Source organism: Oncorhynchus keta, chromosome 2 (genome assembly GCF_023373465.1).
Source record: "Oncorhynchus keta strain PuntledgeMale-10-30-2019 chromosome 2, Oket_V2, whole genome shotgun sequence".
Taxonomy (NCBI): Eukaryota; Metazoa; Chordata; class Actinopteri; order Salmoniformes; family Salmonidae; genus Oncorhynchus; species Oncorhynchus keta.
The window spans coordinates 2,126,581-2,369,703 of NC_068422.1; the positions used below are offsets into that span (position 1 = coordinate 2,126,581).

The window sequence follows — 243,123 nt, forward strand, 5'->3', positions numbered from 1 at the left end:
TAGATGAAGAGAGGAGAGAACATTGATAGATGATGAGAGGAGAGAACATTGATAGATGATGAGAAGAGAGAACATTGATAGATGGTGAGAGGAGAGAACATTGATAGATGATGAGAGGAGAGAACATTGATAGATGTGAGAGGAGAGAACATTGATAGATGATGAGAAGAGAGAACATTGATAGATGGTGAGAGGAGAGAACATTGATAGATGATGAGAAGAGAGAACATTGATAGATGATGAGAGGAGAGAACATTGATAGATGATGAGAGGAGAGAACATTGATAGATGATGAGAGGAGAGAACATTGATAGATGATGAGAGGAGAGAACATTGATAGATTGATTAGATGATGAGAGGAGAGAACATTGATAGATGATGAGAGGAGAGAACATTGATAGATGATGAGAGGAGAGAACATTGATAGATGATGAGAGGAGAGAACATTGATAGATGATGAGAAGAGAGAACATTGATAGATGATGAGAGGAGAGAACATTGATAGATGATGAGAGGAGAGAACATAAATAGATGATGAGAAGAGAGAACATTGATAGATGATGAGAGGAGAGAACATTGATAGATGATGAGAGGAGAGAACATTGATAGATGATGAGAAGAGAGAACATTGATAGATGATGAGAGGAGAGAACATTGATAGATGATGAGAGGAGAGAACATTGATAGATGATGAGAGGAGAGAACATTGATAGATGATGAGAGGAGAGAACATTGATAGATGATGAGAGGAGAGAACATTGAGAGATGATGAGAAGAGAGAACATTGAGAGATGATGAGAGGAGAGAACATTGATAGATGATGAGAGGAGAGAACATTGATAGATGATGACAGGAGAGAGCATTGATAGATGATGAGTGGAGAGAACATTGATAGATGATGAGAGGAGAGAACATGGATAGATGATGAAAAGAGGAGAGAACATTGATAGATGATGAAAAGAGGAGAGAACATTGATAGATGATGAGAGGAGAGAACATTGATAGATGGTGAGAAGAGAGAACATTGATAGATGGTGAGAGGAGAGAACATTGATAGATGATGAGAGGAGAGAACATTGATAGATGATGAGTGGAGAGAACATTGATAGATGATGAGAGGAGAGAACATGGATAGATGATAAAGAGAGGAGAGAACATTGATAGATGATGAGAGGAGAGAACATTGATAGATGATGAGAAGAGAGAACATTGATAGATGGTGAGAGGAGAGAACATTGAGAGATGAAGAGAGGAGAGAACATTGATAGATGAAGAGAGGAGAGAACATGGATAGATGATGAAGAGAGGAGAGAACATTGATAGATGATGAGAGGAGAGAACATTGATAGATGATGACAGGAGAGAGCATTGATAGATGATGAGTGGAGAGAACATTGATAGATGATGAGAGGAGAGAACATGGATAGATGATGAAAAGAGGAGAGAACATTGATAGATGATGAGAGGAGAGAACATTGAGAGATGATGAGAAGAGAGAACATTGAGAGATGATGAGAGGAGAGAACATTGATAGATGATGAGAGGAGAGAACATTGATAGATGGTGAGAGGAGAGATTATTGATAGATGATGAGAAGGAGAGAACATTGCTAGATGGTGAGAGGAGAGAACATTGAGAGATGAAGAGAGGAGAGAACATTGATAGATTATGAGAGGAGAGAACATTGATAGATGATGAGAAGAGAGAACATTGATAGATTGTGAGAGGAGAGAACATTGATAGATGATGAGAAGAGAGAACATTGATAGATTGTGAGAGGAGAGAACATTGAAAGATGATGAGAAGAGAGAACATTGATAGATGGTGAGAGGAGAGAACATTGATAGATGATGAGAGGAGATTACATTGATAGATGATGAGAGGAGAGAACATTAATAGATGATGAGAACATTGATAGATGGTGAGAGGAGAGAACATTGATAGATGATGAGAGGAGAGAACAGTTTATGAACAGCATTTACTAGCGGTGGAAAACGTACCAAATTGTCATTCTTGAGGAAAAGTTAAGACACCTTAATAGAAAATGACTCAAGTAAAAGGAAAGGTCACCCAGTAAAATTGTGCTTGAGTGAAGGTCTAAAAGTATTTGGTTTTAAATGTAATTAAGTATCAAGAGTAAATGCAATTGCTCAAATATACTTAAGAATCAAAATAAAAGTATAAATCATTTCAAATTACTTATATTAAGCAAACCAGATGGAACGATCTTCATGTTTTTCATTTATTTACGGATAGCCAGGGGCACAGTCCAACACTCAGACATTATTTACAGATAGCCAGGGGCACACTCCAACACTCAGACATCATTTACAGATAGCCAGGGGCACACTCCAACACTCAGACATCATTTAACGATAGCCAGGGGCACACTCCAACACTCAGACATCATTTACAGATAGCCAGGGGCACACTCCAACACTCAGACATCATTTACAGATAGCCAGGGGCACACTCCAACACTCAGACATCATTTACAAATAGCCAGGGGCACACTCCAACACTCAGACATCATTTACAGATAGCCAGGGGCACACTCCAACACTCAGACATCATTTACAAATAGCCAGGGGCACACTACAACGCTCAGACATCATTTAGAAATAGCCAGGGGCACACTCCAACACTCAGACATCATTTACAGATAGCCAAGGGCACACTCCAACACTCAGACATAATTTACAGATAGCCAGGGGCACACTCCAACACTCAGACATTATTTACAGATCGCCACGGGCACACTACAACACTCAGATATTATTTACAGATAGCCAGGGCACACTCCAACACTCAGATGTCATTTACAGATAGCCAGGGGCACACTCCAACACTCAGACATCATTTACAGATAGCCAGGGCACACTCCAACACTCAGACATCATTTAACGATAGCCAGGGGCACACTCCAACACTCAGACATCATTTACAAATAGCCAGGGGCACACTACAACGCTCAGACATCATTTAGAAATAGCCAGGGCACACTCCAACACTCAGACATCATTTACAGATAGCCAGGGGCACACTCCAACACTCAGACATCATTTACAGATAGCCAAGGGCACACTCCAACACTCAGACATAATTTACAGATAGCCAAGGGCACACTACAACACTCAGACATCATTTACAGATAGCCAGGGGCACACTCCAACACTCAGATGTAATTTACAGATAGCCAGGGGCACACTCCAACACTCAGACATCATTTACAGATAGCCAGGGGCACACTCCAACACTCAGACATCATTTAACGATAGCCAGGGGCACACTCCAACACTCAGACATCATTTACAGATAGCCAGGGGCACACTCCAACACTCAGACATCATTTACAGATAGCCAGGGGCACACTCCAACACTCAGACATCATTTACAAATAGCCAGGGGCTCACTCCAACACTCAGACATCATTTACAGATAGCCAGGGGCACACTCCAACACTCAGACATCACCCCTAAACACTGTTCCCAGGCCGTCATTGAAAATAAGAATAATTTCTTAACTGACTTGACTGGTTAAATAAAGGTAAAATAAAAAAAATTAAAAATAAACATTTAAACAGATAGCCAAGGGCACACTACAACACTCAGACATCATTTACAGATAGCCAGGGGCACACTCCAACACTCAGATGTAATTTACAGATAGCCAGGGGCACACTCCAACACTCAGATGTAATTTACAGATAGCCAGGTGTACACTCCAACACTCAGATGAAATGTACAGATAGCCAAGGGCACACTCCAACACTCAAATGTAATTTACAGATAGCCAGGGGCACACTCCAACACTCAGATGTCATTTACAGATAGCCAGGGGCACACTCCAACACTCAGATGTCATTTACAGATAGCCAGGGGCACACTCCAACACTCAGATGTCATTTACAGATAGCCAGGGGCACACTCCAACACTCAGATGTCATTTACAGATAGCCAGGGGCACACTCCAACACTCAGATGTCATTTACAGATAGCCAGGGGCACACTCCAACACTCAGATGTCATTTAGAGATAGCCAGGGGCACACTCCAACACTCAGACGTCATTTACAGATAGCCAGGGGCACACTCCAATACTCAGACGTCATTTACAGATAGCTAAGTGCACACTCCAACACTCAGACATCATTTACAGATAGCCAGGGGCACACTCCAACACTAAGACATTGTTTACAGATCGCCAGGGGCACACTAAATCACTCAGATATTATTTACAGATAGCCAGGGGCACACTACAACACTCAGACATTATTTACAGATAGCCAGGGGCACACTCCAACACTCAGACATCATTTACAGATAGCCAAGGGCACACTCCAACACTCATACATCATTTACAGTGGGGAGGCAGCGTAACCTAGTGGTTAGAGGGTTGGACTATTAACCGGAAGGTTGCGAGTTCAAACCCCCGAGCTGACAAGGTACAAAGCTGTCGTTCTGCCCCTAAACACTGTTCCCAGGCCGTCATTGAAAATAAGAATAATTTCTTAACTGACTTGACTGGTTAAATAAAGGTAAAATAAAAAAAATAAAAAATAAACATTTAAACAGATAGCCAAGGGCACACTACAACACTCAGACATCATTTACAGATAGCCAGGGGCACACTCCAACACTCAGATGTAATTTACAGATAGCCAAGGGCATACTCCAACACTCAGATGTAATTTACAGATAGCCAGGGGCACACTCCAACACTCAGATGTAATTTACAAATAGCCAAGGGCACACTCCAACACTCAGATGTCATTTACAGATAGCCAAGGGCAGACTCCAACACTCAGATGTAATTTACAGATAGCCAGGGGCACACTCCAACACTCAGATGTCATTTACAGATAGCCAGGGGCACACTCCAACACTCAGATGTCATTTACAGATAGCCAGGGGCACACTCCAACACTCAGACGTCATTTACAGATAGCCAGGGGCACACTCCAACACTCAGACATCATTTACAGATAGCCAAGGGCACACTCCAACACTCAGATGTCATTTACAGATAGGCAGGGGCACACTCCAACACTCAGATGTCATTTACAGATAGCCAGGTGTACACTCCAACACTCAGATGTAATTTACAGATAGCCAAGGGCACAGTCCAACACTCAGATTTCATTTACAGATAGTTAGGGGCACGCTCCAATACTCAGATGAAATTTACAGATAGCCAAGGGCAGACTCCAATACTGAGATTTCATTTACAGATAGTTAGGGGCACACTCCAACACTCAGACGTCATTTACAGATAGCCAGGGGCACACTCCAACACTCAGATGTCATTTACAGATAGGCAGGGGCACACTCCAACACTCAGACGTCATTTACAGATAGCCAGGGGCACACTCCAACACTCAGACGTCATTTACAGATAGCCAGGGGCACACTCCAACACTCAGACATCATTTACAGATAGCCAAGGGCACACTACAACACTCAGACATCATTTACAGATAGCCAGGGGCACACTCCAACATTCAGATGCCATTTCCAGATAGCCAGGGGCACACTACAACACTCAGACATTATTTACAGATAGCCAATGCTGCCACCATCATGCTTCACTGTGGGGATGTTGTTCTCAGGGTGATGAGAGGTGCTGGGTTTGCGCCAGAGATAGCGTTTTCCTTGATGACCAAAAAGCTCAATTTTAGTCTCATATAAAAAAATATTTAATTATTTAGGCAAGTTGAGAACAAGTTCTCATTTACAACTGCGAGAGACTCACTTTTTCCCCAGTCCAACTGGCCATGCTGCTGCTCCAGTTTCAACTGTTCTGCCGTACTATTATTTGACCATGCTGGTCATTTATGAACATTTGAACATCTTGGCCATGTTCTGTTATAATCTCCACCCGGCACAGCCAGAAGAGGACTGGCCACCCCACATATGCTCTCTCTAATTCTCTCTTTCTTTCTCTCTCTCGGAGGACCTGAGCCCAAGGACCGTGCCCCAGGACGACCTGACATGATGACTCCTTGCTGTCCCCAGTCCATCTGACTGTGCTGCTGCTCCAGTTTCAACTGTTCTGCCTTGTTATTATTCGACCATGCTGGTCATTTATGAACATTTGAACATCTTGGCCATGTTCTGTTATAACCCGGCACAGCCAGAAGAGGACTGGCCACCCCACATAGCCTGGTTCCTCTCTAGGTTTCTTCCTAGGTTTTGGCCTTTCTAGGGAGTTTTTCCTAGCCACCGTGCTTCTACACCTGCATTGCTTGCTGTTTGGGGTTTTAGGCTGGGTTTCTGTACAGCACTTTGAGATATCAGCTGATGTACGAAGGGCTATATAAATAAAATTTGATTGATTGATTGATTGATAAAGCAAAGCGGTTCGACTCATACAACAACACAGAGTTACACATGGAGTAAAACAAACATACAGTCAATAATACAGTATAAACAAGACTATATACGATGTGAGCAAATGAGGTGAGATAAGGGAGGTAAAGGCAAAAAAAGGCCATGGTGGCAAAGTAAATACAATATTGCAAGTAAAACACTGGAATGGTAGATTTGCAATGGAAGAAGGTGTAGAAATAAAAATAATGGGGTGCAAAGGAGCAAAATAAATAAATAAATCAAATAAATACAGTAGGGAAAGAGGTAGTTGTTTGGGCTAAATTATAGGTGGGCTATGTACAGGTGCAGTAATCTCAGTAAAGTCAGTGAGTTTTGGTTGGTTGAGCTATCACCAGGCTTCTAACCTTCCTATTAGAACTGAGATATCACCAGGCTTCTAACCTTCCTCTTAGAACTGAGATATCACCAGGGTTCTAACCTTCCTATTAGAACTGAGATATCACCAGGCTTCTAACCTTCCTCTAAGAGCTGAGATATCACCAGGCTTCAAACCTTCCTCTTTGAACTGAGATATCACCAGGCTTCTAACCTTCCTATTAGAACTGAGATATCACCAGGCTTCTACCCTTCCTATTAGAGCTGAGATATCACCAGGCTTCTAACCTTCCTCTTAGAACTGAGATATCACCAGGCTTCTAACCGTCCTATTAGAACTGAGATATCACCAGGCTTCTAACCTTCCTCTAAGAGCTGAGATATCACCAGGCTTCAAACCTTCCTCTTAGAACTGAGATATCACCAGGCTTCTAACCTTCCTCTTAGAGCTGAGATATCACCAGGCTTCTAACCTTCCTATTAGAACTGAGATATCACCAGGCTTCTAACCTTCCTCTTAGAACTGAGATATCACCAGGCTTCTAACCTTCCTCTTAGACTAAGATATCACCAGGCTTTAAACCTTCCTCTTAGAAGTGAGCTATCACCAGGCTTCTAACCTTCCTATTAGAACTGAGATATCACCAGGCTTCTAACCTTCCTATTAGAACTGAGATATCACCAGGCTTCTACCCTTCCTCTTAGAACTGAGATATCACCAGACTTCTAACCTTCCTATTAGAAGTGAGATATCACCAGGCTTCTAACCTTCATCTTAGAGCTGAGATATCACCAGGCTTCTAACCTTCCTCTTAGAGCTGAGATATCACCAGGCTTCTAACATTCCTCTTAGAAGTGAGATATCACCAGGCTTCAAACCTTCCTCTTAGAACTGAGATATCACCAGGCTTCTAACCTTCCTATTAGAACTGAGATATCACCAGGCTTCTAACCTTCCTCTTAGAACTGAGATATCATCAGGCTTCTAACCTTCCTCTTAGAAGTGAGCTATCACCATGCTTCTAACCTTCCTATTAGAACTGAGATATCACCAGGCTTCTAACCTTCCTATTAGAACTGAGATATCACCAGGCTTCTACCCTTCCTCTTAGAACTGAGATATCACCAGGCTTCTAACCTTCCTATTAGAAGTGAGATATCACCAGGCTTCTACCCTTCCTCTTAGAACTGAGATATCACCAGGCTTCTAACCTTCCTATTAGAACTGAGATATCACCAGGCTTCTAACCTTCCTATTAGAACTGAGATATCACCAGGCTTCTAACCTTCCTATTAGAGCTGAGATATCACCAGGCTTCTAACCTTCCTCTTAGAACTGAGATATCACCAGGCTTCTAACCTTCCTCTTAGAACTGAGATATCACCAGGCTTCTAACCTTCCTCTTAGAGCTGAGATATCACCAGGCTTCTAACCTTCCTCTTAGAACTGAGATATCACCAGGCTTCTAACCTTCCTCTTAGAGCTGAGATATCACCAGGCTTCTAACCTTCCTCTTAGAACTGAGATATCACCAGGCTTCTAACCTTCCTCTTAGAACTGAGATATCACCAGGCTTCTAACCTTCCTCTTAGACTGAGATATCACCAGGCTTTAAACCTTCCTCTTAGAACTGAGATATCACCAGGCTTCTAACCTTCCTCTTAGAACTGAGATATCACCAGGCTTCTAACCTTCCTATTAGAACTGAGATATCACCAGGCTTCTAACCTTCCTCTTAGAACTGAGATATCACCAGGCTTCTAACCTTCCTATTAGCTGAGATATCACCAGGCTTCTAACCTTCCTCTTAGAGCTGAGATATCACCAGGCTTCTAACCTTCCTCTTAGAGCTGAGATATCACCCGGCTTCTAACCTTCCTATTAGAAGTGAGATATCAGCAGGCTTCTAACCTTCCTATTAGAACTGAGATATCACCAGGCTTCTAACCTTCCTATTAGAACTGAGATATCACCAGGCTTCTAACCTTCCTCTTAGAACTGAGATATCACCAGGCTTCTAACCTTCCTCTTAGAACTGAGATATCACCAGGCTTCTAACCTTCCTCTTAGAACTGAGATATCACCAGGCTTCTAACCTTCCTATTAGAAGTGAGATATCACCAGGCTTCTACCCTTCCTCTTAGAACTGAGATATCACCAGGCTTCTAACCTTCCTATTAGAACTGAGATATCACCAGGCTTCTAACCTTCCTATTAGAACTGAGATATCACCAGGCTTCTAACCTTCCTATTGGAAGTGAGATATCACCAGGCTTCTAACCTTCCTATTAAGAAGTGAGATATCACCAGGCTTCTAACATTCCTCCTAGAACTGAGATATCACCTGGCTTCTAACCTTCCTATTTGAAGTGAGATATCAGCAGGCTTCTAACCTTCCTCTTAGAACTGAGATATCACCAGGGTTCTAACCTTCCTATTAGAACTGAGATATCACCAGGCTTCTAACCTTCCTCTAAGAGCTGAGATATCACCAGGCTTCAAACCTTCCTCTTAGAACTGAGATATCACCAGGCTTCTAACCTTCCTATTAGAACTGAGATATCACCAGGCTTCTACCCTTCCTATTAGAGCTGAGATATCACCAGGCTTCTAACCTTCCTCTTAGAACTGAGATATCACCAGGCTTCTAACCGTCCTATTAGAACTGAGATATCACCAGGCTTCTAACCTTCCTCTAAGAGCTGAGATATCACCAGGCTTCAAACCTTCCTCTTAGAACTGAGATATCACCAGGCTTCTAACCTTCCTCTTAGAGCTGAGATATCACCAGGCTTCTAACCTTCCTATTAGAACTGAGATATCACCAGGCTTCTAACCTTCCTCTTAGAACTGAGATATCATCAGGCTTCTAACCTTCCTCTTAGACTTAAGATATCACCAGGCTTTAAACCTTCCTCTTAGAAGTGAGCTATCACCAGGCTTCTAACCTTCCTATTAGAACTGAGATATCACCAGGCTTCTAACCTTCCTATTAGAACTGAGATATCACCAGGCTTCTACCCTTCCTCTTAGAACTGAGATATCACCAGACTTCTAACCTTCCTATTAGAAGTGAGATATCACCAGGCTTCTAACCTTCCTCTTAGAGCTGAGATATCACCAGGCTTCTAACCTTCCTCTTAGAGCTGAGATATCACCAGGCTTCTAACATTCCTCTTAGAAGTGAGATATCACCAGGCTTATAACCTTCCTCTTAGAACTGAGATATCACCAGGCTTCTAACCTTCCTCTTAGAGCTGAGATATCACCAGGCTTCTAACCTTCCTCTTAGAACTGAGATATCACCAGGCTTCTAACCTTCCTCTTAGAACTGAGATATCACCAGGCTTCTAACCTTCCTATTAGAACTGAGATATCACCAGGCTTCTAACCTTCCTATTAGAACTGAGATATCACCAGGCTTCTAACCTTCCTCTTAGAACTGAGATATCACCAGGCTTCTAACCTTCCTCTTAGAGCTGAGATATCACCAGGCTTCTAACCTTCCTCTTAGAACTGAGATATCACCAGGCTTCTAACCTTCCTATTAGCTTCTAACCTTCCTATTAGAACTGAGATATCACCAGGCTTCTAACCTTCCTATTAGAACTGAGATATCACCAGGCTTCTAACCTTCCTATTAGAACTGAGATATCACCAGGCTTCTAACCTTCCTATTAAGATATCAAGCTTCTAACCTTCCTCTTGAGATATCACCAGGCTTCTAACATTCCTCCTAGAACTGAGATATCACCTGGCTTCTAACCTTCCTATTTGAAGTGAGATATCAGCAGGCTTCTAACCTTCCTATTAGAACTGAGATATCACCAGGCTTCTAACCTTCCTATTAGAACTGAGATATCACCAGGCTTCTAACCTTCCTATTCGAGCTGAGATATCACCAGGCTTCTAACCTTCCTCTTAGAGCTGAGATATCACCAGGCTTCTAACCTTCCTCTTAGAACTGAGATATCACCCGGCTTCTAACCTTCCTATTAGAAGTGAGATATCAGCAGGCTTCTAACCTTCCTATTAGAACTGAGATATCACCAGGCTTCTAACCTTCCTATTAGAGCTGAGATATCACCAGGCTTCTAACCTTCCTCTTAGAACTGAGATATCACCAGGCTTCTACCACCTTCCTCTTAGAACTGAGATATCAACCTTCCAGGCTTCTAACCTTCCTTCCTCTTAGAGCTGAGATATCACCAGGCTTCTAACCTTCCTCTTAGAGCTGAGATATCACCAGGCTTCTAACCTTCCTCTTAGAGCTGAGATATCACCAGGCTTCTAACCTTCCTCTTAGAACTGAGATATCACCAGGCTTATAACCTTCCTCTTAGAACTGAGATATCACCAGGCTTCTAACCTTCCTCTTAGAGCTGAGATATCACCAGGCTTCTAACCTTCCTATTAGAACTGAGATATCACCAGGCTTCTAACCTTCCTCTTAGAACTGAGATATCATCAGGCTTCTAACCTTCCTCTTAGACTTAAGATATCACCAGGCTTCTAACCTTCATCTTAGAGCTGAGATATCACCAGGCTTCTAACCTTCCTCTTAGAGCTGAGATATCACCAGGCTTCTAACCTTCCTATTAGAACTGAGATATCACCAGGCTTCTAACCTTCCTCTTAGAACTGAGATATCATCAGGCTTCTAACCTTCCTCTTAGACTTAAGATATCACCAGGCTTCTAACCTTCCTCTTAGAGCTGAGATATCACCAGGCTTCTAACCTTCCTCTTAGAGCTGAGATATCACCAGGCTTCTAACATTCCTCTTAGAAGTGAGATATCACCAGGCTTCTAACCTTCCTCTTAGAGCTGATATATCACCAGGCTTCTAACCTTCCTCTAAGAGCTGAGATATCACCAGGCTTCAAACCTTCCTCTTAGAACTGAGATATCACCAGGCTTCTAACCTTCCTCTAAGAGCTGAGATATCACCAGGCTTCAAACCTTCCTCTTAGAACTGAGATATCACCAGGCTTCTAACCTTCCTCTTAGAGCTGAGATATCACCAGGCTTCAAACCTTCCTCTTAGAACTGAGATATCACCAGGCTTCTAACCTTCCTCTTAGAATTGAGATATCATCAGGCTTCTAACCTTCCTCTTAGAGCTGAGATATCACCAGGCTTCAAACCTTCCTCTTAGAAGTGAGCTATCACCATGCTTCTAACCTTCCTATTAGAACGGAGATATCACCAGGCTTCTAACCTTCCTCTTAGAGCAGAGATATCACCAGGCTTCAAACCTTCCTCTTAGAAGTGAGCTATCACCAGGCTTCTAACCTTCCTATTAGAACTGAGATATCACCAGGCTTCTAACCTTCCTATTAGAACTGAGATATCACCAGGCTTCTACCCTTCCTATTAGAACTGAGATATCACCAGGCTTCTAACCTTCCTATTAGAAGTGAGATATCACCAGGCTTCTAACCTTCCTATTAGAAGTGAGATATCACCAGGCTTCTAACCTTCTTATTAGAAGTGAGATATCACCAGGCTTCTAACCTTCCTCTTAGAAGTGAGATATCACCAGGCTTCTAACCTTCCTCTTAGAACTGAGATATCACCAGGCTTCTAACCTTCCTCTTAGAACTGAGATATCACCAGGCTTCTGAGATAACAGGCTTCTAACCTTCCTCTTAGAAGTGAGATATCACCAGGCTTCTAACCTTCCCTAGAGCTGAGATATAGAACCTTCCTCAAACCTTCCTATTAGAAGTGAGATATCACCAGGCTTCTAACCTTCCTCTTAGAAGTGAGATATCACCAGGCTTCTAACCTTCCTCTTAGAAGTGAGATATCATCAGGCTTCTAACCTTCCTCTTAGAAATGAGATATCACCAGGCTTCTAACCTTCCTCTTAGAAGTGAGATATCACCAGGCTTCTAACCTTCCTCTTAGAAGTGAGATATCATCAGGCTTCTAACCTTCCTCTTAGAAGTGAGATATCACCAGGCTTCTAACCTTCCTCTTAGAAGTGAGATATCACCAGGCTTCTAACCTTCCTCTTAGAAGTGAGATATCACCAGGCTTCTAACCTTCCTCTTAGAAATGAGATATCACCAGGCTTCTAACCTTCCTCTTAGAAGTGAGATATCATCAGGCTTCTAACCTTCCTCTTAGAAATGAGATATCACCAGGCTTCTAACCTTCCTATTAGAAATGAGATATCACCAGGCTTCTAACCTTCCTATTAGAACTGATTTAGGCAGATCTTAAATGGACAATGTATACATTTATAGAAAATGACATTTCTTTCACCTGGTTCCACAGATAATTAATATGAGGTTAAACGTGGTGAAGTGCCCCATGCCATTGGTATGTCTCTGTCTCTGTGGTGCTGTCAGACGGAGCTTATTGTCTTCAGTCACTTGGTTCTGGTCAATTATCTACCCTGGTTACAGAAATACGATTGGCATTCTGTTTCAGTGGTCTTCCAAATAAATAAGGAGGAGAAGGGCTTCCTGACCATCCTCCTCCACTCCTCCACCCACTGCTCCCCCCTTTCAGTTTCATTCGGAGAGGAGAAGATTTCTTGGATAGATGACCCAACAGTAGCTGGTCCCAGATCTGTTTGGACTGTCTTGGCAAGTTGGCCAGACAGCCCGAACTGATCTGGTATCAGGCTATCCTATGGCGAACTGCTATGAATCTGAACCCCGTCCTGTATCTGTTATGTGGAATGCAACCAGACCTGGTTTCAAATAGTATTTATTTCCTTTCAAATATTTGGGATGCTGGATGAGTGGGGTTTTCACATTTGGGACTACTACATAGGCTTCATTGCGTTAGGCAAGCTTAATAAAGAGCAGCCTAAAGATTTGAAAGTAAACAAATCCGATTTTTAAGCCAGGTCTGACCTTAACAGAGAGATGATACTCCTCTGACCAGGCCCAAAGAGAGTAGGACTAAGAAATACCATCCATTCTAATGTCTTTCCTCACCTGAGATTCATTCAAACCCCAAGGCAGGCCAGGGAATTGTGATGCATACCTCTTTCAGACATCCTCAGGTCAAATCATATTTTCTCTGTGCCCTTCTATTCTCTCTCTGTCTCCTCTCCTCTGCTTTATGTCTTCCATTCTTACATTAGTCTGGTTCCCCCTGGCTCACTCTCTTCAGTCTTAAATGTGCGCATGCGCACGCACGCACGCACGGCACGCACACGCACGCACGCACGCACGCACGCACGCACGGCACGCACGGCACGCACGGCACGCACACGCACACGCACACGCACACGCACACACACACACACACACACACACACACACGCACGCACGCACGCACGCACGCACGCACGCACACACAAACGCACGCACGCACGCACGCACACACGGCACGCACACACACGCACGCACGCACGGCACGCGCACACACACACACACACACACACACACACATATTGATACAACGCCTGAAGTCATTCACAATGTATGTTCGAGTTGCCAAACATCAGCCTCGGAACATTAATGACTTGGAGAAGATCTGCAAAGAGGAGTGGGACAAAATCCCTCCTGAGATGTGTGCAAACCTGGTGGCCAAGTAAAATAAATGTCTGACCTCTGTGATTGCCAACAAGGGTTTTGCCACCAAGTACTAAGTCATGTTTGCAGAGGGGTCAAATACTTATTTCCCTCATTAAAATGCAAATCAATTTATAACATTTTTGACATGCGTTTTTCTGGATTTTTGTTGTTGTTATTCTGTCTCTCACTGTTCAAATAAACCACCATTACAATTATAGACGGATCATTTCTTTGTCAGTGGGCAAACGTACAAAATCAGCAGGGGATCAAATACTTTTCCCCCTCACTGTATACTGTATATTTGTTCCGTAATGTAATGCAGTAGTAATGTAATACTAAAGAAAGGAAATGCAAGATTGGCATATAATTTGCAATGTGGCAATGGCCATCTATGCAATCCAACAGGAGAGCACCCACTTAGCACAAAAAGTTATTTCTACAACTGGTTGCTTTTTCAGTAATGCTAACTGGTAGGCCTGTGATTCAAAAATAGGCAGCTATTTTTCTGTTCTATCTGAGAAATCACTGATCAACCCCATCAGCCCAGCCAGGCAATTCATTAACTGTGAAAAAGCATCTAGACCTTATTTCCCCTTACTTCTTGCCTTGCATTTGGTTTGAAACAACAAGGGTTTGTACAAACGTTGATGCTTGCCTCTCTGACCTCTGCAAAATTGTTTTTACAAAAGTATAGAGATCTCCACCGTCGCATAGAGAATGAACGTATCGAGATGAGACAGACAGATTTTGTCAATAGGATAACAGATCAAATGAATAGAAATTCAGCTGGTTTGCCATCTCTCAAGCTTCAGTTTGAAGTGATTGTTTTAGCTGTGCAGTTGGCTAGCATGAATACTGTAGCATTGTCTAGTGGGGGATTGAAATAAATACATTGTCAGTGTTATGATTACAATTACTCCCATTTCTGTAAAATGGTCTGGCAGTAGGTGTGTAACCTATAGCATAACTCTGATTGATGAGCATGATGATTGATACGATGAATTCAGCACCATGGACAGCTCCAGCAGTGCATTCCCTGCATAACAACCAACCTGACAATCAAATGGACAGTGGGTTTGACTGGCAGCGGTGCCAATCGAACGAATGACCAGCCGGCTTGGCTAGCAACCCTAGATTTTATATTCTCATAGAGGGATGAAATAGTAGCCTATGAATACTTTTATCAACATGAGGTAATCCGTTGTTTAAAGAACCATATGTTTATTGGAGCATGGTTAGAGTGTGGTTTCCCTGTGGTTATTTAGCGTACAACCGTCCTAAAACTGGATAGTTGCTTGGCTTTTTGAATTTGAAAAACAACTTTCTGTTTGACACACACACTTCATTGAAAGAGCCTTTGTGAGTCCCAAATGGCACTCTATTCCCTATATAGAGCATTACTTTTGAGCAGAGCTCTATGGGCCATTTGGAACAAAGACTAGGACTGTTCTCTCTGCTACCGCACGGTAAGCGATACCGGAGCGCCAAGTCTAGGCCCAAGATGCTTCTAAACAGCTTCTACGACGAAGCCATAATACTCCTGAACATCTAATCAAATGGCTACCCAGACTATTTGCATTACCCCCCTTCTATACTGCTGCTACTCTCTGTTATTATCTATGCATAGTCACTTTAATAACTCTACCTACATGTACATATTACCTCAATGACCTTATACTAACCGGTGCCCCCAACACATCGACTCTGTATCAGTACCCCCTGTATTTAGCCTCACTAATGTTATTTTACTGATGCTCTTTAATTATTTGTTGCTTTTAATTCTTATTTTTTTTAATATTGTCTTAAAACTGCATTGTTGGTTAAGGGCTTGTAAGTAAGCATTTCACTGTTGTATTCAGCGCAGGTGACAAATACAATTTGATTTGATTTGAACATATCTACAACACAAAACATTATTACACCACTACCCAACCATTGCATATCTACAATACAACACATTATTACACCACTACTGTACAACAAAATATCTACAATACAACACATTATTACATCATTACACCACTACTCTAATACAACGTATCTACAATACAAAACATTATTACACCACTAATCAACCACTACATATCTACAATACAAAACATTATGACACCACTACTCAACCACAATATATCTACAATACAAAACATTATGACACCACTACTCAACCACAACATATCTATATCTATGGCTCCATAAAACCTCTCCATATGCTGCTTTGGTTGTGCCTGGCTACAATGTTTTCAGGAGAGACAGGATTGAAGGAAGAGGAGGGGGTGTGATTTACGTTAAAGAACATATCCGATGTAAACAAATTGAGTGGTCATGTGATAATGAACTAGAATGTATCGGCCTGAACGTTACACTGTTTCCCCATATGTATTTTACCCTTATTGGAATGTATAGGCCACCTTCCACCAAAAGTGTGTTTTTTGATCAGTTTAATAACATGCTTAGGGAATGTGATTTTGGGAAAGAGGTCATCTTAATGGGAGATTTTAACATTAATTATGAAGACAAGTCTTGCAGGAAAACCCTCAAACGGATCACTAATACTTTTGACCTTACACAGTTAGTTAAAGGGCCAACCAGGGTGACTTGTTGCTCTAAAACAGATTGATTTGGTGTTCAGTAATAAACCAGAGAGAGTGACTAAATCATTCAATATGGCTACTGGGCTATCTGATCATAATCTGACACTTATAGCCAGAAAGCTGTCTAAGAGCAGGTTTAACCTCTCTACTGTTAGAAAGCCGGATCAACTAAGAATACCTAAGAGTGAATTAAACTATTTTGAAAATGCAAAGTTAACAGGGAAAGACCATAGTAACACTGCAAAAAGACTAGAAATCATGGTGAATAACAATCTAACACAGGATGCAGTCGAAATAGCAATAGCCTTCAATTCCTACTTTATTGACTCTGTCAATAAATGACTCTGCTGACACAGAACACCTACACTGGTTTGTTGGGCTCAGTGCTAGTGAATGACACTCAACCTGTCTTCATCATAAGGGAGGTGTCACGCCCTGGCCTTAGTTATCTTTGTTTTCTTTATTATTTTGGTTAGGTCAGGGTGTGACATGGGGGATTTATGTCTTTGGTCTGGTCTAGGGGTTTTGTATGTTTATGGGGCTGTTTCCTTTCTAGGTAGTGTTGTATGTCTATGGTTGCCTAGATTGGTTCTCAATTAGAGGCAGCTGTCTGTCGTTGTCTCTGATTGGGAACCATATTTAGGCAGCCATGTTCTTTGGGTATTTTGTGGGTGATTGTCTTCTGTCTTTGTGTCATTGCACCAGATAGGACTGTTTCGGATTTCACATTTGTTGTCTTGTATTTTGTAGTGTTCTCGTTTATCGTCTATATTAAAGATGTTGAACACCAACCACGCTGCATTTAGGTCCTCCTCTCATTCAGCGGAAGAAAACCGTTACAGGAGGTTTCTCAGTCAAAGGTGAACAAGGTGATTAGCTCACTAAAGAATTCTAAAGCCGAAGATGTGTTTGGGCTGGACTCTACCTTTCTTAAAAACTACAAAGAGTCACTCATTGGCCCCATTACTAAGGTCACCAACACATCTATTGGTCTCAGGGTTTCCAAGTGTATGGAAGTCTGCCGTAATAACGGCCATCTTTAAATCAGGCGACCCTGCTGACGTACCTACAGGCCCATTAGTATACTACCTGTGGTTTCAAAGGTTGTTGAAAAGTGTGTAGCTGAACAACTGATTGCTCACCTCAACAACAGCCCCTTCACATTACACTCCATGCAGTTTGGCTTCAGAGTGAAACACTCCACAGAAACGGCCAACTGCTTTCTTCTGGAAAATGTGAAGTCCAAGATGGTCTCAGCCTCCAGTATTTATGCTGCAGTAGTTTATGTGTTGGGGGGCTAGGACAGTTTGTTATATCTGGAGTAGTTCTCCTGTCCTATTCGGTGTCCTGTGTGAATTTAAGTGTGCTCTCTAATTCTCTCTTTCTCTCTTTCTCTCTCTCGGAGGACCTGAGCCCTAGGACCATGCCTCAGGACTACCTGACATGATGACTCCTTGCTGTCCCCAGTCCACCTGGCCGTGCTGCTGCTCCAGTTTCAACTGTTCTGCCTTATTATTATTCGACCATGCTGGTCATTTATGAACATTTGAACATCTTGGCCATTTTCTGTTATAATCTCCACCAGGCACAGCCAGAAGAGGACTGGCCACCCCACATAGCCTGGTTCCTCTCTAGGTTTCTTCCTAGGTTTTGGCCTTTCTAGGGAGTTTTTCCTAGCCACTGTGCTTCTGCACCTGCATTGCTTGTTGTTTGGGGTTTTAGGCTGGGTTTCTGTACAGCACTTTGAGATATCAGCTGATGTACAAAGGGCTATATAAATAAATTTGATTTGATTTGACAAAGGGGGCGTTGTTGGGGCTGTGTTTCTGGACCTAAGGAAGGCTTTTGATACTGTTAACCATGAGATTCTCATCACAAAATTGCCCATCTGAAGTTCAAATGTATGCAGATGATACAGCGATTTATGTGCATGTAAAGAGCAAACAAGCTGCACAAAAACTCACTACTGTAATGGTCCAGGTTACAAAGTGGCTCAGTGACTCGTGTTTACATCTCAATGTGAAAAAAACTGTCTGCATGTTCTTCACAAAGAGGGCAACAGATGCTACTGAGACAGATGTCTATGTGTCAGGGGAGAAGCTCCAGGTGGTATCTGATTTTAAGTACCTTGGCATCATACTTGATTCCAACATCTCTTTTAAAAAGCATGTGAAAAAGGTCATTCAGATAACCAAAGTCAACCTAGCTAATTTCCGATTTATACAAAATTGTTTGACTACAAAGGTAGCAAAACTGTACTTCAAATCTATGATACTCCCCCACTTAACATACTGCTTAACTAGTTGGGCCCAAGCTTGCTGTACAACATGAAGACCTAACATAAGACCTAACATAAGACCTACACTCTCAAAGTGCTTGATAGGAACCCCAATAGCCATTATCACTGTTACATCCTCAGAAAGCATGAGCTCCTGAGTTGGTAAAATCTTGCAATACACCGACGCATGTCTTGTACTCAAGATCCTAAATGGCCTGGCTCCCCCTCCACTCAGTATTTTTGTGAAACAGAAAACCCAAACATATGGCAGCAGATCCACAAGGTCTGCCATGAGAGGTGACTGTATAGTTCCCTTAATGAAAAGCACCTTTAGTAAATCCGTTTTCTCTGTGAGAGCTTCCCATGTCTGGAATACACTGCCATCAGACACACATAACTGCACCACCTATCATACTTTCACAAAAGGTATGAATACATGGCTAAAGGTCAATCAGATTTGTGATCATAATCCCTAGCTGTGTATTGCCGCTTGTGAGGTGTGGAAACACTGTTGCTTTTATGAATTTTGTCTTGCTGCTTTTTGTCCTATGTTGCTCTGTCTGTATGCTATGTCTTGCTTGTCCTATGTTGCTCTGTCTGTATGCTATGTCTTGCTTGTCCTATGTTGCTCTGTCTGTATGCTATGTCTTGCTTGTCCTATGTTGCTCTGTCTGTATGCTATGTCTTGCTTGTCCTATGTTGCTCTGTCTGTATGCTATGTCTTGCTTGTCCTATGTTGCTCTGTCTGTATGCTATGTCTTGCTTGTCCTATGTTGCTCTGTCTGTATGCTATGTCTTGCTTGTCCTATGTTGCTCTGCGTGTGCTCACTGCTCAATGATTGTCTATATTGTAATTGCTTTTAATAACCTGCCCAGGGACTGCGGTTGAAAATTAGCCGGCTGGCTAAAACCGGCACTTTTACTGAAACTGAAACACCACTACTCTAACACAAGATATCTAAAATACAACACATTATTACATTATTACACCACTACTCCACCACAACACATCTACAATACAACACATTATTTCACCACTACTCTACCACAACATATCTACAATACATTATTAAACACTACTCTACCATAACATATCTACAATACAACACATTATTACCAATCAATCAATCAATGAAATGTATTCATAAAGCCCTTTTTACATCAGCCAATGTGACAAAGTGCTATACAGAAACCCAGCCAGAAACCCCAAACAGAAAGTAATGCAGATGTAGAAGCACGGTGGCTAGGAAAAACTACCAAGAAAGGCAGGAAGCTAGGAAGAAACCTAGAGAGGAACCAGGCTTTGAGGGGTGACCAGTCCTCTTCCGGCTGTTCCAGGTGGAGATTATAACAGAACATGACCAAGATGTTCAAACGTTCATAGACGAACAGCAGGGTCAAATATGAATAATTACAGTGGTTGTTGAGGGGGCGAACTTCAGCACCTCAGGAGTAAATGTCAGCTGGCTTCTTTTTTTTCTTCCTTTTTTTACACCACTATTCTACCACATAATATAATTACACCACTAATCTACAAGTACATATCTACAATACAACACATTACTACACACTACTCTACCATAACACATCTACAATACATTATTACACACTACTCTACCACAACATATCTACAATACATTATTAAACACTACTCTAACATAACACATCTACAATATAACACATTATTACACACTACTCTACCACTACACATCTACAATACATTATTAAACACTACTCTAACATAACATATCTACAATACATTATTAAACACTACTCTACCACAACATATCTACAATACATTATTAAACACTACTCTACCACAACATATCTACAACACATTACTACACACTACTCTACCATAACATATCTACAATACATTATTAAACACTACTCTACCACAACATATCTACAACACATTACTACACACTACTCTAACATAACACATCTACAATACATTATTAAACACTACTCTACCACAACACATCTACAATACATTATTAAACACTACTCTAACATAACATATCTACAATACATTATTACACACTACTCTACCATAACATATCTACAATACATTATTAAACACTACTCTACCACAACACATCTACAATACATTATTAAACACTACTCTACCACAACACATCTACAATACATTATTAAACACTACTCTAACATAACACATCTACAATACATTATTAAACACTACTCTAACATAACACATCTACAACACATTACTACACACTACTCTACCATAACACATCTACAATACATTATTACACACTACTCTACCACAACATATCTACAATACATTATTAAACACTACTCTAACATAACACATCTACAATATAACACATTATTACACAACGACTCTACCACAACATATCTACAATACATTATTACACACTACTCTACCACAACATATCTACAATACAACACATTACTACACACTACTCTACCATAACACATCTACAATACATTATTACACACTACTCTACCACAACATATCTACAATACATTATTAAACACTACTCTAACATAACACATCTACAATATAACACATTATTACACACTACTCTACCACTACATATCTACAATACAACACATTATTACACACTACTCTACCACAACATATCTACAATACATTATTAAACACTACTCTAACATAACACATCTACAATATAACACATTATTACACCACTACTCTACCACAACATATCTACAATACAACACATTATTACACACTACTCTACCACAACATATCTACAATACATTATTACACACTACTCTACCACAACATACCTACAATACAACACATTATTACACCACTACTCTACCACAACATATCTACAATTCATTATTACACACTACTCTACCACAACATATCTACAATACATTATTAAACACTACTCTAACATAACACATCTACAATATAACACATTATTACACCACTACTCTACCACAACATATCTACAATACAACACATTATTACACACTACTCTACCACAACATATCTACAATACATTATTAAACACTACTCTACCATAACATATCTACAATACATTATTACACAACGACTCTACCACAACACATCTACAATACAACACATTATTACACACTACTCTACCACAACATACCTACAATACAACACATTATTACACCACTACTCTACCACAACATATCTACAATTCATTATTACACACTACTCTACCACAACATATCTACAATACAACACATTACTACACACTACTCTACCACAACATATCTGCAATACAATACATTATTACACACTACTCTACCACAACATATCTACAATACATTATTACACAACGACTCTACCACAACATATCTACAATACATTATTACACACTACTCTACCACAACATATCTACAATACAACACATTATTACACACTACTCTACCATAACACATCTACAATACATTATTACACACTACTCAACTACAACATATCTACAATACAACACATTATTACACACTACCACAACACATCTACAATACAATACATTATTACACCACTAATCTACCATAACACATCTACAATACATTATTACACCACTACTCTACCACAACATATCTAGAATACAACACATTATTACACCACTACTCTATCATAACACATCTACAATACATTATTACACACTACTCTACCACAACATACCTACAATACAACACATTATTACACCACTACTCTACCACAACATATCTACAATTCATTATTACACACTACTCTACCACAACATATCTACAATACATTATTAACCACTACTCTACCATAACACATCTACAATACATTATTACACAACTACTCTACCACAACATATCTACAATACAACACATTATTACACAGTACTCTACCATAACATATCTACAATACAATACATTATTACACCACTACTCTACCACAACATATCTACAATACAATACATTATTACACACTACTCTACCATAACACATCTACAATACATTATTACACACTACTCTACCACAACATATCTACAATACATTACTACAAACTACTCTACCACAACATAATTACAATACAACACATTATTACACACTACTCTACCACAACATATCTACAATACATTATTAAACACTACTCTACCATAAAACATCTACAATACATTATTACACACTACTCTACCACAACACATCTACAATACATTATTACACTCTACCACAACACATCTACAATACATTATTACACACTACTCTACCACAACACATCTACAATATAACACATTATTACACTCTACCACAACACATCTACAATACATTATTACACCACTACTCTACCACAACATATCTAGAATACAACACATTATTACACCACTACTCTATCATAACAAATCTACAATACATTATTACACACTACTCTACCACAACATACCTACAATACAACACATTATTACACCACTACTCTACCACAACATATCTACAATTCATTATTACACACTACTCTACCACAACATATCTACAATACAACACATTACTACACACTACTCTACCACAACATATCTACAATACATTATTACACACTACTCTACCATAACATATCTACAATACAACACATTATTACACAACTACTCTACCACAACATATCTACAATACATTATTACACACTACTCTACCACAACATATCTACAATACAATACATTATTACACACTACTCTCTACCATAACATATCTACAATACATTATTACACACTACTCTACCACAACATATCTACAATACAACACATTATTACACACTACTCTACCATAACACATCTACAATACATTATTACACACTATTCTACCACAACACATCTACAATACATTATTACACACTACTCTACCACAACATATCTACAATACATTATTACACACTACTCTACCACAACATATCTACAATACATTATTACACACTACTCTACCACAACATATCTACAATATAACACATTATTACACACTACTCTACCACAACATATCTACAATATAACACATTATTACACACTACTCTACCATAACATATCTACAATACATTATTACACACTACTCTACCACAACATATCTACAATACATTATTACACACTACTCTACCATAACATATCTACAACACATTATTACACACTACTCTACCACAACATATCTACAATACATTATTACACACTACTCTACCACAACATATCTACAATATAACACATTATTACACACTACTCTACCACAACATATCTACAATATAAACACATTATTACACACTACTCTACCACAACATATCTACAATACAACACATTATTACACACTACTTTACCATAACACATCTACAATACATTATTACACAACTACTCTACCACAACATATCTACAATACAATACATTATTACACACTACTCTACCATAACACATCTACAATACATTATTACACACTACTCTACCACAACACATCTACAATATAACACATTATTACACTCTACCATAACATATCTACAATACATTATTACACACTACTCTACCATAAAACATCTACAATACATTATTACACACTACTCTACCACAACACATCTACAATATAACACATTATTACACTCTACCACAACACATCTACAATACATTATTACACACTACTCTACCATAACACATCTACAATACAACACATTATTACACACTACTCTACCACAACATATCTACAATACAATACATTATTACACACTACTCTACCATAACACATCTACAATACATTATTACACACTACTCTACCACAACATATCTACAATACAACACATTATTACACACTACTCTACCACAACATATCTACAATACATTATTAAACACTACCATAAAACATCTACAATACATTATTACACACTACTCTACCACAACACATCTACAATATAACACATTATTACACTCTACCACAACACATCTACAATACATTATTACACACTACTCTACCATAACATATCTACAATACAACACATTATTACACACTACTCTACCACTACATATCTACAATTCATTATTTAACACTACTCTACCAAAACATATCTACAATACAACACATTAATACACACTACTCTACCACAACATATCTACACAATACATTATTACACACTACTCTACCACAACATATCTACAATACAATACATTATTACACACGACTCTACCACAACATATCTACAATACAACACATTATTACACCACTACTCTACCACAACATATCTATAATACAACACATTATTACACACTACTCTACCATAACACATCTACAATACATTATTACACACTATTCTACCACAACATATCTACAATACATTATTACACACTACTCTACCACAACATATATACAATACAACACATTATTACACACTATTCTACCACAACATATCTACAATACATTATTACACACTACTCTACCATAACACATCTACAATACATTATTACACACTACTCTACCACAACATATCTACAATACATTATTACACACTACTCTACCACAACATATCTACAATACATTATTACACACTACTCTACCACAACATATCTACAATACAACACATTATTACACACTACTCTACCACAACATATCTACAATACATTATTAAACACTACTCTACCATAACACATCTACAATATAACACATTATTACACCACTACTCTACCACAACATATCTACAATACAACACATTATTACACACTACTCTACCACAACATATCTACAATTCATTATTACACACTACTCTACCACAACATATCTACAATACATTATTAAACACTACTCTACCATAACACATCTACAATATAACACATTATTACACCACTACTCTACCACAACATATCTACAATACAACACATTATTACACACTACTCTACCACAACATATCTACAATACATTATTAAACACTACTCTACCATAACATATCTACAATACATTATTACACAACGACTCTACCACAACACATCTACAATACAACACATTATTACACACTACTCTACCACAACATACCTACAATACAACACATTATTACACCACTACTCTACCACAACATATCTACAATTCATTATTACACACTACTCTACCACAACATATCTACAATACAACACATTACTACACACTACTCTACCACAACATATCTGCAATACAATACATTATTACACACTACTCTACCACAACATATCTACAATACATTATTACACAACGACTCTACCACAACATATCTACAATACATTATTACACACTACTCTACCACAACATATCTACAATACAACACATTATTACACACTACTCTACCATAACACATCTACAATACATTATTACACACTACTCAACTACAACATATCTACAATACAACACATTATTACACACTACCACAACACATCTACAATACAATACATTATTACACCACTAATCTACCATAACACATCTACAATACATTATTACACCACTACTCTACCACAACATATCTAGAATACAACACATTATTACACCACTACTCTACCATAACACATCTACAATACATTATTACACACTACTCTACCACAACATATCTACAATACAACACATTATTACACACTACTCTACCACAACATATCTACAATACATTATTACACACTACTCTACCACAACACATCTACAATACATTATTACACACTACTCTACCATAACACATCTACAATACATTATTACACAACTACTCTACCACAACATATCTACAATACAACACATTATTACACAGTACTCTACCATAACATATCTACAATACAATACATTATTACACCACTACTCTACCACAACATATCTACAATACAATACATTATTACACACTACTCTACCATAACACATCTACAATACATTATTACACACTACTCTACCACAACATATCTACAATACATTACTACACACTACTCTACCACAACATATCTACAATACAACACATTATTACACACTACTCTACCACAACATATCTACAATACATTATTAAACACTACTCTACCATAAAACATCTACAATACATTATTACACACTACTCTACCACAACATATCTACAATACATTATTAAACACTACTCTACCATAAAACATCTACAATACATTATTACACACTACTCTACCACAACACATCTACAATATAACACATTATTACACTCTACCACAACACATCTACAATACATTATTACACACTACTCTACCATAACACATCTACAATACATTATTACACACTACTCTACCACAACATATCTACAATACAACACATTATTACACCACTACTCTACCACAACATATCTACAATTCATTATTACACACTACTCTACCACAACATATCTACAATACAACACATTACTACACACTACTCTACCACAACATATCTACAATACATTATTACACACTACTCTACCACAACATATCTACAATACAACACATTATTACACACTACTCTACCACAACATATCTACAATACATTATTACACACTACTCTACCACAACATATCTACAATACAATACATTATTACACACTACTCTACCATAACATATCTACAATACATTATTACACACTACTCTACCACAACATATCTACAATACAACACATTATTACACACTACTCTACCATAACACATCTACAATACATTATTACACACTACTCTACCACAACACATCTACAATACATTATTACACACTACTCTACCACAACATATCTACAATACATTATTACACACTACTCTACCACAACATATCTACAATACATTATTACACACTACTCTACCACAACATATCTACAATATAACACATTATTACACACTACTCTACCACAACATATCTACAATATAACACATTATTACACACTACTCTACCATAACATATCTACAATACATTATTACACACTACTCTACCACAACATATCTACAATACATTATTACACACTACTCTACCATAACACATCTACAATACATTATTACACACTACTCTACCACAACATATCTACAATACATTATTACACACTACTCTACGACAACATATCTACAATACATTATTACACACTACTCTACCACAACATATCTACAATATAACACATTATTACACACTACTCTACCACTACATATCTACAATACAACACATTATTACACACTACTTTACCATAACACATCTACAATACATTATTACACAACTACTCTACCACAACATATCTACAATACAATACATTATTACACACTACTCTACCATAACACATCTACAATACATTATTACACACTACTCTACCACAACACATCTACAATATAACACATTATTACACTCTACCATAACATATCTACAATACATTATTACACACTACTCTACCATAAAACATCTACAATACATTATTACACACTACTCTACCACAACACATCTACAATATAACACATTATTACACTCTACCACAACACATCTACAATACATTATTACACACTACTCTACCATAACATATCTACAATACAACACATTATTACACCACTACTCTACCACAACATATCTATAATACAACACATTATTACACACTACTCTACCATAACACATCTACAATACATTATTACACACTATTCTACCACAACATATCTACAATACATTATTACACACTACTCTACCACAACATATATACAATACAACACATTATTACACACTACTCTACCATAAAACATCTACAATACATTATTACACACTACTCTACCACAACACATCTACAATATAACACATTATTACACTCTACCACAACATCTACAATACATTATTACACACTACTCTACCACAACATATCTACAATACAACACATTATTACACACTACTCTACCACAACATATCTACAATACATTATTACACACTACTCTACCACAACATATCTACAATACAACACATTATTACACACTACTCTACCACAACATATCTACAATACATTATTACACACTACTCTACCACAACATATCTACAATACAATACATTATTACACACTACTCTACCATAACATATCTACAATACATTATTACACACTACTCTACCACAACATATCTACAATACAACACATTATTACACACTACTCTACCATAACACATCTACAATACATTATTACACACTACTCTACCACAACATATCTACAATACATTATTACACACTACTCTACCACTACATATCTACAATACAACACATTATTACACACTACTCTACCACAACATATCTACAATACATTATTAAACACTACTCTAACATAACACATCTACAATATAACACATTATTACACACTAATCTACCACTACATATCTACAATACAACACATTATTACACACTACTCTACCACAACATATCTACAATACATTATTAAACACTACTCTAACATAACACATCTACAATATAACACATTATTACACACTACTCTACCACAACATATCTACAATACATTATTAAACACTACTCTAACATAACACATCTACAATATAACACATTATTACACACTACTCTACCACAACATATCTACAATACATTATTAAACACTACTCTAACATAACACATCTACAATATAACACATTATTACACACTAATCTACCACTACATATCTACAATACAACACATTATTACACACTACTCTACCACAACATATCTACAATACATTATTAAACACTACTTTACCATAACACATCTACAATACATTATTACACAACTACTCTACCACAACATATCTACAATACAATACATTATTACACACTACTCTACCATAACACATCTACAATACATTATTACACACTACTCTACCACTTCATATCTACAATATAACACATTATTACACTCTACCACAACACATCTACAATACATTATTACACACTACTCTACCATAACATATCTACAATACATTATTACACACTACTCTACCATAAAACATCTACAATACATTATTACACGCTACTCTACCACAACACATCTACAATATAACACATTATTACACTCTACCACAACACATCTACAATACATTATTACACACTACTCTACCATAACATATCTACAATACAACACATTATTACACACTACTCTACCACAACATATCTACAATACAACACATTATCACACACTACTCTACCATAACACATCTACAATACATTATTACACACTACTCTACCACTACATATCTACAATACAACACATTATTACACCACTACTCTACCACAACATATCTACAATACAACACATTATTACACACTACTCTACCATAACACATCTACAATACATTATTACACACTACTCTACCACAACATATCTACAATACATTATTACACACTACTCTACCATAACACATCTACAATACATTATTACACCACTACTCTACCACAACATATCTACAATACAACACATTATTACACCACTACTCTACCATAACATATCTACAATACATTATTACACACTACTCTACCACAACATATCTACAATACAACACATTATTACACACTACTCTACCACAACATATCTACAATACATTATTACACACTACTCTACCACAACATATCTACAATACAACACATTATTACACACTACTCTACCACAACATATCTGCAATACAATACATTATTAAACACTACTCTACCATAACACATCTACAATACATTACTACACACTACTCTACCACAACACATCTACAATACATTATTACACACTACTCTACCACAACATATCTACAATACAACACATTATTAAACACTACTCTAACATAACACATCTACAATATAACACATTATTACACACTACCACAACACATCTACAATACAATACATTATTACACCACTAATCTACCATAACACATCTACAATACATTATTACACCACTACTCTACCACAACATATCTAGAATACAACACATTATTACACACTACTCTACCACAACATATCTACAATACATTATTAAACACTACTCTACCATAACACATCTACAATATAACACATTATTACACCACTACTCTACCACAACATATCTACAATACAACACATTATTACACACTACTCTACCACAACATATCTACAATACATTATTACACACTACTCTACCACAACATATCTACAATACATTATTAAACACTACTCTACCATAACACATCTACAATACATTATTACACACTATTCTACCACAACATATCTACAATACATTATTAAACACTACTCTAACATAACACATCTACAATATAACACATTATTACACAACTACTCTACCATTTACATTTACATTTAAGTCATTTAGCAGACGCTCTTATCCAGAGCGACTTTACAAATTGGTGCATACACCTTATGACAACCAGTGGAACAGCCACTTGCATCTAAATCTTGTTGGGGGGAGAAGGGGGGTGAGAAGGATTACTTACCCTTACTTACCCTATCCTAGGTATTCCTTGAAGAGGTGGGGTTTCAGGTGTCTCCGGAAGGTGGTGATTGACTCCGCTGTCCTGGCGTCGTGAGGGAGTTTGTTCCACCATTGGGGGCCAGAGCAGCGAACAGTTTTGACTGGGCTGAGCGGGAACTGTACTTCCTCAGTGGTAGGGAGGCGAGCAGGCCAGAGGTGGATGAACGCAGTGCCCTTGTTTGGGTGTAGGGCCTGATCAGAGCCTGGAGGTACTGAGGTGCCGTTCCCCTCACAGCTCCGTAGGCGAGCACCATGGTCTTGTAGCGGATGCGAGCTTCAACTGGAAGCCAGTGGAGAGAGCGGAGGAGCGGGGTGACGTGAGAGAACTTGGGAAGGTTGAACACCAGACGGGCTGCGGCGTTCTGGATGAGTTGTAGGGGTTTAATGGCACAGGCAGGGAGCCCAGCCAACAGCGAGTTGCAGTAATCAAGACGGGAGATGACAAGTGCCTGGATTAGGACCTGCGCCGCTTCCTGTGTGAGGCAGGGTCGTACTCTGCGGATGTTGTAGAGCATGAACCTACAGGAACGGGACACCGCCTTGATGTTAGTTGAGAACGTCAGGGTGTTGTCCAGGATCACGCCAAGGTTCTTAGCGCTCTGGGAGGAGGACACAATGGAGTTGTCAACCGTGATGGCGAGATCATGGAACGGGCAGTCCTTCCCGGGAGGAAGAGGAGCTCCGTCTTGCTGAGGTTCAGCTTGAGGTGGTGATCCGTCATCCACACTGATATGTCTGCCAGACATGCAGAGATGCGATTCGCCACCTGGTCATCAGAAGGGGAAAGGAGAAGATTAATTGTGTGTCGTCTGCATAGCAATGATAGGAGAGACCATGTGAGGTTATGACAGAGCCAAGTGACTTGGTGTATAGCGAGAATAAGAGAGGGCCTAGAACAGAGCCCTGGGGGACACCAGTGGTGAGAGCGCGTGGTGAGGAGACAGATTCTCGCCACGCCACCTGGTAGGAGCGACCTGTCAGGTAGGACGCAATCCAAGCGTGGGCCGCGCCGGAGATGCCCAACTCGGAGAGGGTGGAGAGGAGGATCTGATGGTTCACAGTATCGAAGGCAGCCGATAGGTCTAGAAGGATGAGAGCAGAGGAGAGAGAGTTAGTTGCGGAGCGCTTTACAGAGAAGAGCAGTGCGGAATGCGTCTGAAACCTGACTGATTTACAAGAAGGTCATTCTGAGAGATATCAACATATCTACAAACATTATTACACACTACTCTACCATAACACATCTACAATACAATACATTATTACACACACTCTACCAACATATATACAATACATTACTACACCACAACATATCTACAATACAATACATTATTACACACTACTCTACATTATTACACATAACACATCTACAATACATTATTACATCTACAATACATTATTACACACTACTCTACCACAACACATCTACAATACATTATTACACACATTAACACATCTACACACATTATTACTACTCTACCACAACATATCTACACATCTACAATACATTATTACACACTACTCTACCACAACATATCTACAATACATTATACACACTACTCTACCATAACACATCTACAATATAACACATTATTACACACTACTCTACCACAACATAGATACAAGTGCATACTATGACAACCAGTGGAACAGAAACCCCAAACAGAAAGTAATGCAGGGGAAGCACGGTGGCTAGGATTACTACCAAGGAAGCTAGGAAGAAACCTAGGAACCAGGCTTTGAGGGTGAATGACTGTCAGGTGGAGTTTGAAACCTGACTGATTTGGATCAAGAAGGTCATTCTGAGATGTCAGCTGGCTTCTTTTTTTCTTCCTTTTTTTACACCACAACATATCTACAATACAACACATTATTACACACTACTCTACCACAACATATCTACAATACATATCTACAATACAATACATTATTACACACTACTCTACCACAACATATCTACAATACAATACACACTATTACCACAACATATCTACAATACATTATTACACACTACTCTACCATAACACATCTACAATACATTACACCACTACTCTACACAACATATCTACAATTCATTACCACAACATATATCTACAATACATTATTACTAACATATCTACAATCTACCACAACATATCTACAACACATTATTACACACTACTCTACCACAACATATCTACAATACATTATTACCACACTATCTCTACCATAAAACATCTACAATACATTATTACATTATTACACACTACTCTACCACAACATATCTACAATACTACACACTACTCTACCACACATATCTACAATACAACACATTATTACACACTACTCTACCACAACATATCTACAATACATTATTAAACACTATCTACCACACACATCTACAATACATTTATCTACCACACTATCTCAATACAACACATTATTAACACATACCACAACATATCTACAATATAACACATTATTACTACTCTACCACAACATATCTACAATACATTATTACACACTACTCTACCACAACATATCTACAACAATACATTATTACACACTACTCTACCACAACATATCTACAATACATTATTAAACACTACTCTACCACATAAAACATCTACAATACATTATTACACACTACTCTACCACAGCACAACAATACAATACATTATTACACTCTACCACAACACATCTACAATACATTATTACACACTACTCTACCATAACACATCTCAATACATTATAACACATTATTACACTACAATACAACACATTATTACACACTACTCTACCACAACATATCTCAATACAATACATTATTACACTACTCTACCATAACATATCTACAATACATTATTACACACTACTCTACCACAACATATCTACAATACATTACTACACACTACTCTACCACAACATATCTACAATACATTAACACTATCTACCACAACATATCTACAATACATTAACACTATCTACCACAACATATCAATACAATACATTATTACACCACTACATATCTACAATACAACACATTATTACACCACTACATATCTACAATACAATACATTATTACACCACTACATATCTACAATACAATACATCATTACACCACTACATATCTACAATACAACACATTATTACACCACTACTCTACCACAACAAATCAACAATACAAAATGTATAGCGTGTATTAGCTTGTGTTAGCGTGTGTGTGTGCCTGTGTATGTGTCTGTCTTTTCACAGTGCTTGTTGTTACATAAGGTGTACTTTGTTTTTAAAAAAGTTGTTTTTAAATTTGATTTTACTGCTCGTTTGAGTTCCATGTAGTCATGGCTCTTTACAGTACTGTTCGACTGTGAAGAGACTTTTTAACATTTAACACTATACACAGTAGACTGTAGCAAGGCAGGGTTACATTTAACACTATAGCTAATAGACTGTAACAAGGCAGGGTTACATTTAACACTATAGACAGTAGACTGTAACAAGGCAGGGTTACATTTAACACTATAGCTAATAGACTGTAACAAGGCAGGGTTACATTTAACACTATAAACAGTAGACTGTAACAAGGCAGGGTTACATTTAACACTATAGACAGTAGACTGTAACAAGGCAGGGTTACATTTAACACTATACACAGTAGACTGTAACAAGGCAGGGTTACATTTAACACTATAGACAGTAGACTGTAACAAGGCAGGGTTACATTTAACACTATACACAGTAGACTGTAACAAGGCAGGGTTACATTTAACACTATAGCTAATAGACTGTAACAAGGCATGGTTACATTTAACACTATACACAGTAGACTGTAACAAGGCAGGGTTACATTTAACACTATAGACAGTAGACGTAACAAGTCAGGGTTACATTTAACACTATAGACAGTAGACTATAACAAGGCAGGGTTACATTTAACACTATAGACAGTAGACTGTAACAAGGCAGGGTTACATTTAACACTATAGACAGTAGACTGTAACAAGGCAGGGTTACATTTAACACTATAGACAGTAGACTGTAACAAGGCAGGGTTACATTTAACACTATACACAGTAGACTGTAACAAGGCAGGGTTACATTTAACACTATACACAGTAGACTGTAACAAGGCAGGGTTACATTTAACACTATAGACAGTAGACTGTAACAAGGCAGGGTTACATTTAACACTATAGACAGTAGACTGTAACAAGGCAGGGTTACATTTAACACTATAGCTAATAGACTGTAACAAGGCAGGGTTACATTTAACACTATAGACAGTAGACTGTAACAAGGCAGGGTTACATTTAACACTATAGACAGTAGACTGTAACAAGGCAGGGTTACATTTAACACTATAGACAGTAGACTGTAACAAGGCAGGGTTACATTTAACACTATAGACAGTAGACTGTAACAAGGCAGGGTTACATTTAACACTATAGACAGTAGACTGTAACAAGGCAGGGTTACATTTAACACTATACACAGTAGACTGTAACAAGGCAGGGTTACATTTAACACTATAGACAGTAGACTGTAACAAGGCAGGGTTACATTTAACACTATAGACAGTAGACTGTAACAAGGCAGGGTTACATTTAACACTATAGATAGTAGACTATAACAAGGCAGGGTTACATTTAACACTATACTTTTTTTAATGTGTTTGTGTTTTCTTAAATCATAATACCAGTAGCCTTGTGTTGTTTTCCTAGTCTCCACCTGGCCCCCCAAGGGTTGGTTCCCTGGCACTCATTGCAGGAACTGATTGGCTGTATGATCCATATTCAATCATTAAATCATCTACGTTTTTTATTAAGTAGATTTTATTGAATGTTACTTGTTCTACTGCACTCTATTCTAACCAAACCTGCATTACCAGTTCATATCAGTAGGTGTCACTATGTACTAGCTAGCTGAAAAGGACTGAGTTCATGATGGATGCCTGTCTCTGTATGTGTGAAAATGATGGTGGTGCTAGAATCCATAAATTCTCTCTTTCTGCATTAACCATTCATCTGTTAAGGTTGGACAAATGTGTTCAAATTGTCTGTGTCAACTGCACCGTGGTGGAATTTAAAGTTTCTTTACTTTTAATTTGTGCCAAAAACATTTCTTTATAACCACCATCAGTGGAAGTAAAATAAATGTCCAACATTACTTGACTAACAAACTGTCTGAATAACCTTTTCAGGAACTTCAGTATCCCTTGGCTTTGGGTGGCAGCAGCAGATTGTTTTATCTTCTTTATCCTGTGTCAAACACATTTGTTCAGTGAGTCTACTCAAAATGATTAACGTTAGCTGCTGGCTGCATGATTGCATCAACCTAGAATGTTAGTTAGCTAGGCTACTAAAGCTAACATTAGTAGTTTTGTTAGAGAGTTATAGATGGGATCATTCTAGCTGGTTTTAGAGCATGACTCAACTTATTTTATTAACTGCTTTTATCAATACATACCTTGTTTTCCATGAAAATCTGTGTTTTGCTCTCTGATGAGGCAGTCAACCAGGCAGGTGCAGAGTGCGGAGTCAAACAACGAGACTTGAAGTTTGCCCCTGAACATGGCAGTTAACCCAATGTTCCTAGGCTGTCATTGTCAATGAGAATTTGTTCTTAACTGACTTGCCTAGTTAAATAAAGGTTAAAAAATATATAATAATAATAGTTTTTGAGGAAATGAGCAAGAATTTGTTTGAGATACTTGTTTGAGGTGGGGTTTTTTGGTGTGTTTTTTCTCCAATTTATGCTTTGGCCACAAATACTAGTATAGGATGAGTCTAAAAAAAATGGGGGGTATGTGTCACGCCCTGACCTGAGAGAGCCTTTTTATGTCTCTATTTTGGTTTGGTCAGGGTGTGATTTGGGTGGGCATTCTATGTTTTGTTTTCTATGTTTCTTTATTTCTATGTTTTGGCCGGGTATGGTTCTCAATCAGGGACAGCTGTCTATCGTTGTCTCTGATTGGGAATCATACTTAGGTAGCCCTTTTTCCCTCCTTCAGTGTGGGTAGTTGACTTGGTTAGAGGCATTATAGCCTATGTTAAGCTTCACGGTCTTTGTTTTGCTGGTGACATTTACCTAAATAAACAGAAATTTACGCTCACTACGCCGCAATTTGGTCTACTTCTTACGACGCCCGTGACAGTATGAGTTAACAGAATATGAACTTTTAAAAGTTCGATTTTCACTGGATAGCTAAAGTAAGTGGCATGAGAGAGCAGACCTGGGTTCAAATACTATTTCAAATACTTGACATTATTTTAAATGTGTCTGTGCTTGATTGAGCTTGTCTATTGCAATAGAACCCAAAGACAGTGCTGACCTGCCACTCCATGCAGGCTAATATTTTGTGTACAGATGCACTTAACATGAATTATATCGTATTGCTTTCAATAGACTGTGTGATGTGACAACTAATGACAAACTTTGTTCTGCTGGGAAGATTTTTCCGTCACTGATCATTTGGACATCATTATTTCACTGGTGTTTGCATCTTTCACATTTCGGAAGTAGAGGGGACATTTGGCCCATAGTATTGCCAGCAACTTGCAGAAAAATGGCGGTGGAGCTACCGACGGGAGGAACATCTCACTTCTGGGTTTACGAGGTGACATGCAGGATAAAGCAGAGGCTCAATGTATTTGAAAGACTTCAAATAGTATTTGAACCCAGGTTTGCATGGGAGAGAGCCGCAGTCAGTCCAAGAGACCCAGCCTGTGAAGTATTATGAAGAGGGCTGCTAACCATCAGGGTCTGCCTGGGGCTGTCATGAAGTCTACTAAGGCAGTGCAACAACAGCTAGACACAAAAGCACTGAATCACAATCTCACAGCGAATGACACTAACAAGAGAGAGAGAGAGCAGCTGGATAAGTGCAGAGGATGGAAGACATGCACAATAAACAATCTACAGCAACTGGAGGGCTCCTCCTAAAGTGGTTTCTCTCTTACTCTCTTTGAACTTGACCTCAGAGATTAAATAGTACTGACGTTGAGTGAAGACTCTTGTTTTGAAACTAGGCCACCATGTGGTACAGTGCAGTGGCAGTCGGTGCCGTTTAAGATGAGGGAGGCCAATATTATTTTTTTTAGGAGCATGACCTTATTTATATTACAGCATATTGGATGACTGTCATTCAAAATTGCTTATTGAAACTATCGATTATCGTAGTTTTATCAGTAGTGACAATGCCTCTTACCCTCAGTGCAGTGGGCAGCAGGGAGGAGATGCTCTTATTCTCCATGGACGTTACAGTGTCCCAAAACATTCTGGAATTAGTGCTACAAGAAGCAAATTTATGTTTGAAAAAGCTAGCCTTTGCTTTCTAACTGACTGAGTATATTGGTTCCTGACTTCCCTGTGTATCACAGGGGCTATTCGATGCAAATGCAGAAAGCCACATGATGTTTTTGTGCTGGTCAAGTCTAGGGTGATCCAATGGCTATATCTGTTCTTAGTTCTACATTTTTTGAATGGGGCATGCTTATTTAAGATGGTGAGGAAGGCACTTTTGAAGAGCAACCAGGCATCCTCTATTGAAGGGATTAGGTCGATATCCTTCCAGGACACCCGGGCCAGGTCGATTAGAAAGGCCTGCTCACTGAAGTGTTTTAGGGAGCGTTAGACAGTGATGAGGGGTGGTCGTTTAACTGCGGATCCATTACGCACGCAGGCAATGAGGCAGTGATCGCTAAGATCCTGGTTGAAGACAGCAGAGGTGTATTTAGAGAGCAAGTTGGTCAGGATGATATCTAAGAGGGTGCCCATGGTTACGGATTTAGGGTTGTAACTGGTAGGTTCCTTAATAATTTGAGTGAGATTGAGGGCATTTAGCTTAGATTGTAGGACGGCCGGGGTGTTAAGCATGTCCCAGTTTAAGTCACCTATAATAATATAATATATGCCATTTAGCTGACGCTTTTATCCAAAGCGACTTACAGTCATGTGTGCATACATTCTACGTATGGGTGGTCCCGGGAATCGAACCCACTACCCTGGCGTTACAAGCGCCATGCTCTACCAACTGAGCCACAGAAGGACGCACCTAACAGTACGATCTCTGAAGATAGATGGGGGACGATAAATTCACATATTGCGTCCAGGGCACAGCTGGGGACTGAAGGGGGTCTATAAACAACCGGCAAAGGTGAGAGACTTGATTTTTAAAAGTAGAAGCTCGAATTGTTTGGGCACAGACCTGGATAGTATGACAGAACTCTGCTATCTCTGCAGTAGATTGCAACTCCGTCCCCTTTGGCAGTTCTATCTTTCTATGCCAGAGCAGAATTCTACTGTCTGAAAGGGTATAGACAGACGCTTGTGATGCAGCACTTTATAGTTAGGGATAGAAATGTCAGGATTTTTGGTGGCCTTCCTAAACCAGGATTCAGACACGCCTAGGACATCTGGGTTGGCGGAGCTTGCTAAAGCAGTGAATAAAATAAACTTAGGGAGGAGGCTTCTAATGTTAACAAATAAAACCAAGGCTTTTACGGTTACAGAAGTCAACAAATGAGAGGGATATGGGAGTGATGGGAAATTGGAGTTTTCCTGGGGGCTGCAGGGCCTAGGTTAACCTCTACATCACCAGAGGAACAGAGGAGGAGTAGAATAAGGGTACGGCTAAAGGCTAACTAAAACACTAACCAAAACAGCAATAGACAAGGCATATTGGCATCCGGGAGAGGCATGTGTAGCCGAGTGATCATAGGGATCATAGGGTCCAGTGAGTAGCAAGGCAAGCTGGAGACACGGCGATTCAGACAGCTAGCAGGCTGGGGGAAGCAGGCTAGCAGACGGGCCTCAGGGGGACTTCGCAACGGAAAAGCCTATTGAAACCCCCTCGAACGGTTACGTCGGTAGACCAGTCGTGATGGGTCGGCGGGGATCCGTGTCGGCAGCAAAGAGTCCAGGCCAATTGGCAAAAGAGGTATTGAAGCCCAGGAATTGTCTGATCGATCTCTTCGTCTAGCCGGGAGATGGGATTAGCTCGAGGATAGCTCCAAGCTAACTGGTGCTTGCATTGAGACAGTGACGTTAGCCAGGAGTAGCCACTCAGATACCATTGTAAAGGTTCAGAGCTTGCGGTAGGAATCCGGAGATGTGGTAGAGAAAAAGCAGTTCAATATGCTCTGGGTTGATATCGCACTGTGCAGACTGGCAGGAAAAAGGCTACCAAAGTATGATTCTCAATCAGAGACAACCAACGACACCTGCCTCTGATTGAGAACCATACCAGGCCAAACTCAAAAAACAACATAGAAAAACAAACATAGACAACCCACCCAACTCACGCCCTGACCATACTAAAACAAAGACCTTAATAAAAGAACTAAGGTCAGAATGTGACAATGCCACTTTTATATGTACATACCCTACATTACTCATCTCATGTATGTACTGTACTCGATACCATCTACTGCATCTTGCCTATGCCGTTCTGTACCATCACTCATTCATATATCGTTATGTATATATTCTTTATCCCTTTACACTTGTGTGTATAAGGTAGTAGTTGTGGAATTGTTAGTTAGATTACTCTTTGGTTATTACTGCATTGTCGGAAGCACAAGCATTTCGCTACACTCGCATTAACATCTGGTAACCATGTGTATGTGACAAATACATTTGATTTGATTTGAAATGTACTGTGTGAAAGGGTATAGACAGATGCTTGGCATGCAGCACTTTTTTAATTGTCTGAAAGGATATCAATTGTTGCTATCAACCCGTTACTGTAGCGGTGTCCTATGTACGAAAACTGTTCAGTTCAGGTCTGTAGGTGTAGCCTTCATGTGACAGGACTTTTTTTACCCACACAGAGAGGATACATTTGGGTTCCATTGTTCTGCTCCTCTGAGAATAATGAATACTGAGGGAGGGTACTGTAGCAGATATTTTTAAGCAGAATATTTGGATTATTAGCATATGAAAGTCTTGCAATTGGATTGCTGAACTATCGAAGCCATCCATCCAGTATTTTGGCATTGAAATGTTGACGTATTACCAGATTTTTTTTTCACATTAAATGTTTTATTTTCACAACTGATAAAAATTGGGTATGCTATAACCTATAGATAATATTCTGCCCATATGAACACATTTATTTTAGGCCATATAAAGAACCTCTGCATGACGTAATGAAAAGGATAAAAAAGAAACAACATTGTTTCACATTCTTTAATTAAAGACTCTGAAACAGAATCAGGTTGTGTAGCTGGCTTCACAGTTTCCCTGACAAATAGGCCTACAAGGAAACTCAACATATCTCCACAGTGCAGGAGGGGGTCTGTGCACGGTGTAGTACCTTCCACAAAAATGTTGATCTACAAAAAATCATGTAAGCCACACACACACACACACACACACACACACACACACACACACACACACACACACACACACACACACACACACACACACACACACACACACACACACACACACACACACACACACACACACACACACACACACACACACACACACACACACACACACACACACACACACACGTGTGTGTGTGTGTGTGTGTGTGTGTGTGTGTGTGTGTGTGTGTGTGTGTGTGTGTGTGTGTGTGTGTGTGTGTGTGTGTGTGTGTGTGTGTGTGTGTGTGTGGCAACTCAAGGCCCTCTAATGGGCTAAATGAGAACTGCCATGCATTATTGGTCAGTACTTTTAGATTTACCTCTCAGAAGAACTAGGTGTGCCTGCTCGGGTCAAGGCTCTCTTTCTCTTTCTCTGTTCCTCCTTCATTTCGTCTCTCTCTCTCTCTCTCTCTGTCTCTCTCTCTCTCACTTTCTCTCTTCCTCTTTCAGGCTTTCTTTCTTCTCCCTTCTCTCTTGCCCTCTCACTCTCCTTCCTCTCTCTACGTACTGACAGGCTCTTAGCATTACCGATGCCTTCTGACTGGATGAAAATTAAGGACTTCCGGCTTTCTCCTCCCTTACGTCTCTCCTCCATTCCACCCCTCCCCCTCCTACTATCCTCTCTTCCACTTCTCATCCCTTCCATCTATCCTCCATTTCCATCCTTCCATCTCTCATCTTCCCTTCTACTTCTCATCCCTTCTACCTCTCCTCCCTTCCATATATCCTCCCTTCAACCTCTCCTCTTCCACGTCTCCTCCCTTCCACTTCTGCTCCCTTCCACCTGTCCTCCCTTCCACCACTCCTACCGTCTACCTCTCCTCCCTTCTACCTCTCCTCCCTTCCACCTCTCCTCCCTCCCGGGCCTAAGCCGTGGCATATTTGCCATATATCACAAACCCACAAGGTGCCTTATTGCTATTGTAAACTGTTTACCGACGGAATTAGAGCAGTAAAAATAAGTGTTTTGTCATACCCATGGTATACAGTCTGATATACCATGGCTGTCAGCCAATCAGCATTCAGGGCTCAAACCACCCAGTTTATAAATGTAAGCAATAAGGCACAAGGGGGTGTGGTATATGGCCTAAGAACAGCTGGGGGCTGTTCTTAGGCACGACGCATCGCAGAGTCAGCCAATCAGCATTCTGTAACGAATCTCCCCCTCGTCTGATGAGGAGTAGGAAAGATCGGACCAATGCGCAGCGTGGTAAGTGTCCATATTTTAATGAAATCACCGAACACTGAATACAAAAGAACAAGAGAAATAAATGAAAACCAAAACAGTTCTGTATGGTAAAACACAGACACAGAAAACAACTACCCACAAATCATAGTGGGCAAACAGGCTGCCTAAGTATGGTTCTCAATCAGAGACAATGATAAACATCTGCCTCTGATTGGGAACCATACCAGGCCAAACACAGAAATACAAAAACATAGAACACATAGAATGCCCAACCCAACTCACGCCCTGACCAAACTAAAATAGAGACATAAGAAAGGAACTAAGGTCAGGACGTGACACATTCAGGGCTCATACCACCCAGTTTATAATATTATTTATATACATGGGCCCTTAAGCTTGTCTTTACTTGTGGACGTTTGCCGCCTTAAATTTGTTATTTATCTTTGGCCATGTGCATCTGTTCCAAACCATTAAACTGCGGTATTGCTAAATAAAACTCCTCTCTTAATCATTAAGAGTCTAAGCCGGATGGAAATTTTTAAAGACGGTCGTACCAGGGATCATTTAGCTTTTTTATTTAAAATTTTAGGACCCCTTTAGGTATCCCCCAAAAATATACAAAAAAAGAATTTGATTAAAAATTGAATTTGGCCTTACTGCTATTTGCAAATAGAAACATACTGAATTCATACATGGAAAAAAATATATCTAAAGGATGTTTGTTTTAAAATGTCTGTCATATATCTGAGAGATACAAGAAAGATAAGGAAATACACTACTTGACCAAATGCATGTGGACACCTGCTCATTAAACATCTCATTCCAAAACCATGGGCATTAATATGGAGTTGGTCTCCCCTTTGCTGCTACGACAGCCTCCACTCTTCTGGGAAGGATTTCCACTTGATGGAACATTGCCGCGGGGACTTGCTTCCATTACTCCACACCGCTCTCGACAAACCATTTCTGTATGCACCTTGATTTGTGCACGGGGGCATTGTCATGCTGAAACAGGAAAGGACCTTCCCCAAACTGTTGCCACAAAGTTAGAATCACAGAATCGTCTAGAATGTCATTGTATGCTGTAGCATTAAGATTTATCTTCACTGGAACTAAGGGACCTGAACCATGAAAAACAGCCCCTTACCATTATTTCAGCTTCACCAAACTTTACAGTTGGCACTTTTTATTGGGGCAGGTAGCGTTCTCCTGGCATCCACCAAACCCAGATTCATCCTTCAGACTGCCAGATGGTGAAGCGTGATTCATCACTCCGGAGAACGTTTTTCCACTACTCCTGAGTCCAATGGCAGTGAGCTTTACACCTCTCCAGTCGACTCTTGGCATTGCGCATGGTGATCTTAGGCTTGTGTGTGGCTGCTTAGCCATGGAAACGCATTTCATGAAGCTGACTTGTTGGAAAGGTGGCATCATATGACAAGGCCACGTTGAAAGTCAGTGCGATCTTCAGTAAGGTCATTCTACTGCCAATGCTTGTCTATGAAGATTGCATGGTTGTGTGCTAAATTTGAATCACCTGTCAGCAACGGGTATGGCTGAAATAGCCGAATACACTAATTTAACTTTGTTTTTTTTGTAAATTTAACTACTTTTACCCATATTTAACTAAACATATTGACACTAAACTACTTCCATATACACTGATTGTACAACACATTAGGAACACCTTCCTACTATTGACTTGCTCACCCTTTTGCCCTCAGAATAGCTTCAATTTGCCGGGGCATGGACTACAAGGTTTCAAAAGCTGCCCATGTTGACTCCAATGCTCTCCCCTGTTGTTTCAAGTTGGCTCGATGTCCTCTGGTTGGTGGATCATTCTTGATACATACGGGAAACTGTTGCGCATGAAATACCCAGCAGCGTTGTAGTTCTTGACACACTCAAACCGGTGCATCTAATTTGTTTTCTGAGGGGGAGCGGACAACGACTCTAGGGGGTTTTAACAGTGGAAATTGGAATTCATTCATTTTTTTTTACCATGTGTATGATCGCCTGTGTCCCTCCACTCCATCTCAAGTCAAGTTTATTTGTCATATGCACAGGATGCACATGGTATACACAGGGTATACCCAGTACAATGACGTTTTTAAAACATGCTAGGTCTGAATGGTCCAATGAGGAGATGAGCAGTTAATCTCTATATACTATATATTATAAATATGTCACTTTTTGAAGTTTTTTTAAGTGTCTGTCCTATATCTAGGAGATTTAAAAGAGCTCAGGAAATATATATATATTTTTACACATATTTAACCTCTTTTTTTGGGGTAGACACAAAACTACCTCCATACTTCCATTCGTTTTTTAAACCAGTACTGGTAACTTTTATGGATTGTGGGGGGTGGTAGAGCAAAACGGAGAACATCATTATGTTGCTGAGAATATTATCTTTCCACAGTGGGGTCACATTAGTTTGTAGCCCAAACGGTTCAGACTTTACAAATAGAAGTTGGCATGTGGATTCTGTGGACTTCAGAATAATCATGTGGGGCTTGTGGGAGTCATAAAGTAAAGACCACTGTCGTGAGAGTGGGTGTGATCATATTTTTTTGTAGGCCAAACCGTTCCAACGCTTCAGCCGTTTTTGTGAAGACCGATTTTCGGGATGTCTCATTGTCTGACAAACACCACTGTAGCTCGGACACTTTGCACCGCAGATGCGGAAGGCCAGCATAGGTGGAGAGATGGATTGAAACACCGCCCATGCAGCAAACAAAACAAATCTCTAGTTTAAACTGACTCTTGGAGGTTCTAAGGAAGAAGTCCACTGCTTGACAGGCCTGAAGGTTAAATTCATGAGGGTTATATAGCCACACAGCTGCCTCGCCAAGGTTTCATACACCCCTCATAAAACCACACTCATGTTCACATGATTTAATGTATAACACATTAAACTGCCATGAATTTGGGTTGGAGGGAGAGTATAGTGGTTATGGTGTGACCCTGTCAGGACTGGGCTCTAACTGTAACCTTGTTGAGTGCTGAGTGACTAATGACTGAGTGACGCACACAAGATACAGTAGGTACAAGTACAGCACGAGCGAAGGCAGGTGGAAACGATACCAGTCCTCTCTTTTCTCCTCTTTGTCGAGTAGTGCCTGAAGACGGTTTTATTGGTTTTCTCTGGAGAAAGTGACAGTTGAGGGAAGGTGGGAGCGGTTGACAAAGTGCCCAGGTAGCATAGACTTCCATGATGGCACCAGCCCCGCGGACGGTGTGGGTTCTTCTCGCGCTGTCCGGTGTCCTGAATGTGCGCTCCTGCTGGACTTTTACTTGTCCTTCCATTTGCGAATGTTCAATGAAGAGCGATACATGTACCACAAACGGGAGAGAAACGGGAGAGAAACTCAGCTGCACGAGGGAAACGCAACTAAGGTCCCGAGTCGCTCCTTCGTTTATTCGAAACGTGTAAGTAGCCTACAATTCTATTCAGTTTTTGAGGAGGAATTGTGCGGATATTTTGTAATTATAGCGTCAATATGTATACAGTGTTTGTTAAAATGCACGTTTGTCGAGCTGATTATTTATTATTTGTTTTTTTAATTTAACCTTTCAATTCAACCAGTCGATTAAGAAACAAATTCGTATTTACAATGAGGGCATCAGTACAGTACCTACTGGTGGGCTTTGCCTTCATCATAATACCTTACGTTTTAAAAAAAAAAATTCTTTGTGTATTATTTCTAGAAGACTAATTCATCTGCCATTGACAGAAGTTTCAAGCAATGCCTTCAGGGGACTGATCAACGTGTCCAGAATGTGAGTTTCAATCAATCAATTACATGTATTTATTAAGCCATTTTCACCCATGACATACAGTTGAAGTCCGAAGTTTACATACACCTTAGCCAAATACATTTAAACTCAGTTTTTCACAATTCCTGACATTTTCGAGTAAAAATTCCCTGTCTTATGTCAGTTAGGATCACCACTTTATTTTAAGAATGTGAAATATCAGAATAACCATAGCGAGAAATATTTATTTCAGCTTTTATTTCTTTCATCACATTCCTAGTGGATCAGAAGTTTACAGACACTCAATTAGTATTTGGTAGCATTGCCTTTAAATTCTTTATTTTGGGCCAAACGTTTCGGGTAGCCCGAAGCCCATGTTGGCCCATTCCTCCTGACAGAGCTGGTGTAACTGAGTCAGGTTTGTAGGCCTCCTTGCTCACACACGCTTTTTCATTTCTGCCCACAAATGTTCTATAGGATTGAGGTCAGGGCTTTGTTATGGCCACACCAATACCTTGACTTTGTTGTCCTTAAGCCATTTTGCCACAACTTTGGAAGTATGCTTGGGGTCATTGTCCATTTGGAAGACCCATTTGCGACCAAGCTTTACCTTTCTGACTGATGTCTTGAGATGTTGCTTCAATATATTTTCCTCCTCATGACGCCATCTATTTTGTGAAGTGCACCAGTCCTTCCTGCAGCAAAACACCCCCACAACATGATGCTGCCACCCCCGTGCTTCACGGTTGGGATGGTGTTCTTCGGCTTGCAAGCCTCCCCCTTTTTCCTCCAAACATAATGATGGTCATTCTGGCCAAATAGTTCTATTTTTGTTTCATCAGACCAGAGGACATTTTTCCAAAAAGTACGATATTTGTTGCAAACCGTAATCTGGCTTTTTTATGGCGTTTTTGGGGCAGTGGCTTCTTGCTGATCAGTCTTTTAGGTTATGTCGATGTAGGACTCGTTTTACTGTGGATATAGATACTTTTGTACCTGTTTCCTCCAGCATCTTCACAATGTCCTTTGCTGTTGTTCTGGGATTGATTTGCACTTTTCACACCAAAGTACGTTCATGTCCAGGAGACAGAACGCGTCTCCTTCCTGAGGGGTATGACGGCTGCCTGGTCCCATGGTGTTTATACTTGCGTACTATTGTTTGTACAGATGAGCGTGGTACCTTCAGGCATTTGGAAATTGCTCCCAAGGATGAACCAGACTTGTGGAGGTCTACAATTTCTTTTTCTGAGGTCTTGGCTGATTTCTGATCTTTTGATTTTCCCATGATGTCATGCAAAGAGGCACTTAGTTTGAAGGTAGGCCTTGAAATACATCCACAGGTACACCTCCAATTGACTCAAATGATGTCAGAAGAAGCTTCTAAAGCCATGACTGTGGAGTGGACATTTGTGGAGTAGTTGAAGGACGAGTTTTAATGACTCCAACCTAGGTGTATGTAAACTTCCGACTTCAACTGTATCTCGTTAGATTATTAGCCATTATTAGCCCTGGTGACGTTACTTGTTTTCTGGTTAACTCTGCCTTTTCAGTGTAATAGGTCTGTTTAAACTCGACTTGTGCACATTTATATACTTGTTTTATTTGTGTTGCGGAACACATACTGCTGGTAGCTGTTGTGAAAAGTGTGATATTGTATGAAAAATGACTCTAAATGCATGTTAAGAAGAGGAAAGGAGATGTCCACTTTGAATGGGTAGCTTTGGAAGAGTTACCAACACACATCCTTTTAGAGAAAGTAGTTTGGTGTTCTTTTATTTGTGATGTGTTATTACTTTTCACCCGCTATTTAGGAGATAAAAAGCATGTCAATTCATATCAACAAATTGTTGGTTACTATATGGGAAATAATGCTAAGCATGGTTGGTGAACCAACTCGGTGGCCTTGTGGTAAGAGTGTCAACTGGAATGTTGCGAGTTCAATCCCCTGCCGCGTCATTCCAAAGATTGTAAAAATGGGACCCAAAGCGTCTCCTTTATTTAACTAGGCAAGTCAGTTACGAATAAATTCTTATTTTCAATGACGGCCTAGGAACAGTGGGTTAACTGCCTTGTTCAGGGGCAGAACGACAGATTTGTACCGTGTCAGCTCGGGGGTTTGAACTTGCAACCTTCCGGTTACTAGTCCAACCACTAGGCTACCCTGCCGCCCCATTAAGGAGATAGATTGGGGTTAAAGCTCTGTGATAGACTAACATCCTGTCCAGGGGGTTTACTTGTACATCAAGCTGCCTCATGCTACAGAAACCCATTCTAGCTTGCACAAGCCAACCCATATGGAATATAATCATGAAAAGCGAATAAGAATCTTGTACTGAATAGGAAGATTATATGTGTCTCATTAATATCTGGTAAGATTTTGTGTGTTTTGCCTTATATGTCAGTAGTGTATTTGTATAGGTGTTAACTCGGTGTGCGAGTTCATTAGAACGTGCGTCGAAGATGTCGTTCCCATAGCAACGATAAAAACATTCCCTAACCAGAAACCGTGGATTGATGGCAGCATTCGCGTGAAACTGAAAGCGCGAACCACTGCTTTTAATCAGGGCAAGGTGTCTGGTAACATGACTGAATACAAACAGTGCAGCTATTCCCTCCGCAAGGCTATTAAACAAGCTAAGCGTCAGTACAGAGACAAAGTGGAATCTCAATTCAACGGCTCAGACACAAGAGGCATGTGGCAGGGTCTACAGTCAATCACGGACTACAAGATGAAATCCAGCCCAGTCACGGACCAGGATGTCTTGCTCCCAGGCAGACTAAATAACTTTTTTGCCCGCTTTGAGGACAATACAGTGCCACTGACACGGCCTGCAACGGAAACATGCGGTCTCTCCTTCACTGCAGCCGAGGTGAGTAAGACATTTAAACGTGTTAACCCTCGCAAGGCTGCAGGCCCAGACGGCATCCCCAGCCGCGCCTCAGAGCATGCGCAGACCAGCTGGCCGGTGTGTTTACGGACATATTCAATCAATCCCTATACCAGTCTGCTGTTCCCACATGCTTCAAGAGGGCCACCATTGTTCCTGTTCCCAAGAAAGCTAAGGTAACTGAGCTAAACGACTACCGCCCCGTAGCACTCACTTCCGTCATCATGAAGTGCTTTGAGAGACTAGTTATCACCTCCACCCTACCTGACACCCTAGACCCACTCCAATTTGCTTACCGCCCAAATAGGTCCACAGACGATGCAATCTCAACCACACTGCACACTGCCCTAACCCACCTGGACAAGAGGAATACCTATGTGAGAATGCTGTTCATCGACTACAGCTCGGCATTCAACACCATAGTACCCTCCAAGCTCGTCATCAAGCTCGAGACCCTGGGTCTCGACCCCCCTGTGCAACTGGGTACTGGACTTCCTGACGGGCCGCCCCCAGGTGGTGAGGGTAGGCAACAACATCTCCTCCCCGCTGATCCTCAACACGGGGGCCCCACAAGGGTGCGTTCTGAGCCCTCTCCTGTACTCCCTGTTCACCCACGACTGCGTGGCCACGCACGCCTCCAACTCAATCATCAAGTTTGCGGACGACACAACAGTGGTAGGCTTGATTACCAACAACGACGAGACGGCCTACAGGTAGGAGGTGAGGGCCCTCGGAGTGTGGTGTCAGGAAAATAACCTCACACTCAACGTCAACAAAACTAAGGAGATGATTGTGGACTTCAGGAAACAGCAGAGGGAACACCCCCCTATCCACATCGATGGAACAGTAGTGGAGAGGGTAGCTAGTTTTAAGTTCCTCGGCATACACATCACAGACAAACTGAATTGGTCCACTCACACTGACAGCGTCGTGAAGAAGGCGCAGCAGCGCCTATTCAACCTCAGGAGGCTGAAGAAATTCGGCTTGTCACCAAAAGCACTCACAAACTTCTACAGATGCACAATCGAGAGCATCCTGGCGGGCTGTATCACCGCCTGGTACGGCAACTGCTCCGCCCTCAACCAAGGCTCTCCAGAGGGTAGTGAGGACTGCACAACGCATCACCGGGGCAAACTACCTGCCCTCCAGGACACCTACACCACCCGTTGTTACAGGAAGGCCATAAAGATCATCAAGGACATCAACCACCCGAACCACTGCCTGTTCACCCCGCTATCATCCAGAAGGCGAGGTCAGTACAGGTGCATCAAAGCTGGGACCGAGAGACTGAAAAACAGCTTCTATCTCAAGGCCATCAGACTGTTAAACAGCCACCACTAACAGTGTGAGTGGCTGCTGCCAACACACTGTCATTGACACTGACCCAACTCCAGCCATTTTAATAATGGGAATTGATGGGAATTATGTAAATATATCACTAGCCACTTTAAACAATGCTACCTTATATAATGTTACTTACCCTACATTATTCATCTCATATGCATATGTATATACTGTACTCTACATCATCGACTGCATCCTTATGTAACACATGTATCACTAGCCACTTTAACTATGCCACTTGTTTACTTTGTCTACACACTCATCTCATATGTATATACTGTACTCGATACCATCTACTGTATGCTGCTCTGTACCATCACTCATTCATATATCCTTATGTACATATTCCTTATCCCCTTACACTGTGTATAAGACAGTAGTTTTGGAATTGTTAGTTAGATTACTTGTTGGTTATCACTGCATTGTCGGAACTAGAAGCACAAGCATTTCGCTACACTCGCATTTAACATCTGCTAACCATGTGTATGTGACAAATAAAATTTGATTTGATTTGATTTTGAACTTAAACACACAGTTAATATGCAGAGGGTCTTGGTCTGAATATGAGGCATTGTGTGGATAGAAAGAGAATCGCACAGCCATTTACCATTGAAGTTTTCACTATGAATTTCATTAATCACTTTTGTTTTTGAATCTCATAGACACACAATAAAGTCTCAGAATGTGACTGATTGGGTATCAAAACCTGGTTTGTTGTGTGATACAAGACTGTGTTAGCACACTGAACTAAAGCTGCAAATGTGAATTTACTATTTACATTTTAATAATTTAGTAGACACTCTTATCCAGAACAACTTGCAGTTAGTGCATTCATCTTAAAGGTTGAGTAAGTTAGAGTTTTTTGACAAATGTACCCAAATTTCTATTATATTTTATTAGTTTATATGTAGTGAATGCCATAATGTCGTTATTTTGTTAGATGCTTCTCCCAATTAGCTAAAATCATATTTTTTCAAAGACGTTTTAGCTGTCACGCGAGATGTTCGGTCCAAACAGATTCACAAATGATGGGAATTTGTCGTGCTATGAACACATTGTCTCCCACCAAGGCACGTGTTGCTAAGCAACCCCCCCTGTACTGTCCTGGGGAGACCTGCTCCCTCTGTGACTAAAGCCAGTGTGAGAAATGTGCTAACAAATGTTTTTGCTGTGAAACTAAATAAATGCTGCATTCTGGCCAACGAAACTTATTTGCTAGATTCATGACAGTGTTGTTAGACAAAGCAATGAACTTCAAAATGTGATATAGTTTTATTGGAATTTGCAGCTGTTGTTGGTAATTAATTAATCTGTGATTTGACTTACTTTATCTTTAAGGTAGCTAGCTAAGAGAGACAACAACATTCCACAGTCATAACAAGAACATGTCTTCCTCACCTGGACAAAAGGAACAACTACAGTATGTGAGAATGCTATTCATTGACTACGGCTTAGTGTTCAACACCATAGTGGAAGCTGACCACTAGGGTTAACAGTGAGCGCTGTTTCCTTCAAGTAGATTTCGGTTGTGACGTTGTGGACGGGAATGGCGGATGGGCGTAAGTTTGAATCAAGTGATAGAAAGTCGTTTTTAAAATATTTGTTTTAAGCCTATCCCAAACCTTAACCCTTATCTTAACCATTTGGAGTTAATGCCTGAATTTAAGAATTTGGAGTTAATGCCTGATTTAAACCTGACCTTAAAAATGTGTAGTTAATGCCTAAACTTAACCTTAAACACTTAACCTTAAACACTTAAAAATGTGACGTTTGGAATTACTTAGACATTGACGTTTAAGAAAAATGTATGAATGTCTAATTCTGATGTGAGACTGTGAGAGCTGGTAGGACAACAACCTCTCCATCAACGTCAGCAAGACAAAGGAGTTGATCATGAACTACAGGAAATGGAGGGCACACCCCTATTCATGTCAACGGGGCTGAGGTGTAGCGGGTCGAGAGCTTTAAGTTCCTCAGTTTCCATATCACTAAGGATCTATCATGGTCCAAACTCACCAACACATTTGTGAAGAGGGCACTACAACGCCGCTTCCCCCTCAGGAGGCTGAAAAGATTTGGCATGGGCCCTCAGATCCTCAAAATACTCTACAGCTACCACCATGAGAGCATATTGACTGGCGGCATCACCGCTTGGTATGGCAACTGCTTGGCATCCGATCGCTAGGTGCTACTTAGGGTAGTGCATATGGCCCAGTACATCACTGGGGCTGAGCTCCCTGCCATACAGGACCTCTTTACCAGATGGTGTCAGAGGAAGGCCCTAAAAATTGTTAGACTCCAGCCACTCAAGTCACTGACTGTTCTCTCTGCTACCGCACAGCAAACGGTACCAATGCACCAAGTCTGGAACCAGCAAGACTTTGAACAGCTTCTACCCCCAAGCCATAAAACTACTAAAAAGTTAACTAAATAGCTACCCGGACTACCTGCATTGACTCTTTTTGCACTAACTTTTTTGCCTCATCAGACACGATGCTGCTACTGTTGACCATCTGTCACTTTATTCCTAGGTATATGTACATATCTACTTCAATGACCTCGTACCCCTGCACATCCACTCAGTACTGGTAGCCCTTGTATATAGTCAAAATATTATTACTCATTGTGTATCTATTATTACTTGTATTATTATGTGTTTTACTTTTCTATTACTTCTATATTTTCTTTCTCTCTGTATTGTTGGGAAGGGCTCGTGATTAAGCATTTCACTGTTAGTCTACACCTGTTGTTTACGGAGCATGTGTAGCTAAGGACAGGGAAGGGGTCGGGGGGCCACCACCTCATTCCAGTTACATCCATATCCCATCCACCCCAATGCATTGCATTCATAACTGAGTCATACACTCATCTGGGGTGACAGCTTTACCCCAGCTTGGCTTGAAGTCAAGGACTCCTAGCTTCTCACAAGCCAACTAGTAAGACTCATATTATGGTATTTTATCAGGGGGGGTGGCTTAATCTTGCCTGGTTCCAGATCTGTTTACTCTTACCTGTGTCCTATCGTCAGGGGACCAGGCTTACCCTAATCTGATCTGGTCAGGATGCAGCTGTCCCCTTATTGATAACTCAATTAGTGACTGGTTGAGGTTTTGATTGAGGTCTATTCCACCCCTCTTAGCTATCATTATCTCTTTATATGAGTTCATCAGTTAATCATTGAGTAATATTGAACCGAACCCTGCGTGTGTTATAGCTCTCTGCCATAATACGTTGATCACTCTCCAAGAGAAGTTCACCCCAAGCTTATGAGCTCATCAAGGTAAGGATAGACCAGACACCACATGTATTCCGGTCCACATCTACAAGGTTACTGCTTACTCCGTGGCCCAGTTACCACTTAGAATTAGGGTCCAGAAGTGGATATATAGTGTATATAGCATATATATGTACTATATTGATAAAGTCAATTTTACGCTCTCTGAGCCAGTGTTGCTTTGCAACTCACAAAATGTACACTGAAAAATCAACACTAGGGCCTAGATTCAATCAGATCAAGCGTTTACAAGCGTTAACCAGCATTGGCCAACATCCGCATAGCAGATGTTTTGACGTGTTGGAGGTGTAACGGGTATGAGCTGACGTATCGGTGAGTGGATGCTTTTGTGTCCCATCCCACTCCCTTCCTTATTATCCTACTGCGTTGGAAGTCACAACCCACTCCCTTCCTTATTATCCTACTGCGTTCAAAGTCACAACCACTCCGTTCCTTGTCATCCTACTGCATTAGAAGTCACAACCCACTCCCTTCCTTATCATCCCTACCATATTAGAAGTCACAACCCACTCCCTTCCTTAGTATCCTACTGCGTTAGAAGTCACAACCACTCTGTTCCTTGTCATCCTACTGCGTTAGAAGTCACAACCCACTCCCTTCCTTATCATCCCTACCATATTAGACATCACAACCACTCCCTTCGTTATCATCCCTACCATATTATAAGTCACAACCACTCCCTTCCTTATCATCCCTACCATATTAGAAGTCACAACCCACTCCCTTCCTTATCATCCCTACCATATTAGACGTCACAACCCACTCCCTTCCTTATCATCCCTACCATATTAGAAGTCACAACCACTCCCTTCCTTATCATCCCTACCATATTAGACATCACAACCACTCCCTTCCTTATTATCCCTACTGCGTTAGAAGTCACAACAACTCCCTTCCTTATCATCCCTACCATACTAGAAGTCACAACCCACTCCCTTCCTTATCATCCCTACCATATTAGACATCACAACCACTCCCTTCCTTATCATCCCTACCATACTAGAAGTCACAACCCACTCCCTTCCTTATCATCCCTACCATATTAGACATCACAACCACTCCCTTCCTTATCATCCCTACCATACTAGACAGTCACAACCCACTCCCTTCCTTATCATCCCTACCATATTAGACGTCACAACCCACTCCCTTCCTTATCATCCCTACCATATTAGACATCACAACCACTCCCTTCCTTATCATCCCTACCATACTAGAAGTCACAACCCACTCCCTTCCTTATCATCCCTACCATATTAGACGTCACAACCCACTCCCTTCCTTATCATCCCTACCATATTAGAAGTCACAACCACTCCCTTCCTTATCATCCCTACCATATTAGACATCACAACCACTCCCTTCCTTATCATCCTACCATACTGCGTTAGAAGTCACAACAACTCCCTTCCTTATCATCCCTACCATACTAGAAGTCACAACCCACTCCCTTCCTTATCATCCCTACCATATTAGACATCACAACCCACTCCCTTCCTTATCATCCCTACCATATTAGACGTCACAACCCACTCCCTTCCTTATCATCCCTACCATATTAGACGTCACAACCCACTCCCTTCCTTATCATCCCTACCATATTAGACATCACAACCACGCCCTTCCTTATCATCCCTACCATACTAGAAGTCACAACCCACTCCCTTCCTTATCATCCCTACCATACTAGAAGTCACAACCCACTCCCTTCCTTATCATCCCTACCATACTAGAAGTCACAACCCACTCCCTTCCTTATCATCCCTACCATATTAGACGTCACAACCCACTCCCTTCCTTATCATCCCTACCATATTAGACATCACAACCACTCCCTTCCTTATCATCCCTACCATATTAGAAGTCACAACCAACTCCCTTCCTTATCATCCCTACCATATTAGACATCACAACCCACTCCCTTCCTTATCATCCCTACCATATTAGACATCACAACCACTCCCCTTCCTTATCATCCCTACCATATTAGACATCACAACCCACTCCCTTCCTTATCATCCCTACCATATTAGACATCACAACCACTCCCCTTCCTTATCATCCCTACCATATTAGACATCACAACCCACTCCCTTCCTTATCATCCCTACCATATTAGACGTCACAACCACTCCCTTCCTTATTTTCCTACCACGTTAGAAGTCACTAGAAAGTGTAGTCTCTATAAATTATAGAAATAATTACTCCAATGTCAACCCATTGATGTTAGGCTAATGCATGTTTTGTTGCATCCAATGGCAGTGTCCGCGATCAGGTAACGTAACGAACCGCTTGTGGATTTCACAGTTCTAACACAGTTCCACCTCGGACACCTCCAAAATAACTGCTATGTCAATCTGATTGAATCTAGTCCTAGGTCACACTGGCCAGTTTGCTATTGCGGAGTTCAGATGGTCTTGTCTTGTCATGGATGACTCACATTGGCTGGACTCACTCACTTTCCTCCAAGGATGATGATGCTCTGAAATGGCTTTTTAATCATTCTCCAAAAGTAATGCTAATTAAGATGGTATACAACAACTTAAGAGGGAAGGTACATACACACACAACACACACGGGGCTGAGTGAAAATATAAGCATAGTGGGTCGCTAGGTTTAATTATTCTCTGGTTTAAGATGGAATCTAAATGGCTATCTAAATGGAAAGTGTTGGTTAATTACAGATCAGTCGGCGGTATGGTGGCTTGGAAAGGTCAAAACGTATGGAGGTCTATAAAAAGGTATAATTAACACTAGAAGAAGGGGGTTGAGAGGGTGTGGGAGGTTGGTTTGGGATGGGGGATGGGTTGGAGGGTAGCAAGGACAGGAAAGACAGGAAACAGTCAAGGGCATGTCACTAGAGCCTTCCTCACCGCATTTATTTGTTTTTTAAAGAAGTGTCATAACGTTTCTCTTCCTCTCTGAGCCTAGTCACCTTGACCTCATCACAATACTTATTATTTCACTCTTCCATTTGCAGTCTACGCTCTGCATAATCTCTATTCGATGATTAACGGATATTCCTTTAGAATGGGAATGTACATTATGCTGTGTATTTTTCTGCCACAGTGAGATCTCTCAGAGTGACTGCATCAGGAACATAAGAAACCATGCATTCCTCTCTCTCCACAGCTTGGCTGAGATGTAAGTGTCTCACGCACGCACGCACGCACACACGCTCACACACGCTCACACGCTCACACACACACACACACACACACACACACACACACACACACACACACACACACACACACACACACACACACACACACACACACACACACACACACACACACACACACACACACACACACACACACACACACACACACACACACACACACACACACACACACACACACACACACACACACACACACACACCAATTACAGAACTTTCATCTCAAAATTGTCAAGGTTTCAGTTGGTGAGATAACGTTTTGTTCCATTGGAGGCCATGGATTAGACTGTGTTGTCTCCTATCCTGATAAGTTCTGATGTTACTGTAATACACTGGTTAATGTGAAGATTTGTGGTTCATTGAACCTTGAATGAGCCATTATCTAAATCCATTATTCTGCCTTGAATGAGCCATTATCTAAATCCATTAGTCTGCCTTGAATGAGCCATTTTCTAAATCCATTAGTCTGCCATGAGTGAGCCATTTGCTAAATCCATTAGTCTGCCTTGAATGAGCCATTATCTAAATCCATTATTCTGCCTTGAATGAGCCATTATCTAAATCCATTAGTCTGCCTTGAATGAGCCATTATCTAAATCCATTATTCTGCCTTGAATGAGCCATTATCTAAATCCATTAGTCTGCCTTGAATGAGCCATTATCTAAATCCATTATTCTGCCTTGAATGAGCCATTATCTAAATCAATTAGTCTTCCTTGAATGAGCCATTATCTAAATCCATTAGTCTGCCTTGAATGAGCCATTATCTAAATCCATTAGTCTGCCTTGAACACAACAATGCTTGCAGAATATAATTTACTTACTTTATCCTCTTCATTCCTAGATATAACATTACTGTAACAAAAACATGTAAAAGTATGAGTCACAAGTACACTCAAGAGTAAAAAATATATGTTACTTGATTGGGCTATTGGAAATCAATGTTAACTTTTTTTAAAATAAATGTTAATATTGTTCTGTTTTCTGTTATTCCTTAGACAGATACAGAACATCATACATCTGATCAGTATAGAGAAGGGGGCCTTCACTGATCTGCCCAGGCTGAGATACCTGTAAGCCTTTATTACAAGTACAGTATATTGTTAGTTACCATACAACTCTAATTCCAGTTACAATACCTGTTTGTCAATGATCAATTTATATATATATGTATCTGTATCTGTATCTGATGTTCTGTATTCTTTCTTACCTCTGTTTCTTTCTTCATCTCCTCTTTCCCACCTTCTCCTCTTTTCTCTCTCCCAGGAGTATCTGTAACACAGGAATAATACATTTTCCTGACTTCTCCACCATGTCCTCTTTGGTGATACTGGATAACTTCTTCCTGTACGTATCCAGAACTTGACCCACTTGAAACTGGATTACAAGTTGATGTTGGTCTACCTTATATTTTAAAATCATATGTTATGATAATATAGCTTCACCCATTTTAAGATAATATACACTCAACCCCAGTGTTGCCCTGCAATTTCAATTCCAATTTTTCTCACTGAAAAGGAACTGACCCTGGTCTGTGACATGACATGTTCAGTGGCCAGGCACTGATATTTAGTATCTCTTCTCTACTCTTTGCTTCTTTCTGCTCATCTCACCTCTCCTCTTCTCCTCTCCCCTTTTCTCTCTTATCCTCTCCTCCTCATTTCTGTGTTCAGTGAGCTGGGAGATAACATGCATCTCGACAGCATACCTGCCAATGCCTTTCAAGGTATCACAGAGGAGAGTGTGTACATGTGAGTATCAGTACAATACTATGACTTATTTTCAGCCATACTCCAAACAGCCATACTCCAAACAGCCATACTCCAAACAGCCATACTCCAAACAGCCATATTCCAAACAGCCATACTCCAAACAGCCATACTCCAAACAGCCATACTCCAAACAGCCATACTCCAAACAGCCATATTCCAAACAGCCATACTCCAAACAGCCATATTCCAAACAGCCATACTCCAAACAGCCATATTCCAAACAGCCATATTCCAAACAGCCATACTCCAAACCAAACAGCCATACTCCAAACAGCCATATTCCAAACAGCCATACTCCAAACAGCCAAACAGCCATACTCCAAACAGCCATACTCCAAACAGCCATATTCCAAACAGCCATACTCCAAACAGCCATATTCCAAACAGCCATACTCCAAACAGCCATATCCAAACAGCCATACTCCAAACAGCCATATTCCAAACAGCCATACTCCAAACAGCCATACTCCAAACAGCCATACTCCAAACAGCCATATTCCAAACAGCCAAACAGCCATATTCCAAACAGCCATATTCCAAACAGCCATACTCCAAACAGCCATACTCCAAACAGCCATACTCCAAACAGCCATATTCCAAACAGCCATACTCCAAACAGCCATATTCCAAACAGCCATACTCCAAACAGCCATATTCCAAACAGCCATACTCCAAACAGCCATATTCCAAACAGCCATATTCCAAACAGCCATACTCCAAACAGCCATACTCCAAACAGCCATACTCCAAACAGCCATATTCCAAACAGCCATATTCCAAACAGCCATACTCCAAACAGCCATACTCCAAACAGCCATACTCCAAACAGCCATATTCCAAACAGCCATATTCCAAACAGCCATACTCCAAACAGCCATACTCCAAACAGCCATATTCCAAACAGCCATACTCCAAACAGCCATATTCCAAACAGCCATACTCCAAACAGCCATATTCCAAACAGCCATACTCCAAACAGCCATACTCCAAACAGCCATATTCCAAACAGCCATACTCCAAACAGCCATATTCCAAACAGCCATACTCCAAACAGCCATATTCCAAACAGCCATACTCCAAACAGCCATATTCCAAACAGCCATATTCCAAACAGCCATATTCCAAACAGCCATACTCCAAACAGCCATTCTCCAAACAGCCATATTCCAAACAGTCATACTCCAAACAGCCATATTCCAAACAGCCATACTCCAAACAGCCATATTCCAAACAGCAATACTCCAAACAGCCATATTCCAAACAGCCATACTCCAAACAGCCATACTCCAAACAGCCATATTCCAAACAGCCATACTCCAAACAGCCATATTCCAAACAGCCATACTCCAAACAGCCATTCTCCAAACAGCCATACTTTCTTGAGCAAATTACTTGTTTTGTGGGCTTTAATTTTCTCAGCACGTGTTTAGATCATTGATTAGAGAATTCTCTCATCTAGGTGTTTCATGTAACCTAAGAATCGTTTCACTGCTGATTTCATTTAACCTCATCTAATTGGTTGCAGTAACCATTATAATTGTCATTGAGTCCCGGTTTAGGACAGCACTTGTAAATTATGTTTTTTAATCATTTTCTGTTGTATGTCTGCAAGCAATTGTAAATCGGCGAAGCTGACATTGACAACCAATTCAAATGAAATGCTTAGAAATGTTTTCCTTCCAGGAAAATGATAAAAAATGGATTCAAGGAAATCAGGTCACACGCTTTCAACGGAACAAATCTGGATAAACTGTATGTATTCCCCTCAAACAATCAACATTTCCCTCCACTGCTGCTGAGTTTCAGTTGTTACAACAAAGTGCCTGAAACACACACACACACACACACTCTCTCTCTCAGCAGGAGCTGCTGTTGTGAGTTTTTCTAAGCCTGTTTTGCTGTTGTTTCAGAGTTGTGTCGAAGGCTTGGGTTAATCAAAGAAACTCAATGTACCAGTAAATAAATGTCTTGTGAGACAAAACATTGATTGGGTGCCCCGTTGTTTATTTTACCCCCTTGCCACGCTGAGGCGTCAGCGGCGTCTTGGTCTCGCCAGAATCGCTTTCAAGGAGTCTAAACAAACAAAGCTTAATAAGTTAGTTAGTTAGTTAGTTAGTTGAGATGAGGATCAGTTGGGCATCCATAGAAAAGTGTAGGTTTTAGAGAAGAAAAAACAAAAAAAGGGACAAATATCAGAATCCAAAAGCAAAACGCCTATATTTCAATCATTTATTGCAAGTATATAACTGTCATGGCTTGTGCTCATCTGTGATGAAGACAAACATGACCTCATCCCATGTATTTGACTGTTTTCTTGTGTAGGATTCTGAAAGGAAACAGGTATCTGAGGAACATCCATGAAGATGCCTTTGAGGGGGCCTCAGGGCCAATTATGCTGTAAGTGAATACTTCCTTTGACAACCATAATGTAAAATTCACCTTCAGTATAATAGTCCATTCTTATAATATAAACGTCATTCCTGCCACACTGACCTCCACAGAGCCCCAGTATTTCCTGTTTCACACCCTTCCTGCCACACTGACCTCCACAGAGCCCCAGTATTTCCTGTTTCACACCCTTCCTGCCACACTGACCTCCACAGAGCCCCAGTATTTCCTGTTTCACACCCTTCCTGCCATACTGACCTCCACAGAGCCCCAGTATTTCCTGTTTAACACCCTTCCTGCCACACTGACCTCCAGAGAGCCCCAGTATTTCCTGTTTCACATCTTTCCTGCCACACTGACCTCCACAGAGCCCCAGCATTTCCTGTTTCACTACCTATAACGGACAATGTCAAACATGCACATTAGTTATACATTTAACAAAGATTACATCGACAACATCTGACTACTGATCCATTTTTATCATAGAGAACTTGTGGTTTATGGTGCATTGGAGGGATTTCTTAGGCATAATGATTATTCATCCATGTTCAACAATACAAGGTTTATGCTGTAATCTACGATTTGTCGACCAGGTCTATCTCAGTATTTATGAGATTGTAATGGTATGCATGTTGTCTAGTCTAGTAATGTTGTTTTTTTGCATCCTGCTTTACTTTGTTAATATCTTTAAAAAAAATAGTGTTAATAACTTCTTATGGCTGCAGGGGCAGTATTGAGTAGCTTGGATGAAAGGTGCCCAGAGTAAACGGCCTGCTCCTCAGTCCCAGTTGCTAATATATGCATATTATTATTAGTATTGGATAGAAAACACTCTGAAGTTTCTAAAACTGTTTTAATGATGTCTGTGAGTATAACATAACTCATATGGCAGGCAAAAACCTGAGAAGAAATCCAAACAGGAAGTGAGAAATCTGAGGTTGATCGATTTTCAACCCAGCCCCTATTGAATTCACAGTGGGGTATGGATGAAGTTGCACTTCCTAGGGCTTCCACTAGATGTCAACCGTCTTTAGAAACTTGAATGAGGCAGCTACTGTGTTGTGAGGCTGAATGGGAGCTGAATGAGCCAGGTGTCTGGCAGAGAGTCATGGGCTGTTCACGCGCAATTCACATGATAGCGACCTGCGTTCCATGGCTTTCCTACAGACAAAGGAATTCTCCGGTTGGAACTTTATTGAAGATTTATGATAACACCCTAAAGATTGATTCTATACTTAGTTTGACAAGTTTCTTCGACCTGTAATATAACTTTTTGAAATTTTCGGCCGACGTTCGGATGGACTTGCACGAGCGTTTGGATTTGTGTACTAAACGCGCTAACAAAAGTAGCTACATGGACATAAATAATGGACATTATCGAACAAATCTGACACAGCGGTTGCATTAAGGAGAGGTATATCTATAATTCCATGTGTATAACTTTTATATCCATCTACATTTATGATGAGTATTTCTGTTGAATTGATGTGGCTATGCAAAATCACTGGATGTTTGTAAACTCATGTGTAAACTCATATTTTTTTAATACAAATATGAACTTTATCTAACAAAACATGTATTGTGTAACATGAAGTCCTATGAGTGTCATCTGATGAAGATCATCAAAGGTTAGTGATTCATTTTATCTCTATTTGTGCTTTTTGTGACTCCTCTCTTTGGCTGGAAAAATGGCTGTGGTTTTCTGTGAGTTGGTGGTCACCTAACATAATAGTTTGTGGTGCTTTCGCTGTAAAGCCTATTTGAAATCGGACACTGTGGTGGGAGTAACAACGAGATTACCCTTAAAACGGTATAAGATACATGTATGTTTGAGAAATTTTAATTATGAGATCTCTGTTTTGAATTTGGCGCCCTGCACTTTCACTGGCTGTTGTCATAACATCCCGTTAATGGGATTGCAGCCCTAATTAAAGTATGTTAGGGTGAAAGGTTAGGGTTAGCTCTGGGGTGGTAAGTAGCCCAGTGACTAAGGATTTAGACTTGTTTGCCTGTTGGAATCCCGGGCCGGACCATGAGGGAAAAAAAGGGGGATATTGCTCTGGCAACTGGAGTGCTGCTGGGTTCACATCCTAACAACAATCCCCTACTGTTGGGACCTTGATCAAGGCCCCACAACATACTCTCCATCCATTGCAGATTTTTTATGTTTTCATTTTACCCCCCCCACCTTCAGAGGACAAATATCTTCATTTTGTTTTTTATACAGCTTTTTTGCTACACATACATACATTTTACCTGCACATTTTACATACACATTTTGCTTGGTACTTTTATATATATATAACATCAAGACATTACCAAACAAACTCTTTAATCCCACCTATCACCATAGACCTCCCTTGTTTGGTTTCCATGTGCCATATTTTTCAATTGTGCTGTGATTATTTTACAAAAATGTTGAATCTTTCTAATTGTATATTATCCACAGTGTAACGGTTTTCTTCCTGGGAAGGAGAGGAGGACCAAAATGCAGCGTGGTTATTGTTAAGCATCTTTAATAAAGACGAAAACACTACACAAATACAAAATAAGAAACCGTGGCAAAACCGACACAGGCCTAACTGGTGCAGAGAACACAGAGACAGGAAACAACCACCCACAAAATACCCAAAGAATATGGCTGCCTAAATATGGTTCCCAATCAGAGACAACGATAAACACCTGCCTCTGATTGAGAACCACTCTTGGCAACCATAGATTTACCTAGACAACTACACTGAACACAACCCCATAAATCTAATAAACCCCTAGACAAGACGACACACAATAAATCACCCATGTCACACCCTGGCCTAACCAAAATAATAAAGAAAACACAGATAACTAAGGCCAGGGCGTGACACACAAATTGTGAGCAAAAGATGAAAACCTTTCCTATGAGTATTATTATATTATTTATTGACTGACTATGGCTTTCCAAATCGCCCAACACTGCTATTTGTAAGGTTCATTTTAAGTGCATGTTGTGATTTCTGAACCATTCCTGAACCTGTGACCAGAAACAAGCTACACTGGGGCAATACCAGAATACATTTTCTGTTGATTCTGTCTCTTCGCGGCAAAATCTACAGAGCTGAGATTGTTGTATGCCCCATATATATAGCATTCTATTGGTGGCAAGAATATTATATCATATTTTAAATTGGAAAACTCTGTTGAGTCAAGTGTAGTTTTTTGTACCAGTTCATAAACCATGTGTCATGAAATTGGTACATCGAAAATCTCCTCCCATTTATTTTGCAACCTGTATGGCGCAGCTGTCAACATTTTTATCCTCAGATGAAATTGGTATATTTTTCTATTTAAGCCAGTTCTTTTCAGCCAACTTGTATCTTTAATATATGGCAGGCAAACAAGTTCCCTACCTTCTCCCTTTTCCACTTGCCTCCTCCATTTTTGTGGTGCAATCAGTTGGTTGTAAGTTTGGATTATTCAATAACTACATATGTGACATAACTCCTCCATTTCTATTTGTAATATCATCAATAAATATAATAACATTTTGAAACCTTTTTTCCATAACAAATGTTTTTATATTAATCAACATATCTGAGTTTAACCATAACATTTGTTGTAATATTTGTTATATATTTTTCTGGAGGATAAAACTGAAATTGTAACCAGCTTTGTATGGCTTGTTGAAGAAACGGCGATAATTTCATTTTCAATTAGTTGGAAATGAGAAGTTGTAATCTGTATGAAGGCAAAAAAGTAATTTTTGAACAAAGGATGAGCTTTCATTTCTTTCTAATAATAAGCCCATCCCTGTTAGCCTTATCTCCAGCACCATGGAGAGAGGACAGATATAGGATACAGGAAGTGTGTTGATCAGGAATTGGGATTCATCTCAAATGCCACAAAGGATGAGCTTTCATTTATTTTCATCCACCGGGGGGGTGAAGAGGACAGAAGAATTAAGTTTCTATTGTTTCTATTGTAAAAAAAACACTGGTGTTTTACTGTATGTTTGTTGTCCAGTGACATCTCCTCCACAGCTCTCCACACCCTCCCCCGTCGAGGCTTGGGACATTTGAAGGTCCTGATTGCCCGTTCTACCCCTTACCTGAAGACTCTACCCCCTCTGGAAAGCCTCTTAGAGCTAGAGGTGGCAGAGGTCACTTACCCCAGCCACTGCTGTGCCTTCCACACCTGGCGACGCAAACACAGGTAGGTACACATCACATATTGGTACACACACAGTTTGACATTCAAGAGTCTACTATAACCTTCCTGTTTTTCTCCTTATCCATCCAAAGGGAAAACGTTGTCCTTGCACTCTCTCCGAACCTCAGAAGGCTGTGCGATGACGATAAAATCATGTAAGACAATTATTGCACCATGTATCAGGGGAAAGTTCTGTACACATGTAGCGGTCTCTATTGACAGGCTGTTTTTGAACCATTGATTGCACATTTTCTTTTCTTTTTTTGGTCTCAAATTCTCTGCTCAATGTTGTCTTCCCCTTTTCTACAGGGACCCATCAGCAGACAATGTAACAGACCTGTACGACATCAACCTCCAATACCCAGACCTGCAGCTGAGCCTGTGTCCTGGACCCTTCCAGTGCACCCCAGAGCCTGATGCCTTCAACCCCTGTGAGGACCTGCTGGGGTATTCCTTCCTCCGTGCAGTCACCTGGCTCATTACTGTGTTCGCTGTGGCTGGGAACATGACCGTGCTGATTGTACTGATCACCAGGTAAAGGGTTTTGACTAGGTGGTGTACAGCTACGACAGGAAGTGACTTAGTGGCAAGTTAGGAAAACTTACGCAGCAGGTTAGTTGAATGAACAGAGCAGGTTAGGATAATTAGGTTAAGGTTAGGAAAAGGCTTAAGGTTAGCTGAAGCTGAAGTTGTATTCCGTCTAGTCACAACCCAGGTAGAGAGAGAGAACATCGAGATGTATAATACACAAGACTGGCTGGCATAGACCCACATAGCTTTAGAGTGTGGGGATAATGGCAGCCATCTTAGTAAGGGATCAATTTAATCTATTTAATTCTATGGGAAAGAACATGCTCACCTCTTATCCACATTACAGTGTGTGGTTTACTAAGACATGTTGCTTAATTAAATAAGATAAATATAATTAAAACAATATGGTTAAATAAAGGTGAAAAAATCGTTAAAACAGTATCATTAAAACAATGTTTCAATTGCTAAATATATTCAAGTGATCTTTTTAACATTTTTGATCATTCTCCTCACCAGTCACCAGAAGCTTAATGTCTCCCAGTTCCTGATGTGTAACCTGGCCTTCGCAGATCTCTGCATGGGGCTCTACCTCCTCCTCATTGCAGCCATGGACTACCACTCCCGCAAGGTACGGTAGTGGTGGTCCAACCACCTACCACCACTTACCACAACTCCTAAACTGCTCCAGAGGGGCTGCACTCTGGCTGACCCTGTGATGCTTGCTTTCCAATGTTTATACACTGTAGAAAAATACACTGCTCAAAAAAATTAAGGGAACACTTAAACAACACAATGTAACTCCAAGTCAATCACACTTCTGTGAAATCAAACTGTCCACTTAGGAAGCAACACTGATTGACAATAAATTGCACATGCTGTTGTGCAAATGGAATAGACAACATGTGGAAATTATAGGCAATTAGCAAGACACCCCCAATAAAGGAGTGGTTCTGCAGGTGGTGACCACAGACCACTTCTCAGTTCCTATGCTTCCTGGCTGATGTTTTGGTCACTTTTGAATGCTGGCGGTGCTTTCACTCTAATGGTAGCATGAGACGAAGTCTACAACCCACACAAGTGGCTCAGGTGCAGCTCATCCAGGATGGAACATCAATGCGAGCTGTGGCAAGAAGGTTTGCTGTGTCTGTCAGCGTAGTGTCCAGAGCATGGAGGCGCTAATAGGAGACAGGCCAGTACATCAGGAGACATGGAGGAGGCTGTAGGAGGGCAACAACCCGGCAGCAGGACCGCTACCTCCACCACCTTTGTGCAAGGAGGAGCAGGAGGAGCACTGCCAGAGCCATGCAAAATGACCTCCAGCAGGCCACAAATGTGCATGTGTCTGCTCAAACGGTCAGAAACAGACTCCATGAGGGTGGTATGAGGGCCCGACGTCCACAGGTGGGGGTTGTGCTTACAGCCCAACACCGTGCAGGACGTTTGGCATTTGCCAGAGAACACCAAGATTGGCAAATTCGCCATTGGTGCCCTGTGCTCTTCACAGATGAAAGCAGGTTTATACTGAGCACATGTGACAGACGTGACAGTCTGGAGACGCCGTGGAGAACGTTCTGCTGCCTGCAACATCCTCCAGCATGACCGGTTTGGTGGTGGGTCAGTCATGGTGTGGGGTGGCATTTCTTTGGCGGGCCGCACAGCCCTCCCTGTGCTCGCCAGAGGTAGCCTGACTGCCATTAGGTACCGAGATGAGATCCTCAGACCCCTTGTGAGACCATGTGCTGGTGCGGTTGGCCCTGGGTTCCTCCTAATGCAAGACCATGCTAGACCTCATGTGGCTGGAGTGTGTCAGCAGTTCCTGCAAGAGGAAGGCATTGATGCTGTGTGGACTGGCCCGCCCGTTTCCCAGACCTGAATCCAATTGAGCACATCTGGGACATCATGTCTCGCTCCATCCACCAACACCACGTTGCACCACAGACTGTCCAGGAGTTTGCGGATGCTTTAGTCCAGGTCTGGGAGAAGATCCCTCAGGAGACCATCCGCCACCTCATCAGGAGCATGCCCAGGCGTTGTAGGGAGGTCACACACACTACTGAGCCTCATTTTGACTTGTTTTAAGGACATTACATCAAAGTTGGATCAGCCTGTAGTGTGGTTATCCACTTTAATTTTGAGTGTGACTCCAAATCCAGACCTCCATGGGTTGATAAATTTGATTTCCATTGATCATTTTTGTGTGATTTTGTTGTCAGCACATTCAACTATGTAAAGAAAAAAGTATTTAATAAGAATATTTCATTCATTCAGGTCTAGGATGTGTTATTTTAGTGTTCCCTTTATTTTTTTGAGCAGTGTATATCTACACAACATGTAAAGTGTGTTTCATGAGACCAGCCACCCAGACAGCTGATGAAACTGTGGGTTAGCATAATCAAAGAATTTCTGGTGAGGACGATGAACACACAGATGAGCTTCCCTAAGACGGTTTCTGAGAGTTTGTGCAGAAATTCTTTGGTTATGCTAACCCACAGTTTCATCAGAGTTGGGTGGGACCTGACTGCAGTTTGGCGTCATAACCGACTTCAGTGGGAAAATGCTCACCTTTGATGGCCACTGGCACGCTAGAGAAGTGCTCTTCACAGATGATTCACGGTTGCAGCTGTACTGGGCAAATGGCAGAAAGCGTTTATGGTGTCGTGTGGGCTGGCGGTTTGCTGATATCAATGTTGTGAACAGAGTGCTCCATGGTGCCGTTGGGGTTATGGTATGGCTAGGCATAAGCTACGGACAGCGAACACAATTTAATTGCATTTTACCGATGGCAATTTGAATGCACAGAGACGAGTGATGAGGTCCATTGTCGTGCCATTCACCCGCCGCCATCACCTCATGTTTCAACATGATAATGCACGGCCCCATGTCGCAAGGATCTGTACACAATTCCTGGAAGCTAAAAACATTTCCCAGTTCTTCCATGGCCTGCATTCTCACCACCAGACATGTCACTCATTGACAATATTTGGGACGCTCTGGATTGATGTGTATGACAGCATGTTCCAGTTCCCACCAATATCCAGCAACTTCGCACAGCCATTGAATCAAATCAAAATCAAATTTGATTTGTTACATACACATGGTTAGCAGATGTTAATGCGAGTGTAGCGAAATGCTTGACCTTCTAGTTCCGACAATGCAGTAATAATCAATGAGTAATCTAACCTAACAATTCCACAACTACTACCTTATACAGACAAGTGTAAAGGGATAAAGAATATGTACATAAAGATATATGAATGAATGATGGTACAGAACGGCATAGGCAAGATGCAGTAAATGGTATCGAGTACAGTATATACATATGAGATGAGTAATGTAGGGTATGTAAATATAAAAGTGCCATTGTCACGTTCTGACCTTAGTTCTTTTATTAAGGTCTTTGTTTTAGTATGGTCAGGGCGTGAGTTGGGTGGGTTGTCTATGTTCGTTTTTCTATGTTGGTTTTTGAGTTTGGCCTGGTATGGTTCTCAATCAGAGGCAGGTGTCGTTGGTTGTCTCTTATTGAGAATCATACTTTGTTGTTTTGTTATTTAGTGTTCAGTTTACTTTATTAAAACGATGAACACGTACAACGCTGCGCATTGGTCCTCACCTTCTTCCACCGACAACGGCCATTACAGGCATAGTTTAAAGTGGCTAGTGATACATGTATTACATAAAGATGGCAAGATGCAGCAGATGATAGAGTACAGTATATACAGATACATATGAGATGAGTAATGTAGGGTATGTAAACATTATATTAAGTGGCATTGTTCAAAGTGGCTAGTGATACATTTTTTACATCAATTTCCATTATTAAAGTGAGCTGGAGTTGAATCAGTATGTTGGCAGCAGCCACTCAATGTTAGTGGTGGCTGTTTAACAGTCTAATGGCCTTGAGATAGAAGCTGTTTTTCAGTCTCTCGGTCCCTGCATTGATGCACCTGTACTGACCTCGCCTTCTGGATGATAGCGGGGTGAACAGGCAGTGGCTCGGGTGGTTGATGTCCTTGATGATCTTTATGGCCTTCCTGTGACATCGGGTGATGTAGGTGTCCTGGAGGGCAGGTAGTTTGCCCCCGGTGATGCATTGTGCAGACCTCACTACCCTCTGGAGAGCCTTACGGGTTGTGGGCGGAGCAGTTGCCATACCAAGCGGTGATACAGCCCGACAGGATGCTCTCGATTGTGCATCTGTAGAAGTTTGTGAGTGCTATTGGTGACAAGCCAAATTTCTTCAGCCTCCTGAGGTTGAAGAGGCGCTGCTGCACCTTCTTCACAACGCTGTCTGTGTGGGTGGACCAATTCAGTTTGTCCGTGATGTGTACGTCGGGAACTTAAAACTTACTACCCTCTCCACTACTGTCCCATCGATGTGGATAGGGGGGTGTTCCCTCTGCTGTTTCCTGAAGTTCAAAATCATGTCCTTTGTTTTGTTGACGTTGAGTGTGAGGTTACTTTCCTGACACCACACTCCGAGGGCCTCACCTCCTCCCTGTAGGCTGTCTCGTCGTTGTTGGTAATGAAGCCTACCACTGTAGTGTCGTCCGCAAATTTGATGGCCACGCAGTCATGGGTGAACAGGGAGTACAGGAGAGGGCTCAGAACTCACCCTTGGGGGGCCTCAGTGTTGAGGATCAGCGGGGTGGAGATGTTGTTACCTACCCTCACCACCTGGGGGCGGCCTGTCAGGAAGTCCAGTACCCAGTTGCACAGGGCGGGGTCGAGACCCAGGGTCGTTTAGCTCAGTTACCTTAGCTTTCTTGGGAACAGGAACAATGGTGGCCCTCTTGAAGCATGTGAGAACAGCAGACTAGGATAAGGATTGATTGAATATGTCCGTAAACACACCGGCCAGCTGGTCTGCGCATGCTCTGAGGACGCAGCTGGGGATGCCGTCTGGGCCTGCAGCCTTGCGAGGGTTAAAACGTTTAAATGTTTTACTCACGTCGGCTGCAGTGAAGGAGAGTCCACAGGTTTTGGTAGCGGGCCTTGTCAATGGAACTGTATTGTCATCAAAGCGAGCAAAGAAGTTATTTAGTCTGTCTGGGAGTAAGACATCCTGCCACATACCTCTTGTGTCTGATCCGTTGAATTGCAACTCTACTTTGTCTCTATACTGACGCTTTGCTTGTTTGATTGCCTTGCGGAGGGAATAGCCACACTGTTTGTATTCGGTCATGTTTCCGGTCACCTTGCCCTGGTTAAAAGCAGTGGTTCACGCTTTCAGTTTCGCGAGAATGCTGCCATCAATCCACAGTTTCTGGTTTGGGAATGTTTTAATAGTTGCTGTGGGTACATCGCCGATGCACTTTCTAATGAAGTCACTCACCGAATCGGCGTATTCGTCAATGTTGTTGTTGGACGCAATGCGGAACATATCCCAATCCATGTGATCGAAGCAGTCTTGAAGCGTGGAATCAGATTGATCGGACCAGCGTTGAACAGACCTGAGCGTGGGAGCTTCTTGTTTTACAGCCTGATCAACTCAATGTGAAGGAGATATGTCGCGCTGCATGAGGCAAATGGTGGTCACACCAGATACTGATTGGTTTTCTGATCCACGCCCCTACTTTTAAGGTATTTGTGACCAACAGATGCATATCTGTATTCCCAGCCACATGAACCCCATAGATTAGGGCCCAATGAATTCATTTCAATTGATTGATTTCCTTATATGACCTGTAAGTCTTTGAAATTGTTGCGTTTATATTTTAGTTCAGTGTATTTCTGTAATGACTCTTTCCGATTTGGACACTAACGTTGTATTTTATGGTAGGAGTTCTAGTCTATAACCAACAATACAGTTGTATTGTATTGTAGGAGTTCTAGTCTATAACCAATAATACAGTTGTTTTGTATTGTAGGAGTTCTAGTCTATAACCAATAATATAGTTGTATTGTAGGAGTTCTATTTTATAACCAATAATAGTTGTATTGTATACGTTCTAGTCTATAACCAATAATACAGTTGTATTGTAGAAGTTCTAGTCTATAACCAATAATACAGTTGTACTGTATTGTAGAAGTTCTAGTCTATAACCAATAATACAGTTGTATTGTATTGTAGAAGTTCTAGTCTATAACCAATAATACAGTTGTATTGTAGAAGTTCTAGTCTATAACCAATAATACAGTTGTACTGTATTGTAGAAGTTCTAGTCTATAACCAATAATACAGTTGTATTGTATTGTAGAAGTTCTAGTCTATAACCAATAATACAGTTGTATTGTATTGTAGAAGTTCTAGTCTATAACCAATAATACAGTTGTTTTGTATTGTAGAAGTTCTAGTCTATAACCAATAATACAGTTGTATTGTAGGAGTTCTAGTCTATAACCAATCATACAGTTGTATTGTATTGTAGAAGTTCTAGTCTATAACCAATAATACAGTTGTATTGTAGGAGTTCTATTCTATAATCAATAATACAGTTTTTGTATTGTAGGAGTTCTAGTCTATAACCAATAATATAGTTGTATTGTAGGAGTTCTAGTCTATGTACAGTTGTATTGTAGAAGTTCTATTCTATAACCAATAATACAGTTGTATTGTATTGTAGGAGTTCTAGTCTATAACCAATAATACAGTTGTATTGTATTGTAGGAGTTCTAGTCTATAACCAATAATACAGTTGTTTTGTATTGTAGGAGTTCTAGTCTATAACCAATAATACAGTTGTATTGTATTGTAGAAGTTCTAGTCTATAACCAATAATACAGTTGTTTTGTATTGTAGAAGTTCTAGTCTATAACCAATAATACAGTTGTATTGTAGGAGTTCTAGTCTATAACCAATCATACAGTTGTATTGTATTGTAGAAGTTCTAGTCTATAACCAATAATACAGTTGTACTGTATTGTAGAAGTTCTAGTCTATAACCAATAATACAGTTGTATTGTATTGTAGGAGTTCTAGTCTATAACCAATAATACAGTTGTACTGTATTGTAGGAGTTCTAGTCTATAACCAATAATACAGTTGTACTGTATTGTAGAAGTTCTAGTCTATAACCAATAATACAGTTGTATTGTATTGTAGGAGTTCTAGTCTATAACCAATAATACAGCTGTATTGTAGGAGTTCTAGTCTATAACCAATAATACAGTTGTATTGTAGAAGTTCGAGTCTATAACCAATAATACAGTTGTATTGTATTGTAGAAGTTCTAGTCTATAACCAATAATACAGTTGTATTGTAGAAGTTCTAGTCTATAACCAATAATACAGTTGTATTGTATTGTAGAAGTTCTAGTCTATAACCAATAATACAGTTGTATTGTAGTAGTTCTAGTATATAACCAATAATACAGTTGTATTGTAGAAGTTCTAGTCTATAACCAATAATACAGTTGTATTGTAGGAGTTCTAGTCTATAACCAATAATACAGTTGTACTGTATTGTAGAAGTTCTAGTCTATAACCAATAATACAGTTGTACAAGTTCTAGTCTATAACCAATAATACAGTTGTATTGTAGGAGTTCTAGTCTATAACCAATAATACAGTTGTATTGTAGGAGTTCTAGTCTATAACCAATAATACAGTTGTATTGTAGGAGTTCTAGTCTATAACCAATAATACAGTTGTATTGTATAAGTTCTAGTCTATAACCAATAATACAGTTGTATTGTAGGAGTTCTAGTATATAACCAATAATACAGTTGTATTGTAGAAGTTCTAGTCTATAACCAATAATACAGTTGTATTGTAGGAGTTCTAGTCTATAACCAATAATACAGTTGTATTGTATTGTAGGAGTTCTAGTCTATAACCAATAATACAGTTGTACTGTATTGTAGAAGTTCTAGTCTATAACCAATAATACAGTTGTATTGTAGGAGTTCTAGTCTATAACCAATAATACAGTTGTATTGTAGGAGTTCTAGTCTATAACCAATAATACAGTTGTATTGTATTGTAGGAGTTCTAGTCTATAACCAATAATACAGTTGTACTGTATTGTAGAAGTTCTAGTCCATAACCAATAATACAGTTGTATTGTATTGTAGGAGTTCTAGTCTATAACCAATAATACAGTTGTATTGTAGAAGTTCTAGTCTATAACCAATAATACAGTTGTACAAGTTCTAGTCTATAACCAATAATACAGTTGTATTGTAGGAGTTCTAGTCTATAACCAATAATACAGTTGTATTGTATTGTAGAAGTTCTAGTCTATAACCAATAATACAGCTGTATTGTAGAAGTTCTAGTCTATAACCAATAATACAGTTGTATTGTAGAAGTTCTAGTCTATAACCAATAATACAGTTGTACAAGTTCTAGTCTATAACCAATAATACAGTTGTATTGTAGGAGTTCTAGTCTATAACCAATAATACAGTTGTACTGTATTGTAGAAGTTCTAGTCTATAACCAATAATACAGTTGTACAAGTTCTAGTCTATAACCAATAATACAGTTGTATTGTAGGAGTTCTAGTCTATAACCAATAATACAGTTGTATTGTATTGTAGGAGTTCTAGTCTATAACCAATAATACAGTTGTACTGTATTGTAGGAGTTCTAGTCTATAACCAATAATACAGTTGTACTGTATTGTAGGAGTTCTAGTCTATAACCAATAATACAGTTGTATTGTATTGTAGGAGTTCTAGTCTATAACCAATAATACAGTTGTATTGTATTGTAGAAGTTCTAGTCTATAACCAATAATACAGTTGTATTGTATTGTAGGAGTACTAGTCTATAACCAATAATACAGTTGTATTGTATTGTAGGAGTACTATAATCACGCTACAGACTGGCAGACGGGCGGGGGCTGTGGCGTGGCGGGGTTCTTGACGGTGTTCGCCAGCGAGCTATCTGTCTACACGCTGACCATGATAACGTTAGAGCGGTGGCACACCATCACCAACGCCATGCACATCAACAAGAGGCTGCGGCTGAGGCATGTGGTGATCATGATGGCTGGAGGGTGGAGTTTCTCCCTATTGGCCGCTCTGCTTCCCATCCTGGGGGTCAGCAGCTACACTAAGGTCAGCAGAATGTTTTACGTTTAGGGCCCATATTTACAAAGGGCCGGTTTCCCGGACACAGATGAAGCCTCGTCCTGGACTATAAAGCCCTTTCAATCTCCATTGCTCTAAAGTCCAGGACGAGGAACTGATCCAACTCGGCTGCTTTTTGAATACAGGCCCAGGTTTACAAACATTACATTTACACACAACGACCATGGTGTTATATATTAGACGAACTTTCAGCTTTTTGAAAATTTTCGCTGTAAAATAACTCAATGACAATTGCTGTTGTTAAAAGGACTTTATACATATTTATATTTGATTTTCTTCCAGGTGGCGATCTGCCTGCCCATGGACATCGAGTCCCTAGCCTCTCAGGTGTACGTTGTAGCCCTCCTCCTCCTCAACGTCGCTGCCTTCTTCATCATCTGCTGCTGCTACGTACGTATCTACATGTCCATCCACAACCCCGACCTAGCAACCCGCCACGGCGACGCCAGGATCGCCAAGCGCATGGCCATCCTCATCTTCACCGACTTCCTCTGCATGGCACCCATCTCCTTCTTTGCCATCTCGGCGGGTCTCCACATGCCCCTCATCACCATCTCCCACTCCAAGATCCTCCTCGTCCTCTTCTACCCAATCAACTCCCTCTGTAACCCCTTCCTCTACACCATATTTACTCGAGCATTTCGGAAGGATTTGTGTCTATTGTTGAGTCGCTGTAGTTGTTGCCATGCCAGAGCGGAGTTCTACAGGGCACAGAACCTGGCAACAAACACTATACCGCCTAAGGGTAGGTCTACATCCCCCAGAAAGCCTCACTCTTTCAGGTTCTATGCCTACCACATCAAGATGCAGGGATGCTTCCTCAGCAAGGGAGGTGGAGTGTGTGACTAGTCTCAGTCAGTCAGAACTAAGGGTACAGCCACATTGAGATTTTGGTCGCGTGGCCCTGCTCAGACGTTGCATCAACCAATGGCTGCGTGCCTCATTGACAGTGTCGTCAACTGACAGATCGCTGTAACATATGTGGTTAGCTAATACGTAAAATGCCTATCCAGACATTGTAAGATCTGGCATGCGTCAGCAACGCCTGGGCAGAGAACACACCCTGAAAATTCCAGATTGAGCCAATGGTTTTTCAATGGGAGTCATCCGTTATCCAGATGAATGACAACAGATTGTCTGTCAAAAATACACAAAGCATTCAATTAAACTTTTGATGAGAAAAAATGGGCAATGATGTACGTCATATACAATTTCATCCTTGTTTATGCATCTTGTTGTTCAGGCCCTGTGATAGGCTAGCGTCCTGTCCAAGGGTTGTACTGTACATTAAGCTGCCTCACACTACAGAAATAAGAGGCTCCTGCCTCTATGAGCTTTTCTGGCTTGCACAAGCCACGCCTCAATGTGGCCATAGCCTTAATCTCTGCTGTAACAAGGTGATTGAGCATCTGTGCCCCTCCCTTGTCGATTATGGCAGCCCCCCGCACCTCTCTGATTCAGAGGGGGTGGGTTAAATGCGGAAGACACATTTCAGTTGAATGCATTTAGTTGTACAACTGGTATCCCCCTTTCCCGTCATTGTAAATGACATCATTGTAAATAAGCATTTGTTCTTAACTGACTTGCCTAGTTAAATAACCGTTAAATTAAAAAAATAAAGACAAGCACATGGGAGTTCTCTGGGCAGGCCATATCAGGGAAGGAGCTGCTGCCGGCCTCCAAGCTGCCATGCTGGTTTGGCGTGAACGTGTTTTAGAGTATTGTTGTTGAGCGTAATAATGTAAAAAGTAAAGTGCATTGTTTGTAACTTGATGTGGCAGATTGGAGCCCAACAAGTTATAGCACAACCTTTTCATTGCTAATACTGTATATTTCATTGTGTACATTTTAAAGGGGAAAGGCCCGTTTTGTATATGTGTACATTTTATAGGGGAAGGCCAGTTTGCATTTGTGTACATTTTAAAGGGGAAGGTCAGTTTGCATGTGTACATTTTATAGGGGAAGGCCAGTTTGTATTTACCTTAAGTCTGATGCATTGGTAGCTTATAGTAATGTCAACACGTGCATTTCCCTTATGTTTAATTGAAACTTGTAATAAACTATATTTTTGTAATTCTGTGTGTGAGATGCGTTTCCCTGGTGTTGTACCCAGTTGATGTCTCCATGGACTCTGCCCTATCCCAAGAATCTGTGTGTTGCATAGACAATTTAACCAGAATTGACTCAATCTCAATTTTATTGGAAATTTACTTTCTGCTATTTGCTAAACTTTGTTTGGCTTTCAATTAAGTAAGCTGAGCAGCTAATATTTTTGATCACATGAACCTGTATGAAAAGACAGGCAATGTCCCAAATTGCAACCTATTCCGTATAGGGCCCTAGTCAATAGTGCACTATATAGGGAATAAGGTGGCATTCGGGACAGATAATGTAAAGCATCCAATTCCCATAACCTTTTCCCTTTACTGACACAATAATGGGATTCAAGAATCAGCCCAACTATAATACCCAATGTCTGTTGAGTTCTTTTTTTTTTATAAGCTAATGTAGCTAGCTACGCTAACCAAACTCTACAAAAACAGAAAAGCGTCCCGAACAGAGCAGCATGGACAGTCACAGCGGTGTTTCTGTGTCTTAATGTCAACATGGGCCCAGCCCTTGAGATGTGTGTGCTGGAACATTTACTATAGAAAAGTCAGTGGCGACTAACTGGAGAACATGCTGACCAATAGGGCCTTAGCAGAATACCAACCTGTGAACACCACTCACAACTAGAATGAAATGTGGTTAGTCATACCGTATATCAAAAATTAAATCTGCAGCTTTCAAGGATACAGGAAGTTTCAGTAAAAAAATGTTAAATGCAGACAGATTATTTGTTCGTTGGACATTGTGGGATCTTAGTCTCTAAAATTAATTATGTAAGAAACAGCAGTGGAAATGCTTTTATGCGCAGATATGGATATAATAACAATCTTATCGAAGTAAACTTGGAGTCACATGATATGTTGTGTGATCATCCCACTACGATTCGGGAAAGCATGCAGTTTATTAGGCTGCAGATGAAATAAATTATGCACTTTACAGGGTGGTAGAAGTGCACAGTAATCTTGATGCTCTTTTAGAATAAATATTGAGGGTCTTATTATGGTGACATGATGATCGATAGCCGACACTATTTGTGAGCTGTTGGCTACAGTGGTGTAAAAATACTTTAAAATAGTTTTTGGGGGTATCTGTACTTTATTTATTTTTGACAACTTTTACTTCACTACATGTACTTTGTACTCCATACATTCTCTGACACCAAAAAGTACTTATTATTACATATGGACAGGAAAATTGTATAATTCACACACTAAACAAGAGAACACCCCTGGTCATCCCTACTGCCTCTGATCTGGTAGACTCACTAAACACAAATGCTTCGTTTGTAAATGTCGTCTGAGTGTTGGAATGTGCCTCTGCCTATCTGTAAAAAAAAAAAAAATAGCCATTTGAAATTATTTATAATTGATACTTAAGTATATTTTTACAATTACTTTTGATACTTTAGTATATTTAAAAGCTTAGACTTTTGCTCAAGTAGTATTTTACTGGGTGACTTTCACTTGAGTCATTTTCTATTAAGGTAACTTTACTTTTACTCAAGTATGACAATTGGGTACTTTTCCTACCACTGGTCGTCAGCTAGAGCACATGCTCTTTAGAAAAACAGCTCGTGACATAACTAAATTGGTGGAGTTGAAAATGCGATGGAAACACATTTATCCGCAACAAATCATATTGGTGGAAACCACATTGGAAAACGTGCATATTTCAGAAAGAGGATTTTTTGAATCTTCCCATGAAAATCTGTTGCTAATTGGATGGAAAAATAGCTATGAAGTGACATTTTTCCTAGTCTATATGTACATTCACCTTCAAAAACTAAACAGCAGCAAGGTTCATATTAATGCTTATATTTCATTGTCAGTGAAAACAGAATAAGGTATTTGAATTTACATTGCAGACCAGACAACCATACCATGAATGGATTTGGTACATATAAACAATAAAGAGAGCACCATTAAAAATGACTAAGCTCTGCGTTTGGACCAATTTAGTGCTCAGTGTTCCTTTAATGGCATTACACAACAAATACAAAAATATAAATAAATAGTTACATAAACAAAATGAACAACTCAAAAAGCCCTTTGTGCACTGTGGTGGCTGGTGAAGAGTAGTGCACTATATAGGGAACAGGTTGCCGTGTGGGACGGACACATTACTCATCCAGACTTTTCTTCAGATTAGAAACCTGCATAGATTGTATGTTCTAGCTCACTGAACAACTGTGGTTTTCCCCATTAACTTCAAATGATATTATTCTCTCAATATATTCACGTTTTATGTGCCTCGTTGGACACATTTAAGACTAAGTCAAGGCTGTATCCACATGGGTGAAATACAGACCAAGGTTCTGATCCAATATTCACACTAGCATGCTACTTAGAATGTACTACCATTGCATCCCAAGAGGTATTGTACGAAACCCCTCTTCGCCTCTGAACTATTCTGGTATGGACATTGGAACATAACAGAAACCCAGTCACCACTCTGCCTCGCCGACAGCCTTAGAGAACACATAGTCCTTTCCTCCATAACACATCACCCCATCCTTCAGATAGAACTTCCACCGGTTCTTACTGCGGTGAATCTGAAGTGGTAACAAACACACATCATTACTATACAGTCATTAGAAAGCATGGACATTGATCAATCAATCATCTTGAAAGTATAACAAACTATGAAAATATATATATATATATAACTGAAGATCTCGTACAATGCTGTGTACTACTCCCTTCAAATAGTACCCGCAAAACACCAGTCTCAATGTCAACAGTGAAGAGGCGACTCTGGGATGCTGACCTTCTAGGCAGAGTTGCAAAGAAAAAGCCATATCTCAGACTGGCCAATAAAAGGAAAAAGGTTAAGATGGGCAAAAGAACACAGACACTGGACAGAGGAACTCTGCCTAGAAGGCCAGCATCCCGGAGTCGCCTCTTCACTGTTGACGTTGAGACTAGTGTTTTGGGGGTACTATTTAATGAAATTGCTCGTTGAGGACTTGTGAGGTGTCTGTTTCTCAAACTAGACACTCAAATGTACTTGTCCTCTTGCTCAGTTGTGCACCGGGGCCTCCCACTCCTCTTTCTATTCTGGTCAGAGCCAGTTTGCGCAGTTCTGTGAAGGGAATAGTACACAGGGTTGTACGAGATCTTAAGTTTCTTGGCAATTTCTCCCATGGAATAGCCTTCGTTTCCCAAACTTTTGAACGGCAGTGTGTGTGTGTCATACACACTATACACAGTTATTAGAAATCTGTTTTTAACCAGGAAGTCATTAGAAATCAAAGGTTCAGAAATCAATGCTTGTATTCTATCTATATATTGTTTAATCAATATATGTTACACCTATCATCAATATGAAAGATAAAGGACGAGGATGTTTTATCTACACCACTAGGAAGCTGAGGCATACCGTATTTACAACACTAGGAAGCTAAAGCATACCTTATCATACTGACACACTATCACATTGTCAGTGTCAAAGAGATCAGGAATGTCCTGCTCACTCACGTCATCCCCAGAGTTTAAAGGATCCTATCAGGGAGGGAGAAAGAAAAAGGGGACAGAAAGATGAGGACAGAAAGAGGGAGGACAGTGAAAGAGGCGGGGGGGAGAGAGGGAGTGAGCGAGCGAGCGATAGTTAGAGATAAAGAGGGGGCAGGGAGAGAGTTATATGGGACACTGGATGCTCATGATTAGCACCAAGGTTGTGGGACAAGTACTGAAAATGCAGACACTTTATGGCTTTGGATAAAAATGTCTACTAAGGTATTTAGCTGTTTTGATTTATAGAACAAGCAGAACATAGTTTTAACCTTGCATTCCCCATCTGAAACACCCTCAACCCAGATGTCAATGACAGCTCTGTATAGTGGTGAGGTGTCAGAGGCACAGTCAACATATTTTAATATGTTTGGACCCCAGGAAGAGTAGCTGCTATGGGGATCCCTAATAAATACAAATACAAACGTCAGAGGCAGAGTCAACATATTCAGAGGCATGCAACATGTCAGAGACAGCTCAGCAGTCAAAGACATCCAACGGACTTCACATCCTCCTCCAGCACACTGACTTAAACTAGGTTAATCTCTGGTTTTGTTCATGCCAATAAGGCATAACGGGACCCAAATACCATTAGGTGATTATTGTCAAATGATGCAACAACACCAACTACAGATTTTGGTACAGGTTCAGCAGCATCGGGATATTCTCCATTTAAAATACATGTTTGTCCAGGCCCAGGCTTGATCTGTGTCCAGGTAACCAGACAGGCCCAGGCTTGATCTGTGTCCAGGTAACCAGACAGGCCCAGGCTTGATCTGTGTCCAGGTAACCAGAGATCTGTGTCCAGGTAACCAGCAGCACAGGGCTTCCAGGACCAGACAGCACAGGGCTTGATCCGTGTCCAGGTAACCAGACAGGCCCAGGCTTGATCCGTGTCCAGGTAACCAGACAGCACAGGGCTTGATCTGTGTCCAGGTAACCAGACAGCACAGGGCTTGATCTGTGTCCAGGTAACCAGACAGCACAGGGCTTGATCTGTGTCCAGGTAACCAGACAGCACAGGGCTTGATCTGTGTCCAGGTAACCAGACAGCACTGGGCTTGATCTGTGTCCAGGTAACCAGACAGCACTAGGCTTGATCTGTGTCCAGGTAACCAGACAGCACTGGGCTTGATCTGTGTCCAGGTAACCAGAAAGCACCAGGCTTGATCTGTGTCCAGGTAACCAGACAGCACTAGGCTTGATCTGTGTCCAGGTAACCAGACAGCACTGGGCTTGATCTGTGTCCAGGTAACCAGACAGCACTGGGCTTGATCTGTGTCCAGGTAACCAGAGAGCATTGGGCTTGATATGTGTCCAGGTAGTCAGACAGGCCCAAGGCTTGATCTGTGTCCAGGTAACAAGACAGGCCCAGGATTGATTTGTGTCCAGGTAACCAGACAGCACTGGGCTTGATCTGTGTCCAGGTAACCAGACAGCACTGGGCTTGATCTGTGTCCAGGTAACCAGACAGCACTGGGCTTGATCTGTGTCCAGGTAACCAGACAGCACTGGGCTTGATCTGTGTCCAGGTAACCAGACAGCACTGGGCTTGATCTGTGTCCAGGTAACCAGACAGCACTGGGCTTGATCTGTGTCCAGGTAACCAGACAGCACTGGGCTTGATCTGTGTCCAGGTAACCAGACAGCACTGGGCTTGATCTGTGTCCAGGTAACCAGACAGCACTGGGCTTGATCGGTGTCCAGGTAACCAGACAGCACTGGGCTTGATCTGTGTCCAGTTAACCAGGCAGCACTGGGCTTGAACTGTGTCCAAGTAACCAGACAGCACTGGGATTGATCTGTGTCCAGGTAACCAGACATCACTAGGCTTGATCTGTGTCCAGGTAACCAGACAGCACTAGGCTTGATCTGTGTCCAGGTAACCAGACAGCACTATGCTTGATCTGTGTCCAGGTAACCAGAGAGCATTGGGCTTGATCTGTGTCCAGGTAACCAGAGAGCATTGGGCTTGATCTGTGTCCAGGTAACCAGACAGCATTGGGCTTGATCTGTGTCCAGGTAACCAGACAGGCCCAGGCTTGATCTGTGTCCAGGTAACCAGACAGCACTGGGCTTGATCTGTGTCCAGGTAACCAGACAGCACTGGGCTTGATCTGTGTCCAGGTAACCAGACAGCACTGGGCTTGATCGGTGTCCAGGTAACCAGGCAGCACTGGGCTTGATCGGTGTCCAGGTAGTCAGGCAGCACTGGGCTTGAACTGTGTCCAGGTAGTCAGACAGCACTGGGCTTGATCTGTGTCCAGGTAACCAGACAGCACTGGGCTTGATCTGTGTCCAGGTAACCAGACATCACTAGGCTTGATCTGTGTCCAGGTAACCAGACATCACTAGGCTTGATCTGTGTCCAGGTAACCAGACATCACTAGGCTTGATCTGTGTCCAGGTAACCAGACAGCACTAGGCTTGATCTGTGTCCAGGTAACCAGACAGCACTGGGCTTGATCTGTGTCCAGGTAACCAGACAGCACTGGGCTTGATCTGTGTCCAGGTAACCAGACAGCACTGGGCTTGATCTGTGTCCAGGTAACCAGACAGCACTGGGCTTGATCTGTGTCCAGGTAACCAGACAGCACTGGGCTTGATCTGTGTCCAGGTAACCAGACAGCACTGGGCTTGATCTGTGTCCAGGTAACCAGACAGCACTGGGCTTGATCTGTGTCCAGGTAACCAGACAGCACTGGGCTTGATCTGTGTCCAGGTAACCAGACAGCACTGGGCTTGATCTGTGTCCAGGTAACCAGACAGCACTGGGCTTGATCTGTGTCCAGGTAACCAGACAGCCCAGGCTTGATCTGTGTCCAGGTAACCAGACAGGCCCAGGCTTGATCTGTGTCCAGGTAACCAGACAGGCCCAGGCTTGATCTGTGTCCAGGTAACCAGACAGGCACTAGGCTTGATCTGTGTCCAGGTAACCAGACAGCACTAGGCTTGATCTGTGTCCAGGTAACCAGACAGCACTAGGCTTGATCTGTGTCCAGGTAACCAGACAGCACTGGGCTTGATCTGTGTCCAGGTAACCAGACAGCACTGGGCTTGATCTGTGTCCAGGTAACCAGACAGCACTGGGCTTGATCTGTGTCCAGGTAACCAGACAGCACTGGGCTTGATCTGTGTCCAGGTAACCAGACAGCACTGGGCTTGATCTGTGTCCAGGTAACCAGACAGCACTGGGCTTGATCTGTGTCCAGGTAACCAGACAGCACTGGGCTTGATCTGTGTCCAGGTAACCAGACAGCACTGGGCTTGATCTGTGTCCAGGTAACCAGACAGCACTGGGCTTGATCTGTGTCCAGGTAACCAGACAGCACTGGGCTTGATCTGTGTCCAGGTAACCAGACAGCACTGGGCTTGATCTGTGTCCAGGTAACCAGACAGCACTGGGCTTGATCTGTGTCCAGGTAACCAGACAGCACTGGGCTTGATCTGTGTCCAGGTAACCAGACAGCACTGGGCTTGATCTGTGTCCAGGTAACCAGACAGCACTGGGCTTGATCTGTGTCCAGGTAACCAGACAGCACTGGGCTTGATCTGTGTCCAGGTAACCAGACAGCACTGGGCTTGATCTGTGTCCAGGTAACCAGGCAGCACTGGGCTTGATCTGTGTCCAGGTAACCAGACAGCACTGGGCTTGATCTGTGTCCAGGTAACCAGACAGCACTGGGCTTGATCTGTGTCCAGGTAACCAGACAGCACTGGGCTTGATCTGTGTCCAGGTAACCAGAGAGCATTGGGCTTGATCTGTGTCCAGGTAACCAGAGAGCATTGGGCTTGATCTGTGTCCAGGTAACCAGACAGGCCCAGGCTTGATCTGTGTCCAGGTAACCAGACCCAAATAGTCATTTTGAAAAACAAAAAGGACAGGATGCATCTTTTCCTCAATAACCATTTCTTACCTCTTCCACTGTGATTTCATCCATCCCCACACTGTCACCACTGGAGCTGGAGATGCCATCATCACTGCTGCCATCTACCTCCTGTAGGGCCTGGAGAGCCTCCACAGTCATCATTCCTAGGAACTCATTTTCTCCCATCGCACCTGTAACCACACTCTTAGCTTGTTCAACTCATCTATGGCTGCGTTTACACAGGCAGACCATTCTGCTCTTTTGACCAATCGCATCAGCTCTTTTCACAGCTTTCAGATCTTGTTCAGAATAGATCTGATTGGTCAAAAGACCAATCAGTGAAATGTGAATCAAATATCAGAATTGGACTGCCTGTGTAAAAGCAGCCTATTAGAATGATGCAGCAATTGTTAGCTAACAAAGCAATCACTTCCCTAGCATAACTATTGTTGACAATGCTGCACACCTCCTTCCAACTCCTCCACCTCCTCAGAGCTGCTGTCTGCAGGCCCGTCCAGCTGGATGATGTCTGCCAGAGCATCATTGTAGTTGTAGTCTTTCAACAGGGCCATCTCCAGCTGTGGGAGACAGAACAGGAAGTGTTATGAACTACCAATTGAGACCAGATGCCCTAAATACTTATGGAGATCTGAGAGAATTTGACTGGTGTTAGCAATATGACAAACACTCCACCTAGCCCTCTGATAGGTTAGGGGTGAGTTTAACCAGATTGATTAAACCTACAGTATGAAATCCTCTCAAATCTACAAGGTTCTAGGGATTGGATTTGCGATTGGGCCTTAGTCCCATCTCCTGTCTTACCTTGGTAGAATCCACAGGTAGACCCTCAAGGTGGGTTGTCATATCAGCCACCGCTCCTCCATGATCCTCCTGTTTCACCATAAACCCTGACCCTTCAGACAGGGTCGTCTCCATCTTGACCTGGGTCAAAACAAACATGATTATATAAGCTGTATGTTGAACCTTGGCTCAGGTCTCTTGTTTTCAAATGGAACCCTTTGCCCTATATTTATAGTACACTACTTTTGACCAGCGCCCTATGGGCCACGATCAAAAGCAGTGCAGTATATAGGGAATAGGGTGCCATTTGTGAGTAAGCCTATGTCTTCTGAAATATAGCAGTACCCTGTCTTGCCACTGTAAAAACATGAGATGGTTGACTGTTTGAAGAAGATATGGCGGAATTATTTACCTGAAGGCTTGGCATGTGGGCGGAGCCGGAGGACAGGCTCATGTCTAGTGCCTGTGGACTGTCAAAATCAATCCCATCCAGATTGAAATCACCACTGTCGAAGGGGCTCTCTGGGGGGTGAGATGGCAGTTGGGCTGGGGGCTGGAAGGACACTGGAGTCTGACCAGAAAAGGTTGCCTGAGCTGAAGGAACTTGTGGCTGCTGAACAAGATTATTCTCCTGAACTGGGGGCTGGACCACAGGTTGGGGTAGCAAAGGCTTCTCATTAGGTGGCTGGGGAAAAATACATTTTTTTTTGTAAAACACATTTGAAAAACCCAAAGTGCTACAATAAAAACATCAAGATGGTGATTCACCTGGACCGGAGGAATCAGGCTCCTCTGCTCTGTGGTCTGAGGATCCGCTCTGGGAGGAGCCACAGGCTGTGGGGAAAAGGGTTCAGTCTTCGGAAGGGCCATGGTCTTTAGGACAGTAGAAGGGACCACTGTGGCTGACTGCTGGGAAGCTGAGCTGGGATCTCTCCACTCCACTACAGGTACCCCTTGCCTGGGTTGGGCCTGGGAGAGATGGCGATGACTGGCTGGAGTCTGGGTCACCATCACTGGGACATTGACCTTATAAAGCTGGCCTTAAGGAGACAGAGGAGAGGAATCGATAAGTAAAAGGATCCATTCTAGAAATGTGTATACATAGCCAAATCAAATAAATCTAATTTTATTTATCGCATACACATGGTTAGATGTTAATGCGAGTGTAGCGAAATGCTTGTGCTTCTAGTTTCGACAATGCAGTAATAACCAACGAGTAATCTAACCTAACAATTTTACAACTACTAACATTTACATTTAAGTCATTTAGCAGACGCTCTTATCCAGAGCGACTTACAAATTGGTGCATTCACCTTATGACATCCAGTGGAACAGCCACTTTACAATAGTGCATCTAAATCTTTTAAGGGGGGGGAAGAAGGATTACTTTATCCTATCCTAGGTATTCCTTAAAGAGGTGGGGTTTCAGGTGTCTCCGGAAGGTGGTGATTGACTCCGCTGTCCTGGCGTCGTGAGGGAGTTTGTTCCACCATTGGGGGGCCAGAGCAGCGAACAGTTTTGACTGGGCTGAGCGGGAACTGTACTTCCTCAGTGGTAGGGAGGCGAGCAGGCCAGAGGTGGATGAACGCAGTGCTCTTGTTTGGGTGTAGGGCCTGATCAGAGCCTGGAGGTACTGAGGTGCCGTTTCCCTCACAGCTCCGTAGGCAAGCTAACTTATACACGCAAGTGTAAAGGTATGAAGAATATGGACATAAAGATATATGAATGAGTGATGGTACAGAAAGGCACAGGCAAGATGCAGTAGATGGTATATCGAGTACAGTATATACATATGAGATGAGTAATGTAGGGCATGTAAACATTATATTAAGTGGCATTGTTTAAAACCTCTAGTACTCCCCATCCCGCATGAGGGAGCGTAATCGTCGACTGACACTAATTAGCATAACGCAACGGACATAAATATTCCTATTCGTGAAAATCACAAGTGAAATATATTGAGAAACAGCATAGCCTTTTGTTAATCAACCTGTCATCTCAGATTTTCAAAATATGCTTTACAGCCAAAGCTAGACGAGCATTTGTGTAAGTTTATCGATAGCCTAGCATAGCATTTTGTCCAGCGAGCAGCAGAAAAGCAATCAAATTAAATTGTTTAGCTTTGATGAGCTTCGGATGTTTTCACTCACGAGACTCCGAGTTAGATAGCCAATGTTCCTTTTTTCCAAAAATATTATTTTTGTAGGCGAAATAGCTCTGCTTGTTCTTCACGTTTGGCTGAGAAATCGCCCGGAAATTGCAGTCACGAAAACGCCCAAAATATATTCCAAATTAGCTCCATAATATCGACAGAAAAATGGCAAACATTGTTTAGAATCAATCCTCAAGGTGTTTTTCAAATATCTATTCGATAATATATCAACCGGGACTGGTGACTTCTTAGTAGGATAGAGAGAAACAATGGCCGCATTTGTCCTTTACGCACCAAACACTGAGACTTCAGCTGACCACTGACGCAATGTTAACGTACAGGCTCATTTTTCTAAATAAAAGCCTGAAACGATGTATTGTGACAGACACATTAGGGAAGCCATAGAAAAAGGAATCTGGTTGATATCTCATTCACTGCTCAATAGGGACTCATAGGAACGCAGAGCCTTCTGTTTGGATTTTCCTCAGGCTTTCGCCTGCAACATCAGTTCTGTTATACTCACAGACAATATTTTTACAGTTTTGGAAACTTTAGAGTGTTTTCTATCCTAAGCTGTCAATGATATGCATATTCTAGCATCTTGTCCTGACAAAATATCCTGTTTACTACAGGAACGTTATTTTTCAAAAAATGAAAATACTGCCCCCGAGTCACAAAAGGTTAAATTAAAGTTGCTAGTGATATATTTTTTACATCAATTTTTCCATTATTAAAGTGAGCTGGAGTTGAGTCAGTATGTTGGCAGCAGCCATGCAATGTTAGTGATGGCTGTTTAACAGTCTGATGGCCTTGAGATAGAAGCTGTTTTTCAGTCTCTTGGTCCCCGCTTTGATGCACCTGTACTGGCCTCGTCTTCAGGATGATAGCGGGGTGAACAGGCAGTGGCTCGGGTGGTTGTTGTCCTTGATGATCTTTATGGCCTTCCTGTAACATCGGGTGGTTTAGGTGTCCTGGAGGGCAGGTAGTTTGCCCCCGGTGATGCATTGTACAGACCTCAGTACCCTCTGGAGATCCTTACGGTTGTGGGCGGTGATACAGCCCGACAGGATGCTCTCGATTGTGCATCTGTACAAGTTTGAAAGTGCTTTTGGTGACAAGCCAAATTTCTTCAGCCTCCTGAGGTTGAAGAGGCGCTGCTGCACCTTCTTCACCACGCTGTCTGTGTGGGTGGACCAATTCAGTTTGTCCGTGATGGCTATGCTGAGGAACTTAAAACTTACTACCCTCTCCACTACTGTCCCGTTGATGTAGATAGCAGAGGGAGTAGCCCCGTTTCCTGAAGTCTACGATAATCTCCTTTGTTTTGTTGACGTTGAGTGTGAGGTTATTTTCCTGACACCACACTCCGAGGGCCCTCACCTCCTCCCTGTAGGCCGTCTCGTCGTTGTTGGCAATCAAGCCTACCACTGTAGTGTCGTCCGCAATCTTGATGATTGAGTTGGAGGCGTGCGTGGCCACGCAGTCGTGGGTAAACAGGGAGTACAGGAGAGGGCTCAGAATGCACCCTTGTGGGGCCCCAGTGTTGAGGATCATCGAGGTGGAGATGTTGTTACCTACCCTCACCACCTGGGGGCGGCCCGTCAGGAAGTCCAGTACCCAGTTGCACAGGGCGGGGTCAAGACCCAGGGTATCGAGCTTGATGACAAGTTGAGGGTACTATGGTGTTAAATGCTGAGCTGTAGTCGATGAACAGCATTCTCATATAGGTATTCCTCTTGTCCAGATGGGTTAGGGCAGTGTGGTTACGTTTGCATCGTCTGTGGACATATTGGGGCGGTAAGCAAATTGGAGTGAGTCTTGTGTGTCATGTAGGGTGCAGGTGATATGTACCTTGACTAGTCTCTCAAAGCACTTCATGATGACGGAAGTGAGTGCTACGGGGCGATAGTCATTTAGCTCAGTTATCTTAGCTTTCTTGGGAACAGGGACAATGGTGGCCCTCTTGAAGCATGTGGGAACAGCAGACTGGGATAAGGATTGATTGAATATGTCCGTAAACACACCAGCCAGCAGGTCTGCGCATTCTCTGAGGACACGGCTTTATCCAAATGGGGACTTAACACATTTGAATATACTATTAATTCTGCCCAGAACTATACCAGTGTCTACATCAAAGGGGTGTATATTATAAGTGGTCAAACAGAGTGATTCATGTTCTATTTAAATTAAGTTTGTCAAAACGCGCGTGTGTATGGAGGTTTATGCATGCCGTGGCCCTTCTTACCAGAGGCCGTCTGCAGTGTGACCCCTGCAGGGATCTGGACTGGGTAGGTCATCCCGGGAGGAAGAGAGAAGGTGGCTAGAGTCCCACCGTTGTTCTGCAAAACAATGAGATGCTTTACACATATTGGATCTTAGAAGAATTTAAAATGTATTTTGATTTGTTTAACACTTTTTTGATTCCATGTGTGTTATTTCATAGTTTTGATATATTCACTATTATTCTACAATGTAGAAAATAGTAAAAATAAAGAAAAACCCTTGAATGAGTAGATGTGTCCAAACTTGTGACTGGTACAGTACATAGAGAAATGATCACACAGGATTTTACAATTGGTAAAGAAAAAATAAACAAAAAGATATGCCTCCCAGCCCCCTGTCCCATTCCCCCCCAGCCCAACATCACCCACAGCCCGACATCCCCCCCCCACCCAAGCCCGACGTCACAACCAGCTCCCCATCCCATTCCTCCCCCAAGCGCAACATCACCCCCAGCTCCCCATCATGTCTCCATCCAAACCCCCACATGGAAAACATTTTTTCCACCACGCCTAGCAACAGGTTGGTTTTTAGTCCCCCATTTCATATAAAAACAGGTGTGTTAAATACAGTCTGAACAAACTTAATTTATAAATTGATGGTTGGGATTACAGGATACCAAAGTATTATTTTTCCATATTCTGTTCCAGTTAAAGGGTTGTTCAGATTCACTTAGATCTGTGGCCCATACCTTTTTAATGGCTGGCTCAGATTTAGCTTTCCAAAAGTTGTTTATGAACAGAACAAAAATAAATGCAAGCATAAAAGTATATTAACAAGTTACAGTTCAAATAAGGAAATCAGTCAATTGAGAAAAACATGTATTAGGCCCTAATTTATGGATTACACATGAATAGAAATACAGATATGCATATGCTGGTCACAGATACCTTTTAAAATAATGGCTGTGCGAAGTTATTGGACATTGGCGGGAACTGGAACACTGCCGTATACATTGATCCAGAGCATCCCACACATGCTCAACAGGTGACATGTCTGGTGATTATGCAGGCCAAGAACTGGAACATTTTCAGCTTCCAGGAACTGTGTACAAATCTTTGCAAAATGGGGCCGTGCATTATCACAGACGAGTAAGGGTGGGTAACGAAGCTAGTGGGCCAGACCATTTTATAAAAAAAAATATTTGCCCTTTATTTAACTAGACAAGTCAGTTACGACAAATTCTTATTTTCAATGACGGCCTAGGAATAGTGGCAGAACAACAGATTTTTACCTTGTCAGCTCGGGGATTCGATCTTGCAACCTTTCGGTTACTAGTCCAACGCTCTAACCACCAGGCTAACTGCCGCACCATTAAGGGTGGGTAACGAAGTTAGCAGACTGGACCAGGAAGGGTGGGTAAAGTAGTTAGCAGACTGGACCAGGAAGGGTGGGTAACGAAGTTAGCAGACTGGACCAGGAAGGGTGGGTAAAGTAGTTAGCAGACTGGACCAGGAAGGGTGGGTAGCAGACAACCAGGAAGGGTGGGTAACGAAGTTAGCAGACTGGACCAGGAAGGGTGGGTAAAGTAGTTAGCAGACTGGACCAGGAAGGGTGGGTAACGAAGTTAACAGACTGGACCAGGAAGGGTGGGTAAAGTAGTTAGCAGACTGGACCAGGAAGGGTGGGTAAAGTAGTTAGCAGACTGGACCAGGAAGGGTGGGTAAAGTAGTTAGCAGACTGGACCAGGAAGGGTGGGTAACGAAGTTAGCAGACAGGACCAGGAAGGGTGGGTAACGAAGTTAGCAGACTGGACCAGGAAGGGTGGGTAAAGTAGTTAGCAGACTGGACCAGGAAGGGTGGGTAATGAAGAAAAGCGAATGAACATGAAAACAAAAGATAACATATGCAAGCCTAATGACTAAACAGTCAAACAAAGGATAGCTGTATGGTTTTATTAATTGGCATGGTGTTAGCACTGTGTAAATGTCTTGAACCATAGGCAATATCATAGGCCAGGCTGCATGATTGTGCATGGTTAGAATACCTGAATAATGAGCCAGTCATGGGGTTCCATTAGTCGGCTTGTCCCCTTGTGTGTTTAGTTTGATGTGCTTCTCCAATAAGTATTGAGCTTCCTTGGCAGTGGAAAACATGTGTGGTGTGTTCTAAGGTCAAGTTGAGTTTTGCCAGGTGGATGAAGCCGCATCTCAAGTTTAGCTTGAGAGCTCGAGTAGCTGGGATCTCACCTCATTGAAGGTCTCCCTCTGTTTCAGCAATTCGGCACTGAGGTCTGGGTAGATGCTGATCCTCTTCCCTGCATAGGTCAGGCCCCCAGATGCTGTTGCAAGGTGAACAATTTGCTACTTGACTTCAAAGCTATGGATCCGTATACAGTGAGAGCCATTGAGGAGTTAACCCGCAATGTTAATCAGTGGCAAAAAAGGCAGCTTCTCCTTCCGAACAGTTCATAGAAAAGATTGCTCATGAAGGACGTTGGGTTGCCCGCTTCCACACCAGTTTCAAGTCCTATGACCCAACAAGAGTTGGATTATCCCTTCCAATTTTGCTTGCACTTTCCAGGTCACGGAATCACACCTCTGTCACATTGACTGTTCTCCAGACTTTCCACTTCGGTTGAATAGGTATCCACTTTACCAGTGCCAATGATTCATTTACCGGTATTAAATGGTAAGTCGAGGGCAGAGGTAATCTCCACACAAGCAATCTCCCGGATAGTGCCGGTCAGCTCTTTCTGTTGTCTGGTGCTGAGAGCCACCATGTTCCCACTGGTGAATTGTGGATGGACAAATTTCAGCTGCTGGAACATAATAGACCTGCTAGTTATTTCTTGTGAAACAATTCATGTCCCACATCTTAAAATGATGCCTAGTATTGACAAGTGGTTTCAGGAAATATGTCTTAATTCATAGTCATTCGCAAAAGAAAGCCACGAAAATAACAAAGTCTTCTTGACCTCCGCTCTCACACAAATAATGGGACTGCTGGGTTGACATGTCAACGTCAGTAACAGTGGGCACTGTTTTCCTGAGAGTCCTGGGTTCAGGCCTAAGTCCCAGGAAACTAGAGGCTGTCTAATACTCATGAGAAAATATAATTCTGCATATTTATTTATTTAACTAGGCAAGTCAGTCTTATTTACAATGACGCCCTACACCGGCCAAACCCAGACGACGCTGGGCCAATTGTGCGCCGCCCTATGGGACTCCCAATCACAACCGGTTGTGATACAGCCTGGATTCAAACAGGGTGTCTGTAGTGATGCCTCTAGCACTGAGATGCAAAGCCTTAGACCACTGCGCCACTCGGGAGCCTCATCAGGTGTGCAGATATACACAGAGTGTACAAAACATTAGGAACACCATGACAGACTGGCCAGGTGAACGCTGGGTATCGATACGGTATGTAATTGTAAAAACAATCCTCTTAAAACAGCTTACTTACTGCCACAAAATAATCATTGGTTTTGATCACTGTTGCCGGCCTGGCTCTGATCATTGGTGCCGACAACTTGGCATATAAATCAGGTTTTGGCGCCAACATAATAAATATTGTTTTTGCACAATTGTGTGCCGCCTCATGAATCTCCCGGTCGCTGCCAGCTGCGACACAGCCCGGGATCGAACCCGGATTTGTAGTGACACCTCCAGCACTGCGATGCAGTGTCATCTACCAGTAGGCCCCCCTCCCGTCTACAGGCTGCCAGTAGCCCCCCCCCCCCTCTACAGGCCGCCAGTAGACCCCCCCCACCCCCCGTCTAAAGGCCGCCAGTAGCCCCCCGTCTACAGTCTACAGGCCGCCAGCAGCCACCCCCCGTCTACAGGGCGCCAGTAGCCCCCCCCGTCTACAGGCCGCCAGTAGCCCCCCCCGTCTACAGGCCGCCAGTAGCCCCCCGTCTACAGGCCGCCAGTAGCCCCCCGTCTACAGGCCGCCAGTAGCCCCCCAGTCTACAGGCCGCCAGCAGCCCCCCGTCTACAGGCCGCCAGTAGCCCCCCGTCTACAGGCCGCCAGTAGCCCCCCGTCTACAGGCCGCCAGTAGCCCCCCCGTCTACAGGCCGCCAGTAGCCCCCCGTCTACAGGCCGCCAGTAGCCCCCCGTCTACAGGCCGCCAGTAGCCCCCCTACAGGCCGCCAGTAGCCCCCCCCTACAGGCCGCCAGTAGCCCCCCGTCTACAGGCCGCCAGCAAGCCCCCCGTCTACAGGCCGCCAGTAGCCCCCCGTCTACAGGCCGCCAGTAGCCCCCCGTCTACCAGTAGCCCCCCGTCTACAGGCCGCCAGCAAGCCCCCCGTCTACAGGCCGCCAGCAGGGCCCCCCCCCCGTCTACAGGCCGCCAGTTGCTCTTCTTCCAAACAGCGTTTTGCAGATATTATGTACTGCACAACAAAACTTTAAGTACATAAAATGTACGACAGTTTTGTGTAACTTGCCTTAGCAGTGAAACTCTGGACGTGTTGACCTGCAGGGATCACCATAGAGGCTGGGGATGAAAGGAGGAATGGAATGATTAGCTTAATCAATTAAATACGTAGCGATCTGCATGCAATAATCAATTGGCCTGATAAACTCACACACTGTAGAAAATGCAACAAATACCCGATATGGTGGATCGACTTATTGATTTGTGAAATAGGCCTAGATAGCAATGGGTGAGTTGGTCTTCGGGTGCATCCCAATAATATCTAATGTTCCTGAAGTTTACACTCTTCTTCCAACAAATCTAAAAGCATTGGATTGGTGGAGGCATGGAGGGAGTTTCCACCATATTCCCTTTATCAGTCATTTCCAGTGAAGGGAAGTGAACAATTTCACACTTTGGTAGGAAGGAGAGATATCTTGGAAGTACCCTTGGACATAAAAACATTACCTGCAGGTTTTGAAAAAGTCTGTCCATAGTTTGGAGGGAGCTGCAGCACAAAGTTGGATGAGTTGATGGTGTTCTTCATGAGGGCCAAGCCATCCACTGCTTTGGACTGCATAATCTTTGACTCCCAGAGCTACAGATTAAATGTTGGTTTGCTCGTTAGTTGATTTGACAAAAGCCATACCAAATATGAGTGCAGTTCCAGTTACACAGCAGTAGTATTACTGCAGTAGGGTCTATGCTCTTTTATTGATTTCATCACTTCAATGTGATACTGTATATTCTGCAGTATTTATATACGTCATGAATGCAGTTATTTTTTTGTGAAGAGGGCAGGCATTAAAGTACACTGTGTGTAACAAAGTGAAGTCATTCCAGTCGGGGAGGAATAACGTCAGCAAGAAGAACGGGGAGAAGTACCACAAAGGTTGGCGGTGTTGAGTCGATATCGCCATCTGCCGGCCTCTGCCGTAGGGGAGAAGATCGTGCTTATAAAAATCCTTGAAGTCCCACTCACCTGTCTCAGGTCATCAAGGACACGGTCCTCCAGTCCTTCATCCAGAAACACCTCCCGCATGCTCTCAATCACATCATCTATGATGGACAGGTAGAGCTTCGGCTGGAGGGGTTTTCAAGGAGGATACAGGGAAGCACGAAGGATTATTAGTTAGCTAGTTAACAGTATGTAGTCAAGTTAGCTAGCGTTAACAACTAGTTATTTGGCTGATTGACAGTTTGGCAATCAAGAAGAGTAAAGTTAGTGACATGGCTATCTCGAGACACATTATCAAGTTACTAAGTAACCAAAACAACAACATAATGATCCGTTTATGGGCAACTTGCTCCTTACCACATGACTTGAATTTGATAGCATTTCGAGGGTCTAAGATGGTGCCTTGGTCTCGCTAGCTAGCGCGAGGTAAGCAAAATAGATAGCTAACGTTAGCTAGCAGACAAACAGAAAATATTGACAGGAATTTTCTATTTCAATATTAACAGATCTGTGGTTTTTGTAATTCTTTCCTAAGTGGACATTGATATAGCGGACCTTGGTTTCAATAACTAAAAACAGCTAGCTACTTCAAACTGCAGGCTGTCGACTCCAACACAGGTGTGACCTTTGACCTCTATATTTGTTCAACTCCTCCCCCTTCTCACAAACGCATGCATAAAATGCAAATATATTCAATTTGTTTTATTTATAACTAGCGCTGAAGTCATATACACATACATACAATACATTTTTTTTTATATAGTTTTATATGTGAGTGCAGGCCATTCCTGCATTTCTAGGATTACATAACCATACTTCAAAGATATTGACCTATGGAAAAAAAAGAGATGAGAGCTTGCATGCTTAGCTGTGGAAAAAGGCCATGGTTAGCTAGCTAAACAACAAATCTAAACAACAAAAGCTAGCTAAACAACAAATTAGGGGATCAACATTTTATATAATTACCCAATGTTTCCCAAGCCTAAGCACTATGGGTTAGTTTCTCAGACAGATTGATCCTTGTCCTGGACTAACAACCAATCTTGCATTGCCCATCTCATATGTATATACTGTATCCTATTCTACTGTATCTTATTCTGTGCCGCTCTGACATTGCTCGTCCATATATTTGTATATTCTTAATTCCATTCCTTTACTAGATTTGTGTGTATATGTTGTGTAATTGTTAGATATTACTTGTTAGATATTACTGCACTGTCGGAGCTGAAGAAAATGCTTGAAGACATGGCTAAAGGTCAATCAGATTTGTGAACATGGTCCCTAGCTGTGTGTTGCCGCTTTCCATGTTGTCTGTAGCTTGTGAGGTATGGAAACACTTTGTTGCTTTTATGAATTTTGTCTTGCTGCTTTTTGTTCTATGTTGCTCTGTCTGTATGCTATGTCTTGCTTGTCCTATGTTGCTATGTTGCTGTGTCTATGGTGCTATTGTCTATATTGTAATTGTTTTTAATAACCTGCCCAGGGACTGCGGTTGAAAATTAGCCGGCTGGCTAAAACCGGCACTTTTACTGAAACGTTGATTAATGTGCACTGTCCCTGTAAAAATAAAATAAACTAAACTAAACTAAGCTAGAAGCACAAGCATTTCGCTATAACATCTGCTAAACACTTGTATGTGACCAATACAATTGTATTTGATTTGTAAAGCAATCTCAACAAGAACCTCCATTGAAAGTGCTTTTTCGTCCAGGACAAGGCTTAGCCTAATCTGTGACCGGGAAACTGGCCCTGTGAATGTCTACAAGGTATTTCCTCTTTTATAAAGAGCTTCTGCAACCTCCTGTCAATGAACAATCTTCTGAGAGAACTGTAAAGTGCATTGTGATGGTAGGGCTGTGTGTTGGGTTGTTCGTTCCTCCAATAATAATAATAATATATTTGTTTTTTGTAGCCTACTTTGATTCCTCCATGGCTGGCTGCCAGTCTGTTTCTGCTCTCTTGCCAACTCCTTACAGAATTGTCATGTCTGGCACCCAGGCTAGGTTATAACATGTTAATATCCATACATACAGGGATACAACAGGGCCAAACAATATTATGGAATGTCAACCTTTTGATTTGATTTTAACCTTCATTTCACTAGGCAAGTCAGTTAAGAACAAATTCTTATTTACAATCACACCCTCCCCGGAGGATGCTGGGCCAAATGTGTGCCGCCCTATGGGACTCCAAATCACAGCCAGTTGTGATACCGCCTGGATTTGAACCAGGGTGTCTGTAGTGATGCCTCTAGCACTGAGACGCAGTGCCTTAGCTCGCTGCGCCACTATAAAAACAACTGTTCATCAGCCACATGTAGGTCACTTTTAAAGATGTCTTTGTATCAAGGCATCCTGTGTTTTGCCTCGATTCAAAGGCTTCCTCACAAGGCTTCCTCACGATGAACGAGACTTGGAAGTATGGTAATGTGAGACTTGATCATCATCACTAATGTGGTGTGCAGCCTGATTGCCTATGTGCTTCTGTCTCAATCCACTTCTTCTCAATTTCCACCTACAAAAAGGACAGACCAATGTGGTTTAGTTTCATTATGGAATACCCCCTATGGCCCCACTGGACACAGATGTCAATTCAACATCTATTCAACGTTGGTTCAACATCATTTGATTGACATGACATGGAAACAACGTTGATTCAACCAGTGTCTGCCCAGTGGAGCAGAACAATGATAGAAGGGTTTGCTTGACGACAGTATGGGACCAACCTTGTCAGCTGGTGTCACAGTAATAACTATGCTATATCAGACAATATTATGTGTTGGAAGAAATATATACCAAGTTCCCCTAATAAGTTGCAAATCATGATTCTGCTTTGGAACTAACAAAAATAGAGCAAAATAGAAACAAACAAAATTAAGATCAACCACAGCATTATAGATATTAAACAGTATTATATATACAACACATTATAGATATTAAACTTGTTATCTAATATAATAATATCTCAGGCCTTACCTGACAATGATAGTGGGTCCTACCGGTGACATGTTTCTGAGGCTGAACGTCACTGTCTTTGCCCAGTGACGTCACTCTGGTCTGTGAGACCACAGCCCCTACCGTCTCACACTCCATCGTGACAAACAGATACCAGTCAGTGGGGATCTCCTGATCTGAACCAAGCTCTAATTTACAGGAGAAGGATTTTCTACTGCTGTGAGAGGAAAAAGGGAGGTTGTGTTTTCTAGCCAAGCTGTAGTATAACAAACCCTAATACTATAAAGACTTTATGTATTTTAGCTAAACTGATTAGGGAACATAAGTTACATTTTAACATAGCCTATATTGAAACATGTTTAGGTAAATGTAACATGTAAAATAATGCCAAATGAGAATAAGCCAGAATTCCATAAAAAAAGGGATTATCAATAGACCATCAAAGACAGCCAGACTGTTCCTCTTAATCCTTACCCATGTTCTTAGCATGCAGTCTGTCGATCCTCCACACCATGGCCGAGTACACATTCTCATACTTAACTGTCCCCACGGTAACTTGCATGACCGGCTGTGACTCAACAGCACTGACTGTCCCCAGACACGCGTTCCGGGTTGATCCAGGCCGGCAGGTACTTCCGTCTTAGCAACGTCACAGTGCGTGACACCTTCACCCAGTCCGCCGGTACCGGCACACGGATCAGAACGTTCTCGCAGAGCGGCTCAGTCTCCGACACTCCGGTAAATGACGGGAAGGCGGCTGATATGTTGAGAAAGGCTTGGAGTTCCACGCAGGCCCCTTGGACAGTCACCACGGCTTTGATGGAGAACGGTAGGTTAGTACATCCCAGGGCTAATGTCTTGTAGCGCATCGGTTCTACTCTACAGGCGTCCGGAGGAGAGAACTTGAGCAGCCGGGACTTGTGGAACTCCAAGTCATTGATGCACTTGTGGAAGTGGCAGTCACTGATCTCCATCCAGCCCTCAAGGAGGTCGTCCTGAAAGACCACAATGGAAATGAAAGGACCACAATTGAAATAGACCTAAGTCAACCTTTTGGTGTCACCCTGGATGATTCTACTAATTGTGTTGTCTTTTGATATGCAGGTTAAATTGTATGTATGTGTTGATATGTGTGTTAAGAAACGAACACCCAACCTCCTCAGAGCCGTAGCTGGCGTGGAAGCGGAGGAGCCCTAGGTCGTTGAGAGCCAGGAAACACTCCCCTGGTCCGTTGAGGAAAGCCAGGCAGTGGATTCTCGTCATGGCTGCCCGATCCATCACCACACCGTCCTTAAAATGTATTTTAAGATTTTAGTCAATGAGAGGTCGAGTGGCAAAAAAAGGATCCCAAGGATCATGCAATATGTAAAAAACAGGAGGTAAGGAGCCATTTTTGTGAATGATTTTAGCAAAAGACATTCATAGAAATGTATAACCTTCTTATTTAGGCTTTACATTTTTAGATAATAAGTAACAGCAAGTAATTCATGAGTTTTTAATAACAACCTGTAATAATGCTGAAATACCAATGAACTACTAGGTACATTTCCTGAAGAGACTGTGTGCCATCTTACAGTAGTTGTATGGTAGTGAAAGAAGAAGTAAATGTACCTTGTCCAGCTACACTCAGAGGTGGTCTGGGATCTGCAGTGTCATCTCCTGTTCCTCGTAGTGCCGTTTTTGCGACAGGGGCGGAGTCAGCCTAAGAATCTCCTTCTCCATGGTCTCTAACAGATCCTCCATGTCGCCGTATTCCGTGGTTCCAAATTTCAGCAGCTGCTCCACCTCAGCCTTGTGGGACACCTCCAGCTTCAAATCAAATCAAACTTTATGCATTGTTGAATGTTGATTAAACGCCAAGCTAATAACATGTTGTTTTTTTATTACGTGATTAAAAAAAAGCCCTCTTACCTTGTGGTGGTAGCGCTTCTTCTCTGTGTAAGACACGTCCTCCACCTTCACTGTCTGGAGTTTGCGAGGCTCTCCGTTGCTCTCCAGCTTGAGATCTGAAAACCTGCAGTGAGGCTGCAGCTGGAACTCTTTGAAGGGCTTCTCCAGTCCTTTCTCATAGTACATCTGGAGCACCCCTCCAGACAGCAGACGCAGGTAAATGGGGCCCCACTGTCGGGACGACAGGGGTGTTGAGGCCAACTTTTCCCCACTCCCTGGGATCTTCAGGGGTGTTGAGGCCAACTTTGTCCCACTCCCTGGGATCTTCAGGGGTGTTGAGGCCAACTTTGTCCCACTCCCTGGGATCTTCAGGGGTGTTGAGGCCAACTTTGTCCCACTCCCTGGGATCTTCAGGGGTGTTGAGGCCAACTTTGTCCCACTCCCTGGGATCTTCAGGGGTGTTGAGGCCAACTTTGTCCCACTCCCTGGGATCTTCAGGGGTGTTGAGGCCAACTTTGTCCCACTCCCTGGGATCTTCAGGGGTGTTGAGGCCAACTTTGTCCCACTCCCTGGGATCTTCAGGGTGTTGAGGGCAACTTTTCCCTACTCCCTGGGATCTTCAGGGGTGTTGAGGCCAACTTTGTCCCACTCCCTGGGATCTTCAGGGGTGTTGAGGCCAACTTTCCCCACTCCCTGGGATCTTCAGGGGTGTTGAGGCCAACTTTTCCCCACTCCGTGGGATCTTCAGGGGTGTTGAGGCCAACTTTTCCCCACTCCCTGGGATCTTCAGGGGTGTTGAGGCCAACTTTGTCCCACTCCCTGGGATCTTCAGGGGTGTTGAGGCCAACTTTGTCCCACTCCCTGGGATCTTCAGGGGTGTTGAGGCCAACTTTTCCCCACTCCCTGGGATCTTCAGGGGTGTTGAGGCCAACTTTGTCCCACTCCCTGGGATCTTCAGGGGTGTTGAGGCCAACTTTTCCCCACTCCCTGGGATCTTCAGGGGTGTTGAGGCCAACTTTGTCCCACTCCCTGGGATCTTCAGGGGTGTTGAGGCCAACTTTTCCCCACTCCCTGGGATCTTCAGGGTGTTGAGGCCAACTTTTCCCCACTCCCTGGGATCTTCAGGGGTGTTGAGGCCAACTTTTCCCCACTCCCTGGGATCTTCAGGGGTGTTGAGGCCAACTTTGTCCCACTCCCTGGGATCTTCAGGGGTGTTGAGGCCAACTTTGTCCCACTCCCTGGGATCTTCAGGGGTGTTGAGGCCAACTTTTTCCCACTCCCTGGGATCTTCAGGGGTGTTGAGGCCAACTTTGTCCCACTCCCTGGAATCTTCAGGGGTGTTGAGGCCAACTTTTCCCCACTCCCTGTCCCACTCCCTGGGATCTTCAGGGGTGTTGAGGCCAACTTTGTCCCACTCCCTGGGATCTTCAGGGGTGTTGAGGCCAACTTTTCCCCACTCCCTGGGATCTTCAGGGGTGTTGAGGCCAACTTTTCCCCACTCCCTGGGATCTTCAGGGGTGTTGAGGCAAAAAAAAGGGGACGTAGATGTAGTACACTCATCCTCGAAGGTCACCCAGTTTGAATTGTTCATGGAGCACATGGCTGGTTCTGTTGTTGACGTTATCCTCAGACTCCACCACAGAGGCCTTCCCTGCTGAAAAGCTGAACAGAACATTGTCATAGATTAGAACATACAGAGTAACAGCATACAATGTTTTTCTGTAGAATCTACAGGTATCAGTGGAGGCTGGTGGGAGGAGCTATAGGAGGACAGGCTCTTTGTAGTGGCTGGAATGGAATTAATGGAACAGAATCAAACATATGGTTTCCATATGCATGATGTGTTTTATACCGTTCTATAAAATTCCATTCCAGCCATTACAATGGGCCCGTCCTCCAATAGTGCCTCCCACCAGCCTCCTCTGGCAGGTGTTGTATATTGGTGCATTTGCTATGAAATATACTATATCGGGCATCTCTTATTTACACCAATACATAACCTCACAATCCCCCCTAGTGAGCATTCTGTCTAAGAGACCTCTCCTACAGTTAGTGTTGCCAGATTGGGCAGTTTTCAAAATCGACATTTAAGCTCCTTTTAGTAGAATTTAGTGGGATTTTCGCTCAGATTAATCTGAAAAGTGTCATAAAAATCTGCCAACACAATGCAGTTAGATGATGTTCCCTCAGCCAATCGGCGACATGAAATTTCCCACATGACTGGTTTAATTATTTAATAGCTGACGAGTTGACTGTTGGTTTAATTATTTAATAGCTGACGAGTTGACTGTTGGTTTAATTATTTAATAGCTGGCGAGTTGACTGTTGTTTTAATTATTCAATAGCTGGCGAGTTGACTGTTGGTTTAATTATTTAATAGCTGGCGAGTTGACTGTTGTTTTAATTATTTAATAGCTGGCGAGTTGACTGTTGGTTTAATTATTTAATAGCTGGCGAGTTGACTGTTGGTTTAATTATTTAATAGCTGGCGAGTTGACTGTTGGTTTAATTATTTAATAGCTGGCGAGTTGACTGTTGTTTTAATTATTTAATAGCTGGCGAGTTGACTGTTGGTTTAATTATTTAATAGCTGGCGAGTTGACTGTTGGTTTAATTATTTAATAGCTGGCGAGTTGACTGTTGGTTTAATTATTTAATAGCTGGCGAGTTGACTGTTGGTTTAATTATTTAATAGCTGGCGAGTTGACTGTTGGTTTAATTATTTAATAGCTGGCGAGTTGACTGTTGGTTTAATTATTTAATAGCTGGCGAGTTGACTGTTGGTTTAATTATTTAATAGCTGACGAGTTGACTGTTGGTTTAATTATTTAATAGCTGGCGAGTTGACTGTTGGTTTAATTATTTAATAGCTGACGAGTTGACTGTTGGTTTAATTATTTAATAGCTGACGAGTTGACTGTTGGTTTAATTATTTAATAGCTGACGAGTTGACTGTTGGTTTAATTATTTAATAGCTGGCGAGTTGACTGTTGTTTTAATTATTTAATAGCTGACGAGTTGACTGTTGTTTTAATTATTTAATAGCTGGCGAGTTGACTGTTGTTTTAATTATTTAATAGCTGGCGAGTTGACTGTTGGTTTCATTATTTAATAGCTGACAAGTTGACTGTTATTTTAATTATTTAATAGCTGACGAGTTGACTGTTATTTTAATTATTTAATAGCTGACGAGTTGACTGTTGGTTTAATTATTTAATAGCTGGCGAGTTGACTGTTGGTTTAATTATTTCATAGCTGACGAGTTGACTGTTGGTTTAATTATTTAATAGCTGACGAGTTGACTGTTGGTTTAATTATTTAATAGCTGGCGAGTTGACTGTTGGTTTCATTATTTAATAGCTGACAAGTTGACTGTTATTTTAATTATTTAATAGCTGACGAGTTGACTGTTATTTTAATTATTTAATAGCTGACGAGTTGACTGTTGGTTTAATTATTTAATAGCTGACGAGTTGACTGTTGGTTTAATTATTTAATAGCTGACGAGTTGACTGTTGGTTTAATTATTTAATAGCTGACGAGTTGACTGTTGGTTTAATTATTTAATAGCTGACGAGTTGACTGTTGTTTTAATTATTCAATAGCTGGCGAGTTGACTGTTGGTTTAATTATTTAATAGCTGGCGAGTTGACTGTTGGTTTAATTATTCAATAGCTGGCGAGTTGACTGTTGGTTTAATTATTTAATAGCTGGCGAGTTGACTGTTGGTTTAATTATTTAATAGCTGACGAGTTGACTGTTGGTTTAATTATTTCACCACTCTTTATTCGCCAAAAGTATGAAACCATCTGTGATAACTAGGCTGTGGAACACTGGAACAGCTGGTGAGATATGGGGCACAGACACTACTACTTAACTCACATGACTTAATGAGTTACACCTCATATATTGTAAACCTCATCCCCAGGCTAACTGCCAAAGAGCCGGCTGGTGGCCAAATCTAATAAAATGATTACTGCATAGTCTATTATGTGGTAGCAGTAGATTCATTTGGTGGAGCTGTGGAAATATTGCCTTGTCCCAGATCTGTTTTGCAAGACATCACTAACAGATCTGGGACAAGGAACTCGGAAATATAGGCTAGTACATTAACCTGAGCTCTGATGTCATCCCACCATAGCCTCGACACCAGCTGTCATAAGTTTCCATGTTAGAGAATACTGTAATGTCTTGCAATGCCAGACTACCTCACCCCAGCACAATGGAGAGCAGACACGCTGTAATCATCATACAATCTAGCAATTGATTCCCAGTCAACAGAAGCAAAACACCGGTTTCAATATGAAAAATAAACTAAGCACAGTAGTTATTCTGCAATCTATGTCTCCTTACCAACTCCCTACCCCCACTATTACATTTACCACAGCCAATGGGTTACAGCCTACAGTATGTATGAAGACAACTAGTGGGACTGGAAAAGTTCCTTTCATGCTATAAATAACTATGGAGGGAGCTCAGGGGATGTAGGAGCCCAAGGGAGCGTCTAAGAGTAGAAATGCTGATCTAGAATCAGTTTTGCCTTTTAGATCTTAATGAATAAGATTACATGGACCTGATCCCCGATCAGCACTTCTACTCTGAGACTTTTGTATTTTTATTTAACTAGGGAAGTCAGTTTAGAACAAATTCTTATTTACAATGATGGCCTACACCATCCAAACCCGGACGACACTGAGACAATTGTGCACCGCCCTATCCCAATCACGGCCAGTTGTGATACAGCCTGAAATCGAACCGGGATCTGTAGTGGCACCTCTAGCACTGAGATGCAGTGCCCTAGACACTCAGGAGCCCAAATTATACATACTGGGCCCAGCATGGTAATGGGGCTGTCAAGGCCTGGAGAGCTGGGTTGTTCTAATGAGGACTAAGGAAGTTAGATATGGCAGGTATGTCTGTTAGGGTTCACCCTCAGCTTCTCCCTCCGTCTTATGGACTGAACTGTGGTTTGATCTAGCAGTGTTCCAAGAAAGATTGAACCTTGTAGACCACAGGCTAACTGAGCTATGGTTTCAATAGTACATCAGCCTTAACGCCATATTTTGCCATTGTCCCTGCTTTTTAATGGTTATTTCAATTAATCCCATTGAATCAGGCCTGTTGAAATGACAGAATGTGGCTTTTAGGGAAGAAGAACCTTGTATTGAGGCTAACTGAACCTTGCCCTAGGCCAATAATGGCAAACTCCTGCAGGCAATTTCACTCCCAGACAGTACTACCACCTCCAGCAGGCTGTTACAAAGAGATGGAGCAGAGAAATAGCCTGGTCCCAGATGTATTGTCAAGGTAGCAGGAGTTGGCATGAGAGTGCAAATGGATTCAGGACCAGGCTGGTAGCAGGGGGAATGAAAGTTGCTAAATCAGCAGAGGCAGAAGAAAGACATTCCTATCATTCCTAAGGGACAGAGCAACATGCACACAGGAAATACCAACCTACTCTGCTGCTCCCACACAACTCACTGTCACTGGGTTCACAGACAATATATACCACATTGATTACACTGTACTGTAGATGTCACTCATGTCTGGTTGCTCATGTTAGCAGAGTTATGATTGAAACCTGAAATTTTAGATGACTTTTTCCCCAGACACAGATTAAACCTAATGCTAATTAGTTTTTTAGTCAAGGACTAAAATTAAGAAGGTGGTGTCTGTGAAACCCCCTTTACTGTACGGGCCTATTTTGTAAGGGCAAGCCTGCTCAGTGGTCTGATAACTAAATAAGAAGCATCGGATCATAATGTTTGCATCATATGATAGCTCGCTCTCCAGTAATGTTTGTCTCACATGATATAAATCATCCTTTTATAATGACTTGAAATGAGAGAGACAGTGCTGCTGCCCCTGTGAATGAAGATAAAGACAGGGAAACACCCTCCTACACGATGGCTATGGAACTTTTGAACTTCAGGTAATGCATTTCCCAACAGACTATTTTCAAATAGCTACAAGACAATGACTTGAGTAAGTGACAAATAAGCCACATTTAGAAAAAGATCCACCTCAATGCGACTTCCCTTGTTAAATAAAGAACCGTCTGGTTGTGTAGTCTGTAAAACTGTCAGACAGAGGTGATGGGAGGTGAGTTGAGTCACGGACATATTCATTTTCTTACTTGCATCCATTGCTCTGTATATGCATTATTTGAGTGTGGTTACATTTCTCCAGCCCCATCACAGGTGTTTACCAAAACAAGTGGCAGGTCGAATCACAGATTGCCCCTTTAAAAGTTGTCATCATGACCTTATTTAACTTGTTCAGTGAATTTACATGAATATCTATTAGACTACTTTTCTGAGTGTTTGAGAATTCTTAATAGAAGAATATCCCATTTAATTTGGAATCAAAGACTCCCTGCTGTGACTGAAGAGATTCATGCCCCCTGTAGTGCTATTGTGCACTGCAAGTCCCCCTGCTATTGTGCTGAATTAACTGTGTGATGACCCATTTCAACAGGGAATAAAATAGACTACAGTCTCTACCTTTGCAAAAACTGTTCTATGTGTGGGTGTTCTGTGTGTGTGTTGGTTGTGTGTGCCTGAGTGTGTGTGTATGTAACGGATGTGAAACGGCTAGCTAGTTAGCGGTGCGCACTAAATAGCGTTTCAATCGGTGACGTCACTTGCTCTGAGACCTTGAAGTAGTGGTTCCCCTTGCTCTGCAAGGGCCGCGGCTTTTGTGGAGCGATGGGTAACGATGCTTCGTGGGTGACTGTTGTTGATGTGTGCAGAGAGTCCCTGGTTCGAGCCCGGGTATGGGCGAGGGGACGGTCTAAAGTTATACTGTTATATCCACATAATTGTCCTCCCTCATGATGCCATTTATTTTGTGAAGTGCACCAGTCCCTCCTGCAGCACAACATGATGCTGCCACCCCCATGTTTCAAGGTTGGGATGGTGTTCTTAGCCTGCAAGCCTCCCCCATTTTCCTCCAAACTTAACATTGGTCATTATGGCCAAACAGTTATATTTTTGTTTCATCAGACCAGAGAACATTTCTCCAAAAAGTACAATCTTTGTCCCCATGTGCAGTTGCAAAATGTAGTCTGCTGAGCAGCCTTTTAGGTTATGTCGATATTGGACTCGTTTTACTGTGGCTATAGATACTTTTGTACCTGTTTCCTCCAGCATCTTCACAAGGTTCTTTGCTGTTGTTCTGGGATTGATTTGCACTTTTTGCACCAAAGTACGTTCATGTCTAGGAGACAGAACGCTTCTCCTTCCTGAGCGGTATGACGGCTGCCTGGTCCCATGGTGTTTATACTTGCGTACTATTGTTTGTACAGATGAACGTGGTACCTCCAGGCATTTGGAAATTGCTCCCAAGGATGAACCAGACTTGTGGAGGTCGACAATTTTTTTTCTGAGGTCTTGGCTGATTTCTTTTGATTTTCCCACGATGTCAAGCAAAGAGGCACTGAGTTTGAAGGTAGGCCTTGAAATACATCCACAGGTACACCTCCGATTGACTCAAATGATGTCAAATTTTCCAATCTTTTTAAAGGCAGTCAACTTAGTGTATGTAAACTTCTGACCCACTGGACTTGTGATACAGTGAATTATAAGTGAAATAATCTGTCTGTAAACAATTGTTGGAAAAATTACTTGTGTCATGAAAAAAGTAGATGTCCTAACCGACTTGCCAGTTTTGGCCAAAACTAAAACTGTAGTTAACAAGAGACTTGTGGATTGGTTGAAAAACAAGTTTTAATGACTCCAACCTAAGTGTATGTAAACTTCCAACTTCAACTGTACCTATGTGAGAGTGGTTTCTCGGCCCTCACTAGCATGAAAGCTAAATACAGGCACAGACTGTGTGTGGAAAAGATTTAAGAAAGACTCTGTCCAATACAACATTACAGAGTTATGTGCATCCTTTCACCCTTGTCATTAGTCTGTGGTGAGTTATTCACAATTTTTGATGAACAAATAAGGTTTTATATGTAAGATGGTTAAATAAAGAGCAAAATTATTGATTATTATATTATTATTCATGCCCTGGTCCTATAAGAGCTCTTTGTCACTTCCCATGAGCCAGGTTGTGACAAAAACTCACAAATTCTAATGTTTACTAAATGTATCATAGTCTGTGTGTGTGTGGCAGGCTTATAAAAAATATTTAAGGGTGCGCTGATCCTGGTGCTAGAGGGCAGCTGGAGGTTGAATGTTTGAAGGGGTACAGGACTATAAAAAGTTTGGTAACCATCGACATAGGTGAACCTGCAGAAGAATCATTAACGGGTTGTCAGCCGCCAGCGCGGGGCTGTGCTCCAAAAACAATACCCTGCTGTGGGCTGGGTAGGGGGGCTCATGCCCCCCACCTCTCCCTTCCATCGGTGCAGGCTTCTTGGCCTGGAGGGTGACTTCCGGTCCCACCGAGCTCGGTTCCCCGCATCTCCATGTCCCCTATGTTGTGCCCGACCGGCTACACACCCCCTTTCCCCGTTAGGCCACATGGTGCACCTTTGGGCAGGTGAGTCGGCCACGTCTGAAGGGGATCTGGGGTTGCCAGTGAACCGGGTCTTCCCGCCTCCGTATCCAACATCAAGAGCTTGGATCTCGGCCAGGACCCTTGCGCTGCTCCGGGTACCTAGCCAACCGCTCTGCGCCCCGGCGGGGGATTGAGGTTTCCCCTCCCGTCGATTCAGCAGCGGCGGCGCACCCGGACCCTTTCATTTCAACCTCAAACATTTTTGCTCCGTGAACTGGGGTCTCTCGCTCTGGCGAATGGGGGAAAGGACAAACTAAAGGGTGTGCAATGCGTAGGCCCACTGAGAGGACATTCTGAACCTTGTTTGAGTCCAGTAGGTCACATGACCAAGGAGCTATTGAAATTAGAACGTGGGTGGACGTTCTGAACCTTGTTTGATGTCAGTAGGTCACATGACCAAGGAGATATTGAAATGTTACATTTTGAAAAATTCATGTAAAACTTAGTGAGATGAAAATGGACAAGCTAAAAGGTGTGCAATATGTAGTCAGTGGACATTCTTAACCTTGTTAGAGTCAAGAAGGTCACATGACCAAGGAGCTTCTGAAATTCAAAGTAAAAGAAGTGTGTACTTTGTTTAAACTCCCTAACTAATTAAACTAGGACTACAAAAAGCTGCTCACATTTACACATCTTTATTAGCTTTGGAAAGCGAATGAATGTCCAAATCATTAAAATACGATTACATTTAATTGGAGTCTGTGGCTCAAGTGGTTTGAAAGCACGAATATCCAAGCTGAAACTGTCTTTAACTCAATTGACTACCTATACTAGTTTTTCAGCAAATAATATGACTGAGATTCAGGTAAATTGTTAATGTATATGCTGATTCCGTTAAAGCAAATTCCACTCTTATTTTGTTCAAGAAAAGTACATGTTTAAGATAGTCAAGATTCGATTTGCCCTGAATAGAATATACAACTTTGCACGGTGTTGGAGATAAAACGAAAACATTAGCCTACAATGTTTCTAGTGCAAACAGACATTAGCCTCCTTAAATGTTACATTACATCGTTTTCACTGCAATCAGCTGGATAGATACATTGTTGTCATAAGCCTAATTGGAAGCTTTATGAATACAATATTGTGTCTTTGAACTTTATACAACAGTAATACAAAAGTAGCCTAATAAAGCACATTTTCAGATCTGAATCTTTTTTCCTTTCCAGGGGATTGACTCGTGAGAAATTGGTTTAGAACAACAGTCAAATAGCCTCTTCCCCGATCCCCGTCAACTCACACGGTCACACACACGGGACAGGGACAGGACAGAATGTGTCTGTCAATAAACCTCTTCCCAAACCCCAGGCTAGGTTACATCAGCAGTGTTGGCCTAATTACAGGCTATGGAGACTGGAGAGGCTAGGTAATAAATTATGACCAAATAAGAACATCTAAAGAGTTAAAACAGAGATTTGAGTTGCAGTCTGGCAGATGTTTACAGTGGCGCGCCCCTTCTTTCAAAGCAGGTTACATTTTTGTTGTTGTCGCCTGTTTTGCATGTTATTTTGTTATGAATACGTGTCACATCAGTTTGCAAACAATGTAAACAAATATTTTACAAATCATTGATTGAATAAAGCTGCATACAAAAATGGTCTCTTTTGCTTTTCTTGAGTTTCCACCTCGCTCAGTGCTTTCTGTGGTGGTGTGGCAACCAGTGTAGGGGTTGGTAATGTTCTCTAGTCGAGCCATTATTGACTCATTGGGACACTATGTCACTACAAAATCTACTGGGAGGGCTCTAAAATTCAAGCCTCTTGGGTGCTGCCATAGAGTTACATTAGAAGTGCCCATCCAAGGCTCAAAGTCATGCCACAGATACAATTATGTCAAATCATGTTACATCTACCATAGCTTTGATTGTACTGATCATGTCAACATCATACTTTCAAAATCTTAGCTAGCAGGCTAGACAAGCAGTCAGCTTCATGAATCATTTCGACAATCTACTGGCAAATTCTTTTCATATGAAAATAAATTATATTTAAAAAAAACCTTCCTGGGCTCATTGGCCATAAACATTATACAATTATAAATTCAACAAAGTGGTTTGGTAGGAATCAGTGGCTAAATGCAAGCGTTGCAAAGCAGTCACTAGCATGCTATTCAGTGGTGTGGGTGTTTGGTCCAAGTCGCTGTTTATTATCTATGCAGTCACTTTACCCCTACCTACATGTACATATTACCTCAACTAACCTGTATCCCCCCACATTGACCATTGACTCGATACCGGTACCCCCTGTATATAGCCTCGTTATTGTGATTTTATTGTTGCACTTTTATTTTTGGACTTTATTTTATTTAGTACATCTTTTTCTTAAAACTTCATTGTTGGTTAAGGGCTTGTAAGTAGGCATTTCACGGTAAGGTCTACTACACCTGTTGTTTTCAGCGCATGTGACAAATCAAATTTGATTTGATTGAACTTACAGTGTACTATATATACAACGCACACTTGCCAGCTAGCTAACGTTATATGTAGAATCAAATGGACATGTAACGCTGTATGGGCTCTACTGTAAGCAGCGTAGCTATGTGGTCCACTGTGTATTGCTGTCAACAAGTAACGTGTGTGTGTGAATAACCTCTCTTAATGAAAGGAAGAATGGATTACGATCACATCCCTGCTTTCCTCCTGGAGCCCTCTGGTGCCCATCTGAAGAGGCTGCCAGGGTTGCAAGGACCATTCAGGAGGGAGAGTGTACAGGTGTAGTCCGAGTGCTGAAGCCACGACAAGTGAAGGCGAAGAAATGGCTTGTGTGGTAGCCAGAGAGGGTGACCCAGATGATAGCCGACTGGTGGACAGTGAGAGTGCCATCCAGTTCGGCAAATACGGTGGTCAAACCTTCAAGTGGCTGCTAAGCCACGATGTCGGCTATGCCTTCATGGTCTTGGCTTCTCACCAGCAAGAGCGGGAGATGGGGGACACAGACATGTCTCCTGAAATGGCCAACAAGGACCAGTTTGACTGGTACTCTTTTCCTTAAGTAGTTGTCATTTCTTAAAAAATGACAAACATGAAATCAGTCAATCGCAATACAATTTATAAAATGTTCCCAACCATCTGGAGAGGTATACTAACTTGATTCCTGAGGTCCAGAAGGTAGTGGAGGAACGCAGGGAACGGGATTGGACCTTGACCTGACCAGGAGGACTCGCGCCTTGTTGGCTTTGGGAACCAAAGACAAGGAGAGGAAGAGGTATAGTGACCTTACATTCTAACTACCATTGTTAAGATCTCTTTAAGCCACTTTTTGGCCTGTTTGGGACTTGTTTTTTCCCTTTATCTCAATACAGCTACAAGGCCTGGTTCAGGAAATACCAAGTAAATCCGGGCACCTCAATGGTCCACTTCAAGGTCGATGTCCAGCGCAGGGACACAGCCACAGAAAAAGCCTTCCTCATCTTTTTGTGGAATGATATGTTTACTGTAGCTTGTCTTGTCTTGCAACCATTCCAACCTGGATATCAGTCTGCATCACTTTGCTTGGCCTATACCTTGCTTGTAGATGTCTGCCCACTATATATCTGTCGTTTGTAGCTTTTAAATGTAGATTGTGTTTAACCTAGATTCCTCATCTCTACCAACACTGATCAAAACTAAACCAAAATGCATTGGCTGTCAACAGGCTGTTAACATGTTTTGAAGCTGAAGCTCTATTCTAATTTGAATTATTTCACTTATTTCTCTGAAATATTTTGTGAGACTAACTCCTGTGTTCCTGTAGCAGTTCCTACTGCTCCCACTCCCACCGCCCCCCTGCTGTGCTATCTCCTACTGCCCCTCCTCAGCTCCGGTCAACCTCCCAGCCAACAGCTCAACCAGTGCAGCCTGCTGCTGATGCTCAGGTAAACGTCTCATCTCACCTATGATTTGGCTATTTCATTTCACTTTTGGTTGTGTGGGGATGGAAAAGCAATGTATTGATTCTCTGCTCTGTTGCAGGTGCTTCTCCCTGAGGGATGGAAGTAGACTCTCCCAAAGGAGCAGCAAGAGTGGGTCAGTCAGGCCATTTTCACAAGGGACAAGCAGCTCAAATGTGTCCTGAAAACCCAGCTCGAGTTGTGGTACTCCCCTCCTTTGCCTCCTAACATCAGCCAACTTCCTCCGTCCGTTCTGCCTCTGGATGCCCTACCGCCTTTGGGCCTTTAAGTTTGTTAGCACCCAGCCACAGTGCAAGCGTCAATAGCTCACAGGCTGTGGGGTGTACAAGACGGTCTGGAGGGAGCTTGACGTGGATGACTGGTATTATATGGGGACAGAATACCTGGAGTGCCGCATCAGTAAGAGGAAGTTAGCAGGATGCTCGCTGGATGTCTTGTTCCAACTAGAGGACTTCAAGGCCAGAGTCACCTCCCCCTTTGGGTCCATCCTGAAGATGGATTCAACCAAGAAGGTGATTTAAGATGTTTTGACCAGAAATAATACTAGTCAGAGACAATCAAATGAATAATACATTATTATTACTTATTTTATAAGGACTTAATAAATGTATTCTAGTCATGAAACTTAGTGTCCACTCACTAACGTGACTGTGTGTTTGTCTGTCTTGTCTATCTGTTTGACGGCCCTCAGGTGACCAAGAAACTAGCTGGGGCAGCACACGGGACAGCAGCGTGGGCCACAAACGTGGGCAATGAGTATGGCTAGGTGCTCTTTACTACGGTCCTCACTGACAGCGAAGGAGGGGGCCTGCTCGACATGGCAGCTGGCCTCCAGCAGCACTACAAGTAGAGCTGGAGTGGCACCTCCTAAGCTGCTCTATGTCGACCAGGACTGATGGGAAAGGGGAAGATGGCAGCCAGTGGGATGAGCTCATCGTCTGGCTGGATGTGTGGCACCTCATCCGTCGTTTTGCTCGGCGAGTGACCACAGAGAGCCATCCTCTGTAGGCTCTCTTTTTGCAGCAGCCAACCTCCTGCATATTGGTGTAGAGTGTAGGTGTGAAGCGCCTACGGGAGGCCAAGCGAGGGGAACTCAAGGAGAGCCAAAGTACACTGGTATGTATTTATAAATTATATAATTATACACACACACTAAAACATGTGCAGTTCTGTTTATGTACAACTCTCTTTTTTGTTGTCTCTCTGTTTATTCAGGGGAACTCATTGGGGTCGAGTATCTCTTCTCCCAGACCGATGGTGACCAGAAGCTGGAGTCCAACCTCGGTAAGGACCCGGATGTCCCAGACGGGACACCTGATTCTCTGATCCTCTACGCAGACGACACCCTTCTGTATACTTTTGGCCCTTCTTTGGACACTATGTTAACTAACCTCCAGATGAGCTTCAATGCCATACAACTCTCCTTCCGTGGCCTCCAATTGCTCTTAAATGCAATTGCTAAATGCTAACTCTCCTTCCAGACTCACATTAAGCATCTCCAATCCAAAATTAAATCTAGAATCAGCTTCTTTTTTCACAAGAAAGCATCCTTCACTCATGCTGCCAAACATACCCTTGTAAAACTGACCATCCTACCGATCCTCGACTTCGGCGATGTCATCTAGAAAATAGCCTGGAGACTCATATCTCCCTCACTAGCTTTAAGCACCAGCTGTCAGAGCAGCTCACAGATCACTGCACCTGTACTTTGCACCCCAGTATCTCTACTTGCACATTCATCTTCTGCACATCTATCACTCCAGTGTTTACTTGGTATATTGTAATAATTTCGCCACTATGGCCCATTTACTGCCTTACCTCCCTAATCTTACCTCATTTGCACACACTGTATTATTGACTGTAAGTTTGTTTATTTCATGTTTAACTCTGTTGTTGTATGTGTCGAATTGCTTTGCTTTATCTTGGCCAGATCGCATTTGTAAATGAGAACTTGCTCTTAACTAGCCTACCTGGTTAAATAAAGGTTGAAATAAAACATGTATTTGAGGGAGGAGAGAGAGAGAGAGGAGGACGACCTGGGAGGCTTGAGGAGGAGGATGACCCCACCATCTCCTTGCACGTGCTCAATGACAGTCTCCTGTCACGTTCTGACCTTGATTTCCTTTGTTTTGTCGTTATTTAGTATGGTCAGGGCGTGAGCTGGGGAGGGCAGTCTGTTTTTTTTTTCTATGATTTCTGGATTTCTATGTTTCAGCCTAGTATGGTTCTCAATCAGAGTCAGGTGTCATTTCTTGTCTCTGATTGAGAATCATACTTAGGTAGCCTGGGTTTCACTGTTTGTTTGTGGGTGATTGTCTATGTCTAGTTGCATGTTAGCACTATGTTTCATTAGCAGTCACGTTCGTTTGTTGTTTTGTTAGCTTGTTCAGTTTAGGTCGTGTTTTTCATCATTCAATAAAAGGAATGCATTCATACCACGCTGCGCTTTGGTCCCCTTCACACGGCAATCGTGACAGTCTCCCACCAGTCTCTCCACTCCACCGCCCACTGAGCCCACTCAACCCATCCCAGGTACCTGTCATCACAACCCCTGATGACACTACTGAGGAGGTGGACACTGCACCCGCTGCCAGTCAGGACACAGAGGATGACTGCCTTTCCACATCCTAAACGGCTCACATTGCTTAAGTTTCCTTTCTTCCTGACTAGTAATCCAACCCTTCCCCATGACTCTTCTATTTCCAGGAGTACATAGGACCTGATGGGGTGGATACCAGCATGTGGTCCTCCTGGCCAAGAGTCTGGTGAGGCTGCTGGAGGGGCCATGGCTCTCTAATAGGCACATAGAGGAGATCATGGCTCTCTGGGGAAATCTTCCAGAGAGAGACAAGGCGGCAGTCTCCTACCCCGAGACGTTCCGGGACCGAGTCCTGCAGGGGCGCTTCAACAATTCAAAGACCTCAACTGTGAAGGGGGAAGAGAGTTTGAAGCAGTACGTACTGCACATTGTTCTAAACTCACTACACACATAAAGACATGAGTGTATTTCTCATTAACGTGATGTTCCCTTTTGTTCATTAATCTACCTTCAGCTCCCTGCTTGGGCATGGCTGTGGACCTGCTCAGTGGCTCAACACCAGCAGGACAGTGGAGGCCATTTTTGTTGAGCTGTGCCACAAACATCCTGAGGGAAAGATGGTGCTTGGAAACCAGATCAGCAGGTGGGCTGCCATCCTGGGGGACTACAGGAGGAGTCAGGCCCCTTCCACGCTGCAGTCAGGAGCACATCACCGCTGCCAGAGGACAGAACGGGGCAGGCTACACAGTGTGGCAGAACAGCCACTAGTCAGCCACTGCCACCTCTACCGCCACCCAGTCTGCCTATCACCTCCCTCCCTACAACTCCAGTCTCCCAAGACCTGCCCTCGACCTCCACTCCTCTTCCCCCTCCTGCTGGTGGACCCAAGGTCTCCAGGACCACCAAATGGAGGAGGAGGTGGAATCTGGGACTAGAGTCAGAGCATAAGCCAAACTTCTGAAATTGGACACAGTATGTATGGTACTGTGCCACTACCTCTGGCAACCAAACTGTGGAGGAGTGGCTGGCACTCATGAGGTCCCAGCATGGTGCCAGGGCCAGTAAACTCTGACTGGTGTGTACATTTTAAAGTCGTTTTTCTACATATGTTATTTCTCGTTTATTTATTTTTTTACAACATTCATTGTTACACTCTTGTACATTTATCTCATTTTAAATCACCTTAACTTGTACAGTAGGTGTAGGGGACATCATGCTGGGTTGGTGCACACATGACATTCCCTGTGAAATAAATAATTCAATGCAAGCCATTTTTCTCCCTTGAAATTCATTTTTATTTGTCATACACTCTTTAATGTTCAACAAATAAAAAGACAAGTAAATCAGTCAATTGTCTTAGTCAATAAACACACTGTTTACAGAGTTGTAACACACAACAAAAAAATACAGTCAGGTTCTACTCAGAGATTTGAGATGACCAGCAGATACTACAGGTGACAGCAGGGAGTCTACACCCCCAGCCCCAGTGATGCCCACTAATCTCCGATCGGTTGCTGCACATCTTCACTTGTTGCAGTTTGGGAGAGTCTCAGGGAGAGTCTCAGTTTCCCCAAGATCTATTACTCAAGATGAATAGAGGTTTCAATAGGCTTTGGGACTATCATCAATGCAGTCGATAACTCTACAGACCGTAAACAAAGAAGGTAACATGTTTTAACATTAGTTTCTATATATCGGAATATTTGTTATCCACGCTTTCAGTGTATCGACTAATGCTTTATTTTGGTTATCACAGCTACATAGGCTGGATAAGGCAGCTCAACACCTTGAGGAGGAGGAAAGTGCAAAAGGCCCAACTGGAGTGTGACAGAATAAAAATGCACCTGAGGGAAAGAGAGGAGAGAGCCCAACGGCGTGTTGGAAAACACAAGGACCCACCTCCACACCTGACATGTAGCCGTCCATGGCAGCCTCCAGTTCTGAAAACACAAGGACCCACCTCCACACCTGACATGTAGCCGTCCATGGCAGCCTCCAGTTCTGAAAACACAAGGACCCACCTCCACACCTGACATGTAGCCGTCCATGGCAGCCTCCAGTTCTGAAAACACAAGGACCCACCTCCACACCTGACATGTGGCCGTCCATGGCAGCCTCCAGTTCTGAAAACACAAGGACCCACCTCCACACCTGACATGTAGCCGTCCATGGCAGCCTCCAGTTCTGAAAACACAAGGACCCACCTCCACACCTGACATGTAGCCGTCCATGGCAGCCTCCAGTTCTGAAAACACAAGGACCCACCTCCACACCTGACATGTAGCCGTCCATGGCAGCCTCCAGTTCTGAAAACACAAGGACCCACCTCCACACCTGACATGTGGCCGTCCATGGCAGCCTCCAGTTCTGAAAACACAAGGACCCACCTCCACACCTGACATGTAGCCGTCCATGGCGGCCTCCAGTTCTGAACAGGCAATTCCCCAATGGAGAGGTCTTTATTTATTTTTTATGATATATTTTTTTATTCCATAAATGTAGTTAAATCTTACAAAAATAAACAAGTCAAACAATAAATAATCAATACAATGAAAAGAAAAACAATAAATTACCCCAAAAATGTTAAAATAACATGTAACAATCATGTTTAAATATAGCAATATACTGTGTTCATTAAGACACTAATGCCTGTTTGTCCTTCTGTAGACAAGAAACAGATACCAGCTCCAACCGGGTTGTCCCCCCTCCCCTCCCTCACACCTGAAATTCAGCCGTCCATGTTTGCCCCCAGTTCTGAACAGACTCCCCCCCCCAAAGGTGAGTTCTCTTAAATTCACATTTGTGTGTTTGACTATAGCAATTTCCCTTTGTGTAATGTGTTATAATAAGCCACTACCTGTGTGTCCCTCTGTAGACAAGAACCTGAAGCCAGCTCCATCCAGAAACAACAAGGGAGCTCAGAGGACAGCTAAGCGGCACCTACCAACAAGCAAACCCCCTAATGCTAGAATTGCTGCCTCATCCACCCTCGTAAAAGGCCTCCCCCTTGCCAGGTCCACAGATTTGAGGAGGAGAGATACAAAGGCTGGTAATGGACCTGTGAGGAAGAAGAGGTTACCTGTTGCTTTCCCCTGCAAGATATGTGGCAAGCCTAAAAGAAAATAATTTGGCCACAGCCAGTACAGGGGAGAGCACTTCTGTGAGGCAGCAGGGGGAGGCAAAACTGCTGAACAAGGAACTTAAACGTTAGCTTTTTTTATATGGCACATATTGCACTTTTACTTTCTTCTCCAACACTGTGTTTTTGCATTATTTAAACCAAATTGAACATTTCCTTATTTATTTGAGACTAAATTGATTTTATTTATATATTAAGTTAAATTAAGTGTTCATTGTTCATTCAGTATTGTTGTAATTGTAATTTATTACAAATATTTATATAAAAAAAATAATTAAAAAAAAAAAATAATAAAAATACAAATCGGCCGATTAATCAGTATCGGCCTTTTTTGGTCCTCCAAAAATCGGTACCGGCGTTGAAAAAAATCATAATCGGCCGACCTCTAATTGTTTTATGTCTGGTTTGATTTAGTGTGTATGATGACCTTTTGCATGCATGTGTATATGTGTGCGCGTGTGAAAGAGCGAGATGGTGTGGTTCTTGCCGGGACCAGATTCAGATGACAGTACTCTTCAATGACAGTTATCTACAAATTCCCTCCCATCCTACCACTGACCCCTCCCTTGGTGAGTGGTCTCTACAGTCTTCTACTTCACTATGGCCTCACTGTCCCACCCTAGCGTCAGCCCTCTCGATCCCTGTGACCCGCTACCCTGTTTCTCATGGAGTCCTATGAACATCCGGTGATGATTTTAGCATGTAAATCTTGGTGGGGCAAACTCAACAAAATGTTTTAGATGCATGCCAGCAAAGCCATTACACAACACTAAACAATACATCATTGCACTATAACGGTGACAAATGGTGCCCACAAACTGTTTTTGGCTTACATAAAGCTATCTCAACAGCAGAGCCTTCTTCTCTGCACCATGAAGTGAATCCTTACCACTGCTACACATGGCTATCAGCGGAGCCTGGTCTAGCAGCGAAACAGTTCATTCAGGCTAATTTACTGCCTTTAAAAAAAACATAACTAATATGGCTGACTTGCTTAAACAAATGTGGTTTCTACTGACATTTGAGATGTACAAACTATGGCATAAGGGGATGATGAGCGGATAAGAGGCAATCCGTAATTTTGATTAAGATAATGAGTGAGCTAGGGCAGACGTAGTCAATAACTATTTGTTTAGCACTTTTGAACTGTACAGCGACAGAATTCAATATGGGCCGTTCTTACAGTATTCTCCCAGTACAACAACACGGAACCGTAGGACACATGAAAGGGGAACACAGTGCACTCTGAAAATATTCAGACCCCTTGACTTTTTCCACATTTTATGTTACAGCCTTTTTCTAAAATGGACTAAAACATTTTTCTCCCCCTCAATCTACACACAATACTCCATAACGACAAAGCAAAAACAGGTTTTTAGAGATGTTTATGTAAAAATAACTATCATGAAATATCACATTTATATTGGTATTGAGCCTTTACTCAGTACTTTGTTGAAGCACCTTTGGCAGGGATTACAGCCTTGAGTCTTCTTGGGTATGACGCTAAAAGCTTGGAACATGTATTTGGGGAGTTTCTCCCATTCTTCTCTGCAGATCCTCTCAAGCTCTGTCAGGCTGGATGGGGAGCGTTGCTGCACAGCGACTTTCAGGTCTCTCCAGAGATGTATGTTCTGGTTCAAGTCCAGCCTCTGGCTGGGCCACTCAAGGACATTCAGAGACTTGTCCCAAAGCTACTCCTGTGCTGTCTTGGCTGTGTGCTTAGGGTCGTTGTCCTGTTGGAGGGTGAACCTTCGCCCCAATCTGAGATCCTGAGCCCTCTGGAGCAGGTTTTCATCAAGGACATCTCTGTAATTTGCTCCATTCAACTTTGACTCGATCCTGACTAGTCTCCCATTCTCTGCCACTGAAAAACATTCCACAGCATGCTGCCGCCACTACCATGATTCACCGTAGGGATGGTGTCAGGATTCAACCAGATGTGACACTTGGTATTCAGGCCAAAGAGTTCAATCTTACTTTCATCAGACCAAAGAATCTTGTTTCCTATGATCTGAGAGTCCTTTAGGTGTTTTTTGGCAAACTCCAAGTTGCCTGGTATGTGCCTTTTACTGAGGAGTGGCTTCCATTTGACTACTACCATAAATGCCTGATTGGTGGAGTGCTGCAGAGATGGTTGTCCTTCTGGAAGGTTCTCCCATCTCCACAGAGGAACTCAGGAGCTAGCATTCTCAGAAGTCCCCTACGTAATCATTACTTATAATACATCTCTACACTTAGCAAAAGAGTACCATCTGCACTGCTATTTTAGTTCATCTCAATCTCATAATATTGATTTCAAATTCTCTCATCATTGACTTCATGTACCTGTTTCGGTATTTTGAGGGTTTTCTGTATATTTGTCTAATGTTGGTGGGGAATATTATTCTGTTTTAATGTTACTCCTGAATCACTATGATAAATAAAAGAGAGTTATTCTTGTGTATTTTTAACCGAGCTGAGATTTATTTTGAAGTGCAAAGTGTTGGAATACAGTTGAAATCAGTCATTGACACAGACATGGTGATGTAGCAGCAAGCTCGGAATGCTTGTAGACTGTTATTCAAGTACTATTTTACTGTGTGACTTTCACCTTTACTTGAGTCATTTTCTATTTAGGTATCTTTACTTTCACTCAAGTATGATATCCTTCTTCTGACACCGCCTAGTATATAGCTCCTGGATGGCAGGAAGCTTGGCCCCAGTGACGTACTGGCTCTGTCAGTGACCATCGGTTTCTTGGTCACCACCCTGACCAAGGCCTTTCTCCCCCGTTTGCTCAGTTGGAGGCCACTGTGTTCTTGGGTACCTTCAATGCAGCAGAAATGTTTTGGTATCCTTCCCCAGATCTGTCTCAGAGCTCTTTGGACAATTCCTTCAACCTCATCATGGCTTGGTTTTTGCTCTGACATGCACTGTCAACTGTGGGACCTTATATAGACAGGTGTGTGCCTTTCCAAGTCATGTCCAGTCAAATAATTTTGTCCCTTTCCCCCTCATAACTTAGCCTACTGTTTATTTTTTATAAATTAGCAAAGATTTCTAAAAAACGTTTTTGATTTGTCATTATGGGGAAATATTATTTATTCCATTTTAGAATAAGGCTTTAATGTAACAAAATTTGGAAAACGTCAAGTGGTCTGAATACTTTTCCGAAGGGACTGTACACATCTCAATGGCATATTATATAATTTATGCAGCAGCATACAATACATTTTTGGACTCACCTTGTGCTATGCTCACTTGAACAGGAAGGTGGTGCTGCAGTCCTTGTGGGCACATTTTGTCAAAATGTTGTCATCAAACTCTGGCATTCTCTGGATTGATGGTGCTTTCAAGACAACTGGGAACTCTGGGGGAAAAACAAGATTGAATCATGATGTCAGTGTTCTTCAGGTCAGAGCTCTAGAAAGAGGACCGAGTTCCCGACATGGAATTCTGAGTTGGATGACCGTTCAAAACGGGTTTTCCCAGTCGGAGCTCAGCTCTTTAAAAAACATCTGAGTTCGCAGTTGTGTTGAACTCACTGAAGTCTGAGATTACCAATTTCCAGTTGTTTTGTACACGGCAAAAGTCATGCTGGTTTGGCACCATGGCCAATGTTTTTTAGCCAGCTAACTATAAATTATTACCGCCCTTTATTATACATTATTAGCTAGCGACAGGAATTGTTTTCAAGAACATCGATGACTGAAACTCACCTTAATTCAACTAAATAAACAACTGTGTTCCGAAATCCGCGATGAAATAAAGCTAACGTTACCTTTACGATGATCTTTTCCACAAGTACTCAGTAGCCTGTCAAAGCTATATCCTGAAGAAGCCTGAAGTTTAACTTTGTGGTGAGTCATTACGCCCTAACAACAGACGTTTTAGTATTGTAGCGACCCGCACAGACAGCCATGTGTTCGGCTATTAGTGGGTTGTGTTGTACTTACCAGTACCAAGTGTTCGCGGGGTCCGACATGCCAAGCACGGGAATGCCTGGAATGTTCTGATGCCGGGCACCCTGGTGGTTGGCGGAGTGGCGTGGAGGGTGGTTTGGGCAGGGGGATGGAGCATTGGAGGCTAAGACCAAGTTTGGCCATTGTTCTCTCTATTACGTTTGGCCTTCACAAGAGAAGGTCACGGTTGGTTTGTAGGGTACCTTTCAGTTATTTGGCGTGGGCTACGGCCAAACAGTAGCCTGTGTTAAATTGGGTTAATAGACCGTCAATTCGTTAACTCAATCCTCTGTCTGGACAATTGTTCCTTTATGATCTAGCCAGGTCATTACAGTATTAACACAAAACAAATTATATTGAGCTAGCTCTTATTTCATTCATACAGTGGCTTAAGATAGGAAAAATGCCAAGGGGGTGAATACTATTTTGTTGCCTTACAGACTAGAATTAAATCAATTAATTATAATTCACCCCCCAAAGTCTATACTTTGTATAGCCACCTTATGCAGCAATTACAGCTGCAAGTCTCTTGCGGTGTCTCTATAAGCTTGGCACATCTTGCCACTGGGATTTTTTACCCATTCTTAAAGGAAAAACTGCTCCAACTCCTTCAAGTGGATGGGTTCTGCTGGTGTACAGCAATCTTTAAATCATACCACAGATTCTCAATTGGATTGAGGTCTGGGCTTTGACTAGGCCATTCCAAGACATTTAAACATTTCCCTTTAAACCACTTGAGTGTTGCTTTGGCAGTATGCTTAGGGTATGCTTAGGATCATTGCTCAATTGTAGTCTCATCTGACCAGAGTATCATCTTCCATACGTTTTGGGAGTTTCCCACATGCCTTTTAGCGAACACCAAACTTGTTTGCTTATTTTTTTCTGGCCACTCTTCCATAAAGCCCAGCTCTGTGGAGTGTAAAGCTTAAAGTGGTCCTATGGACAGACACTCTAATCTCCACTGTGGAGCTTTGCAGCTCCTTCAGGGTTATCTTGGATTTCTTTGTTGCCTCTGATTAATGCCCTCCTTGCTCGGTCTGAGAGTTTTGGTGGGCGGACCTCTCTTGGCAGGTTTGTTGTGGTGCCATATTCTTTCCATTTTGAAATAATGGATTTAATGGTGCTCCGTGGGCTGTTCAAAGTTTTGGACATTTTTTAACTCAATCCTAATCTGTACTTCTCCACAACTTTGTCCCTGAGCTGTTTGGAGAGCTCCATGGTCCTCACAGTGCCACTTGCTTAGTGGTGTTGCAGACTCTGGGGCCTTACAGAACAGTGTGTGTGATATAATATATATATATATATATATATATATATATATATATATACTGAGATCATGTGACACTTAAATAGATTGCACACAGGTGGACTTTAACTAATTATGTGACTTTTGAAGGTAATTGGTTGCAACATATCTTATTTAGGAGCTTCATAGCAAAGGGAGTGAATACATATGCACGCACCACTTTTTTGTTATTTATTTTTTAGAATTTTTTGAAACAAGTAATTTTTTTCATTTCACTTCACCAATTTGGACAATTTTTTGTATGTCCATTACATGAAATCCCCCCCAAAATCTATTTAAATTACAGGTTGTAATGCAACAAAATAGGAAAAATGCCACGGGGGGGGGGGGTGAATACTTTTGAAAGGCACTGTATGTACAGTTGAAGTTTTCATACACCTTAGCCAAATACATTTAAACTCAGTTTTTCCACAATTCCTGACATTTAATCCTAGTAAAAATTCCCTGTCTCAGGTCAGTGAGGATCACCACTTTATTTTAAGAATGTGAAATGTCAGAATAGAGTGATTTATTTCAGCTTCTATTTCTTTCATCACATTCCCAGTGGGTCAGCAATTTACATACACTCAATTAGAATTTGGTTGCATTGCCTTTAAATAGTTTAACTTAGGTCAAATGTTTCGGGTAGCCTTCCACAAGCTTCACACAATAAGTTGGGTGAATTTTGGCCCATTCCTCCTGACAGAGCTGGTGTAACGGAGTCAGGTTTGTAGGCCTTCTTGCTCACACATGCTTTTTCAGTTTTTCAGTTCTTCCCACACATTTTCTATAGGATTGAGGTCAGGGCTTTGTGATGACCACTCCAATACCTTAACTTTGCTGTCCTGAAGCCATTTTGCCACATCTATGGAAGTATGCTTGGGGTCATTGTCCATTTGGAAAACTCATTTGCGACCAAGCTTTAACTTCCTGACTGATGCCTTGAGATGTTGCATAAATATATCCACATAATTGTCCTCCCTCATGATGCCATCTATTTTGTGAAGTGCACTTGTCCCTCCTTAAGCAAAATCATGATGCTGCCACCCCTGTGCTTCACGATTGGGATGGTGTTCTTCTGCTTGCAAGCCTCCCCCTTTTTCCTCCAAACATAAAGATGGTCATTATGGCCAAACAGTTCTATTTTTGTTTCATCAGACCAGAGGATATTTCTCCAAAAAGTACAATCTTTGTCCCCATTTGCAGTTGCAAACCAGTCTGGCTTTTTTATGGGGGCTTTGGAGCAGTGGCTTCTTCCTTGCTGAGCAGCCTTTCAGGTTATGTCGATATAGGACTCGTTTTACTGTGGATATAGATACTTTTGTACCGGTCTCCTCCAGCATCTTCACAAGGTCCTTTGCTACTGTTCTGGGATTGATTTGCACTTTTCACACCAAAGTACGTTCATCTCTAGGAGACAGAACAAGTCTCCTTCCTGAGTTGGTATGACGGCTGCGTGGTCCCATGGTGTTTATACTTGCATACTATTGTTTGTACAGATGAACATGGTACCTAAAGGCATTTGGAAATTGATTCCAAGGATGAACCAGACTTGTGGTCTACAATTGTTTTTGAGGTCTTTGCTGATTTCTTTTGATTTTCTCATGATGTCAAGCAAAGAGTCACTGGGTTTGAAGGTAGGCCTTGAAATACATCCACAGGTACACCTCCAATTGATTCAAATGTCAATTAGCCTATCAGAAGCTTCTAAAGCCATTACATTTTCTGGAATTTTCCAAGCTGTTTAAAGGCACATTCAACTTAGTGTATGTAAAGTTCTGACCCACTGGAATTGTGATACTGTGAATTATAAGTGAAATAATCTGTCTGTAAACAATTGTTGGAAAAATTGTGTCATGCACAAAGTAGATGTTCTAACCGACTTGCCAAAACTATAGTTTGTTAACAAGAAATGTGTGGGGTGGTTGAAGAACGAGTTTTAATGACTCCAACCTAAGTGTATGTAAATTTAAGACTGTACATTGGACTGTCAGATTACATTGTGAAGATACAGATTTCAGTAGTGTAGGGCATGTTGGCAAACCTCAAATTTTGAAATGGAATGGTTAGTACTGGGCAGACACTGGCCAACACTAGTCAGACACTTGTCCAAGCCGACTAAATATCAGTCTAAACTGGTAAAAACAATGCACAGGATAGGATTATTCATTTTATTGGCCACACTATAAATGTCACTGGAACACAAAAGCAGTAAGCATCCAGGGTTGTTTTCAGGATGTACAAAATGGAAGCAAATGTTCAAAAACTGAGTGAAACAGCAACTTACTAACTGGACTTTCATTTTCTATTGTTAAAAGTTTAGCTATGGTGTGCTCTAATGAACACAACCCTGCTGTTAATTGTGAACTGTTAGATTAGTCACTACACTGTCAGACAAGGGGTAGACTACTTTAGTTTTGCCAACACGCCGATAATACAATTGTAATGGGTACACAAACCATGAGTCTTACAGAAGGTTCAAAAGAGCAGACCTTTGTGTGTGTATTGCCTAGCAATAGGCAAATATTTTCAGATCTCTGGGACCCAATAATCAAGTATTAAATGCAGGTGAGTGATTGATTAGTTTGTGTTTCTGCTCTTTTCCATTGATCATCGACTTGTAATTTCTTTGAGTCATCATGGAAAATAGTTATGGGAAAACTTTAACGAATGCTTTTCTTTTTTTGTATATTTCTGTTAAAGTACACGGTACAATAATGTATTATATTCACATTAACCCTTCTCTCCATACATGATACATGGGTTTGAAGACTGTGGTGCGACATGCTGTGTCCCAAATGGCACCGCATTAATCCTTAGTGCATTACATTGGACCAGGGCCCGTAAGGCAATGGTTAAAAGTAGTGCACTATGTAGGGAATAGGATGTCATTTGGGACACAAGCATAGTTCTCAGTGCACATCCATACACACTTTCGTGTTACAACTGCTAGAGAAACATCACAGACGGACACCATTTTATGAACTCTACCTTGTGCAACATCACAGATCATTTTTAGTTCAAATAGAAATGTAAGGTGTGGAACAGATCTGTCATGTTAGACTTGATTGGGTAATCGGGTCAGATCTATTCCATGTCATTCTGTCAGATTCTTCCATCCGTTCTCGAGGACAGATGGGACATCTAGATAAAGATGGAATTCTCAGTCAGGGAAACAGCGCTACTGTCCACCCCACGGCAGTTCTTGTTTTGTTAACAAACCGGAGGTGAGGAGCGTTGTAATTATTATTTTTTTTTAAATATAAAAAAATCCTAACTTCTTTGTTGTTGTAATATCGCAAACAGATGTGGCTGATTCACCGTCAAGGAATCCAGCTTTAAGGGAATGTATGGAAGTGTGTGTCTAGCTTCGGTCTTAGGCCTCCGCTAAAGAGCGAAGCCTGGGCATCCAAGGCTAATGTCAAATGAATATGTCACTCATTGATTCATTTCATCTGGGGCAGCCCTTCAAGTAAAATGCGGTAAATATAATGAACATAGTCCCTCAAAAGTCACAATTTTGCACAAATAATCTTTCATTGAATCTAAAAATAGTCCAAATATAAAATGAAATTATAATAATTAGCAGTCCCTCTCAAAGCCTGGCATGACAGTCTACAGTCCCCCTATTAGACAAAGACAATAACCCAGACAGCCAGTCAGGCACACAATTTAACACTTGACTTGCTCACATGATATCCTTCTCCCACTTAAGAGCAATTTGATTAATGAATATGTCAAATCGCCGTCATTTCCACTTTTAGCACAGAGAGAAGAGACACACTAACCATCAGGGCCAGGTGGTCTTCATTCCCTTTAGTCAGCATCCATGACCTGACTAGTTGGTGGGGGGAGGAAAAATATATCATCTTTCCTTTACATTTTCCACTTCCTCCCACAAACCAAAGTGCAAAGGGTCAAGCAGCAGCTTCCGCCACACACTGGGAAGCACTTGACACGTAAAGTCATTATCTGTGTCAATCAGAAAGACAATTCCTTTAAGCAGAGTGGTATAAGAGACCCCCCCCCTCCTCCCTCCCCAATAGCCTCCCTCTGATGGAGAAGTCTAACAGGGTCCTCCATCTTGGTGGTATGGTGGAGTGGAGCTGGCAGGGCTGTAGTGGGTGGGGGTTCCATAGTCCAGCCTTTCTCTCAATTAAGGGTGCGCTGCTGATCCAAAATGGAACCAGTTTCCCCAATGGACTCATTTCCTACCGACCCTTCTTTAGGAGTTTGGAGTTTCCCTGGAAAAGGCAAGAGGAAGAACAGTGTTAAGTTACACACCTTCCTACTATCGAGTTGGTATTTTGGCATTTTATTAGGATCACCATAAGCTTTTGCTAAAGCAGTAACTGCTCTTCCTGTGGTCCACAGAAAACATGATAATACAGATCATTAATAGACAACAGCTCAAGGACAGAACTACAATTTTTTGGGGTGCAGCGACACTCCCCATCCAACCTGACAGAGCTTGAAAGGATCTGCAGAGAAACATTTGAGAAACTCTCCAAATACAGGTGTGCCAAGCTTATAGCATCATATCCAAGAAGACTTGATGCTGTAATCACTGCCAAAGGCACTTCAAAGTACTGAGTAGTGTCTGAATTATTTTTTTTATTTGTATAAATTTGCAAACATTTCCCCCAAAAAGTTTTTTGCCTTCTCATTATGGGGTTGTGTGTGTAGATTGAAGGGAACAAATATTTAATACATTTTAGAATAAAGCCGTAACGTATCAAAATATGGAAAAAAGTCAAGGGGTCTGAATACTTTCCAGAATGCACCGCAATACTCTAAGCTTTCTTGAATTTATTCTGGATTTGGGGACTGTGAAAAGACCCCTAGTGGCATATCTGGTGGTGTAAGTATGTGTCAGCTGTGTGTAAGATGACAATGCAAACAATTTGGGATTTAACATATTAATATTTCTTATAAAAATAAGTGATGCAATCAGTCTCTCAACTCTTAGCCAAGAAAGACTGGCATGCATAGTATTTATATAAGCCCTCTGAAGAGCAAGACGTGCTGCTCTGTTCTGGGCCATTTGCAGCTTAATTAAGTAGAACTAGAGCCTGCAGAACTTGCTTTTAGGAGTGTGGTGCCAAAAAGCAGAGCTTCTCTTTATTACGGACAGACATCTCCCCATCTTTACATCGATTGAATCCGTTTTGACCATGACAATTCACAATCTAAGGTTAAGTCAATTAAATTTAGTCTCCTCAACTTGTTCAACAGCCACACCTTTCATTACCGGATTCAGCTGAGGTCTAGAATATAAGGAATGATATGTCCCAAATACAATGATCTTAGTTTTAGAGATGTTCAGGACCAGTTTATTACTGGCCACCCATTCCAAAACAGACTGCAACTCTTGTTAAGGGTTTCCACTCATGAGTGGTGCAGCGGTCTAAGGCACTGCATCACGGTGCTTGAGGCATCACTACAGATCCGGGTTTGATCCTGCGCTGTGTTGCAGCTGGCCGTGACCGGGAGAGACACAATTGGCCCAGCGTTGTATGGGTTGGGATGTCCTTGTCCCATTGTGCTCTAGCAACTCCTGTGGTGGCCCGGGCACATGCACACTGACACGGTCAGCAGTTGTACAGCGTTTCCTCCAACACACTGGTGCGGGCTGGCTTCCGGGTTAAGCGAGCGGTGTCAAGAAGCAGTCCGGCTTGGCAGGGTCTTTCACCTCTCCCGAGTCCATATGGGAGTTGCAGCGATTAGACAAGACTAACTACCAATTGGAAATCACGAAGTTGGGGAGAAAGAGGGATACATTTATTTTGTATTTTTTAAGTGACTTCATTAGCTGTGGTCGCTGATGCGTATATGGTTGAATCATAAGCATACAAATGCTTTGTATAATGCCAGTGGCAAGAATAGAAAAGAGTAAAGGGCTTAGAGAGATGCTACCACTAGGGTAGTGGAATTACTTTGGCTTCCCTCCAGGCCTGAGGACAAAATATTTCCTCTAGGCTCAGATTAAAGATATGACAGAGCCACTGCTATTAGAGGTTGACTGATTATGATTTTTCAACGCCGATACCGATAATTGGAGGACCAAAAAAAGCAGATGCCGATTTTTTAAAATGTGTAATAATAACAATTAAAATAAGTATTCATTCAGTATTATTGTAACTTAATATAATATCAATCAATAAAACCAATTTAGTCTCAAATATTGAAACATGTTCAATTTGGTTTAAATAATGTAAAAAACAAAAAGTGTTGGAGAAGAAAGTAAAAGTGAATTATGTGCCATGTAAGAAAGCTAACGTTTCAGTTCCTTGCTCAGAACATGAGAACATATGAAAGCTGCTGGTTCTTGTAACATGAGTCTTCAATATTCTCAGGTAAGAAGTTTTAGGTTGTAATTATAGGAATTATAGGATTATTTCTCTCTATACCATTTTGTATTTCATTAACCTTTGACTATTGGATGTTCTGATAGGCACTTTAGTATTGCCAGTGTAACAGTATAGCTTCCATCCCTCTCCTCGCTCTTACCTGGGCTCGAACCAGGAACACAACGACAACAGCCAACCTCGAAGCAGCGTTACCCATGCAGAGCAAGGGGAATAACTACTCCAAGTCTCAGAGCGAGTGACGTTTGAAACGCTATTAGCGTGCACCCCGCAAACTAGCTAGCCATGTCACATCGGTTACACCTGTCTAATCTCAGGAGTTGATAGGCTTGAAGCATTGCGAAGAGCTGCTGGAAAAACGCACGAAAGTGCTGTTTGAACGAATGCTTACGAGCCTGCTGGTGCCTACCACCGCTCAGTCAGACTGCTCTTTCAAATCATAGACTTAATTATAACATAATAACACACAGAAATACGAGCCTTAGGTCATTAATGTGGTAGAATCTGGTAACGATCATCTCAAAAACAAGACATTTAATTATTTATTTTATCTAACGGGTGGCATCCATAAGTCTAAATATTCCTGTTACATTGCTCAACCGTCAATGTTATGTCATAATTATGTAAAATTCGGTCAAATTAGGCAGCCCAAACTGCATACACACTGACTTTGCGTGCAATGAACGCAAGAGAAGTGACAATTTCACCTGGTTAATATTGCCTGCTAACCTGGATTTCTTTTAGCTAAATATGCAGGTTTAAAAATACATACTTCTGTGTATTGATTTTAAGAAAGGCATTGATGTTTATGGTTAGGTACACATTGGAGCAACGACAGTCCTTTTTCACGAATACGCACCGCATCAATTATATGCAACGCAGGACACACTAGATAAACTAGTAATATCATCAACCATGTTTAGTTAACTAGTGATTATGATTGATTGATTGTTTTTTATAAGATAAGTTTAATGCTAGCTAGCAACTTGCCTTGGCTTACTACATTCGCGTAACAGGCAGGCTCCTCGTGGAGTGCAATGTAATCAGGTGGTTAGAGCGTTAACTATAAGGTTGCAAGATTGAATCCCGAGCTGACAAAGTAAAAATCTGTCTTTCTGCCCCTGAACAAGGCAGTTAACCCACCGTTCCAAGGCCGTCATTGAAAATAAGAATGTGTTCTTAACTGACTTGCCTAGTTAAATAAAGATTAAATAAATGTGTAAAAAAAATACAAAAATAGGCCAAACCGGTGTCCAAAAATTCAGATTGTTATGAAAACTTGAAATCGGCCCTAATTAAAATCGGCCATTCCGATTAAATCGGTCGACCTCTCGTGGCTATAGAGTCAGCTTCCATCCTAAGCAGCTTTCCATCTAAGCTGTCAAAGCCCAGGAGGTTTGTCATGATTGATCAATAACTATTTTCCACCTCGACACACTAACTTTACAATATTCAAAGTTGCAATGCTTTTCTTTCATCATTTGTTTTCTTGTATATGAAAACGATGGCTCACTGTTCGTTGTTGGCATTTCCTGCTAAAGTTTGCCCACTTTGCTAATGAAGTCATCGAAAATGGCAACATCAAATGGTTTTGTGATAAGCCATCTGATTTGATTGAAGATGGAGTTGAATGTCTTTCTGCCCATAATTTCATTTAAAGTGCTCAAAAGTGTATTTTCCATCATTCTTCATATCATTGATATTGACTTCATAGTACAACGCAGGACACACTAGATTCTTTTGTTTTGGACTTTAGTCTCAGAATTTCTCAATTTGCAGTGCAGCCAGATGTATTAGCCACAGTTTTTCAATTCCTCATCAATGGAGCCTGGACAGCTGTTAATCAGTTTCTAACAAGTGAATGTTTAATCAATCATTTGAAGAAGCAATTTCATAAATTCATCAAGTGCAGCGTCTGGATGCTCCTTATTAATCACATCCGACCAACAAATAATGTTTAACATCATCCACATAAGAGTCAGAGCAAAACCTTTATGATCTCTTATACAGTAATATTGGCCCAGCTTTTGGAACTTTGGCTTCCCTGGATATAGCCACTATATTGTGATCACTGCATCCAATGAGTAAGGATACAGTTCTTCAGTGTTAGTAAAAATGTGATCAATGCATGTGGTGATCTTGTTCCTGTAGTGTTTGTAATCAGCCTGGTTCATTGATTAAATCATTTGAACCAGATTACAGGCACTGTTTACAGTAAAAAGCTTCCTCTTGATCGGACAACTTGATGAAAACCAGTCAATATTCAGGTCCCCAAGAAAGTAGACCTCTGTTTACATCACATACAATTTCAATCATTTCACACATTATTTAGATACAGACTGTTAGCCTATAGCTTCACCCCAAAAGAAAAGGCTTCACATGTGCTAGGTGAACCTGCAACCACAACACTTCAATAACACTTGACATAAGATCTTTAAGCATTACAGGGATACGGCTCTGAATACACAGTTGCAGTGGGAAGATTACATACACCTTAGATTACATACACCTTAGATTACATACACCTTAGATTACATACACCTTAGATTACATACACTTTAGCCAAACAAACTGAGTTTAAATGTTTCACAACTCCTGACATTTAATCCTAATACAAATTCCCTGTCTGAGGTCAGTTAGGATCACCACGTTATTTTAAGAATGTGAAATATCAGAATAATAGTAGTGATTGATGTCAGCTTTTATTTCATTCATCACATTCGCAGTGGGTCAGAAGTGTACATGCAACCAAATACTAATTGAGTGTATTGCCTTTAAATTGTTTAACTTAGGTCAAACATTTCGGTTAGCCTTCCACAAGATTCCCACAAAGTGGGTGAAATTTGGCCCATTCCTCCTGACAGCTGGTGTAACGGAGTCAGGTTTGTAGGTCTGTAGGTCAGATCTGCCCACACATTTTCTATAGGATTAATGTCAGGGCTTTGTGACGGCCACTCCAATACCTCGACTTTGTTGTCCTTAAGCCATTTTGCTACAACTTTGGATATATGCCATTTTCGACCATGCTTTAACTTCCGGACTGATGTCTTGAGAGGTTGCATCAATATATCCACATAATTTTCTTTTCTCATGATGCCATCTATTTTGTGAAGTGCACCAGTCCCTCTTACAGCAAAGCACCCCCACGACATGCTGTCACCCCTGCGCTTCACGTTTGGGACGGTGTTCTTCGGCTTGCAAGCCTCCCCCCCTTTTCCTCCAAACACAACGATGGTCATTATGGCCAAACAGCTCTATTTTTTTCAGACCAGAGGACATTTCTCCAAAAAGTACGATCTTTGTCCCCATGTGCAGTTGCAAACCGTAGTCTGGCTTTTTTTAATGGCGGTTTTGGAGCAGTAGCTTCTTCCTTGCTGAGCGGCCTTTCAGGTTATGTCGATATAGGACTCGTTTTACTCTGGATATAGATACTTTTGTACCCGTTTCCTCCAGCATCTTCACAAGGTTCTTTGCTGTTGTTCTGGGATTGATTTGCACTTTTTGTATCAACGTTCGTTCATCTCTAGGAGACAGAACGCGTCTCCTTCCTGAGCGGTATGACGGCTGTGTGGTCCCATGGTGTTTATACTTGAGTACTATTGTTTGTAAAGAACGTGGTACCTTCAGGTGTTTAGAAATCGCTCCCAAGGATGAACCAGACTTCCAGAGGTCTTGGTTGATTTCTTGATTTTCCCATGATGTCAAGCAAAGAGGCACTGAGTTTGAAGGTAGGCCTTGAAATACATCCAAGGGTACACCTCCAATTGACTCAAATTATGTCAATTTGCCTATCAGAAGCTTCAAAAGCCATGACAATTTCTGGAATTTTCCAAGCTGTTTAAAGGCACAGTGAACTTAGTGTATGTAAACTTCTGACCCACTGGAAATGTGATACAGTGAATTATAAGCAAAATAATCTGTCTGTAGACAATTGTTGGAAAAAAATACTTAGGACATCAACTTTGTGCATGACACAACTGACTTGCCAAAACTATAGTTTGTTAATTAACAAGAAATTTGCGGAGAGGTTGAAAATGTAGTTAAGTGACTTCAACCTAAGTTATGTAAACTTCCGACTTCAACTGTATACTTCTAAACCTCACACGGGGCGGCAGGGTAGCCTAGTGGTTAGAGCGTTGGACTAGTAACCGGAAGGTTGCAAGTTCAAACCCCCAAGCTGACAAGGGCTGTCGTTCTGCCCCTGAACAGGCAGTTAACCCACTAGGCTGTCATTGACAATAAGAATTTGTTCTTAACTGACTTGCCTAGTTAAATGAAGGTAAAATAAAAAACAAGCATTCATGCCTATTCTATAGATTATATAACAGAACAAGGATATACAATCAAATTAATTATGGGAGTGAGTCTCTGAAATGGCTAATATTTGAATGTTATGAGGTTTCTTTCCTGGGTAGCTTATCAGAGAGGCATAATACTGAAAAGAGCAAACAAAACAAGAGAAAATATATTCATTCAGCAGCCCATTAATCAATGTGTGTGTGCGCGCGCGCACTGCGGGGTTGAAGCAAAAGAGCCCATAGGCCTGGCTCTCTTACCCCTTCCTGGCTTCTGGGAGGGAGGGTGGACAATGAGCCTGTCATAGCACTCCCACACACTTTCGCAGCTTTCATGGCTGTCCTCTTTCCTCTTCTGTTGCACAACTTCAAGATAGTAGTCGTTGAGGAAGATATACATTCCTCTCAAGTTCTTGGCTCTTTCCAGACCAGCTACATTGTCCTGAACCTCAGGAACTTGACAACTATCGGCCTTGGCCTGTCACCTGAGCCGGTGGTGGGTTTTCCAGTCCTGTGGGCGGTTCTTCACCTCAATTTGCCTGTGGTCTTCAATTTAAATCAGAAATCATCACTCCGTCCAGGTCTCATGTGGAGATTCTGAAATTCCATCCGCAACCATGTTGTTCTGCCTTGATTGTCCCTCATTGTTATCATGTATTCACACACAGACCTGATGTCCTAATCGCACTGACTTACAGTGCCTTGCGAAAGTATTCGGCCCCCTAGGAACTTTGCGACCTTTTGCCACATTTCAGGCTTCAAACATAAAGATAAAACTATTTTTTTGTGAAGAATCAACAACAAGTGGGACACAATCATGAAGTGGAACGACATTTATTGGATATTTCAAACTTTTTTAACAGATCAAAAACTGAAAAATTGGGCGTGCAAAATTATCCAGCCCCCTTATGTTAATACTTTGTAGCGCCACCTTTTGCTGCGATTACAGCTGTAAGTCGCTTGGGGTATGTCTCTATCAGTTTTGCACATCGAGAGACTGAAATATTTTCCCATTACTCCTTGCAAAACAGCTCGAGCTCAGTGAGGTTGGATGGAGAGCATTTGTGAACAGCAGTTTTCAGTTCTTTCCACAGATTCTCGATTGGATTCAGGTCTGACTTTGACTTGGCCATTCTAACACCTGGATATGTTTATTTTTGAACCATTCCATTGTAGATTTTGCTTTATGTTTTGGATCATTGTCTTGTTGGAAGACAAATCTCGGTCCCAGTCTCAGGTCCTTTGCAGACTCCATCAGGTTCTTCCAGAATGGTCCTGTATTTGGCTCCATCCATCTTCCCATCAATTTTAACCATCTTCCCTGTCCCTGCTGAAGAAGAGCAGGCCCAAACCATGATGCTGCCACCACCATGTTTGACAGTGGGGATGGTGTGTTCAGGGTGATGAGCTGTGTTGCTTTTACGCCAAACATAACGTTTTGCATTGTTGCCAAAAAGTTCAATTTTGGTTTCATCTGACCAGAGCACCTTCTTCCACATGTTTGGTGTGTCTCCCAGGTGGCTTGTGGCAAACTTTAAACGACACTTTATGGATATCTTTAAGAAATTGCTTTCTTCTTGCCACTCTTCCATAAAGGCCAGATTTGTGCAATATACGACTGTTGTCCTATGGACAGAGTCTCCCACCTCAGCTGTAGATCTCTGCAGTTCATCCAGAGTGATCATGGGCCTCTTGGCTGCATCTCTGATCAGTCTTCTCCTTGTATGAGCTGAAAGTTTAGAGGGACGGCCAGGTCTTGGTAGATTTGCAGTGGTCCGATACTCCTTCCATTTCAATATTATTGCTTGCACAGTGCTCCTTGGGATGTTTAAAGCTTGGGAAATCTTTTTGTATCCAAATCCGGCTTTAAACTTCTTCACAACAGTATCTCGGGCCTGCCTGGTGTGTTCCTTGTTCTTCATGATGCTCTCTGCGCTTTTAACGGACCTCTGAGACTATCACAGTTCAGGTGCATTTATACGGAGACTTGATTACACACAGGTGGATTGTATTTATCATCATTAGTCATTTAGGTCAACATTGGATCATTCAGAGATCCTCACTGAACTTCTGGAGAGAGTTTGCTGCACTGAAAGTAAAGGGGCTGAATAATTTTGCACGCCGAATTTTTCAGTTTTTGATTTGTTAAAAAAGTTTGAAATATCCAATAAATGTCGTTCCACTTTATGATTGTGTCCCACTTGTTGTTGATTCTTCACAAAAAAATACAGTTTTATATCTTTATGTTTGAAGCCTGAAATGTGGCAAAAGGTCGCAAAGTTCAAGGGGGCCGAATACTTTCGCAAGGCACTGTACATCTTGCCATTCTCCTGTTTCAACTCATCGAGCTGACCCTGGGAGAACTGCAAACTGTTCTTCAGGTCCTGGACCTCAGGTTGTCAATTATTTTATTAGTTGAATCCACCAGTATTTGGATAAAACACTTAAAGCTATTTTCTTTTGCCCGCAGAACAGCCTCAATTCGTCAGGGTATGGACAACAAAGTGTTGAAAGTGTTCCACAGGGATGCTGGCCCATGTTGACTCCAATAGTTCCCACAGTTGTGTCAAGTTGGCTGGATGTCCTTTGGGTAGTGGACTATTCTTGATACACACGGGAAACTGTGGAGCGTGAAAAACCCAGCAGTGTTGCAGTTCTTGAAACACTCAAACTGGTGCGCCAAGCACCTACCATAACGTGTTCAAAGGCACTTTATCTTTTGTCTTGCCCATCCACTCTATGAATGGCACACATACAATCCATGTCTCAAGTTCAAGGCTTAGATCCTTTCACACTAATTGAAGTGGATTTATGGGTATCTGCTAGCATGCTAGTGTGGGAATAACCACCACCATAGACTTCCATTGTTAACAATTACACTCGCGCTCGTTAGCAACTTCCTTCAAACTGCATGCAGAGACATAAAAAATTGTTTCCACGAGTTAATCTCACTCTGGGGAAGGAGATTAGGGCCCCTTTGCAAAAATACCGATCCCTTAAAGATACTCATCTGTGTTTTAACAGAAGTGTATGTTGGGCAGTTTCAGGACAGAAGGCGTGTTTGCCGTTCCTCCACCTCCCAGTTCCCCTCAGACCCTGCTATACCCCACCTCCCAGTTCCCTTCAGACCCTGCTATACCCCACCACCCTGGTCCCCTCAGACGCTTCCATGCCCCCCCCATCCCCAGCCTCCCTGTTCCCCTCAGACTGGATAGTAGTTTGTTATTGGGATATGTCTACACAGCATGTCAGCATAACCTCACCTAGTATTGCGTCTCTGTCTGTCTAGACCCGTGAGTGGCACATTTTCATTGAACTTGAATTTATCCAGGTTAGTCTCATTGAGGGAGCGGTGTGAGAAGACTCTGTACCTTGCCGCTCAGTTTGAGTATGTCAATCTCCTCTCTCTGTTTGCTGAGAGTCTCGTTCATGCTGCACAGGTGGTCGCTCATCATACTAAGTTGTTCCTTGTAACTCCTCTTGGTCGTGGCAAGCTCATCCTGAAAGACAAGGAGCAGGTTGTGGTTAGTTAGAGCCAGTATGATTGTTCAAGGTTCAAGTTAATTTGCCATGTCTCAGTTGGAGCATGGCTCTTGCAATGCCAGGGTTCAATTCCCGGGCCACCCATACTTAAAAATGTATGAACGATTGATTAAAAGTCACTTTGGATAAAAGCGTCTGCTAAATGGCATTTCATTGAATAAATGGGAAATCTTACAAAAAAAAACAGCAAATAAATTGAGGACCAAGTTCAGGACAAATATGCATAACTACCAATGTAATAATGCTGATTGTATTCTAGCTGAATGGATGGATCTGGGATAAGCTGCTTTCTTTCAGTCTGGAAATTACACAACAGACGTTTACCTGCAGACGTGTGATGTTCTGATTAGCTAATTTGACCTCCTCAGTCAGTGTCTCCCGTGACTTCTCTGCCAAGGCCAGACGCTTGGCCAGGGCTCGACACTGGTTACAACACAGGAGATACGAAGAATTAACAGATATCCACAGACGATCACTTCCTTCAACTAATGAAGTCAGTAAATGGGATGCTCTTCACTGAAACTAGATCTAGGCAGACATGTCTGGGTTTGAACTGGAGTGACTGCTACATTAAATACATTTAGTTAGAAACACTTCCTAAGCCAGTTCCCTCGGTCAGACACTCTGTCCTTTGGGTGGTGGACCATTCTTGATACACACTGTTGAGCGTGAAAAACCCAGCAGCATTGCAGTTCTTGACACAAACCAGTGTGCCTGGCACCTACCCCATTCAAAGGCACTTAAATCCGTTGTCTTACCCTTACACCCTCTGAATGGCACACATACACAAGCCATGTCTCATTTGCCTCAAGGCTTAACAATCCTCCTTTAACCTGTCTCCTCCCCTTCATCTACACTGACTGAAGTGGATATAACAAGTGACATCAATAAGAAATCATAGCTTTCACCTGGTCAGTCTGTCATGGAAAGAGCAGGTGTTATTAATGTTTTGTACACTCAGTGTATATCATGTAGGGCTGGGAATAACCAGGGAACTCCCCTTCCCCATATATCCCCCCAGTGTCCACCGACAAAATAACAGCTCCATATCCTTAAAAAGTGTGTGCTTACGCACTTGTGTGTCATGTCTCACCTCAGCATGGAAGTTAACAGCCTTGCTGTCAGAGACCTGTAGCTGTGTGGTGAGTTCTCCTACTCTGGCCATGTAGTGAGTCTTAATCAGCTGTTCTCTGGACTCCTCGTCTCCCACCTGTACACACAGAGACAGACCAACGACAACTTATATCTGTGTTGTAATTACACTAGCATAACAAGGTTGTATTAGCATGTTACTACATAGTATTCATTCGAGCATTTATTCAATCATTCATTCAAGCAGTCAGTGTAATTTTCCAAAGTATAACAATCTGTTCATTAATGAGTTCATTCGTCCATCTTTTCAGGAAAGCAGTGAGACTAGTCCCGTGAAAGAGGGGAAAAGGATCAGACTAAAGAATAGTTGGGTAATAAAAACAAGACAAACTTACTTCCTCGTTGGTAGGAGTTGTGGTCAACATGCCAACCTAATGCGATAGATATAAAACACAGAAACACATTAGTTAGTAACTAACTCCCTATGAGAAAGCTATAAAATGTAAGACTGGTCCCAGATCTATTTGTGCTGTTTTGCCAACTTCTACAGTCATTGTTGGAGATACAGCACAAACAGATCAGGGCCCAGGCCAATAAAACCCATTTCCCTCCCACTGAAATCCTATAAAACACTACAGGTCCGCCTAATATTCACTAACAAAACTGGATTGGAAAGGAATAACATCTATAAAAGCCTGTGAATGAAGAGTGTAGCTGGTTGTTAATGACATGACAACAGTGTCCAGTGACTTACCGCACAAACCGTGTTCGGAGCGAGTGGGTGGGTGTAAGCCTGGTCCCAGATCTGTTTGTGCCATCTTGCCAGCTCCTATGGTTGTTGTTATGCCAAACAATGACAACCACCATAGGACAACACAAATAGATCTGGGACGCATCCCAATAATATACATTTTTTTCCTTAAAATTGTACACTAGTTCACTACTTCCCAAAAATCTAAAAACATTGGATTGGTGAAAGCATGAGCTAGAGGGAGTTTCCAACATTTCTTATACCCATCAGTTATTTTCAAATCAGTGAAGGATAGTGAACAAGTGCATACTTGGGGGGGAAAGGAGAAATTATTGGGATAGAGCCAGAGACTGACAATACAACTCGCTGGAAACTTTCCAGTTGCAAAGGGCTTATCAGAAACTTTCCATGGTGTGTTTAAAAGTGTGTTTAAATAAGCTAATGTTTAAATAATTTCTAACTTGTTAACAGTTTCTGCTCGTTAGTTTTTGCTACCATGTGGGTTTTAGCTTGCTTGAGCCTGCTAACTGAGGTGTGTTAATTCACCTGTTTCCATACATGTTTCATTTTAAAACCTGTATCTTACTAAAGGAGTTGTTTAATCTAACTGCTTAACTATTTATCTGTACATAGAATTGAATTATTTTTCTTATATTCTATACAGGAAAATGCCACCGGCACTATCTGATATGTGGAGACATTTCTCTGCAGCTAATGTAGAAGGAAAAGCAGTGTACATTTGCAAATACGGACATATTCAATCAATCCCTATACCAGTCTGCTGTTCCCACATGCTTCAAGAGGGCCACCATTGTTCCTGTTCCCAAGAAAGCTAAGGTAACTGAGCTAAACGACTACCGCCCCGTAGCACTCACTTCCGTCATCATGAAGTGCTTTGAGAGACTAGTCAAGGACCATATCACCTCCACCCTACCTGACACCCTAGACCCACTCCAATTTGCTTACCGCCCAAATAGGTCCACAGACAATGCAATCTCAACCACACTGCCCTAACCCATCTGGACAAGAGGAATACCTATGTGAGAATGCTGTTCATCGACTACAGCTCGGCATTCAACACCATAGTACCCGCCAAGCTCGTCATCAAGCTCGAGACCCTGGGTCTCGACCCCGCCCTGTGCAACTGGGTACTGGACTTCCTGACGGGCCGCCCCCAGATGGTGAGGGTAGGCAACAACATCTCCCCGCTGATCCTCAACACTGGGGCCCCACAAGGGTGCGTTCTGAGCCCTCTCCTGTACTCCCTGTTCAACCACGACTGCGTGGCCACGCACGCAATCATCAAGTTTGCGGACGACACAACAGTGGTAGGCTTGATTACCAACAACGACGAGCCGGCCTAAAGGGAGGAGGTGAGGGCCCTCGGAGTGTGGTGTCAGGAAAATAACCTCACACTCAACGTCAACAAAACTAAGGAGATGATTGTGGACTTCAGGAAACAGCAGAGGGAACACCTCCCTATCCACATCGATGGAACAGTAGTGGAGAGGGTAGCAAGTTTTAAGTTCCTCGGCATACACATCACAGACAAACTGAATTGGTCCACTCACACAGACAGCATCGTGAAGAAGGCGCAGCAGCGCCTCTTCAACCTCAGGAGGCTGAAGAAATTCGGCTTGTCACCAAAAGCACTCAAACTTCTACAGATGCACAATCGAGAGCATTCTGGCGGGCTTTATCACCGCCTGGTACGGCAACTGCTCCGCCCTCAACCGTAAGGCTCTCCAGAGGGTAGTGAGGTCTGCACAACGCATCACCGGGGGCAAACTACCTGCCCTCCAGGACACCTACACCACCCGATGTTACAGGAAGGCCATAAAGATCATCAAGGACATCAACCACCCGAACCAATGCCTGTTCACCCCGCTATCATCCAGAAGGCGAGGTCAGTACAGGTGCATCAAAGCTGGGACAGAGAGACTGAAAAACAGCTTCTATCTCAAGGCCATCAGACTGTTAAACAGCCACCACTAACATTGAGTGGCTGCTGCCAACACACTGTCATTGACACTGACCCAACTCCAGCCACTTTAATAATGGGAATTGATGGGAAATGATGTAAAGGGGCGGCAGCGTAGCCTAGTGGTTAGAGCTTTGGACTAGTAACCGGAAGGTTGCGAGTTCAAACCCCCGAGCTGACAAGGTACAAATCTGTCGTTCTGCCCCTGAACAGGCAGTTAACCCACTGTTCCCAGGCCGTCATTGAAAATAAGAATATGTTCTTAACTGACTTGCCTGGTTAAATAAAGGTAAAATTAAAATTAAAATATATCACTAGCCACTTTAAACAATGCTACCGTATATAATGTTACTTACCCTACATTATTCATCTCATATGCATACGTATATACTGTACTCTATATCATCGACTGCATCCTTATGTAATACATGTATCACTAGCCACTTTAACTATGCCACTTTGTTTACATACCCATCTCATATGTATATACTGTACTCGACACCATCTACTGTATCTTGCCTATGCTGCTCTGTACCATCACTCATTCATATATCCTTATGTACATATTCTTTATCCCCTTACACTGTGTATAAGACAGTAGTTTTGGAATTGTTAGTTAGATTACTTGTTGGTTATTACTGCATTGTCGGAACTAGAAGCACAAGCATTTCGCTACACTCGCATTAACATCTGCTAATCATGTGTATGTGACAAATAAAATTTGATTTGATTTGAAATCATATGTGAAGAACGCAACAAAGATGCAGAATCCTCTGGCCAAGTGCATAAAGTTCCCTCAGCGCACACAACAAGCAACCTCTGACAAAAGTCCCTCAACATGTATTCAAGGTGAAAATGATGAATCAGACACCTTAGTCAGAGAAAGGCTGATGAATGTCTTGCTACAGCTGTGTATACAACTGGTTCCCCTCTGATGCTCACAGGCAATGTGTATTGGAAGAGATTTCTGAATGTTCTTCGCCCAGCATACACCCCTCCAACAAGACATGGTTTTATCTACTCATTTGCTGGATGCAGAGTTCAACAGAGGTAAAGTGAAGGTAAAGCAAATCATAGAGAAAGCAGACTGTATTGCAATCATCTCTGATGGGTGATCGAATGTTCGTGGGAAAGGAATAATTAACTACATCATCTCTACCCCTCAACCAGTTTTCTACAAGAACACAGACAAGGGACAACAGACACACCGGTCTCTATATTGCAGATGAGCTGAAGGCAGTCAATGACCTTGGACCACAGAAGGTATTTGCACTGGTGATAGACAATGCTTCAAACATGAAGGCAGTTGGTCTGAAGTGGAGGAGTCATACCCTCACATTACACCCATTGGCTGTGCTGCTCATGCATTTAATCTGCTCCTCAAGGACATCATGGAACTGAAAAACATGAATACACTCTACAAGAGAACAAAGGAAATTGTTAGGTATGTGAAGGGTCATGAAGATATAGCAGCAATCTACCTCACCAAGCAAAGTGAGAAGAATAAGAGCACCACATTGAAGCTGCCCAGCAGCACCCGTTGGGGTGGTGTTGTCATCATCATCGATGCCATCCATGTCTCCTGGAGGGGAAGGAGTCTCTCCAAAAAATTGGCCATGTCACAGTCTGCTGATATGGACAGCCCCATCAAGAGGATCCTCCTGGATTATGTATTTTGGGAGAGATTAAGCAGCCTGAAACCTATAGCAGTAGCCATTGCACAGATTGAGGGAGACAATTCCATCCTGTCTCATGTTCAGACTATGCTTGCAGATGTAAGAGAAGAAATCCGTACTGCCCTGCCCACTTCACTGTTGCTCCAAGCAGAGGAAACTGCATTCTGAAATGCATCAAAAAGCGTGAAGACTTCTGCCTGAAGCCCATACACGCTGCAACGTACATGTTGAACCCCAAGTATGCTGGCAAGAGCATCCTTCCTGTCTGGTGCAGAGATCAACTAAGCCTATGGTGTCATCGCTACTGTGTCTCACCACCTTGGCCTGGATGAGGGCAAGGTTCTTGGCACTCTGGCAAAGTACACTTCCAAGTAAGGGCTTTGGGATAGAGATGCAATATGGCAGTTGTGCCAACATATCGCATCAGCCACCTGGTGGAAGGGACTTTGTAGATCTGAGGCTCTTTCCCCTGTTGCCTCCATCCTCCAAATCAGCCACCTCAGAGCACAACGGTCCTTATTTCGGAACACACACATACACCAAAGCATGGAACAGGCTGACCAATACAAGGGTTGAAAAATTGGCGGACATCCGGGCAAATTTGACGCTTTTTGAGCCTGACAACGTGTCATCCTCAACAAGGTTGGAAAGTGACAGTGAAGATGAGGCCTCAGTCTGATGTTCAAGAGGAGGACATTGAGGAGGTCCAGGGAGAAGACATGGAAGTTCAAGTCATGACTAAATTGTTTTTTTGATTTCTATTGGAATGATTTAATCATTTGACAAGGTAAAAGGTTTCTGTTTCTGTATGGTAAATATGTCCAAAGCAAAAAACATCTACATTTAAATGGTATTAATATTTATTTGCATATATTTCCATTAATACATTTCCGTTAATTCCCACCTCTGAATATTCCACAAAATAAGCAACCCTACAACTCACTGAAGCCAAAACACTAAAACCTATTTTATGGGTGCTCCCGCGATGACGTGTGACTCATTTGGTGGGAAAGGGGAGGGTTGGAAAGGGAGGAATGATCACCCTAGATTTCATCTCACATCATGCCAGTCTCAGCAGACAACCAAGTAGTGAAACATGAGGATGAAGCCTAATAAAAACACTATTGGAGAAAAATAAGGATGCAAAATTCTTTATGAAATCCCTGTAGATGGATTCTTGCAACTCAAAATTTAAAAAAACAAGTGAAGATCGTAAGTACCAGACTGGTGCTTATCATTGCGTCCTTCCCTACTCCTCTCTCCTCCAGCTCGCCATCATCCAGGCTGGTGAGGGCTGGTCTGCCCAGACCCAGGGAGAGGGCTGAGGCTGGGCTGCCTCCTCCGAGGGCAGAGGAGAGCTGTGTCTCCAAGTCCTGGATGCGTTGGCTCTCCTTCTCCAGCCTCACCCTGCCCAGCTGGGTCTCCAGCAGCCAGTGCTCCTTCTCCTGCTCCAGACGAGCGATCTTCTCCTGGCTCGCCACCACCTTTCGGTGGTAACGGTCAAGGGGAGGAGGGAAAGGTGTAAGAGGACTTATATACTTCTCTATAACACTTATCTAGTCAGTAACCAAATGGGTTACCTTGAGAATAAAGAGGCAGACTTAGGGCCTGTGTCCTTACAAACTGGAGAGTAGAAGGAAGGAACGTGGAAATACAATCAATACCTGTTGTGTGAGTCCCTGTCTGCTCTCTGTAGAGCTGGTTAGAACACGGCGGTTCAACAGGGCCTCTCTGTATGGAACAGACTCAGCTCTGGGCTGGATACACAGACAGGACAGTCAAATACACACTGTTATACTGAACCACAACAGTGGATATTCCACGGTTTGCTTTAGCCTGCCTGGAGTGTCAGATGAGTGGGCTTTATACTTTTGGGATTATTCTATTGGTTCCCACATCCTATTTCACCAGGCACGCTTAATCAAACACAGCACAAGTAAGTTATTTTGGAATAGTATTTGAACCCAGGTCTGTGACGTGGCCTGGGAAGCCAGGCAACACAACTGACCTTTCTGATGGACTGCATGTAGTCAGAAGCCTTCTTCTTGTTACCCAGCATGTTCTCTGCCTGCAGGGGGTTGAGGACCCCCACCCCCCCTCTCAGACCATAGCCTGTCGAAGATGTAAAGAAATCCAGGTTGTTGCTGAAGAATGTCGCCATCTGTAGTAAAAAGGTACAGCATTCATATTAAGGTAAGACTTTACAGCATACAGGTATAGGCACTAATGCTTTATAAATTTGTTGCAAGCATGTATAAGCCTTCATGTGTTAAGACAGTATTTGTGAGCCATATACAGAGTCTTCAAGGTCTATATTTTGCAGTCCAGACTGCTATTTGAATATCAACAAATCTATCAAGTTTGTATACTCCAGAATATGGTGCCGAAAAAGTGCCTTTAAAACGTGAAAGATGGCGCCATTCACCAGCCAGGCAACTGCAGACTAAAAACAGCCCTCTTCACTATTAAAACTATAATAACAAAAAAGACAAGCTTGCGTATCTACCTCATACACACCCTCGGGCAACTTGGAAAACACATTAAAGTAGTAGTAAAAGGCATTACCAAATCTATAACTTTTGGTAACTTCAAAATAAAAAACAGTCCTCTGAGTGAACAGCGTGCGTCCCTGTTGAACACCTGCCTACACACTGTAACCCTCTCCTGGAGTAGTGACCTGTCAAGCTGAGGACAGGACTTTTACTTTAGATCCGAGAAAATAAATCTATAAAATGCTCTGGTGATGATAGCCTCCACACACACACACACACACAGTTAGATCACGTGAAGGATGACCACAGCTCTACAAGTATTCTGATCGTGTGTGTGTGCCCACGTGTGCATGTGTCCATTAAAGTGTCCTCACAACTGATCATAAACCTCTAGCCTAGAGAGATTGTCTCTCGTTACTAAACATCAGCACACATTGACATTATACACCATTAACTAATAGCCCAACGCTCCAAGGCCTCGGTGGGGATCAGTTGGTTAGACCAACGCTCCAAGGCCTCGGTGGGGATCAGTTGGTTAGCCCAACGCACCAAGGCCTCGGTGAGGATCAGTTGGTTAGACCAACGCTCCAAGGCCTCGGTGTGGATCAGTTGGTTAGACCAACGCTCCAAGGCCTCGGTGGGGATCAGTTGGTTAGCCCAACGCTCCAAGGCCTCGGTGGGGATCAGTTGGTTAGCCCAACGCTCCAAGGCCTCGGTGGGGATCAGTTGGTTAGACCAACGCTCCAAGGCCTCGGTGGGGATCAGTTGGTTAGACCAACGCTCCAAGGCCTCGGTGGGGATCAGTTGGTTAGACCAACGCTCCAAGGCCTCGGTGGGGATCAGTTGGTTAGACCAACGCTCCAAGGCCTCGGTGGGGATCAGTTGGTTAGCCCAACGCTCCAAGGCCTCGGTGGGGATCAGTTGGTTAGCCCAACGCTCCAAGGCCTCGGTGGGGATCAGTTGGTTAGCCCAACGCTCCAAGGTGGGGATCAGTTGGTTAGCCCAACGCTCCAAGGCCTCGGTGGGGATCAGTTGGTTAGCCCAACGCTCCAAGGCCTCGGTGGGGATCAGTTGGTTAGCCCAACGCTCCAAGGCCTCGGTGGGGATCAGTTGGTTAGACCAACGCTCCAAGGCCTCGGTGGGGATCAGTTGGTTAGACCAACGCTCCAAGGCCTCGGTGGGGATCAGTTGGTTAGACCAACGCTCCAAGGCCTCGGTGGGGATCAGTTGGTTAGCCCAACGCTCCAAGGCCTCGGTGGGGATCAGTTGGTTAGACCAACGCTCCAAGGCCTCGGTGGGGATCAGTTGGTTAGACCAACGCTCCAAGGCCTCGGTGTGGATCAGTTGGTTAGACGAACGCTCCAAGACCTCGGTGTGGATCAGTTGGTTAGCCCAACGCTCCAAGGCCTCGGTGTGGATCAGTTGGTTAGCCCAACGCTCCAAGGCCTCGGTGGGGATCAGTTGGTTAGACCAACGCTCCAAGGCCTCGGTGGGGATCAGTTGGTTAGCCCAACGCTCCAAGGCCTCGGTGGGGATCAGTTGGTTAGCCCAACGCTCCAAGGCCTCGGTGGGGATCAGTTGGTAGCCCTAGCCGGTGGGGATCAACGCTCCAAGGCCTCGGTGGGGATCAGTTGGTTAGCCCAACGCTCCAAGGCCTCGGTGGGGATCAGTTGGTTAGCCCAACGCTCCAAGGCCTCGGTGGGGATCAGTTGGTTAGCCCAACGCTCCAAGGCCTCGGTGGGGATCAGTTGGAGCCCAACGCTCCAAGGCCTCGGTGGGGATCAGTTGGTTAGCCCAACGCTCCAAGGCCTCGGTGGGGATCAGTTGGTTAGCCCAACGCTCCAAGGCCTCGGTGGGGATCAGTTGGTTAGCCCAACGCTCCAAGGCCTCGGTGGGGATCAGTTGGTTAGCCCAACGCTCCAAGGCCTCGGTGGGGATCAGTTGGTTAGCCCAACGCTCCAAGGCCTCGGTGGGGATCAGTTGGTTAGCCCAACGCTCCAAGGCCTCGGTGGGGATCAGCCCAACGCTCCAAGGCCTCGGTGGGGATCAGTTGGTTAGCCCAACGCTCCAAGGCCTCGGTGGGGATCAGTTGGTTAGACCAACGCTCCAAGGCCTCGGTGGGGATCAGTTGGTTAGACGAACGCTCCAAGGCCTCGGTGGGGATCAGTTGGTTAGACGAACGCTCCAAGGCCTCGGTGGGGATCAGTTGGTTAGACCAACGCTCCAAGGCCTCGGTGTGGATCAGTTGGTTAGACCAACGCTCCAAGGCCTCGGTGGGGATCAGTTGGTTAGACCAACGCTCCAAGGCCTCGGTGGGGATCAGTTGGTTAGCCCAACGCTCCAAGGCCTCGGTGGGGATCAGTTGGTTAGCCCAACGCTCCAAGGCCTCGGTGGGGATCAGTTGGTTAGCCCAACGCTCCAAGGCCTCGGTGGGGATCAGTTGGTTAGACCAACGCTCCAAGGCCTCGGTGGGGATCAGTTGGTTAGACCAACGCTCCAAGGCCTCGGTGGGGATCAGTTGGTTAGCCCAACGCTCCAAGGCCTCGGTGGGGATCAGTTGGTTAGACCAACGCTCCAAGGCCTCGGTGGGGATCAGTTGGTTAGACCAACGCTCCAAGGCCTCGGTGGGGATCAGTTGGTTAGACCAACGCCAAGGCCTCGGTGGGGATCAGTTGGTTAGACCAACGCTCCAAGGCCTCGGTGGGGATCAGTTGGAGCCCAACGCTCCAAGGCCTCGGTGGGGATCAGTTGGTTAGACCAACGCTCCAAGGCCTCGGTGGGGATCAGTTGGTTAGACCAACGCTCCAAGGCTCGGTGGGGATCAGTTGGTTAGCCCAACGCTCCAAGGCCTCGGTGGGGATCAGTTGGTTAGACCAACGCTCCATGGACTCGGTGGGGATCAGTTGGTTAGCCCAACGCTCCAAGGCCTCGGTGGGGATCAGTTGGTTAGCCCAACGCTCCAAGGCCCGGTGGGGATCAGTTGGTTAGACCAACGCTCCAAGGCCTCGGTGGGGATCAGTTGGTTAGACCAACGCTCCAAGGCCTCGGTGGGGATCAGTTGGTTAGACCAACGCTCCAAGGCCTCGGTGGGGATCAGTTGGTTAGACCAACGCTCCAAGGCCTCGGTGGGGATCAGTTGGTTAGACCAACGCTCCAAGGCCTCGGTGGGGATCAGTTGGTTAGACCAACGCTCCAAGGCCTCGGTGGGGATCAGTTGGTTAGACCAACGCTCCAAGGCCTCGGTGGGGATCAGTTGGTTAGACCAACGCTCCAAGGCCTCGGTGGGGATCAGTTGGTTAGCCCAACGCTCCAAGGCCTCGGTGGGGATCAGTTGGTTAGCCCAACGCTCCAAGGCCTCGGTGGGGATCAGTTGGTTAGCCCAACGCTCCAAGGCCTCGGTGGGGATCAGTTGGTTAGCCCAACGCTCCAAGGCCTCGGTGGGGATCAGTTGGTTAGACCAACGCTCCAAGGCCTCGGTGGGGATCAGTTGGTTAGACCAACGCTCCAAGGCCTCGGTGGGGATCAGTTGGGGTCAGTTGGACCAACGCTCCAAGGCCTCGGTGGGGATCAGTTGGTTAGCCCAACGCTCCAAGGCCTCGGTGGGGATCAGTTGGTTAGCCCAACGCTCCAAGGCCTCGGTGGGGATCAGTTGGTTAGACCAACGCTCCAAGGCCTCGGTGGGGATCAGTTGGTTAGCCCAACGCACCAAGGCCTCGGTGAGGATCAGTTGGTTAGACCAACGCTCCAAGGCCTCGGTGTGGATCAGTTGGTTAGACCAACGCTCCAAGGCCTCGGTGGGGATCAGTTGGTTAGACCAACGCTCCAAGGCCTCGGTGGGGATCAGTTGGTTAGCCCAACGCTCCAAGGCCTCGGTGGGGATCAGTTGGTTAGCCCAACGCTCCAAGGCCTCGGTGGGGATCAGTCGATCAGTTGGATCAGTTGGTTAGACCAACGCTCCAGGCCTCGGTGGGGATCGCTCCAAGGCCTCGGTGGGGATCAGTTGGTTAGACCAACGCTCCAAGGCCTCGGTGGGGATCAGTTGGTTAGCCCAACGCTCCAAGGCCTCGGTGGGGATCAGTTGGTTAGACCAACGCTCCAAGGCCTCGGTGGGGATCAGTTGGTTAGACCAACGCTCCAAGGCCTCGGTGGGGATCAGTTGGTTAGCCCAACGCTCCAAGGCCTCGGTGGGGATCAGTTGGTTCCAAGGCCTCGGTGGGGATCAGTTGGTTAGCCCAACGCTCCAAGGCCTCGGTGGGTGGGGATCAGTTGGTTAGACCAACGCTCCAAGGCCTCGGTGGGGATCAGTTGGTTAGACCAACGCTCCAAGGCCTCGGTGGGGATCAGTTGGTTAGACCAACGCTCCAAGGCCTCGGTGGGGATCAGTTGGTTAGACCAACGCTCCAAGGCCTCGGTGGGGATCAGTTGGTTAGCCCAACGCTCCAAGGCCTCGGTGGGGATCAGTTGGTTAGACCAACGCTCCAAGGCCTCGGTGGGGATCAGTTGGTTAGCCCAACGCTCCAAGGCCTCGGTGGGGATCAGTTGGTTAGACCAACGCTCCAAGGCCTCGGTGGGGATCAGTTGGTTAGGCCGACGCTCCAAGGCCTCGGTGTGGATCAGTTGGTTAGCCCAACGCTCCAAGGACTCAGTGTGGATCAGTTGGTAAGGTCGTGTGTTCAATTCCCGCAGGGCTCATACACATGCTTCTAAAGTACACTGCTCAAAAAAATAAAGGGAACACTTAAACAACACAATGTAACTCCAAGTCACTCACACTTCTGTGAAATCAAACTGTCCACTTAGGAAGCAACACTGATTAACAATAAATGACATGCTGTTGTGCAAATGGAAAAGACAACAGGTGGAAATTATAGGCAATTAGCAAGACACCCCCAATAAGGGAGTGGTTCTGTAGATGGGGACCACAGACCACTCAGTTCCTATGCTTCCTGGCTGATGTTTTGGTCACTTTTGAATGCTGGCGGTGCTTTCACTCTAGTGGTAGCACAACTACAACCCACACAACTGGCTCAGGTAGTGCAGCTCATCCAGGATGGCACATCAATGAGAGATGTGGCAAGAAGGTTTGCTGTGTCTGTCAGCGTATGTCCAGATCATGGAGGCGCTACCAGGAGACAGGCCAGTACATCAGGAGACGTGGAGGAGGCCGTAGGAGGGCAACAACCCAGCAGCAGGACCGCTACCTCCGCCTTTGTGCAAGGAGGAGCAGGAGGAGCACTGCCAGAGTCCTGAAAAATGACCTCCAGCAGGCCACAAATGTGCATGTGTCTGCTCAAACGGTCAGAAACAGACTCCATGAGGGTGGTATGAGGACCCGACGTCCACAGGTGGGGGTTGTGCTTGCAGCCCAACACCGTGCAGGACGTTTGGCATTTGCCAGAGAACACCAAGATTGGCAAATTCGCCACTGGCGCCCTGTGCTCTTCACAGATGAAAGAAGGTTCACACTGAGCACATGTGACAGACGTGACAGTCTGGAGACGCTGTGGAGAACGTTCTGCTGCCTGCAACATCCTCCAGCATGACCGGTTTGGCGGTGGGTCAGTCATGGTGTGGGGTGGCATTTCTTTCAGGGGCCACACAGCCCTCCATGTGCTCGCCAGAGGTAGCCTGACTGCCATTAGGCACAGAGACGAGATCCTCAGACCCCTTGTGAGACCATATGCTGGTGTGGTTGGCCCTGGGTTCCTCCTAATGCAAGACAATGCTAGACCTCATGTGGCTGGAGTGTGTCAGCAGTTCCTGCAAGAGGAAGGCATTGATGCTATGGACTGGCCCGCCCGTTCCCCAGACCTGAATCCAATTGAGCACATCTGGGACATCATGTCTCGCTCCATCCACCAACGCCACGTTGCACCACGACTGTCCAGGAGTTTGCGGATGCTTTCGTCCAGGTCTGGGAGGAGATCCCTCAGGAGACCATCCACCACCTCAACAGGAGCATGCCCAGGCGTTGTAGGGAGGTCATACAGGCACGTGGAGGCCACACACACTACTGAGCTTCATTTTGACTTATTTTAACCTGTTAGTCCTATAGGGGCAGTATTTCATTTTTGGATAAAAACACGTGCCCGTTTTAAGCGCAATATTTTGTCACGAAAAGATGCTTGACTATGCTTGGAATTGATAGCTTTGGAAAGAAGACACTGACGTTTCCAGAACTGCAAAGATTTTCACTGTGAGTGCCTTAGAACAAAAGCTTCAGGCAAAACCAAGATGTTTGAGCGACCAGGAAATCAACAGGATTTCTGAAGGTATGTTTTCCATGATCGCCTTATATGGCTGTGAATGCGACAGGAATGAACAGACACTTTCTAGCGTTTCCCCAAGGTGTCTGCAGCATTGTGACGTATTTGTAGGCATATCATTGGAAGATTGACCATAAGAGACTACAATTGCCAAGTGTCCCGCACGGTGTCTGCGTGGAAATTGGTGCGCAAAAGTCAGCTACCAGTATTTTTCCATCCAAATCAGAGAATAATGCAGGCTTCTAGGACTGCCATTTCAATAGAGAGATATGACAAAACACCTTGAGGATTGATTCAAACAACGTTTTCCATGTTTCAGTCGATATTATGGAGTTAATTCGGAAAAAAGTTTGACGTGTAGGTGACTGAATTTTCGGTTAGTTTCGGTAGCCAAATGCATAGTAACAAAACGGAACGATGTGTCCTACACAAGAATCTTTCAGGAAAAACTGGACATCTGCTATGTAACTGAGAGTCTCCTCATTGAAACATCTGAAGTTCTTCAAAGGTAAATTATTTTATTTGATCCCTTTGCTGTTTTTTGTGAATATGTTGCGTGCTAAATGCTAACGCTAAATGCTAAGCTAGCTATCACCACTCTTACACAAATTATTGATTTTCTCTGGTTCTAAAGCATATTTTGAAAATCTGAGACGACAGGATTGTTAAGAAAAGGATAAGCTTGAGAGCAGGCATATTTATTTCATTTCATTTGCGATTTTTAGAAATCGCTAACGTTGCGTTATGGTAATGAGCTTGAGGCTGTAGTCACGATCCCGCATGCGGGATGGGGCGGACTAAGATTAGGACATTACATCAAAGTTGGATCAGCCTGTAGTGTGGTTTTCCACTTTAATTTTGAGTGTGACTCCAAATACAGACCTCCATGGGTTGATACATTTGATTTCCATTGATCATTTGTGTGATTTTGTGGTCAGCACATTCAACTATGTAAAGAAAAAAGTATTTAATAAGAATATTTCATTCAGATCTAGGATGTGTTATTTTAGTGTTCCCTTTCCTTTATTTTTTTGAGCAGTGTAGACAGCTCTGTCTGTTTCAAAGCCCCCAGCCTTTATCTGGGGTACACAGCTGTAAACACACTGATATGGTGCGGATCTGTGAACATTTCCCATCTGCCCCAGCTGAGCTCTCCATCTCTGTGGTCATGTATTGTAGACCAATCAGCACAGTTGATGAGCCAGACACTACTTAAACTCTACTGATCATATCAACAACAAAAATATATAAAAAGTTGGAAGCACAAAATTGTATTGAATGTCATTGTATGCTGTAGCGTTAACATTTCCAATCACTATAACTAAGGGGCCTAGCCCGAACCATGAAAAACAGTCCCAGACCATTATTCCTCCTCCAGTGAACTACAGTTGGCTCTATACAGTCGGACAGGTAGCGTTCTCCGGGCATCCGCCAAACCCAGATTCGTCCGTCAGACTACCAGATGGTGAAGCGTGATTCACACCAGAAAACGCGTTTCCACTGCTCCAGAGTCCAATAGCGGTGAGCTTTTCACCATTCTAGCCCACGCTTGGCATTGTGATCTTAGGCTTGTGTGGTGCTGCTCGACCAAGGAAACCCATTTCATGAAGCTCCCAACGACGATTTTTTACGCACTTCAGCACTCGGCAGTCCTGTTCTATGAGTTTACAGTTGACCGGGGCAACTCTAGCAAGATAGACATTTTACAAACTGACTTGTTGGAAAGGTTGCATCCAATGACGGTACCACGTTGAAAGTCACGGAGCTCTCCGTAAGGGCATTCTACTGACAATTTGTGTCTATGGAGATTCTATGGCTGTGTGCTGGATTTTGCACACTTCATGATTTTTGTTGTTGACAAAAAGGAAATAGTAACACAAAATAATAACGAGGCTATATAAACAAGGAGTACCGGTACTGGGTCAATATGCCAGGATACAAGGTAGTTGAGGTAATATGGATTCAATCTGGCAAACCAATAACCAGCAAGAAACAGAAACCTCCTTTAGCATGTGGGGTGGGGGAAAAAACAGTGGACAGAGACTTGCTAGCGACAGTAGCAAGCTAGGATTTTCTACAAGAAATCTGCCTTCATAAATAAAAGCTTCTCCCAAGTGGGTATGAAACATACTCCCGTTGCCTGCTGCACTGGTGCATGGATTCCACCTGGCGGTCTGTTCACCGTCTGCCCTGTCTGGCTTTATGCCTCGGGACTCATGTCCTTTGTTGGCTATGAACTTGCTTGTTTACCCAACCGTGGGACAAACTGTTTGTTCCCATACTCGGGACGCTGACTCACTATTTGTTACAGGGACTCTTGGCCTCCCATCCTTTTCTAACCACCTCCCACCGGCTTTGTATTCATGTTACCTGATGGAATTGCTGTGCAATATGATCTTGTTGCCATCTGATACACATTAAAATCTCATATAAAAAAAAATCAATGCTGCTCTCCCTGTCCTCTGCCGTGCCCTAATTGTATTACTGCTGATGATATCTGGAAATGTGCATGTTCCCCCTTGGCCAATCTACTGTTGCTTGCGCCAATTCTGGCTCTGATAACCATTTCCCTGATTACTACTCTCGTAAAAACCTGAGTTGTCTGTATGTTAACACGAGAAGCTTATCACCTAAAATGTATCAATTGATAGTCTGGGTTCACAGCTCCAATCCAGACGTGTTGGTCATTACAGAGACGTGGTTAAGGAAAAGTGTTTTGAAAACTGATGTTAACCTTGAGCGACATTATTGATATATACAGAGAAATGAGTCGGCCCAAGAATTAAACCCTGTGGCACCCCCATAGAGATTGCCAGAGGTCCGTACAACAGGTTCTCCGATTTGACACACTGAACTCTATCTGAAAAGTAGTTGGTGAACCAGGCGAGGAAGTAATTTGAGAAGCCAAGGCTATGGAGTCTGCCGATAAGAATGTGGTGAGCCTTGGCCAGGTCGATGAAGGCGGCTGCACAGTACTTTCTTTTATCAATGGCGGTTATGATATTGTTTAGGACCTTGTCATGGGTGCACCGCAGCCATGCTCCAGCTCAGAAAACAGATTGCATAGTGGAGAAGGTGGGATTCGAAATGGTCGGTTATCGGTTTTTTTACTTGGCTTTCGAAGATTTTATAAAAAGGCAGGGCAGGATGGAAAAATGTCTATAACAGTTTGGGTCAAGCGTGTCTCCCCCTTTGAAGAGAGGGTTGACCACGGCAGCTTTCCAATCTTTAGGAATATCAGACGATACAAAAGAGAGGTTGAATAGGCTTGTAATAGGGGTTGCAACAATTTCAGCAGATCATTTTAGAAAGAGAGGGTCCAGATTGTCTAGCCCAGCTGATTTGTAGGATCCAGATTTGAGCTCTTTCAGAACATCAGCTGTCTGGATTTGGGTGAAGGAGAAGCAGATGGGGTGCTGAGATGTTGGCCGGGGTAGGGGTAGCCAGGTGGAAAGCATGGCCAGCGGTAGAAAAATGCTTATTTAAACTATCGATTGTAGTTTTAAAGGTGGTGACAATGTTTCTTACCCTCAGTGCAGTGAGCAGCTAGGAGGAGGTGCCATTATTCTCCATGGACTTCTCCATGAAAAGCTGAAATGTCTTGAGTCAATAAGTATCCAAACCTTGTGTTCCCCTTAAATAAGTTCAGGACTAAAAAATCTGCTTAACAAGTCACATAATAAGTTGCATGAACTCACTGTGTGCAATAATAGTGTTAAACAGGATTTTTTGAATGACTGATCACTGTACCCTACACATGCCGATAATTGTAAAGGTCCCTCACTCAAGCAGTGAATTTCAAACAAATTCAGCCACAAAGGCCAGGTAGATTTTCCAATGCCTCACAAAGGGCACGTATTGGTAGATGGGTGAAAATAAAACAAGCAGACATGGAAAATCCCTATGAGGCATGGTGAAGTTATTAATAAACACCTCGGATGGTGCATCAATACACCCAGTCACTGCAAAGATACAAGAGTCCTTCCTAACTCCGTTGCCAGAGAGGAAGGAAACCACTCAGGGATTTCACCATGAGGCAATGATGACTTTAAAACAGTAAGAGTTCAATGGCTGTGATCGGAGAAAACTGAGGATGAATCCACATTGTCGTTATTCCACAATACTAACCTAATAGAGCTGGTGAAAAAGGAAGCCTGTACATAATATACATATTCCAGAACATGCATCTTGTTTGCAAAGGCACTAAAATAATACTGCCTAAAATGTGGCAAAGCAATTCACCTTTTGTCCTGAATACCAAGTGTTATTGGATTTGCCCCAAACATACAACACATTACCAAGTACCACTCTCCATGGAAATGGTATCCACGAGTTCATCTGACTCTGGAGAAGATAAATGGCTTCATTGCCAAAATCCTGAAGTATCAGGCATAAGGTCAGGCATAAGGTTAGCAATGTGGTTAAGGGTAGGTTTAAAATCACATTTTAGAAATAGGGAGGGTTTATGACTTCATGGTTGTGGTAACTAGTGATGACGAGCAGACGCTCATTGACAGCCCTGTTACTTGGTTTGGATAACAATGTCTATCTGCTAAGTATTAACTTGCCGGTGCTGTTAGTGGGCACACACAGCATCTCGCTTGTCTAACTAAATAGTGGTACATGGTCCTACCTTGTCGGTGCTGTTGGTGAGCATGCCCAGGGAAGCCAGCAGACACTCGTTAGTGGTGCAGAGCTTCTGAGTGACTGTAGGCAACTGCTGTTCCATACAGGCCTTCTGGCTGTAGTGCTTAGACATCTCTATAGAGAGGAGAAAGAGAGAGACTTAATCTAAAATTGATTATATAAAATTCTCAGCAATCTACACACAATACTGCATAATGACCATGCGAAAACAGACATTTTTGCAAATGTATTAACAATAAACAGAAATACCTTATTTATATAAGTATTCAGACCCTTTGCAATGAGACTCGAAAATTGAGTTCAGGTACATTCTGTTTTTATTGATCATCCTTGAGATGTTTCTACAACTTTGAGTCAACCTGTGGTATATTCAATTGATTTGACATGATTTGGAAAGGCACACACCGGTCTACGTAATGTCCCACAGTTGACAGTGCATGTCAGTGCAACAACCAAGGCATGAGGTCAAAGGAATTGTCCGTAGAGCTCCAAGACAGGATTTTGTCAAGGCACAGATCTGGGGAAGGGTACCAAGACATTTCTGCAGCATTGAAGGACCCCAAAGAACAGACTGTTTGGAACAACCAAGACTCTTCCAGGAGCTGGCTGTCCGGCCAAACTGAGCAATCGGGGGAGAAGGGCCTTGGTCAAGGAGATGACCAAGAACCCAGAGTTCCTCTGCGGAGATGGGGGAACCTTCCAGAAGGACAACCATCTCTGCAGCAATCCACCAATCAGGCCTTTATGGTAGAGCGGCCAGACGGAAGCCACTCCTCAGTGAAAGGCACATGACAGCCTGCTTGGAGTTTGCCAAAAGGCACCTAAAGACTCTGACCATGAGAAACAAGATTCTCTGGTTTGATGAAACCAATATTGAACAATTTGCCCTGAGTGCCAAGCGTTACAGCTGCAGAAAACCAGGCACCATCCCTACGGTGAAGCACACAGCAAAGACGATGCAGGAGTGGTTTTGGGAAACGCCTCTGAATGTACTTGAGGGACACAGCCAGACCCCGGACTTAATTCAATCGAACATCTCTGAAGAGACCTGAAAATAGCTGTGCAGCAACGCTCCCCATCCATCCTGATAGAGCTTGAGAGGATCTGCAGAGAATGGGAGAAAATGCCCAAGTACAGGTGTGCCAAGCTTGTAGCGGCATACCCAAGAAGACTCAATGCTGTAAATCGCTGCAAAAATGTGCTTTAACAAAGTAATAAGTAAAGGGTCTGAATACTTATCTAAATTAGAAATATTTTTTTAATATAAATGAGTAAAAACATGTTTTTGCTTTGTCATTATGGGGTATTGTGTGTAGGTTGAGGGGGGAAAACTAAATCTATCTATTTTAAAATAAGGCAGTAACATAGCAAAATGTGGAAAAGGTAAAGAGGTTTGAATACAAACATCTCTACAGACACAGAAAGGAGAGATGGGGTTTAGACATCTCTACAGACACAGAAAGGAGAGATGGGGTTTAGACATCTCTACAGACACAGAAAGGAGAGATGGGGTTTAGACATCTCTACAGACACAGAAAGGAGAGATGGGGTTTAGACATCTCTACAGACACAGAAAGGAGACATGGGGTTTAGACATCTCTACAGACACAGAAAGGAGAGATGGGGTTTAGACATCTCTACAGACACAGAAAGGAGAGATGGGGTTTAGACATCTCTACAGACACAGAAAGGAGACATGGGGTTTAGACATCTCTACAGACACAGAAAGGAGAGATGGGGTTTAGACATCTCTACAGACACAGAAAGTAACAGGGGACACATCTCTACAGACACAGGAGACATGGGGTTTCATTCTACAGACACAGAAAGGAGAGCATGGGGTTTGACATCTCTACAGACACAGGGAGAGATGGGTTTAGACATCTCTACAGACACAGAAAGGAGAGATGGGGGACCACCCAGAAAGGAGAATGTATGCACTACATGACACAGAAAGTAACAGGGGACACATTTATGGATTCCAAAAGCGCTCAGTTGCTAGAATGGCGCATATATTATTATATTATTATTACGTAGAATGTATGCACACATGACTGTAAGTCGCTTTGGATAAAAGCGTCTGCTAAATGGCATATATTTGAAGACAGCATGTATAGGGCTTTATAACGGTTCAACTTAAAGCCCATTTATGACCATTCCAGTGCCTGCATTGGCCGTAGAGCATTTACTGTGATGCAGCCTCAGCAGAAGTCAGCACATTCACACTTACTCTGCTTTCTCAGATCAGAGCTGTTGTAAATAAAGTTATCAAGGAAGTGAGTTTGTGTTTGTACAGGACGCACCGCCCCCAAATAGGTAAACAAATCGTAGGGCGCTATACGAAGCACTACGCATCGTTTCAACATTTGGGAGGCGCATGGCGATATGGTAGGGAGCTTGATTTGCCCTTCTCAAACCTCTGGAGGCTCCGCAATTGCGTCACACCCTCTGTACACAGCCTCAAGCTTCCCGGATCAAGCATAAAAATGGGCTTTTAGACATCTCTACAGAACACAGAAGAACAGACATTTCTTGTTGTTCAGTTTTTTTTAAATGGATTGTGTGTGTGCCTGTGACTTTTTACTGTATTGTTAGGATCTAGTAACATGAGCATTTCACTGCACCCATTATAACATCTGCTTAACTGTGTACGCAACCAATAAACTTTACATTTGGAAGGAGAGTGGCTGAATATTGGTCTACAAAAAAACACTAATTAGAAATATTATTTTCTAATAAAAACATTTTTTTAAAGTAATAATTCACCTTTGACGGCATCGTGAAGACTGTGTAGACAGGCAGCCAGCTGGGTGAAGACAGCAGAGGAACTGCTCTGGGGCATGGCGTCCCGTCGAACACCTGGAAAACAATATGAAAACATTACTCCAGAGTAGCGCAGCAGTCTAAGGCACTGCATCTCAGTGCAAGAGGCATTACTATAGTACCTGGTTCGAATCCAGGACGTAGCACATCCGACTGTGATTGGGAGTCTCATAAGGCAGCGCACAATTGACCCAGCGTCGTCCAGGTTTGGCCGTCATTGTAAATGAGAACAAATTCTTAACTGACTTGCCGAGTTAAATAAAAATAATAAACTACTGTCTATACCCAACTTCCAACCTGAAACTGTACTGGAGCTACCAGATATGTAATATCAGACCCAGTAGGGTCCAGAGAAAATTCCCCCAACTCAGCCCAGCTTCCTCTAGACCATTACATTGTCAGAAGGAAACTGAAATGAGTCTGCTGCCTCCCTCTCCTTAAGTTCCCCATCACTCACGAGGAAAGGATCCTCCCTCTCCTCCAGTTCCCCATCAGTCAATAGGAAAGGATCCTCCCTCTCCTCCAGTTCCCCATCAGTCAATAGGAAAGGATCCTCCCTCTGCTCTAGTTCCCTATCACTCAATAGGAAAGGATCCTCCCTCTGCTCTAGTTCCCCATCAGTCAATAGGAAAGGATCCTCCCTCTGCTCTAGTTCCCCCATCAGTCAATAGGAAAGGATCCTCCCTCTGCTCTAGTTCCCCATCAGTCAATAGGAAAGGATCCTCCCTCTGCTCTAGTTCCCCATCAGTCAATAGGAAAGGATCCTCCCTCTGCTCTAGTTCCCCATCAGTCAATAGGAAAGGATCCTCCCTCTGCTCTTGTTCCCCATCAGTCAATAGGAAAGGATCCTCCCTCTGCTCTAGTTCCCCCATCAGTCAATAGGAAAGGATCCTCCCTCTGCTCTAGTTCCCCATCAGTCAATAGGAAAGGATCCTCCCTCTGCTCTAGTTCCCCATCAGTCAATAGGAAAGGATCCTCCCTCTGCTCTAGTTCCCCATCAGTCAATAGGAAAGGATCCTCCCTCTGCTCTAGTTCCCCCATCAGTCAATAGGAAAGGATCCTCCCTCTGCTCTAGTTCCCCATCAGTCAATAGGAAAGGATCCCCCCTCTGCTCTAGTTCCCTATCACTCAATAGGAAAGGATCCTCCCTCTGCTCTAGTTCCCTATCACTCAATAGGAAAGGATCCTCCCTCTGCTCTTGTTCCCCATCAGTCAATAGGAAAGGATCCTCCCTCTCCTCCAGTTCCCCCATCAGTCAATAGGAAAGGATCCTCCCTCTCCTCTAGTTCCCCCATCAGTCAATAGGAAAGGATCCTCCCTCTGCTCTAGTTCCCCCATCAGTCAATAGGAAAGGATCCTCCCTCTGCTCTAGTTCCCCCATCAGTCAATAGGAAAGGATCCTCCCTCTCCTCTAGTTCCCCCATCAGTCAATAGGAAAGGATCCTCCCTCTGCTCTAGTTCCCCCATCAGTCAATAGGAAAGGATCCTCCCTCTCCTCCAGTTCCCCCATCAGTCAATAGGAAAGGATCCTCCCTCTGCTCTAGTTCCCCCATCAGTCAATAGGAAAGGATCCTCCCTCTGCTCTAGTTCCCCCATCAGTCAATAGGAAAGGATCCTCCCTCTCCTCCAGTTCCCCCATCAGTCAATAGGAAAGGATCCTCCCTCTGCTCTAGTTCCCCCATCAGTCAATAGGAAAGGATCCTCCCTCTCCTCTAGTTCCCCCATCAGTCAATAGGAAAGGATCCTCCCTCTCCTCCAGTTCCCCCATCAGTCAATAGGAAAGGATCCTCCCTCTCCTCTAGTTCTACAGACAGTAGCTATTCAATTTGTTGAACAGGTTAGTTATCAAGGCTAAAGATTACAAATACATGATTCAAGATCGTATACAAGACACAGCAAATAATTTTCCTCCAGTTTGACCCTAGTCACTTTGTAAAGCCAGTAAGATGATAAACAGTGCACCCGGATATTCAGATCCATTCACTTTTTCCACCTTGTTGCGTTACAGCCTTATTCTAAAATTGATTAAATTGTTTTTTACCCCCTCAATCTACACACAATAATTCATAATGACAAAGCAAAAACAGGTTTAAACATTTTCGCAAATACACAGTTGAAGTCAGACGTTTACATCCACCTTAGCCAAATAAATTTAAACTCAGTTTCTCAATCCCTGACATTTAATCCTAGTAAATATTCCCTGTTTTTGGTCAATTAGGATCACCACTTAATTTTAAGAACATGAAATGTCAGAATAATAGTAGAGATAATTATTTATTTATTTCATCACATTCCCAGTGGGTTACACATTTACGTACACTCAATTAGTATTTGGTAGCATTGCCTTTAAATTGTTTAACTTTGGTCAAACGTTTTGGGTAACCTTCCACAAGCTTCCCACAATAAATTGGGTGAATTTTGGCCCATTCCTCGTGACAGAGCTGGTGTAACTGAGTCAGGTTTGTAGGCCTCCTTGCTCGCACACGCTTTTTCAGTTCTGCCCACAAATGTTTTCTATGGGATTGAGGTCAGGGTTTTGTGATGGCCACTCCAAAACCTTGACTTGTTGTGCTTAAGCCATTTTGCCGCAACTTTGGAAGTATGCTTGGGGTCATTGATCATTTGGAAGAGCCATCTGCAACCAAGCTTTAATGTCTTGATGTTGCTTCAATATATCCACATCATTTTCCTCCCTCATGATGCCATCTATTTTGTGAAGTGCACCAGTCCCTCCTGCAGCAAAGCACCTCCACAACATGATGCTGCATCTCCTGTGCTTCATGTTTGGGATGGTGTTCTTCTGCTTGCAAGCCTCCCCCTTTTTCCTCCAAACATAACAATGGTCCTTATGGCCAAACAGTTCTATTTTTGTTTCATCAGACCAGAGGACATTTCTCCAAAAAGTATGATCTTTGTCCCCATGTGCAGTTGCAAACCGTAGTCTGGCTTTTTTATGCTGGTTTTGGAGCAGTGGCTTCTTCCTTGCTGAGCGATATAGGACTCTGTGGATATAGATACTTTTTACCGGTTTCCTCCAGCACCTTCACAACGTCCTTTGCTGTTGTTCTGGGATTGATTTGCACTTTTTCGCACCAAAGTACATTCATCTCATGGAGACAGAACGCGTCTCCTTCCTGAGTGGCATGACTCCAACCTAAGTGTATGTAAACTTCCGACTTAAACTGTAAATATATAATCACATTTACATTCAACCCCTTACTCAGTACTTTGTTGAAGCCCCTTTGGAAGCGATTACAGCCTTCAGTTTTCTTGAGAATGACACTACAAGCTTGGCACACCTGCATTTGGGGAGTTTCTCACATTCTCTGCAGAACTTCAAGATGTCAGGTTGGATGGGGAGCATTGCGGCACAGCTATTTTCAGGTCGCTCCAGAGATGTTCGATCGGGTTCAAGTCCGGCCACTCAAGGACATTCAGAAACTTGTCCCGAAACCACTCCTACGCTGTCTTGGCTGTGTGCTTAGCGTCATTGTTCTGTTGGAAGGTGAACTTTCGCCCCAGTCTGAAGGCCTGAGGCCTCTGGAGAAGGTTTTCATCAAGGATCTCTGTACTTGTTCCATTAATCCTTCCCTCGATCCTGACTAGTCTCTCAGTCCCTGCTGCTGAAAAATATTCCACAGCATGATGCTGCCACAACGCTTCACCGTAGGGATGGTGCCAGGTTTCCTGCAGCCGTGAAGCTTGGCATTCAGGCCAAAGACTTCAATATTGGTTTCATTAAACCAGAAAATCTTGTTTCTCATGGTCTGAGAGACTTTAGGTGCCGTCTGGCAAATTCCAAGTGGGCTGTCATGTACCTTTTACTGAGGAATGGCTTCAGTCTGGCCACTCTACCATTAAGGCTTGATTGGTGGAGTGCTGCAGAGATGGTTGTCCTTGTGGAAGGTACTTCCATTTCTAGACCTCTGTCAGAGTGACCATCGGGTTCTTGGTAACCTCCCTGACCAAGGTCCTTCTCCCCCGATTGCGCAGTTTAGCCGGACGGCCAGCTCTAGGAAGAGTCTTGGTGGTTTCAAACTTCTTCCATTAAGAATGATGGAGGCCACTGTGTTCTTGGGGTCTTTCAATGCTGCAGAAATGTTGGTATCCTCAACACAATCCTGTCTCAGAACACTATGGACAAGCCCTTCAACCCCATGGCTTGGCTTTTGCTCTGATATTGGTGTCTGAGAAAGCACCTCGAGGCTAAAAGAGATACATAGACAAAGACCCCTGCAGGGGTGCAAATAGATAAGAGGCAAGTCAGACACTGTAAGCCACACGGGAATGGAAGATTACTGCTGAGCCCTTAGAAAACACAGGACTGTTTCCCCCTGCAAGTTTGTATAACTGTATATGCATGGGCTTGGTCTCATGAGTAGGTGTTGACGTAGGCAGTTACATCACTTGGGGTTGACTGCAAGCATATTAAAGCAACTTTGACCTGTTTTATGTTGCAGAACTTACTCTGAAACATATGTGCTGTGTTTCCATTGTCAACTTGTCTGCAATTGCATTAAAGGTTTTATTGATTTACTTAAAGATATTGTCTGACTGCTGATTTCACCAATAAGCCAATGATTGACAAGAAACAAGGAACCTACCCCAACAATAAGCACTGTCAACTCTGGGACCTTAGACAGGTGTGTGCCTTTCTAAATCATGTCCAATATATTGAATTTACCACAGGTGGACTTCAAGTTGTAGAAACATCTCAAGGATGATCAATGGAATTGAGTCATAGCAAAGGGTCTGATAGCAAGTGTAATTTGTCATGTGCACCGAATTCAACAGGTGTAGTGAAATGCTTACTTACAAGCCCTTACCCACCAATGCAGTTAAGAAAATACAACAAAAAAAGTAAGCGATAACAAATAATTAAAGAGCAGCAGTAAATAACAATAGCGGGGCTATTTACAGGGGGTAGCGGTACAGAGTCAATGTGCGGGGGCACCGGTGTCGAGGCAACTGAGGTAATATGTACATGTAGAGTTATTAAAGTGACTATGCAAAGATAATGCATTGCCATTTGATTAGATGTTCAGGAGTCTAATGGCTTGGGGGTAGAAGCTGTTTAGAAGCCTCTTGGATAAAGACTTGGCACTCTGGTACCACTTGCCGTGCGGGGATCTTCCTCTGACACCGCCTGGTAGAGGTCTTGGACGGCTGGAAGCTTGGCCCCGGTGATGTACTGAGCCGTACGCACTACCCTCTGTAGTGCCTTGCAGCCGGAAGCCGAGAAGTTGCCATTCCAGGCAATGATGCAACCAGTGTTCTTGATGGTGCAGCTGTAAAACCTTTTGAGGATCAAAGGACCCATGCCAAATCTTTTTAGTTTCCTGAGGGGGAATAGGTTTTGTCATGCACTCTTCACGACTGTCTTGGTGTGCTTGGACCATGTTAGTTTGTTTGTGATGTGGACACCAAGGAACTTGAAGCTCTCAACCTGCTCCACTACAGCCCCGTCGATGAGAATGGGGGCATGATCGGTACTTATTTTCCTGTAGTCCACAATCATCTCCATTGTCTTGATCACATTGAGGGGGAGGTGGTTGTCCTAACACCACATGGCCAGGTCTCTGACCGCCCTATAGGCTGTCTCATCGTTGTTGGAGATCAGGCCTACCATTGTGTCGTCATCAGCAAACTTAATGATGGTGTTGGAGTGATGCAGTCATGCACCAGAGGGGCCCCTGTGTTGAGGATCAGTGTGGCAGACGTGTTGTTAACTACCTTTACCACCTGGGGGGCAGCCCGCCTGGAAGCCCTGTATCCAGTTGGAGAGGGAGGTGTTTAGTCCCAGGGTCCTTAGCTTATTGATAAGCTTTGAGGGAACTATGGTGTTGAATGCTGAGCTGTTGTCAATGAATATCATTCTCACATAGGTGTTCCTTTTGTCCTGGTGGGAAAGGGCAGTGTGGAGTGCAAGAGATTGCAGCATCTGTGGATCTGTTGGTGCGGAATGTAAATTGGAGTGGGTCTAGGGTTTCTGGGATAATGGTGTCGATGTGAGCCATGACCAGCCTTTCAAAGCATTTCATGGCTAGATGTGAGCGCATGCTCGGAGTACACGTCCTGGTAATACATCTGGCCCTGTGGACTTGTGAATGTTAACCTGATTAAAGACCTTACTCACTTTGGCTGTGGAGAGTGTGGTTACAGTCATCCAGGAACAGCTGATGTTCTCATCATGCATGTTTAAGTGTCATTTGCCTCGAAGCGATCATAGAAGTTATTTAGGTTGTCTAGTAGGCTCGTGTCACTGGGCTGCTCTCGGCTGGGCTTCCCTTTGTCATCTGTGATATTTTGCAAGCCTTGCCACATCTGATGAGTGTCAGAGTAGTATGAGTAGAGATTTTTATTTTTTATTTTAGTCCTGTATTGACGCTTTGCCTAAAAATACATTTTAGAATAAGGCTGTAACGTAACACAATGTGGAAGTGTATTGGTCTGAATACTTTCTGAAAGCATTTCATAGGTTAAGCCAGTGGGCTGAGATGCAGTGCTTTCAAAAAGTATTCATATCCCTTGACTTATTCCACATTTTGTTGTGTTACAGCCTGAATTTAAAATGTATTAAATAAAATGTTCTCCCCTCACCCATCTACACACAATACCCTATAGTGACAAAGTGAAAACATGTTTTTAGAAATGTTTGCAACTTTATTGAACATTAAATACAGAAAGACCTAATTTACATGAGTATTCACGCCCCGAGTCAATACTATGTACAGGCACCTTTGGCAGCGATTACAGCTCGAGTCTTTCTGGGTAAGTCTAAGAGCTTTCCACACCTGAATTGTGCAACATTTTTTCCCCATTATTCTTATCAAAATTCTTCAAGCTCCGTCAAATTGATTGTTCATTATTGCTAGACAACCATTTTCAGCTCTTGCAGAAGATTATCAAGTAGATTTAAGTCAACTTTAACTCGGACACTCGGTAAGCAACTCCAGTGTAGATTTGGCCTTGTGTTTATGTTATTGTGCTGGTAAAAGGTGAATTCCTCTCCCAGTGTCTGGTGGAAAGCAGACTGAACCAGGTTTTCCTCTAGGATTTTGCATGTGCTTAGCTCTACTCTGTTTATTTCTATCATAAACTCTAGTACTTGCAAATGACAAGCATACCAATAACATGATGCAGCCACCACCATGCTTGAAATTATGTAGAGTGGTACTCAGTAGCGTGTTGTATTGGGTTTGTAACAAACATAAGTAGATTTCTTTGCCACTTTTTTTTTTGCAGTTTTACTTTCGTGCCTCATTGTAAACCAGGTGCATGTTTTGGATCAGGTTTTCCTCTAGGATTTTGCCTGTGTTTAGGTCCATTCAGTTTATTTTTATCCTGAAAAACACCCCAGCTGTTAATGATTACAAGCATACCCATAACATGGTCACATTTTCTGCAGTATTATGTTAGTGCCATATTACAAACAGGATGCATGTTTTGAAATATGTTTATTCTCTACAGGCTTCCTTCTTTTCACTCTGTCAATAAGGTTGGTATTGTAGAGTAACTACAATGTTGACACATCCTCAGTTTTCTCCTATCACAGCCAAAACTGTTTTATAGTCACCATTGGCCTCATTGTGAAATCCCTGAGCAGTTTCCTTCCTCTCCGGTAACTGAGTTATGAAGGATGCCTGTATCCTTGTTGTGACTGGGTGTACTGATACACCATCTAAAGTGTAATTAATTACAAAGGGATATTCAATGTCTACTCTTTATTTATTTTTAACCCATCTACCAATAGGTGCCCTTCTTTGTGAGGCATTGGAAAACCTACCTGGTCTTTGTGGTGGAATCTGTGTTACAAATTCACTGCTCGACTGAGGGACCTTACAGATAATTGTATGTGTGTGATACAGAGATGATAGTCATTAAAAAATTAATGTTAAAAACTATTATTGCACACAGAGGGAGTCCATGCAACGTATTACTTGATTTGTTAAGTAAACATTTACTCCTGAACTTATTTAGACTTGCCATAACAAAGGGCTTGAATACTTATTGACTCAAGACATTTCAGCTTTTCATTTTTAATTCATTTATAAAACAGTTTAAAAACATATTTCCACTTTAACATTATGGGGTATTGTGTGTAGGACAGTGACAAGAAATCTAAATTGAAACCATTTGAAATTCAGTCTGTAACACATCAAAATGTGGAATAAGTCAAGGGGTGTGAATCCTTTCTGAAGGCGCTGTAACTCCCTAGCAAAGCCCAGTGAGATGATACAACTCCCTAGCTAAGCCCAGTGGGATGATACAACTCCCTAGCTAAGCCCAGTGGGATGATACAACTCCCTAGCAAAGCCCAGTGGGATGATACAACTCCCTAGCTAAGCCCAGTGGGATGATACAACTCCCTAGCAAAGCCCAGTGGGATGATACAACTCCCTAGCAAAGCCCAGTGGGATGATACAACTCCCTAGCAAAGCCCAGTGGGATGATACAACTCCCTAGCAAAGCCCAGTGGGATGATACAACTCCCTAGCAAAGCCCAGTGGGATGATACAACTCCCTAGCTAAGCCCAGTGGGATGATACAACTCCCTAGCTAAGCCCAGTGGGATGATACAACTCCCTAGCTAAGCCCAGTGGGATGATACAACTCCCTAGCTAAGCCCAGTGGGATGATACAACTCCCTAGCTAAGCCCAGTGGGATGATACAACTCCCTAGCTAAGCCCAGTGGGATGATACAACTCCCTAGCTAAGCCCAGTGGGATGATACAACTCCCTAGCTAAGCCCAGTGGGATGATACAACTCCCTAGCTAAGCCCAGTGGGATGATACAACTCCCTAGCTAAGCCCAGTGGGATGATACAACTAGCTAAGCCCAGTGGGATGATACAACTCCCAGCTAAGCCCAGTGGGATGATACAACTCCCTAGCTAAGCCCAGTGGGATGATACAACTACAACTCCCTAGCAAAGCCCAGTGGGATGATACAACTCCCTAGCAAAGCCCAGTGGGATGATACAACTCCCTAGCAAAGCCCAGTGGGACAACCCTAGCAAAGCCCAGTGGGATGATACAACTCCCTAGCTAAGCCCAGTGGGATGATACAACTCCCTAGCTAAGCCCAGTGGGATGATACAACTCCCTAGCTAAGCCCAGTGGGATGATACAACTCCCTAGCTAAGCCCAGTGGGATGATACAACTCCCTAGCTAAGCCCAGTGGGATGATACAACTCCCTAGCTAAGCCCAGTGGGATGATACAACTCCCTAGCTAAGCCCAGTGGGATGATACAACTCCCTAGCTAAGCCCAGTGGGATGATACAACTCCCCAGCTAAGCCCAGTGGGATGATACAACTCCCCAGCTAAGCCCAGTGGGATGATACAACTCCCTAGCTAAGCCCAGTGGGATGATACAACTCCCTAGCTAAGCCCAGTGGGATGATACAACTCCCTAGCTAAACCCAGTGGGATTAAACAACTCCCTAGCTAAGGCCAGTGGGACCACAACTCCCTAGCTAAGGCCAGTAGGATGATACAACTCACTAGGTAAGGCCAGTAGGATGATGTAGCTGTGTAGTTTGTCGAACACTGACGTGATTCTCTTCATGCCACTCTGCAGCTCCTGGTTCTTAGAGATGAGAGAGGAGGTACACAAAGGAGCCCTGCACTCTTCCTCCAGACTGGGGGGAGAATAGAGGAGGATGAGGAGGAAAATACCCACCCACCCCGTTAGATGTAAATACACACATACACACACCTATAATGTAAAGAATACAGACCTTTTGAGCTGGTATGGTAGAATCTTCTGCAGAAAGTGGGTGTAGGATGTGAAATGATCAGCAAAGTCCTTCAGTTTCCCCACAGTCTCCAGTACTGTTACTGTGTCCTCTGTGATGCTCTGGTGTAGTTGCACTAGTCCTTCCTCCAGGGGGCGCACATGGGCTGCATTCTCATGTAGATACTGGGAGAACTGGGGAGAAGAGAACATCTTACGTACTTCAGACGAAAGCACATATTGTTGTAAGTCACTATGGATAAGAACATCTGCTAAAGGACTAAACATTTTAACATGTAATATGTTTAAAGCGGCAAATCAGCAGTATAAACAATAAAGCTTTGTCCCCACCACTAATTGGGTAAAAAGCTGAGAGAGGGGCTGGAGAAATGTAACTCAAATTCATAGACAGAGCTATAGATGCAAAGACTGGGCATCCATGTTATCAACATTATAGTTTTAATCATGTTCTGAGGCTATATAGTGTTTGTTAACATTAACTGTTTGCAAACATTTGAGTAAACAAGCTGATACTCTGGGTTCTCAAGGGGTACAACAGTTGAACTAAGCAAGAACCAATAGGTATAGATTATTAATTTACAAGTCCAAAAATGGATGTACTAATTGCTGTTGGTCCATTTAAAGGATGTCGAGGTGGAGACATTGTGTGTGTCCTCACCTTTTGGTTGAGTGGTGAGATGGGTTCGATAGAGGAATCCAGGGGGTAGATGTGCACCCTCTGCTCTGTGTAGGAGTGGAAGTTTAACAGAGCCACCACCATGTCCTGGACGAAGCCCAGGGCCTGACCTGCCACGTCTCGGGCCTTCAACTGGAGGAAAGGACAGGGAGCGAGAGAAGATTACTACCAAAACTCTGGACCACATATTCACGCTGACAATGGAGGTTTGAGAACCATCTGTTCTATAAAATTCAAGGACATAATTTAATAATACTGGATATTACTATAGGGCTTCCTCTCACCTGGTGTCTTTTGTTGTGTGGTGGAACGTTGAGGCTGTTGTAGTCACTGAATTCTGGAGAAGGGGGGGTTTAAAGGAGAGATTTCAGGGTGACAAAAAAGTTGAAATGATTTACTTACTAACTGGCTTAAAGCAGTTTAATGCGCCGAATGACGGCATGTCATCGCGCTGTACTTCATATAGCATTTTTATAAGGACTAAGTAAGTCTTCTATCTAACCAGGACACTGAGCAGAGAGGAGAACAGGGCTCTAGCGTTGGACTTGAACATAGCCTCTGTATCATAGCATGACACATTAGACAGTGCTTCAGTGTGCCTCTTCCTACAGCATCAGTGAGATAGATGTTAAAGAGATTCTCCAGTACTTTTGTATACTTTTTAGTTCTGGAAGTAGTGGTCACGAGACAAAAATGGTCCCAGAAAATGGTGTACTTCGTCACATGAACAGATATGCACCACTTCATCGTTCTCTCTCTGCTGTGTGTGCATCTTGCTGGCTGTCACTCAAAATGGCGAAGGGCTGAAGCTCATCGGCTCGAAATCTAATTGCTAGGGGGCTAGTCCACGTGGGGAAAATGACACGGCACATCTTCCAGTTAACACTCGCTTTCAAACTAGAGATTTAATGGATAACTGTGGTTAGACAGTAATTCTGCTCAGATACTGAACAAAAATATAAAACGCAACATGTAAAGTGTTAACCCATGTTTCATGAGCTTAAATAAAAGATTCCAGAAATTGGCCATACGCACAGAAGGCTTATTTATCTAAAATTCTGTTTGTGAGCATTTCACCTTTGCCAAGATAATCCATCCACATGACAGGTGTAGCATATCAAGATGATTACACAGGTGCACCTTGTGCAGGGGACCACACTGTAAAATGTGCAGTTGTCATAAACGACAAATGTCTTAAGTTGAGGAAGCGTGCAACTGGCATGCTGACAGCAGGAATGTCCACCAGAGCTGTTGCCAGAGAATTTAATGTTCAATTCTCTACCATAAGCCGGCTCCACAGTCATTTTAGAGAATTTGGCAGTACGTCCAACCAGGCCCTCACAACTGCAGTCCGCGTGTAACCACGCCAGCCCAAGACCTCCGCATCCGGCTTCTTCACCAGCAGGATCATCTGAGACTAGCCACCCAGACAGCTGATGAAACCGAGTAGTATTTCGGTCTGTAATATTTTTTTATTTTACCTTTATTTAACTAGGCAAGTCAGTTAAGAACAAATTCTTATTTTCAATGACGTCCTAGGAACAGTGGGTTAACTGCCTGTTCAGGGGCAGAACGACAGATTTGTACCTTGTCAGCTCGGGGGTTTGAACTTGCAACCTTCTGGTTACTAGTCCAACGCTCTAACCACTAGGCTACCCTGCTGCCCCAATAAATAAATAAAACCCTTGTGGGGAAAAAACTCATTCTAATTGGCTGTGCCATACTCCCCCAGTGGGTAGACCTGACTCCCAAGTGGATGGGCTTATGCCCTCCCAGGCCCAACCATTGCTGAACCCTCACCCAGTCATGTGAAATACAAAGATTAGGGACAAATTAATTTATTTCAATGAACTGAGTTCCTTATATCAACTCTAACTCAGTAGAACTGTTTTAATTGTTGCATGTTGCGTCTATATATTTTTTTCAGTATAGATTACACATGTATGAACTACACATTGACAAATCCAGCTCAAAGCGGGAGGTTTAAATAAAATACTTGGTCGCCAACGTTCCGGAGCATGTCTTTAAGTGTAATATGGCATTATTCACCAAAATATGTCATTCACTAACATTAGTAGTATATACATGTACATGTGCTCTCAAATAATTCACAATCAGTGATGTTTCACAGTTGAGTTCATTAGATCAAACACCGCAACAGAAAACAACAAATGAGTAGTTCTTATTTGACCCATCCAGGTAGTCCCTCACTGTTTCAGTCTGTTGTCTTCCGCTTGGTTGCTAATGAACACTATCCGGGGTCGGTGAAATGTTGCATAGTGACCTAGTACTCACTGGTGTCGTTGAAGGGCACTTTCTCCTGGATGACACAACTGCTCTGTTTCACCTGTCTGTTGAGCTCTGACTGACACTTCCTCAACTGCTGCTGACTAGAGAGAGAACAGCAACACAATTAGACCCAACCAAATCATGAGAAAACAAAAATAATTATTTGACACATAGGAAGGAATTAACAAAAAAAACAGAGCAAACTGGAATGCTATTTGGCCCTAAACATAGAGTACACAGTGGCAGAATACCTGACCACTGTGACTGACCCAAACTTAAGGAAAGCTTTGATTGACTCAGTGAGCATATCTTGCTATTGAGAAAGGCCACAGTAGGCAGACATGGCTCTGAAGAGAAGACAGGCTATGTTCACACTGCCCACAAAATGAGGTGGAAACTGAGCTGCACTTCCTGACCTCCTGCCCTATGTATGAACATATTAGAGACATATACTTCCCCAGGATTACACAGATCCAAAGAATTTGAAAACAATCCCAATTTTGATAAACTCCGATATTTACCACGGTGTGCCATCACAGCAGCAGGATTTGTGACCCAATGCTACAAGAAAAGGGCACTCAGTGAAGAACACCATTGTAAATACAACCCATATTTGTTTATTTTCCCTTTTTTACTATTTGCACATCGTTACAACACTGTATATATACACATAATATGACGTCTGTAATGTATATTCTTTTGAAACTTCTGTGAGTGTAATGTTTACTGTTAATTTTTATGATTTATTTAACTTTGGTATATTATCTACTTCCCTAGCTTTGGCAAAGTTAACATATGTTCTCCATGCCAATAAAGCCCTTAAATTGACATTGAATTGAGAGAGAAGAGGATGGAGGGAGGGGAGAGCAGAGGGAAGGAGAAATAGTCAACGACCACTCAGTGACCATACTAAATGCGACCCCATTCACAACAACCCACATATGCATTATTCTAACCCTCATTATTGCTTCATTTTAAGTCCTCTGCTATAGAAATATAATAAGGTTTTTACCATTCCTCTGTCTGAACTCTGCACTCATTAGATTCCCTCTCCAGAGTCTGGGATTTCACCTGTAGGACACAGCAAATGGCATCATGTATTACATCATCAAAAACAAATTCATGAGTTTAGCCCCTCTCTTCCTCCTTCAATTATTCCCCCTCCCTCACCTCTAGTCTGGCCTGGGCACTCTGCAGTCTCTATGGTGTCCATGTATTTGGAGGTGAGTCCGTCCACTACTCTCCCCACCTCCCCTCCCTCTCACCTCTAGTCTGGCCTGGGCACTCTGCAGTCTCTCTATAGTGTCCATGTATTTGGAGGTGAGTCCGTCCACTACTCTCCCCACCTCCCCTCCCTCTCACCTCTAGTCTGGCCTGGGCACTCTGCAGTCTCTCTATAGTGTCCATGTATTTGGAGGTGAGTCCGTCCACTACTCTCGCATCCCTCTCACCTCTAGTCTAGCCTGGGCACTCTGCAGTCTCTCTATAGTGTCCATGTATTTGGAGGTGAGTCCGTCCACTATGGCCTGGTGCTGTTCGTGGTCTCTCTCCAGCTCCTCCAACTGGACCTTCAGCTGAGACTCCTGCTGCCTGTGCTGCTCATCAGCCTCAGAAAACTTAGAACAGAAAATGACTTTATTGTCCATCCAAGGATAAAATATTTATTTGTGCATTAACTTGTTTTTTATGAAGAATCATAAAAACATCAACCATAGACATGAACAGACCAGCACACAAATGCAACTGGTCAAATACATAATGATGTACACATATTCAAAACAGTAGTCTCTTGGTATACACTAGTCCATACATGCATACACTCCCATGTCTCAGACAGACCTGGATGTGAAGCCTCTCGTTCTCCTGGATCTTCTTCTGCAGGTCCTCATCAAACACACTCTGGGTCTGCTGCAAGCCCTGCTGGGAGGGAGAGTCCTCTGTGTTCTGGTGGAGAGAAAGTACCTTTGAGATTCACTACATTGCAGTCGAACTGATGAGAATCACTGATCGACAAATCAACTTTGCATCTCAAATGACATGTCTGATTGTGGGGTGTACCCTATTCCTGGTCTAATATTTGCCATTTTAGCAGGCGCCTTTATCCAAAGAAACTTAGTCATGTGTGCAAACTTTTTACCTATGGGTGATCCTGGGAATCAAACCCACTATCCTGCCGCTGCTAGCGCCATGCCTTAACAACGGAGCAAGAGGACCAGTGTCTGTCTCTACCTTCCTCTTCTTGCCTTAACAACGGAGCAAGAGGACCAGTGTCTGTCTCTACCTTCCTCTTCTTGCCTTAACAACGGAGCAAGAGGACCAGTGTCTGTCTCTACCTTCCTCTTCTTGCCTTAACAACGGAGCAAGAGGACCAGTGTCTGTCTCTACCTTCCTCTTCTTGCCTTAACAACGGAGCAAGAGGACCAGTGTCTGTCTCTACCTTGCTCTTCTTGCCTTGACAACGGAGCAAGAGGACCAGTGTCTCTACCTTGCTCTTCTGGCCCTTGGCTTGGCTGGTAGCCAGTTCCTCCTGCAGCAGCTCTACTCTCTTAGCCAGCTGCTGGTTCCTGAAGGAGAGACTGTCCATCTCCTGCTCCACCTTCCTCAGGCTCTGCTCTCGCTGCTTCATCTGCTCCTGTAGTATATGGGTGGAGAAGACGCTCAGTGAGGGCTCAACACATACAATGCCATTGACTGAACGCTAGGGCTGTTGCAGTGACCGTATTATTGCCACACCGGCAATCGTGTCATGACCTCAGTCATATTCCATGTGACCATTGAGTCACTAATCTCCTCTATGCACTAGTGGTATCATGCATTAGTAGTACCAAACTTGCTAACTACCATCAGGTCGTTAATGACCTGGTACTCAGGGCTCTATCATTCCTCTAACCACTGATACATTTTCCCCCCACCTTTATTTAACCAAGTAGGCCAGTTGAGAACAAGTCAAATGGAAAATCTCCTCAAACACATCATCAAAACAGTGTCATGCTTTTAAAACACACCGTTAAGCTACATGTTTTACTTCACTGTGATCAATTTGAAGAAAGAAGTTCCACAGATTGAAAACATAGTGGAAGTTGTTTTTAACATCAAGGACCACTTCGGAAACAAGAGTTTGAATGAATACTTTCAAGTGATATCCTCTGGGTCCACATTGTACATTTTGTTCTATATGTCTGTAACCCAAAATAAATGCAATGCTCGTTGTAGATTTTTCAGAGCCAAACACAATGGACATCACTTTTTTTTTTTTTTTTTTACCTTTATTTAACCAGGCAAGTCAGTTAAGAACAAATTCTTATTTTCAATGACGGCCTGGGAACAGTGGGTTAACTGCCTGTTCAGGGGCAGAACGACCTTCCGGTTACTAGTCCAACGCTCTAACCACTAGGCTACCCTGCCTAGGTGATGATTAATTCAAAGCATTGCATTTAGAAAAGCTATACGCATAGGCCTATATGAGAAGCCCAACATAAATCATTTAAAAATGTAACAATACAATGTCTTATAGCCTACTGCATAATACATACAGCAGAAAAACTTTTTGTTTTTAGATTTATGTCATCTTTGGTACATGATTGGTCTGGCCCCTACTCAAATTAAACTTATTCTAGTCGTCCCCTTTGAGTGTGGACTGTATTATTATGCATACTGGATGGACTGGTTACCTTTTGAATAGCCTAGTAATAGGGCATTTTTATATTTTCATAATTAATAAGCTGACATTACCTTTAGACACAGAATATCTCACCACTGCGTTTCCTTCTCCTTCATTCCTTTCTCAAGCGTGCAGAGATGGGGGTTGTCAACAGTTTCATTAAATGTGTTTCGTTGTGAAAACATCTTACAATCCATGATCCCAAAAAGATTTCACTTGGTTTCCCAAATCAAGTATTGGGTAAATACAGGAACATTGTTGAAGAGCCCCTGGCATACAGAGTTTGGGCAGAATAGCACCTGTCGCACAGCGAGAGCCTGTATGCTTCTCAAACAGTGGTGGATGCGTGGAGTGAAATATGTGTCCTTATCAGCCCAGACATTTCTATATGCAGTCCTGTGTCAGCCCAGACATTTCTATATGCAGTCCTGTGTAAAGTGTCCTTATCAGCCCAGACATTTCTATATGCAGTCCTGTGTCAGCCCAGACATTTCTATATGCAGTCCTGTGTAAAGTGTCCTTATCAGCCCAGACATTTCTATATGCAGTCCTGTGTCCTTATCAGCCCAGACATTTCTATATGCAGTCCTGTGTGAAGTGTCCTTATCAGCCCAGACATTTCTATATGCAGTCCTGTGTGAAGTGTCCTTATCAGCCCAGACATTTCTATATGCAGTCCTGTGTGAAGTGTCCTTATCAGCCCAGACATTTCTATATGCAGTCCTGTGTGAAGTGTCCTTATCAGCCCAGACATTTCTATATGCAGTCCTGTGTGAAGTGTCCTTATCAGCCCAGACATTTCTATATGCAGTCCTGTGTGAATGTGTCCTTATCAGCCCAGACATTTCTATATGCAGTCCTGTGTAAAGTGTCCTTATCAGCCCAGACATATTTCTATATGCAGTCCTGTGTGATGTGTCTATATCATCCCAGACATATCAGCCCAGACATTTCTATATGCAGTCCTGTGTGATATCAGCCCAGACATGTCCTGTGTGATGTGTCTATATGCAGTCCTGTGTGATGTGTCCTTATCAGCCCAGACATTTCTATATGCAGTCCTGTGTGAATTGTCCTTATCAGCCCAGACATTTCTATATGCAGTCCTGTGTGAATTGTCCTTATCAGCCCAGACATTTCTATATGCAGTCCTGTGTGATATGTCCTTATCAGCCCAGACATTTCTATATGCAGTCCTGTGTGAATTGTCCTTATCAGCCCAGACATTTCTATATGCAGTCCTGTGTGAATTGTCCTTATCAGCCCAGACATTTCTATATGCAGTCCTGTGTGAATTGTCCTTATCAGCCCAGACATTTCTATATGCAGTCCTGTGTGAATTGTCCTTATCAGCCCAGACATTTCTATATGCCGTCCTGTGTGAAAGCAGAGTTGATGGTTTCCACTAAAAAGAAGACCCCAGCTGCTACTACATGTATTTCTCAGCTGCTCCCCTATAAAACAGGAGTAGCTTACCCATTCAATTCTCTGGCAACAGCGCTGTTGGAAATTCCTGCAGTCCGCATACCAACTGCACGATCATTCGAAAGTCATCTGCGTCATTATGTTGTGTGATAACACTGAACATTTTAGAATGTGCTTTTATTGTGCCCAGCACAGATGCACTTATGTAATGATCATGTTTAAAAAGCTTATTGATATGCCACACCTGTCAGGTGGATGGACTATTTTAACAAAGGAGAAATGCTCACTAACAGGGATAAACAAATTTATGCACCAAATTTTCCTATGAAAAATGGGATCAACACTTTGCGTTTATATATTTGTTCAGTATATATTATTCTTACAATAAAATCCTATAATATAAAATAATGGCATGAGACTTTTAAACATATATTCTCTACTAACATGCCGCACAGCCAGAGAACATACAGTAGGCCACAAAATACATTTTCTTCACATCATAATATTTCCTTAGACCTGACTAAAATAATGGATTTATTGTGACGGTGTATATTAAATGGATTTATTATACTTTTTAAAATGTAGATGTTGAAAAAGGCGCATCAGCAGCGTGTATGGTGGAGGTCTGGCGATGCTAAACATGCTAATTTGCGTGAGACCAGCAGTCATTTGCATGACAATAACTGGCTGACAACATGAGTGCCACAACCCTACTGAATGCATACACAGCCTTTCAAGTCAATCTATATTGTTATTGAAATCATGGTTGGAGTGTCCCATTCCAGCTTATTTCCCCTCATTTCAGAAATCCTTTAACCAGGATTTCTGTGGGGAAAGGGAGAGATGAGCAAAACTATTCCAGTGGGCTCTGAATGGTTGTGTACCTTCAGAGAGGTGGAGCTAGCCTGCTCATCTACCACGCCCTTCTTCAAGACTTGGTTCTGGGCCCGGAGCTATGGAGACATGAGAGTACAGACACAGATGTAGGTCTACTACAACACACAAATGTCCAAAAGTTCACACAGACAAGCTCTAAAGACCAAAATGGCCAATTTGACAGTACAGGCCTTCAGCGTCAAAGCAAAGCAACATAGCTATTTTATGGATTTCGTGTTTCATCCATATTTCATGATTTAACAATAGAACGCCACATACATTTTCTAAGGTTGGGTGAATAAATGTCACTAATTATTGGGCAACTACACATTTACATTTACATTTAAGTCATTTAGCAGACGCTCTTATCCAGAGCGACTTAACCACATATGGGAACATACAATGTCAGCGCTTCTTCCAAATAACCGGATATGGGCCTGAGGAGGGGGTGTCATTTCACAACAGCCAGAAAGGAAACACCATGCATTTCCTCCACTGCCTGTCAGCTGACAAAGTGTGGGTCACGAGGATGGTTTTATATTAACCAAATCTAGTCACAAGTTAACAGACATTTATTGTAATAATGTCTACAAAGGGTTTTAGGATGGGTACTACTGACATGGCTACCAATCAATTTTCTATGGTTAGGGTAACATGAAGGAGTTTAAATTAAATGGCTGGCCATGTTTTACTAAGGCCGTGTAACATAGCCAAGTATAACATTGTGTTCAGAGTAGTGGTTCCCAACCAGGGGTACTAGGATCCCTTTGGGTACTTGGCCTATCCACCGGGGATACTAGAAAAGACTCACTGGTCAAACGCACAACGGGGTAACGTTACTTCTGGGCAGTTGGTGGTACCCTAACCGAAAAAGATTGAGAACCAATCGTTTAGGGTGGCTTCTGTTCAGGATTCACTTCCTGTCTGTCAATAAGTAGACTTACCAAACGTTAACTACCTTCCTTGCAATCCATGAACGTTACATATTGAACCAAACCAATGTTAGGTAACGTTAGTTACCGAGAATGATTCCGCAATCAGATTAAATAGCCAAGAACTTTGGCTAAAGATAAATCAACAAGATGCCACTTACCTTAGAATACTCCTGGGCCAATTTGGTGTATTTGGATTGCAGGTCTGCAGCCATTGCTTTGGAAAAATAGATAGCGCTAGATAGAAAAACAATACGTATACAGTACGCTAGATGAATAACGTTATTAGTCTAACGTTGAATGACAGTTGGTGCCTGTGACTGAAAAACAGTATCGTGTAGGAAAGGTTGGCTAGCTACCTAACGTTAATCATCTTATTGAAAGGTAAAGCCGGATGTTATTAGGCTAGCTAACGTTAGCCACCTCGCCAGCAAACCGTCTCAGAAAAGCACCTCTTGCAGGTTCATCACGAAGTAGCATTGGCTCGCTCACTAAAATAGGCTTTCGAAGTGGCCATGATGACTGACAGCCTTCGCCCTCCCTGAAATGCAGTCCAAATCCTTGTAAATGCTAATTCTTCGCCTATCTGCAAACCTGTAAAACACCGCCGAGGCTAGCGACTCCTCCCAAGTTCAAAGTTCAAAAATTGGGGGGGAAATTCATTGGGTAACGCCGACCTCTAGCGGTTAGAAGAATAGCTACACCTACAAGACCCTTTTTATGTCAGCGATGACCTTTCATACCACTGTGCGATTTGTTAAATTAATCACGTTTTTAAAACTAGCTATATTTTTATGTGTGCAGGTGGCAAGTTCTGTTGTCCCATGCTTTCTTTTTGGGAGACAGGCGTTGTCGTTTGAAATCCCTGCAGTGTTTAAAAAAAAATCAAATCCCATTTGTTGATAGATTGTAATAATCCTCTATCGTCCAGTTTCTATTAACAGATGTTCATTCTGTAATGCATGAAGCTGTCATAAAAACTCACATCTTAACATTCAAAATAAAATATGTTTCTCTCTCAATTCAATTCAATTGAAGAGGCTTTATTAGCATGGGAAATATATGTTTACATTGCCAAAGCAAGTGAAATAGATAATGAACATGATCTCTCTCTGTCTCTCTCTCTCTCTCTCTCTCTCTCTCTCTCTCTCTCTCTCTCTCTCTCTCTCTCTCTCTCTCTCTCTCACACACACACACACACGGACACATAGAGAGACGCTCTCTCGCACACACACACACGCACACACACACGCACGTGCACACACAGACACAAACACTCACACTCTCTCTCTCTCTCTCTCTCTCTCTCTCTCTCTCTCTCTCTCTCTCTCTCTCTCACACACACACACACACATACAGATACACTCACCACTGTGGAGCCAGTGGCTCCAGCTCTGTCTGGTTGCTTGGTAACTGTTGGCTTTGCATGGTTGCTAGGGGCTGTGCAGTATAGAAGAGGGGGATGGGAGCCTAAATCAGTTTAAATCTGATTTCTAGTGAACTGAATTGAGTCAGTCAGTGGGGAGACGAGGAGAGGCCCACACTAGCAGCAAACACGCACACTCTCTCTCTCTCTCTCTCTCTCTCTCTCTCTCTCTCTCTAGCTCTCTCCCTTCCAATTCAATTCAAAGGGATTTCTCTCTCTCTCTCTCACACACAATATTTAACAAACTATTTAGAAGTTTTATGGCTTAGTGGTAGAAGCTGTTCGGGGACCTCTGGGTGCATCGGTACCGATGGCTGTGCGGTAGCAGAGAGTCTATGACTTGGGTGGCTGGAATCTTTGACAGCTTTTTGGGGCTTCCTCTGACACTGCCTGGTATATAGGTGCTCGATGGCAGGGAGCTCGGCCCCAGTGATGTACTGGATTGAACAGATTACCCTCTGAACTGCCTCGTGGTCGGATGCCGAGCAGTTGCCATACCAAGCGGTGATCCAGCCAGTCAAGATGCTCTCTATGTTGCATCTGTAGAACTTTTTGAGGATCTGAGGGCGCATGCCAAATCTTTTCAACTTCCTGAGCGGGAAGAGGCGTTGTCATGCCTGGTTCACAACTGTGATGATGTCTGTGGACCCTGATAGGGGATCCGGACACTGAGGATCTTGAATCTCTCAACCCACTCCACTACAGCCCCGTTGATGTGAATGGGGCGTGCTTGGTCCTCCGCTTCCTGTAGTCCATGATGAGCTCTTTTGTCTTGCTAATGAGGGGTGAATGTGTTGGTGAATGTGTTGAATGTGTTGTTGACTACCTTCATCACCACACACTCACATACACATTAACACACACACTCGCATAGACACACACACGCACACACACACGCACACACGCACGCACGCACACACACACACACACACACACACAAACACACACGCACACACACACACAGAGAGAGAATGAATGGACAGAACGAGAGAGAGAGAGAGAGAGAGAGAGAGAGAGAGAGAGAGAGAGAGAGAGAGAGAGAATATGCAGAGGCAGAGAAAATTGACAAAAAGAGAGAGAGAGAATGGGCAGAGAGAGTGAATGGACAGAGAGAGAGAGAGAGAGAGAGAGAGAGAGAGAGAGAGAGAGAGAGAGAGAGAGAGAATATGCAGAGGCAGAGAAAATTGACAAAAAGAGAGAGAGAGAATGGGCAGAGAGAGAGTGAATGGACAGAGAGAGAGAGAGAGAGAGAGAGAGAGAGAGAGAGAGAGAGAATGGACAGAGAGAAAATGAGAGCGAGAAAGAATAGGCAGAGAGAGAAAGCGAGAGAGAGAATGGGCAGAGAGAAAGACAGAATGGACTGAGAGAGAGAGAGAGAGAGAGAGAATGGACAGAGAGAAATTTGACAGAGAGAAAATGGACAGAGAGAGAGAAAGAACAGGCAGAGAGAGAAAGTGAGAGAGAGAATGGGCAGAGAGAGAGAATGGACAGAGAGAGACATAATGGACTGAGAGAGAGAGAGAGAGAGAGAGAGAGAGAGAGAGAGAGAGAGAGAGAGAGAGAGAATAGGCAGAGAGAGGAAACAAGAGAGAATGGACAGAATTGACAGAGAGAGAGAGAGAATGGACAGACAGAGAAAGAGAGAGAGAATGGACAGAGAGAGAGAGAGAGAGAGAGAGAGAGAGAGAGAGAGAGAGAATGGATTGAGAGAGAGAATGATCAAAATCCAGGAAAGAGCTGATCAATTCTACAACCACCCAAAAGGAAGCGATTCCCAAACCTTCCATAACAAAGCCTAAACCTACAGAGAGATGAACATGGAGAGGAGTCCCCTAAGCAAGCTGGTCCTCTGTTTACAAACACAAACACACCCCACAGAACCCCAGGACAGCAACACAATTAGACCCAAACAAATCACGAGAAAACGAAAAGATAATCACTTGACACATTGGAAAGAATTAACAAAAAAACAGAGCAAACTAGAATGCTATTTGGCCCTAAACAGAGAGTACACAGTGGCAGAATACCTGACCACTGTGACTGACCCAAACTTGAGGAAAGCGTTGACTATGTACAGACTCAGTGATAATAGTCTTGCTATTGAGAAATGCCACCGTAGGCAGACCTGGCTCCCAAGAGAAGACAGGCTATGTGCTCACTGCCCACAAAATGAGGAGGACACTGAGCTGCACTTCCTGACCTCCTGCCCTATGTATGAACATATTAGAGACACGTCTTTCTCTCAGATTACACAGATCCACAAGGAATTCAAAAACATAAACAACTTTGATAAACTCCCATATCCACTGGGTGAAATACCACAGTGTGCCATCACAACAGCAAGATTTGTGACCTGTTGCCACAAGAAAAGGTCAACCAGTAAAGTACAAATACCAGAGAGAGAGAGAATGGACAGAGAGAGAGAAAATGGATATAGAGAGATTGTGTTAAATCCTACATAATTGTGGTTGGTGTTTTCTTTATTATGGATCCCCATCAGCTTCTGTTATGCAATTCTATATTATTGCATTTCTTTAACAAGCCACATGGTGGTGTTTTCTGACAATACTTTCTGTGTTTTCACACTAATACAGAGTGTAAATTTGGTCAGAAATAGCACGGTAGTCAATTCAATTCCATTCAATTCAAGGGGCTTTATTGGCATGGGAAACATATGTTAACATTGCCCAAAGCAAGTGAAGTAGATAATATACAAAAGTGAAATAAACAATTTAAAAAATGAACAGTAAACATTACACTCTCTTCTTCCTCCTCGATAGTCAGTGACCTCACAATTTTACAACCATTGTGGTTCAATGGATATTGGACCCAAAAATCCTCAGTGACATGATAGAATGATGCTCCCTTTATGTATGTTGTTGGAATATATAACCCAGGTTATGAAAGGGGCACTAACGCAGCCCAATTCTGATAGTTTTTCACATCAGATCCTTTCACATCATATTTTTTCAGAGGTGATCTGATTGGTCAAAAGACCAATTAGTGAAAAAAACATCAGAATGGGTCTGGTAGTCTAAACATTTCTATTCAGACCTAATAGACTTTTCACATAGGTTTCTGTTTTGACAGTTATTACAGGTGGGTAGCGGCTACTTTGTTACACTTGTGATCTTGATCCTACACTCTCTAGCATTATGAGTGGCATTGGAAGTTCTGCCTCACAGCTTTAACCAGTTAGTTATCAGGCAGAAAAAAAGATAATTGAATAACATAATAATCATAGCCTTGAAAGAGTTGAGCTGTCACGTTCTCCGACAAAGTGACACTTTTCCACCATTCCCATGGTGACAGTGCAGTACACAGGAAGCTGTAGGCAGGGCGTGTATTGTATGGGTGGGGAGGGTTATCAGAACACTCCGGGCTGGCACTTACAGGAAAGCTTTGTGTGTGTGTGTGTGTGTGTGTGTGTGTGTGTGTGTGTGTGTGTGTGTGTGTGTGTGTGTGTGTGTGTGTGTGTGTGTGTGTGTGTGTGTGTGTGTGTGTGTGTGTGTGTGTGTGTGTGTGTGTGTGTGTGTGTGTGTGTGTGTGTGTGTGTGTGTGTGTGTGTGTGCATGCCAGAACAAGCGTAGGGGTGTTGATGGCAGGATGTGGCAAAATGTTGAAGCTCAATATTTTTAAAGCTGAGAATAGAAGAACAGAAATTTTGACACTGACACAGTGTTTCTTTCTAAGTACATTTCTTTAAATGTTCATAATTTCATTTGACAGTAAACCCCATGTAGTCATCAGGCTGTAACACATCCAGCTGTGATTGTCCCAAAGGACGGTGCACAATTGGCCCAGCTTCGTCAAGGTTTGACCGATGTAGGCCGTCATTGTAAATAAGAATTTGTTCTTAACTGACTTACCTAGCTAAATAAAATAAAAAATAATAATAGTAAAATAAAAATGTTCTACCCATGTCTCCACCCTCCTAGCTCCAAATAGTCAGTCCGACTGGGAGTAGAAAGTATACAGTAATATCTTGTTATTAATATAACCCAACCAACTATTCTTCCTTTTGTCCGTCCACCACAACAGTCATGACTCATAGCCTCAGGCTGCTACCATGACAACCATGTCATGTGTCCTGTCCTGTTGATGCCATCTAACTGCCCAGTGCACACTAAACACCAGACAGACCCTCCATGCACATGAAACCATACTCACAAGAACACAGATTTCTGCTTCAGTTAAAGACAGTCACCCCCTACATGAACACATAGACTTCTGCTTCAGTTAGACAGTCACCACTCCCCACATGAACACATATACTTCTGCTTCAGTTAAAGTCAGCCACCTTCCACATGAACACATAGACTTCTGCTTCAGTTAAAGACAGTTACCCCCCACATGAACACATAGACTTCTGCTTCAGTTAAAGACAGTTACCCCCCACATGAACACATAGACTTCTGCTTCAGTTAAAGACAGTTACCCCCCCACATGAACACATAGACTTCTGCTTCAGTTAAAGACAGTCACCCCCCCCCACATGAACACATAGACTTCTGCTTCAGTTAGAGACAGTCACCCCCCACATGAACACATAGACTTCTGCTTCAGTTAAAGACAGCGACCCCCACATGAACACATAAACTTCTGCTTCAGTTAAAGACAGTCACCCCCCCCACATGAACACATAAACTTCTGCTTCAGTTAAAGACAGTCACACCCCCCCCACATGAACACATAGACTGAACACATAGACTTCTGCTTCAGTTAAAGACAGTCACCCCCCACTCCCCACATGAACACATAGACTTCTGCTTCAGTTAAAGACAGTCACCCCCCCACTCCCCACATGAACACATAGACTTCTGCCTCAGTTAAAGACAGTTACCCCCCACATGAAAACATAGACTTCTGCTTCAGCTAGAGACAGTCACCCCCACATGAACAAATAGACTTCTGCTTCAGTTAAAGACAGTCACCCCCCACATGAACACATAGACTTCTGCTTCAGTTAAAGACAGTCACCCCCCCCACACACACACACACACACATTAACACAAAGAACTTCTGCTTCAGTTAAAGACAGTTACCCCCCACATGAATACATAGACTTCTGCTTCAGTTAAAGACAGTTACCCCCACATGAATACATAGACTTCTGCTTCAGTTAAAGACAGTTACCCCCCCATGAACACATAGACTTCTGCTTCAGTTAAAGACAGTCACCCCCCCACGTGAACACATAGAATTCTGCTTCAGTTAAAGACAGTCACCCCCCCCACATGAACACATAGACTACTGCTTCAGTTAAAGAAAATTCCCCCCCACTCATGCAAATGCACAATAATTCTGTAATAATGTATGTGGCATGTGAGGACTATGTGATGTGCATTATCATGATAATGCTTGTGGAGCCCTCCTAAACCTGTCTTTAACATTTCATTTCACCAGTTATGCACCCCACCCCCACCTCCCCAGCCCCTATCCCACCAGTAGGGCCATCTATCTGTGTGGCTCTTTGGCTGTTAACCCATCTAGAGTGTATTTCTGTAGGGGTCAGCAGTATTTGATCTCACGGAGGTTACCAAAGGTCAGGGGTCGTCAATGGACTTGAACCATCACAGTACAGAAGACCAATTTGTGTTGGACGTCCTTTTATAATGATCTCTCTCACTCAATGATCTCTCTCTCACAGTCAATGATCTCTCACTCAATGATCTCTCTCTCACAGTCAATGATCTCTCTCTCACTCAATGATCTCTCTCTCACAGTCAATGATCTCTCTCACTCAATGATCTCTCTCTCACAGTCAATGATCTCTCTCTCACTCAATGATCTCTCTCTCACAGTCAATGATCTCTCTCTCACAGTCAATGATCTCTCTCTCACAGTCAATGATCTCTCTCTCACTCAATGATCTCTCTCTCACAGTCAATGATCTCTCTCTCACAGTCAATGATCTCTCTCTCACAGTCAATGATCTCTCTCACTCAATGATCTCTCTCTCACAGTCAATGATCTCTCTCACAGTCAATGATCTCTCTCTCACTCAATGATCTCTCTCACTCAATGATCTCTCTCTCACAGTCAATGATCTCTCTCTCTCACAGTCAATGATCTCTCTCTCACTCAATGATCTCCCTCTCACTTAATGATATCTCACTCACTCAATGATATGTCTCTCACTCAATGATCTCTCACTCACTCACTCAATGATCTCTCTCACTCAATGATCTCTTGATCACTCAATGATGTCTCACTCACTCAATGATCTCTCTCTCTCTCTCTCTCTCTCTCTATCCCTTTCACTCTCTTTTTCTCTCCCCTTTCTCTCTCTCTCCTTCTCTCTTTTCCTTTCTCTCCCTCTCTCTCTTTCCCTTTCTCTCTCTCTCTATCCCTTTCACTCTCTCTCTACAAAAGGGAAAATAAATAAGCAAAAATATGGGTTCTATTTACAATGGTGTTTGTTCTTCACTGGTTGCCTTTTTCTTATGGCAACAGGTCACAAATCGTGCTGCTGTGATTGCACACTGTGGTATTTCACACAGTAGATATGGGAGTTTATCAAAATCGGGTTTGTTTTTGTGGATTTCTTTGTGGATCTGTGTAATCTGAGATAAATCTGTGTCTCAAATATGTTCATACATTGGGGAGGAGGTGAGGAAGTGCAGCTCAGTGTCCATCTCTTTTTGTGCGCAGTGTGCACAGCCTGTTTTCTCTTGCTTGCCAGGTCTGCCTACGGCAGCCTTTCTCAATAGCAAGGCGAGACTGTACATTGCCAAAGCTTTCCTTAAGTTTGGGTCAGTCACAGTGGTTAGGTATTCTGCCACTGTGTACTCTCTGCTTAGGGTCAAATAGCATTCCATGTTGCTCTGTTTTTTTGTTAATACTTTCCAATGTGTCAAGTGATTCTCTTTTTTTTCTCATGATTTGGTTGGGTCTATTTGTGTTGCTGTCCTGGGGTTCTAATCAAATCAAATGTATTTATATAGCCCTTCGTACATCAGCTGATATCTCAAAGTGCTGTACAGAAACCCAGCCTAAAACCCCAAACAGCAAGTAATGCAGGTGTTGAAGCACGTTGGCTAGGAAAAACTCCATAGAAAGGCCAAAACCTAGGAAGAAACCTAGAGAGGAACCAGGCTATGAGGGGTGGCCAGTCCTCTTCTGGCTGTGCCAGGGGGAGATTATAACATAACATGGCCAAGACGTTCAAATGTTCATAAATGACCAGCATGGTCAAATAATAGGTCTGGGACAGGTAGCACGTCCGGTGAACAGGTCAGGATTCCATAGCTGAAGGCAGAACAGTTGAAACTGGAGAAGCAGCACGGCCAGGTGGACTGGGGACAGCAAGGATTCATCATGCCAGGTAGTCCGGAGGCATGGTCCTAGGGCTCAGGTCCTCCGAGAGAGAGAAAGAAAGAGAGAAAGAGAGAATTAGAGAGAGCATACTTAAATTCACACAGGACACCGGATAAGACAGAAGAAGTACTCCAGATATAACAAACTGACCCTAGCCCCCCGACACATAAACTACTGCAACATAAATACTGGAGGGTGAGACTGGAGGGGTCAGGAGACACTGTGGCTCCATCCGATGACTGCCCCAGACTGGGCTAAACAGGAAGGATATAACCCCACCCACTTTGCCAAAGCACAGTCCCCACACCACTAGAGGGATATCTTCAACCACAAACGTACCATCCTGAGACAAGGACGAGTATAGCCCACAAAGATCTCCGCCACGGCACAACCCAAGGGGGGGCGCCAACCCAGATAGGAAGATCACATCAGTGACTCAACCCATTCAAGTGACTCACCCCTCCTAGGGATGGTATGAAAGAGCCCTAGTAAGCCAGTGACTCAGCCCCTGTAATAGGGTTAGAGGCAGAGAATCCCAGTGGAAAGAGGTGAACCGGCCAGGCAGAGACAGCAAAGGCGGTTCGTTGCTCCAGAGCCTTTCCATTCATCTTCACACTCCTGGGCCAGACTACACTCAATCATATGACCCACTGAAGAGATTAGTCTTCAGTAAAGACTTAAAGGTTGAGACCAAGTTTGTGTCTCTCACATGGGTCGGCAGACCATTCCATAAAAATGGAGCTCTATAGGAGAAAGCCCTGCCTCCAGCTATTTGCTTAGAAATTCTAGGGACAATTAGGAGGCCTGCGTCTTGTGACCGTAGCGTACGTGTAGGTATGTACGGCGGGACCAAATCAGAGAGATAGGTAGGAGCAAGCCCATGTAATGCTTTGTAGGTTAGCAGTAAAACCTTGAAATCAGCCCTTGCCTTGACATGAAGCCAGTGTAGGGAGGCTAGCACTGGAGTAATATGATAAAAAATGTTGGTTCTAGTCAGGATTCTAGCAGCCGTATTTAGCACTAACTGAAGTTTATTTGGTGCTTTATCCGGGTAGCTGGAAAGTAGAGCATTGCAGTAGTCGAACATAGAAGTAACAAAATCATGGATGAATTTTTGGACAGAAAGTTTCTGATTTTTGCAATGTTATGTAGATGGAAAAAAAGCTGTCCTTGAAACAGTCTTGATATGTTCGTCAAAAGAGAGATCAGGGTCCAGAGTAACGCCAAGGTCCTTCACAGTTTTAGTTGAGACGACTGTACAGCCATTAAGATTATTTGTCAGATTCAACAAAAGATCTCTTTGTTTCTTGGGACCAAAAACAAGCATGTCTGTTTTGTCCGAGTTTAAAAGTAGAACATTTGCAGCCATCCACTTCCTTATGTCTGAAACACAGGCTTCTTGCGAGGGCAATTTTGGGGCTTCACCATGTTTCATTGAAATGTACAGCTGTGTGTCATCCGCATAGCAGTGAAAGTTAACATTATGTTTTCGAATGAAATCCCCAAGAGGTAAAATATATAGTGAAAACAATAGTGGTCCTAAAACGGAACCTTGAGGAACACCGAAATGTACAGCTGATTTGTCAGAGGACAAGCCATTCACAGAGACAAACTGATATCTTTCCGACAGATAAGATCTGAACCAGGCCAGAACCTGTCCATGTAGACCAATTTGGGTTTCCAATCTCTCCAAAATAATGTGATGATCGATGGTATCAAAAGCAGCATGAAGGTCTAAGAGCACGAGGACAGATGCAGAGCCTCGGTCTGATGCCATTAAAAGGTAATTTTCCACCTTCACAAGTGCAGTCTCAGTGCTATGATGGGGTCTAAAACCAGACTGAAGAATTACGTATACATTGTTTGTCTTCAGGTAGGCAGTGAGTTAGGTAGGCAACAGCCTTTTAAAAAAAATTTGAGAGGAATGGAAGATTCGATATAGGCCGATAGTTTTTTATATTTTCTGGGTCAATGTTTGGCTTTTTCAAGAGAGGCTTTATTACTGCCACTTTTAGTGAGTTTGGTACACATCCAGTGGATAGAGGGCTGTTTATTATGTTCAACATAGGATGGCCAAGCACAGGAAACACCTGTGAGATCATTTACTACCAGCGCAAGGTCTCCCTGTGTAGATAAGCATTCTAGCCAGTCTGACGATAACCTAATTAGTTTCTACCAAGGAACAGACAGTCTTTGTTCTAATTCTTGATTATAATTACACACATTATATTCAGTACTAGGATAATAATAAGATTCATACATCCATACAGTAACATAATACACTGCTCAAAAAAATAAAGGGAACACTAAAATAACACATCCTAGATCTGAATTAATGAAATATTCTTATTAAATACTTTTTTCTTTACATAGTTGAAGCACACAAAAATGATCAATGGAAATCAAATGTATCAACCCATGGAGGTCTGGATTTGGAGTCACACTCAAAATTAAAGTGGAAAACCACAATACAGGCTGATCCAACATTGATGTAATGTCCTTAAAACAAGTCAAAATGAGGCTCAGTGGTGTGTGTGGCCTCCACGTGCCTGTATGACCTCCCAACAACGCCTGGGCATGCTCCTGATGAGGAGCCAACTCCTGGACAGTCTGTGGTGCAACGTGGCGTTGGTGGATGGAGCGAGACATGATGTCCCAGATGTGCTCAATTGGATTCAGATCTGGGAAACGGGTGGGCCAGTCCATAGCATCAATGCCTTCCTCTTGCAGGAACTGCTGACACACTCAAGCCACATGAGGTCTAGCATTGTCTTGCATTAGGAGGAACCCAGGGCCAACCACACCAGCATATGGTCTCACAAGAGGTCTGAGGATCTCATCTCGGTACCTAATGGCAGTCACATGGAGGGCTGTGTGGCCCCCCAAAGAAATGCCACCCCACACCATGACTGACCCACCGCCAAACCGGTCATGCTGGAGGATGTTGCAGGCAGCAGAACGTTCTCCACGGCGTCTCCAGACTGTCACATGTGCTCAGTGTGAACCTGCTTTCATCTGTGAAGAGCACAGGGCGCCAGTGGCGAATTTGCCAATCTTGGTGTTCTCTGGCAAATGCCAAAGTCCTGCACGGTGTTGGGCTGTAAGCACAACCCCCACCTGTGGACGTCAGGCCCTCATACCACTCTCACGGAGTCTGTTTCTGACTGTTTGAGCAGGCACATGCACATTTGTGGCCTGCTGGAGGTCATTTTTCAGGGCTCTGGCAGTGCTCCTCCTGCTCCTCCTTGCACAAAGGTGGATGTAGCGGTCCTGCTGCTGGGTTGTTGCCCTCCTACGGCCTCCTCCACGTCTCCTGATGTACTGGCCTGTCTCCTGGTAGCGCCTCCATGCTCTGGACACTACGCTGACAGACACAGCAAACCTTCTTGCCACATCTCGCATTGATGTGCCATCCTGGATGAGCTGCACTACCTGAGCCAGTTGTGTGGGTTGTAGTTGTGCTACCACTAGAGTGAAAGCACCGCCAGCATTCAAAAGTGACCAAAACATCAGCCATGAATCATAGGAACTGAGTGGTCTGTGGTCACCACCTGCAGAACCACTCCTTTATTGGGGGTGTCTTGCTAATTGCCTATAATTTCCACCTGTTGTCTATGCCATTTGCACAACAGCATGTAATTTATTGTTAATCAGTGTTGCTATCCTAAGTGGACAGTTTGATTTCACAGAAGTGTGATTGACTTGGAGTTACATTGTGTTGTTTAAGTGTTCCCTTTATTTTTTTGAGCAGTGTAGTATTCTGTTTAGTCATAGTTCTGATTTAAATGTATACACAATTTAGTCATTATTGATAAAAATCCCTTAACAGTTTCTCAATTTATTTCTTAGATTTTTTCATTCTTTATCAAAACATTTGTCATTGTTGTTCATTTTTTTCGGTTTTCTATTTGAGATTTTAAGATTTGATAAGGAAGCTGAGAGGTCAAATATACTGTTAAGAAGTTTACACCTTCACCATTACAGTGGAACGTTTTGTCCAGGAAGTTGTCTGAAAAGGATTGAATTTGTTGTTGCCTAATCATTTTTTTGGTAGGTTTCCAAACTACATTCCTTCCATCAACAGCATTTCTTAATATTACTCAGTTCCTTTGGCTTTGATACATGATCTGTTCAATTAGACAATTTTGCTGTGGTCTTTTAGGGGTGTCAGTGGGGCTTACTGTGAATGCTCTGAGAGACTCTGGGTTGAGGTCAGTGACAAAGTAGTCTACAGTACTACTGCCAAGAGATGAGCTATACTGTAGGTGTACCTACCATAGGAGTCCCCTCGATGCCTACCATTGACTATGTACATACCCAGCGTGTGACAGAGCTGCAGGAGTTGTGACCCGTTGTGGTTGGTTATGTTGTCATAGTTGTGCCTAGGGGGGCATATGGGGGAGGGAATGATGTCACCTCCAGGCAGGTATTTGTCCCCGTTTGTACTGAGGGTTCTTATGCGGTTCTGGCATTTAGGTTGCCACAGACTTGAACATGTCCCTGGGCCTGGAAGGTATTGATTTCCCCCTCCAGGATGAAGAAGCTGTCTTCATTAAAGTATGGGGATTCTAGTGGGGGGATATAGGTAGCACACAGGAGGACATTTTTCTCTGTTAAATCATTTCCTTTTGAATTTCTAGCCAAATGTAAAATGTTCCTGTTTTGATTAATTTAATGGAGTGAGTTAGGTCTGCTCTATACCACATCAGCATACCCCCTGAGTCCTTTCCCTGTTTCACATCTGGTAGTTTGGCGGATGGGACTACCAGCTCTCTGTAACTAGAGGGCAACCAGTTGGTCCGTCTCCTCTATACCAGGTTTCTTGTCCAGGTTCCTGCTCTTTAGGCTAAAGACAGATGACCTCAGGCCTTGGATATTCCAGGATGAGATAGTGAAGGCTTTGTGTTCCTCTCTCTCTCTCTCTCTCTCTCTCTCTCTCTCTCTCTCTCTCTCTCTCTCTCTCTCTCTCTCTCTCTCTCTCTCTCTCTCTCTAATTCAATTCAATTCAAGGGCTTTATTGGCATGGGAAACATGTGTTAACATTGCCCAAGCAAGTGATGTAGATAATATACAAAAGTGAAATAAACAATACAAATGAACAGTAAACATTACACATACAGAAGTTTCAAAACAATAAAGACATTACAAATGTCATATTATATATATACAGTGTTTTAACAATGTACAAATGGTTAAAGGACACAAGATAAAATAAATAAGCATAAATATGGGTTTTATTTACAATGGTGTTTGTTCTTCACTGGTTGCCCTTTTCTCGTGGCAACAGGTCACAAGTATTGCTGCTGTGATGGCACACTGTGGTATTTCACACAGTAGATATGGGAGTTTATCAAAATTGGATTTGTCTACCCCTTACTCTCTCTCTCTCTCTCTCTCTCTCTCTCTCTCTCTCAAAAGAAACATAGGTCCTGCTTAGGTGTCAATAGAACCATGATATTACCTGCTGTTTACACAAGCAGGTACTATGCAACAGTATGTTATTGTTATATAATATGTCTGTGATACTCTGTAAATGTCGTTTTCTCAGGCAACAGATGTGCCTATGAATATTAATCAATTGATTGAATGGTATTATGAAGTAGTGTTCTGTGAGTTTATGTGCAAATATGGTATACCAGTTGTAAGTACTCTGTCAAAGAGAGAGAGCGAGAGGGGCAGGAGAGAGGGAGGGAGAGGCAGAGAGAGAGAGAAAGAGAGAGAGATATAGAAAAAAAGAGAGGGAAAAAGCAAACGAGAGAGAAAGAGAGGGAAAGAGCGAGAGAGAGAGAGAGAGAGAGAAATGGGTAGAGAGAGAGGGATAGAGAGGGAGAGATAAAGGGAGAAAGGGAAAGAGAAGGAGAGAGAGTGAAAGGGATAGAGAGAGAGGGGGGGGGCGGGGGAGAAATGGCATGAGCATTTGTGTTTAGTCAGCTGTCCATCTCTCAGCACCCGTAGCAACTGATCTTACAACAGCTCTTTGTAAAGACCAAGTTACTGACAAAAACCTGCAGGTGGCTGCAGTGAACACAGCTACCCTTTATCACACACATATCATAATCACGCACATACTAACAGGGGTCATTATAGTTCCCCATTATGTAATAAGCAGCACTGAGCCCATATTTAGTCACACCTGGTAATACAGAGCAATAATAATGGTGTATTTTTGTACACACTAACTCTGCCATGGCTCGTTGGCCAAAGCCTATGCGGATATGACGTTTTTCTTTTGGCGGTGGGGGGTTGGGTAAATGTCAAAAATAAGATCTGTGACTAACAGACTTAGGAGATCTTATACATTTTCTTCTACGAGATCATTTTCATCAGCTATCGTCACTTTTTGTGAATTTTTAAGCATTTATGTAATCAAAACAAGCACTTTAAGCACATAAAGGCTTCATTATTCATAAAGGTCATGTTAACTGACTGATATTATCTCAGAGAACAAAACCCATAAGGCCTCCTAAGCCTCCTAAACCTCAGACCTTATTTCCTGTGTGTATCCCAAAACCATATTCTTTCCCCATTCATTTACCCCATAAGAATGACCAAACGAAGGTAACTCATTTCTGTTTTATAGGAAAACAAGCCTCTATAGACCACGCTACTATCAGACGTTACTACCACGTTACTAACCTTTACGATCACATACTAGCTGAGTTAAATTGCTGTCGACCGAGTGTTTGGTTGCCACTAACAATGTTCAGCAGCATTTAACAGCATGTTCAAAGAGAGAGTGAGTCCATGATGAGTTTGTCTTAAAAAATATATATATATATATATTTCACGTCTTTAACTAGGCAAGTCAGTTGATGGCCTACCAAAAGGCACATTGCAGAGACGGGGTAAAAATAGAAGAAGAAAAAATATATAGATATATAGATATAGATATATAGGAAAAAACACACATCACGACCAGAGAGACACCACAACACTACATAAAGAGAGACCTAGGACAACAACATAGCAAGGCAGAAACACATGTCAACACAGCATGGTATCAACACAGCATGGTATCAACACAGCATGGTATCAACACAGCATGGTATCAACACAGCATGGTATCAACACAGCATGGTGTCAACACAGCATGGTATCAACACAGCATGGTATCAACACAGCATGGTATCAACACAGCATGGTATCAACACAGCATGGTATCAACACAGCATGGTATCAACACAGCATGGTATCAACACAATATGGCAGCAGCACAACACATGGAACAAACATTGTTAGACACAGACAACAGCACAAAGGGCAAGAAGATAGAGACAACAATACATCACACAAAGCACCCACAACTGTCAGTAAGTGTGTCCATGACGGAGTATTTGAATGAAGAGATTGAGATAAAAGTGTCCAGTTTGAGTGTTTTATGCAGCTCGTTCCAGTCGCTAGCTGCAACGAACTGAAAAGATGAGCGACCCAGTGATGTGTGTGCTTTGGGGACCTTTAACAGAATGTGACTGGCAGAACGGGTGTTGTATGTGGAGGAAGGGCTGCAGTAGATATCTCAGATAGGGGAGAGTGAGACCTAAGAGGGTTTTATAAATAAGCGTCAACCAGTGGGTCTTGTGACGGGTATACAGAGATGACCAGTTTACAGAGGAGTATAGAGTGCAGTGATGTGTCCTATAAGGAGCAATGGTGGAAAATCTGATGGCTGAATGGTAAGGAACATCCAGCTGCTCGAGAGCACCCTTACCTGCCGATCTATTAATGACATCTCCTTAATTTTTTACATTTTTTTTATTTAACCTTTATTTAACTAGGCAAGTCAGTTAAGAACAAATTCTTATTTACAATGATGGCCTACCGGGGAACAGTGGGTTAACTGCCTTGTTCAGGGGCAGAACGACACATTTTCACCTTGTCAGCTCAGGGATTCAATCCAGCAACCATTCAATTACTGGCCCAACTCTCTAACCACTAGGCTACCTGCCGTAATCTAGCATGGGTAGGATGGTCATCTGAATCAGGGTTAGTTTGGCAGCTGGGGTGAAAGGAGGAGTGATTACGATAGAGGAAACCAAGTAAAGATTTAACATTAGCCTGCAGCTTTGATATTTGCTGAGAGAAGAACAGTGTACCGTCGAGCCATACTCCCAAGTACTTGTATGAGGTGACTACCTCAAGCTCTAAACCCCCAAGCTCTAAACCCTCAGAGGTAGTAAGTAACCTGTGGGGAGAGGGGCATTCCTCTTACCAAACCATATTACCTTTATTTTGGAGGTGTTCAGAACAAGGTTAAGGGCAGAGAACGCTTGTTGGACACTAAGCTTTGTTGTAGAGCATTTAACACAAAATCCGTGGGAGGAGCCAGCTGTGTATAAGACTGCATAATCTGCATATAAATGGATGAGAGGGCTTCCTACTGCCTGAGCAGTAGGAAGTTGAGAAGAGCATGGGCCCTAGGATCAATCCTTGGGGTACTCCCTTGGTGACAGGCAGTGGCTGAGACAGCAATGTTGTGACTTTATACACTGCACTCTTTGAGAGAGGTAGTTTGCAAACCAGGCCAAAGACCCCTCAGAGACAACAATACTCCTTAGACGGCCCACAAAAATGAAATGGTCTACTGTATCAAAAGCTTTAGCCAAGTCAATAAAAATAGCAGCACAACATTGCTTATAATTGCTTATAATTATAAGGGCAATGGTGACATCATTGAGGACCTTTAAGGTTGCAGTGACACATCCATAACCTGGAGATAAGATACTTAGCTTGTCTGTCATCCTCACTTTCATCCTCAGGGTCATCCACAGAGGTCCTCACTGATGTCTGAAGCTACCCTGCGGTAGGTTTTCATTCAAACCCCAGTTGTAACTAACCTGATTCAGTTTATCAACCAGCTAATTATTAGAATCAAGTGCGCAGGATTAGGGTTGGAGTAAAAACCTACAGGACGGTAGCTCTCCAGGAACAGTGTTGGAGTGAACCTACAGGAGGGTAACTCTTCAGGAACAGGGTTGGAGTGAACCTATAGGATGGTAGCTCTCCAGAAACAGGACTGGAGTGAACCTAAAGGACGGTAGCTCTCCAGGAACAGGACTGGAGTGAACCTACAGGACGTTAGCTCCCCAGAAACAGGACTGGAGTGAACCTACAGGAGGGTAGCTCTTCAGGAACAGGGTTGGAGGGAACCTACAGGATGGTAGCTCTCCAGAAACAGGACTGGAGTGAACCTACAGGAGGGTAGCTCTTCAGGAACAGGGTTGTTTACATACCCTACATTATTTATTTCATATGTATACGTATATACTGTACTCTATATCATCGACTGCATCTTTATGTAATACATGTATCACTAGCCACTTTGAACTATGCCACTTTGTTTACATACTCATCTCATATGTATATACTGTACTCGATACCATCTACTGCATCTTGCCTATGCCGCTCTGTACCATCACTCATTCATATATCTTTATGTACATATTCTTTATCCCTTTACACTTGTGTGTATAAGGTAGTAGTTTTGGAATTGTTAGCTAGATTACTCGTTGGTTATTACTGCATTGTCGGAACTAGAAGCACAAGCATTTCGCTACACTTGCATTAACATCTGCTAACCATGTGTATGTGACAAATACAATTTGATTTGATTTGATTTGATTTGGAGTGAACCTACAGGATGGTAGCTCTCCAGGAACAGGGTTGGAGTGAACCTACAGGATGGTAGCTCTCCAGGAACAGGGTTGGAGTGAACCTACAGGATGGTAGCTCTCCAGAAACAGGACTGGAGTGAACCTACAGGATGGTAGCTCTCCAGGAACAGGGTTGGAGTGAACCTACAGGATGGTAGCTCTCCAGGAACAGGGTTGGAGTGAACCTACAGGATGGTAGCTCTCCAGAAACAGGACTGGAGTGAACCTACAGGATGGTAGCTCTCCAGGAACAGGGTTGGAGTGAACCTATAGGATGGTAGCTCTCCAGAAACAGGGTTGGAGTGAACCTACAGGATGGTAGACAGAAACAAATACAACAGGCAGAGGAGGAGTCTTTGTCTCTGTGTCCCGCCAGAAGTCTGTCAGAGATCTCTCCCCACCCCACACCGCTCCCCTACCCCCTCCCCCCCTGGTTTGGGCGGCTGTGATCAGGGAGGGCAGATGGCTCATTATCATAAATAGGACAGCTAGAGACAGAAAGAGAGTGTGAGGGAGAGGGGCCACCACCACCACACCAACCAAGGGGAACATGATGCCTGCCTTGTCACCCAAAAACCCAGGAAATGGGACGCCGTAGCTAGGTATGGTAGAAAACAACTGCCTGCATGACTACCCCTTCCCCCCCATTTGACCTCATCCCTGCTCATCCCAGTGTGTGTGTGTGCGTGTGTGTGTGTGTGTGTGTGTGTGTGTGTGTGTGTGTGTGTGTGTGTGTGTGTGTGTGTGTGTGTGTGTGTGTGTGTGTGTGTGTGTGTGTGTGTGTGTGTGTGTGTGTGTGTGTGTGTGCACCCTGCTCCAATGACAGTGTGGCCGTCTTGATCTCTGTTGGTCAGGGACAGATGGCTGATGGGGCCTACCGACGCTACAGTTGGAGCCAGGCTGAGGGCTGAGCGAGCACAGTGGGATCCCTGGTGTGTGTGTGTGTGTGTGTGTGTGTGTGTGTGTGTGTGTGTGTGTGTGTGTGTTGTGTGTGTGTGTGTGTGTGTGTGTGTGTGTGTGTGTGTGTGTGTGTGTGTGTGTGTGTGTGTGTGTGTGTGTGTGTGTGTGTGGCCAGCACAGTGGTACCTGTTAGAGGGAGCTCACACCTTATCCCCTCTAGCCCTCTAAGAGCAAGGAGCCGGAAGAGAGAAGTGTTAGGGCCTGGGTCCAAGACTAAGGAGCCAGAAAAGGGAAGTGTTAGGGCCTGGGTCCCAGGCTAAGGAGCCAGAAGAGAGAAGTGTAAGGGCCTGGGTCCCAGACTAAGGAGCCAGAAGAGAGAAGTGTATGGGCCTGGGTCCCAGACTAAGGAGCCAGAAGAGAGAAGTGTTAAAGCCTGGGTCCCAGGCTAAGGAGCCGGAAGACGAGGGATAGAGCCTGGGTCCCAGGCTAAGGAGCCGGAAGAGAGAAGTGTTAGGGCCTGGGTCCCAGACTAAGGATCCGGAAGAGAGAAGTGTTCGGGAAATATTACATTTACAGAAATATTCAGACCGTTTACTCAGTACTTTGTTGAAGAACCTTTGGCAGCGATTACAGTCTCAAGTCTTCTAGGGTATGATGCCATAAGCTTTGTACACCTGTATTTGGGGAATTTCTCCCATTCTGCCCTGCAGATCCTCTCAAGCTCTGTCAGGTTGGATGGGGAGCGTCGCTGCACAGCTATCTTTAGGTCTCTCCAGAGATGTTCGATCGTATTCAAGTATGGGCTCTCGCTGGGCCACTCAAGGACATTCAGAGACTTGTCCTGAAGCCACTTCTCAAATCAAAGTTTATTTCTCACATGCGCCGAATACAACAGGTTTAGTGAAATGTTTACTCATAGGCTCTAACCAACAGTGCAATTTCAAAGTTTAAAACATATATTAAATAAAAAGGTATTAGGTGAAGAAGTAAGTACAACAGTAAAAAGACAGTGAAAAATAACAGTAGCGAGGCTGACATGCTATTCTATAAAATCATTTTATATGGCCTGATTGAGCTAATCATGTAAATGTAATTAACTAGAGAGTCGGGGCACCACAAAATAATATTTATAGAGCTGTTATCTTCCAAATAAACTCTTAAAGACCTAGTAATATTTTACATCAATAGCAGTCAATATTAATCGTCACCTTAATTCAATCTCACCTGAAAGTTGTAAATTCTTGGTTATCTGCACGAACCCTGGCTAACAAGTTGAATCAGCAATCCATAATTGGGTTTAATTATTTATTTACTAAATACGTAACTAATCACATAGATATACATATACACATAATTAATCATAACTTGATTACAAATTACGTCATAAAGGAAAACGTCCCTTGCGGGCGGAACAGATATGACAGCTTGTTACACAAAGAACGGGGGTTGGGTTTGAGTGAAAGAGCGGGAAGACTGAGGGACACAGGGAGAAGCTGTGCTATCATAAATACAGTATATTATGCATTCTAAATTACCGCCCATTTGAAAAAGGAAAATGCTATAAATATTTACTTTGAGCTGCGCTTCGGTAGGTTGGTGGTAGATGGAAGGCCGTGTTGCCCAACCGAGTCCTTTGTCCTTTGAAGAATGTCTCTGCTGGCAAATTGGATACACTGTAGTAATGTCGTTGTGTGGTAGACGGAATACTCTGTCTGTTCCTTCCTAACCTGCGTTTGCAGCTGCTGTTGCTAACTCAACGGCTAGGAGGTATCACTTCTGTAGTGAATAAGAGTTCAACGTTCACACCATTCACAACCAAAGCTCATGCTGATGTTGGCTTCGTTCTGTAGTTATTATCTGAACCATTCTGACATCGGATTGTCGTCCTCACATCCTCGGAACAGGAGGTTACATTTTCGTCAAGGCTTTAATATAGGAGGGAGAAAAGGGGTGTGTTTCATAGTTTACAACCTATGTCTCTTCACGTGGGCGGGCCTAATTCACTTGTGAAAACCCAATTCTCACATTTTAGAAGCTAAAATCACATTTCATCCCATCACGAATAATTTCATATTCAAACATTTAAATTGAACAGCAATTCCATGTGAATCCGATAACTCTGATGTGTAGACTTTCCACTGTAGAGTTTATGTCATCTTATCATTAATGAGAATGTCTCAGATGACAGGGAAACAGGGAAAATGCAGCGCGGCAAATTTAAAAAAATGATATAAAAATCAAACTTTCATTAAAAGATACTCAATTAAAGCTACACTCTTTGTGAATCCAGCCAAAATGTCAGATTTTAAAAAGGCTTTTCGGCGAAAGCATAAGAAGCTATTATTTGATGATAGCACAATAGTAAACAAAGAGAGTAGCATATTTCAACCCTGCAGGCGTGACACAAAACACAGAAATAAGATATAAAACATGCATTACCTTTGACGAGCTTCTTTTGTTGGCACTCCAATATTTCCCATAAACATCACAATTGGTCCTTTTGTTCGATTTAATTCCGTCCATATACAGTATATCCAAATGTCCATTTATTTGACGCATTTGATCCAGAAAAAAACAGCTTCCAAAAAACGCAACGTCACTGCAAAATATTTCAAAAGTTGCCTATAAACTTTGCCAAAATATTTCAAACTACTTTTGCAATACAACTTTAGGTATTTTTAAACGTTAATAATCGATCAAATTATAGATGGGTCTATCTGTGTTCAATACAGGAAGACAACAAACTAACGCTACTTTTCACGTCTTGCGCACTCTCAACAGTGTTACCCAGTTCCTAGATGGCCTACTTCTTCATTGCACAAATGAATATCCTCAACCAAATTCCAAAGACTGGTGACATCCAGTGGAAGCGGTAGGAACTGAAAACAGGTTCCTTAGAAATATCATTTGCCAATGAGAACTCAGTGAACAGACAAAGACCAAAAAAATAAATATTCTGAACGGTTAGTCCTCAGGGTTTTGCCTGCTACATAAGTTCTGTTATACTCACAGACATGATTCAAACAGTTTTAGAAACTTCAGAGTGTTTTCTATCCAAATACTAATAATATGCATATCTTATATTCCTGGCATGAGTAGCAGGAAGTTGAAATTAAGTACCACCGCATATGTTCAATTGGTCGGATTACCAGAATATAGTTCATTTCCCCCCACCTTCTGATGTTCCCAGAATCTCTATGTTAATCAAGGTGTTTGCAAATGTAACATCAGTAGGGTAGAGAGAGGAAAAAGGGGGGAAGAGGTATTTATGACTGTCATAAACCTATCCCCAGGCCAACGTCATGACACTAGTATATACACTGGTTAGTCAGGCTGATTGAGGCAGTATGTACATGTAGATGTGGTTAAAGTTACTATGCATATATGATAAACAGAGAGTAGCAGCAGCGTAAAAGAGGGGTTGGCGGGGCAAATAGTCTGGGTAGCCATTTGATTACTTGTTCAGGACTCTATGGCTTGTCGGTAGAGATAACAGTCTATGACTGGGGTGGCTGGCGTCTTTGACAATTTTCTGACAACGCCTGGTGTAGAGGTCCTGGATGGCAGGCAGCTTGCCCCCAGTGATGCACTGGGCCGTAGGCACTACCCTCTGTAGTGCCTTGTGGTCAGAGGCTGAGCAGTTGCCATACCAGGCAGTGATGCAACCAGTGATGCATCACTGCCTCGATGTTGCAGCTGTAGAACCTTTTGAGGATCTGAGGACCCATGCCAAATCTTTTTAGTTTCCTGAGGGGGAATAGGCTTTATCGGGCCCTCTTCACGACTGTCTTGGTGTGTTTGGACCATTCTAGTTTGTTGGTGATGTGGACACCAAGGAACTTGAAGCTCTCAACCTGCTCCACTAAAGCCCCGTCGATGAAAATGGGGGCGTGCTCGGTCCTCCTTTTCCTTTAGTCCACAATCATCTCCTTAGTCTTGGTTACATTGAGGAATAGGTTGTTAATCTGGCACCACCCGGCAAGGTCTCTGACCTCCTCCCTACAGGCTGTCTCGTCATTGTCGGTGATCAGGCCTACCACTCACGTCTGAAAACTTAATGATGGTGTTGGAGTTGTGTCTGGCCGCACAGTTGTGGTTGAACAGGGAGTACATGAGGGGACTGAGCACGCACCCCTGGGGGGCTCCAGTGTTGAGGATCAGTGTGGCGGATGTGTTTCTACCTACCCTCACCACCTGGCGGCGGCCCGTCAGGAAGTCCAGGATCCAATTGCCGAGGGAGGTGTTTGGTCCCAGGTTCCTTAGCTTAGTATTGAGCTTTGAAGGTACTATGGTGTTGAACGCTGAGCTGTAGTCAAATAATAGCATTCTCACGTAGGTGTTCCTTTTGTCCAGGTGGGAAAGGGCAGGTTGGAGTGCAATAGAGATTGCATCATCTGTGGATCTGTTTGGGCATTATGCAAATTGGGGTGTGTGTCTAGGGTTTCTGGTGTAATGGTGTTGATGCGAGCCATTACCAGCCTTTCAAAGCACTTCGTGGCTACAGACGTAAGTGCTACGGGTCAGTAGTCATTTAGGCAGGTTGCCTTCGTGTTCTTTGGCACAGGGACTATGGCGGTCTGCTTGAAACATGTTTGTATTACAGACACAATCAGGGACATGTTGAAAATGTCAGTGAAGACACCTGCCAGTTGGTCAGTACATGCCCGGAGCACACGTCCTGGTAATCAGTCTGGCCCTGCAACCTTGTGAATGTTGTTTAAAGGTCTTACTCACATCGGCTACAGAGAGCGTGGTCACACAGTCGAATGTTGCCTGTAATCCATGTTTTCTGTTTGGGGTATGTACGTACAGTCACTGTGGGGACAACGTCCTCGATGCACTTATTGATAAAGCCAATGACTGATGTGGTGTACTCCTCAATTATGGTCCTTCTGTAGCTCAGTTGGTAGAGCATGGCGCTTGTAACGCCAGGGTAGTGGGTTCGATTCCCGGGACCACCCATACGTAGAATGTATGCACACATGACTGTAAGTCGCTTTGGATAAAAGCGTCTGCTAAATGGCATATAATGCCATCGGAAGAATCCCAGAACATATTCCAGTCTGTGATAGCAAAACAGTCCTGTAGTTTAGCATCTGCTTCATCTGACCACTTTTTATAGACCAAGTCACTGGTGCTTCTTGCTTTAATTGTTGCTTGTAAGCAGGAATCAGGAGGTTAGAATTGTGGTCGGAGGGCGAGAATGAGCTTTGTATGCGTCTCTGTGTATGGAGTACAGGTGATCTAGAATATTGTTCCCTCGGCACATTTAACCTGTTGCTATAAATTAAGTGGAACTGATTTAAGTATCCCTGCATTAAAATCTCTGGCCCCTAGGAGCGCCACTTCTGGGTGAGTGGTTTCCTGTTTGCTTATTTCATTATACAGCTGACTGAGTTCGGTTTTAGTGCCAGCATCCATCTGTGGTGGTAAATAAACAGCCACAAAAAGTATAGCTGAAAACACTCTTGGCAAATAGTGTTGTCTGCATTTTATCACAAGATCTAGAGACTTCCTTAGATTTTGTGCACCAGCTGTTGTTTACAAATATGCACAGACCGCTCCCCCTCGTCTTACCTGAGTGAGCTGTTCTATCTTGCCCGTGCAGCCTATATCCCGCTAGCTGAATATCCATGTCATTATTCAGCCACAATTCCGTGAAACACAAGATATTACAGTATTGATTACCCATTGGTGGGATATTAGTGATCATCCCTCATCTAATTTATTGTCCAATGATTGCATGTTGGCAAGTAATATTGACGGTAACGGCAGCTTTCCTACTCGCCTTCTGCAGATTTTTACGAGGCACCCTGCTCTGTGTCCTCTTTACCTGCGTCTCTTCCCTCTTGTGAATAACGGGGATGTTGGCCTTGTCGAGTGTTCGGAGTATGTCCTGTGCGTCCTGCATGTTGAAGAAAAAATCTTTGTCTAATCCGAGGTGAGTGATCTCTGTCCTGATATCCAGAAGCTCTTTTTTTGCAGTAAAATACGGGGGCAGAAACATTATGTACAAAATAAATGACAAATTACGCGAAAAACCCCCACATAATAGCACAATTGGTTGGGCGCCCGTAAAACTGTTGCCATTTCTTCCGGCTCCATTTTATATCTCCTGATTTGCCTTGGCAGTGTGCTTAGGGTCGTTGTCCTGTTGGAAGGTGAACCTTCGCCCGAGTCTGAAGTGCTGAGCGCTCTGGAGCAGGTTTTCATCAAGGATCTCTCTGTACTTTTCTTCATTCATCTTTCCCTCGATCCTGACTTGTCTCCCAGTACCTGCCACTGATGCTGCCACCACCATGCTTCACCGTAGGGATGGTACCAGATTACCTCCAGACATGACGCTTGGCATTCATGCAAAGGAGTTCAATCTTGGTTTCATCAGAACAGACACTCTTGTTTCTCATGGTCTGAGAGTCTTTGGGTGTCTTTTTGCAAACTCCAAGAGGGCTGTCATGTGCTTTTTACTGAGGTGTGGCTTTTGTCTGTCCACTCTACCATAATGGCCTGATTGTTGAAGTGCTGCAAAGATGGTTGTCCTTATGAAAGGTACTCCCATCCCCACGTAGGAACTCTAGAGCTCTTTCAGAGTGACCATCAGGTTCTTGGTCACGTCCCTGATCAGGGCCCTTCTCCCCCGATTGCTCAGTTTGGCCGTGCGGCCAGCTCTGGGAAGAATCTTGGTGGATCCAGACTTCTTCCATTTAAGAATGATGGAGGCCACTGTGTTCTTGGGGAACTTTAATGCTGCAGATATTTTTGTTACCCTTCCCCAGATCTTTGCATCGGCCAAATCATGTCTCGGAGCTCTACATACAATTCCTTCAACCTCATGGCTTGGTTTTTGCTCTGACATGCACTGTGAAGTCTGGTATTTTATATAGACAGCCTTTCCAAATCACATCCAATCAATTGAATTTACCACAGGTGGAATCCAATCAAGTTGTATAAACATCTCAAGAATGATCAATGGAAACAGGATGAACCTGAGCTCAATTTCGAGTCTCATATTGAAGGGTCAGAATACTTTTGTAAATAAGGTATTTCTGTTTTTTATTTTTAATACATTTGAAAACATTTCTAAAAACCTGCTTTCACTTTGTCAGTATGGGGTATTGTGCGTAGATTGACGAGGATTCTTTTTTTATTTAATCCATTTTAGAATAAGACTGTAATGTAACAAAATGAAGAAAAAGTCAGGCGTGCTGAATACTTTCTGAATGCACTGTATCTTCTCTCAAGATGAAGCTGAAGAGACTCACGTTTCAAGGCCTCTGGATCCTAGTACAGATCAAGTAGAGGACCAGACTGGGACAATTCTCCCTGTCCGTGGAATGCCATTCAGCTCAGTGTTTTTCATCATGAATCTTGTTCTGGGGGTAGCTCTGCAGAGTGGTTAATAGCTAGCACAGCCACAAAGTCATAACATCTGATGTTAAACCTAACCAATTTTGACTTTGCAGGTGGTCCATCTTGTGGAAATATCTCAGTTCTGCCTCTAGGACAAGACTCATCTCAATAAAAATAACCTGCTTCAAGACCCCACGACACTGGAGAAACAAATCAAATAAAATGTTATTCGTCACATGCTTCGTAAATCACAGGTGTGGACCAACAGTGAAATGCTTACTACCGGGCCCTTCCCAACAATGCAGAGAGAAAGAAAATTAATAGAAAAGTAAAACCAGTAATAATAAAGTAATAATAGATACATAATGAGTAATGATAAGTTGGCTATATACATGGGGTCAGTACTGAGTCAATGATAACTTGGCTATATACCCGTGGTACCAGTATTGAGTCAATGACAACTTGGCTATATACAAGAGGTACCAGTACTGAATAGATGTGCAGCAGTACAAGGTCATTGAGGTAGAAAATTATGCAAAAAGAGTCAACGCAGATAGTCTCGGTAGCTATTGAGTTAACTATTTAACTCACTATTTAGCAGTCTTTTGGCTTGGAAGCTGTTCAGGGTCCTGTTGGTTCCAGACTTTATGCATCAGTACTGCTTGCCATGCGGTAGCAGAAAGAACAGTAAATTACTTGGGTGGCTGGAGTCTTTTTTGGGCCTTCCTCTGACATCACCTGGTATATACAGTGAGGGGGAAAAGTATTTGATCCCCTGCTGATTTTGTACGTTTGCCCACTGACAAAGAAATGATCAGTCTATAATTTTAATGGTAGGTTTATTTGAACAGTAAGAGACAGAATAACAACAACAAAAATCTAGAAAAACGCATTTCAAAAATGTTATAAAAAAAAATGTTATAAATTGATTTGCAGGGAAATATTGTAAGTATTTGACCCCTCTGCAAAACATGACTTAGTACTTGGTGGCAAAACCCTTGTTGGCAATCACAGAGGTCAGACGTTTCTTGTAGTTGGCCACCAGGTTTGCACACATCTCAGGAGGGATTTTGTCCTACTCCTCTTTGCAGATCTTCTCCAAGTCATTAAGGTTTCGAGGCTGACATTTAGCAACTCAAACCTTCAGCTCCCTCCACAGATTTTCTATGGGATTAAGGTCTGAAGACTCTAGAGCCACTCCAGGACCTTAATGTGCTTCTTCTTGAGCCACTCCTTTGTTGCCTTGGTCGTGTGTTTTGGGTAATTGTCATGCTGGAATACCCATCCACGACTCATTTTCAATGCCCTGTCTGAGAGAAGGAGGTTCTCACCCAAGATTTGACGGTACATGGCCCCGTCCATCGTCCCTTTGATGCGGTGAAGTTGTCCTGTCCCCTTAGCAGAAAAACACACCCAAAGCATAATGTTTCCACCTCCATGTCTGACGGTGGGGATGGTGTTCTTGGGGTCATAGGCAGCATTCCTCCTCCTCCAAACATGGCGAGTTGAGTTGATGCCAAAGAGCTCCATTTTGGTCTCATCTGACCACAACACTTTCACCCAGTTGTCCTCTGAATCATTCAGATGTTCATTGGCAAACTTCAGACGGGCATGTATATGTGCTTTCTTGAGAAGGGGGACCTTGCAGGATTTCAGTCCTTCATGGCGTAGTGTGTTAACAATTGTTTTCTGAGTGACTATGGTCCCAGCTGCCTTGAGATCATTGACAAGATCCCCCCATGTAGTTCTGGGCTGATTCCTCACCATTCTCATGATCATTGCAACTCCACGAGGTGAGATCTTGCATGGAGCCCCAGGCCGAGGGAGATTGACAGTTGTTTTGTGTTTCTTCCATTTGCGAATAATCGCACCAACTGTTGTCACCTTCTCACCAAGCTGCTTGGTGATGGTCTTGTAGCCCATTCCAGCCTGTTGTAAGTCTACAATCTTGTCCCTGACATCCTAAGAGAGCTCTTTGGTCTTGGCCATGGTGGAGAGTTTGGAATCTGAATGATTGATTGCTTCTGTGGACAGGTGTCTTTCATACAGGTAACAAAATGAGATTAGGAGCACTCCCTTTAACTTGTTATGGCTGCAATCCCGATATCAGGATCGATATGACAACTGCCAGTGAAAATAGAGGGCGCCAAATTCAAACCACAGAAATCTCATAATTACAATTCCTAAAACATACATGTGTCTTATATCATTTTAAAGCTATTCTCGTTGTTAATCCCACCAAATTTCAAATAGGTATTTCATAAAAGCACTACAAACGATTATGTCAGGTCTCCACCAAACCACAATAAGCACAGCCATTTTCCAGCAAAATATAGCATTCACAAAAAGCATCGATAAAGATCAAATTAATCACTAACCTTGAATTATCTTCATCATATGACAATCATAGGACTTCATGTTACACAATACATGCACATTTTGTTTGATAAAGTTCATATTTATATAAAAAACTGAGTTTACATTGGCGCGTTAGATTCACTAGTTCCAAACACATCAAGTGATTTTGCATAGCCACATCGTTTCAACAGAAATACTCATCATAAATGTAGATGATAATACAAGTTATACACATGGAATTATAGATATACCTCTTCTTAATGCAACCGCTGTGTCAGATTTCAAAAAAAGTTGACGGAAAAAGCCACCCATGCAATAATCTGAGACGGTGCTCAGAACAGAAGCCAAATTAGCCTGCAAGTTGGAGTCAACAGAAACCAGTAAATACATGATAAATGTGTCCTTACCTTTGATGAACTTCATCAGAATGCAGTCCTAGAAATCCCAGGTCCACAATAAATGCTTGATTTGTTTGAAAACGGAAGTTATTTATGTTCAATTAGCTACTTTGGTTAGCGCGTCCACTATAACGTGACGAAATGTCCAAAAGTTCCGTAACAGTCAGTAGAAACATGTCAAACGATGTACTGAATCAATCTCTAGAATGTTGTTTACATATATCTTGAATAACGTTCCAACCGGAGAATGAGAATTACTTCAGATGAGCGGTGGAACGCAAGTCCTTCCCCTGTGAATGCGCCTGGTGAAAGCATGGTCCACTAATGGCTGTGGTGACTATTTCCTGTGTCAATCGACCCCCCTTCACATTAGAGTCATCAGACAAAGTTCTATTGACTGCTGACATCTAGTGGAAGGTGTAGGAAGTGAAAACTCATCCATATCTCGCTGTAATTTCAATGAGACCTTGGTTGAAAATCTGCCACCTCCAGAAAAAAAAACAGGAAGTGGAATTTCTCAGGTTTTTGCCTGCTATATGAGTTCTGTTATACTCACATACATAATTCAAACAGTTTTAGAACGTTCAGAGTGTTTTCTATCCAATACTAATAATAATATGCAAATATTAGCAACCATGACTGAGGAGCAGGCCGTTTGATATGGGCACCTTTCATCCAAGCTACTCAATACTGCCCCTGCAGGCATAAGAAGTTAAGAGTGTGCTCCTAATCTCAGCTCGTTACCTGTGTAAAAGACACCTGGGAGCCAGAAATCTTTCTGATTGAGAAGGGGTCAAATACTTATTTCCCTCATTAAAATGAAAATCAATTTATAACATTTCTGACATGCATTTTTCTGGCTTTTTTTATTGTTATTCTGTCTCTCATTGTTCAAATAAACCTACCATTAAAATTATAGACTGATCATTTCTTTGTCCGTGGGCAAATGTTCAAAATCAGCAGGGGGTCAAATGATTTTTTCCCTCACTGTAGGTGCTAAATGGCAGGGAGCTCGGCCCCAGTGATGTACTGGGCCGAACGTATTACCCTCTGTAGCGCCTCGTGGTCGGATGCCAAGCAGTTGCTATACCAAGCGGTGATCCAGCCAGTCAAGATGCTCTCAATGTTGCATCTGTAGAACTTTTTGAGGATCTGAGGGCCCATGCCAAATCTTTTCAACTTCCTGAGTGGCAAGAGGCATTGTCATGCCCTCTTCATGACTGTGTTGGTGTGTTTGGACCATGATAGATCCTTAGTGATGATAGATCCTTGAAGCTCTCAACCCGCTCCGCTTCAGCCCCTCATCGATGTGAACGGGGGCGTGCTCGGATCTCCATTTCATGTTTTCCACAATCAGCTCCCTTGTCTTGCTAATATTGAGGTAGAGGTTGTTGTCCTGGCACCACACTGCCAGGTCTCTGACCTCCTCCCTATAGGCTGTCTCATCATCATCGGTGATCAGGCCTACCACTGTTGTGTAATCAGCTATCTTAATGATGGTGTTGGAGTTGTGCTTGGCCACGCAGTCATAGGTCAACAGGTAGTACAGGAGGGGACTAAGTACGCAACCCTGAGGGGCCCCCGTGTTTAGGGTCAGCGTGGCGGATGTCTTCTTGCCTACCCTCATCATCTGGGGGCAGCCCATCAGAAAGTTAAGGATCCAGTTGCAGAGGGTGATGTTAAGTCCCAGGGTCATGAGCTTAGTGATGAGCTTGGAGGGCACTAAACTGTTGAACGCTGAGCTGTAGTCAATGAACAGCATTCTCACGTAGGTGTTCTTTTTGTCCAGGTGTGAAAGAGCAGAGTGGAGTGCAATAGAGATTGTGTCATCGGTGGATCTATTGGGGCAGTATGCAAATTGGAGTGAGTCCAGGGTGTCTGGGATGATGGTGTTGATCTGAGCCATGACCAGCCTTATTATTACAGACTGAGTCAGGGAGAGGTTTAAAATGTCAATGAAGACACCTGCCAGCTGGTCAGCGCATGCTCTGAATGTCTTGTGAATGTTAACCTGTTTAAAGGTCTTACTCACATCGGCCAAAACAGTTGATGCTCACAAGCATGGTTCAGTGTTCCTTGCCTCGAAGCGAGCATAAAAGGTATTTAGCTCGTCTGGTAGGCCCACGTCCCTGGGCAGCTCACGGCTGGGCTTTCCTTTGTGATCTGTGATAGTTTGCAAACCCTGCCACATTAGTAGGATTCAGTGTTGTAGGATTCAATCTTAGTCCTGTGTTGACGCTTTGCCTTTTTGATGGCTCATCGGAGAGCACAGCAGGATTTCTTATAAGCATCTGGGTTATTGTCCCACTCCCTAAAAGCTGCAGCTCTAGCTTTTAGCTCAGTGCGGATGTTGCCTGTAATCCATGACTTCTGGTTGAGGTATGTACATACGGTCACTGTGGGGATGACGTAATCGATGCACTTAGTAATGAAGCCGGTGACTGGTAAACTCCTCAATGTCATTGGCTGAGTCCCAGAACATATTCTAGTCTGTTCTAGCGAAACAGTCCTGTAGCTTAACATCCGCTTCATCGGACCGCTTCTGTATTGAGTGCGTCACTGGTACTTCCTGTTTGAGCTTTTGTTTATCAGCAGGAATTAGGAGGATAGAGTTATGGTCAGATTTTCCAAATGGAGGGCGAGGGAGAGCTTTGTATGCGTCTCAGTGTGTGGAGTAAAGGTGATCTAGAGTTTTGTATGTGTCTCTGTGTGTGGAGTAAAGGTGATCCAGAGTTTTTCAGCTTCTAGTTGAACAGTTGACATGCTGGTAGAAATGAGGTAAAACGTATGTCAGTTTTCCTGCATTAAAGTCACCGGCCACTAGGAGTGCCGCCTCTGGATTAGCATTTTCTTGTTTGTTTATAGTGTGTTTGCCCATAGCCACAGTCAGGAAGCCAGGCAGGCTCCCCATAGACCCAGAGTCTATTACGCAGCCCCATGCCCCCAGGCAATGAGTCACGCTCACTCACTTCTACACACTAACAATGCCCACACCGGTATAAGTTCCACAACAAACACTTCCCTTTAGCTCTTTACATTTCCAACACTCTATACACACTAACTGTATTCAAACTAACCAAGGCATGTACTGTGTGTATCGATAACAGACACTACCCCATAGTGTATATACATAGTGTCACAACTCTTTGTAATGCATAGCTTTGACAGTCACACACACACACACACACACACACACACACACACGCACACGCACACACACACGCACACACACACACACACACACACACACACACACACACACACACACACACACACACACACACACACACACACACACACACACACACACACACACACACACACACACACACACACACACACACACACACATGCTGCTCAGGGAACAATACACAAGCCAACCCAGCCCTCTACATGTGCCACGGCAGCCCACTGAGAAGCTGATGGTGCCAGGCAACACTGGCAGGGCACAAACACCACGATTGTCCCCCCAACACAAAGTGCACTTGTGACCAAGGCAAAGTGGGGTGGATGGGATCCTGTGTAAAGGAATAGCATCAGGTCTGACAGTGTTGTAAACTTCAAGCCTTCACTGTTTACAATGAAGATGTCCAGGAAAATGTTAATGCACTAAGACTTAGACTCTGAACCCCCTTTCACTGTAAACAACAACAGCAACAACAAACATTTCAACAATAGACTGAATGTAACGCAACACGTCAGACTGGTTCTGTCTATCTGCCTCCCTGTCTATCCGCCTGTCTATCTGCCTGCCTGCCTGCCTGCCTGCCTGCCTGCCTGTCTATCTATCTGCCTGCCTGCCTGCCTGCCTGCCTGCCTGTCTGTCTGTCTGTCTGTCTGTCTGTCTGTCTGTCTGTCTGTCTGTCTGTCTGTCTGTCTGTCTGTCTGTCTGTCTGCCTGTTTGTCTGTCTGTCTGACTGCCTGCCCACCCGACCGTCTGTCTGTCTATTCATCGTCTTTCCCTTGTCAGTGAATAGACTTGGTAAGGTGTTTATTAGCCAGCATGGGGCAGTCATTTCTAGTGGAAAACCTCATTTAGCGGGGTAATAGAACAGTTCAGGATGAATAGGCTAATTTAATTGCTCCTGCATGTGGTGGATTGTATTGCAGAGCTATTTGCAGGAGCTTTTTTCTCCATGCAGTTTTACTGGGGTTATAAACAGTGCAGTTGTACTGGGGCAATAAACCGTGAACAACAACCACAACAAAGAAGACAAACTGTTCCCAGATCTGTTGTCCTGTCTGGTCTACTAGTGGTCAATACTTCAGTACCAGGCTTTACAACAAAGCCCAAGCCAAGCCAGGGCAGGGCACACTGCTTTGTGGGTAGAGATTGTGTCTGTGTTGGTGCTACAGTTTATCTCCATGCACAAATCAAATCAAAATCAAATGTTATTGGTCACATACATATGGTTAGCAGATGTTATTGCGAGTGTAGCGAAATGCTTGTATACAAGATATGTAAACATTCTTAAAGTGGCGTTATTAAAGTGACTAGTATTCCATTTATTAAAGTAACCAATGATATCAAGTCTGTATGTAGGCAGCAACCTCTCTGTGCTAGTGATCACTGTTTAACAGTCTGCTCAGTAGTAAGGCAAAGTTGAGGATATGCCAAAAAAAGAGCCTACATACTGCAGAGAAGATACTTCATACATACGGTATAAACAGAGGTAGGAGCAGATCAACATCGCTGAGTTACAGCAATACGTTTCGACCTACCATTCTTCTTGAGACTGTGGATATGGAAACTGAGGCAGGGGAAGGGCTAAGGAATACAACTACCCTTAAACAACCCCAGGAACTGGAGTGGTTAGGTTTTATCTGGGAAGTAGGTTGAGAGAGAGAGGCTTCTCTTGCCCCCTGTTGTGATGTAATCTTCATTTATAGGACGTCCATAAGGGACTCGCTGAATAGGCCAAGCCCAGGGCCTATGGAGGACTAGCTTAACCAACATTGAAGTTTTAAGAAAATACCTAAAAACAGTAAGAGATAAGACTAACAAATAATTCAAGAGCAGCTGTAAAATAACAATAGCGCGGCTATACACAGGGGGTACCGGTACAGAGTCAATGTGCGGGGAACTGGTGTCAAGGTAATTGATGTAATATGTAAATGTTGGTAGAGTTATTAAAGTGACTATGCATAGATAATAACAGAGAGTAGCAGCAGCGTGGAAGGGGGGCAATGCAAATAGACCTGGTTGCCATTTGATTCAGATGTTCAGGAGTCTTATGGCCTAGCTCAGGACCTATAGGGGACTATTGATTTTTATCCGTGATGCCTTGGTGCCTCAGACTGTATCTCTCACCCTGAACTGTAAGGATATACACTCTAGAACAGAGAGTGAGTCCCATTCAGCCACTGGCTGGCCTGGCTAAACAGATAAAGAGAGTGAGTCCCCTTCAGCCACTGACTGGCATGGCTAAACAGATAAAGAGAGTGAGTCCCCTTCAGCCACTGACTGGCCTGGCTAAACAGATAAAGAGAGTGAGTCCCCTTCAGCCACTGACTGGCCTGGCTAAACAGATAAAGAGAGTGAGTCCCCTTCAGCCACTGGCTGGCCTGGCTAAACAGATAAAGAGAGTGAGTCCCCTTCAGCCACTGACTGGCATGGCTAAACAGATAAAGAGAGTGAGTCCCCTTCAGCCACTGACTGGCCTGGCTAAACAGATAAAGAGAGTGAGTCCCCTTCAGCCACTGACTGGGCTGAATCACCTGGTATGCCAACTGTGCCCTGAAACCGCAGGGCTCACCAGAGGGTGGTGTGGTCACCGGGGGCAAACAACCTGCCCTCCAGGACACCTACAGCACCCGATGTCACAGGAAGGCCAAAAAGATCACCAAGGCCAACAACCACCCAAGCCACTGCCTGTTCACCCCGCTATCATCCAGAAGTCTAGGTCAGCACAGGTGCATCAAAGCTGGGACCGAGAGACTGAAAAACAGTTTCTATCTCAAGGCCATCAGACTGTTAATAGCCAACTCTAGCACCTTAGAGGCTGCTTCCCTATATACTGTACATAGACTTGGAATCACTGCCCACTTCAATAGATTTTTTTTATTTTTTTTATTTGATTTCACCTTTATTTAACCAGGTAGGCCAGTTGAGAACAAGTTCTCATTTACAACTGCGACCTGGCCAAGATAAAGCAAAGCAGTGCGACAAAAACAACAACCCAGAGTTACACAGTCAATAACACAATAGAAAAATATATGTACAGTGTGTGCAAATGTAGAAGAGTAGGGAGGTAAGGCAATAAATAGGCCGTAGAGGTTAAATCATTACAATTTAGCATTAACACTGGAGTGATAGATGTGCAGAGGATGATGTCCATGTAGAGATACTGGGGTGCAAAAGAGCAAGAGGGTAAGTAATAATATGGGGATGAGGTAGTTGGATGGGCTATTTACAGATTGGCTGTGTTCAGGTTCAGTGATTGGTAAGCTGCTCTGACAGCTGATGCTTAAAGTTAGAGAGGGAGATGTAAGACTCCAGCTTCAGTGATTTTTGCAATTTGTTCCAGTCATTGGCAGCAGAGAGCTGGAAGGAAAGGCAGCCAAATGATAAGTTGGCTTTGGGGATGACCAGTGAAATATACCTGCTGGTGAGCTTGCTACAGGTGAGTGTTGCTATGGTGACCACTGAGCTGAGATAAGGCGGGGCTTTACCTAGCAAAGACTTATAGATTACCTGGAGCCAGTGGGTTTGGCGAAGAATGTGTAGTGAGGGACAGCCAACAAGAGCATACAGTTCACAGTGGTGGGTAGTATATGGGGCTTTGGTGACAAAACGGATGGCACTGTGATAGACTACATCCAGTTTGCTGAGTAGAGTGTTGGAGGCTATTTTTTAAATGACAGCGACCAAGTCAAGGATTGGCAGGATAGTCAGTTTTACGAGGGTATGTTTGGCAGCATGGGTGAAGGATTCTTTGTTGCGAAATAGGAAACCAATTCTAGATTTAATTTTGGATTGGAGATGCTTAGTGTGAGTCTGGAAGAAGAGTTTACAGTCTAACCAGACACTTAGGTATTTATAGTTCTAAGTCAGAACCGTCCAGAGTGTGATGCTAGTCAGGTGGGAGGGTGCGGGCAGTCCCATAGAGACTGCCAGAAGTCCGGCCCTCCGATTTGACACACTGAACTCTATCTGAGAAGTAGTGAACCAGGCAGTCATATGAGAAGATGACTTCAATAAAGTTGACATATTTTGCATTTCTCATCTCATATCTATTGTATATACTCTATTTTATTCTATTCTATTCTACTGTATTTCTATGCCACTCCGACATTGCTCATCCAAATATTTATATATTCTTAATTCCATTCCTTTACTTTAAATTTGTGTGATTGTGTGTATTGTTGTGAAATTGTTCGATATTAGTTGTTAGATATTACTGCACTAGAAACACAAGAATCTCCCTACACCCACAATAACATCTGTTAAACATATGAATGTGACCAATACAATTTGATTTGATTTGATTTAGTGTCATTATGGCCACACTTCCTCTGCTAATCCCACCCTTTCTTAGCCTGACGACTCACACTAAATTCTTACTCTGCTCTGTCGTTCGCTACATAGATTAGTCTGGAACTGCCATCTTTGAATTCGTTTGTGGTGATGAGGGGCATGAGGGGCGTTGTACAAAACAAAGTAATCAGCGATTGAATCGTCTCCAACCAATCAGAGTATCAAAGCCAATGACCGATTTTCCAACCGTCGCTTTACCCATGTGTGTTCTGGCCCTGGCCCAACCCATCGGTTTCTGGACCAATCAGACGGCCCCGAATGTGATCCAGAAGTGAACATTGCTGAGAATAAACTAACATCCGTGGGCGTGGTCAGAGCAAGGACTCTGGGTAGCCAGGCAAACCCTTTATTTTCCTGCTTCACTTCCTGCTTGGTTATACTGGAGTAGATTAAAAGTTTCTTATTTATTTTAAATTGTTTCAAAGAAGTTAGAGAAACAATTTTTCATTGAACACAAAATGTGCAGGTTGTCATTCGTTCCAGCAGTAAAAGTAGACCACAGCAGGACTTGGTTTAAGAAACAGCCTTTAATAAGCAGCTGCTTTCCTCTTAAATGTAAAGTCCCCATTTTTTCAACCCTATTGGATTTTTATATTCATGTCAGTCTGGTATGAGAAGGTAGTCCCTATCTGCAAAAGCAGAAAGCTGAGTATCTTGGCTATTGATTGGTGCCTTTGTAGCTTTCGAGTGACACTACCATATATGGGCATATGAATGTATAAGGACAGGCCAAGCCGAAGACCTCATTTCAAGATGGCTGCTACCTCAAATCAAAGTTTATTTGTCACATGCGCTGAATACAACAGGTGTAGACCTCACAGTGAAATGCTTGCTTACAGGCTCTAACCAATACTGCAAAAAAGGTGTTAGGGGAACAATAGGTAGGTAAAGACCAAAACAACAGTAAAAAGACAGGCTATACACAGTAGCGAGACTATAAAAGTAGCGAGGCTACATACAGACACCGGTTAGTCAGGCTGATTGAGGTAGTATGTACATGTAGATATGGTTAAAGTGACAATGCATAGATAATACATTCCGGTTAGTGTTGTGAAGGATAAACAAAACTGAACACGGAATACGTTTATACACACCCAAAGCCGGGACTCCACAGATCATGAGGATATCTAATATGTCTGCCTGTTATTGATCAGCCCCAAGAGTCTAAATGTTTATTTTACACAACGTTTTCATAAAACAGCAAACATCTTACAAGGTAAGCTTTGATTTGGTCTGTGTTTGAGCTATAGCTAAGTGGGGGGCTATCAATTGAATCATTAGATTGGTAGGAACAAATCCAATATTATTTGATGATTTTTGACTTAATAGCAACATCGAATGTCCACATAGAGACTATATCTTTGCGCATGAAAAAGATGATGTTGCCTGCTTATGCACTGTAGGCATAAGATACTGGATACACAGGGGATTGGCTACCACGGCAGTCTTGTAGCCAATGAATAAAGCTTTCCAGGGATACCTGGCTCAGAGACTTGGAAACGTCCCCGTGACCACACCTGACACCACTTATTAAAACATCTTCCCATTTCTAGTTGTTAAGTCTATCAATCCCATTTTGTTTTCTGATATTGTTCACATGTTGTGGAAACCATCTGATGTGTTTCCAATAATTCACTTATAGCTTGTCAATGAAAGATGAACTTTAAAATAATACATTTGTGTGCTTGATCTTGTGTATTCTGAACTATGTAACTCCTATCTATCTTCTGATCACTTCCTCATAATCTCCCAGATGTCTTCAAGTTTTTTCATGTCAGAATCATGTAATTACACATGAAAAGCAGTTACTTTTGGGTATGTCTATTTAGGCCGAAATCTACATTTTGCCATTACATTTAATTTTTTTTAAAACCTTTATTTAACTAGACAAGTCAGTTAAGAACAAATTCTAAATTTCAATGACGGCCTAGGAACAGTTAACTGCCTTGTTCGACTGATTCTTACCTTGTCAGCTCGGGGATTCGATCTTGCATTCTTTCAGGTTACAAGTACAATGCTCTAACCACTAAGCTACCTGCTGCCCTTAAGTCTTGTCTAGAAGTAAGTTAAGTCCTTCTTTATCGGGACTAGTTAAAACTGTGCTGATTGCATTTAGTTTTTTTCACATTATAGGGCTTGCACTACTTTTGACAAAGGTGAATAGGGCTGTTGTTAAAACATATTGCACTATATAGGGAATAGGGTGCCTTTTCGGTTGCAACTAGTGCCTGGGCCTTCATCCTGCCTCAAAGCAAATCAACAGTTCGACACACCCAATAAAAACAAAGGTCAATTTACATTTCTATCCTGAATAAATAGTCTGAATCAATAGAGAATTACTGGCTAATTGTTTGTCTCTCTGTTCCTTTTACTCTGCCTGCCTGTTGAGTTATTTTATTGCCTCTTCATTGAAGTAGGCCTTTATCACGCTACAGATAAGAGACAACCCGTGCCTGTTGACACAATTCTGGATAGCACAAAGGCCTGTCAAACACAGGGCTTCTGTAAGCAGACAGTCTCCATTACTGTGTTTAGGAGTATTACTGTAGGCTAGGAAGGACAGGGGAGGAGGGAGTGGGAGGAGAGGACAGGGGAGGAGGGAAGGGAGTGGGAGAAGAGGACAGGGGAGGACAGGGGAGGAGGGAGTGGGAGGAGAGGACAGGGGAGGAGGGAAGGGAGTGGGAGGAGAGGAGAGGACAGGGGAGGATAGGGGAGGAGGGAGTGGGAGGAGAGGACAAGGGAGGAGGGAAGAGAGTGGGAGGAGTGGACAGGGGAGGAGGGAAGGGAATGGGAGAAGAGGACAGGAGAGGAGGGAAGGGAGTGGGAGAAGAGGACAGGGGAGGAGGGAAGGGAGTGGGAGAAGAGTACAGGGGGGAGTGCTTTTACACAGGGGAGGCTGGGGTACAGGGAGCTGATGGGAGGGCTATATAAATAAATTTGATTTGATTTGATTTGATTTGACAGGGGGGAGGAGGGAAGGGAATGGGAGAAGAGGACAGGAGAGGAGGGAAGGGAGTGGGAGAAGAGGACAGGTGAGTGGGAGGGGAGTGGGAGGAGAGGGGAGTGGGAGGAGGGAAGGGAGTGGGAGAAGAGGACAGGGGAGGACAAGGAAGGAGGGAAGGGAGTGGGAGGAGAGGACAGGGGAGGATAGGGGAGGAGGGAGTGGGAGGAGAGGACAAGGAAGGAGGGAAGGGAGTGGGAGGAGTGGACAGGGGAGGAGGGAAGGGAATGGGAGAAGAGGACAGGGAAGGAGGGAAGGGAGTGGGAGAAGAGGACAGGGAGGAGGGAAGGGAGTGGGAGAAGAGGACAGGTGAGGAGAGGACAGGGGAGTGGGAGGTTTGGACAGGGGAGGAGGGAGGGGAGTGGGAGGAGAGGGGAAGACCCCCAGGGAACTAAACCTGAAGAACAGAAAAGCTGTTAAAAGAAACCTGTTAAAGTCAATGTCCAAAGGTTTCTTGTGTTCTGTCCGCCCATTTTGATTTTGATACCCTCCTACACACTTTTATAGTGAACGTTGATCCTCCTGTAATGTAGTAATGAACTTGAGTTAGGGCTGGGCTCATTGACAGCTATGGCTCCCATGTTAGTTAGTGCATTTCATTAAACCAGGTGGCGAGTGCAGTGACGGCTCCACAGACAGACAGGTGGTACTTGCCCTTGGGTGAATGCAAATACTGTCTGTTTACCCTGTCCACTGGCCTTGAGATCCTTGTCTATGGAAATGCACTAAATGGTGAGCAGTGCAGGCCAGCACTGGCGCTGTGTGTGTGTGTGTGTGTGTGTGTGTGTGTGTGTGTGTGTGTGTGTGTGTGTGTGTGTGTGTGTGTGTGTGTGTGTGTGTGTGTGTGTGTGTGTGTGTGTGTGTGTGTGTGTGTGTGTGTGTGTGTGTGTGTGTGTGTGTGTGTGTGTGTGTGTGTGTGTGTGTGTGTGTGTGCGCACATGTACTCAGCTTGAAATTGTCCTCTGCAACTGTCAACAAATGACTGATTAAAGTTGTATACTCTTTAACCCTATTAGTCGAGAGACTGCAGCAAAAATCAGCTTTTCGTTTATCTGACTTTCATTCATCCAGCCCTTATATTTGTCCAGCCCTTATATTAAGCCTCACAATTAAGTGTTTTACCGGGTTCTTTTCAGGGCAACCAGTAGAACACAGAACAATTTCACATAAGTAGTAGAATTCATGATTTTTTATTGAGAAATTTCAATTTAAAAAAAGGTCTGCCGAAGCAAAAACCTGTATAGTGACAACTGTGTGGAGTTTGGAGTTTGTGACAGCAATTATGTGAGCTTATTACAGTATTAGGCACTACTGTATGTCCAGGAATTTCCTACGGTGTTCTATGTAGAAGAACCCCTTACCTTCTAACGCCTCTTGTGTAGCTTGTTAGCATCATAGAGAAAAACATGTCACATGTGTGTGTTCGTGAGACTCCCAGCTTTTCATAGATATCATTGACTCTACAGACATTTTTGTAAAAAGACACAGCCCCGGTGTTATGGGATTTTTATGAATAATGACTAAATGATGTATACATTTAACGTAGAACTATAACTAAACAGAATACTACTCTGTCACTGTATGAATCTTATTATAATCATAACACTGAATATAATTGTCACGTTCTGACCTTAGTCCCTTTGTTTTGTCTTTTGTTTTAGTATGGTCAGGGCGTGAGTTGGGTGGGTTGACTATGTTAGTTTTTCTATGATTTTCTATTTCTGTGTTTGGCCTGGTATGGTTCTCATTCAGAGGCAGTTGTCAATCGTTGTCCCTGTTTGAGAACCATATTTAGGTAGCTTGGTTGTTTTCAGTCTTTGTGTGTCTACACCAGACAGAACTGTTCCGGTTGTGTCTTTGTTGTTTTGTTATTCAGTGTTCAGTTTTCATTAAATAAGATGAACACTCACCACGCTGCGCTTTGGTCCTCACCTTCTTCCCACGACAGCCGTTACAGAACCACCCACCACCAAAGGACCAAGCAGTGTGGTAATGGGCAGCAGCAGCAGCGAGATCTGGACTATGTTACAACATGGGACGAAATAGAGAGGTGGTCGGTTGACCCAGGGAGAGTGCCGGAGCCCGCCTGGGATTCTCTGGAACAATGTGAGGAGGGATACCGGCGAATGGAGTTGGCACGGCGATCAAGGAGGCCCGAGAGGCAGCCCCAAAAATGTATTGGGAAGGGGGACACGGGGAGTGTGGCGAAGTCAGGTAGGAGACCTGTGTCAACTCCCCGTGCTTACCGTGGAGAGAGCGGGACCGGGCAGGCACCGTGTTATGCCGTGAGGCGCATAGCCCGGTGCGGTACATTGCAGCAACTCGTATCGGCCGGGCTAGAGTGGGCATCGAGCCAGGTGCCATGAAGCCGGCTCAGCACATCTGGTCTCCAGTGCGTCTCCTCGGGCCGGTGTAGATGGCACCATCCCTATGCATGGTGTCCCCGGTTCGCCAGCACAGCCCAGTGCGGGCTATTCCACCTCGCCGCACTGGCCTGGCTACAGGGAGCATTCAGCCAGGTAGGGTTGGGCAGGCTCAGTGCTCGAGACCTCCAGTGCGCCTCCACGGTCCGGTCTATCCGGTTCCGCCTCCATGCACCAGCCCTCCGGTGGCAGCCCCCCGCACCAGGCTGTCTTTCCGTCTCCTCCCTACAGGTGCTCCTGCCTGTCCAACGCTGCCAGAGTCTCCCATCTGTCCCGAGCTGCCAGAGTCTCCCGTCTGTCCCGAGCTGCCAGAGTCTCCCGTCTGTCCCGAGCTGCCAGAATCTCCCGTCTGTCCCTAGCTGCCAGAGTCTCCCGTCTGTCCCAAGCTGCCAGAGTCTCCCGTCTGTCCCGAGCTGCCAGATTCGCCCGTCTGTCCCGTGCTGCCAGAGTCGCCTGTCTGTCCTGAGCTGCCGGAGTCGCCCGTCTGTCCTGAGCTGCCAGAGTCGCCCGTCTGTCCTGAGCTGCCGGAGTTGCCCGTCTGTCCGGAGCTGCCGGAGCCGCCGGTCAGCCAGGAGCTGCCGGAGCCGTCAGTCAGCCAGGAGCTGCCGGAGCCATCAGTCAGCCAGGAGCTGCCGGAGCCGTCCGTCACGCCGGTGCTGCCGGAATCGCCCTTTCCGGAGCTGCCGGATGTATGGTCAGGGAGTGAGTTGGGTGGGTTGTCTATGTTAGTTTTTCTATGATTTTCTATTTCTGTGTTTGGCCTGTTATGGTTCTCAATCAGAGGCAGCTGTCAATCGTTGTCCCTGATTGAGAACCATATTTAGGAAGCCTGTTTTCAATTGTGTTTTGTGGGTGGTTGTTTTCAGTCTTTGTGTGTCTACACCAGACAGAACTGTTCCGGTTGTGTCTTTGTTGTTTTGCTTCTGAGAGGAGGAGGGACATTTATGACAAAATGTGAGGTATATAGACCAATGTACCGGAAATGATAGGGAGAACGTTCCCATGAATAAACATTTAACTATTGTACTATTGTAGACTGGGTCTCTGTCTGTCTTAATTTCTATCAGTATCCTACAAATCCTGATATAGCAGACTGAGTAGTTTAATTGAATTGGTTAATGAACACGAGAACTAAATTCTCCTGACACCCGGGCCCCTTCGGGATCTGCCCTTGTCTCACAAAAACTACTCTAGCTCAGCTCCTGTTAATCACACAGACTACGATGCAGAATAAATAAATGAATCCAATGGTACAACCCAGAAGTCTGTAGCTCAAACACACAATGTCTAAAAGGAGTTACGGTGGGACTCATTGGGTTAACAACTTTAGTTTCTTAGAGAAGTTCAAACTTATTAGCACATGGTGGCCTGGGTGTAGTGATCCCGTGGGAATTGACTGTCTGATGCACTGACTGTCTGGTGGACTGACTGTGTGATGGGTTGACTGTCTAATGGACTGACTGTCTGGTGGACTGACTGTCTGGTGGACTGGCTGTCTGGTGGACTGACTGACTGATGGACTGACTGTCTGATGGACTGACTTTCTGGTGGGTTGACTGTCTGGTTGTCACACCCTGATCTGTTTCACCTGTCCTTGTGATTGTCTCCACCCCCCTCCAGGTGTCACCCATCTTCCCTATTACGCTCAGTGTATTTATATATGTGTTCTCTGCTTGTCTGTTGCCAGTTCGTCTTGTCTTCCCAAGTCCACCAGCGTTTTTCCAAGCTCCTGTTTTTCCTCGTCTCTCTTTTCAAGTCCACCCGGTTCTGACCTTTTGCCTGCCCCTCGTTGTTCAATAAATATCAGAGACTCAAACCATCTGCCTCCTGTGTCTGCATCTGGGTCTCGCCTTGTGTCGTTATCGTACAAACTGGCCATGACTGACCCAGCAGACTCGGACCAACTCCATCACACTGTCTCCCTGAAGGGAGCCACCATTTAAAAACATGACAAGCTACTTCAGAACCTTATGGAAAGGTTTCAATCTCTTGCACAACGCCACGACCAGGGGTTCAAGGCGTTAATGGAGCAGTTCCGTGAATTGTCTCACAGGCAGCATGCCCCATCTGAGACCTCCCACTCACTCAGTAACCCCCCTACCAGTGGTGGGTTTGTTCAGCATACCCCGGCTCCCCGAGAACTCTGCTTACCTCCTCCGGAGCGATATGCTAGGCATCCTGGAACCTGCCAGGAGTTTCTTTCCCAGTGCTCCCTTATTTTTGAGCTACAGCCATCTTCATTCTCTTCGGATCGATCGAAGATAGTGTATCTTATTACGCTAATGTCTGGAAGGGTGCTCTCCTGGGCTATGGCTGTTTGGGAGCAAGAATCCGCCATTTGCTATCATTTGGAAGATTTCATGGCGGAGGTGTGGAAGGTGTTCGATTCTCCGGAGAGAAGCGGCCCGAAAACAACTGAAATTACATCAGAACTCAATTAGTGTGGCAGACTACACGGTAGATTTTCGCACATTGGCCATCAAGAGTACCTGGAATCCGGAGGCCCTGTTCGATACCTTCCTTCACGGACTATCAGAGGAGATAAAAGACGATCTAGCAGCTCGGGAGTTACCGTTGGACCTCGATTCCCTCATCGCCATTACCATTAGGATTGATGTGTGTCTACGGGAATGCAGGAGGGAGAGGAAGTCAGGTCTCGGTCACAATCATTCATCTGCTGCTGGTTGCTCACCTCCAAAGGAATCCGGAAGTCCCCAAAGGCTGCATTTCCAAGAAGATCCGAAGCCACTCGAGTTCCCTCGACAATCATCGGCGACGTGTGAGTCGGACACACGGGAGCCTACGCAACATTCATGTAGGCTGAGCTCCAACTGTTGTCTGTATTGTGGTGCTGCGGGGCATTACATAGCCACCTGCCCAGTAAAGAGACCTGACTCATTAGTAGGTATGAGTACACTGTTGAGCCAGACTGGGAATTCTCTAATTGCTAATACCCGTACTCCTTTTTTCTGTGGTCCTGCTGTGGGGAGAACAGTCTAAGTCTCTGTAGGTGCTCATTGACTCTGGGGCAGATGAGAGTTTTATGGACGCTATCCTGGTATCGGAACCATGTATCCCCACTCAACTCCTCTCCGTTCCCATGGACACTAGGGCACTGGACGACCATTCCATTGGAAGAGTCACACACAACACAGTTCCTATTAATCTGCCGGTATCTGGCAATCACAGTAAGTCTATACAGCTTGTCCTCATTGAATCGCCTCAAGTCCCTGTTGTGTTGGGATTTTCTTGGCTCTAAAAGCACAATCCCATTGCTGACTGGACCGCGGGTTCAATCCTGGGTTGGAAACCGTTCTGTTACTCCCACTGCCTTAATGCAGCGCAGCAACCCCCGAGATGTCCTCCTCAGGGTTTAAGTGAATCCTCAGATTTCTCTACTGTTCCCGCAGAGTACCATGATCTCCTGGATGTATTCAACAAAGCTTGTGCTACCTCTCTTCCTCCACATCGTCCCTACTATTGAGCCATTGACCTCCTCCCGTGCATCACACCGCCTCGAGGTTGGCTATATTCCCTATCCGGCTCGAGACCAAGGTCATGGAGGAGTACATTAAGGACTCTCTGGCTGCTGGGAGCATTTGTCCTTATGAATTCCCTGCTGGCGTAGGGTTTTTCTCTGTGGAAAAGAAACACAAGACCCTGCGTCCATGCATCAACTACTGGGGCCTCAATGACATCATCATTAAGAATCGTTACCCCCTGCCACCCCTCTCCTCTGCTTTCAAACCTCTCCAGGGGGCTACCATCTTTTCCAAGTTGGACCTTGGAATGCCTACCATCTTATTCTGATATGTGAGGGGGAAGAGTGGTAGACGTCTTTCAACACGGACAGTGGACACTATGAGTATCTGGTCATGCCTTTTGGGCTCACCAACACTCCCGCTGTTTTCCAGGCCCTGGTCAATGATGTGCCCCTTGACATGTTCAATCGTTTTGTGTTTGTCTACCTCGACGACATCCTTATCTTCTCCATGTCTGCCCAAGAACATGTCCTCCATGTCTGACAAGTCCTTCAGTACCTCCTTGAGAACCAGTTCTTCGTGAAAGTTGGGAAGTGCGAGTTTCACCACTCTACTGCCTCCTTTCTGGGATAAATCATCACTGAAGGAAATGTCCAGATGGATCCTCAAAAAGTGAGAGCGGTGGTGGATTGGTCCCAACCCACGTCCAGAGTGCAATTGCAATGTTTCCTGGGGTTTGCTCATTTCTACCGCCGCTTCATCCAGGGCTACATCCCTGTGCCTTCCTGTCGAATTGTCTCAACTCCACTGAGAGAAACTATGACGTAGGTAACGGGGAACTTCTGACGATCAAGAAGGAGCTGGAGGAGTGGAGGCACTGGATGAAAGGAGTGGAACATCCATTTTTGGTTTGGACCGACCATAAGAATTTGGAATATCTCCGCACAGCCAAGAACCTTAACTCGAGGCAGGCCCATTGGGCTCTGTTATTCACCAGGTTCAACTTCACCATCTCCTACCGCTCAGGGTCTAAGAATGTGAAGCCAGATGCTCTCCTCGCCTGTACAGTTCCATTGCCACACCATTTGACTCTGAGACCATCCTCTCTACCTCATGCCTTGCGGCTTCAGTTGTCTGGGGGATTGAGACCCTGGTCCACAAGGCACAAAGGCCCCAGCCGGACCCTGGTCCCTGATTCTGCCCAGTCCCAGGTCCTGGAATCGGCTCATTCCTCCAGGCTTACCTGTCATCCTGGCTCCCGTCGAACCCTGGCCTTCCTCCAACAATGCTTCTGGTGGCTCACTATGGTTCTTGCCCGTTCCTCATCGCCCCTGGTCCCATATTTCCCTGGACATTGTCACTGGGTTTCCTCCGTCTGATGGCAACACCGTCATCCTGATGGTAGTTGTTCCTCTCCTCACACTACCCTCTGCCAAAGAGACGGCCCAGCTCATCGTGTAGCACGTCTTCCGGATCCATGGACTCCCGGTGGACATTGTCTCCGACCGGGATCCTCAGTTTTCGTCCTGGATCTGGAAGGCGTTCTGCACCCTTATTTGGTCGTCAGCCAGCCTGTCTCGTGGACAGACTGTCTGATGGGCTGACTAGATGCCCAGAGAGACAGAGGATGTTTAAGTCAGACATAGGTGACACTCATCACCTATCCACAAGATGGATGGGTTCGTTACTGTCTTCTTTATGAATGTGTATCTGAATGTTTTGTGTGAGTGGTGTGTCTCATGGAGCGGCAGGTAGCCTAGTGGTTAGAGCGTTGGGCCAGTAACCGAAAGATTGGTGGATCGAATTCCTGAGCTGACAAGGTAAAAATGTGTTGTTCTGCCCCTGAAGAAGGCAGTTAACCCACTGTTCCTAGGACATCATTGTAAATAAGAATTTGTTCTTAACTGACTTGCCTAGTTAAATAAAGGTAAATTAAATATCACCCTTGTTATATAAATGTTTTGTGTGAGTAATGTGTCTCATATCACTCTCGTTATCTGAATGTTTTGTGTCAGTGGTGTGTCTCATATCACCCTCGTTATATAAATGTTTTGTGTGAGTGGTGTGTCTCATATCACCCTCGTTATCTGAATGTTTTGGGTGAGTGGTGTGTCTCATATCACCCTCGTTATCTGAATGTTTTGTGTGAGTGTTTTGTCTCATATCACCCTAAGGCTTACTCTCACCAGTGTTGCCATCGGTCTCTGCTCCCTGTGAGAATATAATTTGATGGGAGCCAATCCGTAAAGAACAGGCAACTGGAGAAGGCAGGTCTACCTTATGACCCTTGTACCCCTGGAACCCTCATCAGAGACCAGTCATACAAGCCAAAGATGGTATCCCACCTTGCAATGCAATGCAATTCCACCCTGGTGGAATCCCAATTAGCAATTGATTTGAACAAAATAAGTATATCCATATCCCCAGTGCCAAAGAGACAGACTGATGAGAGATCCACTGGCTTCCTGTTTCCTCCAGCGGGCCACAGGTTAACACTTTTCACTGTGTGTGCATTCCTGCCTGAGGTGTTTGTGTGTGCATGTAGGCATGTGTGTGTGTGCGCGCGCGTGTGTGTGTGTGTGTGTGAATTGATGATATGACCAGGGTTGTAGCAGCCATAACCTAATCTCCCGTCTCTAAGAGATTCATTACAGGGCCATCTACATTAAGAGCTGCTACCAGCACGGTAACTGAGTGTGTGTGTGTTCACGCTCTGGAAAGATAACTAAGGTGTAATGAGAGTTAAAGGGAGAAGGAATTAACCCTGTAACCACACAGAATTAAGCCTGTAACCACACAAAATGAATGGGTCAAAAATCGATGTTCATCCAAATTTCAAAGTCAAACTATGAGACCAGGTTATTAACAGGTCATTGTGGAGTTCTTATGAGTTCTGGGCTGGTCGTTAATGGATTGTTGCTGCGTGTAGTGTGCATGCGTGTGTGTGCAGGCTCACTTATAGGCTAGCAGCCTGGCAGGGGGGTGTGTGTGTGTGTGTGTGTGTGTGTGTGTGTGTGTGTGTGTGTGTGTGTGTGTGTGTGTGTGTGTGTGTGTGTGTGTGTGTGTGTGTGTGTGTGTGTGTGTGTGTGTGTGTGTGTGTGTGTGTGTGTGTGTGTGTGTGTGTGTGTGTGTGGGAGCCTGGACACTTGCACTCCGTAAAAAGGGCTTGATTAATTTCCGCATGAGAGGGTCTCAATGGGTTGGCATTAGGCCTGCCAGGCTGCACAGATTTGTGTGTCAGTCTGTTAACCTGACACACTGCACACACGCACACACACACAAACACATGCACAGAAGCATGAACAAAATGCAAGCATGCACACATGCATATGCAGGAATGCACACTCGTACATGCACACTCGTTCACACTCTCACACATAATACTCCTGATATACTGCACACTCTGACACAGCCACACACACACACTCTGACACAGCGACACACACGCTGACACTCAGCCACACACACACTCATAAACACAGATGCCGTATCTACAGTGAATCCTTCCTCATGTTTCATCCCTCTATCCTTCCACTATCACCTTACACACTGTTTGAAAAATAAAACAAAATCTACGTAATTTCAATGAAATTACGTTGAAGCCCAATGGGTCAGCTCATCTCTTAAACAACCACATTCTATTCCTCATGGCATTCCATTTCTTCCTCCATCTCTCCTCAATCATCTGACTCTCTTCATATCAACCACCAGTCCCCATCTACTGTCTGTATCCCCTTCCTTTAATTCAGCTACCATAACCCTCCCCATCAATACTTAACTCAATCTTCGATCCTATCTATATACATTACCTCCACTACAGTATGCATCCTATCTAACTATATTACCTAATGATCCCCTACTGCCTCTATATTTTTCATAAATATTTTCCTGAATGAAACCCAAGGCAGACTGTTTGTCAGTGATCTGGTCTGTGCCATGACCTCCGCCCTGAACCAGGTCTTTGGACCCATCCCTGTCAGTGATCTTGTATGTGCCATGCCCTCCACCCTGGATCAGGTCTCTCACCCTGTCAGTGATCTGTGGCAGACTATTACAGACTACAAAGGGAAGCACAGCCGGTAGCTGCCCAGTGACACGAGCCTACCAGACGAGCTAAACCACTTCTATGCTTGCTATGAGGCAAATAACACTGAAACGGGCATGAGAGCACCAGCTGTTCCGGAAGACTGTGTGATCACGCTCTCCGCAGCCGTTGTGAGTAAAACATTTAAACAGGTTAACATTCACAAGGCAGCAAGGTCAGACGGATTACGAGGACGTGTACTGTGAGCATGCACTGACCAACTCGCAAGTGTCTTTACTGACATTTTCAACCTCTTTTTGTTCAAGTCTGTAATACCAACATGTTTCAAGCAGACCACCATTATGCTTGTGCCTAAGAACACGTAACCTGCCTAAATGACTACCGACCTGAAGCACTCACATCAGTAAACATTAAGTGCTTTGAAAGGCTGGTCATGGCTCACATCAACACCATTATCCCAGAAACCCTAGACCCACTCCAATTTGCATACTGCCCCAACAGATCCACAGATGATGTAATCTCTATTGCACTCCGTGTTTTTACACCTGCATTGTTTGCTGTTTGGGGTTTTAGGCTGGGTTTCTGTACAGCACTTTGAGATATCAGCTGATGTACGAAGGGCTATATAAATAAATTTGATTTGATTTGATCTTGCAAAATGAAACATTCGCCTCAAAACAGTTTTTACCTGTGTTCAAAATCAAACACTGCTCTCAAATCATAAACAAAGTGGTCAAAATGATATTCACTCTCAAGCAGTCAGTAAACAATACACCGAAAAATAGAAAACACATTCTTCAACATTTTTTATCTAAAAAAATATTCATATTTTTCCGTCATTGTCTTTTGATGAACGAAAACATGTTCTATCATAGTAGCTCAAAATTGATCAGAAATTACTACTCTGCTTTGCTCTTTGCAATTTTGTTTTTTGTTCTTCCTCCTCCTTGTACCCCTATGTTTACAATACTCTACCCTGCATCTCACAAACTTGTCCTTTGTCTCTGTGATACTGTAATTCTTGTTCTTTGTTGATATGAACCTGCAACCAGTCAAAATCTATTGAGCAGTCAGTACTGTCAATAAATGGAAAGCACAATGTTCAGGGCCATACAATTCATCCATTGTACAGTTTACAGCCTACAATGCACTGTACTACTGTATGAATTCTCAGACTTTCTCCTACCCACCTTCAACAACCTGTTTGCTCTTTGAATACACTGGCTTATATTGGTTGTGTCGCATCATTTTGAAACTGGTTAAATCAATTTTGAGTGGTTGTGTTCAATCAATGACATGTCTTCTCTATTCGTATTTGATTGTTGCCACTTGTGTTTACCAGTATGGATGACATGTGCATTAGAGTGCAGAATGTGTTTTGAGAATGAGAATGTGTTTAGAGTTTTGCTGAAAAGTCTAAGTGAGATCTGCAAATTGTGTTTTACCATGTGAAATGGTTTAAGGTATTGACAACAGACTGCATAATTAGATAACTGAGTCCAGGCAACTGAGAACTTTGTTCAGCCAATGGGTTTTACTGTTTTAGCAATTGAGAAAAACTGTAATTGATGACAGCTCAGCATTCAACACCATAGTGCCCTCAAAGCTGATCAATAAGCTCAGGACCCTGGGACTAAACACCTCCCTCTGTAACTGGATCCTGGACTTCCTGACGGGCCAGTCCCAGGTGGTAAGGGTAGGTAACAACACATCCCCCACGCTGATCCTCGACATAGGGGCCCCTCAGGGGTGTGTGCTCAGTTCCCTCCTGTACTCCCTGTTCCCTCATGACTGCATGGCCAGGCACGACTCCAACATCATCATTAAGTTTGCCAGTGACACCACAGTGGAGGGCTGATCACCGACAACGACGAGACCTATAGGGAGGAAGTCAGAGACCTGGCCGTGTGGTGCCAGGACAACAACCTCTCCCTCAACGTGATCAAGACAAAGGAAATGATTGTGGACTACAGGAAAAAGAGAACCGAGCACGCCCCCATTCTCATCGACGGGGCTGTAGTGGAGCAGGTTGAGAGCTTCAAATTCCTTGGTCCAAGCACACAAATATAGTCGTGAAGAGGGCACAACAAAACCTATTCCCCCTCAGGAGACTGAAATGATTTGGCATGGGTCCTCAGATTCTCAAAAGGTTCTACAGCTGCAACGTCGAGAGCATCCTGACTGGTTGCATCACTGCCTGGTATGGCAACTGCTCGGCCCCCGACCGCAAGGCACTACAGAGGGTAGTGCAAAGGGCCCAGTACATCACTCTGGTCAAGCTTCCTGCCATCCAGGAAGTCTGTACAGGCGGTGTCAGAGGAAGGTCCTTAAAATTGTCAGACTCCAGCCACCATAGTCACAGACTGTTCTCTCTGCTACCTTATGGCAAGCGGTACCGGAGAGCCAAGTCTCGGTCAAAGAGGCTTCTAAACAGCTTCTACTCCCAAGCCATAAGACTTCTGAACACCTAATCAAATGTCTACCCAGACTATTTGCATTGGCCCTCCTCCCCCTCTTTTCCACCACTGCTACGCTCTGTTGTTATCATCTATGCATAGTAACTTTAATAATTCTACCTTCATGTATATATTACCTTAACTAATCGGTGCCCGCACACATCGACTCTGTACCAGTACCCCCCTGTATATAGTCTCGCTATTGTTATTTTATGGCTGCTCTTTAATTACTTGTTACTTTTATTTCTTATTCTTATCCATATATTTTTTTAAACTGCATTGTTGGTTAGGGGCTCGTAATTAAGCATTTCACTGTTGCATTCGGCGCATGTGACTAATAAAATTTGATTTGATTTATTCTGGTCTGTGCCATGACCTTCGCCCTGAATCAGGTCTCTGGACACATCCCTGTCAGTGATATTGTATGTGCCGTGCCCTCCGCCCTGGACCCACCGCTGTCAGTGGTCGCTGGGGCATAATGCTGTAGATTGTAGTAACAGCTTTAAAATCAGATTAGCAGACACAAAGACTAATGGCCATGTCTTTTCAAGGCATTCTCAATCAGCTCTGTTGCCCTGGTGATTGCTATATCTTGTTTTCCTCTCCCTTTTGCTGCCTTTGTAAATTCATCATCCAGCTAGAAAAGGAGGAGAAGGAGTGACACATGGAGGGAAGGAGTGATACATGGAGGGAAGGAGAGGAAGGAGTGATGCAGGGAGGAAATGAGGGGAAGGAGTGATACAGGGAGGGAAGGAGAGGAAGGAGTGATACAGGGAGGGAAGGAGGGGAAGGAGTGAAACAGGGAGGGAAGGAGAGGAAGGAGTGATGCAGGGAGGAAAGGAGAGGAAGGAGTGATACAGGGAGGGAAGGAGAGGAAGGAGTGATACAGGGAGGGAAGGAGAGGAAGGAGTGATGCAGGTTGGGGAGGAGAGGAAGGAGTGATACAGGGAGGGAAGGAGAGGAAGGAGTGATACAGGGAGGGAAGGAGAGGAAGGAGTGATGCAGGTTGGGGAGGAGAGGAAGGAGTGATACAGGGAGGGAAGGAGAGGAAGGAGTGATACAGGGAGGGAAGGAGAGGAAGGAGTGATACAGGGAGGGAAGGAGAGGAAGGAGTGATGCAGGTTGGGGAGGAGAGGAAGGAGTGATACAGGGAGGGAAGGAGAGGAAGGAGTGATACAGGGAGGGAAGGAGAGGAAGGAGTGATGCAGGTTGGGGAGGAGAGGAAGGGGTGATACAGGGAGGGAAGGAGAGGAAGGAGTGATACAGGGAGGAAATGAGGGAAGGAGTGATACAGGGAGGGAAGGAGAGGAAGGAGTGATACAGGGAGGGAAGGAGAGGAAGGAGTGATACAGGGAGGGAAGGGAGAGGAAGGAGTGATGCAGGGAGGAAATGAGGGGAAGGAGGATACAGGGAGGGAAGGAGAGGAAGGAGTGATGCAGGGGAGGAAAGGAGAGGGGAAGGAGGATACAGGGAGGAAGGAGAGGAAGGAGTGATACAGGGAGGGAAGGAGAGGAAGGAGTGATGCAGGTTGGGGAGGAGAGGAAGGAGTGATACAGGGAGGGAAGGAGAGGAAGGAGTGATGCAGGGAGGAAAGGAGAGGAAGGAGTGATACAGGGAGGGAAGGAGAGGAAGGAGTGATACAGGGAGGGAAGGAGAGGAAGGAGTGATACAGGGAGGGAAGGAGAGGAAGGAGTGATACAGGGAGGGAAGGAGAGGAAGGAGTGATGCAGGTTGGGGAGGAGAGGAAGGAGTGATACAGGGAGGGAAGGAGAGGAAGGAGTGATACAGGGGAGGGAAGGAGAGGAAGGAGTGATGCAGGTTGGGGAGGAGAGGATGAGTGATACAGGGAGGGAAGGAGAGGAAGGAGTGATACATGGAGGGAAGGAGAGGAAGGAGTGATACAGGGAGGGAAGGAGAGGAAGGAGTGATGCAGGTTGGGGAGGAGAGGAAGGAGTGATGCAGGTTGGGGAGGAGAGGAAGGGGTGATACAGGGAGGGAAGGAGAGGAAGGAGTGATGCAGGTTGGAGAGGAGAGGAAGGAGTGATACAGGGAGGGAAGGAGAGGAAGGAGTGATACAGGGAGGGAAGGAGAGGAAGGAGTGATACAGGGAGGGAAGGGGAGGAAGGGTGATACAGGGAGGGAAGGAGAGGAAGGAGTGATACAGGGAGGGAAGGAGAGGAAGGAGTGATGCAGGTTGGAGAGGAGAGGAAGGAGTGATACAGGGAGGGAAGGAGAGGAAGGAGTGATGCAGGTTGGGGAAGAGAGGAAGGAGTGATGCAGGTTGGGGAGGAGAGGAAGGAGTGATACAGGGAGGGAAGGAGAGGAAGGAGTGATACAGGGAGGGGAGGAGAGGAAGGAGTGATACAGGGAGGGAAGGGGAGGAAGGAGTGATACAGGGAGGGAAGGAGAGGAAGGAGTGATACAGGGAGGGAAGGAGAGGAAGGAGTGATGCAGGTTGGAGAGGAGAGGAAGGAGTGATACAGGGAGGGAAGGAGAGGAAGGAGTGATGCAGGTTGGGGAAGAGAGGAAGGAGTGATGCAGGTTGGGGAGGAGAGGAAGGAGTGATACAGGGAGGGAAGGAGAGGAAGGAGTGATACAGGGAGGAAAGGAGAGGAAGGAGTGATGCAGGTTGGGGAGGAGAGGAAGGAGTGATACAGGGAGGGAAGGAGAGGAAGGAGTGATACAGGGAGGGAAGGAGAGGAAGGAGTGATGCAGGTTGGGGAGGAGAGGAAGGAGTGATGCAGGTTGGGGAGGAGAGGAAGGAGTGATACAGGGAGGGAAGGAGAGGAAGGAGTGATACAGGGAGGGAAGGAGAGGAAGGAGTGATACAGGGAGGAAGGAGAGGAAGGAGTGATGCAGGTTGGGGAGGAGAGGAAGGAGTGATACAGGGAGGGAAGGAGAGGAAGGAGTGATACAGGGAGGGAAGGAGGAAGGAGTGATGCAGGTTGGGGAGGAGAGGAAGGAGTGATACAGGGGAGGGAAGGAGAGGAAGGAGTGATACAGGGAGGGAAGGAGAGGAAGGAGTGATACAGGGAGGGAAGGAGAGGAAGGAGTGATGCAGGTTGGGGAGGAGAGGAAGGAGTGATGCAGGTTGGGGAGGAGAGGAAGGGGTGATACAGGGAGGGGAAGGAGAGGAAGGAGTGATACAGGGAGGGAAGGAGAGGAAGGAGTGATACAGGGAGGGAAGGGGAGGAAGGAGTGATACAGGGAGGGAAGGAGAGGAAGGAGTGATACAGGGAGGGAAGGAGAGGAAGGAGTGATGCAGGTTGGAGAGGAGAGGAAGGAGTGATACAGGGAGGAAGGAGAGGAAGGAGTGATGCAGGTTGGGGAAGAGAGGAAGGAGTGATGCAGGTTGGGGAGGAGAGGAAGGAGTGATACAGGGAGGGAAGGAGAGGAAGGAGTGATGCAGGTTGGGGAAGAGAGGAAGGAGTGATACAGGGAGGGAAGGAGAGGAAGGAGTGATACAGGGAGGGAAGGAGAGGAAGGAGTGATACAGGGAGGGAAGGAGAGGAAGGAGTGATGCAGGTTGGGGAAGAGAGGAAGGAGTGATACAGGGAGGGAAGAGAGGAAGGAGTGATACAGGGAGGGAAGGAGAGGAAGGAGTGATGCAGGTTGGGGAGGAGAGGAAGGAGTGATGCAGGTTGGGGAGGAGAGGAAGGAGTGATGCAGGTTGGGGAAGAGAGGAAGGAGTGATACAGGGAGGGAAGAGAGGAAGGAGTGATACAGGGAGGAAGGAGAGGAAGGAGTGATGCAGGTTGGGGAGGAGAGGAAGGAGTGATGCAGGTTGGGGAGGAGAGGAAGGAGTGATGCAGGTTGGGGAAGAGAGGAAGGAGTGATACAGGGAGGGAAGGAGAGGAAGGAGTGATACAGGGAGGGAAGGAGAGGAAGGAGTGATACAGGGAGGGAAGGAGAGGAAGGAGTGTTGACCATCTGACCATCAGAGCTGCAGGTTGGGGAGGAGAGGAAGGAGTGATACAGGGAGGGAAGGAGAGGAAGGAGTGATACAGGGAGGGAAGGAGAGGAAGGAGTGATGCAGGTTGGGGAGGAGAGGAAGGGGTGATACAGGGAGGGAAGGAGAGGAAGGAGTGATACAGGGAGGGAAGGAGAGGAAGGAGTGATGCAGGTTGGGGAGGAGAGGAAGGGGTGATACAGGGAAGGAAGGAGAGGAAGGAGTGATACAGGGAGGGAAGGAGAGGAAGGAGTGATGCAGGTTGGGGAGGAGAGGAAGGAGTGATACAGGGAGGGAAGGAGAGGAAGGAGTGATGCAGGGAGGAAAGGAGAGGAAGGAGTGATGCAGGTTGGGGAGGAGAGGAAGGGGTGATGCAGGTTGGGGAGGAGAGGAAGGAGTGATACAGGGAGGGAAGGAGAGGAAGGAGTGATACAGGGAGGGAAGGAGAGGAAGGAGTGATACAGGTAGGAAAGGAGTAGAAGGAGTGATACAGGAAGGAGAGTAGAATAAAGATGGAGCAGAGTGAGTCGGCTATAGGCTGACCTCTGCTTCTGGCTGTATGGATAACTCTTAGCCTTCATTGAAATAACGTCACGTCAACCTGAGCCAAGGCAACGTACAGACAGTAGAGTAAGTGAAGGAAGAGGATTAACTCAAGGATTTTATTTTGACGTTGGTCGTAAATCATAACGCTCTCCCTCTCATATGCTCTCAAATGGCAAATCTATCAAGTAGGGAGACTGGCAAGGGACGATACCATAAATACCATTCTCAATATATATTGTTCCTCTTTATCTCGGCTAGGTCTGTGTTAGAGCATACAAACACCATGTGCATTCACTCACATCAACATTCAGGGATTATAAACATTCAGGGACAATAAATAAACCATGTAGAGTATGAATAATGAATGGAAATTATGACCATCAGAGCTACGTTGGTGGGAATTATGACCATCAGAGCTACTTTGGTGGGAATTATGACCATCAGAGCTACGTTGGTGGGAATTATGACCATCAGAGCTACCTTGGTGGGAATTATGACCATCAGAGCTACCTTGGTGGGAATTATGACCATCAGAGCTACGTCGGTGGGAGTTATGACCATCAGAGCTACCTTGGTGGGAATTATGACCATCAGAGCTACGTTGGTGGGAATTATGATTCATCAGAACTACGTTGGTGGGAATTATGATTCATCAGCTACATTGGTGGGAATTATGACCATCAGAGCTACGTTGGTGGGAATTATGATTTATCAGAACTACATTGGTGGGAATTATGATTCAGCAGAGATACATTGGTGGGAATTATGACCATCAGAGCTACGTTGGTGGGAATTATGATTCATCAGAACTACGTTGGTGGGAATTATGATTCATCAGCTACATTGGTGGGAATTATGACCATCAGAGCTACATTGGTGGGAATTATGACCGTCAGAGCTACGTTGGTGGGAATTATGATTCATCAGAGCTACGTTGGTGGGAATTATAATTGACGATCAGAGCTACGTTGGTGGGAATTATGACCATCAGAGCTACGTTGGTGGGAATTATAACCATCAGAGCTACGTTGGTGGGAATTATGAACATCAGAGCTACGTTGGTGGGAATTATGACCATCAGAGCTACGTTGGTGGGAATTATAACCATCAGAGCTAAATTGGTGGGAATTATGAACATCAGAGCTATGTTGGTGGGAATTATGACCGTCAGAGCAACTTTGGTGGGAATTATGACCATCAGAGCTACGTTGGTGGGAATTATGATTCATCAGAACTACATTGGTGGGAATTATGATTCAGCAGACATACATTCGTGGGAATTATAACCAACAGAACTACGTTGTTGGGAATAATGACCATTAGAGCTACGTTGGTGGGAATTATGACCATCAGAGCTACTTTGTTGGGAATTATAATTCATCAGAACTAAGTTGGTGGGAATTATAACCATCAGAGCTACGTTGTTGGGAATTATGATCATCAGAGCTACGTTGGTGGGAATTATGACCATCAGAGCGACGTTGGTGGGAATTATAACCATCAGAGCTACGTTGTTGGGAATTATGATCATCAGAGCTACGTTGGTGGGAATTATGACCGTCAGAGCTATGTTGGTGGGAATTATGACCGTCAGAGCTACGTTGGTGGGAATTATGACCATCAGAGCTACGTTGGTGGGAATTATAATTCATCAGAACTACGTTGGTGGGAATTATGATTCATCAGAGCTACATTGGTGGGAATTATGACCATCAGAGCTACGTTGGTGGGAATTATGATTCATCAGAGCTACATTGGTGGGAATTATAACCATCAGAGCTACGTTGGTGGGAATTATGACCATCAGAGCTACGTTGGTGGGAATTATGACCATCAGAGCTACGTTGGTGGGAATTATGACCATCAGAGCTACCTTGGTGGGAATTATGACCGTCAGAGATACGTTGGTGGGAATTATGACCATTGGAGCTACGTTGTTGGGAATTATGATTCATCAGAGCTATGATGGTGGAAATTATGACCATCAGAGATTAGTTGGTGGGAATTACGATTTATCAGAGCTACTTTGGTGGGAAATATGACCATCAGAGCTACGTTGGTGGGAATTTTAACCATCAGAGCTATGTTGGTGGGAATTATAACCGTCAGAGCTACGTTGGTGGGAATTATGACCATTAGAGCTACGTTGGTGGGAATTATAACCATCAGAGCTACATTGGTGGGAAATATGACCATCAGAGCTACGTTGGTGGGAATTTTAACCATCAGAGCTATGTTGGTGGGAATTATAACCGTCAGAGCTACGTTGGTGGGAATTATGACCATTAGAGCTACGTTGGTGGGAATTATGATTCATCAGCTACATTGGTGGGAATTATGACCATCAGAGCTACTTTGGTGGGAATTATGATTCATCAGCTACATTGGTGGGAATTATGACCGTCAGAGCTACGTTGGTGGGAATTATGACCATCAGAGCTGCCTTGGTGGGAATTATGAATCATCAGAGCTACATTGGTGGGAATTATGACCATCAGAGCTATTTTGGTGGGAATTATAATTCATCAGAACTACGTTGGTGGGAATTATGATTCATCAGAGCTACATTGGTGAGAATTATGACCGTCAGAGCGACATTGGTGGGAATTATGACCATCAGAGCTACGATGGTGGGAATTATGATTCATCAGAACTACGTTGGTGGGAATTATGATCATCAGAGCTACGTTGGTGGGAATTATGACCATCAGAAATAGGTTGTTTGGAATTATGACCATGAGAGCTACGTTGGTGGGAATTATGACCATCAGAGCTACATTGGTGGGAATTATAACCAAAAGAGCTACCTTGGTGGGAATTATAACCATCAGAGCTACCTTGGTGGGAATTATGACCATCAGAGCTACGTTGGTGGGAATTATGACCATCAGAGCTACCTTGGTGGGAATTATGATTCAGCAGAGCTACGTTGGTGGGAATTATGACCATCAGAGCTACATTGGTGGGAATTATGACCATCAGAGCTACGTTGGTGGGAATTATGACCATCAGAGCTACGTTGGTGGGAATTATGATCCATCAGAGCTACGTTGGTGGGAATTATGACCATCAGAGCTACGTTGGTGGGAATTATGACCATCAGAGCTACGTTGGTGGGAATTATGATTCATCAGAGATAGGTTGGTGGGAATTATGATTCATCAGAGCAACGTTGGTGGGAATTATGATCATCAGAGCTACGTTGGTGGGAGTTATGACCATCAGAGCTACGATGATGGAAATTATGATTCATCAGAGCTACCTTGGTGGGAATTATGATTCATCAGAACTACGTTGGTGGGAATTATGATTCAGCAGAACTACGTTGGTGGGAATTATGACCATCAGAGCTACGTTGGTGGGAATTATAACCATCAGAGCGACGTTGGTGGGAATTATAACCATCAGAGCTACGTTGTTGGGAATTATGACCGTCAGAGCTATGTTGGTGGGAATTATGACCGTCAGAGCTACGTTGGTGGGAATTATGACCGTCAGAGCTACGTTGGTGGGAATTATGACCATCAGAGCTACCTTGGTGGGAATTATGATTCATCAGAGCTACTTTGGTGGGAATTATAACCATCAGAGCTACGTTGTTGGGAATTATGATCATCAGAGCTATGTTGGTGGGAATTATGACCGTCAGAGCTACGTTGGTGGGAATTGTGATTCATCAGAACTACATTGGTGGGAATTATGATTCAGCAGAGATACATTGGTGGGAATTATAACCATCAGAACTAGGTTGTTGGGAATTATGACCATCAGAGCTACGTTGGTGGGAATTATGATTCATCAGAGCTACGTTGGTGGGAATTATGATCATCAGAGCTACGTTGGTGGGAATTATGATTCATCAGAGCTACGTTGGTGGGAATTATGATTCATCAGAGCTACGTTGGTGGGAATTATGATTCATCAGAGCGACCTTGGTGGGAATTATGATTCATCAGAACTACGTTGGTGGGAATTATGACCATCAGAGCGACGTTGGTGCGAATTATAACCATCAGAGCTACGTTGGTGGGAATTATGAACATCAGAGCTACCTTGGTGGGAATTATGACCACCAGAGCTACGTTGGTGGGAATTATAACCATCAGAGTGACGTTCAGAGCTACATTGGTGGGAATTATAACCATCAGAGCGACGTTGGTGGGAATTATAACCATCAGAGCTACGTTGTTGGGAATTATGATCATCAGAGCTACGTTGGTGGGAATTATAACCATCAGAGCTACGTTGGTGGGAATTATAACCATCAGAGCTACGTTGTTGGGAATTATGATCATCAGAGCTATGTTGGTGGGAATTATAACCATCAGAGCTACGTTGGTGGGAATTATGGAATAATGAACATCAGAGCTACTTGGTGGGAATTTTAACCATCAGAGCTACGTTGGTGGGAATTGTGATTCATCAGAGATAGGTTGGAGGGAATTATGATTAATCAGAGCTACATTGGTGGGAATTATGATCATCAGAGCTACGTTGGTGGGAATTATGATTTATCAGAGCTACGTTGGTGGGAATTATGATCATCAGAGCTACGTTGGTGGGAATTATGACCGTCAGAGCTACGTTGGTGGGAATTATGATTTATCAGAGCTACTTTGGTGAGAATTATGACCATCAGAGCTACGTTGGTGGGAATTATGATTCATCAGAGCTACGTTGGTGGGAATTATGATTCATCAGAACTACGTTGATGGGAATTATGATCATCAGAGCTACGTTGGTGGGAATTATGACCATCAGAGCTACATTGGTGGGAATCATAACCATCAGAGCCACAGACACAAAACATTTATTCAAGAGAAATAGAATGGGCCTTGGTCATTCTCTCTAGATTGAATGTGGTTTACAAAAACACATACTGTTGGTCAAATTAAAGCAGGGGTGTCAAACTCATTCCATGGAGGGCCGAGTGTCTGTGTTTTTTTTTCTTCTTTCAATTTAAAACGAGACAATCAGGTGAGGGGAGTTGCTTTCTAATTAGTGACCATAATTCATCAATAAAGTACAAGGGTAGAGTGAAAACCCACAGACACTCGACCTGCCGTGGAATGTGTTTGACACACTGTGCCTTAAAGTGTTTGTAGGGTTTTTGTATTCAAAGGGGCAATTTTTGGGATGGTTCATTCCACTCCAACAAATTACTTTTAACCAATAAACCAGAAACCGACAGACAGATGCCTGCATCATCTGTCCATCCTTTCCTATTCTCCAAGCACGAGATAGGCCATGTGACCCAGTCACAAACAGTTGCCATGGTGAATTGTGCTGGGGGAAAAAAACAGAAACAGCAGCTCCAGAAAGAAAACCAGTGAATGAGAAAAACTCCAAACTGTGACTTCTTATCAAAGATTTAAGAGAGGACCACATCAGATTTTTCTTTTTTTCTTTCAAGCCTCAATTACCCAGAAAAACAACAACAAAACATGAAAGTAAATTGGTTATATCAGTTATGTTTAACCCTCTAATGGCTGGTTTCTGTTTAACCCTCTAATGGCTGGTTTCTGTTTAACCCTCTTATGGCTGATTAATGTTTAACCCTCTAATGGCTGGTTTCTGTTTAACCCTCTAATGACTGGTTTCTGTTTAACTCTGTAATGGCTGGTTTCTGTTTAACCCTCTAATGGCTGGTTTCTGTTTAACTCTGTAATGGCTGGTTTCTGTTTAACCCTCTAATGACTGGTTTCTGTTTAACTCTGTAATGGCTGGTTTCTGTTTAACCCTCTAATGGCTGGTTTCTGTTTAACTCTGTAATGGCTGGTTTCTGTTTAACCCCAGTCTAATTACTGGTTTCTGTTTAACCCTGTAATGGCTTGTTCCTGATTAACCATCTAATGGCTGGTTTTTGTTTAACCCTCTAATGGCTGGTTTCTGTTTAACCCCAGTCTAATTGCTGGTTTCTGTTTAACCCCAGTCTAATTACTGGTTTCTGTTTAACTCTGTAATGGCTTGTTCCTGATTAACCATCTAATGGCTGTTTAACCCTCTAATGGCTGGTTTCTGTTTAAGCGTCTAATGGCTTGTTCCTGTTAAACCCTCTAATGACTTTGTCCTGTTTAACCCTATAATGGCTTGTTTCTGTTTAACCCTCTAATGGCTGGTTTCTGTTTAACCCTCTAATGGCTGGTTTCTGTTTAACCCTCTAATGGCTGGTTTCTGTTTAACCCTCTAACGGCTTGTTTCTGTTAACCCCAGTCTAATTGCTGGTTTCTGTTTAACCCTCGAATGGCTGGTTTCTGTTTAACCCTAAATTGCTGGTTTCATTGACTCCCGCTTGGCTGTAGCACACCACCCATTCACAGAAGATCCTGTTTGTCCAGTTGAACTAACTGAAGGACATGAAGCAGAACAGGGTGTGTTTCTGTTTCCACGAGAAGGAAGATGCAAACGCATTGTAAATTTGGTACTACAACATTCCAAACAGAAGAATGGTGTAGGAAGACTATGACATTTCAAAGTGAACAAAAGGGTCGGTAATTAATTACAAGGTAATAGAGGAATTATGTCACTTGAACCCAACATTTTGAAAGAATAACCTTTGGCAGTAAAAAGGGGTTGTAGGCTACAGCAGTAAATTCGATTACTTTGGTAGCTTTTCAAAGTTATATCTCTGAGGGAGGTTCTAAAAAAACAGGAATGAGGTGGACAGAGAAGGAGAGGAGGGGGAGGACAGAGGAGAAGGAGACCAGAGGAGTGGGAGAAGGAGGACAGAGAAGGGGGACAGAGGAGTGAAAGATAGTGGAGGAGGACAGAGGAGCGGGAGGAGGACAAAGGAGCGGGAGGAGGAGGACAGAGGAGCAGGCGGACGAGGATAGAGAAGGAGGACAGAGGAGCGGGGGGAGGAGGTCTAAAGTGAGTCAGCTATCATACTCTGATGTGAGAGTTACAGTTTGGTGTAAACTGTGATGCTTAGAGAGCCCATAGAGTTGCACTGTGGCCCATAGGCTCTCAAATGATCAATAGGCTCTACTCAAGAATACATATAATGCATCCCTTGCCATTATACTGTGGGTCTACATGACTGTGTAATACTGTGCAAATATGTCAAGCGTTAGGGGCACCATGCATCCCAAAAACCTGAGGGGGCACATTA

The 243,123-nt window shown here is 43.3% G+C and overlaps 2 protein-coding genes, 1 long non-coding RNA gene and 1 pseudogene across 7 annotated transcripts; 1 reads left to right on the plus strand and 3 right to left on the minus strand.

The window, feature by feature from the left end:
• The first annotated feature begins 45,913 nt into the window (after nt 1–45,913).
• LOC118360918 (lutropin-choriogonadotropic hormone receptor-like) lies at nt 45,914–77,482 on the plus strand. The gene is made up of 14 exons (XM_052470753.1): nt 45,914–46,484; nt 46,764–46,835; nt 57,408–57,482; nt 58,521–58,595; nt 58,789–58,869; nt 59,196–59,273; nt 60,978–61,046; nt 61,617–61,691; nt 65,682–65,870; nt 65,960–66,022; nt 66,177–66,401; nt 66,915–67,026; nt 75,144–75,401; nt 75,717–77,482. The coding sequence occupies exons 1-14, from the start codon at nt 46,267–46,269 to the stop codon at nt 76,281–76,283; spliced, it is 2,157 nt and encodes a 718-aa protein (XP_052326713.1). The 5' UTR covers nt 45,914–46,266; the 3' UTR covers nt 76,284–77,482.
• Nucleotides 77,483–79,492: 2,010 nt separating this feature from the next.
• On the minus strand, nt 79,493–101,988 carry LOC118360926 (uncharacterized; annotated as a pseudogene). Its single transcript, XR_008085409.1, has 18 exons — nt 100,995–101,988; nt 100,660–100,889; nt 100,335–100,595; nt 100,035–100,232; nt 99,579–99,713; nt 98,915–99,403; nt 98,445–98,640; nt 95,494–95,595; nt 94,980–95,109; nt 94,543–94,592; nt 90,120–90,213; nt 86,491–86,762; nt 86,135–86,407; nt 85,744–85,863; nt 85,388–85,499; nt 84,970–85,112; nt 80,954–81,043; nt 79,493–80,094 (listed from the first exon to the last, which is right to left on the minus strand). The product of XR_008085409.1 is annotated as an uncharacterized LOC118360926 (transcript).
• A 14,666-nt stretch (nt 101,989–116,654) lies between these two features.
• On the minus strand, nt 116,655–122,635 carry LOC118361404 (uncharacterized). Of its 4 annotated transcripts, none has more exons than XR_008071067.1 (5): nt 122,326–122,635; nt 121,615–121,739; nt 118,109–118,309; nt 117,639–117,679; nt 116,655–117,577 (listed from the first exon to the last, which is right to left on the minus strand). It is a non-coding gene; the product is annotated as an uncharacterized LOC118361404 (long non-coding RNA). The 4 variants fall into 4 exon arrangements; XR_008071064.1 differs by having other exon boundaries at nt 116,655–117,333; nt 117,395–117,679; XR_008071065.1 differs by having other exon boundaries at nt 116,655–117,679.
• A 3,138-nt stretch (nt 122,636–125,773) lies between these two features.
• Nucleotides 125,774–179,826, minus strand: LOC118396697 (protein phosphatase 1 regulatory subunit 21-like). The gene is made up of 22 exons (XM_052470750.1): nt 179,531–179,826; nt 179,333–179,408; nt 178,248–178,316; nt 174,763–174,909; nt 174,117–174,221; nt 173,729–173,893; nt 173,290–173,348; nt 172,284–172,378; nt 170,273–170,325; nt 169,971–170,120; nt 169,296–169,486; nt 169,060–169,196; nt 159,494–159,586; nt 156,714–156,841; nt 145,331–145,483; nt 144,987–145,079; nt 144,543–144,806; nt 139,310–139,345; nt 138,916–139,032; nt 138,147–138,245; nt 137,651–137,779; nt 125,774–127,860 (listed from the first exon to the last, which is right to left on the minus strand). The coding sequence occupies exons 1-22, from the start codon at nt 179,542–179,544 to the stop codon at nt 127,828–127,830; spliced, it is 2,406 nt and encodes an 801-aa protein (XP_052326710.1). The 5' UTR covers nt 179,545–179,826; the 3' UTR covers nt 125,774–127,827.
• Between the last annotated feature and the right edge of the window lie 63,297 nt (nt 179,827–243,123).

Excerpts from the sequence above, each read along its gene's own strand:
- LOC118360918 (XM_052470753.1), top strand. The coding sequence starts at position 46,267 with ATGATGGCACCAGCCCCGCGGACGGTGTGGGTTCTTCTCGCGCTGTCC. Across the intron at positions 58,596-58,788 it reads CTGCCCAGGCTGAGATACCT|GAGTATCTGTAACACAGGAA; the intron begins GTAAGCCTTTAT and ends TCTCTCTCCCAG. Across the intron at positions 66,402-66,914 it reads CTGATTGTACTGATCACCAG|TCACCAGAAGCTTAATGTCT; the intron begins GTAAAGGGTTTT and ends TCTCCTCACCAG.
- LOC118396697 (XM_052470750.1), bottom strand. Across the intron at positions 169,197-169,295 it reads CTACCATACCAGCTCAAAAG|TCTGGAGGAAGAGTGCAGGG; the intron begins GTCTGTATTCTT and ends TTCTCCCCCCAG. Across the intron at positions 144,807-144,986 it reads GACAGGGACTCACACAACAG|GTGGTGGCGAGCCAGGAGAA; the intron begins GTATTGATTGTA and ends TACCACCGAAAG.